Source organism: Buteo buteo, chromosome 1, assembly GCF_964188355.1.
Source record: "Buteo buteo chromosome 1, bButBut1.hap1.1, whole genome shotgun sequence".
Lineage (NCBI taxonomy): Eukaryota > Metazoa > Chordata > Aves > Accipitriformes > Accipitridae > Buteo > Buteo buteo.
In genome coordinates this window covers 25,407,011-25,695,368 of record NC_134171.1, presented here as the reverse complement: position 1 = coordinate 25,695,368, position 288,358 = coordinate 25,407,011, and the positions used below count along the sequence as shown (strand labels likewise).

The following is a 288,358-nucleotide window of genomic DNA, read 5'->3' as shown; positions in this document are numbered from 1 at the left end:
ATAATTTATAGGAAATATGAGGTATAATGAATACTATTAAATATGTAACGAAATGAAGACTATCACAAGTTGGTTTTTTCTGAGAGATGTTAGTTAGGAGTTCAGTGTTTACAAAAGTATTTTCTTTCTTCTGAGGTTGTCACAGTTGTGCTGACCAAGGATTGCTGAGAAGTTTTACTGTTGGTGTACATGTATGAAAGACATTTTTTATATTGACGTGTATTTATGTGCCAAGACATTCATTATGCAGTTTCATTATGAAATTCAAATAATAATTATACAATTCATTACGCAATTACACAATGACATTTATTCAATATACATCTATATACACACACACATATATATGTGAAAAAGATATTTTCTATATTCCCCAAATGAACATTTCAGACAAAAAGGAGTAACTTATTTTGTGAGGACTTAAGTCAGACCTAGCCACAATCGGTGATATTAAAGAATGCTCTGCCTGTTTAAAGCTGTTTTTTTGAGGTCAGAAAAGACATAAAAAACATAACTGAGATTCTCTTGCAGCTGAAATATAATTAAATCCACAACTGCTACTGGCGTCACATCTTCTAAACAAAGTGAAAGACAGATCTGTGTTCTGTCACAGCACACCAAAGTGGAACTGTGAAGAGAACCAAATTTCTTCTGTTTCAAAGGAAAAGCTCAGTCATGTTTGCGTTCACTCAGGCAGGGCACTGGCTAGGAAAGAGCTGAGACAAATGCAGGCCAGAGAGGTTCCCTACAGCTGAAATACTTCTCAAAGGCGGAGGGGAGACGTGGGTGTCGGGAAGCGAACTTGAGCTGGCGTGAATATAGATGAGCTTTTAGATATTTGCTTTGCTGGCCTGACTGATGGCACCATCAGCATGTCACCTCCTAGCAGGGACCGTCCCTCAGGTGAGGATGCTGCAAGAAACTCGCACTTCAGGTGCCTAACAGGTTCAGATGTTGAAGTCCCTCGTGGGTAAAACAGCTGTGAAGGAGGAGCAGGGGCTCTAGGTGCATTGGCGGATCACCGTTGAGGTAAGTGGCTGTTGGTATCAGCCGTCTGCAGGCAGGCGTGTGCGAGCTCTGCCTTGTCCCAAGCTGAGCAGAGCCGAGGGAGCTGCTCGCAGGGCGACACAGTCATGAAGGTGGTAGTGGTCCCTGACGTGACGAGGATGGGGGTCACCAGCGTCTCAGGCTCACTGTCCTGCTGCACGGCTCCTCGCCAGCTCCGCAGGAGGGCATCTGCATTTCCCTGAAAATGCACATGAGCACACTAAGCCATGCTGCCAGCAGCATGCCCTCAGTGCATAAAGTGCATAGAGGTTTTATGGGCTTTATCCATAAACCCCTCTTTGTTAGTGTGCTCGCTCTCTCCAGTCTCGGTGGGGGAACACCCCCCAGCAGCCATGCTGGAGAAGACTTGTAGCGATATGTTAAAGTAAAAATTCTGCCTCTCTGAGAGGCTGACTATTTCAATATGTTTAAGGGAACCAAAACATTCCCCTGCACGGTCCTTTAACTTAAGAAGTCACGAAGATTTCACCTGTAGATACAACAGAGACTTTTATGTTTCCTGGGGACTATTGTAGTATGTCTGTATTGGATACCATACAAAAAGAAAGAAAGGTTTGGGTATGAATGAAGAATTTTGGTTGAAATGACAGGGACTTGAGCTGAGGGTTCAGTAATTAATTATTAAATATCTATGCTTTTAACATTAGGATTTTTTAACTGGATAAAAGTACTGATGTGTTTGTATTGCTGTGAAACTTGATTGGCAAATGGATAAAGCAAGTCATTGAGAAATACGAAGTTTCATAATGGGAACAAAGACTCCATGTCAAAGAAGAATGAGTTAGAAAAAAGGCTGTTCACAGCACAATAAGACTTTGATTTTTTTGGGAGGGTGATTTATTACCTGGATATATTTAACGCCTGATATTAAACTCACCTGTTTGCTACACGGTAAACACAGACACAAAACCCTCTTTATTTTGCTTCCTGTAAGCTGTCAATTACATCTGGATTGCCCACATTCATAAAAATTCTTGCATCTGTACTTCAGCTACATGATCTGTGGGGCCTTATCCAACCAGACAGGAGTGGAGAGCTTTAACGTGCAGGGACAGGAAAACAGCACAGATATGGCAGATGTTGCTGAGAAGACAAGACAAATGTCCAATTGCATTTTCCCACAACATCCTCATAGTGAATTCATTCAAATACCTTTCTCTTAATAGTACCCTGATAGACAAAAAAAAGAAATGCAATGTTTGCAAATACTCAAATGTTTCTTTTTCCATTCCTTTTAGACTTGCAGTCTACACAAATATGAAACGTCTTATGTTTCACAGTAGGAGAACAGATTGTGGAAGACACCAACTAGCCATGTCACTAATTATCCATGTTATACAGCTTTACAGAGTTTTAAGTTTCTTAGCTATAATCCAGCATTTCAGTTTCTTAGCTAAATTAAATACTTGCTGCAGTCTTTTTGGGATAGAAGGCAAACTAAAGAAAATTTCATTTTCTCCCAAGACGTATGACAGTTACCACCCTCCCTAATCTATCATCTACTGTCTTCCAGTCTCTTACTGCCTTAAGGCTTAAAGGAAAGGCTTAAAGAGGTACATGTAGCCTTTTTCTCTTACACATTCAGCTTTCTGTTGCTTTTTTCTTCAAATCTTCCTTCTCTCTCCAGCTTTCTGATTAATAGGAGGCTAATAGCCGTTTGGTGTGCTTTGGTTGCAACCACATTTTCTGAGGATAAGTGATTAGGGCCAAATCTCATCTTTATTTTTCTAATGGAGAAAAAGTTTGCATATGAACCCTAGGGACTCAAAAAATCAGATGGTGAATAGAAAGAACAAAAATGTCATTTTGCTTTGAAATCTTGTGATTCTTTGGGGTCTGACTCATGACTGTGGTGTGCTGGGATCTGGCAATGACATGATCATTCATTTCTTCCTCTCTATTTTCTATTCTGTGCTCCTCTGGAGTGTTTCTAGGAAAGAGCTTCTACCTTTCCAATTTTTCTTTGTCAGATCAGCTTTCCTGCCTCTTCTGAAATACCCTGACTTTGGTGGTCACAGTGGCCCCCGCTGTGTGAGACCGCAGGCATTACTGCGTTCATCCTCACAGTGCTGCTGGTAGGGGGATGATCACAGCTACCGCAAGTGGAGCGGAGGCAGAGGGGCTGTGAGTACTCTACCCCTGCAGCGTGGGCTCCCACGTGGTCTGGAGCAGTGGTCCTCTGGCAGCAAAGCATCTCACGTTCACACTCATGCTCCCACTTGTAGTTGGCTTGAGCTCAGGTAGCCCACAAATCCCATCTGCACCTGTGGCAAGAGACATTTCTGTCTCACTCCAGGTGTTTTTGTCCACCTGATAAAGGTCATAGGATATGTCTGCAAGGGCAAACGGGCTAGGCAGAGGCTTCACAGAGTCACAGGGCCTGTTTGCACTGCATGGAAATAAGCATGTCCTTGAATGCACTTCAATGCGTTGGGTGCACATAGAGTTCACCCCTGTAGGTACCAGCTGGGCTGCCCTAGAACCTGCCCTGGAGGTGCTTCAGCAAGCAAGATGGGTAGGAGGTGAGTCTGGCCAGGAGCCTTTCTCTGTGACACTGCTGCACCACAGTGGAGATGCGCTCCGGAGATTAAGGGCTAGATTAACATTTAGGCTGGTATCTGGCTAACCTGATGCTTGCATGTTCCTGAGATCATCAGAACCCCCTGCGCAAGGTCTGCTTAGACTGAGAGGCACTTGATGTCCCTTAGTGTTGATGATGACAAAAGTTAAGGCCATAATGCACCTGTGTTTTTGCTGTGGGCACAGACACAATCCTCCCTCCCCTCCTCAATGCCTCTGAGCTACTAATACCCGCTTACTGTGGGCATTCACAGCTCCAAGTGTCTCTACCTCACCCGAAACGTGCAATCTGAGAGAGCACGCCTTTTGCATTGCACCTGTCCCGAAGCATGAGAAGCAGGAATCCCTGCTTCTGCATGCCCCAAAACCTAAAAAAACCCCAACCCCAAAACCCTGCACCGAGAGGGTAGAAATTCAAGTCCTGATCCCTCTGGGTCTAAACCCAGTTCTTCTGTAAAAAGTGCCTAATGCAATAGACTAGAGGATATTCCGCAGCGGGTCTCAGCTCTTTCAGTTTGTATAAAGTACTTAAATGTTCACTAGATGAGGGCTGGAGCGTTCATCCTGATCACTGCTCTAACACTAGGGCATGAGAGCATGTTTTTGTCTCTCTGGGCAAAGGACTATTTAAAACTGCTGTGCAAAGCAGTGCAGTTGACACTGAGAAGCGCGGGTGGCAGATGGCTTGCATTCAGAGCACTTGTTTAGGAGATGGAAGACCTGAGATTAAATCCCTGCTCCAAATCAGGCAGAAGAGAAGGCATCCAAACCTGAACCTTCCACCTCCAGTGTGAGTTCTCTTGCCCCTGGGCTACTGGGCGTCATCTCTGCCACCACGTCCTCCTCCTCTTTCCGCGTACAATCGCTGACCTGGTTTAGCTTGCCCCTGATTGGAAGAAGGCATCTCCCTGCAGCCTGGACTCAGGCATCAGCGCTTTAGGAGAAGCTTAGCTTAGTACTCCTCCCTCTCCTGGCGTTTCCTAGGACATGTTCAGCATCTTTGCACCCATGCTCCATGAGCATCTCATTCTCCTCATGGGGTGAATGAAGAGCTTGTGAAAGGCAGTGGGTGCCTGCATGTCAAAGGATGAGAATGAAACCTACATATTACATATTTATCCCTTAGTGATTTGCCTAAGCCACACAGGATGTCTCTGAAGTGTAGGGAACTGCCAGAAGTTCTCACAGGTCCCATGCTCATGTCTGAATCAGGACCATCTGTCTCTCTCCTCTCTCTGGAGATCCATTTCTGTCTTTGATGCTTTCCTGTGCTGATATAAGCAGATCCCCATGCCTGGATTGTGACTCTGTTTCAATTTGTCTTTGTAAGCCTTTGGGCACGGTTTGTGTCTTCCTTTTCGTTCCACATTTAAGGTACTACCAACATAACCTGATTTCAACAGGACCTGATGGACTCTTTTGGGATATGTTGAAGTTCTTGCAGGATAGGGCCTTGGATAATAAGTGTATGTGGCTACTTACACCCTTGAAGCTGGCTGATTACCAGGCCTGTCCGCTAATCTCTTGATCATCCCACATACATTTATCTGGTAGAAGCAGAGCTATTGTTAACCTGTCAATATTGCTCCGCACAATGTCATAAATACGAGATTTTTCATGAAACTTTGGCATTTCTGCTCCTGAAGTCAATCGTTTACAAATGAAAGGGCTACATTTCAGTCCAAAGATTTCTACTAATGAGATGGGAGATAAGGTGTATAGGGTAGGGTGTCTCACTGTCTCTCTGGGAGGGGAGGATTAACATCCCAGTGCCAAAAGCAATGATTTATTAAGTGAGCCATGGCTGCAGGGTCTGGTAATGGTGCGCATCCTCCTCATATTCATCATACGTTTTTAAGTACTGTTTGTGAAAGACATCTCAGGCGAAAGGAACTTAGTATTAAAGACACCTAACTTCTGGCGGTATGTAGAGCAGGGGAGAGAGAAAACTCCCCGTGACTTCCTCCTTAACATCTGTTGTGAACTCCACCAGTTCAGGAGAGCCTAAGAGCAGTGTTTTGGAGGGTGGCCTTGTACTCCAAATGCTAACTAAAATCAGAGTGGAAAGATCGGTTTGCATAGATTTTCTTTCTCAGGAAGTGACAGATGATGAGTGCTGATATGCAAAATCCCTTCATTTTTTTGTGTGTGATAACTGGGATTCAAAACACTGGTTGGCTGGAGACCAAAAGGCAGAAGAGTTTGCCACAGGAGACCCCATAGGGTTGATGGTGAAAAATTAAAGTGGATTTTGCAACTAATAGTGAGACATAATTACAAGTTTTCTCAGGAGCTTGAAATGGGTATGATGAATGCAATTTTTAAGGTCAGTTACGAAAACGCAATGCTGGCTACTAAACTTTCTTTCAAAACTAACCAGCATGCTGGCAGGAAAAAAAAAAAGGACAAAAAGCATTTGTCTTCTTTTATTGCAATGCTAAATACAGAACTATCAGTTGTCCTTTTTCAGTAGTCAGTGTGTCAGTTTGCGGTATTTTGGGAATGTCAGTCCACTGCCTATACTGGCAGATGATGTAAGTGGAAAGAGGGGTGTTGGCATTTGGCTCTGGATGTGCCACAGGTACTGACAAATATAAAGTGTGGGGAAGTGTATGGAGACAGTGAACAAACGCCAGTGTCTTGTTGACTCAAAAACTGAGTAGGCAGGCAAAAAAAACCAGGGACTCCCCTGGAGTTATTGGTACTGGATCGGCCAGCAAATTAGATAGATTTGGGCTATGCGTGACAAGCGGCAGTGACTGATAGGCACCTCACCCCCAAGTCGTGGCCGTTCTGAAGTGCACGCAATTAATTAGCACGGCTCTCCTAGTGACACAAAGAGCCAGAAGTATGCCAGTTGTACCGCGTCCCCCGCAGCTCTCGAGAGGAGGAAGCCGGGCCGCGTCCGCCGCCCTCGGTGGCGGGGCCCGTGCGGAGCGGGGCCGGCGCCGGCCCGCGGCAGCCCCGCGGGGAGGCAGCGGCAGGAGGCGGGGAGGAGCAGGGCCGCAGGGCCCCGGGGCAGGTCTGGCGAGCGGGGCCGCGGCCCTTCCCCGCGGAGGAGGGCGGGAAGGGCGCCGGCCCTGACTGCCGCGGCGGGGCGGGGTGGGGTCCGCGGCAGGCCGAGCCGGCCGCCTCAGCGCCGGGCTGCACCCTGGGCCCGCCCGCGGCAGGCAGCGCCCGCGCCGGCTTGGGGGGGCTCCGCCGCGGGCAGAGCGGGCCGGAGGGGCGCAGCCGCTCCGCCTGCTGCCCTGGTGGCTGCCAGCTGGGGATCGGCCGGGGGTCGGCCCCCAGAGCTGCCGGCGGCACGCAGGAGGCAGCGGGGTTCAGCGAGCGGTGCGCTTGAAGGGAGGTCAGGAGCGGCGTTCCTCTCTGCGGACGGGGAGAAGACAACTGCCGTTCTGTCAGGAACTGGAGAAGTAGTTAAACGCTGAAAACAAACCCATCCGGATAACTCGCAGCCAGGCGTTGTAGCAGAGCCGTTCTGAACTCAGGGCCGATGGTCAGTGACTCCTGAAACTCTGGAGGAGCTGGGAATCCAGAATAACTTGCGGTAGATACAGTAAGGCCTGTTACGAATCATGAACAGCTGATTAGGACTAAAGAAAAATTAAAGGGGAAAAATATAATTAATGCCAGTCAACATTACTGCGTGTGAAATCGATGCTGTAAGTCTCATTTGCCACCTTCTTTGATGAGGCGGCGTGTTAGATTGATAAGGACGGTGGAAATGACTAAATTTGACCCAACATCACAGGAGACAGCAATTAGGAAAGCCAAACGATACCAAATTAACATGGCACGTGTTACATTGATTGAAAGCTGGACAGCTGACAGGTCTTGGAAGACAAATGGAGAATCATCACAGAATCAGTTAGGTTGGAAGGCACCTCTACAGGTCATTGTAGTCCAGCCCCTTGCTCAAAGCAGTACCAGCTTCAAAGGCAGATCAAGTTGCTCAGGGTCTTGTCCAGCTGAGTTTGGGATGTCTCCATAGGTGGAGATTGCACAATCTCTTATTTAGTGTGAAAGTTCCTCTTCCTTAAACGTATTTGTTTTAGCAAAGTTCTTCGAGAAATGGTTCTTCATCTATGATGTTCAGTACTTTTTCCAAATATATGGGAGAAAACACAGAACTAGTGCAAATGAAGTTTGCTGAGGACATTAATGCTGAAGAAACTAGCAAATGTCAAAGGAGCGGTGTTAGCGTTATAATTCAAGTGACCTTGGATTGCTTGTTTTAGCATGGTTGATTATAAAGTCATCAGAGAGAGAACAAAAATCTTAGGTCATACAGTTGGAATGGACAAATCTGCGCTGGGGCAGAGTGATATTCAGAGGGACATGGTAAACAGGGTGAATAACTGTCTGAGCATGATTTGCTGGTGCGGGTCAGCGAAAAACAAACTTCTGTGACCCTTGAAGTTAAAAATATGAGGAAATCGGTTAGAGAAGCTTATAGAGTCTATGTCTATAGTAATCAGTAAAGTGGGACAGGTTCAGTTCTCTGTCTGTGAGGGCAAGTGCTTCCATACACCTAGACCCCCCCAAACACAGTGGCCTCATCCATACTCCTTGCTTGAGCAACTTGTCCCATGCCGTCTCTCAGACCATGCTCAGGTATTGTCTGGCAGAGGGCTGCTTCACATATTCCCAAAATGTGCTACGGAACTAACCATGACATAGTGTCAGCAAATGTATGCCTGTACTTGCACCCGTGTTTACTTTTCTCATGCAGATACTGCTGTTAGTTTTGTGTTTAGCACCAGTTTAACAATTACTGGTGTTCGGTGTCCAGTCCGGGTATTCACAGGACAAGAATGCTATCACGTTAGCAAGGGTGCAGACGAAGTCCTGAGGAATAGCAAAATGTGCCTCATAATGTTCATATTTTACTAGGGAGAAGGTAAAGGAGGGACCTGGTTGTAGTCTGTGAAAGTGTTTTGAGAGTATTGTAATGAATTTCTCAGTGTAGCAGGCATGTAGGAGGCTCCAATGGCCAGAAGTTGAATCAAAACAAGCTTTGACAAGAAGGAAGCTCTCAGTTTCATAGTTCTAGTCTTACAAGTAGGCGTTTTCCTAGTAGACTTTCTGTAGTGTAAGATGGGATTCATGCAAGTTCTATGGCCTGTGCTATGTAGGAGGGCAGGTTAGATGATCGCAACAGATTCATAATCTTTGAATCTTGGAATTAATTAATGACATTTTGAGATATGAATGCAAGTTTGGCACTTGGATTCTGTTGTTCTGCCAAACAGGGGGACTGATACAGCTTCAAGGCTTCACCTTTCATCACTACCTTATATGACTATATACTGACTGGGATGATTCCCAGCACAGAATAGAAAGATTTAGTTAACACTTCTGCCTTTTGTATACTGCAGCTGATAATTTTACCATTCTCATCTCATTATATGTTATAGAAGCACTGTAGAATCTAGTCATTATAAAAGATTTTTCTTCTTCATAACATACTATTTTTTTGGTCATTGTGCTTTTTTTTCTCTATCAGTCCCTAGCTTCTGGTTGGTAATAATTATTATCAACTTCTTTTTTCCTTCATAGGAGTTAATGTAATATCCGCCCTCACATTCCCTTTCTAAGGGAAGGGATGGTTGCCCTTGGCATTTTGGAACTGTGGCTTATTGAACATCTACTACAGTTTCTCAAGAATTTCCAGTTATCATTCACACATTTTTGTTTAATTTCTTTATCTCATTTGATTTAGCTCATAACTATTTTCTACTTAGTGACATTTGTCCTTTTAAATCACAAGCTGAATAGATTACTAGTTTGGACTTCACTGTCTTGATATGTAACTCACGACGTATAATCCCCTGTGCCAAAAATACAGTTCTGTGATCAAACCATCTTCAATCAAGTTCTAGTATAGGTTTACCTTATATCAGATACAATTAATTTTCAAATTAGGAAATGATTACCTGTACTTTTGCATTTGTTTAGTAGCAACAGAAGACATCCAGCATGCTTCATTCAGATTGAAGATCTGGGTGATAATGCGGTTTTCTACTCTGGCATCACAGATAGCTGATTATGGATCTAGTCATCTAGCTAATTGGTTTGATTTGATAGTCTGCAAAATAGACCACCTGCTTACTCATCTTGAACTTCATAAGTGACGATATTAATTCATAAGCTTTCAAGATAATTTTCTTCCTTAGTGCCAGCAACTCGGAGATTGGTTGTAGGGGGTACACCTTTAACAGGTCTGCAAAGAGAGCAGCTTGGTTGCAAAGAGCCTGCAGTGGCTGGCCTGAGCACAGAAACCTAATGGGCAGATCTTTGCCAAGGTTTTTGGCTGTGAGTGGTTTCTGAGCTGCACACGTGTAATGATGTACCTTACATGACATGTAAGGCCATCTCCTCTGTTCCCCGTGCCTACACAGATCCTAGCAATTCGCTCTAATACGCATCATGCTGGGCTCTGTAACACTGTCACGTTGCTCATAGTTGTGTAACTGCAGTCCCTCTCATCTATTATCCAGCTCTTGGTGCTGATGATTAGGCAATTACATTTTTCTTCTTTTTGTGTCCTTTGGCTTCGTGACTAATATTGTTCTCAACATCTTGATTTTGATGAGTGTTCTTAGTCTCCCTTTTCACTCACTTCTTTTTTATTAGTTTGCTGCCTTCCTAACTCATACAGTGAACTTGTCTCCTAAAAAGTAAGCTTTTCTGCGGGTGTGGAGGCCAGCTGAATGCCCAGCCCCTTCTCCCTCTGTTCCATAGTTTCAAGCCCATGTATTATTAACATCTTCAAAAACTGGTGAACTGTTTGCCATCTATTCTCCTTTGGGCATGAGACATCAAGGATTTCTGAAAATGCAGCCTCTTCTGGTTTATCCATCTTTTGTATAACCTCCTGAATTGACAGCAGGTTAGTCCCTTTAGGATGGGATAATGAGAATTGCTGGTAATTACTGCTTGCAAGTATAAACACTCATGCCCGTGTGCTGAAGGGACCTAACTAATGCCAGCCAATTAAAGCGATGAGAGGAAGATCATAGTTCCTGGGCTGGTGCAAACACTGGTAGCCAGTAAACACAACTCTTTGCCTGGAAGAACTAAGCTGACTAACTCTGCTTTTGCTAATGTTACATGACCTCTTTTGAATGCTTTCAGGTCTTCAAAGGAGTCACAGTCCACACTTTGAGAAACATTACTGGAGAATAATGAACTTCATAGGACACTTGTCATTAGTAGGAGAAAACAAATCAAAGAGGTGGCTCAGACCTTGTTAAGGAAATGATATTTCTGAAATCCATCTGGATCATAAATCATCAAAGGACTCTCTGCAACAGACCCACTTGCCCCTTCACACACAGAAATGACAGTAATGTCCCATATATGCTGATAGAGCTCTCTACTTTCCTGGAAAGGTATTAAAAATCATCTGCGCTGCATTAATGAAGTGCCAGTCTGATTCCTATTAAAGTCAATGGCAGCTCTTCTGTTGGGTTGAGGTATGTGGCAGCTTATAGTTTTTGAAACATTAGGGTCCCACAGAGGAAGGTACTTTTTATAGGCTAAGCTTTCTGCATGGAAAGCACATGAAACAGTGCAGAAGGCTTTCCTTAGTCTTGCTGGAGAAAAAGAAACTTGGAGCAAACCCTGGGCTAGTGTACACTGCTGCTGGCACTAACAATTTTTGAGGATGGCATGCTTAAAAGAGGAATCCTAGAGTGGAACTGCACATGACCATTTTCAGCAAAGCTTTTCAGATGGGTCCCGCACCACTGAAATCAATGAGACATTCACAGGACACGATGGAGCTTTAGTGGTTTGTTGGCTGCAATTCTCCGTTGACGTTTTCTGGGGCTGCCTGAGGTCAGTGCCATAACTAAGTATAAAAAGCAGCAAGCTTCAACTACCTAAATAGTAAACTTAACTACATTTTACTTCAAGACTTTTTCATCTTGAAAATTTAGAGAAATTGTGCACTTACTGTGAGTGAAGTTTTTGCTCAACAAATTCATTCCTTGAACTGTTGCTAGGTGTGGTTTCAAAACAGTTCCAATTCTACCAATATATCCTCTTAAGTAACAATAAAACATGATTCTTCAAGGAATTAGAAATGTGTTTCAACAATGTCCCTTCTGCTGGCATAGCTTTGTTGGTTTCTTATGTTTTGTATTAGTACTGTACATAGATACAAGGCAAGTACTCTACTTACATAAAAATACTGTCTCCTATCAGAAAAGCCATTTAATACAAATCATATCAAAACCCTCCATTACATACTGTCAATCCTTAGTGCTTTAGTAAAATGTCCATCATCTACTATGTGCAACTTTACAAGCCACAGCCTGTACGCATGTGCTTAAGTGTAAGTTATTGCACTGAATCAGTGAGGCTAATTACAATTTAGAATTGCAAATCATCTGTTGACCATCACAGTCCTAAATTTAGCTTTGTAAATCTAGAAATTTTACACTACTAAAACAGAGAAAAAACTGTAATATATGGCCCATATAGTGAGTCCATAAAGGGACTTCTAGAAATTAATAGTTTGCTTTTTTTAAACTGACCGAAACAAGGTGAATAAAATAGCCTAGCATATTTTATAGAAAAATTGTTAGGCAAATCATTCTGTATTTAGTACTAATGTAGGCTTTTAAAACATTAGCAAAATGCAAAAGTTTCAACTATATTTTCAGTAGTTTATTCAATTAACAACAAATATTTGCTACCAGAAAGTTTCCATTTGGTTTAATTAATTCATTAATTAATCTTAGCGATGTGCATGGATGTACGTCTGAGAGCATTTTGGCACGTATTATTCTATACAGCGATACCAACCACTGTGCTCTTTGTGGATCATAGCTTCATAATTTGAGGTCGTTAAGGAAAACAGTGCAAGGCAAGATCACATCGAGGCCTTTCCTAAAACTGGAATATCAAAAATCAAGACAGTAGTATTTAAAAATAAACTTAGATTTGGCTCACAGCGTGGTAGGCAGCTCCCACATTTCCATGGAGCAGGAAGGGATTAATATTCTCTCCCTACAGGTGGGAAGGCAAGTTGCCACCCTCCCCTCTATACCTGCCAATGCAACCCAGGGAGGAAGGAGGGGAGGATATTTGGATGGATGAAATAAAGAGAGGAGTCAGGGCTGGAACTGCACTGCTCAGTGGAGGGATAATGGATGATGTCTAGGACAGAAATGACCTCAGCGGGTGGCCCCAGGTTACGATTGGAGTTGTTAGAAAGAAACATGAAGAGTGGGCTGAGTCTGTTTATTTTTCTGGCAGCAACTGGAGGAGTTTTAACATGATATTCATTTATCTTGGGGGTTGCTGATTTTGACAATATCTGAATAATGTAGCAGGTGTGCCCACCAATTCTGTGAAGCATTTTAAATCTTTTTTTTCTTATACAATCAATTTATTCCAAAAATGGTTTTAAAAATCTGGCTCTTGTTACTTGTGATTTCCCCAGGGGTGGTGGGGCGTGTGTGTTGTGTATCCTGATTTGGATTCTTTGCATACATTTTATGAATGTAAATGGAAATAAATTTTGTTTTTATTATTCCTTGCACAGCTTAGCTGTGAAAAATGATGGCATGCTTAGGGCATCTCAGGGAAATTTTTGGTCATTTTGGATGTCATGCTGATTTCTTGAACAGTGAAAGGTACATCACTGAAGGGACAGGCCTCACAGGCGTCATCTGTGGCAATCTCCACAGAGAAGCTCTTCCCCTGTTATCTTGTTTTTCCTGTCTTGAGAGGGTTTCACAATGAACACTTAGTGTGAACAAAAGCGATGTAATCAGGTAAATTGGGCTGCACCAGGTATAGGATTACAAGACCTCGATGGGGTGGTTACATGGGCAGCATGTGAGCGGTTCAGTTACTCCTGTTTCTTGTGGCGACCAGGGCTGTAGAGCACACAGAGGTTGTGGAGAAGTGTATGTGTGCAAAGGGATGCAGCAAAACAGCCAGAGATCTGAAGTGATGTTTCCAGCCAGCACCCCAAAAGCCTTCTGAAAGTTTCTTTATTCTGGACTTTTTTCTGGATTCCACAACATTTCCCCTTCTGCCCTTGAGAGCTGTAGCCCCAATACCTTATTCCTCCCCAGTGCTACGGGAGGAGGAAAGCACAGCGCCTCTCTTGACAACTGATCTGGAGCCAGCTGGTCAGGAGGACAGATTTTGGGCACCATTTCAGCTCAGCTGTTTTACTCCTGCACTTCCGATAGCATAGTATTGATATGACTCAAAATGGCTTTCCACCAGCCCCATGCTCCTGGTTTCCCCAACAACATTTGACTGTGGCCATTAATTTTGCCTTGGTAATGAAAACTGTGAGTAGAATCCTTTAAAATAGATTCCTTTTTTTTCTGTGAAAATGTTTAAAACAGGTTTACAGTATGTTTTTTTACCTTGTCAGCTTCTTGTAATCTGTTACATTCCTCTGAGGTTGGCTTCATATTTTACCATCTTTTTCTGGAGTTCCTTGTGGTTTTTACTACTCTCTGGGGACAGCAGCATCCTAGCACCGCAGAGAGAGGTGCTTCGAACAAAGCCAGAGTGACAGCCTGCAAGCCCCAAGTTAGGTAGCCAAATAACTATTCTGTATGGTCATAGCCTATGAAGTCCCTTTGATTTAATGGCTATTGCAGGTGCTCACAGTATCTCTTCTGGAGATGTGCCCCTTGTGGGGGACACTTCAACTTAATTTTTTATTTTTTAGAGACAAATACTGAGCATGTACTGCATGCAGCAGAGCAACGTGAATACAACTGAAAGAAGCATTCGCAGTAAATCTGATGAGAAATTATATTGGCCAACTTGCTGTGAGTACATTTGACCTACTTGTAGGTGTGCTTCAACTCGGACACTGTTTTTTCTACTTATTGAGCTTCTTTTTCAGATTTGCGTTCTGTGTGCATTCATAGCCATGCCCTGGGGTGTTTGCACAAATGATGTATTAGACATGTAAATCTGACTAATAACACACCCGCCCATGGCTGGCAACCCAGCGCCACAGCCTGACACCCAGGGATGATCTAAACCCGGGAGGTATCTCTGGCCTGGAGGAAAGCGGGGAGGGAAGAGTGGCTTCTCCAGTGGGTCAGCCACGCTCTGTGGCCCTTAACTTAGGACTTGCTCATCCAGCGAAGCACTGGGAGAAGTGTGGGCCTTTTGATAGCCCTGACTGGTTTGTGAAACACCTCCTGTACCATGCCTGCCTGCAGTTGTAACACGCAGTGAATACGACTCCTCAGTCTGACACTGCTCTTTCTGGATTTCCAGAGCTCTCTTCCTTTTACATAAATTCATTCAGGTTTATGGACGGGCCAGCTTAGAAGCTGAAATTTTTTCTTTCCCAAGGATGCCTTTTTCCTGATGCTCTGCTAATTTGTTCACTGCTGATCAGGAATGACCACCTGAAGGGGGAACCAGTAATTTGCTCCAGTAGGCACTTATGCCACTGTAGGAATTGTCCTCAGCATCAACAGCTACTGTGAGCTGTGGCAAGGTGGTGTCTGTGGAAGGAAAACTGCCAAGAGGTGACCAAGCACATTGTATGTGCAAATTAGGAATACCTCCATGAAAGTCAGCAGAGTTAAAAATCTCAGGCCTCTGTTGAGTCGCATCACACACACCCCACCGCCCCAGCTCAGCTTCCTAACTAATAGAGAAGAAACTTAATTTCTGGTTCAGTCTCTTGTTTTCAGATATGACTAATATGACTGTAGAAAGGTGGGAGAATTTGGAAGAGAGGACTCAGGAGAAAACCAGCCTCTTGGAAAAAGTCCTTCCTTGTGTCCATCAGCAATGGGTTGTCTTGTGACATGAGCTGAATGTACAACCCTCCAGTCTCTTAAGAAGGCTCTTATCTAATGCAATTCTAGATCCCTCACTCTTCAAGACAGGTTTGAGTCCTTTTAAAAGTCCTGCCAGACTTTTGCCTTCATTGAACATCAGAACTGAAGTTGCACTGCAGTAGGTAAATGAATACCACTGCCTGTTTATTTGTTTATGGATTGATGCTGTGGTGGCACATGTGATACCTCCTAGGAAATTGCATAGCTCTGGGAACTTGGCCATATGTGCAGTGAGCTTTACTTCCCTAGCCATTTCCCTCCTTTTCTGTGTTTTCCTTTCACGTGCATTTGTTTTCTGGTTTATCCTCTGAGTGGCAGGCGCTGGTGCTGGTGCTGGCGCTGGCGCTGGGCAGGAAGCTGGCCCCTGGGGATTTGGGAGAGGAGAGCTTGGGTGCAGCCTTTCCCTCCCTCCAGGGCTGCTGTGGGCACTCCCTCTGGTGCCGATCCGAACCTGCCAGCTGGGGTTTGGTGGGGAGAGGCCTCTGCTACACTCCGATCCTGGAGGGTATGCTCTCCCTTAGGGTGCGTGGTGCCTCTGGCTGTGCTAACAAACCACCGCTTCCCTGTCAGCAGGCAATAATACCAGCCTCGGCCCTTTGCCTGCCTCCTTTGCAGTAATGCAGAGAAGAAAAGGGCTTCCCTGGTTTATTTGCCTCTCTTGTGTCCCTTATAGATCCTGTGACACTAAGCCAGACTTCATTTACATGTAACTCACTGCACTTGTCCCTTTAAATTATAAAGGCACACAACTGTCTATAAAATGGCTTAACAGGTACCTATAGTATATAATTAGCATTGCATGGGCTCCTCATCTGTTTGTTGATGGGCTAGTACAAACAAGCGTAACCTTCTGAATAATGACACCAGTCACGGGCTATGTCTGAAAAAGAAAGCATTTGTCTGTTGGAGGCGAAGTGGACAGAAGCAAGCCCTTGTTGTCACCATTGCGGTTAACACAGAGCCCCCACACATCTGAGTGCTCCTGGGGATGCCCTGTTTTCCTTGCAGATGTGCTGCGTAGGCAGAGCCTTGGGGTTTTTTACACTGGCCCAGGGTTTCTAGCCAGTGGGCAGACCTGCTGAGTGACCGTGTGACAGATCCTTACCTGAGCCGCCATAGATCTGGAAATCTGCAATGTTTCTACAGTGCATGCACAGATTAGCTACAGGGCATGTGCACAGCCAGCCTGTAAGTCCTGGGGATTTCAGGCAGTGCTGTTCTGCTCATATGAATTGATAGTATGGTAAGTCTGAAGCGTCCAGGATTGTGGATTTGCCATGCTCACTTGCATTATTCAACTGAGTCAAGCATGCGTGCTAAGTCAAACATGTTCCTGAGCTCTCAGATCTACTGAACATCCATAGATCTTTTGTGCAGAGTATATGCCGTCAGTCTGGATGCTTCCTGAAATGTTGGGTTTGTAACACATGGTCTATAGAGCTCATTCACACATATTTCCATCTGGGAAATCCCAGAAAAAGCATTATGGCAGCCTGACTGTTAAATTAATTTAATTTTCTATCCTTAAGGGCATCTCAACTTGCCAACGGTCACAGTTTTATCCTCTGAAAAGAAATTCTGAAGTTATGCTTGGCTAACCCTAATTATCTGGCAATTTAATGTTTGCATCCTCTTGTGACCCATCTTCAGAGCAACTGATACGAGCCTGCTCTCAGGACTCAGGAGTACCACCAAGCAACCAGAGGTAAATGCTTTTCTCATTCTATTCCTCATTCACTTCATATCTACCACTACAATTTCTTTTTTTCTTGAATGTACTGGACTCATTTACAGGCTGTCTGCCAGTCTAGCCATGGCCAGAGTTAGGTGGGATGCTGCTAGAAGTGAACACATGGTCCTGCTCTGAATGGGGAGTCATTTCTGAGGCCAAGTTTGGGTGGTGACCTCAAGTGGTGTGGTGGCACCATGAACAACAACATAGGGAAGCTCACCGCCTCATCACACACGTGGGCCTGAGTAAACTGGACTGTTTCCAGTGTTAAATATAACATGGGTGAGTGCAAGGGTGTGCGTCTCGTCACGCAACACAGAGCGTGAATCAGATCGTGTAGCAGTGGGAGGAAAAGCCCCTGTGGGTGCCCTTGAGAAGTGGCTCCCGAGGCACCTGGGTGCGGGTGCAGTTCCAGGCTGGGGTGCAGTGTGGGAGGAAATCAGGCTGCCCAAGGGCAAAGTGGGCAGTCCTGGGTCTTCCTAGGTGTGTTGGGCCAGGCAGAGTGCCGTGCCTGTGTGTCTGTGCGTGTTTAAGTGGGTATGTAGGTGTACATGGGCTGCAATGATTTGGCAGGGGCCGTGAGTGTGTGATGTGGGCAGGGCTCAGCCCTTGGTCAGTATGGGAGCTGTGCAGTGAGAAATTCCTGGGTGTATCGTGGGAGATCCCTGAGGAAAGTGGGATTTCTGCTTGCCAGAGGAGATGGGGGTTTCTGCTGCAGAGCCCTATGGAGCAGCACCTCACCATCAGTGTGGGAAGGAAGCGGAGGTGGTGGTCAGAGAGGAGGTGGCACCTCCTCCCACCTGTCAAATTGAAATGGGAGCTCGGCCTTCATTTGTGCTGTGTGTTTAGATTTCAGGCTTCGCAGGCAGGCACTGTTCCTTACGGTTTGTACAGTCCTTGGCCCGGTAAGTCCTGATCTTTGCCAAGGCACCCAGGCACCTCTGCAGTACTAATGAGCAATAACAGACGCTGCGATATTAACTCTTTCCATGCTCTCTACAGCAACCCCTGGCTGCACGGTCAAGCAGGCTCACAGAAGAAGAACCATGTGAGCAGGAGGGTAATTCTGTTTGGATACGAAGGAAGGGATACGAGTGCCCACCCCACCCCTCAGCCACTGCGCACGGGAACGGTGGCAGAAATGAGTTTCCTGGAGGCAGCTGAATGAGATTCGACCAGTGACTAAAGTACAGTATGGAGATGTTTGCATCCATGAATTGGTTTCTAAGGGTCCATGTAATAGGAGAAGTTTTTAAAACACTTGAGAGTTTATATCTGGAAGCATGAGAGGGAGTGGAAATTTGGCTGAGGAGTGAAAGTGGAAGTAAGGAGGTTTAGGAGCCCAGTTGCCCTGACACAGTCAGTGTAGCATCTCCTCCTCTGAGCCATGGTTCTATAAGAACTGGCTGGTTTTGTACCTCTGAGATACCAGGTCAATTAGATTCATGACATACTTGAAGGGAACGTGAACTCTTGGCAGGAGGAACTCCAAGCCTTTACTTAAAATGGCCTTCAAGGGCAAGTAATTACACTTTGCTCAGTTTATGTGTCAATATTTCACAGAATTAATGAGATACCTCTCTACTGAGTGTATAGGTACTCTGCCCTTTAAGATTAGCTAAGGGGAGGACTGATTGCCTCTCCTCCCAAAAGTTCAAATTCCCCAATACTATCAGAGGGTCTTTATTTCTCTTCCAGCTAAACTGAAGTGGTATGAATTCAGTGAATTACAATAGAGTGAGACACTCCCTAGTGCTATTTTCAGTCGCTTTTCAGATTAGATCAAGCTGCCCTTTCCTTTGAAATGAAAGTAATCCATTTTTATGTGTTTGTTGCACTCTCTGTATTACTAACATGAGAAAATCAATACCAGGGCAGTCAGTCATTTCAGTGTTGTGCTTATTATGGCTAATGCACTATAGTCTCTCATTGAGGGAGTTTGAAGATGTGGATTCTTGAGATGCTGATGATAGAGGGCTCTTGAGATAAAAGGTGAAAAGCAAAGGAACAGAAAGGAGGGAAAATACACTGGTTAAAGTCAGGTGCTGGCATTATTTCACATATTTTCTAAAAGTAATTTTTTGATCAAGCAGAGGATTTGGGCACTGCTGATTGCATTCATTCTATTCTGTTCTTCTTGTATACACATATCCATCCATCTATCTTAAATTTTATTTTGAATCTATGTGTATGTCATTTTTGATCTGTTGTCGGGCTGAAGATGTGCTCATTAAAAAAACCCTAAAAATCCACTTAGCACTCCATGAAAGACAACCAATAGCTTCGATCCACTGGAGCCATCTGGAATGCCATTCCCCATCCTGGCATCTCAGAGGAAGCTTTTGGGATGCTTTGTTGTCCTAGTCTTTAGAAATTTATTAGGCAACAAGTCATTGGCTTACTGGCTTTTCATCTAGATACCAAATGTTCCCTATCTGGGCCCTTTTCCTTTTTACCTCACACCCTGGGTGGGGGACCTTGTTACTCTCTTGTTACTTTTGATTTCCCCAGGGGTGGTGGGGCACGCGCACGCGCGCGTGTGTGTGTGTGTGTATGTGTGTTTTGTGTCCTGCTTTGGATTCTTTGTGTACATTTTAGGAATGCAAACTGAAGTAAAATAATTTTTTTTATAGGAGACAGAAAGTGCCTGGAATGTCACCCTAGATGTGGGGTGAGTCCCAGCTTGACCCAGGAGGCTGCCCTCTTGTCTCCTTTTTAAAAAAAAACCTGTTCACATTTCCCTACATTATCTGCTCCTCAACAGTGATAACATTTTGGGGTGCTACAGAATCATGTACAACATTGACCATTCCAGTTAGCTTTGCTGTGTAATAGTAAGAGAAAAAAACCCAACCAAACAAAAAATCTACACCTGAATTCAGAGTTCCTTGGGCAGAGAACCAGCCTGGAATTCAAGATTCTTGTAAAAGCAATAAAGATGCCATCATGCATTGCAGTGGTCCTTCTTTATATCCCTCCTATTAATCAGCTCTGTCTTTTCCTCATTCCTTTTCATACACTCATTGGGCAATCTGATCGTTTGCTCTTGTTATCTGGTGCTCTTTGAATGGAAGGTGCCATTCAGCTTTCATCTGAAGATGCCAGGTACTACTTCTGTCTCTTTTTTCTCTTCACATCCTTTAATACTCCCTGGTGGTTGCCATTCCTTAATCTTTTTTCTTCCTTTTTTGCTTGTCTCCTGGGATATTTAGTTCCTTTTGATGCAGCTAAGAATATGCACTGAAGTGCTTGGATTTAGTTACTTAAGGTAAATCACTTAATACAGACAAATGAAGAAGTAATGTTTATCAGAGGAACATTTGTTTTCCATCGAGAGAAGAAAGTTCTGAAAATCATCTTTTTTAATTTTAATAGATCATTCCTACTTTCTGGAAAACAGGGTTGGGTCTCTTTCTCATGTTCTTGCAACAGGGTAGGAGATGTGTATGAGACAGAAAGAGAGAAGAGGGAGATAAAGCCTTTCCCTTCCCTTCCCTTCCCTTCCCTTCCCTTCCCTTCCCTTCCCTTCCCTTCCCTTCCCTTCCTCTTCCTCTTCCTCTTCCTCTTCCTCTTTTCTTTCTTTTTTCTTTTTTTTTCTTCTTTCCCCAAAAACAAACAGTCAAAGAATATCCAAATGTGAAAAGTTCAATTAAGATTTGAAAAGCATATATAGCCATATACAGGCTGCAGCTCCTGGCTTTTAGCTGAACTCAAATGAAGAGCCTTCTAGTGCCTGGCATTTGAATCGTATATCCTTGACGGGAGGCAGATGAGGACACTTTGCCAGTAGTACAGCTGGATACTTGGATGGTCTTTCTTATCGCTGGTCAGGAGTATGTCAGGTCTTATTGTAAGAACCAGCACCTGGGTGCAGAAATCATCACTGACTTCTGGTGCTCAGACCAGGGGATGAACTGCAGTCTGGTCCCTCGCTGTCTCAGCTCTACTCTTCAGTGTTACCATCTCTGGGACAACGGTGTCTTGGACCACCATGTCCATGCTATAAAATGGCATGCCAACCTAAATGCCTCCAGCCTCTCACCTTCGTGGTGGGGGGTGTTGGGAGGCCACCAGGGAGCACCACAGACCAGAGTGGGCTGCATGAGGTCCCTGGAAGTACATGTGGGAGACATGGAGGTGGCCGTGCCAAGGCAGTGGTGTGCCATGCTCTTCTGTAAGTGGGTGCATGCTTGCTTGGCCTTGTGCTGCTGGCTAAAGCAAGGTGAGATGCACTGCTTGCCCATCCCCAGCAGGCCTCTCAGTACCTTGACCTTGTGCCTGAATGTCTGCTTGTGTCCACACCGTGAAGATATTTACAAGCTTTTACTTGAGCATAGGCCTGGGTTTGTGCTGCACGTGTCGAATAAAGGTAGTGCTGGAGCACAGAGTCACAGTGGGCACCGAGCTCTCCCCTGCAGCAATCATGCTAAGGAGGTCAGCAGGGTCCTTTACTGGACAACATGCTTGTTCCCTACAGCTGTAGGAGCCGTGAGATGAGACAGGGTCAAGAGGAAGTTAGGTCAGGAGAAGGCTAACATTACTGATGGTACAGGAATTAGTTGTCACCTACCATTAGGTTTGAAGTGATGGGATGTGATGAGTGTGATTAGTGGCCCACCATGACAAAGTGGAGGAAGTAAGGAAAGGGATTACAATAAGACTAGGAAGTCTTATAGTTTGGGTGAGTATACTTGTTCTTTGCTTGGTTAAAAGTCGTTTTTGAAGCTGTAGTTACTGGTGATGTACTTCTCTGGTGGAAGAGCAGAACCTCCTGAAGGATTCTGGAGGAAAAAACACAGTAATTGCCATGACCTACCCGTAGCAGGGCATTCTTCCAGGGGTAACAGGTGAAATGGAAAGGCAAAGGGTGGCTCTCTTCAACCTGTGACATATTCAAGGCACTCTGTACAAGGCATTCTGCAAAAATCAAATTAATACAGTGGTAACTTTCTTCTGTTTTGTGCAGAAAAAACCTGGAGTTATGCTGTCTTGGATTAAAGCAGATGGCCCAGGTTTGAACTGATGTATTACTTTAAAAAAAAAAAATCACACAGACACTTCTGTAAGTTTGTTTCTTCTTTCAGGAGGCTGGAAACTGGGTGTGAATTCCAGGGAAAGGGTTAAGTGCATCAGGAGATTGTCAGCCATTGGTCTGACTTTAAAACAAGGTGCTGGAGGGCATATCTTAACTTGACATGTTGCATTGTTAATTTACAGTTTGGGTGTGGAGGGACCAGCCTTCCCTTCTTTGTAATCTATGCAGGTGTGCACAGGACTTCAAAGCCAGTTGCAGTGGAACTTATGTCTGTGAGAAAGCCTCAGCTGAACAAAAATGTGCTGGGAGATGTGAACCCCAGCTCCCTTGTGCAACTGCCTGCAAGTCAGTTTGTAAACATGGATTTCTGCTGGATGTTGTTTATGCAGAGGGGTTTTATCCCTTCTCTGTAGGCCACAAGTCCCCTGCTGCAGATTTTAGGCCTTATGCTACAGTAAGATTTTTAAATGATTTTTTAAAATGTGTTTGAAATTACATAAGCACAATAATCACTTGCTCTAATTTTTTTTCTCTGCTTCCAGATCGTTCGTGAAATACTCTGGATTTCTACCAATGTTTTAAGTAGCAGTATTTTGAGGCGCCTCAGAGGAGAGAATTTTAACCCCAAAACCGATCACAGGCTTTTCACACCGAGAATTCACTACTGATTATTTGTCACGCCAAACTGGGCAGCTAAAAGCTATTCATTCTACTGCTCTGGACTGGTCGGCTAAAGCTCTTTAAACCTAGAATAACTCAAATGCACAGAAACAGCCCGTAGTGGGTGGTGAAGCACAAGTGCTTGTGCTCTTCCAGACCCTGTGTGCAGTTGTTACTTGTAGGAAGTGGAGCTCTCGGTAGGTTCAGCAGGGCAGGGGCCGCTGTTTTGCCCGCACAGGCATTTACACATAGGCATCTAACCATTAACGTTTGCAGTTGAGCAGAGCAGAGATCAGTCTATCCCATTTTTTTCTCCTGCAAGCTGGAGGGAAGGGACCTCAGCTCTGTATTCAGAATTACTAAGGTTTTTTTTCCCCATCTTTGATATTAATATAGAAAAGTTACGAGGAAATTAAGCGTGTCAGTAAAATTGGACCTCATAAATTCTGCTGATTTATTTAATGGCTCCAGTACTTCATTGTTGCTTATTATTGTGATCACAATTATGAAAAGGATAATAGTGATTGAATCCTTATGGCTCTGCTTTGTTTGGTGGTTTCTTTTATAGCTTTCTCTGTCCATTTTATGTTTTCACTTATCAATTTTTTTGGACCTCCCCAAATTAAATTCAGCATTGCTATATAGGAGAGGGTATTATAGCTGCAGTCGTGCAGCAGAGAACATTAGTCTTTGTCAGCATTTTTCAGGTTTTTGATGTTTGGCTTTGGTCTGATGCAGAATGAGGCTTGCACCTTTCAAACACTTTTGGGGAAATGCACAAGGGTAGTGGTCTCTGCTACCGATGGCCAGGTAGGCTGCTACACTCTCATGCTCCCTGGACAACTGGTGAGGCACAGAGCATCTGAAAATGGCCTGTGAAATGCTTACTGGCTCCAGCTGTTGCTAATGCCTGAGTGCAGACATAGCTGGGAGCTGGCAGGAACTGTCAGTATTTTAAATTAAAATGTTTGTAGCTATAACAGTAAAATTATGAGTTTGTAAAACAATTGTTTTATATAACTTTATATTTATATCCTCTTTCTGCAATTCCCCTCATCTCCTAACCACCAAAGACTAATGGAATACAGAATGGCCTGGGGATTTTTGCTTTGCTTGTTTTGCAGAGGTCATGAAATCCTTGTAAAAAAGCTATGCTAGTGTTCGCAGTCCTCTTTTGGGACAGAAGAGGTCCAGACTGAACTTCTGGCTTTACCACATTCAAATACATAGGCTTTTCCTTGTTCAGGGAAGGAACTAAAGCCTGTGATATATGCATCTCAGGTGAATATTCAACGTACCAAGCTATTAAGTCTCTCCCATAGGAGCAGTTCCATTTTGAGTTAAATGTTCATTAGGCCAGAAAGAGAGAGGAGCTACTCTTTCACCAGCATTCAACCATGAAACGTCCCTGAAGCCTCTGCTGTTAATATTCACCCCATTACTTGTGAATGGGACTGATGAACAGATTCCTTGATCTACCCAGTATGCCTTATTCTTGTAAAAATGGTGTTCTTACTGTCTTTGAATCTTCGGAGAGTTTACAAGCATTGCATCATGCTAAATAGGTTTAAGAATGTGATTTCTGTGAGTGGGAGCTTAAATCACTGACCAGCTTCTTGTGGAATTTTATGGAAGCCTTGAAGGTGGTCAGGAGCAGAGTTTTAAGTGGAAACTTGGCATGGAAAACAGAGCCCATGCAGCCGAAATGACAACCTTAGAGGATGCAGATGATATCACTGAACTGGTCTGGGACAAGAAAAGACTGCCTAGAAAGATGGGCAAAATAAAAATAAACTGTGCATTAGGCTCCATAGTTTGGTCTTTTGGGAGACTTCAGTTTATCACAAACCCCTACATTAAACGGTGCAGATGTCCTAGGCGGGAGAGATCGCAGCTCCTCCTGGCCAAGGACGGGTGTGTGCAGCCCGCCTGGGAGGGTGCCCAGGATCCAGTTGTGCATGTTCTTATCTGTTACTTTCTGCTGGGGTGTCAGATGAACACAAGTTGTCTTTTCTTAAAGGAGCAGTCCAATGCAAATGACTGTGTGACCTTTACAGAGGAAAACATTTGCAAGTCCCTGGGTTTTTTTTTTAAGCTTCAGAAAAATTAATCTAGAACAAAAAATAATAAGATGAGAAGGGGAGTTAAGAGGAAGATATAGAAGGAAATAAATGTGGAGAGAGAAACCAAGAGAGAAAAGAACAAAAAGGAAATTAATTTTAGTAACTACAGCAGGTCATTTACTCCCCAAATGTTACCCATTTACGCCAGAGCTGTAAAGCTAATAGCTTTTTTGTTGAAACAAGTTGCATATTCTCCTGTCCAGTAGTTGCTAACTGGCTTCTAAATATGAGCATTAGGCAGAATATGAAGCTACAATTCAAGATAAGAATAAATTTAAGCTTGCCAATTAGAACACTGAATATCCCCGTGGCAAGCAGAGACATTAACATTTTTTTTTTGTGTCTGCAGTTGAGATGAAGAAAAAGTATGTGTCTTTTTCTCTTATCCTGCACTCAGAGATGGCCAGGAGAGAAAGGGTCCTAGCTGAGGCAGCAGAGAGCAGGCAGAGAGCAGGCAGAGAACTAGTAAAGCCTGCAAGGAAAAGTAACAAGGAAACTTGCAGAGTGAGACGAACAAGAAGCCCTTTTTGAATGGGATCCTGGACTGAAGAGAGAGCAGTATGCTGCGATGTGAACATGGCAGCAGAACTTTTCCGTGCCTGTGAAGAGGGTCATTCATATGCGTACCAGGGAACACAGTTTTTTTTGATTTAGGAAGGGAATTTCAGTAGGAAAGTTCAGTGGAGATAAAGATGCAGATGGAGAGCATTGGCAGAGGTAGAGTCAATGTGACAGGGTACAGGGGATGCACTACAGGGGTGGGTGGATCAGTTAGGGGGGATCTGCCCTTTAGCTCATTTCTACCCTATTTCAAGGCATGCCCAGCAGCGTGATGGGCCCCGCTGGCCTCAGCAACTCCAAGGACACTTCTCCCTGTGGAGAAGCCCCCATCTTTCTTTGCAATTCCCCAGAGTGAACTGCACTTTGGGATTACCTGCCCTCTCCCAGCAGCCCCTCCTGGCTCTGCCTGTCTAGGCCACTGCTGAGAAACCCCTCAGCTAGGTTCAACCCAGGCACATCTTGTGTTTAAAAATAATTTACAGAGGTTATTCATACCCACGAGATTTTCTGAAAGGTTTTGCAGACAAAAATCAGCAGGGGTGATGCCAATACATGGAATAATATTGATGTTATAGACACAGTTTCCCACTGGGAAGCTTGGAAGATGATATGCTTTTGAAACATTTAACAAGACAGTTGTCCTCTCTGCTGTGACTAGCCTATCTGTAGAATGTGTTTGCACAAGGTGCAGAGCTATGTTAGATGGGAAACTTATTTAAGTACTCAGTTCCCTTTGTGTGACCCCTTTGACCATTTGGGAATTGGCCACGTGTGAAGATAGGAAATGCAAAATGAAGTGCATTAGGGGAGCAGCTGAACTGGAGACCTCCTCTTCTCCAGGCTTCCCTTGTGGCTGTGGGTAATGCAGGACCCTGGGCTAGGGAGCTGCAGTGCTCAGCTTTGCTTTTGTTCATGGTGGCAGAATGTGGGATATTTTTGTTCTGAGTGAGCATGTCTTGATGGAGGAACAAAATCTTCCATCAGAGGCAACTAGGTTTTAGAAAAACAAAACGACAAAAACCCCCAAATGAATAATAGGATTGTTATCCAAAGCTAATTTTCCATTGGGGAAAATAAAATACAACAGAAATTTTTTGAGCAATTTTCAGCACCATGAGTCAAAATGAACAGAACATTTAGACCTGTAATTTTCAGGAAATAGGCAAAAATTAGGAGCCTAAAATCAGAATTAGGGACCTTAGTGTTTTGTCTGATGTGGGTCTATAAACATAAAACCATAAATGGACAATTGCAGAGACTGTCCTGATTCTGAGCTGGGGATACTTGTTTTTCTCTTTATCTCTACTGGCTTTGCTGGTCTTACAGGACTTCAAGCATCCTGTGAAAATGACATGGTCAAACTGAAGCACTTTCAGAGGGCACCCAGCTGCCTCAACCACCGTCGTCTCACCACAGCCCTGGTCCCCACTGTCCGATTGAGCTCAATCTAATTCTAAGTCTTTTTTAGTAATAGCCCCTGATTTATCGCATTTGGTTCCCATGGGCCTGATATCTCCACTGGCTTGCACACTGCAAGGTCCTCCCGGCGTGCTGGCAGTTTTCACCCAGCTGTAGCTGGCAGCATGCTTACAGAGCTGGGAGAATTAATCTGGTGCTTAGTTATTGGCTCTGCCTTCTAATTCTCTTCTGTGAACTGGTCTCTGACTTGGATTCAGGCCACAGGCCAGTACAAATGGGAATGAAAAATAATAGATTTCTCTTAAGAAAATGCTTCCTTCCAACATAACAGACAGGCTTCTTAACTCCCTCTGCATCCAACACTTTATAATTTAAGTGGAAATTGGGACTTGCCATCTAGTCACAGCTCTTGGGATATTTTTTAAAAAGTTTTTTTTTATTATTATTATTCTCTAGCTTTCCTTCCATGCCTTCTCTGGTTATCTTAGAGCTCTGTGTTGCTAGTAACCGTGAAGTCATGGTTACTCCAAAATGTGACTGCTTTTGGCTTTCATTTGTACCTTGTTGGAAAACTAGGTGCAGACTGCCTTTTCTCACAGCAAGGGACTGAACAGGCTCCCTCAGATCTTTGCAAGGTGCCCCCTTCACCGAGGCATAAGCAGGCATACGCTCACCTCCTGAGGATGCTGGGCTACAGCTTCCTCCAGCCAGGACTGCATAGCCAAGGAGAAGGTGGACTGATCATGGGTGTGTGGACCTTAGAGAAAGCCCAAGGGAAACACTGGACTATGGCAATCTAAGTACCTGTCTACCAGCTCTAAGTATCAGTTAGAACTAGCCAGCCAAAACCCACTTTCAAAAGAGTTTTTTCTTATGGAATTCTGCACCCTGAAGACAATAACATATGCAATATCAGCAATAAAAAATTCACATCACAACAGCAATTCATAAAACTTACTCGAAAGAAAAAATAAAAGCAATGCTGAATGGTTATTTAAAAATGCAGCAAATAGAAAGGCATGCCTATTTTTTAACTATCCCAATGCTTCATTAAGTGAAGAAAAAATCTGCATGATACGACTGCCTGGTTTTATTCCCCTGCTAACAGGTCAGGACCTGATGTTCTCTGCAAGACTTTGATTAATAATATTTTATGCTTTCCAGACAAAGATGTTGCATACCATGCAGTGGTCCAGCCTCCAGGGAGGTAGAAGTCCCAGACATACACATATGCCATAGAGCAGTGCTGAGTGTTTGCTTGTCTGGGGAATCTCCTGAACGGTAAACTCTGAGTCTCAGGGATTGTTTTTGTTTGTTTGTTTAAATGCCACTAAATAAAAAAATAAGAAAAAAAATCCACTTTTTTTTTTTTTTTTAATGTGGAAACAAAACTTCAGTCAAAAAAAAGCATTAAGGAAAAGCAAGAGGAGGAAAAAATGCAGCTAGGGTACGTGTAACAGTTTGTAATGTATCATTACCCTAGAAATACATCACCCTGACAGCAGAGCCACAGCTCCTCTACCTGCAAGTGACAAACCTCATCAGCTGTTTTACAGAAAAAACAGGCAAGGAGAAAGGAAACAGGCTCAAGATATTTTACTACGATGTCTGGTTCCAGCACTACTACAGTTACCACTGAGAGAGAATGATTAATTGAACCTAGCGCTAGCAGCTCGTACGGGTGGCAGCCAAGCTTTGGCAGTCTCAAGGGCAGCCTCCCAGAGTCCCAAAAAGCTATTCAAGGGAAAAAAATGACTTTGCCCTTTTGCGCCTGGAATCCGGATGTCTGGCAGAGGGGGCAGGGGCGGAAGGGAGTTGCAGCCCTGCATTGTCCTGCGCTGCTCACATTGCTGACACACCCCGATATCCTTCTGCTGTCCAGATCCCTTTCAGCTGCCTGGTCTTAGCACCTTTGGCTATAGGAAGGGCTGAATGCTTTCCCACATAGTGCCCTGGCAGTCCCCTCCTTGCTGTCGCAACCAAAGAGTTCTCATGTTTACGGCACTTTCTAGAAACATAGAGGCTTGATATTAATCTTGATTTTTGAGGGACTCCCTGGTTTAGACTTTTTCCTAACTTGCTTTACTTGGGCACTCTCACCTTTGAACATCCAAGTTGTGTACCGCCACAGCCTCCTGAGTGGTTTTGCTCTTGCAGGTGCTGGAGAGCTGCTCACCCACCACACACTCGTGTTTTCTCCCTCCCTCCACCCCCAGGAGCCGTGTCCTGCACAATCCTGACTGACCGCAGCATCGGCTCTCCTTCGCAGTCCTCCCTGCTGCGCCAGGTCCCTCACCAGCATCACTCCAGCCCCTCTCCAGTTCCTGATGGTCACCAAGATGTTCACTTCTACATAATTATTTTGTTGCATTCAGGGTCTTCTGGGCAGGGGTTGCAAGCTGGGGAGGCCCTGAAGGACATTTTAATTTTGTGTACACCTCAAGTCAAGGGTGAGTTGTGCATGAGAAGACAGCCAGGGTCAGGGCTCTGCAGCTCCAGTGGCAGCATCTCACTGCTAATCAACTTGAAAAAAGTTTTTGTACACAAGTCAGGGGAGCATATAGCAAGACTGATGGAAATGAGTTGATGTAGGTTTAGTGTTAAGCCGTATTTTGTTTGGGTTTTCTAAGGAGTGGCTGCAAATATAATTCTTTTCCCTTGGCTGTGGAGGGGCTTATGAATTGCAGTAACTACTGCTTACAATCACATTTTTCCCTTGGTGAGGAAGGATGTAGGGGCAGTTAAATAAAGAGGCGCCATCAAAGTGAAAACAGCATCACTCGTTTTCAGTCAAAAGAGTGCCCATGGCCCTTCAAAGGCGGGCTGTGGTTCTGCAGCTGGCTGCTGCTGCTCCAGGTGGGTATCCCACTGCTGGCCGATGCAGGCTCCCCACCGCTACACACTCCAGGCAGACACACCAAATCCCCTGTGCTGAGCATGAGATGAGCATTTTTTTATTCCATCTCATGCCCTCTCTCCCTGTTTGCTTGCGTCTCATACATTTGGGTTACAGTGACAGTGCCGTCTTCCTGCCCAGCCATCTGCTGGGACCTGCTGGGGTCATTTGGGATCTTGGGTCTGTTTAAGACGGAGGCAGTTCTGCACAGAGCAGTGATGGGGACACAGGCAAACATACTATAACACTTGCTTCGAATGCATCCAGTCATTTAAATGAGTCTCTTTGCTTCCCTGTTTTCTAGGTTGCCATTTTTTCCCTTTGGTTCTCTCTCTGTTATAGCATTACTCTGCAAAATTCACATCTTTCTTCACATCCTTACAGTTTTTTTGGCCATTCATAACAGCAGTGAGCAGTGTTGGCCTGTGGTTTTAAAGTCTCTGTGTGGAAGCAGTAGTCAGTAAATGCCATTTTTTTCAGTCTGTGATCTGTAGTGCCATGAGGATATTTCTGTATGGAGCAGTTTCAATGGCCAACTCCCTTTAATAGTCATTATTTATAGAAGTCCTGCCATGAGACACACTCTTTTACCCCTGCTTTTTACATTTCCTTTCATATTTTTTTTAATGTATTTTCAGGACACTCTTTTTCAGCAAACCAAACAGATATGGTACATAAATGAAAGGTGACCTTTATGCACAAGGAAAGAGTTCTCATGAATTGCAGGAAGTAATAGACTATATGGGAAAAGCACCTCCTGGTCTTTTTTTTTTATGTACAGCATTTCCCCCAAAGTCCATGACTGTAAAACAGAGCCTTAAGTACCAGCCAGAAGCAGACTCCCGAGTATTTCATATTATTCAGCTTTACACTGTTCCCTGCCTTTGTCCTTAGACAAAAGGCTGCAGTCTATTAAATTTGTCTGCTCAATTTGAAATGAAGGCCATATTAAATAGACTTCATTGTGTATTTCTATAGATAGAAAATGCTTTGGGGGTTATTGGAATGCCTGCTGCAGCCATCTACCACTACTTGGTGTAAGTAAAAGCCTATTTAACCAGGCTTTGAAATGGAATATGATTGACAGAGTAGTGTTACTCTTTCCATATCCTAATTTCCATTATTTCACCTATTCAGCCTGTTTTTCTAAAAGCTTTAAAATCCAGACTCCAGCTTCCAAGATATACCTCCCAGGCCTGCTCTTCTCCCTCACCACCACCAATACCTTCCTGATTTCCTTTGCTCACACACTCCCACCTCCCAGTAATCTGGCTCTTCCCTTACGACTGCTCTGCATTACAGACATTCATTTACTTCCCGTCGTGCTATTTTTCTTCATCCTGTGATTGTTGCCTCGGTGTCTGGCTAAACCAGCCCAGCTCAACCTGCCAAAACTTTATGCCAAGCATATCCTCTCCTTTCAGATAAAATGGCAGAAGTGCTCCCCCCGCCGCCCAGGCCAGCAGAAGGAGCTCTCATCTATTCCTCCCTGCAAGCGCTGGATACCAGGAATTGGCTGCTTAGTGCCTCTCCCTCCCTGCTGCTGGTAAAATGTGTTTCATCTCCTTGTCTACTCTCCTAAGAGTCAAATGATGTTTGAGGAAACCCTTATCATGCCCTTTTCCCCATGTCTGTGTTGTCATGGTGTTGTCCCACAAGCGGGGTTCGATACTGGGTGTGCAATAAGCCAATCTTACACACAGAGTCGAGATATTTAGTTAATTCCTGTTGCACAAAGATGGGTGCTAGGTGGTAATTCCACAAAGCTAGCATGCTACACCAAAGAACTACAGCGTATTTATTCTGTTACATGATTAGTAAAAACCCACCTAAATTTATGTTCATTGGTTGGTAGTCACCACTTCATCTACTATTGGCTAGCTATATTTAAATTAGCCTCGCGTGCTATGTAATTTAGCAAGCATGCTCCTTGCAGTCTTAAATTGAGTGGGTGGTAGTGTTCCCCCCTGCTGCCCTTACGTTTCCCCCTAGTTCATGCTTCTTCAGCAATCATCCTTCTGGTGCAGGATGTTTCCTTTTTATCAGTCTTTAGTTCCTTCTTCAAGGGTAGGGTTGTTAGCAGAACATGCATCGTTTATACAAAGTAACCTGGCCTACATAGTGAAGTTATGGAGTAATGGTTAGGCCTTAACTCAAACATATGACTACAATGAGTAGAGCTTGTTGAAGTACTACCTCTGGAAAACTAGTGTTTTGGGTTAGGTTAACCTTCTTTTCTGACCTAGTCCTCCCCATTGTTATTCATGATGTGAGCAGACATAAGAACAGGCTTCACAGTAGGGGATATTCACCATATAGCTGCTTGTTTACTGGAAGCATGTATTGTTTATCTAAGGGCTAGGATGTTTGATCCCTGATAAGATACTGTGTTTTCTACTGAGAATGAAATTTTCAGATGAGAATCACATTCACAAAAAACCTTCAAGCCCAAAAATGGAATAGAGAAAAATGAGGAATAAATAATGTGCTTCTAGTAGGAAATTTGAAGGCGTGCTTTTACTACCCAGCCAAAACACACTTACATGTGAGCAACAGCAAGGACAAAAGCAGTGAGACATATCTGTGAAAAAATCACAAGCAGCATCTCTGACACCTTCCAGAGGCACTATGCCATTATAATGTTCTATAACGTTTCCAAAATTTTTCCTCTTTGACTTTTACCAAGTGGCATCCTGATCCATGTACACCTGTACCCAGGTCAGGTCCATGAGAACCACACATACCACTGGTCACTGTTTTAATAAGTTTTCTTCATTCTTAGTGTCTACTTTCCCAATGCACTAACTTAAGGCAACTGGGACAAAGTGGTAGTTGGTCTTGGTATATCAGATTTTCTAAAACATTTTCAAATCATCTTCTCTATGTATATGTATAATAGCCATGCTTTCCTGGGCCCATTTTTCATGGTTGCATGCTCAAAACATACCACTTCTAAATGTGAACTGCTCAGTGGCATAAATCTCCAGTAACATAGTAGGGAATCAAGCCCAGTGGGACAACAGAAAATCAGGAAGATCAGATTTATTCCTTTCATCACAAAATGCTCACTTTCAAAACATAACAAAAAATCCCACAAAAACTGAACTAAACCAAACCAAACAAGCCAAACCAAGGGCATATTAAACAATTTCTGAAAAAAGTCATATGATATAAAACTGTTAAAAAAATGACTTTATTATTATGTGCTAATAACATTGATTTGGGGAAACATTGCTGGAAAAGATAGAAAGTTGCAACTGTGTCGCTAGCACTCCCATTAACTCAAATGACACTTACCTTCCTCAAGTGTGGTGATTCCTATTCGATTTACCTGATGAAGGTGTACAAAACTCACAGTCATCCTGATTCAGTGGAGGGACTGGTTCCTAGAAGACAAGAAGTATTGGCATGAGGCCCAGCAGATAGAACATTTTTGCATACTTTGTGCAAAAGCATGCACGGTGCATTTAGGATGGTACATTTTAAGTTGTAATTTCTTTATTCAGGTTTTTTTTCCTCCAGATGAAGACTAAAGTCTCCAGAGATTCTTTATGGAGGCAACATCATAGCTCAGAATGGCTCTTTCTGTCTTGATATTGTGCGGACACATTAATATGCTTTTTTTCCTCCTGTTCAGCTTTAGCAAATTTGAACATTATTTTTATTCAACTCCTGACTCATTACTATGTATTTAATAACTTCTATCTGTTGCTTTTATCTTTCTTCTGCATTTATGGTCAATGCAATTAGATACCAAACAGCATCTTCTAGAAAGAAAGGTTGCAGGTGGTACAAGAATAATTGTGAAATTGCAGATCCTGTCCTTATTCTGTAATAAATCTTACTATGTTTAAAGATGACTCCTTCCAGTATACTACTCCTAGCTAAATGTAATTCTTAATGTGTATATTTGTTTATCTGAAAATGTAGGACTTAGTCCTGCTCTTACTTAGAGTAGTTTAACATCTCCAATGTTTTTCCTTCCTGATTTACATTATTATCTGTGAAATCAGAATCAGGTCCATAGGGATTGTTTCATCCTTTCAAGATACTGCCTATTTCCATTATGACTGTGAAAGACAGCTTCAGTTTAAGAAAATGTTGACATTATTACAAGTCATGTAATTTCAGCCCCAAATTCAGTGTTATGAGAATCACTTTGAGTTGTTCAATTCATTTCAGGCTAGACTAATAAGACAGGAGTTGTAATGCTCAGCAAACTGAAAACAAAAATGATGACTGAACTCCTCCAAACCAGAACATCTAAGAGTTGCTTCTCACAAAAGTCTTTTCATGTGGAGCAAAATGGAAGGAGAGAGAAAAAACACAAGGTCATCCAAAACGTTTTTTTCAATCTTTCAATGATTATGTTCTCAAACTTTCCTGTTTCACTCTGTGTAGTTTCAACTCTATGTGGCTGAATGAGATAAAGCTCATGACAAGGGCTTCATGAAACTGAAGAAACAAACTCTGTTTAAATGGAGAGAGTTGCTGTAGCAACACTGAGATAGTTCACAAATCCATGGAAATTTTGCAGAATTGTTTGTGTAATATAGAATTGTTTAATAAATTAGTTAAATACTAAATTGTCATGTTGATTTTTTCAGTACCTTTAGTTCATCATTATTTTATTTCACAATTTCCTTTAATGGTATTTAAAACATTCAAAATATTTGAGGTAGTCAGACTCAAGCTAAAATATTTTCATTAGCCAAAAGCATTTTGTTGTAACAAAGCATCCTGACTGACTTTTGGTGGTTGATTGCATTCTTAATTTGCCAGAACTTAAAATAGCTTTTTCAAACTTACATGATCTTTTAGAAGTCACAAATGAGAGAAAACAAAAGTTCTTTGCTTGATTCAGTTCTACAGAGGGATGTTTATATTAAAAGTTATGTGAACTGATGGGTTCCTGGGAATGGCTTTGGCAGTGAGATGCCCATGATTTTGGGGCTTGGGAAATTTAATGTTCAAGCTGATGCTTGGTCTCGCTGAAGTTCCTGAAGTTTGGGGAGGTGCATCTTTGGACCCAGCTAGTGGAAGGGTACCAATGTCGGTGGAAGGGCAGGGATGCACTCTTGCACGGAGACCAGGTAAAGGCATCCCAGATGGCAGGGACCAGAAACACAACTCTGGCAATGCTCCTGCCCGTTGCCCAACCTGCCCCCCCCCCCCCCCCCCCCTTCCCCTGTAGATCATTTCTGCAGCCATCAGGACACATACATGGTATATTAGTTTTGTAGCTGCAGATACAGAGTGAGACAAAATCAATAGGAAAGGTACAGTGGCTCACCATGTCATCAATGCCCTCAGGTTATAGTAAAGCTGATCTTTCATATGGTAAATGATCCAGATCAGGCCACAGAGACATTTCAAAACACATAGAGTTTATGGCACTCTGGGGTACTTATCCTTAGAAGAAGCAACTGTGGATCTGAATGCATTTTGCACTGCATCTGAGAGCAATCTGCAGATGTAAGGGAGAACTGCAGGCACACATAGGGCTCAATTCCAGTCTGCACTTTGCAAGGCAGAGCAGCTTTTTTTGGGGGGTGACTGCCCAAACACGCAGTGTTTAATTTCTGCACCAGTGAAGAGGCACCACCCAACTAAACAGCAGGGCTGTGTACCTTTGTGGTTCAAGGCCTTTAAGAGTTTGCTGTGGATTTGTTGCAAAATAGTATAATCCAAAATTAGTGTAATGTGCAGCTCTTGTCCTGTTCATATCTATCTTCAGTGTGTCTCTTGCTCTTCTACCTAAAACCTCCACTGGCCAAACAATCTGACAGCCTTTGATTTAATGGGACTAGGACTGGGGCTGGAAGGATTTCTATTCATCTAGATTTCCTGTAGTGCCTGTAAAGTTACAGAAAGGACAAAGTCTCCAAAAGGGCAGGGTTACTCTTCATACTGCCTCCTTTCCCTGGAGAAGAATGGGATACAGCTCTCACTGGTTTTTTTTGACTACTTGGGACTACCTTGCAGAGACCTCTGTCTCTTGTTTCCTTCTCTTTGTCTGGGCTTTCTCCTTTTCTGTCACAACTGTGGTGCAGAACAGTGGATATAATAAAGAGAAATATCCACTGTTTTGAAAAGCACAACCGTGTAACCCCCAGACTGTCATAAGCACTCTCATGCTGGCATCCTGCACTCCTTTCTCCTGTCTAAACATCCCATGAAAGGCTTGTAAGCTCAGGGAGCAAAAGGTGCATGAGGACGTATCTGTCCAGAACCGTTCATTAGACCAAGTGCAGAGCTATGTGCATGCGGTGATTAATGAGGAACGTATCTTAGCATGACAAAATGGTGTGGAACCTCCTTTGCTAGCTAAAATGCCTCAGAGGAAACTGTTTTAATTTATTGCAGGTTGTACACTGATAAATTGTCGTTCCTTTGCACAGGGTCCTCCCTCTTTAATTCTTGTTTATCTTTTCTGCTGAAAAATGTGACTGGAGTTTGACTTGATAAAGACAGGAAATTCTTCAATAGAGTAAAATGTCCAGTGTCACTTGGTACCAGATGATAGGAAAGATGACTATTCTACTGAAGATAATGAAATATGTCTTTTAACCAGCTGTTAGTGTGTATTCTGTGCAGAATATTTTTAATACATTGACTTGGAACAAAAAAGAGTTGAAACAAATCCCTATGGTTACCAAAAGCTAAAAAAAATGGACTAAATAGATAAACTTTTTTTTTGGGAAAAAAAAAAGGTGTATCCTTACACTTCTGGCAGACTATTAAATCCACAGAATATAAAGAAATATAGCCTTAAATTTTGCTAAGAAAGCTGGAACCATACTGCTCTGTAGTACAATTTTTTTTCCCAGAGAGCACAGTAAACTCCTCAGATGGCTGGATTCTGAGCTTTACAAATAATACTCACAATACAAAAATCACAAGAAGGTTCACAAGTCTAGTCTTCCTTTTCTTTTTCTCCATGACTTTTTGGGTGGTCTCAGAAATTATGTTCTTCAGTTTTTCCGCCCATAGCAGATGGAACAGGGTGTTGAATATTTAAGAAACCATTGTTTCCCTTAAAAATGCTTGTGAAGTATTTGAGTTGAACAAGCAGTCTAAGAAACAAACAATTGATTAAAAGGCAAAACATATTCAGTTGCATTGATTAAAAATTGCCAGTAATTTCATTGTCACATCTTTGAGAAATAATCTGAAATCACTCATCGATGGTTGTGGGTTCAATTTGTAAAGTGGAAAGCAAATTAAGACACAGAGGTCTACAAAAAGGGAATAAAAGTAAATCTTTCAGTCCTTTGATGTAAGAACAATAAAGGAGTATAAAACCTGAGGATATTCACAGAAGTAAAACACTTCTGCTTTTTGATCCCAATACAAAAATGGATTTTTTTTTTTCAGATTAATGTTTTTTTTCAGGTTTATGTAGTAAGACTAAAATGCAGTTCTGATTTGACTGAAAATATTGGGAAAGTTGGACTGAATTCAGTGAACAGCCTTAAGAAATATTTTTACAATTGTTAAAATAACTCTTATTTTTAAAAATTATATATTTTGGGCCTTTTTAAAGGAAGCCATTGAAGGTTGCATTTAGTTACATTTATTTTTCAAACTATTAATGGAATGAAATAAAATATCATACTTGACTTCCCCCTCCCCAGTGATTTTTTACTTTTTAGCCCCTCCCCAGATTTTCATCTCATGGTATTGCACATCAGTGACTGATTAATCACATAGCTCCAGTCACATCTGGGATTCTCTGCTCCCTATTTAAAGAAGAGAAAATAATTTTCTTCTGGGAATGGGAAGATGCAGGAACGTAAGCTCCCCTCCTGAAACCAACAGTGTCATCTCAGATTTATTTGAGTGTAAAGGAAATCTGGATTTATCCTGTGCTATTGTTTTATTTGTATGAGAGTGGTATAAAAAAGAGACTTTCTTGCATATGCCAGCTGGAAAGGGAGTTTCAGTGTGACCCACAAGCATGTCACTGCTGTATTTAGTAGCACTGTGTAGGTGGTGGGACAAGAGAGCTCCCTAGTGTCCCCAAGGGACCTGCTGAGCCCCCCGTGGAATCCCTCTGGCCCTTGCATCCACGCCAGCCAGCGCTCACCCCACTCGCATCCTTCCTGTGGTACCCACCTGTCCTCTGCTGCTTGCTGGGGGACAAGCAAGGATGGAGGGTCATTAAAGACTCTGCACAACTCCAGAAGCTAATCCTTTTGACATTTATAGGGTTAAACCCAGAGACAGGGCTAAATGGCTAACACCCCCTCAAAGATTTGAAGTTAAGGTGACTTTAGCCAGCTGAAGAAAAGATGGTTAAACTTTTAGCCGTTGCTTTATAGGTTGAGCTCTGTCTGAGATTTAGGACCTCAGCCAAATCAGTCCTCCTTCTGCGAAGTAAAGGCAGGAGTTTTCCTGCATGTCTGCTCACAGAAGGTGGTGAAGAGGCATGCGTTATGGATTATAAAGCACTGGCACACCTGAGTGGTGGTAGTTGTATGTGCATCACAGGAATATGCATGCATGAAATAGAGGGTTCAGCTGCACATTGCGGGCGGGTGGGGAGTGGAAAAGTAATTTTCATTCTTTACTAAAAACACTTCCACAAATTACATGGGAAAAAATGTGAAACTTTCATTTCAGGGTATAAGCCAGTCTCTAGGCATTGCCTTTTCTTGATGTCCTGCCTGTTCTATACCTGCCTGCAGATGGGACAGGTGTGAGTTACTGAACATTTTTCACCTTTTCTGATGCTGGTGACTGGACCTGATGCAGCGAGTGGACCTGATTGGGCATGGCTAGTTCAATGCTCAGAGCTCATTTTGTTTTCTTTTTGTTTGTGCAGAGCAGTTGGATGAGAACAATTTTGACTGCATTCAAAAGTCTGTGTTGACTAGTCTGTAAAACAAACTTAACATATCACCACTAGATAGACCGATAGATAGACTCCCATATGCATATTTTTGTTACAGGAAGTACCTGTGACTATGCAAAGAGACAGCTTAAGTAAGACACCATCTAGAGCAATGCCATGCACTTTCTCTGGCACTCACAAGTTTTTACTGAGAAGAGGAATTTAAAAAAATGGTTGTTCTACAGCGTTTGGGAGATTGGCTCAAGCTTGCACAATGCTAATGCAACCTCTGTCCTGTGTTAAGGCCAGGAAGTTCCTGACACGATATAGGTGCTCAAGTAGGGAAGAGAGCACAGAAGCATGTCTCCAGGCCTTGCAGGTCGAATGCAAGGCGAGTCCTATGGCTGATGGAGCACAAAGACTGGAGACTGCGGAAGGAGTGCCAAGGGGGTGGTTGGAAAAGGATGGATCACTGTGCCTCCAAAGGCAATCCAGCTTTGGTACTCTCTAGGAGTTTATCATGACATCTCCTTGTGCCTACATGAGATCTGTACGCAGCTGCACAACCCCAAGAAAGAGTCTGCATGTCATGATATACCGTCAACCTGCAGAACTCGGCAGAGTTTGGGTAGGAAAGCTCTCACATGCTTTCCAATCCTTCCTGCCTATTGTTGGTTTTCCATTACTCTGCTTCTGGATGGCCCTGAAAAACCACAAGAACTTCCTTTCTTGTAGTATTTCATCACTTTGGCCTCAAAATGAAACTAACCAAAATAAAAAACAGTCGGATCAAAAAGAAATCTAGTAAACAAATAAACCCAAACCTTCAGAAACTCAGTTGATTTTAATTTGGTATCTGGTTTTGGCCAAACTGTGCATTCATTTTTACTTCTTTTCTTCTCTGTCAGTTCATACGTTCTTCACAAGGAGAATCACATTTGCTTTCAGTCCTCTACCAGTCTCTGATGTGTACTTCTGTTTTGCTGCCGTTTGGCAATTGCTTTGCTGCTATGCTACTGCTTATGTCATGAGACCATATTGCTGGTAAATTTATGACTTAAACTCCAGGTTTTTGGTCAGCACGTAGTAAAAAATTATGACTTGCTTCTTTTCATTTAGGATCTGGAATACTTCTGTCACTTAGGTTGATGCTAGCACTGAGAGGTTTTTTTCTAACTTCACTGAAAAGCTCTGTGGCTCTACTGCCCCATTAACCACAGTTTATATTTTAAGGCAGGTAAAAGGTCAGTCCTAAAAACTTCAGTTGAACTGAGGCGAACACGATCAATCAATAATTAACACTGTTCACCTCCGATAAGGCCAAATTCCTGCATACAGAACCCTTCTCTTGGCATGTCAGGCTTGTCAGCTTCATTTTCAATTTGACCTGCCAGCAAGTGATAGCAACAAAATTATAGCAGACATTCTGCAGTTTTTTTGTGTCCTGGGTATCGTTTGTTCGTGGTACTAATTTTATAACGTAAGGACAGAACAGGAAGTAACTCGGAGAAAGCAGGAGTTTCAGAGCAGGACTGCTGGGAGGGGCATCTGGATAATGACTTTTAATACAGATTTGTCACGAAGTGGAGTGGTTTGGACGACTTAAAGAATCACTTCCAACGGTATTAGCAAAAGAAAAATGATTTAATAGGAATTTATATCAAAGCGTGGCTTCACAGAAGATTATAAAAAAATAAGCTGTTCTGTGCCAAAGGAAAGGTATTTGGGGGCATGAAAGAGGAGGTAAATGACTGGGTGCGTGAAACGGACAAGTGCCAGGAGGCTGGGGAGTCAAAGTGGATTTATTCACAGGAAGGGTGCAGCCTGACAAGTGTCTCCCACCCGGCTCCCCCTGTTAACACCAGTCTGACATGAGAGAACCACCATCTCAGGCCTCCTCGGTGCTGGGCCTCTCCTGACGGGAGAAGCCAGCCGCGGCCGAGCCGAGCCTGCGCGCGGGGTGGCTCTGCGGGGGGAGGCCTGCCAGGACAGGCCCAGGCTGGGCAGGCAGGACCTCAGGAGGGACTTTAACCCCGGCCCCACCGTGAAGGCAGGGTGTGCTATACTCCTGGCCACGCTGTTCCTAATCTCTCACTGCTTTATGTTTCTAGCTGCTTTGTTTTCCTTGTCCTGCTGCCAGCAGGGCAGACAGTGCGGGCAGTCAAGGAGCAGCTGCCGGCTGGAGCCCTGAGGTTCACGTCACGCAGGCAAGGACTGCTGGGGGAGAGCAAGCGAGGGGGTGAGATTAGGTGAAACATTAGCCACGTCCCCTTGGCTTCCCTCCAGACCCTTTCAATTATTTCTTTATGTGCTGTTGGTGCTGTGCTTGTTTGGCATTTAGAAGGTATGCTCTGAGAGGATTTCACAACGAGCTGCCATTTTACAGTTCAAAACAGATGCAAGCTTATCACCCATGGAAATTTATGTCTCTGTGAACCCCTTCCTCTCCCCTCCCTCAGGGCTTAAGGCAAAGCCACTCCGGGCAGATCGATCATGAGGACCGTGTAATAGGCTAAAAATAACGCGAGTTATAAAAGTCTGGAAGCTGTTGCTCATTTGGGGATTTGAAGATTCAAATGTCAGTCAATACCAAGGAATCTAGTAGTGGACAATAGTAGGTAAGGGCCAAATACTCTCCTAAGATGAGTAACGTGACTTGCAATCCACTTACCTCAATGCCAGTTGCCAAACTGTGTCTCCTCAGTTTCCCAGGATGCAGGGAACAGGCAAATATTCATGACAGTTCGTCGGAAGCAGAATTTCACCCTAGATCCAGAAAAATAGGGTTGGAAGGCAGAATGAACTGTGCCTATATCACTCCTGACAGATGCCTGTCTAACCAGTTCTTAAAGACTCGATGGAGACTCCACCAGTGCCCCAGGCAACCTGTTCCAGTGCTTCCTTATCCTTCCCATTGGAAAGCTTCTCATTATCCAGATGGGAGCATGGGCTAGGTTCCTCATCTACCTGTCCAGGCACGTAAAGTTGGAGTGGCATGTTGGAACACTGCTGGTGACTTGCAGAGTGTCCTAAAAACAGTACTTCCCTCAGGTCAGGGTGGGAATGGTAAGAGGAATACTTCGATAAAGCCTGGAGGGCAAATTCAGATCGCTGAAATACATCTTCTGCCCAGGATAAACAACAGAGAGGTCAGAGGAGTAAGTAAATGCAGGCATGAGTTTTCACAGCTTCTGTAAGCATCGTAGGATTGTATCTTAATTTTGTGCTGGGATTTATAAGATTGTTGTCAAGGGAGGCTAATGCACTGAAGATGACTCTAACGAAGTGCTGTTCTTTAAAGGAACAGGATATTTGAATGCTCAGGGATCAAATATTTTATGTTTAATCTGGACTGGCTCTTTGAAAAATTCTGTTGGCTGAACTGTTCTGCTAGTGCTGTGTTAACACTATAAAAATGGGCAGAGGGTTTTTTTGGATTTGTAAGGAATAGGTACCATTCTGACTAACTTCCAGGCAATTAGCACTGCTTTTGAGCTGACTTTGCTTTTGCATCTCCTGGCAGACATCATGCAAAGAGTAGCTTGAGAAGAAAGACATGCCTGCAATTTGACACACGCATTGCTTGCCAAGAGAGGTCACTGCGGCATCCTCAGTGGATGCATTCACAAAGGCATGAGACAACACACTCAGGAGGGTAGTCCAAAGGGGCCACTGCCTCCTAGGGTTTGAATCTCACACAGGACTCTAAATCCCAGAAGTGAAGAAAACTCAGCACTCTCCTAATCATGGGAATCACCTTAATATCATGAGGTATTTCAAAAAAGGCTATGCTGCTTCTTTTTTTTTCTCTTGTGTATGTAAGAGAGAAAGGCAGACAGTGAGTGTTGCCATTTCTTTTAGATGGACAGAGAGTGATAACCTCTTCTGTAAGAGCTCTCTTTGACCTCCCGAGAGTAGGAAGTTTCCAGCTGGCCATCAGACTCTTAATTTCTAATGAATTTATTCTAGATCCTACCAGCCCACATCTGTTCTCTTCTCTTGCTCAACAATTAGTTATGCAACCCGAGGAAAAAATGCTATTAATTCCTGAATTTCCAAGCTCAGTTCTTGCACTTAAGACCTCTTGCCCATCTCTCTCTGTCTCTCTCCCTCTCCTGCTGTTCCTGGGTTTTCCATCCCAAGGTAGAGGAAGGTGATGCTGGAGATGCTTTACTTTGCTGCCACTGCTCACGTACCTGGTGCTGAGGTATGGAGGGTGAAGGGAAAACAGAGCACAGGATGACCCACTTTTCAATGACCAATATCCAGAAGGAATCATCTTGCAAGGCCTTTTGTGTAACATGGACCAAACGGCTTCCCTGCATTCGTTCCTGTTTGAACTATTGCTTTTCTTTGTATAAGCCAGTCAAGTTTAATTAAACTGGGCCCGGTGACGAAGAAGCTACCCTCTGCTCCATGCGTGTAAATTGTTCCAGCAGTTAATTTCTCCTCTCTGCTGAAACCACATGCCTTCTTTCTAAGGCAGATTGTCTAGACAGATGTGTGTGAGAGCCTACTTCCAAAGTTTTGCTCTAAATACATGTACTCCTAAATTACACCTGTATGAGTCCTTCCCTTTAGTGAAGAGCTTCAGCTTTTGGAAACTCTTGCTGTAAGACACATTTTCCAGTCCTTAGTCATTCAGTGAACTCCTTTCTGAAACCCCTTAATCTATTAACATTCTTCTTGAATTGTACACATGAGGCCAGGACACTTTTAAATCAAGACCAGTTACAGACTTTGGCCATAGCATCCAGAGTTCCCAGGTTCATACACATGAGGATTCCTCTAGCCCTTTTGTTGAAGCAAGCATTTCCTCCTGTTGGGTTATCTGCCTTGGCCTTCCTGCAGACTTGCTGCTTCTAAGGGCTCCATTAACCTGTGAGAATGCCCTGCAAGGTTTGTCTTCTGATGAATGACTTTACTTTTGGCTGTGCTGAAGTTCATATCAGAAATTGGTTGCTTGTGTGCAGCTTGCCAAGCATGTCACATTGCTTCTTCTCAGGGACCTGATTTTCTTCATTACGGACCACTCCATCATTTCATGTGACTTTGGGTCTGTCCCTGCTCACAGGACTATCCATGAATTTCACATCAGATAAAATACATAAGAGGAATAGGAACAAAGACCCTCCTGCCTCACCTGCGCTCCTGAACCACAAGGCTGAATAATTTTTCTTAGAATTACTTTAATTTTGGCTGCCTAGTAGAGATAACAGAGCTGTGGAGGAGGACCTCTAGCTCATCACTCCTAGTTAATGAGCAAGTGCCAAATTTGCCAGGCCTGCCTAGCCATGCCAGTGGCCTGTAGGCTAACATCAGCCTGGGTGACATTGTCATCTGTCTCATTGTTCCTGGAGGAGATGGGGAGTATCATTAGAGCTCTTCCTGTAGGGAATCTTTCTAAACTACCACATGAAACATCCTCATCCCACCATAACCCAGACTACAGAACAGCCTCCACCCTCATCTCTCCAGCCCCTCACTGCAGCAGTGTAGAAACCTTGTTTGGTGGCTGATGATGGATGAGGGTGGAGACAGCTATTTGCTTCAGGGGATGCTGCCTGTTCCTGGGGGTTGTGCCACCAGTATTAGGTCCCAAAGCTGATAAAAGCGAACTGCTGGTTATTTTAGAAAATATTGGTCTTCCCACAAGGCACAGGACCCTGTCAGTGGCGTTCTGCATGAAACTCAATGCTGAGGTGTATTCAGAATGCACCCACTAGCCTGAGCCCTTCAGGAGACCTTGGTGCCGGGATGCCTAGCCTGGGCTGCTGCACGGCTGTGGGTATGAAGTAGGTACTGAGAGCTCAGTATATGTGAGATGGTGGTGAGTCTGGGCTGCACAGAAGCTCAGCAATGCTGAGGTCCAATAGTGAGGTAGATGTGAGTTTGGGAAATGTTAGGCTTGGTTGCAAGTGTCTCAAACAGCCCGAGCACCCTTCTCCTTTTTTTCCCCACTAGACACCTGTATCCTTTACTGGATCTAGCCGTGGTGATTTTGACTGCAGACCCCATGTTTTGTTTCCGTCCACGCTGGGGTTCTACTTTCTCAGTTCTGCCACTGTCCATTCCTCTTCAGCCACTTTCCATCACTACAACCTTTTCCCTCAGAGGCGTCCTGCTATTTGAGATCTTTGTCAAAGTTTAACTGGCCATAAACAGAATGAGCCAGATTCTGATCTCATTTACTTCCGCGACCTTAATAGAGCTCCTCTGGACTTGTACTGATGCACATGAGAACAGACCCTCTCGCATTTAATTTGCCCTACTGCATATTTGCTAAGTGCTAACTGCATAGTTGGCTCAGTACAGAATGCAGAGGACAAAAAGACTGATGCCCAAGAGAGAGCTGTTACCTCCCAGATGCTGCTGCCTGGGCCGTTTGCATAGAGCACTGTAGTCAGGGCAGTGGCTCCTCCCACAGTACTCCTACACCAGCTCCGAAATTACTGAGATCATTTTTGCTTTAAACACCCTGCTAACCTCTAGGTGTCTTGCTGACTTGCATGCAATCAGATTTAAATGTCAACACGGTGTTAATATTTAACAATTATCACCAGGAGCTTCTCACACCTCTTCCTTAGAAGATACAAAGAAGCCCAGCACCTACCTGTTCCTAAAGCCCTATCACCAATTTGAAGCAGATTCCGGTGATATGTTGGACCTTTATCAGTTATTATCACCTGCAGTAGCCCCTGGCACAGGATTGCCCTAGAATATGCTTTCTCTGGGCACCTTCCAGATTTCTTCAATTGCAATCTCCCTGTGAGCCAGGGAGAGCTTGCATTGTGCAAAACAAGAAATAGAAAAGCAAAAACCGAGGGGGAAAAAAATAGCCCAAATGATTTAATTTCTGTTTTAATTCCAAAAATACATGAGGCCTCTGACATTTCCCACACACAACTCCTTTCTCTGCAGCACAGAGAGGATATATTTTAAACGGTACTGTTAATGGAATTATATGTTGCTACTGGATAATGGTCTGCTGTGGAGAAATAACTGTTGAGGCAAAGCTGAGGTATTTATTGAAGATAAACATTGAGGCAAAGCCAAGATGTTTATTTTCTAAGCACCAGACCATAATGCAGGCAAAACATACAATATCATTAGTGTTATTACTAATGCATTGGAAGCCTGAACATGCCCCATCACAAACTGTTGTTAACTTGGCAGTGGCAGAACTGGGTCCCAAATGAGAAATGCACCTAGGCTGATCCAAATGCCAATGCCAGAGGGCAACTCTGTTGACCGTAGCATGGGCAATACCCAAGTGTTGCCCCTTTTGGCTGGTGTCTGCCCTTCTGTAGCCCAGGGAGGTGGCAGAAGTGCTGCCTGGACACCTGTCTGCTCACAGGTGAAGCATCAGGAAGAACAAATTTCTTCTTCATTGGTTCAATGAGAAACTAAAACAAAACATTTGCTGATTCTTCAGCTTCATTTGAGGTAATGAAACCATGGGAGATATGACCAGCCTGTCATCAGACCATTATTTTACAGTTTTCAAAACTAATTTTACAGATAGCTGTGAATAATTCATGCACATGTTTGTATTTGAGCATTGGTGAAGTACAGGTCCATACAAGCACATGGGCAGCTTCAAGCAGAAGCAGGGCCTGGTACCGTGTGGTAATGGAGAAGGATGGGCTCTGTGCTACACCTGGGCGGTGTGTGCAGCCACTCCTGCATGTTTGGGTGCGGCGGGGCTCCTCTGGGCACATGCTGGTGCAGGTTTTCTTTTGTGCATGTCCTGTGGAGGCTGAGAGCTGTGGATGCATTAGCTTGTAGGAAGGAATCCCAGCAGGTGTTGGGTGCCCTTTCGTCCTAGCCATATCCACCCTGCATCTCACAGCAGTGCTGAGCAGGGTCCCAGCATTGCTGGTCACAGCAGTCACTGGTTTTGGCATTGCCCTTGATAGATGAAGAAAGCTGAACTGGCTCTTTTCCACCATTCTGCCTAGGGATGGGTGCAGGTCCCAGGCATGTGAAGATATTTAAACACCTAGATCCTATTGATTGCATTGGTCATCAGGCACCTAAATACACCCATGGGCCTGGGCATAACTCCCTGAACCCTTTCAAAGACAGCAGCAACATCCTTGAGTATTGTATGATCTGAACACATTGGTTCCAGATTGGCTGTAAAGTGAGTATGTGCACCTGCAGAAAATACCACATGCCACTCTACTCTACAGAGCGGAAGGACAATACAAACTTCTTATAATTATTCTACTTCTCAAAACTGTAACCCAGATCCTTTTTTAAAAGGGTAGCTGAAAATTAGGCCCTAACATACCTATCTTATGTGTGTGACCTGATTTTCAAAGGTACTAAGCATCCAAGGCTGTGTATCAGCATCAGCTGAAGGAATAAAAACTTTCAGGGCCTCCATCCCTTTAGAGAAATTTGACCATTTTCAGACAATCCAGCTTTTCCATATACATACTGATGTATTAAAAAAAAAAAAGGGGGGGGGGAAGAAACAAAAGCATGCAGTTCTCCTTTATTTGGACTATGATGGATGCCTCCATTATATCTCTGTCATCAGCACTTCCCTTGCTAAACCCAAATCATAGCATTGTCCTGAGAACTGCTGATTTAGTTCGTCCTGCTCCTGTGGGATTAACTGCTGTGTAGCCATGTGTAGTTCACTACGGACTGGCTGTGCTTCGCAGCGACCTTCTGCATCTCACTTTCTGACTGTTTTGTGGGTTTCCACCAGTAAACCGAACACTGAGGGAGGTGGTGACCCCCAGGGCTTGCCCTAACGTACCGTACCGTCAGGACGCAGCCAGATGTCCCTGCAGGACTGACATGGAGGGGTTTGCCACGGGCTCGGAGGTGCCCTGTGGTGTATAGCCAATTTACTGGGAGCTATGAATTCATCCTAATTGTTTGCAAGGCTCTTTACAACGTTTGCATATAAAAAGTTGGCAACCACAGAAATGCCAAGGAAAGATCATGTGATTCATGCTTTTACAACAAGTGCTATGAGGTAAGTTGACCTGATTACAGAATAGTGTATTTCTAGCTTTTCCTTCAGTTTTGGCAAACGCCCACAAGAGTTGTAATTTTGATTTTAGTTCCTCACTGAATAGGCCATATCTGACAGGTAGATATTACTTATTATTACTTGTATTTTGATAACGTTAAAAGTCTCCAAGAAGATCAACAACAGTCACCGTACACTCATATACATACAACCATGTTTGTCCCAGACTAGCTACAATTGTCAAAGAAAACTGGGTGGAAGGACATGATGTACAAGCAGAAAAAACATTGAGAGTTTACAAGTGTCAGGTTATTCTTGTGATTTTGTCATTAAACTACTTCTGTAACTATTCATATATTGAAAGAACAAATTCACAAGAAAAATAGCATAAAAATAAAAGTTGTACAGGTATTTCTGGTAGGTACCTGAGTTTCAGACCTTATGACTGCTTGTACTGTTATCTCCCGAGTCATCTGTGCCTGTCATGTATTTGACAATATATGTTTTGTCAAGTCGAACAGGCTTCCTTAGAAAGAAAGAGATGATATTATTATTGCCCAAGTAGGATTCTGTGTGTTTAATGCCAAGGTATTCAAAGCTCTTTCAGACTCTTACAAAATACAATTCACATGATGTTTTTCAGAAATTAGCTTTAACTTGTTTATATGAGTAAATGCATTTACAAATAAAGACATAAAGGCAAGTTGGTTTGCTTTTGAGAAATCTCAGGATTGTTTTAATGCCAACTGCGTCAATGAACTCCAGTAGATTTGAAAAGGAAAACTGTAATTACTGGATTACTTGGTGCTATAATATTCAATATTATGGTAATGAGGGATGATTTAAACATGCTATTGGATTGAGGAACCCCTGCCTTCTAGACTCAACTTCACAGAGGCTTTAATTGGGTATTTAGCAGAAGGCAGTTGGATGCGTATTAGGGCACTTACGTAAGTACTCTGACAACATTTTGTCTAATCCTTTCTGCTTCCATACCCCAAAAAGTAGGTGTGAACCTGGCCTCTGCTCCCAAACTGCACAGATGGAAAAAATTAAGAGTAAAAGCAGGTGTCATTTTGGTGTGACCAAAGCACTATAATATAAATTGTTTTGATCTGTCAGTGTTATAAAAACTGTACTTCAAGCAGGACAAATGTGGAGACAACTTTTTCAGTCCTTCCTCAGACAACACTGATTTCTCTCATGGATAGCTGAAGATGGCAAACAGCAGAAATAGCATGCTAGCTGGAAGTCTCTAGCAGAGGCAGCACTGTACTTTTCTCTTTCAAAGCTTTAATGATTTAAAGGATATTTGCATACTCATTGATCCGTTCAGAGTATTTGCTGTATGTGTATGCACCCTGATCTTCCTGTAGTTGATATGGACAGTGTATTCTGTTCTACACAGCCTCCACAGTCACAGGTATGATAACTTTGCAGCAGTGGTGGGCATCTGTGCTGTGATGTGCCCTGCCAGCCACTCCTCAGGGGTGAGCCTTCTGCGGCAGTCTCTTTTGGTGGGATACAAGCCAGCACATTTGTTTTTATTATTGTTAGAAAGACAAGGTCAAATACAGTTGGAGCAGGAAATTCTGTGTTTTGTGGTGGTCTTTAGCTCCTTGGAAAGTTCATTCTGCAGATTCAGAGCTCTAAAAAAAAGTTCTAACTTCTTCCCAAAAGAATTTTTTCTTACCCATAGTGATTTCTGTCCCTCAGAGGGTTGTGGCTGAGACTGCCGAAGCTGATCATAGTCTTCACTCTGCCACTCTCTGTGGCCTTTTGTAGTGGCCACGAAGGGTCTCAAAGTTAAAGAGCCTCAACTATGCTTGAAATCCCATGGATGGCCAGGGCAGAGAGTAGGGGACAGATCAGATTCATATATAGCAACCCGTATTCTGCTACAGTCTTCAGTGATACCTGGAGCTTGCTATATCACGACACGCAGGGTGAAGATCACCTCCCCAAACCCTGTTCATAGAGGGTGTTAGGTGGAGTTTTCTCACCAGGGAGGGAGTCTGCCAAACAATTCCTGCAGAAGCTGTTCTGTGCAATTATTGTCAGCTGGGAGTTCAGAGCTACTACCACATTACAGACTGACTTAGCCAATAGTGGGCTCATACCGTTAGCTGCACAGTGGTTACAAACTCTTCAAAAAAATGTTTTCATTTATCAGAAACTTTTCTTTTACTGCAAGTCAACTGCAGACATCTGTTCTCATACACACAAAGGCTGCTGATCACAGCTAAGGTCAACAGGCATTTTGATGCTGGTTTTAATAAGCGTATGCTTGAGTACCCTTTGCATATGCTATTGTGCTTTTTCTTCATCAAGGCATGAATACAATGCTTGCTGGTTTTGAAAAAAGTGTATTAATTATGTGAAACACTGAGCCCAGCCCAAACATCAAAAGAACTTGTAGGTGCTTACCTTCCCACTGGAGGTTTGCTTGATGAACCCAGTGATCTGTGCTATACAATGCATGACCATATTCTTTGTCCTTAACTTCTGCTGGTTTGCATATGTGTAATAGATCTGAAATCATTATGATTCCTGTAATTCTTCCACATGTTCCTAATTGCAAAATTCATGCTTCAGTTGAAAAAACTCAATTTATACTAGAGACGTTTTCATTATTTTTATGTTTTGCTCTGGTGATCATAGAATGAGGAAGATGTTGAACCTTCGAGGGGAGGGAATGGAAAGGATGGATTAGAGTTGGCAAGAGGTAAAGGAAAAGAAAGGACTTTTATGTCTTCAAGCAGAAGGTAATTCATTGATATTTACTAGAAGAATTCATAACAGATTTTAAAAGAACTTTCACAATCTTGACAATAGCAGTATTTACCAAGTGGAGAGGCAGTCCCCATTTCTACCAAATTTAAGTCTACTGACTGTAGTGACTGCATTTCTCACTTACTTGTTGTGAAAATTTGGGGCAAAAAATTTTGCTGTGTTTCCTAGGGGTTTGAAAAATTGCTGAATTAAACAATTAACAAAAGTGACTAGCAAAGTGACTCTGAGGTGTGGAAAAATCTCAAGGCTCCCCTCCAATTCATGTTTGAGCCCATTCTCCTGAGTTGCTGCTCCAGCTTGGAAGGGAAAAGGAGACTGAAATGAAGGGAATATCTCTCTTTAGAAAATGCAACTTGTTGAAAATACTGCTCTGCATTGTTGACACTCGTTTAAGCACTAGCAGGGGGCAATGATTTGAACTCATTTGTCTCTCTTCAAATGAAATTATTGGTAGGATTGTGCCAGCATTAGCTGGTGAATTCTAAGCAACATCAACTGGTGGCAATGACAACATTCCAGAAGGCTTTTTTAAAATATAGAGTGTATTGTGCAATTCTTTTTATTTGTCTATTGCACAATCTATTTGCTGATACTTGTTTCTTTCCCTCCCTCTCTCTCCCCTAGGCTATCAAACAAAGCTGCCCAACCTTACACTCATCCATCAACCTTGAGTTATTAAGAGAATAACTGCAGAACATTTACAAGTGGATGGGATGGAGTGCTGGCTTCTTTTCAAGAACACAGAGTCAGTGCTACAAAAACTTTGCAAGATGGCAAATTTTCTCATGCTGCCTATTCCTTGCTCTGCTAGGACCTGCTAGAAGGAATGGTTTCTTGAATTTAGGGTAACTAATCTAGGTTGATGCCAAAACTGTTAATCATATCATATCTAGTACCAGATCATAATTTTATCTAAGTATCTTTTTTTTTTGTGTGTGTGTAACTATTTCCCACAAAGGCTTTGGGTTATATTGGAGGGAAGGAAGGGATCAGGATAAGTGCAGACATCTGAGGACTTGTGTTATATGACTTTCTCAAGGATAGGCTTAAAAAAAAAATCAATGCATGAAGGCAGAGGTTAAGAGATTGCAAGTGTCTCACACCAGAATTGTAATAAAATGAAGGTCAAATGGATTATACTAAAGGACTTTTTCTCACTGATTAAAAGACAGAGGTTGTGATGGAGTGGAGTTGCCATGTAATAATCTAAGAATCTGATCAGCAACTTAGGGTGTGCACAAAGACATCTAAGCTGGTGAGATACAATTTACTCCCACAGCTTGAAGAGCTGGGAAACACAGTGCAGAGGCTCCATGCAAGCCAGCACTGAACCAGACGCAATATAGCCCTGAGTGCTGTGCCAGCTGAACATGATTATTCTGCCTCTCAGTCCCACTTGGCATATCTGCATGGTACTTTGCTGTGCTGTGTGGACTTGCCAAATCAGCTCAGTGCTAGCTTGGGGAATCTCTGCATCATGTTCTCTGCAATGCAAATGTACCCTTGGAAATTAAGCTAATCTGTTTGACTTCTAGAGGGATAGGAGAATGCTTCCTGGCTAGCCAGCGTTGCTCTAATTAAGTGGGACTGTGGGAAGAACAAAACGTGTCAATCCATACAGTGACTTCCCGGACAACAGTATCCCGGCAGGCACTGAAAAGCTGATCCCTTTGAGCATCCTATATTCTGTTCAGTGAAAAGCTTCAGGCTCTACTTTGCTGGTTTAGATGCTTGCAAATCCAGAGATCAGCAAACAGTTAAGAAGTTGTTGCCAAGAGGGAGCAGTCAGCTGTCAGGAGCTGCCAATGGGCACAGGACAATGCGGGGAGAGGCTCTCGAGTCCAGAGAAGCAGCCATCACAGCCAGCCTTAGTGGGAGGCACACAAATTTGGACAGATAGCTCTTTTGTTGCGGGTCCATCTTCTCTGCCTTGCCTTTGTTCTAAGTAGTTCAGGCTCTGCTTTAGCAAGGCTGTTTAGTGATGGACACTGCTTTGCTCCTGGAGGCAGAAGAACTGAAGATGAGTCAGGACCATGAGGTCATCCTCGCTGACCACAGGCAACTTGAGCCTGGGAAAGTCATGAGGCTCGGTGGCAAGAGACATGGAAGCTGGGGGCCTGGCACTGGAAGAGCGGGTTCAGATCACAATTTACACAATCATAATGACAAAAATTATGAACTTGCATTTTTAAATTCTTCTTTTCTGTGCCAGTTCAGGAATTGGCTACAAACTTTTGTTTATAGTCCCTGGTAAATTTGGCATGTCAGATGGCATTAAATATCAGGAAAAGTAGCATAGTTACTCTACTAAAATATGACTAATTTTCAGCAGCTCCTGCACTGCTTTGTCCACTCAATAACAACACCACTTGGTGACTCCACTCTGCATGCACAGCAATTAGATGGCTTTTACCACTCTACTTCATGTTGTGAAGGTCCTCAGCAATGACAGTACAGAGTAATGTTAGGGAGCATTTACCAAAGTTATTGTTTGTGAACAAATATCACAAATTGAGCCACAAATACAGGAAACATGGAGGGTAAATTCCTGTGATAGCCTCTACACAGGAGGGAACCTGAATGAAAACCAGTGGTTCCTCCTCCTCTACCTGCCCTCTTCTCCTCCCTTTTGTTAGTTCATGTCATGTCCTCCCGCTGACTTTTCTTCCTACTGCATGTTGCTGTGATGTACATCACACCTGATACCACCCAGTCTTAGCACCTTCCTGCCTTGCCTCCTGGCTCTCCTCTTCTCCCCCTCTCACTCTCAGTAATTTGTATTTTCATCCGGAGACCCTATCTCACTAGTTAGGCTTCCCTCTGCTTCCCCTTCCTCCTGATGTGGCCTTCAACTTATTCTGGCTCAACACTTTTAACAAAATCCCTGGTTATCAACCTGATATTCATCAAGCACATTTCTCTTCCTCTTGTTTGAGTCTCCTTCAGCACTGTCCTTATCCTTTGTTTTATTATTTGGTTCTTCATTACTCCCAGGCCATTAACTCTGTCAAAGCCGCCTTTGCTCTTGATCCACCTCTTCAACGCTTCATTTTGAGCTTCTGTGTTGCACTGGCACCCTGAGTGCTTGCTATAACCCCAATCATGGTCTGAGGAACAATGTTGCCACAAGAAGCAGCACTGAACATTCATAGAAGTTCACCCTGATTTTAGGGACAATTTCCAGTCTCCTGCTGGCACATCTGGTTCAGAGAAAAATCAAGTACCAGTTGTCTACTTTCAAGTCTTTCCTCGACATGTTATTTCAGGTCTATCCCTAAGCTAAACATTCCTGCCTTTTTCCTTACAATACTTGGCAAGTACACCTATTATATTGATTCTTCTGCTCACTCTTAGATTCCTAGGGCAAATGATCTGCCCAAGCAGCCCAAGAGAAATTCCCCCCCTCCACCCCCATTTAACCCTCCTAGGTTAGCACAAGCCCAGGGACCAGCTTCTTAGACCTCACTTCTTTGCACTCTTCCCTTGTCTGCTTCTTTGTCAACCAGCTTCATGCTATCATCTTCCACACTGCAACCAGTGGCGAGCTGCCTCTTAAAGTTTATAAAACTGCTTTTTTACAAATGACTCCTTCTGCTTCTCCCTTTGTTGCCTTTGCCTCAGATGCAGTCCCAGGTACCAGTGCCTAGAAAGGCAGAGAGGTTTATTATTTTCAGGACAAGCCATGCCAGGCCAGAAGAGAGCAGCACATTTTGTTTCATCCCTTGAAATTTTTAGTATATCAAAAGGATCTTATACTGATACTATTTTCTGTTTATTTGTATTTCCACTCTCCCCATAGTTTTTCCCATCTTGCCCATCCCTATGAGGTCCAGAGACATTAGCATTGCATCCCATATGGGCCAAATCATGCCGATAGCTGGGAGGTGTGGTGGAGGCTAATCCGGGTCATACAACTTTCACTCCTGTATCTAGGCCATCCAGTCCTTCAGGTAATGAGTTCAAGATAACTCTCCAAGCCATTAAGAAGACGATATCAGTTGCTGCTGTGTTGTTTTCTCTGTGAACAGAATTCCTAGGAGCATTGATTTCCAAACTGATACAAGTGTTTTGGTTTTTATTTTCATTGTCTCATAGACTAGAGCTGTCACTTCCTATGCCAAACCAGGAACGGTTGCAAGAATTTCCTACAGAAGGACCATTCACATAAAATAAATGCATCAGGCATCTGTAAGAAACAGAGCAGACCATTCTTGAAAGCAAAAACTCTCAGCTGACTTCTTGGCTGGAGTTAAAAATCCGGTTGTGTGATGCTGAAAAACTTAAACAACCTTCTGCTGAAAGTTGTTTAGGAGAAAACAAAGTTCTAATTCTCTTTCTCCTTCCTTTGTTTTTCAGGTGAATTTAACCATGTTAGAGGGAGCAAAACTGAGAACATGATGAGAGAATGACCCAGTGCTTTTTCTGAGAGTGCAAACCCCATCTTGCTGTCTGATGTTCGTGGGCACAATCCATCCTCAAACAGCTGGTTTCTACAGGTCACCATCGGAGCTGTAAGCTCACAATAATTTACCATCACTATCAAACTAAGTGCATTAGAATCATGAAACAATTGAACATAAAAACATAAATCTTGATTTGCCATCATCAGTCCCCTGAGGTGTCTGGCGCTGGCAGAACAGCTCTTTCGAAACTGTAGGCCAGCTGCTCAGCTAGTGTAAATCAGCATAGGACGTTGTGAAGTGGAAAAACATTGGTACTGCTTAAAGGTTGTTTTAAAGAGATCAGTGAGTAACTAAATGTTTAATGTGCCCACTGGGAAATGTATAAAACAAGGGTCTAATTTGCAGAAAAGAAGATTTAATTTATATATGAAAAAAAAAATGTAGCAGCTAAGCACCAGGCAGGCTATGTTACAAATCTCCTTTACTGGAGGTTTGTAAGAGCTGATTAGACCAACATCTGTCACACATGCATGGATTCTGCTCTGGTGGAGGCGCTGAACTGGATGTGCTCTGGAGATCTCTTCAGTGCTTGCACAGCATGAAGAAATGGACTTCAGCGTTGAAACAGTTATGGGATTAGCAAAACACCTTTGGTTCCTTGCTTCCTGCTCAAGACAGGCCAGAAGATTTGCAAATCAGTTCAGTCCCATGTGTTAACATTCAGCCAGAGTTTCTCAGCCTGCACTTGATTTCTGAGCACAGCTAGGAGAAGAGACAGGCGGTGCACTTAAATCATTCTAGGAAATTCACTAGCAAATGTTAAATCATTCCAGTAAAATTTTAATATTCTTTTTCCTGCTAAAATGAGCTATAACAGCTATTTAACTTTGTAGTTAACTATACTATATAAGTATCTAGTTATTACTGCATAACTATATAAAATATAGTTATAAAACCGTAGACTGTAGTTACCTATTAAGTAGCTATAACAGCTATGTGTGGGGTTTTTTTCAGAAAGCATTTACAAAGTTAAAGCAATGGAAAAACTTCCATTTGCTTCAGTGGAAAATGCATCAGAATTAAAGGGAGACTATTAGTGTATTTTGACATAAATTAGTTTCAATGGTAGACACAGCAGAGACTTAAAGGTGTCATATAACTGGAATTCAGAGTGTACACTCTTCCACTGGATTTTGCTAAGCATATTACAGTAAAAAAGATATTATTCCATCTTAGTCTATCCTTTGACATTTGTTCTAAGAAGTTTTGAGTATTTTAGTAGTGCATGAGGCAGATTTTAGTGGCTCCTTTATCAGATAGCCTCTCTTCTGTGGGATTCTTTGTGCTGGCTTGCCCAGTCTCCTGCTTTGTGTGCAGTTTAAGGGTGTTTCTCAAATTATGCCTGCGGGGTGGGTTGTGCAGGCACCTGCAGTCTCAGGGGCACTTTTCAAGGCTAAGTCCCATGGCCTGACACTGCAGGGATGGGGAGACCACACTGTTTGTGCACAAGGAAAAGAGCAGGCCCGTTCCCTTGTGAAGCCTAGAGGAAAGCCTCCAGCTAAGCCACTAGTGATCAAGGCCAGGTATGGGTACCAACACACGTTACACCAATGTGTCTGTGTGCTGTATGACAGCCAGAGGAATGAGTAAGCCCATCATAAGCACCCAGAAAACATAATGTAGATTCCTGGGTTTATAGGAAGGCACTTGAGAGTGTGTTTTCTGAAGTTTTTAAAAGGATCCCATTGATAGTTGACTCTGACATTTTTCTGCTAGACAGTTATTCCACCAAATGTGCAACATAAATTGCCAGGCCAGTTAACATTCAATTACCTGCTGGTGTTTTGGGGGACTATTCTACTGGACGGCAGAGCCAGCTGGGGAGCAGCTGCACTTACTGCTTTAGGAGGAATGTTACCCAAGCGCAGCTCCACTGCTTGCAGAGCCAGCTTCAGTCTGGCAGCGGGTTCACTGCAGTTGTGTTGCAGAGTCTGAGGACGAAATTAAGCAGCACAGATAAACTGAGCTCACCAGCTTTAAATGGGGCAGTCCTGTTCCTCTCTCCTTCCTCCTCCCTTCCTCTCCCAGTTCCCCCCCCCGCCCTCTTCTTTTTCACCTTGGTAATAATAAAGCTTTTACCTTAAGGAGCCATGCTGGACTCTAGCTGACTACATGCAGAGCCACCTTGGGTCCCTCTGTTACTTCCCTAGTACCAGGACTGCAGAGCAGGCACACTCACATCTGGCATCACTGGCGTTAAGTTCAAGATGGTAAATCCAGCCAGATCACTGAGCGCTGAAGAGAAGACCGTGCTTCAGAAAAACTTGACTTGCTCTGTAGTGGGATAAGTAGGTTTGTTATCTCTGGCCACATGCCAGTGGTGTTAGTGCTGTGTTGTGTCTGGGTAACACTATCTGGATGTCCCTGTGTCACCCTCTCTGATACTGGTATTATATGGTTCCTGCCATTGTCTGGGTGTTCCAGCCCTTTTGTTTCATCCTGCAATGCCTTTGAATTTTGCCACTTCTCCTTAATGTATATGGTGCCATTTCAAAGGAGGAAAAAACAGTTTTTACTCTGTCTTTGTAACTTCTAGTTGGAGTCTCACAGGGTAGAATACAGTAGATTGTCATCTCCTGGCCTTCAATAGTAAAAGAGAACTATTCATGGTACATTTTGTACCATGAAGAGTTCATCACTGAGAAAGAACAGGAGAAGCACCTGGAGATTCAGCATATTTTTAAAAATGGGACGCTGAAAGAGGAAACTGGGAAGTAGGAGTCTTGGTGTGAGAAAAGACTACAGCTGATTTTCATTTAAATGAAGTTTTTCTGAAATTTGATTTTTTTAAAGGAAAAGTATTTCCAAAGCCATTATCAGTTTTGTCAAGAAGAGTGACAGACAAAGTAACTGAAGAAGTAGGCACACATCATGCTCTGTGACGAGGTGATCAGGTAATTTCCTACACTAAGATCCTGACTCATTCCCTACTTTGCTGTAATCCAAGTGTTCAAGGACGGAAGGATTTGTAGTGAGCAGCAGAAAAGAAACTTGGATGGGGGATACTGGAAGACCAATGCTCTACTCCCAACCTACATGTGCCTTCCAAAGTGGAAAAGCAAGAGGCTTAGTCTGCAAATAGATGTCTTAGTAGACTTTTGACAGAAGAGTTATTTTAAAGGCATTATTTTCGTCTCTGACAAAGAAAAGCAAAAATCAGATTTCAATACTTAAACATGGTCACAAACAACTTAGGTGGCACTTTTGGTCTGTGCTAGTCTTGTTGTGGGCTTGCAGTAATGCTCTATTGGAACAAGTCTGGAGACAGTAAAAAAAGAAGTGATAGCATATGGTGTGTATGGCAGGAGGCAAAGGCTAAGCTGGTAGAGAAAGTCTGAGGTCAGAAGCTGGTGGAGTTAGAGGAGGTTGGGTTTTTGCACAGTCTAGACCTGAAGTTATTTCTATTAGTTTGAGGGATCTATCAGTTCCTTGGGGTCCCTCTGAAGCAGTCTGTGGATCTTGTGGGCTACTTCAGCAATTGGGGTGCCAGGACCGCCTCTGGCCACACAACCAGTGTGTGTCTGGGAAGTACCAGTCCGGCCATGCACATGAAGATCAGCTCTGCTGAGGAGCTGTATAGAGAGAAAATGCCCATGGAAAAAAAAGCGTGAACAGCATGGGCAGAAGGGCGCCACGGCAGGATAGAAAGGATGGTAGGAGAGAGGGTTTAGCAGGAGAGAGAGGAAATGAGGTACAGAGAGTTTGAGACGGTGGCACGATGCCCAAAACGTGTTTCCAGCAGAGCACTGGATGTGAGCATGAAAGCCCAAAGAAGCTGTAGGTGTGTAAACTGGGCTTGAGGTTCAGAAAGGCACGTCAGGCAGGCACCTGTCTCCGAAGCAGCGATCCAAGAAGACTGGTGCAGCTGCTCCTGAAGCTGGGGGCTGCCTGTGCTCACAAGGGAGGTTCTGGCATGCCCTGGGCACCTCCAGCTCTGCTTCTCTGCTCAGCCAGAAGCGCTGCAGCCCGTGTGGCTCCGTGTCCGGGTGCCGGGAAGGGCGGGATGCAGGAAGCTGGCAGCTCCTGGCCCTGCTCCCTCGGGGCCCGTCCTACCGCCTGTTCCCAGAGCACACCTAACGCCCACGGACGGCGTTCAGCTGCCTGCGGAGCTCAGCAGGGCTAAGCTCTTTGAAAACATGCCTTGGTTATGATGGAGGAGGTAATGGGGATGGCACTACCGTGTGGAGTTTTTTTCTAGTTAATGGTGCGGTGGTTAGGGTGCCTGCCCAGGGAAACCTCAATATTAGGTCTTCCTCAGCCTGGAGAAGCTCAAGCGTATGTTTCCCAAGGGAGCAGCCTAATAAGCAGACCAGCTGTGGGAGGGGAAGAAACTCGAAGCTTGTTGTTGAAGCTGGGTCTTGGCAGAATAAATCATACATGATTCAAAGGGCCAGAAAGGGAGCAACCAGGGGAAGTGTGACTGCAGCCCGGGAGCTACAGCAGAGATGGGAGGGGAATAAAGCTTGGCATATCCCCAGCTCCATGGCTGTTTCTCCATCTGAGCCCATGCAAAAGGCAGTCCAGCACCAGATGTGAAGATTGCCTTTCTTAGAAGAAGACATTAACCTTTCACCACAGGGCTGGGCTCCTTCATGTCCCTCAGCCTTTCTTCAGAATCGTTATTTCTTGGTGGGCACCGTATACATGTTCAAACCTGCTCAGGTTAAGGATAGCTATTTCTTGGGCAAGTGCTTTAGCCAGCAGGATATCATATAGGACTTGGGTACTGGCATCACCACTGTCCTGAGTTTTAAAAGAAAATGCAATCCTTGCTTTTTCCTTTTTAAGGAAATGGTTACAGGACCTTTCTTTGGGAGAGACTTGTTGGAGATGGGTTCTGAATAAATGAATATTCCTAACTGCAGTTCTCTGTGAGCATCCCAGACTCTGGAGAGGGGTTCACAGAGACACAGCATAATGTAGGTCAGAAGAGGCTGCTGGGTGTCATCCAGTCTAACCTCTTGCTCAGAGTATGGTCAAGTACAGCAGGTTGCTCAGGGCCATGTCAAGCTGAGCTTTGAATATCTGCAAGAATTGAGACTCCACAACCTCTCTGGGCAGCCTCTTCCAGTGGTTGATTAGCCTCACCGTGAACATTTTTGTCCTTGTATCTGGCCAGAATTTCCTTTGCTGCAACTTGTGACAATTGCCATTGTCCTTTCACCATGCACCTCTGAGGAAAGCCTGGCACTGCCCTATCTTAGTTAGCTGTTGGCAGGAATTAAGTACCCCCTTGCCAGGGTTTTGTGCTGGTGCAGCTCCCTGCTCAGCACTGCCATTCAGAGGTGCAGAACCCTCCCCACACACTGGGGTTCAGCAGCTAGCACAGCTCCTGCTGTTGGTCTGGGGGGGACGACCCTGTAAGCCTGTATCGGGTTCGGCACTGCGATGGGCTAATTATATCATATCCCACTGAATTTTCATCTATGGTCTCTGTTTCCTTGCGGTTTCTGCAATTCTTGCTTAAATCTGCAACATTGCCTGAGTAAAGAATGATACGGACCGTGGCCGGATACTATTTTTTATTTAAAGAAGCAAATGCTTTAAAGCAGGTAGTGTTGAACAATTATAAATCATCCTCAACACCATAAATGTTTCCAAATATAAGCAGATACTCATGAATGAATGTACAGGAAAAGAGAATCTGTTTATTATGTTGTCACTTTATACAGCTAAACCATTTACTGCTTTGTTTGCACTGAGATATGGGTCCTTTGTAGGTAGCAGCTGTACACCAGCTGTGTGTGTAGTTCCCTCTATAAAGATTATAGAGGGAACACACAGGCTGCAATGTGGAAAAGGGGTTTCTCCTGTTGAGTAAAGATGCAAAAGGTGTGCTGGACGTTGTCCCTCTATGATTCATGCCAAGATTCCTCATCAAATGTGATGTAAACGGGACCAGTCAGCTCCATTGCCTCTGACTGGGTTACCTGTTTATTTGGTAAATGGATCGTGGTTTCAGGAGTGCCTGAGCTGGCTCTGTGTAGGGCCGAAGGAGGTCCAGAAAGGTCTTGACTGAGCCTGAGCTAACGAGCCCCGGTAAACTCATGTCTGCTCTTCGTGGACACAAAAGTGGTGGTATGCAGGGGCAGCTTAGGTCCGTCGAGGGCTGATGGTACCACCCGGGGCCAGCCATGTTAGGGTGCTTCAGCCTCCTGCTCCTGGGCTAGAGAGACCTGCAGCTGTTTGGCTGCCTTTGAACCTGTCAGCTCATGTGTTTACACACGCTTACGTTTGAGCTATAAATCCCTTTCCATTAAACTAATTTAGTCCTTTTCCACTAAACTTCCCATGTAAAGTAAGTCATGTTTATCCATACCCATGACCAGAATAGTGGGAAGTTGACTGCATGGACTTTTTCTTGTTGTGTCCTAAGCTTTATCCCTTAAAAGAATCTGGAAACCAGAAGAAAATCTCAGGGAATGTACCTCTGTTAAATGGGGGGCTGGGGCTTGGCGAAAGTAGCAGTAAATCTTTCCCTTAAGGATAGTGGAGCTGCTTGTGAGAGGAAGAATGTGAGAGTGGGAGCCTAACAAGATGGTGGACTTCATCACTCCTACCAAACACACACCGTGGACACCCAAACAGAAGCTGGCATACCTCACATCTCTGCTACCATGGAGTTTTCCAGCTGTCCCATGTCTCGGCAGTGCCTCGCCTGCTGCAGAGTGCTCAAACAGATCCTCTCCTTCCCTTCACTGCAAGGTTAAAAGCCAGTTTCTCTGCCAGGTGAGTTTGCCAATGCTCACTCCCAAATTATTTTTATCGCCAGTTTCTGATACTTTAAAGAATAAGATGCATTTGGTATGATATAAAAAACAAAGTGAAAATCACAAAGGACCAGAGATTACCAGGAATGTAAAAATGACTCGGCCAGTTGTATAGTCATGGCTGAGAGTTACAAACTAGTGGTGAAAGCAAGATGATACAGTCTTCATGACAGCAAATGTGTCAATATCATAAAGTGCTTCTGCCTGTTTGTTGCTTCCTCTCTTTTACATGGATTAACTTGCTAATGTTTGCTTTAATAGTTTTCTGCAGGATTTATCAACAGTGGATTAAAGACAAGATTATAGGGCATGCAGCATTGGTTTGCTTCTTGTGGTATCCAGTGGCTGCTCTATACTTCTTAAGGCATTTATTTGCAAGACCAGGTCTAACTAACAATATATACAAGCACTTGACAGCAATCTTTTCGTCAGGCTCTCTGTCTGAGATGATTCAGCACTGAAAGATGCAGTCTCTAATACTGCATTTTTCTTCTTGAGCCAGAACTTTATAACTCCTCAAAGAAAACCAGCCTCATATTAATATAACAAACAATTACAAATGCTCATACCTGACGTACCGTGCTGAATGCATTTGTAATGTTAAATTAGCCTTTATGGTGCTCTGAGCTGTTGCTTAGACTTGTGTGGTTCCCTAGAGACATCAGCCCTGCTGTTAGAGATGGCAATGTCCGGGTACAAGATCTGACAACAGAACCTGCTATCCTTTTTTACTGTCATCCCCCGACTCCCTGACCGCTTAAACGCATGCTGACGAACCAGAAGACCGTTGCCAAACATTCTTAGGAGCCCCACAAGACTGGCTAAGCACACTCGCTGACCTGGAGAACCTCCTAGGAAAACCGTCTCAGGAAAATGAGAATAAAATATTGGATAGGCAAATACCTTTTTGGCAATAAAAGCAAAGCTCTTTGTTTCAGAGAATCAATTTTTAATGTGGTATTTGCACAGGTTCTTTTGCTGTTCTTTTCTAAATTAAACTGTCACCTGTGCAGCTTCCTGTACCAACACACAGTTGTTTTCTCAGGAAATATGTTGGGTGCTGAACACAATTCAAATACCAGTTTGAGAAAACAAAGACTCTTAAAAAAGGAACTGGATCTACAAAGATACGTGTTGTAAGGCCACATTCTTTCTAAGGGTAGCATCTAGGCTGCTGATGACACATCGGGTTAGGAAAATAATCAGCCACATCTCCAAAGAATGTTCCCTTCTTCTGCATTTGTTTAATTCTTTTGTGCCTACATGTAAATACAGGATTTAATTCTTTAAATCTAGAAGATCAGCTGAGCAATCTTATTTCTTTCACTTCATTTTTTAAGTCACAAAGCCAGGGGACCATGGCTTTGTTTTATACTTTGCTACAGGACGAGGAGAACTTTTGTGGGCACGATCTTTAAGTCAGGGGATTGATTTCAAGTGATTTGTGTTGAAAGTTGTGGTGAAACATCCTCAAATGCTTTCTCTGCATACTGACCCCTGCCATTTCAAAAATAGCATACCTTGAGCCAAAGGGCTGGGGTACCTGTTAAAGCAGTAACGTGCTCTTTTACCTAGACTTTATTAAAAACAGTGGTAAATTCTGAATATACTGTCAAGGGTTAATTTTTTATCGCCCTGGGGCCTCCTAAGCTGTTTTTTTCCAGATCTGAAGGATGGTCTGACTACTCTTAATAGCTCTGTAGCACCTTCTCTTCCCCCCTCCCTCACTCCCCAAATATTTAGATTGCTGCCAAGCTCTATTTTGTTTTTACTGAGTGCATTACTCCTCAAATTTCCTTAATGCGACACATGGCATGTGCTAATGTACCTAGCCTGTACCTTTGATTTCAGCCAGGAAATCTGCCCTCCTCTTCTCTCAGAGGCCCTTGCCTCCACTGCAGAGGTGCTGTGGCTGCTCAGGAGTAGTTGCTGAGATGCCATAAATTAGAGGCAGGTGTATTAAGGGAAATTGAAATGGGTCCTTGTTTCCTCCAAACTTGAGCAGTGAAGAAGCTTCATGTGCTGCTGAGCTACCCCTAGAGCAAGAGGAAGAACTGCCAAGAGAAAGCCAGGACAGAAAGCTAGGAGTGGAAACCACCAACGTTGTCCCAAGCTAAGCCATCATCACTAATGAGTCACATGTATTTAATGATGCTCAATTAAGGTGGAAAAAAAAAAAAAAAAAGCCAGGCATTCAGAGTCAATAAGGATGAAAAGTTTTTAAAAATTGTGCAGAAGTTCAGGAAAGAGTTACATGACTGCTTATGTGAAAGCTAGACCTAGTCCTCAAGCTAGAAATGGATGAAAAGTGTTTTATTTTTAATTTTAAAAAGGAACCATTTGGGGCATTTAATTTCTTTTTTCAACTTGTGAAAAATTTTGCAAACTCAAAGTTCTAGTTTTAAATTTTCTTCTTTTCCTCTTTTAATTTTTTCTTTTTCCATTAAGTACAAGAAGGTAATTGCAGGCAGGTTAAGCTTTTTCTTCCTTCTTGCAACAAGCAAATACATATTTTTCTTTCATTCTTCTGTAACTTTTCTAAACCTTCTGAAATTTGTAAAAATTTAGGTGGCAGAAAGGAAAATGAAATTAACAGACGTTACTCTGTCATTACTCAAAACTCCTCCTGTTCCCACAGTAGCACTTCCAAATATGTGGAAGCTTTGAGAGGTTGCAGAATAACAAAGCAGGGTGAGAAGAGGGAGAAAGAAAAGTGAAAAATAAAAAAACCACACCCACCCACAGAAAAAGCTTCTTTTAACACTAAGTTTCCTTCTATCATAGTCTAACGGACACTGAGGAAAGAATGGCCTCATAAAATTTGGAAAATCTGAAATAGAAAAATGTCTCATCTGATTATTAAATGTTTTTACAAAACTATGTGTTTTTAAAGGGCACTTTTATTAAAATTTCTATGAGCCCAACTAACAATTTATGGTCCTAATGAGAAACATGGATCAGAATCATTCTTGTTCTGCTCATGCTTATCCAAGTGTTTTAGAGTTTGTTAGAAACTTATATAATTGTGCTAGAAGGCACAGGCATATCTCTAAGATATTTTCTGGATGCCGTTGACAATGATGGGTAGTGCATTGGGCCCCAAAAGTACTGTTTATATTTTATTTGATTCCAACTTTTATGTACTGATACATATATACACAAACACACATCTACACACACACACACACTTGTATATTTATACGTATGTTTGTGTATGCATACATATAAAAGAATTATGAACTCCTTTCTAAATTAGAAATTGATGTCAGAATGAACTACCTGTTTCAGTCAGGTGAAGGGAAAACAGGCGTCAATCTCTTTCTGTGTTCTTCTTCTGCACTTTCAGCTTCTTGCTTTGTGGTTCTAGGATGCAAATCTGGGAGAAGTTCAGAACTTCAGATATTTGAGAAGGTGTTTGTTTTTAGTTTGGTTTTTTTTTCCAGAATTTTGAAACAAAGTTCTGTGTGTACTTACTGAGATTTTTAGGGGGGAAACTGAACTCTAAACAACATCCAAGATGCCCTTATGCTGCGATAACAAGGTATGTTGTGAAGTAACTGAAATATATGAAGTTATATTTGGAACATCTCATGCACTTACATTTCCAAAAAGGTCATATTAACCCATGGATTAACCCAGTGCGTATTTGCAGTTAGTGTAGTCCCTTTCCATTGCCTTCAGAAAGCTTTGGATAGCTTAAAATACTCACTTTACTATGTAACCTGCATGCAACTGAAAACGAGGAAGGGAGGGGAAAAAACCCCCAAAACTTCAGCGTATAGAGAAAAAATCAGAAACAAATCCCAGTTGCAATCAAATGCCTATTTTCGCCCTCACCTTTCCTCTTTGTTCTCACCTTGGCTGGCACAGAAACAGCCTTGGCAATGATGCAAAGTTTTGTTTCTGACTTTTGAAGCCAGTCTAATGTCCTCAGTCTTACAAGATAACATCCTCAGTCTCTTATATATCTGTACTTCCTGAGAAGTTTGTGGCTTTGAATATGAGCCTGAGAGAGCCTGGTATGTTAGCAAGTCAAGAGCCTCTTTCACAATATTTCCAGTCTAACCTGAAATGGATGGTACCAGAAATTGCAGAGGAAAGCCTGCTCCTAAGAAATTTCTAGGGAGAATTTGCAAATGATGGATTTCAATTCATAGAAGACTGGAAAAGGCACTTTTTTTGTGCATGCTCTATGCTAGAACCCATTTAGATGTGCTTGTTATCATTTCAAGACATGATGCTGCTGTTCCTTTTGACCTCCTCCTATCTCTGCAGTTCAAAACAATCACATACTTCTTGTAGTTGGTATTAGAGATTTTTCTGTCCTATTTTTGTTCTTCTTGTCCCTTCTGGCAGTGAGCAGAGCTTTGCACTGGCCTGAGAAGGAGGTGCAACTGCTCCTGACTGAGCAGCCCTGGCCTCACATGACCTGGAATGCCACAGGTCTTTGACAGGATTAGGACCAACACTCCTGCAACTGATTTAATATCAGCTGAGCAGCTTTTTCTTAAACAGTCCTGGTATTCCGGAAATCTTCACACTCAGCCTTTATCTCACCAAAAATTGCCAAACAAAGAATGGTCTCTGTACTGCCTGAAGTCAAGCCCGAAGGAATTAGGTACCTGCACCTGTGTGAGCCACTTCTGACCTTGTTACGATGGGGTAATGCTGATATCTGGTACCATTTATTTGCCCCTCTTGTGAAGCTGAATTTTATAAATACCTGGGCTAATTCCCACTTGTCTATTGGGAGGAGCTTCTGTGAGAAGAAAGAAGAGTAGTTAGAAAAAATAAGAATTAATTACAATTATCTATGGAAAGAGAGCTCACATTTAGCCCTGTGTGTAGTAGGATATATACCTGTTTTTCAAGCAATGACGAACAATGTCTCTAGAGATGAGCACCAGCCTCAGGAAAACTCCATTTTCCTCTGTCTTACAAACACCATTGATTAAAACATCGTACCTGAGGTGAAGTTTTTAAGGAAGGCACTAATGGCAAATTAGTTAAAATAGCCCATAGTAAGCCTGGGGATGATGACTGGACCTAAAATTCAATGGGGAGTCTGCATAAGAAACAGCATTGGCATTCTTGTCAACCCTTATTTATCAACGGCTGGGCTGCTGTATTGCATCAGCTGGGATTTCTTCATTGTATCAGGTGCAATATACTGGGAATCATGACAGGACTAGATGCTATAGTTAAGTCTGGGTGGTTTTTTTTTTAACTCACTAATGGAAAAGGCATATTTTCTTGCAGGTGTTCAAATTCCCAGCAGCAAAGGGAAGCTGGGAAGATGCACGCTGTTTTGATGCCTGAAATGCTGCAGCACTATGAAAGTTACCTCTTTGTCAAAGTCAGGGAATTGCAGTGCTTCTGTGATGACTTATCTAACAGTGAAAGGACTGAGAATATATAAGGAGTGGGTTGAGAGAGGAAAAGCAAGATTGTCCCATTAAAATACTGTCCTCAATAAAGACATCCTCATTGCTCTACATAGTCAGCTTTCTACATGCATTAGGTTTGAATCTTTCCTACTGAAATGTGTCAAATGCCAAATTGTTTTACTGGGAGAAAATTTTTTCCTATTCTATGGATGTTTATTGGTCTACATACAGAAAAACCTGAGGGCAGACTTGGTATAAACTGGTGAAAGTCAGTGATGACAAATCTATTTTCCTGTTCAGTGTTTTTAAGAAGTATTTATAAGAACAGATGGTGGGCAGCAGCAGAACATGTTCAGTTTTATCAAGACATTTGGCTAACAAGCACAGACTGAAATTCATTTCTTTCCTTCTCGACTTAATAATTTTAATTAGAGGCAAAAGGTGTGGTAGTCTCATTGTCTGGAGGCGTATGTGCAATATTGTCTTGGTTGGGCAGGACTGGGTGGGAGAGAATATCGCTGCCTCTAATGAAGGGTGGTGCATATCTGTGCAATCTCTATTTTTTTTTATTGTCTGGTAATCTAAAAAATGCAAATTCCAAATCTGCTATTGCACAACATACATATACACTGAGGCTATGCTTTCAGTTAGTCAGAGAACAGAAACATGACTACAAAATATGTATAAGTAATACCGCGCCACTGGAGAAAAAGACTTGAACAAATAGTGGGACATACATTTATTATCTTGAGGGGGAATTTTCAAAGCTACCTATGTAACTTAGCGGTCTCTGGAACTCCTTCGCTATTTAAATGCTTTTGAAAATCTCACTTATTAACTAGTCATTTTGAACTTCATATACTCTCTCCCTAAGGACATCAAAGAGTTCTAGAAATAGTAATTAAGGATCATATGCTCTAACCAGGTCTAATGGTGTTCTCCTCGTTTACCCTACTTATCTCTGGTTATATTCTAGCTTTTTCACAAAGCTGCTTGTGCAGGTGATCATATGCCTTTTGTCCTTTACCAGCTTGCCAAGCCCCAGCCCAGAACTTCTCCTGCTCTTCTTGCACACTGCAGTGGGAGGCAGGGAGCGTACCAGTATTGGGCTGGTCCCAAAATGAAGCGTTGAAATGAGATTCATACCCTGAGCAGCCCTGGCACGACATTCTTACTGTGTGTTCCCTCTCTTGTGTACAGGTTATGAAAATATTCAAAATGCCTTCATCTCACAAACATGCATTTGTTAAGAGCTGCCTCCTTCTAAGGTTTTCCGCGAGAAGCTAAGCTGTCTTCATGCTTTGTCATCATAGTCCTTGTGAAGGTGGCTGTCTGATATATCCACCACAAAGAAAGGTCATAGTATTTATGTACTTTCTAACTATAAATTTGCCACTGACTTCAGGTTTTTGTTTCACATGATCGTGAAGCTTTAAACCAATGAAAGAATTGCTTTTATAAGATCTTATTGAAGGTTTTCCCTTACTGACTGAAGTTCACTTCTTGAGAACTGTTTTAAGGACTGTTATCAGCCTCCTGGCTGTAAAAAGGCAACACAGCTCTATCAGTCATTACTTTACTGCCTTTTGGTCACTACTGTTTGGAAGAAAGTTCGGTTCACCGTGTGAAGCTATTGGTGTTATGTCTCTTTATGACTAGAAACTTGCTTTTGCATCCCTTGTGAGTATAAGTTTCTGAGGCTTACAAGAGGTGGCAGGCAGCACTGCACTGCCTTTCAACGCTGCCCTGTTTGGGCAAGGCCTCAGCGGGGAGGTGCAGGCGGGAGGGTCCGTGCTGCCCGGACCCTGCGTCTCAGGGCAGGAGGTTTCCTGGGCACCGCTCGAGTGGAAGAACTGAGGTTTTGTGCCTGTGCACAGCCATCAGCCTCACAGAAGTTGCATCAATCGCTTAGCAGGATTAATGATCTCGTCCTTATGGTCTGCCAGGTAAATGATAAGATGGCCTGTTTGGTGTATCACAATGCATATGCGCCCAATAAACCATGGTGGTTTGTTACATAATGTATACTTTTCGAACTTTAAGTACATAGTTAAGTTTTGGCAAGGAGGACTGATAAAAAGCCTGATTACCAGATATGTCAGACTAGTGAAAACAAAATAATCCATTTCCTTCACTTCGTCCTTCCATCATCGACCTTTCCAAATATCAGATACATGACTGAACCTGGAGGAAGAGGCAGCCATTTTTTCTTGTGATGACAGCGCTTTGGGAAGTGCCAGTCCTTGATGGTCTGCAGTAAACCAGGGGCAGCAAAGAAATCAAGGCCAGCCTCTGAAAAAGATATATGCACAATATTCTTAATATCAAGCTGTCTGCATTTACCAAACCATCACAATACTGTGTTGCTTACCTGTGCTGGTTACCTGAGTTGTTAAAAGACCGATGATAACAGAAAACAAACTAAAGACAGATCAGAAAGTATAATAGCTAAACCTAAGAATTTCAGCCTTATTTTACTTTGCTTGTTTTGAGGGGGATGCTATTTAAACAATGTCTGTGTATTAAGATGTATGTAGGCACATATGCTTGTCTCTCTTCAAAGTTTTTAGATGTTAAGCACAATGCCATCAAGATCCTTAGTCAATGCATGTTGCTTTGTGATGCTAGATCAGCAAACCCTGGTGGTTTATAGTAGATGAACATCTCATCCTCTGAGGAACTGTTATGGGTTGGTGGATGCAACTCCAGCATAAAACTAGGTGCGGAGGTGGGACTGAACTCTTCCCTAATGTGCTCTCCCATGGGCCATGTCCCTTCTGGGAGACACAGTACCACTCTCCTTGGAGAAAAGGGATTTTACTCATGGGGAAGGCTTACTTCTCCCTTCCTCCGGATCTGTACTCAAGGAGTGCAGAGCTAGGGAGTCTCCGATAAACTGTGCACTCTTCTGGGAAACCCTTGCTTACTAACAAATGAGAAGGACAGCTCTTTTGAAGTATGTGTCTGTTGGTTATATTTGATTGGAAGGGCAAGTTAATGTGCTATAACAATGTAAATTTCAAGAAAATAATATCATTTCATGATTTAAAAGTTTTAGAGTGCCTACAAGGCAATTTTTTGGATGGGATGCTGTTTTACAGACAGCATAGTCTACACTTCATAGTTCTTCTATTTGTGCCTGCTTGTAAGACATTGTAATACATAAAATAGTAATTGTAGATATTAGTGTAGATACCTGAAATCTAGATAAGCAAACCCAGATTCAAGTACAATGCATTGCACTTAATTGAGGAAGTGTTGATGACATCTTCTGGCCTGTGTTAAGCAAGAGGACTGAGTAAAAGTTGCTCTTGGTGTAAAGACCCCTGGATTCATGATTCCTGACAAGGGCAAATTTTTTGCACAATATGTTTTCTACACGTTTTGAAGGCTTACTTCTGCAAGCAGATAACTTCAGGTTGCTCCTATAGGCAGACCTACACAGGTATGGAGGTTTGTAGATCTGATCTGAAACGGCACAGCTGGCGCTACTCCACTGCCTTGAGAGAAGCTACTTTGGTTTACATGTGGTGAGATGCTGGCTCTGAGCATCCAGCGTGGTTCACGCTATTGGTCTGAGATGAAAATGTAGATTTTGCTGGTTTACAAGGGTAGGAAGGGTGTATCTCCTATAGGGTGTGTCTGATCAGTTATGTTTCATAGATGTTGTGTACTGTTTTTGAAAAGAGAGATAAATGGTTTACTAGTAACAAACCTGTCTCACCCCATCTAATCACCTGGAATAAAAGCTGTTGAAAACAAATTTGATCGTTCCTGTGTGGCAAAGTATCAACATCAAACCTTAATCTTTCCTGAGACTACAGCAGTCTTGTAATCACTTGTTCTTGTTGCTTCTCTTACTGATTGTGGCCAAATATCAGTAAATAAATATCTTCCCGACTATAAGCTGATTTATAGGCAAATAAGTCAGATTTTGCATGGCCTCATTCCCTGCCCTTCTGCCCTTAAATTGAGTAATATACCACTCTGCAAATAGATCGACTGACTTCATGCCACCGTTACGGATGTGTCAGGTCAGCATTGGATGCCTAGCTAATTCACATGCTGCTATACAAAAGGCAGGGCATTACCTCTAAGTTTATTTTATCTAAGCTGGAATTCACACAAATCAGCTGACAGAAAAATAATGCAAGAATGAGAATAAAAAAGCAAAGCACCAAGTTTTTCCCCATTTGTTTGCACAGATGTAGGGATGACCTAGAATGTTTAGCACAATGGATATTCACATTTTGGGGGGATGTAAATTCTGGACTTTGGCCTTTCTGCTGTTGCCTGAGGCTGACTGGTGACACGGGTGATGGACTTGTCACAGCGCTGTCAGAGTGGCTGCCTAACACAGGCTGTGGAGCATGTCCTGCAAGCTGCTAGCTGTACCCTGGCTACTGCTTGGGGGTTTCACAGGGGACTTTACTCCTTCCACTGCCGCTAAGGAAATACAAAGACTTTCAAGTACCTTTTCTCCTGCCACCTGCCTTCCTCGGTGCTGGGGTCTCAGAGCTGCTCTGCGGGAGTCCAGAGCTCCAGCTGTGCAAGATATCTTTCTGGAGAGCTTCCCAGCTCACCTCTGAGAGCAATGGCTTGAAACTGAGCTTGTTGTCTCCTTTCCACCCCATTCATTCCTTCCAGACAGGCTGAAAGGAGAGCAAAGTCAGCAGAGGATGGTGCCGAGTAGGCAGTTTTGGAGGTAAAGAATTCCTGTCTGACTGCATGTTGACAAGTATCAGATAAAGTAATTGTCTGTGACATGACAATGAACCCTACATAATTCAGGGAAGGAGGACTTTTGGCATGGGGAATGCTGTGTGCTCACCTGACGTCATCTTGGAAAGTGTTCAGGAGCGGGATAACAATAGGGCATTATTCCTTTAGGGAAAAGAAAAAGGAGAATGGTGAAGCCTGCAAGAAACCATCAGGGTAAAAGCCTAACTAGAGCTATCTGAACACAGTGGCTGGGGATAGCAAAATGTTTCATTTCTCCTTTTATTACAGCTGACAGAATTACAGGGAAGAGTAGGGTTGATGCATGGGTGCAGGCAATGAGCTATGCCTCCTTGAAAAACTGGGCTAGTACATTCAGAATTTGAGAGGCTCTGTCTTGCTCATGCTCTCTTTCCCTCTTACACACCCAGTACTGACTGTCAGAAAATCCTATTCACCATTCAGCCTCTCTGGCTTCTCTTTTTTAACTTGTGCAGTTACTGGTTTTACTTCCAGTGAGCTGTAACTATTAGGTCAGAGCACAGGCTGTTGGTTGTGTATGTGGTAGAGATGCTGAACAAGATCAGGAGAACATTTCAGTTCCAGTAAGTTCCACATACCTAATCCGCATATGTCCATGCAATGCATACTGCATGTGCAACTTCTACAGCACTGCAAAAATATTTTGCTCTCCTCATATTATGTTTGACATGCTGCTTTGTTTCTGGCATCATCTCATGATATAGTGACTTGGAAAGAGCGTGCATAGGGCAGGACAGCTCACTGAGAGGAGAACACTACAAAATTAGATTAAACTGGCTCTGAAGGATGAACAGTGGAAAGCTGGCTGTTAATTTTTGGTAACTGGCATAGCACACACCTCCACAGAACCTATGCATGCATGTTACCAAGTGATTCAATAGGCAAAAGCTGAGGTCACATATGAAGAACAGAGCAGACTTTTCACACACAATTCATTTAATTCCATTAACTGATTTCATGGTTGATTTGTCAGAGGGAAGTCTATTTACTAAAACAACCTAGGTAAATATGATTGATTGCCCTTGCCAGCTTCTGCAATTTCATTTTTTAATGTTGTCATTTCAGATACAGATTTCAGATATCAGAAGGGATAGAAGGAATATAGGAAGGAAGCGACGGTTTGACTAAGGTTTACATCAGATGTACAGGAAGAAGAAAATTTAAGAACCACATCTGGGACTTAAATAACTAAGGAAACACTTGTTATATAAAAAAATCCTTCTGTAATGTAAATTCCTATATGCCAGCTATTATTTAGCATCCTTATTATTATGTGATATAAGAATGGCAAGGTGAAGTCATATAAGGAGTGTTTCCTGGTTTTTTACACTCAACTATATAATGTATGTATGCATTCTGCATGTCCAAAACATTAATTAAATTATATTAAGTAAACTCTATGTTTTGGGAAGGAGAATTTAACTTGAGTAAAGCATAATAACCATTAAGTTCATTTGCTGTAATTTAGAAAATGCTTCTATCATAAAACTCTGTTGCTAGTACCCCAAAAAGAAGTGTAAATTACATTATGGCAAGTTGGTTGCAAAAGCACTAAACAGTCTATATTCCCCCCCAAAAGAAGAAAAAGTGCAGGGCTCCTGTAGCAAAATAACAGGAACAAATAGCCAAGTTTTGAAACATATCTTAAAGGCTGAAAATTTCAAGCTTTATTCAGTGAAAAGATAGGCAGTGCGTATGATCAGCCTATGTTAATTTTCTGTCTGCATAACTATCCCCTCTTTCAATGGCTTTCCACTCATGTTCCAACTAGGCAGCCAATTCTATGCTTTACAAGGGAAAACTGGTATCTTGAATAGCATCAGGAATGATTTTAAAGTGATGGGAGTCTGTAGAGCATGTATAAAACACAGTCCATGTGGGCGGCTTTTAGAAAAGTTACTAAACAACTGCTGAGCTGAAAACCATGGTGAAACTGGGGGAGTGGGATCTTGGATTCTTACTAGAAAAAGGCCAATGTTACATCCATCTTTAAGCAAGGCAAGAAGGAGGACCTGGGAGGAGGAAATGTAGACAAGTGAGGCTCATCTCAGTCCCTGGAAAGATCACGGAGCATATCCTCCTGGAAATAATTTCCAATCATATATGGACAGAAAGGTAAACTGAGAGCAAATCCTCCTTGACAAATCTGACTGCAGTCTGTGATGAAATGACTGCCTATACTGATGGGAGGAGAGTGCTGGACGGAGTACATATTGACTTGAGTGAGGATTTTGACGTGTCAGGAGCAGGCAAGAAAACCAAACTTCTCTCAGAGCTGGCAGATGATGTAATATATGGGTATAGCCACAAATGGGAGGTTCAGGTTGGACATTACAAAAAAAGTTTTCACTAGGAGGTTAGTGCAGCACTGGAAGAGGTTGCCTGGGGAGGCTGTGGAGTCTCAGCCCTTGGATATTTCCAGGACTCGACCAAAGTCACAGCTGACTTGATCAACTAGGGTTGGTGGCAGTCCCAATTCCAGAGAGAGACTGGAGTTGATGATCTTCACAGGCCTCTTTTGACAAACGTTTCTGTGACTATGCATTTGCCACTGACCTTCAAGCAGCACTTCAGCAAAGCGAGCAGTGAGCATGATACCTTTATTCCTTCATGTGACATAGTGCAGCCATGCATGTCATGACTCTTGCTCAGACTTAGGCCGTGCTAATGCAATTGTGTCATTCCTGGCTCGACTTCAGTAGCGTTTTGTGTGGGTGTAAGAACTGCCAAAGATCCCTGCATTGGACTGCAACAGGAATCCACATGCCAGGTGTCGTGGTTTAACCCCAGCCAGCAACTAAGCACCACTCAGCCGCTCACTCACTCCCCTCCCACCCAGTGGGATGGGGGAGGGAATTGGAGGGAAAAAGGTAAAAACTCATGGGTTGAAATAAGAACAGTTTAACAGAACAGAAAAGAAAAAACTAATAATGATAATAATAACAATAATAAAATTACAATACTAATAAAAGGATTGGAATATACAAAACAAGTGATGCACAGTGCAATTGCTCACCACTGGGCCGACCGATGCCCAGTTAGTTCCCTGAGCAGCGATCCCCCCAGGCCAGGTCTCCCCAGTTTCTATACTGGGCATGACATCCCATGGTATGGAATATTCCGTTGGTCAGTTTGGGTCAGCTGCCCTGGCTATGCCCCCTCCCAACTTCTTGTGCCCCTCCAGCCTTCTCGCTGGCTGGGCATGAGAAGCTGAAAAATCCTTGACTTTAGACTAAACACTACTGAGCAACAACTGAAAACATCAGTGTGTTATCAACATTCTTCTCTTACTGAATCCAAGATATAACACTATAACGGCTACTAGAAAGAAAATTAACTCTATCCCAGCTGAAACCAGGACACCAGGTAAGCCAGGAAAGGAGCTTAAGGCTCCGTCTACCCCCTAACAATTTATTATCTGCAGCATCGAAGAGAAAGTGGGCTTCACCAAGTCATTTGCATCATCAAGTCAGTGCCGTCTCTCATTGTGCATGTTTGTAGGAAAGGGCAAGGCTGGGTGGAATGTCGATCCCCACCTGGCTCCTTCCACTCCCCTCCCTGGCCGCTGTGCCTGCACCAGCACACTGCTGTGCACAGTCCTCCACAGCCAAGAGGGATCCGGGAGATTAAATGAAACTTGGTGCCCAGATGTGCTTTGTAGGTTGTTTTGGGCAGCATTATTCCCCTTGCTGGGGGAAAGCTGTGAAGCGACAATGCAGCAAACAGGAAATGATTCACCAGTTTTCTGCACGCACCTCAGGCAATATTTGTGCTACAACAAATACACCATTTAATTTTTGCCCTAGAAAGTGCTTATAAAATTAACAACAAAGAAACACCATTTTGTGTTTTTACCTTCGAAGAGATACAAATGTCTATTTTAGATCGCCCAGATATTGCCTGCATTGAGTTGTTTACTGCAACACAGTGTCTTATTCTTCACTGACTAACTTTCCTTACAGAGCCTGCCAAGCACAAATTAGGTCAACCTAAGCGGCAGTATGAAATGTAATTAGCCCAAAACTTTCTTAATTAGTGCTGTTATTCAGGGTGGGGAGAGCTTAGCTCACAGTGAATTGGAGTAGGGCACGTTGGTAGAGAGACTCTTCCTAAAGAAAGGTGGATCTAACGCTGGATACCCGCCCAATATCTTTTGAAATTTTGATTGCAATGTTTTATGACCACAGCAAGGACTGTAATTTGTGCCTGTAGGGTGCTCTGCATTGCACTAATAGATTGCAATAAAACAACAAACTAATCATTCTTATAGACAACACCTTCTTGCAACTAGAATCAGTGATTCTAGCTCTTCGGGCACTCTGTGTCAGAGTCACAAAAATGTTGGTAAGAAACTGTTTCACGCTACCAGAGGCACCAATGGTGCGTTGCTGCCTCGGCACAGCAGCTCCCGTTGGGCTGGCTGACCAGGGACTGGCACCTTTCACACTGTGACGGTATCTCTGGGGTCCAGTTCAGGAACCCACTTTGCAGGCGATACAAAAGGTAGATCAATATGGTTTCCAGCGAGCAAGTACTCATAACACCGTATTTGATATTATTGGCATCTTACCTGCCAGACAAGCCTGGGAGTCAAGGGGCGAGATTAAGTTAACTTGATACCTCTGAAGATAGTCAATTCCCGATAAACTTGAGCTAGCCCTTACCCAAGCAGTATTTGGATGAAGAGAGACTTCCACTTTTTGTCATCAAACAACTTTCACATTCTCTCACCTTTTCCCTCCAGTCAGTATAAAACACTGACCAATTTTGCTTAAAGAAAAGAAGAAACACTAGCCCAGCCATTCATTTCTGCTACTCTGCTCAGTTTTTACCACCCTTATAATCCACTTCCCGTCTGCAGTGAATAAAATAATTCGCATTTTTCCATTTACAAATGCTGGCGTGTACTGATGCAGGACAAGTTACTGATTAATATATAACACATTGATGAGAATCTCCTTGAGTGAAGGGCAAAATATAGTATTAGTGGGCATAGACTGTAATGAAAACATACAAGTGCCTATATAGAAAAATATGCATGGGAACAACCCACAAAGCTCCAAAATGCAATGCATTTCACAATGGCTGTGCATGAACCAACTCATGTCTGAAGGCAGTCTAGCTAAATTCACGCAGTATTGCACTTAAGCTAATAAAGCCTGGAGAGAGGCATGATAATAGGATAATGTGTGCAAATTAACATTCCCACTGGGTGAAATCATTATAGTGCAAAGCAGAATCCCAGATCTGCCCATAAGTAAAGTCCTTCACTAAGTTTTAAAATATGGTCTAAGTGTGGTATAAACTTTGTGCTGATCAGCCACTCAGAGGTTTTTGCGTACTGTTATCATCATGAGAATTGCATTTTAGCAGGAAAATTCACATCACTTTCATGACAAAGAACACGCATTTAAGTGCCCTATACTGAAATCTCATCATCTGGGCAGCACAGCAAGTCTCAGGGTTTGCCATCGGTCTTATCTAGGTCTGATTTACTGAGAAAAAGTGTTATAATGTCCTAGGAGTTGGACTGCATTCATGATCGCATTCTTTCAAAAGCTGAGAAGGTGACTATTTTTGTATATGATGTGCAAGAGCAAAGCAAATCTGATTATAAAATGGTTACATCAGTGAAGCAGTAAAAAAAGTTATTCAAGCTCGTTACCTAGGTAATAACTTATTTAGACTTATTTTAGTTTTGTATAAGACCTGCAGCCATGGCCACTAGAAGCTTGTCACAAAATGTAAAGGTATGTGCACATTTTTAAACTAGCATCATTTGAATTTATCAGTGACTTCTGTGCATCCAGTTAGCAAGAACGAATGTGTGCGACTTGCTTAGAATTAAATATCTAAGTGCATATTTAAATAGGCAGATTAAAAAGGCCTGATCTTCAGATACAGAAACATACTTCAGAAACAGCTGATGTAGAATAGGTACCTCAAGATCTCTCCCAGATCCCTGTGCAGATGGGAAACAGTTACCTCCTGGACTTTCAGCATTCATTCATAGGTGAAAAAGGAACATCAGAAACAGAATGGGATCCTACCGTGTGGTCTGGGCTGAAGCATCATTGTGCCCTGGTAATGAGTTCAGTTCTGTTAATGGAAATTGAAAGTCTTTCAGTGACTTGAACAGTGATTAAAACACAGTTATTAGAAAAAATTAGTGAAACTGCATTCTGAGAACTTAAAAAGAAAAATATACTTGAAGACCTAGTTAAGAGATGCTCACCAAAAAGCCAGTGTTAATAACTAACTTTCAGTGACCTCATTATAACCTACTTTCTACTAGTCCGGAAACCTGTAAAAAAATGTTGATTAATTCTGCAAGATCTAGTGGGCATTGTTTTTTCAAGTTAGTGAAAAATATTTTAAGGAAAATGCTACATAGCTAGGAAAAAGTACGCTGTTCTGTGAATACTTAGATTAAAAATGCATCCTTACATCTAATTTTAAGATTTTAAAATTTTGTTGTTTAGGCATAAATGCATCAAAATAGACCTAAATTAATACTTCTTCTGTAGTTTTATTCCTATTAAGTTATGTAGACGTGGTGCTTAGGGACATGGTTTAGTGGTGAACTTGGCACTGCTAGGTTAATGATTGGGCTTAGGGTCTTTTCCAACCTAAGTCATTCTATGATTCTATGTTTGCCTTCACAGAAATGCTTAAATGTCTACTAGAACAGACCTGTCATCTAACTCCAAGCACACAAGTGAATGTTTCACAGAGAACCAAACCCATTTCTACTTCGATCATTGGCTGTGATGCAGTTTTGTGCTTGCAGTATATACATTTTCCCCTCTATGTAAATCTACCTATCATTTATATCAAGTCTCTGATAATGCTGTTAAAACAAAGTGTATCGTGCACTTAGAAACAAAGAGCTTTAGCGCTTATGTTGACAGCCTTTCTATATGAGTGCAAAAATCAATCCTTCCTCAAACTGAGGATCAGCCAGCTACACAATAATGATCAGTTATGTAATATGTGAAATATGTGTCAAATCTAATAACCAAAGTCTGCCTAAATAAAAGAATGTTTTCGAAAAGATTAATGGATTATTGCAGGCTCACACAGTTTGATGCCACTTTTCATGCTTCTTGGATGGCTTTTAGCACGTCTCAGCTGCTGCCAGTCAACACGTGCTCTTTAAGCATGGAAAATAATGCAGGAATTTAGGAGAGCAGTGCTGATGGTTTGAATGAGATGGCTATTTGGTGAGCTGGCAACATAAAAGGCTTTTCTTTTTCATCAGAAGGATTTTCTACAAAGGCTGGAAGGGATCCTGCGCTTCAGTTAATACATACCCAGTTAATACATATCGTCCTCGTATAGCTATTGACTGTAGCAGGCTTAACCAGCAGACGATGATTTACTCTCGCAGTTTCTTGCCAGTCGCTGTACACGCTGCTCTTCAGACTTGCATTAACAGCCGTTGCCAGAGGGATACATACAGCTGCTTACCAGGGCTGGCAGCTCACAGCAGCACAGATAGTACTGGTCAGGGTGCACACCCTCAGCCTGGAAAAAAAAGGGTTTGATGTGTTAGGCTAACAAACACATGGGCCAAATGGTCTCTCATGACTAAAAAATTGATTAAATTTGCTATTTTGAACTGGAGACCAGCGGAACTACAGTGCTCCTGCCTTACAAAGTGTGGACTGTGCTATTTGCACTGCATCTTCAATAGCCTGTGTTTATATACTCTCAAAAGTGGATCAATAAGCTTCTAAATGATGGCGAGTATCTACTTGGTGTGATAGCATCACACACAGCACACACAGATGCTGAGATAATGATGGTTTTGACAACAGCCTTTAAAGGTTTGAGTTAAAACTGTACAGTCTGTCCTTGGTGATTCATCTGCCTAATTTTGGGAATTCTGTGTGGGAATGTTGTGACTATTCAAAAGTTACTGTCATTAAACTTGAATTCTTCTTTGAAGCAGGTTTCTGAGGACTAGTGGTACACACTTTGCAGGAGCTAATACTTCCTTATCAGTGAAGCAATTCTCAGCTTTCTCATTGCCAATGCACATCTTTACCTACAACTTCAATTTAATGGGAAGTCTGCCTTCCTTAAACTTTTCGTGAAGCATCCAAAATAGTTCCTCAGCTATAATGTTCCCTCTTACTCTGGAATTGCAAGTCAAACACCCTAAAATGCTAATGCTTTCGAAGCCTCTTGGGCTGCTTCAAGAAAAATTTATCATAAACTACAATACTCAATACTTCTGTTAATGCTGCAAGCCACTTTCGCAGTTCAAGGCACAACTCTGTCAGATTATATCTGGTATCACATACTAATGTTATATTGGCCATAAACAACATATTGGCTGATTAAGTGCTAAGGCAATTGCTCCTTAGCAGAAGTGACTGCACAGCTGTTGCCAAGAAGGTTCAAACTTGTCCATAACATTGCAGTAAGTTACTGCTATTCACAACATTTTTGTGAAACTGCCCAGGGCAGATATCTAACTCTCAAAAATTTCAATGCATGAGACAAACCCCTGTCATTTTGTGTCTGGTATCACTCATGGACAAAATGAGACAGGTGCAATCCCATGGAGCCAGATTTGGATCTGTTTTCCTAATCACCTTTTGTACTCTTTCCATATTCTATGTACTATTGTAGGTAGCTGACATGCAGGTATGTTGTTACTAATTTCTGTTAAAACTTCAGGGTTCAATGTGTTGCAGAGAACCTGCAGAATGCTTGCAGAAGGCCTTTGCAAGTAATCTAAATCTAAAAACACTACTGTTGCAACTTCCGTTTCAGCTACTGTCTTGCAGACCACTATTGCATCAGGTGATGGTGGCACTATTTTGCTTTCTTTCTACTCACAAACAATTTGTCAAACACTAAATTTATTTAAATATTGCTTACAATTTATTTTAAATATTGCTTTCCACATTATAATTTATTAAGAACAGAAGAGAAATATGGCCACTTCTGCCAATGCAAGAACGGACAGGCTGTAAGATAGTCAATTCCTGCAAATCCGGTTCTTGCAAATCATTAGGTGATTGTCAGCTTTCGTGCTTTCTATAAGCTGCTTTGAAAATTCAACATCTGAAAACATGTTTTTGTTAGGTTGCCACAATATTTTGGAATCTTGACTTCAATGTCAAGTTTTTAAATTTTTCCATCTGTCTCTTGTACATGACTGAGGTTGTGGGCACATTTCTTTCCTTGTGACTACTGCTGTGGAACACTTGCGTCTCCAACAGGTACTGTTGCACAGTCTTTCAGTTGTGCAGTGAATGTACAGAATATATTTCTGATACACCTATGCAGCAAAACCTCCACGAACACACAGCCAAGTTTACACAGTTTAAAATAACGAGGCATTGACAGCCATTCTGCTTTTCATCTCACTGCTCCAAGATCCAGTAAGAGGAAACAGTACCATTAGTTTCTATCGCCAGACTCCCTAATCATATTGGCTAGCTAATCTCTGATTAGATCGGAGACAGGACCCTGTTAGATCCATCAAGGTGATCACCTGTTGTCACTTCCCAGGCAAATGCTGCTCAGTGTAAGTGCGTGCTCTGTTATCACCATCTTTAGTCCTCAGCTTCTTTGTAAACCGGGTACTTTGAGCACTGAGGAGGACAAGAAATCATCAACTATGATGATATGTTGGCCCTTCCTGTTTTGAAATGGCTGAGGCAAACACACGAGGACAGTCAGTACCTTGCTCCTGGGGATGGGGAGACTCCTTTCTTCCAGTGAGCATCTTCAGGCACTGTTGAAGGGGCCACCACTTCGCCCAGACGGCAACTGTGGTCTCACAGTCCCTGGTGAAGGGGCAGCCCTGGGTTTTGGTGAGCCACGTGTGCGCCAGGCAGCACGCGCCCTTCTCACCGTCACAGAGGAAACTTCACTGCAGCTGGAAGGACAAATAGGGCAAAAGATAGTCAGTCACCTGCTCCTGGCATGACGTCCCGTGAGCTCAGCGCTCAGCTCCTGCTGCATTTCCATGGGTGACAGGACGCAGGCTCCCTGCGACGGCCAAGCTGGCCGCTCGGTGGGGCGGCTGCTTCAGGGCAATCCCTGCGAGTGCAACGAGGTGTGTTTATGCTTAGGGAGCCAGGATCACAGGAGAGGTGGGATCCAGGGGCAAATGCATTATCATTCCCAGATGCCAGCTGATCTGTAATTCCAAATGGAAACATTCACTCTCCACCTGAAAGCTATGAACTTTGCACTTTTTTTTTTACACCATTTTTTGTGTGAAATACCTACAATTTTCTGTAGACATTTTTTAGTAAAAGTTCAATTTGTTGAAATATAGTTTTCCATCAGAAGTAGTAAATGATGAATACTTCCTTACCAGTCTTTGTTAAAACTGCATAAACCCAAATAAAACATTACTCATGGCATTAGTAGGCTAAAGAAATATATTATAAAGGTCATATTTATAAAAGGATGTTCTATACTGCGTAGGCTCAGTGTTGGAAGATAGCCCAAGCCAACCCCTGCTACAGTAATCTTCCCTTACCCTTTGTGCTCCCTGACTTCAGCAGTATACTGACTGTCAATAAATAGTCATGTTCCCTCAAGTACTGTCCCCAGTGGCACTGTACATGTTAGAAAAGTATCTGCTGTACGAGTCATGCTCTTTGAATTCTGTTGATACCATAGGAAAACCACTATTTAAGTCCTTTAGCAGGCAAAACTCTAGCTGAAGTGACCGATTGTTTTGTTTCCTGGACATGATCCACATAATCAAGCCATTAATTGGTAGACTCCCAATGAAGGGAGAGTCAGAACCTAGTTTACTCAGAAGGCACCTACAAAGCATGAGTTGAGATTAAAGCAGTATAACGTGAGAAGTCTTTGACTCTTTCCCCCTTGAACTACAAATCATACTAATTGCAGGAGGGGCAGAGCAAATAAGTAAAATAATAGCTGTTACCCTAATTATGTGGAGTGTCTATTTTGTGTTAGGACGAAGCTTTAGGTGTGCTTACTACCTGTTTGATTTCATTAATAAGAGTTCATAAATCATAAGCCAATAAAGAATGCAGATGGGAATGATTTCAGGCTAAGTATGAGAATTTTATTGCTGGCTATCAAAGACCTTCTCCTAAAATGCTAATTTTTTCAGCATAGTGCTTTGATCATTATAGATAGTGAATGTTAATCAAATAAAACTCTGACATAGTTCTTGTTATTCTAAACAGGAAGTGAAAAGTAGTCTGCCAAATTTTAATTGTTCATTTGGGCTATACTGCTATCACTTTGCAAATCTCAAAGCCCGATATTAGAGAATATCCTTCTTAAGAAGAATATTATATTTCTGGAGATGTGCCTGAATATCACTGGCTTGAGAGCACAACTATTCCTCACTTCTGAGAGCTAAATTAATACTCCTACTGGGTACTGCAGCAAGTTGCAGTGCTGGGTGGATTGTGGGCTCGCATAAAGCAAGACTGGACGCAGTATTTCTAAGTTACCTGGAAGGTGGGATGACGTGGCCTGGCAGAGTCCTCTGACAAGACCACGGCAAGGCTATGTCATGGTTCCCCCAGCTTTCACAGCTTTCCATTTAGGTTGCTGAATTGAGACCACCGCAAAACCCCATCCCACTAAGCTGTGGCCACTATGGACCTTGCAAACGCCTCCTTTTGACACTCAAATCATGTAGCCAGCCAAATTATGGTATACCTGGGGAAAAAAAAAAAGGTTAGGAGGGAAAGGAAACACCTTTGTTGTCTTCTGCCTAACAATCCTCTGACAGGGGAGCCATAACTTAACACCAAAGTATTAAGAAGCCTTTTTGATTAAGTACTAGGAGAAAAAAATATACCCTGGAGGAAAAACATTGCAAGAGAGAAAAACACCACTCTTTTTCCTTTTCTTAGAGCCAGGTAATGCATGTTTACTTTGCTCAGGTATTTATTCTACTACAACATAAACTCTACACTAGAGCTGAAACCATTATGAGGTAGTGTTTGTAGAATATTTTTTAACAGAGACTTTCAGGTATGAATCAAGATACTCTGAGGGGGAAAATGCTCATTCATTTCATACATCTTAGGATTTTTTTTAAGCAACCTTCTATATAAAGTTCTGATAAAAGACTTCTGTGAGCATTTTTATGTGGATTTCTCCTGTCCCTTTTAAACCTCTGTTATAAGCTTCTAACCTCATTTAGATGGTTTGAGAAGCAGTGAAAAACTTTGCAAATACTTAAACATGTACAGTTCTGACTCTACATTCATAAGTCAGCACTTTCCCATGTAACAAAGGGAAATTTCTCAACAGTGCCCTAGAGAGGGGCTGATTGTGGAAGAGGTACCACCACCATCTTCAGGGGTCAGCGTGAAGTTCCTTTAGAAAGGGGCCGAGAGCCACTGCGATGGCTCTGGAGGAGAGGTCCTCTTTGTAAGCAGGTCTGGGTGAGGGTGAAGGGCAGACACATGGTGCTTCACCCCTTCAGGTGCCGAGAGCGGTTTTCCCACCCTCCTGGCGCCCAAGCATACGTGTGCCTCACAAGTCAGGAATCGCCATCCCTGGGCAAGTTCCCACCGCAGGCAGGGGCAGAGAGCAGTGGGGTGGGAGCAGCACCTTGCCAAGGCACCTGCACCATGGCCTGGGGCTGCCTGGGAAGGAGGCTGCAGCCAGCGCCGCTAGGAGGGGCCCCGAAATGAGAGAGGCAGGGAAATCCCAGAGGGTAAAAGTTATGCCGAGAAGATGTGGGGACACCTCGGGCCATCTGTGGAAAAGACTTGGGCATGGCCGTCCCCGAGGCTGTGATTACTACTTACTCATTCAAGGGCAAAGAGCAAGGGGTCTCCTGTGCCTCTGCTCTCGCCCCAATGGAAAAGAGCCGCCATAAGCCAAGTTAATCTTTAACAAAGAGTACTTCTTCTTGTTTTTCCTGGCAACTCCATATCACAATGATGGTGGTGGCTGGGTCTCCCTCGAGCACATACAGAGGGAGGCATTTTTTCATCAACCCTAGAGATATTGCCAAAATAGCCTTCTGACATAGCTCCTGGCACGCAATGTGCAAAGAGGAAACACTCCACTGTCCTGGAGTCCTCCCCGGTGTTTGCAAGAGTTCAGATCTTGCCAGATAAGCACAGGAGGAACTCATATTTAAATATTTTATTTCAAAATGGAAGTGTATAGCCCTTGTAAAGCCTTTAGTTACAAGGCAAAAATTGCAGGGGTATCATCAGAAGTGGGCTCCAAATAATTTTTTCACAAAGCTGACAGCAGGAAGCTCACCTCCTCAGAGCTCTGCTGAGGTGCTGCTTCTATGGACACACCATGGCAGGACTCACCTCAGCCAGAGACTTTGTGGGGGTCAACCTGGAGAGGAGATTTTAATTTCTTCAAATAAACTGGCAATTTTTATAGCCAGAGTAGGGGGGCTGCTTAAAGTAAGGTTGGGAAAAACCTACTTTTGTGTGCAAAATGTTATTATTCCATACACACATATGCATATACACATCTGCAACCGTGTAGCAGTTCATTACTCCACTGAGCCAGGACAGCATGTGGGCCATGGTCTATCACCATCATTCTACCATCATATTAAGCATTAATTTCTCTATTTAACTGCACTGGCAGCAATGGAAGTGAATGTATTTTCTTGAAAGGCTGACCGCTTGGCATCTATACTGTCCTTGAAATGTCTTTCATCAGCAGACACAGGGTAGCAGGGCTGATGCATACAGCAGAGAGGATACCTTTACTGCATTTGGACGTGTGCCGTAGAAAGCACCCAGGTACCAGTGCTGGCCCCTGGGGCACACTAGAAAGAAAGTGGTCTGGGGAGAGGAGAATCTGGGTTTAAGTCAATGCAAATGTGTGCAATGGTGACCTGGTGAGAATACAGCTGAAAATGGGATTACATTGTTTTCCCCTTGGCCAGGTAGATGTCTATGTGGTCAAATGATGATATTATGGTTCTATGAAAGCCATGCATAAATATCTATGTTAATAAAGATATAATCTGCATTAGAATGGCAGAACATGTAATAGGAAATCAGATTATAGTTTTCAAATAAATCTTATTCTCATTTCATGCACTGCATCTTTCACTTGCTGCACTATATTTTAATTAGGTAGTGTTTAAGAGCTCCCATGATAGACCAGGCATCTCTTTTGCACAAACGCAGACTCATGAGATTCCATGCCTGGGCTCTGGGCCATTTTTTCTCCTGCACATTTTCTCCTGCAGTCCCCAGGAAGTATACACATGCAGAAGACACTCTTTGGTCTGTAACAGTGATAGCATTGCTGAGAGGTAGGATGAAAATTCATGAAGATTTAAGTCTGAGATAATGCTGGAATGTATATGGTCATTATCCACAATGAACTCACAGGTTCGAAGGCAAGAATTGTCAGGGCTTATTGCAATTGCACTGTTGGCATGTTAATCAGATCGCATAAAAGATGGTAAAAATAGTGCATAGTAGCAGCAAGCATGTAACCTGTGGTAAATGATGGCATCAAAAGAACCAGAAACCAGCAGGTAGCTCCTCAGTTCACCATGGACATTATCCTTCCCACACAGTAACAGTCCCTCAAACTTGGCTGAAATGTGCTGTAGCTCAAGCCTATTATGAAGACATAAAATCTTCATTGGAAGCAAATTTCTGCTTCCTCTTTCATTCTGTGAGAAAAATAGCATTGCAAAAGCCCATTTCTCCTTTAAGCATAGTCCATAAATGCTTTTAATTACATCACCTTTCATGGTATGACATTAACTACAGTTACTTAAAAGGCTATACATGGCTCAGGTATCACAGAGAACATTTTCTCCTGGCAAGTGTCACCAATAAAAGAATACAGGATAGAGCTACAAATTTACGGTCAATAAATACTAATTTTACTTTTGCTAGACATTATAAACCTCTTGAGATGGTTAAAGAAAGAATTTTAAAAAGTAACTCTTTGGCAAAGGAAATTTCCAATACAGAGAAAAATCTTTTTTCCACTAGGTCTCTCTAAAAAATTACAGACAGTGGTGAATGTGTGATAAAAGCAATTTTTCCCTGTTACTGTTTATGGATAATGTCCCACACACATGACCAGTGCTGAGCAGAAAAAAACCATAAATATACCTGAACTCTCTTGATTAATGTACATGCCTTTCCTTTCCCTGTAGATCAAGTTTAAACTGGGTACAGTCAGGTTATCTGTGAGAAATTAATTGAAAGTACCATGTGTATATGGCCATTTGGAGGAAGTAAAATACTAAACTTGCTTTTCTTGCATATTTGTGACATGTAAGTTTAATTACTGATAAAGAACAGTATCATAGGATTGATTTCTTCTAGTCACAACCATCTCAAAATTAAAATAACAAACTATGAAAAATATCTCTGTGAAGTAATTTCCAGTAAGAATATTTTTGAGAATATTTCCTTTTTGCAATAGCCAAATTTTTGTGAACAGGAAACAGTTTTTTTGTGTTACAGTTCTTATAAAATGGGCAAAATTTTGATTTAATTGTTCATTTAGAACAGGTCTTGGAAGCAATTTTCAACCAGCTGTATTTCTGTGGATTATTCTCTCAGTGCTGTCCATGACATACGGTATTACTAAATGCCACAAATCATCCCGAGACATCACGTATTGTACAGTGCAGATTAGTTATTTCGCCAAGTCCAGGTTTTTCTTTCTTAGCTTTAGAGTTTGGAAACAATCCCAAAGGTAATAGGGAAGTCTGTGAACCTTCTTTTAAATATGCCTCTTGGCTGGCTCCCTTTTCTGTTTCCTTGGCCTCTCCAGGGACACATAATCAGTGCAACTCATGTACTCCTTGTGCGGCTATGTATGGGCCTTCTCAACTTCTTACATTTCAGCCAAAAAAAAAATTTGAAAAGGCTGTTTTGAAAACTAGGCTTTTTCTTTAATTTACAAAGTCTAGCTGCTTTAGGCTGCTGGATAATGAAGCTACAGGTGACTGCCTCCAGCTCTCCCACATCTGCAAAGTGAGGTGCTATAAATCAAATGTTGTAGGTTGCCTTGTTTTGCTGCTAACCGGGTCAACCCTCCCCCAAACCAAAATTCCAGAAAGCAAATAACCATAACAAGTGGTTGCTGCACATAACGTTTCTCTATCATTACACAAAGAACTTCATAATACCCAATTATAAAAAATCTGGACTGGTTATGCAGGGATTTCATAACTGCAGGTAAGATAACTTGAGGTATCTCAGTTTGTCTGCACTTAGGTGCTCCTTTTAGCTAGTTGCATTTTCTTATGACTTTAGTGCAAAAAGTTTGTTTTTTGTCAGTCCCTTCATTTATGAAACCAAAATCAGGCCAAAAGACATCGATGAAGGCCAGAAAAAGATTTGGATTAATTCATTTGTTTATAGTCAAGAGGGAGAATGAATGCTGAGTTCCAGCAATATCTAATTACATGAATTTGAATCTAGCAAAATGAATGCTTGTCTGCCAATTTAAAAATTCACCTCTCTTGAACCTTATAGGCCTAAAACTCATTTGGCATTAATCTTATTTTATATATTAACAAGTATTATAGAAGAAGAACCTTCATTCTTTCTGTTTCTGGAGATGTTTAGATTTCAAGGCCTCACCTCTGTTGCTTTTACACCTGAAATAAGCACTCTGCCTGTATGTCAGACGATGTCCTCCCACACATCCTGCCTTTCGCACCCCTCTCCCCCACTAATATCATGCAATACCAGTGTTGGAAAGCATCCGCTGTGCTTTGAATGAAGCAGAAAGCCTCTTGAAAAAGTAGTATATGGTCAGGTAGCAAAAGTGTTATCACAGGAGGTATGCCAAAGGGGCTGAATTAAAGACATTTAGGCCTTTTGCTAACTTATTAGGCATCTCCTAAGCAAAGTTTTGGAGCTTTGATCTTCCAGCCTTAATGGTCTTTTACCATTGTTTAATCTCATTATATTAATGTGATAGCAAATCTCACTGAAGCCAACCAAAGCCCAGACACAGTGTCTGTTGTAAAGCGAAAGCAATGTTATAATTATGCATTTAATTGTAAAGTGAAAGCAATGTTATAATTATGCATTTATTCCTATCTGTGGCCAGATGTCACAAGTGCGGTTGTCACATCTTCCTAATATCCCAGACTCCTCAGTGCAGGAGTCCTGTCAGCACTGTCACTGTGAATGCCGTGTTCACAATTCTGCATATGTAGAAGTACTACAGAATAACATAAATAATATAAAATGAAGGCCTCGGTACAGTACTGCCAGAAGAGCATCCATCTGCTGGCACCCTGAGCCGAGAGATGCTGGGATACATGTGACAGCTACTGAGAGGTAACTACGAACAGGGATTTTGTGTAGTCCCGGCAGAAGGGCTCTGTATTCATTTGGAGCTTATTTTGTGCTGTCAAGCGACTCCATAAGGGAAGAAATAATCTCCCTGCTGCTATGTTGCCAAGGCACATTCAGGTCTGACAACAGAGAAAGCCATGGGGAGGGAAAGTCTCAGGTGCTGGGGTGCAAAGGGACGCGGAGAGGGGGACTAGGAAGGATGTCCTACACCACCCAGAGAGATGGAGCAGGCCCAGATAAAGCGTTAGCTTTGGCTTGGGAGGGACGTGTTGTCATCCGGTGAAAAGGGCATTAGGCGTGGAGTCAGGAGGCCTGCATTACATACACATCCTCTGCCTTGCTGTCAAGCACTGCTGCTGTCTTACTGTGCGTTTCTTTGGGTCATCTCTCTGTGCTTCTGTTTCCCAGCCCAAAGTCCGACAAGCTGATCTGGCTCTTAGGGGCCACTTGACGCACTGACAGCACTTGCGTGGAGCAGTCCTGACCCCCACCCCTGCTTCAACAGTAAATAAGGGTAATTAAGGCTCTTCTGGAGGTTTGAATTAAATGTGGACAGAGGATTTTGCAATGCCTTGCTTTTGCTGTGTTTAATAAATTTCTATTCAGGAATAGAAGTATTTACCAAATAAATAAAGACTGAAAGCAAAACAACAAAAAAATTCGTTTCCTGGATTTCTCTCTCATGGTGGAATTCACTGTAATCAGAAGCAGCAAGAATAAGATCTAACAGGTATATTTTTTTTTTTTTCTTTAAGATTTTGAAGCTTTTATGTGATTCATAAGCCTTTTGCTGACACTATGCAGTAAGGAAATCTTCAGAGATTCAGGAATTCCTTTGAAGGCCTTAAGCAATAAGTAGGTGAAGTGGTGAATCTGTATACACTTAAAATATTGTTCCTGGGCAAAGAGGAAGCACACCTTATATATAAGTAAATCCCAAAATTTGTTACTATAATGGAAAATTTAGCAGTCTAATTCTAGAATAATTACTAGTCTAGATCTAATTATTACAGAAATAGAAAGAATAATGATGCTTTTAGAAAAAGTCTCAATGATAGTAATAATACAATTCAAATTGTAATGCGTGCAGTTCTTAGTATCTATCCTTCTTCTCGGGGTGATGATGACACTGCCACTGCTCCTTTGGGTCCTGAAGTCAGCCACTTTGGGCTGCTGCAGAGGGTAACACCTGAAGTCATCAGCTTCTGAAGTCCCTCTTCGGGAGGAAGATTGTATTGATGCCACTGGTTTTGTCTTCCTCCTTCTAGGATCCACCTGCGGTAATTTTCTGTTTGCTAACATACTTGTACACCTTTCTTTTTCTTCCTTGATCTCCACCACCACATTACACATCAGAATTTAGTATATACGATGCCCTCTACATAGATGAGATACTGTTTCTTTGTTCTCCTTGTTATCCCTAGATCCAGTTTAGTGCAGCTCCAGATCTGCATTTATTTAACTGACCTTAACAGGTAAGTTGCTTATAGCCGTGGGGTCTCCAGTGCCAAGCCTGTTGCCTGTCCCTTATCATCCCATACCTGCCCTCCTCTATGCCATACCCTCTGTCTCTGCTTCTCAGGGCCTCTGCTATTGTACCAGATCTGTATTTCTCTCCATCATTGTATTAGAGTTGTAAATATCTCATTCTACACAGAATAACTGCTTATTACTGCTACCTATACAAAACTGAGATTGTACCGTGCAATGATTAACAGAAATAAAACAAATTAGCTGTAGACACCTGGTCAGTTGGAAAAATTGCTGTTACAGCCAAACTAAGTAAAACAAAGCTGCAGGCAGGTGAAGAAGAGAGCAAGCCTGACAAGGCGCAGTCCCAAGGCCATGCAAACTCAACACAAAAGCTGACAGCCTGTCTCTAGCAACGGCACGGCCACATTACAGAGCTACGTGGTTACCAAAGCCCTAAAGTCTTCTGCTCGCAGGTAGTAAGGCTATCCATCTCACTGCAGTGAGCAGTCCTTTTTATTTAATAGTTTAGGTCAGAAGAAACCTCTGGACAGCATCTGGTCCAACCTTCCGCTCAGAGCAGGCCCAACTTCAGTGGCCTTCAAAAGACAACAAGGGCTCTGCTTTTTAGGGCTGTTTTTAACAGTGCATTTTCTCACTGTGAAAAATCCAAGGTGTGGTGCTGTCATGGTTTAACCTGACCCAGACGGCAACTAAGCACCACCCAGCTGCTCGCTCACTCCCACCTGGTGGGATGGGGGAGAGAATCCAAAGGGTAAAAGTGAGAAAACTCATGGGTTGAGATAAAAACAGTTTAATAATTAAAAAAAAAATAATTAAGGGGAGGGCAGGGAATAATAAAGAGAGAAAAATAAAACCCAAGAAAGACAAGTGATGCAAATTAAAACAATTGCTCACCATCAACCAACCGATGCCCAGCCCTTCCCCAAGCAGTGGCCCCCCCCGGCCAACCTGCCCCGTGGTTTTATTGCTGAGCAAGACCTCACATGGTCTGGAATATCCCTCTGGTCAGTTGGGGTCAGCTGTCCCGGCTGTGTCCCCTTACAACTTCTTGTGTCCCCCCAGCCTGCTCGCTGGTGGGGTGGGGTGAGAAGCAGAAAAGGCCTTGGCTCCATGTAAGCACTGCTCAGCAGTAATGAAAACATCCCTGAATTATCAACACTGTTTTCAGCACAGATCCAAAACATAGCCCTATACTAGCTACTATGGAGAAAATGAACTCTAGCCCAGCCAAAACCAGCACAGGTGCCATACAGTATAGGAAGCCAAAGTTTATGGCTTTTATTTTCTAAATGAAATAAAATAAACCCCTCAAACATCCCAAAGCTAGCTGCATGAATAGCACTCACAAAAATGGGTTCTACTGAATAGTCATGATTTTAACATAATTGATTTCAATCTTTTTAACCAACTTTCTCTAAGCAACTTCATTGTGTACTACTCTCCTGTAGTCTGAATGCTGCCTGAATCAGATATTACTGGTATAATATTTTAATTGGGCAAGATGGAGAAATAAGAGCCTGGGCAAGATATTGCTGGCATATATTTCTAATTCAACCTCATCCAGCAAGATTGCCGATCAATTAAGAAGCCATTTCTCCGATGTGCGCTACATCTTATCCTGCTGCAGAGCAGTTCCTTGCTGACACCGGGGGGCACTGGGGTCCCCAGAGGCTGGAGCATGCCTGGCTGGGCGAAGCGTGAAGCCCAGCAGCTTGGGGGAGACCAAGGAAGAGGATGGGATACCAACCCTTTGCTCCCTGGGGCCCTTGGTGAGTTGGGAAAAAACCTGCCAGTGCAAGGGCCTGTACATCCAGGACCACTCTATTTATGTGCTTATCTTAGAAGTACGCGTTTTAAAGGAATTCACTCAATGTATTGATCTACTTAGATGAAAAAAATTAGCAGGGGTAGTGGTGTTTTATTTAAACACTCCTTGGTTGCATTTCACTGAGATTTATATCCTTAAATAAGTCATAGAGGCGTTATTCGAGAGAACCGGCCAGTGGCCTGTGGCAGAGCTGAAAAAGAGCAGAGGCCTCCTGCAACCCTGCAAATCGAGCTGCCACTAGGCCACTGTGACCTTCTAGCTGTCCCAAGGAGAGTACTCTGTATTTCAAAAACGAATGCAAGTTCAATATGGCAAAATTAAGATAACATTCAAAGGCTGTGAGTTGCAGTGGAGCAAATACAGGCTAGAAATTAACTTCCAAGCAGTAAAGGCAATTAATCACGGAAGGGCTTTAGATGCTGTGAGCTCTCCATCTCTCATTTCTAAATAGAATTATCTCCTAAAAAATATGTAGACATTTGGAAAAGAAGTCATTCAGGCAAGTGCTGTGACCCATCTTGTTTACAATGTAAAATGAAAACTTCCCTGACATACAGTCTATAAATTGATCTATACATTTCCAAACTCTCTAGTGGTATAGTGATATAGACACTATTTGATCTCAAGTTAGTAATTAATTTGATCTTTTATTGACTTGTGGCAGATTTTCTTATAATATATCCCCATAATTGAAATTACCATGTTCTGGATTACAATTTGCAATATTCCAGGAAGTGAAATGACTCCATTTCTCATTCCCCCTTTTTTTTAAAGCAAAGCATCATCCCTATCCACTTCTTGTCTCTAATGACTTCCTTAAATTTACCTATTTGAGACTTCCTGTAAGAAAACCGGTAATGAATAAATATGTCAGTTATCAGTGCTATGAATCTTAGCCTAAATCAAGTAAGTGTGTAGACAAAGTCCTGACTGATTTATGGTAATGCAGAAATTTTTCATAACCCCAAATTAAACCTAGTCTTTCTTCTTAATGCAATTCTTTGCTGTCGTATCCTTAAATGACCTACAGGTAAATAATGGTAAGTTTGCCTGTATAAACAAGTTCATGGTAGGTAAGATATTAGCAGTAGACATTTATTTCTCAGCTTTGGTCCTTAGCCAGTTTATTTTCAGTTGTCCAGTAGCCTACACTAGGGATGACTGACCAAAGTGTTGATAATAGACCAGGCAGCTGATCCTAATGTTGCATTGTGCAGGCATGTACTGCCTTTAAGAATGTGATATTTTTGTGGAAAATAATGTTGGTATCCTGATATTTCCCCCCAAAACCCTATTATCCTGGCACATTTTTTCTGAAGCGAATAGTGACACTGAGGCATCTTGTAAATATTTTTTTCTCACTTTTGACTGGATCAGAATACAAGTAAGGGAGTAATGTTACTTGTGATTGTACTACTGGATCGTATGGATGTGGGCTGAACAAGTGTGGACTGAACTGAAGGGAAGCAAGAGTATGTGATGAGGTTCAAACTAGCAATACCATGAGTTAGCTTGACTAGGTTGAGACCAAGAGAGAAAGGGGTCAATTGGTGGATGTTGGTGGAGGGGAACTGTCAGGGTATAGAAAGATTCAACTAGGCACTGTTAGCTCAGTGGGTAAGAGCTATGGGCCTCCTCCCTTCCAGGCTTAGCTCCAGATTTGTAAAGACTGTTTTGTTTCATCCCCACCATTTATTCTACACATATTTCTGAAAGCCTTTCCTTTATCATTTGAAGTGGTGATATAGCGCACATTTGACTTGCAAAGGAATCAGCCCCTTCTTTATGCCTGCCTTGCAGGGCTCCTCCAAGAACAAGCTCAGCCATATCTGCTGATGATCTATCTGAGGAAAACCTTTCCCAGTCCCACCCTTCTGGGTATTGATAGGGCAGCAAATTAAAAACTCAAAGCCTTTGGCATAGGGGTGGCTGTTTCAGATAGAGCAGAAACTGAAGATACCTCCTCCCATCTTACTTTGAAGTTAATCAGATATCAAGACATTGGCAGGTTCTTCAGCACTCTGGCTAAACCAGTGATGTAATTTCTACAGGTAGGCTTGAAGCCCTTGGCAAGCTGGCCCTGTTTGTTTCTGCAGTCCTTATGAGCTCTGTTATTGCTATTTCTGATTGAAATTCAAAGTCTTCAGAAATTCAGTTGATGTTAGAGCCAAGCTCAGAACTCTGGAGCTCTCCATTCCTGGGCACCTCATGGGGCTCAGGAATATGCATACCTCCCTATGCTTGAACTGGCATGCCTAAACACCACAGGCAGCAGCCGAGCAATCAGGTACATTTTCTGAAGGGTTAGTTTGTCCTCAGCTACAGCCATAACAATCTCTGTAAGAGATTATATGACAAAATGTAAATGTAGTTGAAATGCCAAGAATGGACAAGCAATTAGTGGGTCAAGAGTCTCTCATTTTTTCTCCCTTTTCTTCTCTCACAAAATGCTCATGGATTACACAGTAGTCCCAAAGCCCTTTGAATCCACTCTCCATGCCAGCTCATGTATGGACAGGAAGAGCTTCTCATTTCATGCCCTGTCCAATGCCACATAACTTTTATCAGGCATATGATTTTATAAATTAACACTCAACAATCAATCATCTCTATTACACAATACCTTACCATGACTGGAGACACTAAGAGGAAGAAAATCACATCTGATTCATATATGCTCAGAGACCCAGCCTGCTCTGCAGTGACTCCTTCTATGCAGCTTTTTTTCATATGTGCTGTCACTTAATTTCATACTATGCTCCCTCATAGCTAAACTGGAAATGGATTTTCCATTTTCTTTACAGTCTTTTCTTCAGAAGAAATGGTAATTTACTTAAAGGCAGGTCTGCTGTAACTAGTTACAAAATTCAACTCACTGATGATATAATAGTTTGCAAAAAATCACACACTGTACACCATACATACTCCAGAAAATGATGATAGTGGCTCTGTAGGGAAGTGGCAAGCAATTCAGACTTGTTGGATGAAAAAACCCCATACAAGATAGTAATTTGTAACCTGTACATGATTTAAATTCAATAGTAAACAAAAGCATGGCTTGCATCCTTGTCCACATGTGAGCATGTAGCGCCATTTAAGAGGTCCCAGGTTACATGAGACACCCACATGCAGCTGACAGATATGACACATGGGAAATCTGTCATGAGATATGAATATATGAGAAATCTATAGCTGGGGACAAAGTGGGTACCCTGTAGTATTCTCAGGTAGTATTAGACAACTCTACAGAACCAGGTGAACTGAGACCCCTGTCTATAACAAAGCACGTTATTGAGGGTTTTTTTTCTAGTTGTCGTGTCAGCTCATAGCTTGCATCCCAATAGTCATTATTATATAAATCAATTTGCATAAAGGTTTGCTAAAAGTTAAGTCAGGATCAGAATTTCAAAATAAATGTTGCTGTTTAGTTGAAGAATTGTTTGTTGGGTTTTTTGTTTGTTTGTTTGTTTTTAATTTGTCTTTTCTCCTCTTCTTTGTTCCTAGTGGTATCAACTCTTTTTCTGTCCTATACAAAACCTGGAAGGTAGTGGGACAGGTGCTAGTGTTCCTGTCTCAGCGCAGTCACATGAATTCCCAGTGTGCTCATTGCTCAGAAATGGCAGGCATGGCAGAGGCTTACACAGAAGACCAAGATGGAAATAAATGGAAAACTTAACATAGCTATAAATAGGCAGAGCTATTATTTAAGCTTCCACATATAGGAATTAGCTGCCTTAAGGAGGATCTTTGGTATAAAAATTCTCTAAAGAGGATAACTGCAGAGGCCCCCAAATAATCTTACTTATGTTTGACAAGGAACAAAAGCCAGTAGTTTTCTGTTTAAAGGTTATTGGAAAGGACCCCAAAAAAGAACCAAAACATCCTTTTGAAGTCTGATAAACATGAGGAGTTAAGTCAGTTGAGATTATCAAAGATAATATGGGCAACCCCATCTCTGTGGGGAAAGAACGTTTTTCACAGTAGTAGCTACTGAATCTAACAGTAAGATCCAGTGATGCAAGACTGAAGCTAGAAAAATTGCTATTGGAAATAGTACAAAAAAGTAAAAAAATTTAATTATGAAGTTGATTAACAACTGGAGAACCTCAGTGAAGGTCGTGATGGATTGTCCACCACCTGAAGTCTTTATATCAAGACTGAATGTCTCTCTGAAACCATTTTATTATTTCCTCTTGAGATTACTGGACTTCACACTCAAATCATGGGGAGAAATTCTGTGGTCTGTATTTTGCACAAGGTGTCAACATGGTCCCTTTTGACCTTAAAACCTATGAAAAAAATCAGCCATTTTTCTGCTCTGTAGTAAGAAGGCATTCCACGCAGATCAGAGGGTATGAATGAAGAAACATTATTAACTTAACCCAAGAAGAAACATATCACTTTACTTACTTACAAAAGAAAATATTAGACAGTCTTGCCGTTGCTGTCTGTCTGTCACTGGATGGTAGAAGATCAAGAGTTGTGTTTATACAGCATCTAGCACAAAAGGAGGCTAATCTCTAAAAAGGTAGATACTTTGATAGAAAACGAATAGTCTGAATAAAGGAAAACATGCTCCTTGGGATTGCTGCTGAAGTACAGCCACAGAGGATGTTCCTGAGACCTTCAGTCTTCAGGTTGGCACAAAAGGGCAGGCTGCCTTGAGTTTCTCAAAGCTATGGGGACACTTCAAAAGAACGCCGACTGACTGCTAACTTTTAACATCAAATTCTATATATTTGATATATATTTGACTGATACTTTCAGTCTTGGCCATTTTGAAGACCATGGGCAAGCTTAGCCATTGGTTTCTGTGGAAATAGGATTTGACTCTTCAAATATGTGTAGAAATGGAAGCCTGAGCTTGATCCTGTTTTCTTTGCCACTCACTTAAGACCAGGACTGTGACTTTAGGTTCAGTAGAAAGGTTTCCTGGATAAAACAAGTGAGAATCTGGTCCTGTGCTTTACGTTAAATTTTGAAACTATCATAACAGAAACAAAAGCTGTACTGTTTTCTGGGTGATGACAAAGATTAAGAAAACAACCCCTTCCAAAACAAACAATATGATTACAACGGCAGAAAAAGGCATGTGAATAAAGCAAACCAGATCCACTAAACGATAGCGTGATGACACTGTAACACTACCTTCCTTCACCAAGCTCACCCAGTCCAACGTTCAAATAAATCAGGCAGGGGTGTGCTTGAGAGGGATTAGTTCACTGAAGGTGTCTGTGCCCAGGTCAGAAGCTGAATGATAAACTGCATAGCTCCAGGCACTAGCTGTGGGATTGAGCAGCAACCTGCATGGATATGCCCTGCTAAAACGCATCCAGATGATCTGGTTCATCAGGTCAAAACGATCCCGGCTTCCCACCCCACCCTGCGTCCCACCTGGCTCATCCGTAAGCGAGGCTTACTATTCCTCCAGGCTCCCTCTGGAACGGGGTCCAGGTAAGCTGGAGGAAGGCTGCTGGTCAGCCCCCTGGCAGACATATGCTCCCTTTCACGCGAGGCAGCAAAGTAAACACAAACGTGGCACTTTCAGAAAATCTGCTCTCTAAGTCAACATGAAAATCCCTGCTGACGTCAGCAGACGCAAGCTTAGGTTGGCGCTTAGCGCTTTTAAGACTCATTCACCTGTCATTGCAGGTGGCGAAGCAGGACACCCCGACACGTACGCATCCATCAGGTGCTGACACCAGTGTGGAGACAGCAACACAGGGATCAGTGTCAGCCCTTGCATTTAGCAGGTCTCGGTTCAGCCTCCAAACCAAACACGAAGCTGAGGGACAAACCAGTCGGGGATCTGCAGAGCTTGGTACTGGGGGAAGGTGACCTCCTGCAAGGTTCTAACAGCCTGGCCGCACTGCCTCCGATGGAACGAGACTCTTCCTGGGAGATTCCTGAGGGAGGAACGCCTCAGGAGAAGTTCAGGACCTGACCACTTAGAAAAATAAGGTGAAGATTCACCTGGTTTACTTCATATCAGGGAAATCCATTTTTACCAATAATTGAAATCCATTTTGATATATTTTGTAACAAAACATAAACAGTGAGCAGAGCCTTTTTCCTGCGTAGCATCCCCTTACATTTTCTCTGCAGCGGGCCAATCCACCTCCTTTAAATAAAAATATTGAGAGGATAGTTGGATCCAGCAGTGAGTTTCCATGTGTCTTCTCACAGTGCACAGATAAAAACCCAAGCATTATCTCTTCACTAGAGCTACCTTGGGCTGTTCAGGATGGAAGTAGTTGTTGGGACAAAGATATACTCCAGCTCCACCCTGCATTCGTCACTGGGCAGGCCAGGCTCTCCTGTCCCTCCTCCCCTCCCCTTTCTTATGCCCTGGAGAAGCCTCTCCGGCTGCCTCCTCTTCTCCCACACCTGACCCGAATCCTCACCCTCCTCCCTTGACGTTATGCCAGATTGCACACCCTGCGCGAATGTCCTCCCTTCCCCTTACACAGCCGTGAGGGAGGAGCTGTGGTCTGGCTGCAGACATCCCAGGCTGGAAGTCTCTCTGCAAAGCAAGCTTAGCTTGAGCTGAACGCTGTAGCAATATCTCATGTGAAATCTGATCTTCACATGCGGTGGTCCCATGTGGTCACCTCTGCAAAGGGAGGCCCGTGTTTCTGAGAAATGCCTGCCCAGGTGTTTGTGCAAAGAAGACCTGGCTGCTCTTACCCGTGCTGAGACATGGCTCAGAGAGGAGCATGTGGTGGCTCCTCCAGCAAGACTTTCTCATGCGGGTTCAGACCGTGACCAGGTGCGAAACTGGGTTCTGAGAGGAGCACTTAATGGAGAAAAACGATACACTTAAACTGTTCAGGCTTCACACAAATAAAAGCAGTCAAATAAATTGCTGGCATAGATTAACTCTGCCGATGGTCCCTGGAAATGCCTACATGTCCAGTTTGTCAGTGGAAAATACTCAAAGCAATTTTGCCTGAAATTGCCCCAAGAGTAAAGACCAAAAATAAGGACAGTGAGGAGGTATATTAGCAAATGGATGGGATAGAAGGAAGCTAGCATAATTGTATGACACTGGAACATGAGAAGGCATCCTTTTACACAATATTACAAAGAAATTTCAACAAGGTATACAATCTGCGCCAACAAGCATTGCCCCAGAAGCTGTCATTACAGCAGCTGGTACTGGCTGCCTGGCAAGGAGCACTGCGAGACATTCAGTTTCTCTAATAATTAAGAGCTCTCTCCTGCCAGCTGCTGAGCATTCCCATCTTCTGTCCCTTTCAGCTGAAGACAAGGAAAGTCATATCTGCATGACAAGAAGCTTTGGCAAGATGAGAGGCTTTGAGGGCCAAAATGTTCCTCATAGATCATGTTAAACGTTTACACTTTAAAAAAAATCCAGAATGAAAAGACTTTGAAAAATCAACAGCTCTGTCTACCAATATGCAAATCTCTTCATTTTCTTGCCTTTCTCCTGATCTGGGTTTTAAAAACATGCTGGATTGTGGAAAGCCTTTCCAGCTCTGCATAGTGAAAATGCAGTCTGTGGAATGGTTGAATTGTGGCTGAGCTGTTAAATACAGGATGTCCAACCTCTACTGCTGCCACAAATGAATTTTTTGGCATAAATTGGACAAAACAAAAAATGTTGCCCATGAGTAGAAGGACATATCTTGATTAAACGCCTGAAAGATAAAGCTTGTTGCTATATCATGCATGTTCTTGTCAAGAACATTCTGGAGAATCTGAGACAATGGATTCCTAATTTTGAAATTATCAGGTCAAACTCAGAATACAGAAATAGTAACACGATGGTAAGATTGTGTTAGGGCCATCTATTGTACAGAGCATCCTATGGCAGTCAAATCAACACATACATTTTACAAACCCTGAGAACCCTGTGGAAAGTTGGGCCATCTAAAGATTTGTTAATAGCCCAGGATTTTTTTATGCTGCAATTGAGAAAGCAGCTTTTTCTTAGTCATTCAAAGCAGAGACTACTGTGAGATAAGCAGGTTTTTGAACACTCTTGCTACTTCTTCCATTTATTGGCTGAGAAATACCATTGACGGGGATATGGTGAACATCAGTCAAAATCCTGGAAGACCTAGATTTCACAGATGATATCTGAATCGTTGACCAGACATGATGGCGTGTGGCTGCAAGGACTGACAAGGGGAAGAAACTGAAACAAGTAAACTTACAAAGCAGGAAGCTGATAAAGGCAGTGAAGACTGAATAACGTAGCAAAACACACAGACTGCAAAAGTAGAGTCATTCAGGCTGGAAACTTTATGAGTTGGTCCTATGACATAAAAGTACATAACAGCACTGGGACTGGAGGAGAACCAGTAGCTATTACTGTTTCAAAGTGGAAATTAAGATTAACGGAGAAATAAACTTCAATTCTGAACACAAATGTAAAGGGAATTTTACTGAATAGGTCAGAGACACTGGGGACCACAAAGGAACTGATGAGAATACTTCTAAACATTGCTATCCCTCCACATTTTAGACATTAATGGATAATTGGATGGGTAACAAATGAGAGCACAGTATAGTACAAGAGAGATTCATCAAAGCTACTATTAAAGAAAGTGGAAATGGATTAGCCACTGTCTGAGAAAATCAGATATCAGAGCTAGCAGGGAAGCCCTGGAGTGGAGTCCACAGAGAACAGAGAAAAAAAGGAAGACCATAAAGGTTTGTGCTGAAGAAGATACATCTGGCTTGGAAAGACATCAAACAGCACTCTAAGACAAAGATGAGTTAAGGATCTTCTCAGAGGCCCTAAGTGTCTCCTAGATAAGTAATATTAGCAGGAGACTTGCTCTAGTATGTCTTTACATAGATAAGTCTCTGTGAATTACACTGGAAAATGGAGCTTTGTTAAATAGAATGTTTACATGCATTCTTGCAAGGCTGATGCTTAACTGTGCATTAATGATACAATGGCTACTTAACAGTTATCTGGCTGTAATATACAGCAACTGTAATATATGCCATTAAAAAAAGAGCACTTTTATTTTTTGCTCTGTGCTACTACTCTGCTGATGGCTGCTGATGTCCAAAGCAATCACTGGGACAAAGATACATTTCAGCTTTTTCTTACCCTGCCACGGCAGTGACCTCCCTCTGCTCTCCTCCCTTCTCTCCTCTCACTAACTGCAGATCACTCCTGTTTTTCACTTTGTTCCACACCACCCAAAACATTTCTTTCTCTCAGCCACTCGTTTTCCCTTCACCTTGGCCACCGGCTTCCCCCACCGCCTTTACATAAATTTTATTGTGACAAAGAAGCAGGGACCACAAGGTTGACTTGAAGTTATATGGAGGAAAGCAACAGACCCAAGAGGGGAACAGACACAAGGAGCTGTATCTTCACACATGCTTTATGAAAAGGATGTGGAAAATAAAAGTCACTGTCCTTTATGGAGGGACCAAGCTTCCCTCCCAGCAACCTGCAGAAATTGCTCTCAGAGGAGAAACCAGAGAAATATTTTCTATTCCATATTGGCGCAAAGTTAGCTAGTAATGTTGGGGTGAGCTAACTAAACCATCAAAAGAAACTATATAGAGCACACATACAGTTTTCATGTCAAGAACATTGCAGAGTGATTGCACCGTTCCTAGTGCTTATCAGTCCAGGAATAAACTATCCATCTAACCAAAACACAATCTTTTATCATGCAGGCTACTGGAACTAGACAGATTTAGAATTATTGACATTTAGAAACTCATTTTCAGAGACAGGCATCAGACAAATGGGGAATATCTAAGCCAAAGAGAAGATTGCAATATACAAAATAAATAATGCACACACTGAATTATTAACTCATTAATGGTGTGATAAAGAAACTTTTACTGCCTACCCTTTCAAAAAGTGTAAACTCATCTGAGTAAAAGTAACAGTCAACTCAAGCCAAACTGAAGTGAAAATTATTCTGTATATTGAAAGCAGAGAAGTAAAAAATCTTAAAGAATGTTTTTGCTAAACTTCCCACCTCTGGGTTCACCTGAGACTGGAACTACCAAAACACCAATGAAAAAGATAGTATCTCCAGAGTAATGATGTATCAAAGTACTTCACAAAGTTCTTAATATACATGGATAAGAACACAAATTCCTCAGTGTCGTCTCCCAATAAAGCTCCTACTTATCCTAATATTCACTCATCTTTAATTGCCAGTGACTTCATTCATGACATACTGACAGTTCCTGCCTCAAGAAGTTTTGCCAGTAAATTAGTTGCAACAGAGTAGCAGTGACACAAACATTTGTTCCTGCAAACTTTCTTTAAACACGCCATCATTAAAACATGTTTCCATAAGATGTACAGTTATCTTACCTCAGAGTTGCATACAGACAGTTAGGCTGTTTGTCTGTCTCCTTCTGTTCAAAACTCAAGGTCCCAATGATTCCCAACTCAGTCTCAAAGAGAAACATCCTTCAGCTCAGTTATTGGAATCACAGTTTTTGGCTGAAAATGCTTCAGGGAACTCCTGCTCTGTTATAAACTCACACAGTAAGGCAGGTATAACGTTAAAAGCCCTGAAGAGAAGTAAACCCAACCATTCCTTGACTGCTAAAGTAAGCTCGACACATGAAGGCTTAGCTATTCTCCCAGTTTCCTTGGCTGCTTCCTAACACATTTTCTGAGGAATAGTGTCTGGTGAAAAATAGTTTCCTTATCCCACAAAACTACAAAATTTCAGTGTCTTTCCTATCCTGAGTTGGAAGGAGCCCAAGGCATTTTGAAGGACTTTGCAAAAACCAAGAGATGCCCCACCAGCCAAGAGCCTGGTCTGAGGTGTTCAGCACTGATTGCCCTTCTCCCTGTGCTAGCAAGCCAGCCATTTGTTCCACCTGCCCCAAGGTGAGGGGAAACATTAATAAAAAAAGAAACAATTATTTCTGTAAAATGAACAATTTTCTACAGAAACCAATGAAAAAAACATTCCTTATCACTCCCCAACAGAGAAAACACTCGGGAGGGAAACAGTGAGTGTTGTTCTTTTGGCCTGGAGCTGGCCGGGGGTGTATCCAGACTTGGGCTCTTTCCTCATCCCAGAGGAGGGCTCTGATCACCCTGCTGCTGGCTGCTTGTGGGAAAGGGACTAACGGGTTGTTATGACCAAATACCTTGTTTTGTCCTTATAAGCACCCCTCATTCTCTCTCTTTCATAAAAGAAGAATGAAGAAAAAGAAAGGGAAAAGAAAAAAAGGAGAAGGGAAAAGATTTGTTCAATTCCTACACATCCTTGTGAAAGATTCTTGAGCCTGATCAGAGTAGGCAGTATTTGATGAAAAGCAATTGGTTGCAAAACTCAGGACCAACTCTAGTTAAAAACTGTTATTCAGAGGTAGCTCTAACAACCACAGCTCTTGCTGGGCTCCTCCGTGTTTGCTTTTCCACATCCCCTGGTAAATTTGCACAAGGGTTCAAGGTTTTCTGCTGCTGCTGTGTATGTGCCCTTTGCCAGCCTTGTTTCTATGACATATTCAGGAAGCTACACGGTGACCTTTACAGTCCGATTTCAGTACCTGCTGCAGCCCGGGGCGAGCTGCAACCTCCCTCCCCTCAAAGGCTGCCTCTCTCCCCGCCGACCCTCACCCTGGCCGTTGGAGAGAACACGGGAACGTGCCCGCCGTTGTGAGTGGGATGAGGGCTGTTGCCAAGTGACTGCCTATCTCATGAAGCAATGCAAAGCTGCTGGGGCTGCCTGACCCTCCGGGACAATTTCTGACGCTTGGCCCACGGCACGCAGCTCCAGGGCGGATGTGATTTCTTGGCTTTGCCCCCAGCACACCCTTCCTGCCAATTTTTCCACATTTGCATTCTGCTGGTGCTCCCAACAGTAAAGGCCCTGCTCCCATAAACACCAGCCACACCTGCCGCTGGGTCACAGCGGCCTGATTCAGAGCACAAACCTCCCAAAACTTCAGCCTGTGCTACTGCACCTTTTACAGCTGGCTTGGGGTGTCCTGCGTGGTGCTCTCTCCCAGGAGGATAAGAACTGAGCTTTTTCTGCTTCAGCCCCCTGTTCCCTTTGCCCCTCTCCCTGTGGCACCTTGCACAAGCCAGCATTTCTAGAAAAAAAATCTCCAGAAGAGTAATTTTAAAGGCTGTGTTGGTCACTGCTCTAAATGTGAAGGGCACAGTAGAGGGGGGGAAAAAAAAGACATTCTACTTAATTTGCAGATGCTTGATAACAAAAAACTTTATAGAGCCTACAACTAAAATATTAGTGAAAGAACATCGGCAAATAAGATTTATCTGGATGAACAGGAAGTTCTGCAGAAAAAAAAAAGAGAGAAAATCAGAGTGCAGTGAAATCAGACAATGAGAGTGAGGTAAAATCCACAGTGGGACCAGGTGGTTGGCAATGGCTAAATTAAGAAGATACAGCTGAAGAAACACAGTATTTTAGGCTTGATTTTCATTAATAGGTACAAACAAGTATGCATGGAAAGTAATCCAAACTCATTGTGCACCAGCTGCTATGAAGGAGTGCAGAAAGGACAGCTCAGGCACTGGTACAAGTTGTACACAGCCCTAATACACGGACTATCCACGAGCCACTTCAGGCTGCACTTTTTCACATGCCAAAGGCAATACAATTGCATATGCTCTTGATTTTCTTTCTCTCTTTTTTGTTTTTCTGTTTGTTCTTTCTTTTATTTAACTTCTCAGCCTGTAACTTAAAAAAAGGACAACATCACTTAATACAATGTAATTAGACTGAAAGAGTGAAACTGAACTTAATAGTAGGAAATCCTGCTTTTGCTCTAATGCTTCCTGCCTGTTCTGGGTATTAGTTTCAAAATGATCAGAGAGAGAGTACCTGTTCCATCATCAGCATATTTTTCCTTAAAGCTCTGGACATCAAATTTACACATTTATTTTCCTAATCAGCATTGGTATTTACTCATAACCTTACTACTGACTAGTATCTAATGACATCAAAAAGTCAACTTGCAGCACATCACATACATGGTTTAGCCACTTCCATATCTTCTGCAGGAGGTTTGCCCCAACTGCCTATACCAATTTCAGTAGTGCTGTCCTGCTTCATTAGCCCACCTTTTACCTGTACAGGCTTTCTTCCCTCAGTCCTGCTCACGTTTCACAGCACACAGATGCTACAGGTGAAGCATTCAGCTCACCTTCATCTCTTTTACCTAATGCATAGGGGTCACCTTGCTGAAGAGGCTCAAATCAGGTGAAGCAAGGATGCACTGGGGATAGGAACTGAGGGAGCAGCTTTTCAGCATCTTTCGTAGAAATGGGTTGCACTGGGGTGCGGCTTGCAGCTGGCCAGCTGTGCTGCTCCAGTGACCCTTGGAGGCCTGGGATCGATCTATCTATCTATCTATCTCTCTATCTCACACACCAATGATGGGAGCTTGAGCAGACACCCCCATGCTGGTGCTGTGCTCCAAGGCGGTGTCCCTCCAGGATGCACAGGCAGTGACACAGGAGAATAATCTGGGAGACCAGACAGTTTAAATCAATTTAAGTCATGTCTCAGTGGTGCCCAGCAGCTCTCACATGCTGATGCTTTTCCCAAGGCCTCCCTCTGGCATTAACAGCATTAACTCTCCTGTGGGTCTGCCACCCCTGCTCACACAAAAGGTGAAGCTAGAGAATTTTGTTGGGCACTGCTCGGCAAAGGTGGGCTCCCACTGCCCCTCGCCCTGGCCCTGGCCTTCTCATGCATCCCCGGCAGGACACAGCCGCCCCTGCGCCAGGCAAGGGGTGTTTGCTGTCCAGCGGTGCCCTGCCTGGCCTTTCTCTAGTTGCTGGTGCTGCGTGTATTTCTCTTGTTGCATGGGAAAAAGCATTAGCCTCAGGGTAGAAATACATTAATTTGGACAAAGGAATTTAATCACCTTTTGCTAAAAATAAGCTATGACTGCAGTGCAGATCTAGCAGTGATATAGATCTGGGGTCATTTAATTTTAGGGCTCACTCTTGGAAGAACAGCTAAATATTCCAGCTTTCTAAAGGTTAAGATACATGTTTAATTGTGCTCCGTTTAAAGCACATAGTTTAGACATCTAATATACAGCCAAAAGTGAAAAGCACTTTTTAAAGACTTCGGCTGCATGCAGACTGCTGTTTATTCATATGTCCTACTACCACCCGCACCCCCCCAACCCAGTAATAACTTTGAATGCTTTCTACTATGGTTCAGCTTCTCTCTCGTGCCTCAGTGCCACTGTGCTTTGTGTTTTGACTAGGAGTTTATACCCATGAAAGGCAGGGCTGTTTAGGGGTTAGAGTGGCTGAGCGGGGATAAGGGCTCTCCAACGTCAGTCTCCCTTGAGCCTCTGCTTTTGCAGAGCAGGATGAGCCCAAATAGGAACATTCAAACTCATTATGTTTCCACCACTGTGCTTATAAAGAGAAAGAAAATGTGATGTCCTCTCTAAAGCACTTGAAAATCTGCAGATGAAAACTCTACAGAAGCGCAGAGAAATGGAATAATGCTTTCTAACTAGCTCTTTTCTAACAGACAGCTGTAAAAATGCCAGGATTTATTTTGGGATGATAAGTGGAAATTGTGAAATTTTTTCTAGATAAGATTTTTGTAGATTGCCAAATTACAACACTCAGTATTAAATTAGATTTCATAATATTGAAAGATTATGAGAATAATAAGAGTGCAATATGACACAAACATCTGATACATTTCAACCTAAACAAAAACAATTGGCAGCAGGCAAGTGCCCTTAGAAGGGCCTGCAAAGCCTTCCCTGAGTGTGAGATTCATCTCATGTCTCTTGAGAGTGGGATAATCCTCTGTTTCTCTGATTTAAAGCAAAAATGACAGTTACCCACATTTGCATCAGGCTGAAGTGTGCGAGGATTACAGAATAGGGAATACTAACCCAAACTTGAAGTAGAAGCATTAGATTATCCTCTACTCATTCCAAATTGTGCATTTCCATAGCTGTATCTACAGCCATAACCATCTCTGTAGTCAAGGCCTGAATAATCCTTTAACAGCAATTAATGGAGTCACGTTGCAGAACTATCAAAATTAGGAACTGCTACTTTAAATCAAGCCTCTACTGAATTATTCCTGGTGGTATCTTTCTTACTCTCTTGTTCCAAGTGAAAGGTGAAAAGACTTTTTTTAAACTTTGCTTTATTACTAAAAATAAAACTAGCACAGATGAACTTTAAAGTATATGTAATGGAGTCTCATGTGATCAGAGGATCCAGTGTTGACATGGACTCTCTTACTTGATGTAAGTTAAGTGATGTTCTCAGCCAGTGCTAGTGGAGAGCATGTTATTATTTGCAAATAGCACAATTCTGCTTTTAATCTGTAACATCGGTGGATCGCCTCTAAGAAACAAACTGAGCTAATTTTAGATTACTATTTGTAATACTGCAGTTTAGATCTGTCAGCACACTAAGGTAAAATTTAATGTAAAAGAGTCCACTGAATTTCATGATAAATCCTAGTACAGAAGCTGGAAACCTTAGGTCAAGATCTAAAGCGGAAACCATATTTAGCTTTGATGCTATGTGCTATTTAAAGACTTATTAAAACATTTTCCAGAGCTGCACTGGCCTGAGATATTGCCTAAGAGCAAGCCTGCAGCTGTTTGCTTGTAGCACATACAGGAACAGTATTTCTCCTTGTGGGGCACGTTGGCGCTTTTTCATTTCATAGTGGTTGTGTTCTGCTGAATGCAAATGAAGTAAATTATGTTTCTGTGACAAAGGTCACCCTTTGGTCCCAACTACAGCCCACATTCACTATGAATAGTAAGGTACTTGTTCCCTGATCTGATTTTTCCAGCAGTGGACCAATATTACCAGAAGCTACATAGCAGTGCTACACGGCATGCTGTCCTGCATCATCGCCCAGCACCACCATCACTGCACACCATCAGTGCAGAGAACCAGCAGAGACCTGTGAGTATGGGTGTGACTGGCTGCAGGGTCTAGCCAGAGCCTACACTGCATGTGCACCATGCGTGGCTCATACTTTATCTGAATACGCCAGCCTGGCCGTACCAAGCCCCAGGAGGCAGGTGAAGAGGAGCACAGCTGCTATTTTACCCCAAGGATTGCACCGATGGAGCTAGCGAGGTTTTCTAGTACCATTGCAGAAACAGTCTTTTGCTTCTGTCTCCATTTCCATAAAAGGAGGAGAAGAGTATTCTTCTACTTCCCAGCAAAAGTGCAGCTAGAAACAACTGAAGGATTTTGAGTCACTCAGCAACAATGATGGGTATCAGATAAAAGCATAAAGCAGAGATCGTTTTGCTTGTCTTCTGCATTCTGTCAATTAATTCATTGTTTCGAGACATTTTCAAGGTTGCTCATGAACTAAGACTTCTGTGATCCTAGTAATTACAGTACATAAAAAGTTTTCATCAAAACCTTTTCAAGCCAAAAATTATTTTCTAATAAATGGAAACTTTTTTCTTCCCCAAATCATCCAAAGATCATTTCTTGGACAAATCTCACAGCTTTCACTTCCTTTTGGAGTTGTTGGCAGAGAAGCTCCTTTCAACACAAATCATCTGAAACAACATTACCATCTAGTGGAGAATTTGATTCACCACTAACATGAATTCCTTAATGCAGAAATACACACTTTGTGACTCTGTTGCACAAATGCAGAATTAGGAAGTCAAATTAAATATTTGTTTTGAAAAACAACGCCTGAAGTTAGCTGACTGTTTTAACTGAAGAGTGAAAGAGTCTTTGAGACATACTGTAGCTCAGTAATATTAAAACTGCACTAAATGCAGTAAATCAATACAAGAATCTCTACGTAAGATTTGCAGAAGGAAACATTGTTTGATATTCACTCTGGCAAAGCAACTAAATCTATATCTGGAAAAGAGATAACAAAATGCAATTACTTTCTCTATACAAATTATGTAAAAATTAGAGCCTGAATTTAATCAATACAAATCAAACCCAAACTTTCATCTTTCAGGTGGCTGTAAATGGAAATCTTGAAGCAGACTCAGCCACACGGCTTCTTCTGGAAACTTCATTAGGCCCCACCAGCTGTCCTTCACATGTTCATCCCCTTGCGTGTGGGAGGTTTGATGGTTCTGGCACCAACCACAGTGCAGCACTCTCATGTGTGCAGGACAGATGCCGACGATTAGTTGGCTAGCGGTGGCAGGACAGGACTGCTGGTTACAGGGCTTTCGCTTCCTGTGCCTCCACCCTGCCGTTTCTATGGTTTCTCTATGACGCTTGGTTTGTTTATTGGGTTTCCCTAACGTGTCCCACCAGTTGCTTCCCCAGCACAGCCTTTGGCACAACAGCCAGCATTTCAGTGGGGCCTCCACAGAGACGTACAGCACTAGGAGCATGCAGGATGCATAGCAACCCCCTTAAAGCTGTCTGGTCCACTCCACGATGCACTGAGGACACTGGAGCGCAGCTGAAACGTCTGTACACTAAAGCAGGCGGCGCGAGGAAGAGACAGGAGGAGCTAGAGGCCTTGGCTCAGTCCCAGAGCAACGACATCACTGGCCTAAGGGACACTTGTTGGGAAGAGCCCTGTGACTGGAGTGCAGTGATGGACCCTTCCAGGCTCTTCAGGAGAGAGAGGCAGGGCAGGCGAGGCGCAGGGGTAGTGCTGTATGGAAAGGAGGGGTTGGACTGTACAGCGCTTGCAGCTGGGGATGACGTGGTTGAGAGCCTCTGCGTAAAGATGAAGGGACAAGCTAACAAAGCGGATGTCCCTGCAGGAGTCTGCTACGGACCACCCGGCCAGGATGATGACACCACTGTATGAACCCATAAGGAATCACGGGAAATCTCTAGATCGGTTGCCCTATGTCGTCCTTATGGGCGACTTCAGCTTCCCAGCTGCTAAGTGGGACTGGCATAGAGCAGACACGAACAGGCCCGGGAAATTCCTGAAGCCCGCGCTGAAGATAACTTTTTGATACAGGCACTACGGGAGCTGAGTAGGAAAGGTGCCCTCCTAGACCTGTTGTTCGAACATAGAGACGGTCTTGTGGGTGAAGCGATGACTGGTGGCTGTCTCGGCCACAGTGATCAGAAAAGGGTTGAGTTGAAAATCTTTGGGGATATGGGAAAAACTGGCCGCAGAGCTACTCCCCTGGATTCTGGGAGAGCAGACTTGAGGCTGCTCAAGGAGCTAGTTAGCAAGGTCCCCTGTCGCGGTAGAGACGGACACGACAAGTAATAGATCATGCAAAATGGCTACTTTATTGTTCTAACACACCTTTTTATACCCTTCTTTTGAGTATGTGTTAGTATATGATTGGTTTGGTTAGTAACTAACAATTCATGATTGGTGAGTTCGTTAGGACGGTTCTTCTTATCACTATCTTGTTTTTGTACTGGTCTTCTCGGATCTTTCCAGACTCTCAAGGATACACTACAAGCTGCTCAAGGTCGCGCTGTTCTCAAACTGTCAGGAATTCCGTAGGCTCGTTGCATCCCCCGACAATTCCCCCTTTTTGTATTTGTGCTAAAGATATTGTCCCGGCTGCCCTCTGCAGGGCCCTTTGCAGAAGGCTGAAAAGACAGGGTAACATCAGGAGCATAGTTATCACAACCAAGATCACTACCCCCACAGTCTTGAGCAGAGATATCAACCATCCAGACAATCCCCAACCCTCGAACATCTTCGTCAGCCAATCTAATTCATCGCTTTCTGTCAGCTTCCTGACTCCCTTCTTTAATTGTTGAATACTACTGCAAATGGATTGTGAGTGATCGGATAAATTCATACAACACATCCCTTCAAACTCATCACAACCATGTCCTTGTGCTAAAAGCAAGAAATCAATTGCAGCTCTATTTTGTAGCGTAGCATGTCTGACACTATCAAAGGCTAGCAGTAAATCAGATAATACTACACCAGTCTGTATTCAGGGACCCCAGAATTTGTGATTCCTGGGGTGGCAATGAGGGTGAATGCCCGATTCATGGAAACCAGGCATTCCCATCCATTGAGTACATGACCTGCTGCACAGGGGTCTCCATCAATAAGTTCTTAAACTCTGTTATGTCAGTGTAACCCCCTATTAAACCTGCAAAAAAAGGATTGCTTGGTGTTACTGTACTAAGGTATAAGCAATCTTGTCCGGTCACATCAGCCAGGGTCATCCAGATGTTTTCTTTGGTTTGCGGCGGTATCCATGACTACGTCCATCTGAGGACTGTGAGGTAGATGAACCATCTGTACATTCTTGTGCTGTCTTGCTCCGCGAACTCAGCCCAGCAATCGGTAGGTGCCAGCTTTGCGTGGGCGTCCCCACGGAGGCAACGATGGCCTTGCTGTACACCAGCCCGATGCTCTTCGGAAAATCCCGGTATTTATACATTTGCAGAGGAACGGATTTCAACACACGTGGCCAGCGGGTGCCAAAATCCACCTCAGTTGCAACCTATGACGCATGCACTCGCTGGCCAGGCGCGCTGCACGAGTCATAGCCATCCTGTCTATTGGTTCATGGGCTTTGTGATGCGGTTGCAATGCACAGAGAATCTTGACCTGTTATATTGGCCAAGGTGACCTACACTTAGTTTTTTGGTTGAGATGGTATTTATATTGCCGCACCCTCTGGGATGTTCCAGATGATGACGGTCGCACAAATCGAGTGGGAGTCCATTGTGGGCCTGCATCTGTGGAAACACAAGCATAACCTCGCCCCCAGGTTAATAGCTCACATGGTCCATTCCACTGACCAGTAACTAAATCTTTAACATGTACTTTGATAACCTTTTGTAAATTCTGTGTTGAAAAGAGAGAAGTGTTGAGAAAGAGGAGGTAGGGAAGAATTGTCCCCGTAACGGAGAAAGTTAAGAACATAAACTGCTTTATCTAAGCATGCCTATGGTGGTTCCCCAACCATTCCCCCTTTTTGTTTTATTTTTTGTTTTTTTTTTTGTTTTTTTTTTTTATTCTAACATTACCTTCCGTATAAAAAGCTGGTGAAGTGGTATGACTCCGGATATGCATGATTAAATAAGGTTCTATTCGTAGGTGAATACTTTTCCAGAGTTCTAAAAGCACATCAAATAATAATTGATTGTCTGATGTGGTCAAAGCCACTTTGTCTAGTTGAGAAACCAAATTAGCTACATACGCTGAGTCAGTTACAATATTTACAGGAGTAGAAAAAATAGAAAAAGCAACAGCCATTGCACGCAGCTCTACCACTTGTGGAGAACCATTTTGATGTACTACTTTGCCGTTCCAGTTGTTGTTTTCATACCATACTACTGCTACTTTACCCGGTATTCCAGAACCATCTGTGAAGACAGTAGGGCCTTTCACAGGTTCCGGCTGGCTTAAGTTTTTCTGACCAAATGGTATTTCTCGAGCAAATTTCAGGAGCGGGTGTGACGGTAGATGATACGAAATCTGTCCTTGAAAACCCACCATAGCTGCTTGCAGCTCATAATTGTTTGCCAGACACCATTCAAAGTAGCAATTTTGAACAGGTAAAACAATCGTAGCTGGATCACGTCCTATTAGTTCTACACAGCGTTTTCTGGCTTTTATGATTACATCAGCAATAAGTCCAAACAAGCCAGGAGCAGTTTTTTTCATGGCCGGAATGACAAAAACATCCATTCTAAAATATGTAATGGGTCATCCCACTCAGTATCCCACTGCACCAAAGCACCAAATGGCACAGTTTTGTCAATTAGTACAAAGAATCATACCAATCGAGACAGATCAATTCGAGAAACAAATTTCTTGTATATACATTGTTCCACCATGTGAAGTACATTTAACGCTTCCTTATTCAATATTCTGGGTTCTGTTGGATCATTGGAATGTTTTAATAAGTCCAATAGAGGTCGTAACTGCGAATTGGTCAGTCCAAGATATGGCCTGATCCAGTCCAAGGATCCCATTAATATCTGTACATCATTGAGTGTCTTAACCGCAAGATTAAGTTTCACAGGTTGGGGCACAACCTGCATGTTTGTAATTGCCATTCCCAAATATTTCCAGGGTGCTATTTCTTGCACTTTTCCAGGGGCAATAACCAACCCATATTGTCATAGCGAATTCGTGGCCAAATTTTTCACGTCATTCAACTGCTCCTTGTTGTCTGATGCTAACAGAATGTCATCCATATAGTGATAACAATAACTAGTGGGCAATTTTTCCCTTACAGGTGACAGAGCTTGTGCAACAAACCATTAACAAATGGTTGGTGAATTTTTCATGCCCTGCGGCAGAACTCTCCATTGATATCTTATTGCCTGTTCTGCATGATTGATAGAAGGCACAGAAAATGCAAATATTTCTTTGTCTCGGGAAGCTAATGGAATTGTAAAAAAACAATCCTTAAGGTTCATGACAATGATTTCCCAATCTTGAGGGATCATGGCAGGTGAAGGCGTGCCTGGTTGCAGAGCCCCCATCGTGGCCATGACAGCATTGACTTGCCGCAGGTCATGCAAAAATCGCCATTGTCCTGATTTTTTTTATCACAAACACTGGAGTATCCCATGGACTGTGATATGGTGCAACATGTCCTGCAGCTAGTTGTTCTGCTACCAATTCTTGCAGGGCCTTTAATTTTTCAATTAGTAGGGGCCACTGATCCACCCACACAGGGTTATTTGTTAACCAGGTTAAAACAAGCGTGGGTTGTCTAACACCCTGCAGCACAGTGGCCCCCGTTAAAAAGCCGTGGTAATCCTCACCCCCCACTGCGACAAGCAATCCCTCCCCCATAAATTGAGGGGAGCTGCCGTCACATATGGTTTAATAACTGCTTGTTGCCCCCAGGATTGGTAATCAGAACTGGTGTGTCTGCCGTCTTTGCTCGCGCAGAGCCTCCCAGCCCCACTACTCCCAAACCAGCCTCCTCTGTGGGCCAGGTGGACAGCCACAGATAGTCAGCTATAATAGTCACATTGGCTCCGGTGTCCAGGAGCCCTGCAAGCCTTACTGTAGTGGGCGATCTTCCGTGATTCAACAGCGTGCACGTCACATGTGGTCGGGATGACAAGACAGTCTGAGACCAGCAGAACTGAGGGGGTCCCGTAGAGCCGAAGCCTCCATCGCATCGCAGGTGCTGTCCTGCTCTTGAAATAGAACTCGAAAAAGGAACAAGTTGAGCAATACGAGTACCTTTAGGGATTATTACTGGTGGGTAGGGGGTCGAAACCATCACACAAATTTGACCTGGTGATGTTTTGTGTGGAGAAGTTACATTGATGTGCCCTTCACTGCCACACCCACAGCACTTTCCAGAATTTCTCATAGCATTGGCTATGGTGGTCACCGTGTGTTCCAGTGTCCCAGCTTTAGAACATGCAGCTACCATGTCAGGGACAGAAGGATCTCCTGGTAAAGCCTGTATGATCTTTTGACAGTCCTTATCAGCATTATCTCTTGCCAACCGTTTGCATAGAATTTGCCTTAAGACCTCATCTTCTACCTGTTTTTCCAGGGCGGCAGATATTTTTTCTACAAATTGTAAAAAAGGTTCTGTGGGGCCTTGGCGGATAGCGGCATATTTTCGCTTCGGAGCTGCCACGTCCATGGGTCGCTTTATTGCCATAAGGCCTATATTTTGTGCTTGTTCGAGAGCCATCGGAGGCCATGTAGCCTGCAGCTGAGGGCTACCATACTGCCCTTCACCAAGCAAAGCATCCTCTCCAAGGCCTAATCTCAGGTCACCCTGTAGCAGTCGTAAATTATGCTGTGCTGCTGTGCGTGCCATCTGCCTCCAAGCAGATTGAAATACGTGCAATTGTACGGGCTGAAACAGCACCTGTGCTAGATGCGTAATGTCATATGGACACAGCCGATCTGTGCTGATTACACGAATAAGTTGCATCACCTCAGGAGAATTGATTCCGTAGTTTTGTACTCTATTCTGCAAATCCTGCACTACTCTCCAGCCGGTTGGATTGTGGTCATCGTGCCGGTTTGTGCCTGGAGCAGCTTTGAAAACAGGAAATGTAACAGGAGCCTCTGCTGCTTTACCTAGAGGCTTGAGAAACGCCGGTGTTAGAGAGCACGGGCTGAGGCGTTCTACTAGATCCCAGTTGCCAGAGTCGGCAGCATATTTTCGAACTCCCTCCCAGAACTGATCAGGGGATCTCGAGACCACAGTTATTGTGGATGGAGGGAGAGCCCCCAGCAGGGGTTCTTTTGGTATGGTTTTATCTGTGAGCTGCAGAGATCGCATAGTGTCAATTAGAGATTTTTCTGCCTCAGTTTCACTTTGGCTCTCACTTTCCGTTCGGCCCTCACATTCAGTGTGACTTTCACTGTCCTTTCGGCCCTCAATTTCAGTACGGCCCACACTGTCCAGCTCGGTGTTAATCGCCACATCATTCTCGTCGGGGGGGGCTGATGGAGTCACCCCTTCTGCCGCAGCACCAGTAGGTGAGGAGGGCCCCTCATCGCCCGGTAAAGTAATTAATGGCGTAGGAGGAGGAGGAGGTGAATAAGGGTATGATCTGATTTTGCCTGTGAGGGGTTTTCTGCCCGCAACTGCTGAGATTGCAGCAGTGGCTGCAGCTGTTACTTGAGCAGAAACTTTTTCATTGCTAACATTGTCAGATATCTCAGCTTTCTTTTGCCGATCATTCGCATCACATTCTGCTTTCCATTCTTTCAGAATCTCAGTTAGTAAACGCCATCCGACCGCCAACTCGCACAGCTCTTTCTGTCCTTTAGAGATCTCATCAAACATTTTCAAGGCCACAGATTGCCATGCACCCACACTAAACGCAGTAACTGTTGTGGCTTGAAAGCCTTGCATCCTACAACATAGTAAAATCCTTTTCAAGCCTTGTTCTGGGGTTTTAACCCCTTTTCTTTTTAATAGGGCTTTCCAGGTAGACAAAATCGTCTCCTTTTCCTTTGTTAATTCCTGCCCCATTCTAACAGTTTTGTCCCCGGTGGCTCACCTTATTAGGTGTCTAGGCTCAGGTCCGGACCAGGCAGATTCCACTGCTCTCAGCTTCACCGGGCTCCGTCTCTGCAGCTTGTCTCGCTGCCCGTATACTCTTTCGCAGCGCTCGTCACTGCCGGTATACTTCTTGCTAGTGCTGGATTTATTGCCTTTAAATGATCTGTTCGCTCAGACGCATCGGGGTCACCATTTGTCGCGGTAGAGACGGACACGACAAGTAATAGATCATGCAAAATGGCTACTTTATTGTTCTAACACACCTTTTTATACCCTTCTTTTGAGTATGTGTTAGTATATGATTGGTTTGGTTAGTAACTAACAATTCATGATTGGTGAGTTCGTTAGGACGGTTCTTCTTATCACTATCTTGTTTTTGTACTGGTCTTCTCGGATCTTTCCAGACTCTCAAGGATACACTACAAGCTGCTCAAGGTCGCGCTGTTCTCAAACTGTCAGGAATTCCGTAGGCTCGTTGCATCCCCCGACAGTCCCCTGGGAATCTGCTTTCGAGGGAACTGTTGTCCCTAAATGCTGGTCACTTCTTAAGAGCCATTTCTTACGGGTACAGGAGCGGGCAACTCCAGTGCGTCGCACGTCAGGCAAGAGGGACAGAAGGCTGGCTTGGCTGACCAGGAATCTCCTTTGGGAACTCAGGTGGCAAACGGAAGTGTATGGGCTCTGGAAAGGGATCTGGGGGTCTTGGTTGATGGTAAGCTCAACAGGAGTCAACGACGTGCCCCAGCGGCCCAAAGGGCCAGCCGTCTCCTGGGGTGCACTAGGCGCAGTATAGCTAGCCGGTGGAAAGAAGGGATTGACCTGCTGTACTCAGCAGTGGCGCGGCCTCACCTCGAGTACTGTGTGCAGCTTTGCGCTCCTCTTTTTTATGTCAGCAGGACATAAAAATATTAGAATGTGTCCAAAGGAGGGCAACAGAGATGGTGAAAGGACTAGCGGCCGTGTCCTTACGAGGCGCAGCTGAGGACACTGGGTTTGTTCAGCTGAGAGGAGAGGAGACCGAGGGGTGACCTCATGGCTGTCTACAACTTCCTTGGGACGGGGAGCAGAGAGGGAGGTGTGGATCTCTTCTCCTTGCGGTCGGGTGATAGGACACGAAGGAATGGCTTAAAGCTGCGTCAAGGGAAGTTCAGATTGGATATTAGGAAAAAGTTCTTCACCGAGAGGGTGGTCAAGCAGTGGAACAAGCCCCTCCCAGGAACGGGTCATGGCCCCAAGCCTGTGGGTATTCAAGAAGCAAGCGGACAATGCCCTTAGGTACACGAGAGAGAGTCGCGGTGAATGGAGTTCAATCTAGCTGGCGGCCGGTCACAAGTGGTGTTCGCCACGGCTCAGTATCGGGGTCAGTTCTGTTCAATAGCTTTACCAATGGTCTGGATGAGGGGATCGAGTGCACGCTCACTCAGCTTGCAGATGACACTAAGCTGGGCGGGAGTGCTGATCTGCTTGAGGGCAGAAAGGCTCGACAGAGGGATCTGGACAGGCTGGATCGATGGGCTGAGGCCAACTGCATGAGATTCAACAAGGCTAAATGCCGGGTCCTGCGGTCCTGCGGTCCTGTGCTTGGGTTATAACAGTCCCATGCAATGCTACAGGCGTGGGGAAGAGTGGCCGGAAAGCTGCCCGGTGGAAAAGGACCTGGGGGCATTGGTCGCCGGCCGGCAGCGTGCCCAGGTGGCCAAGAAGGCCCATAGCATCCCGGCTTGTATCAGAAACAGTGTGGCCAGCAGGAGCAGGGAAGCGATGGTCCCCCTGTGCTCGGCACTGGTGAGGCCGCCCCTCGAGTGCTGTGTTCAGTTTTGGGCCCCTCACTCCAGGAAAGACACTGAGGTGCCGGAGCGCGTCCAGAGAAGGGCGGCGAAGCTGCTGATGGGTTCCGCGCACAAGTCTTCTGAGGAGCGGCTGAGGGAGCTCAGGTGGTTTAGTCGGGAGAAAAGGAGGCTGAGTGGGGGAGCCCTTCTCGCTCTCTACAACTCCCTGAAAGGAGGTTGTGGCGAGGGGGGTGTCGGTCTCTTTTCCCAAGCAACAAGCCATAGGAGGAGAGGAAACGGCCTCAAGTTGCACCAGGGGAGGTTCAGATTGACTATTAGGAGAAATTTCTTTGTTGCAAGGGTTATCAAGCATTGGAACAGGCTGCCCAGGGAAGCGGTTGAGGCAGCATGCCTGCAGGTATTTAAAAAACTTGCGGACGAGATGCTTAGGGACATGGTTTACTGGTTGGTTGTGAGGTTGGCAGTGTGAGGTTTGCGGTTGGACTCGATAGTCTTGAGGGCCTTTTCCAACCTAAGTGATTCTCTGATTTCTCTTTAAGGTTGCCCGGCGTGGAGTCAGGGGTTCGACTCGATGACCCTCAGGGGTCCCTTCCAACTCGGGATGCTCTGTGATTATGAGATTGCCACTGGCAGGCAGACGGTAAGAAAACCAAAACAAAGCACCGCACAAGCTCCCGTGAAGAGAACGAACTCTAGGCCAGCCTTCCCCAGTCCGCCAGGGCAGGCGCGAGTCGCTGAGCCGGGCTGGGGCCGAAGGCCGGGGCTGGCCGGCGGGCGTGCCTGTGATGCGCTCCGGCACCTGTGACATCAGAGGGGACGAGTCACAATGGGGGGGGGGTATAAAAGGCACCCGCCAGCAGCGCTGCGCCAGTACAGCCTGGGCGAGCGGTGAGTGCGCAGGCGGGGGGAGGCTGGGCCGGACGAGGGCCGGGGCAGAAACGCGGGCCCCCGGGGGGTGGGTTCTCGGCCTGCCCCACTGAACCCCTTCTCTCCCTCCTCCTGCAGGCCATGGCTGTCGTACAATTCTTCACGATTCTTCTGGTTGCGCAAAGCATCCTCTGGAATGCTCTTGTGGTCCATGAGGAGCTGGATGAGGCCACACGCGAGCGCATGCAGCTGCGTGAGTGGTACCTCAGCCGGAAGACGATTCAGATGCTGCAGGAGCTGGAGCAGGGGACGCAGCAGCTGATGCAGAGGACCCCGGAGCAGAGCGCCTTTGCCTGGGGAGCCCTGGCCTTTGCTGCCTTGCAGCAGTGGCAGCTGTGGGCCGTTGCTGGAGGCCTGCTCCTGCTCTTCGGGCTCTGCTGGTGGCTCAGGAAAAGGAGCCGTCAGCCAGCCAGCAGCAGCAAGGAGGCCGGCTCCGGAAAGAAGGCGGCTAAGGAGGAGCAAGAATTAAAACCCTTAACTGCAGTGGATCTGGGCAGGGTTTTGGACAAGCGCTTCTGGGAACTGCAGTACGCGTTCACAATGATGCACGAGATGGAGGAACGCTATCGCATCTTCCAAAGATGGGAGGAAAAATATCACGCCGTGATTGCAGCTGGAGATCGCTGCAAGCAGATCCTTGGGAGGTTGAAGTCCGCGTTACAATGACGCTGCCTACCGCCTGCTTGTGCCTCTGAAGCCCCCCCGTGCGCACGCCTTCCACCTCTGGGAGACCTACCGTGCAAAAAGATTTCAATAAATCTCTTGTTTGGACAAAAGCTGCGTCCGTGAGTGTCCGTGGGCCTCTTTGTTGGGGAATGTGGGCACAGGGTGCCGACAGCTCAGCTGCCACAGAGTCAGGGAGCATTTTGCAGAAGAGCTGGTGCAGTGGGCTCTGGTCTCAATGATTCACTGGGCTTCGGCTTCCCAGGTGCTGTGGGCTAATCCCAGCAGGCTGCTTGGCATCACACAGCTACTCAATCCCTTGCCCCCAGTGGCACGGTGGAGACAATCTGAAGGGTAAAAGTGGGAAAGCTTGGGGGTTGAGAGGTTTACAGTTTAGTAGGTAAAGCATGAGCTACATGCCCAGGCAAAGCAAGGTAAAGAATTCATTCACTCCTCCTCTGGCCTGCCTTTCTGGGAAGCGTTCTGCCTCCCTGGGGCTCGGGTTGAAGGCATTACCAGGAAACTTCCTAGCCTTATACGGCCCTCACATTATTAGCCGCTCTTGCTTCTTCGTGTGGGTACCAACGAAGTCGTGATGAGAAGCCCAAGGGCGATCAAAAGAGACTTCAGGGCCTCGGGCAGATTGGTAAAGGGAACAGGAGCACAGGTAGCATGCTCCTCTGTCCTCCCAGCTGTAGGGAATAACATTGAAACAAACAAGCGGACGCTGCCTATCAATACTGGGCTCCGAGGCAAGCATCACTGGCAGAATTGGGGGTTTCTCGATCATGGGATGGTCTGCGCGACACCAGGCCTGCTGGGGCCTGACGAGATTCACCTTTCTCAATGAGGGAAAAGTGGTTTTGCTCACGACTTAGCGGGGCTGACTGAAAGAGCTTTAAACTAGGTTGGAAGTGGGGGAGGGGTAAAATCAGTTCTACTAGTGATAAGCTAAGGGATGGCAGGACAATGTTGGAGGAACGGTGCGCAGAGCTTTCGCTCCGCTCCACGATGCACTGAGGACACTGGAGCGCAGCTGAAACGTCTGTACACTAAAGCAGGCGGCGCGAGGAAGAGACAGGAGGAGCTAGAGGCCTTGGCTCAGTCCCAGAGCAACGACATCACTGGCCTAAGGGACACTTGTTGGGAAGAGCCCTGTGACTGGAGTGCAGTGATGGACCCTTCCAGGCTCTTCAGGAGAGAGAGGCAGGGCAGGCGAGGCGCAGGGGTAGTGCTGTATGGAAAGGAGGGGTTGGACTGTACAGCGCTTGCAGCTGGGGACGACGTGGTTGAGAGCCTCTGCGTAAAGATGAAGGGACAAGCTAACAAAGCGGATGTCCCTGCAGGAGTCTGCTACGGACCACCCGGCCAGGATGATGACACCACTGTATGAACCCATAAGGAATCACGGGAAATCTCTAGATCGGTTGCCCTATGTCGTCCTTATGGGCGACTTCAGCTTCCCAGCTGCTAAGTGGGACTGGCATAGAGCAGACACGAACAGGCCCGGGAAATTCCTGAAGCCCGCGCTGAAGATAACTTTTTGATACAGGCACTACGGGAGCTGAGTAGGAAAGGTGCCCTCCTAGACCTGTTGTTCGAACATAGAGACGGTCTTGTGGGTGAAGCGATGACTGGTGGCTGTCTCGGCCACAGTGATCAGAAAAGGGTTGAGTTGAAAATCTTTGGGGATATGGGAAAAACTGGCCGCAGAGCTACTCCCCTGGATTCTGGGAGAGCAGACTTGAGGCCGCCTCCAGCGGCAGTTTGTTATCTGAGGTAGGAATAATAAGGGTGCCATCCTGCCTCTGTAGGAATCAATGATTAAATTCCCCCTGGGGATAAATTTGGGTACTTTAGCATCAGGCACTAAAAGAAAAGTAAAATGAAACAACAACAACAACAAAGTAGTTTAAATCTCTGCCAAAAGTTTTGTGGGTTTTCTTTTTAAAATCAAATCTTCCCTTCCTGATAAGCAGCAGGGTAATACTTCACGATGTTGGTGTTTCTTCCCGTACGTAGACAGAACATGCTAGATCTGAGAGACAGAAAGTCCTTAAAACTTGTAATTAAGTAGATAGTTACCATCTGCCCAGTGTAAGCCTATATTATAATCAGCCCGATTGTTGTGACGAGTCTGGGTATGACAGCTGTTTAATTTTTAAGCCTCCTCCAGTAACAGCAATGGCTACATAGTCAGGCTAATTGCCTGAAGCTTTACAATCTTTTTGCAAAAGACGGTTGGAGAGAGCAGGAAAAAGCTCTCTCTTTCATTACAGTCAGAAAATAGCTAGGACAAATGGCCAAATGAATTAAGGTAAGGGAATGACCTTGACCTTTTTTTGTGGAATATACAGCACATCTTTTCACAATTCCATCTGACCTCCAGTGCAACTCCTAACTGCTTTTTTGCCTCCAAATTAGGCCAGTTTGGTAGCCAGTGAGAACCTTAGTATATGCTGAACGTCCAGGGTTTTCTTAAATTAACATAGTTGGCAACTCTTGAGTTGCTTATATTTAAAAGTTGCTCCTACCTTTAAAAAGTTCAATTAAATGCCCTGAGCCCAAACTAATAAACTTGGCTAGGAAGCAGAGCAATAGGGTGCGGGTTCTGGGTGAAATGAACTACTCCATTTGGTAGGTTCAGCATATCTCAGATCACAGACAGCTTTTTTTAAATCCACCTCTAGAGAAGTGTGGAGATGTGCCTTGAGAAAGTAGCCAAGGATCAGGAACTGAAGGGAGGAACGAGATTTGAAACCATGCATCAGAATGGGACATGGCCTAACATGCATAAAAGCTTTCAGACTGACCATGCCCTTGGTTTCCTTATTACAGGTGACACAGTTGAGAGGGCTGGCAGTACCAACAACTGCTGGGCAGAAACCATACTTGGTAACAAAGGCAATGTGGGAGAAAACATAAAATCTTTTAAGAACTCTTTGTCCAATGACTGATCTGCCCGATCAAAAAAATATGTCTGTTTGCTCTGTAGAGTTTTCAGCCTTTCATTCTTGTTCGACCTTCTCCCCTAGATCAAACTGTCATGGAAAGTGGAAGAGTTATCATCTCTTGACACCTGCTGGATCATATCCTGCTGGTTTTCCAGAAGACATGTTTCACCAAAACACCCAGGATTGGAGTCAGTACAGAGCAGGTGACTCGTGGACCCCACAAGCTGAACCAAGTACTCTAGTTCCCAGTGATATAAGTTTTTCCTCTTGACTGGTTGGCTTATCATGACATAGTGGTTAAGTGACAGACAACAGAGCTTGCAGATGTTTTGCCTTGTGTCTGTGTTACATGCATGTCCCAACTTTTTGTTGCAAGATAGAGTAGCTGGTGGGAGGGGAATACAGAAGGGACTTTCAAGGGAAAGTATACTATAACCTTTTCCAAGATCACACTGCAGTGACTAAAAATTCCCAAAATTTGTAGGCCACAGCAGCGAGATGTTGCATGTTGTTTGTTGGGATCTCTCTGGAGGTCACACAAAGGGTTTGGGTAAATCCCTGGCGTCAGCTCTTTGCTTCTGAAACTCTCGTTTCCTCCTTCTCTCACATACATTCATGTTCCTTTAATCATAGAACTTCCTACTTCTTTTTTAAGCAAAAGCTGACAATGGAAGTTTTTATCCTTTGTTGAAGCATGAAGTTTTAAAAAAGGGGAAACAAGAATTTACTGTACTTGGGACACACTCAGCAAATAATAATTAGCATAGATCCATTCAAATGTCCAAATATATATTTCTTAATTTGTCCACAATTTTAAGCAACTGTTGCCTTAATCTGAACTTATTTAGTCATGTCTTGTGAACATCTGCCCCAGTTAAAACAGTACTCCTTTCTGGAACTGAGATGCTTGGAACAAATAAGGACAGAATCTGAAATGTTACTTTTTTCTTTTTTAAATAAATGCTAATAATTTTGGAAGCCTAAAGATGTTCTGAGGATAGAACATGCTGTTTATGCATGCTTGATTTAGGCTACCCCGTACAGAGCTTGGCAGCTACCAGAGTATGGATAATGGCTTGCCATGGCACCTTTCACACTAGCCAGCATATCTAAACTAGCATACAGTAACACTGAAGTCAGTAGTTATATATGACTCCATCACACGATCCCATTAAATCCCGCAGGAGCCAAGCCACCTGCAGATATAATTTCTGTACAGGTAGGGTAAAACACCTACATACGTTGTGTCTGACCATCCTTTTTATTGTCTTCTTGCAAAGTCAGTGCATTAAAGCAACTTTTCTACCCTGTTGATGTAGTTTAGCAGCTTACTGGCAAACAATGAAGTTAAGGTCACAGATTTAACAGTCAAACAATAAAATCTGAATTTTGTTAATAAATACCTTTTTCTTGTTCTTAAAGGTAAGGTAGGTGGCAGGTATCACCAAGAAAAGTTTCAAGCAGGGGCCTTACAATAATAGACCAGCATCATGGACTGTCTTCATTTCAGCTCCAGCAAGCTTAAAAGTTGTAAAAGTGTCCATGACTAGAAGTTGCTACTTAAATTGTTGTTTGATTGTTGTTTCTAGGTACTACTGAAACTGAAGCTTGTTCTCAGCACCATGAAGATGACAGCGTATCCCAGATATATGCCAGAGGCTGTTGGAGGATATTTTTGTATTAAAAAGCCTTCCTTTATTTTCCTTTCTAGCAGGAAGCAACCTTTCCTGATCAGATGACTAGGTTATGGGATCAGGTCTTAGTTTACTCTTTCTCCACTGTTTGAAAAGAACAGCACATTTTCTTCATCAGAGAAACCTTGTTGCACTGAGGCCTGCCTCTATGAACTCCATCAGGAACTGCAAAAAACCCTGAAAGTTTTCTGAGGCTTATCCAGATTATTTCACTATGCTCAGATTTGTACTGCCTCTCAGTTCAATGGATATTTGCACTCATACTTCTTTATGGTATGCTAGACATCATACTGCAGGTCTTGAAAACGTCATGGCTTTATCATGGCTGGCCCTACACATTCTCTTCTTGACAGTTCATCTCCTTCAATTTTTAAAAAGCATTTTAGTTTTTCCTTCTCTCAAAATGAGCAAAACGTTTATTCACAACTTTCTTGACAAGTTTACTACATAGAACGCACTCCAAAGACTCTACCATTAGTCCCTACTCACATACTGTTAATTATATTGCTACTTTGCCAATTGCAAGGTTCACTGCTCCTCTGTATCTGCCTGTTACCTCAGTCTCTAACCACTGAAACCACCATTTGAGATTCCTTAACAAAAAATACTAGACACAATTGGTCTAAAATTAAATACTAAACAGCAACCGCATTTCAGGTTTTGTTTCGTTTGTTTTGGGATCAGATTTTTTGTGATATGCCCTAAGAGAAAACTGCAAATAATGAGCTGGGGAGACATACAGGTACCGCTAATCCCATCAAGAATCTATGGTTTCATGAGCTCAGAGTCCCAATCAGTGGCCAACTCTTCAAGCTACTCAGCTCATCTTAACTAATACATGGAATAAACATGCTCTTTGAGTCAGCTGTTGCCTTGGCAATTCCAAATCTTTGACATTGCAAGTCATTTCACTATCTACAGAGCCAACAACATCCTGAGCATCAGATGTTGGAAGCATAGAAAAAGACTCTATGTGAGTGTTATAAGTATTTGTTCATCCTATAACAGCTTATGAAAAAAAATCTGCGAAAACAGAACTTGGAAACTTCTTAAATGCTAGTTAAACAGTCAAAAAACCCCCACTTTCAAGAGAAGTAGGGCAAATGAAGTTGTAGCAAGAAGACTTTTTTTTCCTAAGGACCATCTTGATTAGACTGACTTGCAAATAACTAGTGAGAAATGGAAACTCACTGTCTCATTAGTAACAGAAGAACAGACAGATACAAAAGGTAATTATCATATTCTGCTTTTAGCTGGAAAATGGAAAATGTATTTATATCTCTTTTGTAGACAAGCAGTCTAGTGTGAAATGTTAACAAAAGGAAAGGTATTACAGGAAGAGTGCTAGACAGCGACAGAAAGAAGCAGGCATCCAGTTGAGACTAGGACCAATATGACCATTGTCAGAACATCTTTGTTGGTCATTTTACTCCTAACCAAAAGCAGAATCCTGATTTCATCTCTTTCTGTAGCAGCGATTTCTACTTGTGAAATATAACACTTTAGAAATGTCAGGAAAATTCCCCAAAACCTTTGGGGTTCTGAAATCTTGCATGAGAAAAGCTGGGGACAGGGAGCTAGTACCAGCTCCTCCAGAACCCCTGTTTTAATCATCTCTGTTCTCTCTGTAAGAGGAGTTTCATCATCTTTTAGCATCTATAGCACCAAAGCTTTTCTAACACCATGGAAATATATGATATAGTTAGACAGAAGAAAAAAAATCTATTTATACTAAGTAGAGTCTTCTATATATTGAAGTACTTACTGATTTGCTTTAGGTTATGCTGAAAAGACCTAGTTTGAGGCACTGAATTCTTGCAGCCTCAGGTTTGTTTAGATGAAAGGAACACTGTCTGGAAGCTGCAAGAGCAAATGAGTACCCAGTGATTCACCCTAATTTAGGTTATGTAAAACTTGTTGGGTGTAAGCCACACGTGTGCCTTCCAAAGGCAATGCCTGGGTTGCAATCCTGATGGTTAGCTTGGCTGCCAGTGTTCTCCCTCCCACGTACCTGTTCTAGTAAAGCTCTGTTAAAGAAAAATTACTTCACATCACAGGGTGTGGCACAGTATAAATACTGTGCAATGATCTAAGGTGCCTCAAGCAATCATGGCATTCATCCAGCTGTAGTCAAAATGTATTCTTTTCATTTTAGGCACTTTTTTGGTGTCCTCAACATAGTATGCAAATATGGTGCACTGTTTGAAGTGGAAAAGAACTTGATCACAGTACTTTGAAATAGATGAAAGACTAGTAAGGGCCCTTTTACACAGTGCGACCATTGTGTTGGAGGTCCCTAAGCAAGTTCTAAAAGAACTAGCTTGCGTGCTAAATGAAGAGCAGTGGCATGCAGAGACACCTAAACAAGCTCTGGCCAGCGCAGCAGTGGAATCAGAAGCAATATAGACATGTAACTGGAGCTGTGCTATGGGGCTGTGTGTTTGGGAGCAGCAAGGGCAGGTGCTGCTCTGGAGGGGAAAGTGAGCCAGGAGCTGAGGGTGACATGCAGGCAGGAAAGGGGGGCAACTTAATGACAAAGGGGCTGTTCCACAATACCCCAAAAGGACAAGCAAGGCAAGTCAACAGTCCAGGTCACCAGACAAGGGTGTGGTGGTGAGACAGGTCTGATGTCAAGCCAGGAAGCAAAGTCCTAGATCAGGATCAACAAGGGTACAAGGCCAGACACAAGTGTGGCTGCAACTTACCTCATGCAGGGACAAAGCACAAGAGCCTCAGCTTAAACACAGCTCCCAAGAGATGGCGGCAGGGTGGGAAGCACCTGGCTTCTTCCAGCTTTTTGTTGGATAGCTGCAAGGCCAGCAGGCATTGTGGCCAGAAGCCGCTGGAGGCCAGAAGTGCCTCAAGGCTAGATGTCTGCATTATCTAAGTTGCACTGTCTAATTAAGCAGCCAAACCCCCAGAGAAAGGGGAATGCACAGAGGGTACTGACACTATCACAGCTGACTTGGCTAGCAAGTGTGCTCTGCCATGTTGACATACCAGGCTGTTTTATTATGGTGGAATTGCAGCAGCTATTGCGGTGGACTTGAAGTCAAGAAGACGATTCAGCTTCTTGCTCCACTGAATGGTGGAGGAAGATCACAAAGGAGAAAAAGTGCTAGCTACATTGTCCTCTTTGCTGTGTAGATTACTGTCCTTCATTCAGAGTCCTACTAGTTGCAGTTTCATGACTTTGCTCTCAGTAATGGCAACTCTTATCAAAGATTACTATGTTTGAAAAAAATCCTGAGAATATTGGTTGACTGGTGATGCCATACTACAATCCTTGCTACTCAGGATTGCTGGCAGTGCACCTACTCCAACCTATCAAGCAAGAGGTGGAAGGTACTAGGTACCTGCAGAGGAGGTACCTGGTAAGAAGACAAAGTGTTTCAGTAGGACTGAGAAGGTTACTGTTGGGAGGGAGGTATAGCTGTCAGGAAAGGACAAGGTTTCAGCGACTGCGCTTCCCATTTTACATTGTTTCAGCAGATCATTGCATGACTACCGAGTACCTGTTACAGACCTTCTGGAACAATCTTTTAGACAACCAGCAAGACAATTTGACCACAACTTAGAAGATCTGGATTTCAGCGCAGCAACCAGTGAGAAACTGAAATATTTGGTGCAAGTCATTGAACTTCTTTGTGACTCAATTCTCACTCTAAACAAGGGAAGACCTGTTACATGTGCCTTTGTGAAAGTGCTTTGACTTTCCCACATGATAGGCACTGCATCATCATTCTCAGGTTCTGTATTAAGTAATGATCTCTGGAAACAGACAACTGGGCAAAATATAAAAGTACATCAAATAGCCAGAAGCACAGGGAGTCACAAGTACCTACCACAAACTACCACTTGCGCTAGTTGGAAAAAACAAATCAGAACTGGGTGACCGCAGCACACCACAGCAGATCCTCCAGTGCTGTTCACTGCTATGGTTTTAGAGGAGCTGCTGCCGTCTTTGTTGTGTATGCCAACATTAGTTCTTTCCACATTTCAGGCTAACCTGTCTCTGGACTACTGCCTTGATGTCGTTCACTAGCACACTCACACTGCACGTTTTGCTGCTTTTGTCATGCACATTTGGAAGCCTAGGTTGCGCATACAAGTGAACTCCTTCCTTCCTTTTTCACTGTTTTTTCTTTTCTTCAGAAATTAAGCATCACTCCTGGGGATATTAATCTGCAGAAATGAGATGGGGAAAATGTTGATTACTTCAACTTGGATTTGCCAGGACTAGCTCGTTCGGGATTCCTGCTGAGGGCCAGTGTATGGATTTGCAGGGTTTTTTTAGAACGTTCTCTGAATCAGAAATTACTGTTCATATAGAAGACAGTATCTGATGACAATTGCTGGTACTCAGACAACAGGAGATCTGATTTTACACATCCTTAAGGATGCTCAGCTACAGAGTGTAGTTGGAGAAGGATGCAAGTATCTGGGCCTAGCTCTGGGCTCTATTACTTCATTCTCATACTTTTAAAGGGAAAAGCCCCAAGCTTTGCCAAAGTTGGGAACTGGGTAAGTGATACTACCTTCCTCCACACTCTTCCACTTCGGCCTCTTGAACCAGAGAGGCCTGGTGACAAAAATCAGCACAGGATGGGGAAAGACATACAGAAGCAACATACCATAGATCTGCTTCAGTGTAACCAGCAGAAAGACTTAAATCAACTATTTCTTTCATGTTCAGACCCTGGACCAGTGGGTGGCATGATCTCTCACTTTGCCAGGGATTTACATATTTAAGAAAATTGTATTAATTTGCATATGTACAAATAGAAATTTCATTTGTATCCACAGAAAATTTGACTCCCTGGTACAATGAAACAGTTACATTTATATAGTCACAAAAGCAAAAAGTCGCTTGTTATCTATTTACCACATTTATGCATTCTGAAAACACTGACTTTAGTTCTCATCTAAGTGCACTTACTTCTGGAATTACACAAATTCTCAATAAAAGGCTTTGGACTAGAAGTAGTCCTCCGCTTACACTGGCAGAGAAGCAAAACATCACAAAAAGGAATGCATCCCTGGAGTCACGTGGAAGTACTTCACCTTAGTCAATGGATGCAGATGCAGGTCCCAAGATCACAACTGGATCCTTAGCATGTTTAGAAGAGTCTGAGGACTAAGAGTTTTCATTAATAACCACTGTAGATGGTACTGTACTTTCAGGGAGTCTCATTTTACACAGCTCTGAACTGTCACCCCACCAACTATGTTTTTGTTTTTAAATGTCAAAAAATGTACAAACATAGATGTAGGCATAGATTATTATTATCTTTATTGCTCTTGTTAAAATGTCAGTGTATGAATTATGGCATTATGCTGTAAAAATGCAACATTACTGAGTGCTCTAACAGTATGAGGTCCATTATGACAAGATTTTAAACATGAAGCATGAGCTTCAATATGGATTTCCAAATAAAAAGAACAAGCCTGAGGGTAAATGGATTAATAATAACTGATTTATCTGAAATTTCAATACTAAGTGAATATAGAGTGGATTTGCAAGAACCAGACACATTTAAGACACGACAGAGTCGAACAAAGCTTCTAGAAATTGAAGAGTAAATTCTCTTTTTCTTTTTGACCTACATTAGAGGTATTTGTTCTGCACAGTAGATGAATGTTACAGCTCTCCTATTAAATTACAACCACAATGTGTCAGGTGGATTTGCATGAGAAAAGGAAAAAGCAAAACAAAACCTTTTCTACATTGCCAGTCAGAGAAAAAACTGTGTGCATTGAAATTTTAAAAATAAACCCATCAATTTAAGAAAAAAACCAAAATAAAAATCACATCTCCTGGGTGAATCTCCACCATAACAAAACACTGATGCCTATTAACTCTATGCTTGGGGACTGAACAAAACTATGGCACTGTTCCTAATTCTGAAGCAAACCCAAACAACTGAATATCCATGGCTATTACTGCACTTGTAGCAGTGGTGCTTTAACCAGCCTGAAAACTACTTTCATTGTATTAAGAAAAGTGAGATTTATTTTTTTTTTAACATGTGTAACCTTACTTGAAAGATGCATTGTAAAAAGAATGGTGTTCTAATTCAAACTGCCGTACCCTTTATAAAACAGTTTAAGCATATCTGACACAACGTGAAGCTATTGAAATGCCTCCACTACTTCAGAAAAAGTCTTAAAGAATAACATTTCCCAGAGGATGTGTGGGCACAGAGTACCAAATAAAGGGAAAAAAAAAATAACAGCGGGCATTAGGTTCCCAGCAAAAGGATGTCTTACATCACACAGCAGATCAGAAATAAATAAGATGAAACTTGAAAAGTCTGAAAATAAATCCTTGGATGATGTTGGAAGAGTCACAGGCTTCACCAAATCAATGTCAGTGTATTTTGTTAAGCATAATACAGTTACTATGTACAGTATGTTTATCAGATAATGCCAACTAACAATACACTACATTAATGGTTGTTAAACAAAAAATGTACTAAAACAATGTACTTATAAAAACAGATGGCAACCACCCAATTATGCATAGTTACAGATGATGAAGTCCATCTCTCTGGAGTCCAATGGATTGACACCTTCAAGCATCAGGAAGCAGTTTTCCGAAGTGTAAACAACATAATTAACAGAAACCAGTCAAGCTGTAGGGGAATTAGACTGTCAAGAATATCTCCAGTCCAATCACAAAACTCTCTGTAAATGTTACCACTGCATAGCTGCAATGGGGCAGTCATCCATTCAAAGGTTTTACACTGCCATATTTCTTCAAAGGACCTTCTAAAGGATGTGCTATTTAACATGGTGCTGATCTACACACAAACAAAATACGTGATGAACACAAAGCACTTAGGTTTAGAAGCACTTATGGAAGAATCTGTGACATCTTTACAGTGTATTGTGTATGACTGCACACACTATTAAGTTTCTCCTGCTTATTATTATGTGGTATCTTACTGTTCAAAGTATTTCTACATACTAAGAAGAGCGAGCCTTCTCCCCAAGAAACCAGCTTCTCTGATACGGAAAGCCACCATGCCCATATCTTGCTTTGCTACAGTAAGGCATGTACAATGAAGGTGACGATGTCAAATCCCCATGGATCATGACAAAAAGACCCAGTTCTTCCCTTTGTTTCTTGCTCAGCTTGTCTGTTCCATTACAACCGTGAACATCAGAAAGCATCCATGTGTTCCTGTCTAGTAAGTAGAGGCTTCCCATCTGTACCACCAATCTTTTTCCGCATCTCTTCTACTGCTTTCAGCAAAGAAGCTCGCTCCTGCTCAAGAGTGAGAATGGACTGCTTCAGTTTGCCTTCATTGGTCAATAAAAGCTCTACTGTTGCTTCAAGGTTTTGGATCTTTCCATTAGCCACCTTCCAAAGTAAGAAGAAAGAAGGAGGGGGAGGAAGGAAGGGAAGAAAAAACAAAAAGGAAATTCATTAATAACTGAAACCAACTTTAAACTATTTTTTGAGATACATTAATACACATAAAATACTTTCCAATGATGACAAATTGCAAAGGTAAATGCAAATATGAATGTTATTAGATCTGTGTACTTTAGACTACAACTATGGTTTTGCTTATAACAAGAAACTTCCTTCTCTCAACTTGATTGTTTTGATTAGTTCACAATTAAGCTCAGAATATAATGCCAAGTAATGAAATTAGAAAGTTACTAAGTCTGCAAATTATATGTTGGCCAGTGGGGTGAGGTTGTGTGGGAGGGATGGAGAGAAAGGAAAAAGTAAAACTGGTGGGTTGAGATATAGACAGTTTAATAGAACAGAAAGGAAGAAAATAATAATGATGATGATGATAATAATAATAATAATGATAAGTAACAACAACAACAATAATAATAATAAAAATTTGGAATATACAAAACAAGTGATGCACAATGCAATTGCTCACCACTTGCTGACTGATGCCCAGTTAGTTCCTGAACAGAGATCCCCCCAGGCCAGCTCCCCCCAGTTTATATACTAGATGTGACGTCACACAGTATGGAATACCCCTTTGGCCAGTTTGGGTCAGCTGCCCTGGCTGTGTCCCCTCCCAATTTCTTGTGCCCTTCCAGCCTTCTTGCTGGCTGGGCATGAGAAGCTGAAAAATCCTTGACTTAGACTAAACACTACTGAGCAACAACTGAAAACATCAGTGTGTTATCAACATTCTTCTCATACTGAACCCAAAACATAGCACTATACCAGCTACTAGAAAGAAAATCAACTCTGTCCCAGCTGAAACCAGGACAGGTACTTTGACAAAAGCTGAGATCTGTTCTGAAGTTGTGAGCTGTGAATAAAATTTGGAGACAAGAGCACTGGATGGTCTTGGCTTTCAGGGAAGTATCTGCCTTTCTGATGAGCTCACTGCCCTTCATGCAATTATGGTGGGTTAAAAAGTTCAGCCTGTGGGGGCAAAATATTGACAAACCATGACCCACATTGTTCGGTGATGCGTTCTCCTCCCATCAGCAATGGGTCACCTTTCACCATAGGAAACGAAGGCTGATGAAGGCCACCTCTAAGACAAAGGGATTGCTCCAACACTACAGACAGTTAAGTTCCCCACTATGATGTTAGGTGCTGACTTGCCAGCACTCAGGTGGAGATGAGCTTTGTAGAAACACTGCTTAGGGCTGCAAAGTCTTTAGGGACAGGAGCAGGAGAAGATCCCCTGATGCAGGTATCTGTAGGACATCACATCTTGAATGTCATGCCAGAAATCCCTCTCCCCCATGCTATATTCAACAATTTCCTTGCCCATGTGCCTGGAGCTTTATGAAAATATCTTGCAGAGGAGTATCTCTTCTGTCTTCTCTAAGGCTCATTTTAGAACCTGAAACAGGTTCAGGTCTCACAGGATCAGGATTTACAGCTCAAGCAAATTTTTATTAGGAGAGGCAATCTAAGTCTGCACAGTTGGCTAGCTTTAGTCATGATACGGGACCAATATCTGAGAAACCTGAACTCCTCACCTATTATCTTACAAAGTCTACGTCTTTAACAATAATCAAGAGGCTTGAAATGTCTTCTTCTTACCCTTGAAGTCCCTTTCTCCATCAAACTAAATGCACAGTCAAAAGTTATAGAAGTCATGTTGTGTTATAAAGCAGCCAGAAAGCTGAATTCTTGAACAGTTAAGCAAAGAACACCCCCTGCAGAGACCAGGTGTACTGCCTCTGAAAAAGCTGCAGACTGAACAGGCACCAAGTATATATTAGAAATTATTATTTCACATATTGTCTAAACAATCTGGACAACAGTTTAAAAAAATTTTTTTTTGTATGAAAGAGTATGTCTTTATAGGCAATGTATCCCATATCTGATGTAACTCTATATTGTGACACTGGCATTAGCTTTCCCATTTGTGATAGACTAGTATCCCTGCTGTAATAAAGCAGTGACTGAAAACGTAAAAATGAAGTTGAGAAAGCACTTTGTATGTTTTTAGTCATCTTCTACAGCTATGATTTTAATTACAAGAGAAGAGACAGTGTGATGAATCAACTTTTCACTAATTGCAAGCATATGCTCTATCTACTCACTCTCAGAATTTCTTCTGCATTTAAAGTTTAAAGGCTAAACTAAAAATTCCAAATGGCTACACTTCAAAATCACTAGACCACATGCCAATCTTTCCTGTGCCTTGGTGTAAGATAGTCTTTTCTGAAAAGGTAGATAAATTAGAATGTTAATTAAACATGAAATACAAATTGTACCTGCAGTTCTTCCAGGAGATCAAAGTTTTGTTTGCGCAAGCTGCTGTTTGCCTTTTCTAATTTATCCAGTCTCTGATTGTCATTTAAAGATGAATCTATAAGCTCATCCTGAAGCACATGGTATTCAACTTCATAAGCTTGCAACTGCTTGGCAATATCCATTTCAAACACCTGTTGTATATAAAAATATTATTAAGTGCTGTGCAGATCTAAAACATAGCTCATTCAATGCTTTAAAATCGATGGATCTAGACTTAGATATCTAATCACTGCATACCAAAAAAGGACTTAAGTTTTGGCATTCACATCTCCTACTCTGGAAATGGCAAGATTGAGGCAGTAGAGTGCAACACATTGGCATTGGATCTACTTAAAAACTTTGCTACTGATTTGCTGTATGACTTCAGCAAAATCACTTACACTGAAGTTTTCAAGAAGTGTAGACTTCGTAGGGTATTACCCTTTTTAGATTTCAAATGTAATGCATCTCATTTTGGCATAAACCCTCCTAGACATACTTGGAATTAGATGTCACTTCAGAAAAGTGTGGTCCATGCCCATGAGCCACATGTGCAAGTGTAAGGCTAAGTAGAATGAAAGCTTTAAATGAAAAACAATAAACGTTGCTAGGTTTATTTATGATTCTATGGTACTCCTAATGACTGAAAGAAGATGAAATAATCTATCCTTACACTAATACACTTAATGGAAACATTATGTAATGTCAAAGCAGATTTCTATTATTAACTATGAATCACCAAAATGAGTGCTCGGTCTTACACATGAATATTAAGAAAACCCTTTATTTTAAAAGCAGATAAATAAATGGAGGTGCACAGAGTGACCGCAAGGAAAAAACTGGGATTGTATTTTCCTTTTCCTAGGTTTTGGCAAACATCTGCCTTCAAATTTTTCAGGAAATAAGACTCTAATGTCCCTGAGCTACTTATCTCCTCTGAAAGCAGTGAAAAAGGTGGTAAATTAAAAGGACAAGCGTGTCAATCACAGAACATAGTAGAAACAAAAGTTGATTTAAAAATGCATCTGGAAAATAGCCCAAGAATATAACTTCAAGGGTTATTCTTTATTTTTAAACCTCTTGTACTTTATTCCTTTTGAAAATGAGTCAAATACCAAATACTATCTTAAATACCTGTTGAAATAACAAGAGTTATTTCCTATTTTATTTATCTGCTTTGTCTACAAGACCTTAACTGTTGGTTATAGTTAAAGAAAACATCAGTTTATGAAATGGTTCTGACAGCTATTACTTATGCTATAAAAAATTCTCTCATAGTTGTATAGATGTAGAAACACACACACTGAGCATCTAAGTACAGAAGGCTGAAATACAATTTTAATTTCAGTGTGGTTACACATATGGAACTTTCATTTTCTGTAGATCTAAGCATCTCTAGAGAACACAGGCTGTTGAAATTTCAATAAAACAAATGGTGCAATTCAGCAGGGCGGAATTCTAGTTCCTCTCATGACCTCTACCACTTCTAGCCTCTGTGCTCTTGGGAAGGGAGGGAAATCCCTGCTGTCATACCCAGAGTATCAAATCTGAAAGGGGGAAACATGAAGCAAATCAAAAGCGTGACTTGAAAACCAGCTAACTGAAGGCACGTTAAGGCATGTAAACCAAAGGCCACTCTGCAGAAGGTGTGAGGATGGAGATTAGCCCAGGAGCTGTGTATGCACTCCAGGGCTGGTCAAACAGCTGCCTCTCTTCAAAGGCAGCCCTGATCAAAGCAGGGGAAGGGATCTCCCTTCAACTCACTTCTACCTGCCCACTTTAAATTTAGAGCAGTCAGAGCTGCCTAAACAGAGTTTCTCTCCCTCCTTCTGCTCAAAGCCAGTGGTTTTCTGTAGGTTGCCCAAGCACTGCAAGTCTGCAGAGCTGTGCACTCCAGCCTTTCGGCCTGACAGATAACATATGAACCCCTTTGCCCCCTAGAAATCACTTGCTTTCCTTCCCCTCACACAGGCTTTCTAGTTCTCCCCTCCTTTCTTTGATAGTAAGCACAAGAAGCAATTTTTCCGATCCTAATTTGAGTGCACATCCCTGGAAGCTTTGCTGCCAGGGATCAGAAGGGAGCCCCTTGCAAGCATTCTGCAGTGTACTGTGCTGCTGCCCGCTTTCTTTATCAAGCCACAGGCTTTGCAGATCTCCTGCAGCCCTTGGTGAGTGGCAGGCATTTGCAGTTCTGCACAGTGCACCCCCCATGTTTTGGACCACAAAAGACCTTCAGAAAAACAGGCTAAAACACGTCTTCTACTTGCCTGATGCAAATTAGATGTCAAGTGTAACAGTTAGGGTTTCTAAACAGGCAAGCCTTAACTGCAATACTCTGTGATTTTTTTCAAATTCCACAGTTATCATCTGGAGCCTTCTGCTAGCTTAACAATATTGCATCATTTTCCTTGTCTGCCATTTAAAAAAAAATATATTGAGGATTCCCAGTGTTTGCTGTCTAGAGTCACTGCTCACTGCAAGAGACTGCACTGCCCCATGTACTCCTGGCAGAAATACAAAGGCACTATTGTAACATACTGAACCAGCACCATAAAAGCCAGTATAGACAAAGTCAACGTAGGGAGGCTTCTAATTTCATTAAGTAAGGTCATTATTTATGAGGCTCTTGTAAGTCAATTTTTGCTTCTGAAATGAGACTTGGAGAGCAAGATTCTTTGGAGACAGGAAAACTCAAAAGGGTTTTAGCCCACCTTGCTGCTTTTTTTGTGGAATGCACTGCATATGGGCTGCAACATTGCTGCCAGTAACATTGTTGCACACTTAAAAGCAAAAAAGTAAACTCATTTTCATTAAAGGCTTCATAAAGGGACCATAACCAACATGTAGATGTATGAATACAGAAGTATTATGCAAGTCATATGCTTCCAAAAGTTTCCAACATCTTCAGAACTACAGTAATAGAATTCTCAGCTTGAAGTAACACAATACACTGTTGTGGTTTTTCTGTCAAGAACTTGGTAAAAAGAGCATTCCTTTGCATACTACTCATATGTTCAGATTATTTCATACCTGACTAATGGTCTTTTCCATCTGTACCAAACCCAAGTTGGGAAGAGTACTTTTAATAAAATCAACAATAGTTTCTAGGTTCTCATGCTGCAGAATCAAGGGCTTGTGGCTTCCCAAAAGGCTTAAAGCCACTTTAAATATAGCCTCTGATCCTTGAAGAAAGAGCATATCTGTGAAAACAAAGAAAAAACAGAGTACATCAAGCAAGCACATCTTATGACAAGAATATTAAAACAGTAAAATGTCCAAGAACAACAACTTCTCATAGGAGTGATCTGGAGGCTAGATATACTGTGCCAGACACGTGCTTTTGTTACTGTGGCTGTGGCTTTAGAAGTTTTACAGGATCAGGATTATTACTGTGAATAGCACACTTGACTAACACAATCAATTATTAATTTGTTTAGTGACTTTTCATCCAAGAAATCCAGTTCAAATTTAAGCTAAGTACACAATAAACCAGGTAGTCAAGTTTGTCAGTGTTGCCACTTTTTGTGCATGTAATAGTTTTGTGCGCTTTTTTCTTTTGAGATGTTAACAGGAATCTGAATTTGAATAGAATTCTAATCCCAATGCCATTTAAAAATCCTAATACAACAGGCAAAAACTACACCTGAAGACACAGCCAAAGATCTGAAGTTCCGTTCTTTTCCCATCTGGTGGAGAAAGCAATAAAATCTCAGTTAATACAACACTGAGCACATGAAGATAAATGTGCACTTTCCAGCAGCCTCGAGTTTCACGTGCATGTGCTTATTTTTAGTTTGTGTCTCAACCACTTATGTTAATATTCTAATAACTACATTAATAAGTACCCTGAAATCTTAGTAATACAGCTTAAGCGTTGATATTGCAGGTGGCCCTGCAATGACAGCACCTGGCATACATTCAAGCACACTGAAACCACAGTATATAGTGACCTTTCAATGCAACTTCCTTTCTTTTCTTTTCCTTTACAAAATGCCTATGTCTTTATAGAACAAAAAAAAAGAAGACTGCAATGAAAGCATCAGACAAGAAACCCATCTTCACAAACCCATCTGTCCACAGTATAAACAGCATTGCCCTGCATTTGACTTTCCTGCTACTATAACTCAGAATCTGCTCCTGGTTTTATTGAGGGACTTGCTACAGGCAAAAGCATCTAACATATGAAACAATACTGATGGAGGGAAAGGAAGATAAGATACTGTGGTTTTATTCCACATTTCCTAAATATATATTTATTTTTAAAGGGCTTCTCTCTTGTTCTTTCCCTTCTTTGTATTTGAAGCTGTGAATGAAGTCACAATCACTTAAGTAGCACAGTGACACCAAATAAATAGTATGTCTTAATGATAAAAAAAAAAGAAGAATAAAGAGAGAGAGAGAAAAAACCCACCACACGGTAAGGGAAACAACTACTAGCAAAACCACAGGTATCTCTGATGTAGTAAAGAACATATGAAAACACTGGGCAACTGCTTTTCTTAGTAAAAGCAACCTCTCTTTCCGAATTTGTATCATAATGAAATTCCCCCTTTGCGCTCTTTTGCCTCTAATGTTGAAGCCATAACTCATTTCACTTCTCTCTCTCTCTGAGAGAAAGAAAAGCACAAGTAATAACTAACCATAAATCTTGCACTTTGCCACCATTTGTCCTAAAAGTGGTGTAAATTTTTTCAAGTGAGATTCAATGTGAAGTCCAAAGGTAGGAATGATTGAAAAGCAGTAACAGTGCAGGCATCTGCCTCAATTTGCTATTGAAACTGAAAACTATGGGAATGCTGAAGAACAGCTAGGAAAAAGTGAAAAAAACAGAGCTGAAAATAATGCATATTTATGATTCAGCACCTGCCCCATAAAGACACGTAGATTAACTCAAGGTGACCTATAAGTTGTTAATGAATGTCTGTATGAGCTGAGCTGGTAATATATGGCCGAAATCCCCCTCTCATTTAAAATAGCAAATACTTAACAAAGACCTGTTTGTTATCCACTCCTCACGCTTCCCATTAAGTGGGCTGCCAGCCAACAACAGTACAGTGAAGGTACCCAAATTAATGTCAGCATGACTGGCAGCCTACAGGATTAAAAAAAAATCAAGTTTTATCTATAATCTTGAAACAAAATAAACACTATTCTACCAAGTCTCCTCCATTAATAAGTAAATAGGAGTATTAAAAAGAACTTCTTTGTTGATGCTGTATTTTCATTAGATCCTGCACAGGAGGCACGTTGAAAGTTTGGACAGATAATTAAAAAGTTAAAAGGAGTTTTGCTATTTGACTCATAAAACAGTTTTTGGGTTAACCTCTTTCTAGCCCACTTCTTTTACATATTGCTTGTAAGATGCTTGCAAAAAGTACACTCTATGGAAATCTAAAGGAAGTGGTCTGTTACAATTATATTATTAAATAGCAGTGGGGCTTCAAACATCAATGGTTCAGAGATACCATGTTAGAAAATGGCAGTGCAATCTTACAGTTGTAGTAACCTATACATGAGTTACTTCAACATTAAAAGGCAACATACTTTCATCCCAAGCGTTCTAATAAGTGGGCAATGAAAATGTATGTATGTTCTGCAAAAGTGCGTGAAGACATGGGTCAGAACTGATCGGATCCTAACTTGCCATGCTGCCAATGACAGCTGCTAGCAAAGTGACAGCTCTAACCTTTTTTACATTTATAGTTGTGTTTCAGAGTCTTTAGCATGGGTGAAGATGAGATTTTACTTTCTAATGTAAAAGAATGACCAATGTTCTCGACTTACGTAGCTTCCACTAAAGGAAATTACTAAATACTTTGAAACATTAAAAACTGCAAGTGTTGGTCATGCTGGACTTTCTCTCTAAAAAACATCAGAGATTTTAAAGAGGTGACAGTTTCAGTCACACATGCTTTCTGTTCTTGACCTAAAGTCAGTCCTGTGAAGATCATGCACCTATGCCTTCGATTGTAATGTAAAATCTTTGCTTTCTAAAGCCCTACAATCCTCCAATGACAGAAAAATACTAATTTGTGTATTAAGGCAGAAATCCAAATATACTGGATACACAAGGCACTTTTATACCCTTACTGCAGTCAATTGTCTAATTCAAAGACTATTCTTATCATTTACAATACTATGAACGATTAAGAATAATTGAAAGATGAACTGATTATAAACTCAGTATGTGACACTCACATACAGCACTTCATTTAATTCCTACAGATTACTACTCTCAGCTAGATGCTTGTTGATGTACATTGGCCTACTTTGGACTGTTCCAGGAAAAAAATTTTTTCCCTGGAGTTAAGATGCTAATCACAGGACATGTAGTTCCACTTAGCTACACACCATCCTTTTCACTGCAATTTCTTCTAGCGCTACTTTTGGCATGTCCTTAAACAGAAACAGGACAGGATTCCTGTTGGTTCTTCTTGGAATCCATATTCATTATTTGTTACTGTGGTAGATGTGACTATAATTTTTTTAAGTCAGGAAAGTGTGAATATTAACATCCTAATAAAGAATTGCTTCATTACATCTCTTAAGTGAGACTGACTGAGGAAAATGAAAATAGCTTCTCATTAGAAGAGAGGAATCGGGGGGAAAAGCTCCAATCCAGCCTGCTCATCATGGATGAACAAGTACCACATAATGAAATTGAAAAACAAACAACTGAAAAGGAAATAAAGCAAATACCAAACAATCTATGAAATATATATCCATAAGATAGCATTAAGGTAAATTCTTAATTGGAGTTTAATTAAAAAAAAATGAGAACTTTACTTCTGTAGATTCTAAAAATAGGTAACAGAAGTGACTTTGGAGCCTAAACCCCATATGCTTCCAAACATTTTCAGAAAGTGAGATTATCAATCAGGCTAAAATTGTAAGGATAAGAACCACTAGTTTAAAGGCCCTATGTTTCTGCAGAGTAAATCCATAATTAAACTGCAAGGGCCATCTCTCTGTGTGTTTTAAAAATACAACCCTCAAAATAATTTTCCACTGACACTGTTGAAGACAGTGATAACAGAGTAAATGGATGTATTTCTTAGATGATGCCTTTGTGACATCTCTTTTCAGCTTGAAACTAACTGTAAATGTTGAATTGCCATTGTCATAACACCATGCCTTCATGGCATCAAATTTTACATCTTCTCTACAAGTGGTTACAGAGTGGGAAAACGTAACAATGAGGATGAAAAGACAGGACAGTTTGGGACTGTCATATGCTTTCCTCCGCTCTCTTTTTTTACATTTTACTGTAAATACTAGATGCTCCATAAGATGACCTCTGTTGTTCTTCTTCTGTTCATCAATAGTAAGTAAAATATTTCTCTTGGGTGTCTGAAACAGGTTGGATAATAATGCTGTTCCTAACAAGAGGATTCCAAATATAAGACTTCAAAAGGAACAGATAGAAGTTTTATGAAGAATTACCAAACACTCTGGCTACAAATCCAAGTGGAAACTGGGATGCAAACATAGTGAGAAACCAGGGAGCAGCATAGAGGCTGGGGCCAATCTCATGTTCCTCTAGGTGGTTATAGAGATCTCGATGGTAGTCGTGAAGAAGTCGAGACAGTTGATACATCTGGATCTGCATGGAATAAGAACAAAGAGACTAAAGATAAACATGTTTTAACACTCATAGTAACAAAGTCCATGCTTCATGCTCTTACTAGAAGAAGATACTTGTCAACTGACGTTTGGACGGAATGTTGTGAAGAAAAGCAATACTCAGAAGCCACCTAAAAGACCCAGGATGGGTCACCTGTGAACCTATGACAGGGTCATTTGCAGGGTCATTTGAACCTCATACAACATTTAACAGAATTCTTCCTATTTATGGTTTTCATAGTTTCCCCAGTAGTCTTTTTATTTGAAAATAGTGCATTTAAGATGATGTATTCTTTTCCCAGATTATCCTTCCCCATTTTTGAGAACTGATTTTAAGTTCAAGTCCAGATTTTGACAACGCTATCTATATTGCATTATGATTTAACATTAGCATCCTTTTATTAGAAAAAATGAAATCATACCTGTAAAATTGTCATGTCAGGACGATATTGTTTTCTCAGGCCCATGTCAAACATGAGAAACTTCAGCATTTTAAAAGCATCTTCTTCACTCATATGAAGTAGTAAAACTCCTGCTACAAAACTAAGGCCCTGGCAATATCCTACTTCCTGGTCCAGAAGCGAATAGGCCTTCAAAATATTGTAGAGTGACAGCTGCCCAGCTCCCAGCTGTGCTGAGAAGTACGGATGTGTTGGAAATGTGCGCCCTGTGAAAACAGCTGAAGTTAGTGACTTAAACTAAAAAATAAACAAAAAAACCCCCAACCTTGCCATGTTATCAAATTAAACAGTCTTTCAAAAAGGTAGATTCTGAGTCAACCCACAGGAAGACCATATGAAAGTTAACAATACAAAACAATCGACTCCTATACTCTACTACTGTTTTGTTACAGTAGTTGCAAAATTAATTTAGAAATTGTCAGGGGAATGGGGACAGTCTGTTGTTTGGAACAGCTGAGTAACTGGTTCTTAAGACTGGCCCTTGATCAGTTTGTGGGAGACTTGATTCAGTGGCTCGACGAGTCACCCAGTCCTCTTTTCTTGATTAAAAAGTGTTAGCTTTTAGACAACTATTAGGATCCAGGCACAGACTTAGAACATCTGAGCTCTGTGGGTTGGGACCCCTTTCCTTTCTTTTTTCTTCTTGTCTTTTTTTCCAGTAAATGTGTCTTTTGTCACCTCCCTCCTTGCCTTGGTCCTTCCCAGTCTTATGGGTCCTTCCTGCTTTCCTGCAGCATGAAGCTCAGACTCTCCCATGAGCTGATCCAGTTCACTACCCTGGCAGAAAAATCCCTTTTTACATGGGGTTAGTTATTCTCCCCTGTCGCTCAGCTGTGTCAGCTCCAGGAGGCATCCCATGAGCACCAGCACAAGTCACAAGTGCTTGGAGAGTGGGAGTAGGTTGTTGGAGCAAACCTTTCTCTTAGTAGCAATGGGTTTTGGATCTATTCCCACATCTCTTTAAACCCCACCCTAAGGTAAACTATACTAATTGTAGAGCTGTAGGAGCACAATTGAGCCATTTCCAGTCCTTCAGTTCTAGAACAAGATGGTGACTTCCACCCCAGACTGGCTTATCTGTAAACTTTCATACAGAGCTGGAACCCACGTCCTTAAACCAAACCAATCCAACTAGGTAACTTACACAATCAGTTTGACCCACAATATTTACTCAGTGAGTAAAAACTCAATTTGTCTTTTTTTCTGCAGCCCTTACGATATCAAGAATTCTGTAGCTATGTATGTGCTATGATACATGCTATATACATATTATATGAGAGTGCAGCTAATGGAGGCAGCCAACAGACACAGCACTTTGTGCAGCAGTTTCTGGGATTTGCTTCTTCAAGCTCTTGAGCATCTGGATACTTTGTCCGGGATCGCCAGGGGACTCCTGGGAACCTGGAAGTACTGCTGCTGGCAGGTAAGGCTGAGGCTGTGGTAAGGGTAGCTCTGGCAGCTTCTAACCAACCCTCAGCAGCTGCCCTTGATGACAGGGTGCCATAGCCTTTGTTCTAGCTGATCCCTGATTAGGGAGGGTCATTAATGAGTGCACCCTCAGCAAGCCTGCAGATGATACAAAACTGGGAGGAGTGGCAGATACACCAGAGGATCGTTCTGCCATTCACAGGGACCTTGACAGGCTGAAGAAATGGGCTGACAGGAACTTCATGAACTTCAACAAAGGGTAGCGCAAAAATCTTGCAGCTAGGGAGGAACAACCCCACGCACCAGTATATGCTGGGGGCCACCCAGCTGGAAAGCAGCTTTGCCGAAAAGGACCTGGTCCTTGCCAAGTTGAACATGAGCCAGCAATGTGCCCTTGCAGCAAAGAAGGCTAATAGTACTCTGGGCTCCATTAGGAGGGCCATTGCCAGCTGTTCGAAGGATGTGATCCTTCCCCTCTACTCGGCACTGGTGAGGCCACACCTGGAGCGCTGTGTCCAGTTCTGGGCTCCCCAGTACAGGAGAGATATGGACATACTGGAGAGAGTCCAGCAAAGGGCCACTAAGATCATGAAGGGACTGGAGCATCTCTCCTATGAAGAAAGACTGAGAGATCTGGGACTCTTCAGCCTGGAGAAGAAAATGCTCAGGGGGATCTCATCAATGTGCACAAATACCCAGTGGGAGGGAATGAAGAAGAGGGAGCCAGGCTCTTCTCAGTGGTGCCACTGGCAGGACAAGGGGTAATGGGCACAAACTGAAATACTGGGAATTTCACCTAACATAAGAAAATAAATCTTTTCTTATTGTAAGGGTGGTCAGACACCAGCACAGGCTGCCCAGAGAGGTTGCGGAGTCTCCATCTATGGACATATTCAAAACCTGAGCGAACATGGTCCCGGGCAACCTGCTTTAGATTACCCTGCTTTGAGCAGAGGGGTTGGACTAGATGGTCTCAAGAGCTCCCTTCCAACCTCAACCACTCTGTGATTCCATGAACAGACACATTAAAGGTTTCACTTCTACAGATTTTTTTTTGAAAACTTTTCCAAAAGTAAATATTTTCATTTCTAGGAAAAAAACTCTCCCCCTATCAGATTTCCCCTGTGAAATACCTCAATGGAGAAGAAATTGGAATGCTTCTTTTGTTCTAGCATTAAGTGGAGCTTGTTTTTTGGCCACCCACTTGTTAAATACCACCCCACCCTTTAGCTCCTGGAACACTGCTGTGCTGCCAGATAATATCAGAGCTCCTGTTTCAAGAAGACAAAGCCCGGGCAGAGTCCTCCTGCCATCTGGTAGCTGCTCTACCTTGTCACATGGGATGCTGGCATTCAGTTCCTGAGCACGTTCCCCCTTGGCCAGGCTGTCACAGAGTTGAACGTTACAGACAAAATATTTCTAACTTCCAAATGAGAAGGAGCTCGTGTTCCTTTGCAAAGGAATCCTCTGTCTGAATGACAGATTATTACAGCATGGTCTAAAGACAGACCTGTACTGCCTCGCTCACACAGCAAGGCTCCTTTCATGTAAGTCACGAAGAAAAGTTACAAGCTGATAAGAATAAAAATGCAAGGAAGTTCTAGAAAACAGTAAATGGAGGAGGAGCAGAACTGCTAAACTCACAAGCTGATTTGTTTCCGAGTGCCCTGGTGATGACTTAACTAAGAATTTCATCTTTTACTTAGGAGCAAACAACTCCTGGCCCTGCTGAAAAGAGACTCTAAATGAACTGTGATACCTCAAGAGTGCCAGAAAGAGAAAGTAAGTACTTATTACTTTATTTTTGAAATGTAATAAAACAAAACATAATTTTCTACTGTGCTCAGCAAACAGTCAGTGATGAGTACAGTGGTTTCCTATACTAAGAGCATCTGGAAGTCAATTTACCCTACCTTAGTAAGAGAAGATATCATTTACTGAACATGATTTTGGTGTTCAGGACCTGAAAACCCCAGTGACTGCAGTGGTTGTGCAGGTGGTGCCACAAAAGGAGACACATAAAAAAGCCTTCAGGGAATTGTGGCTTTGTTCTTGTCCATGTAATGAAATGGTACTGTGACATGTAAACTGGGCCAGGAAAGTGGCTGCTGTACCTTACCTCTGCATCCAGATGCACGCTGCTGTCCTCATTCTCCAGAAGCGCTATTTACAGCTGAAGATGCATCTATTCAACTAAGTGTGAGCAATACTATTACGGCATTGGCTCACACTGTGTTAGCAAGAACTCTCTAGCTTAATTTGGTAAGCTTTTTTAAATATTATAACCGCATGTTGCAAGAACATAGGTTTTTTGCAAGGGAGAAGTGCATGCTTTCAGAAGGATTCTTAAAGATTTAAGAGAAAACTCTTCTGATAGCCTGAAGGTACGCAAGTCAGAACATGCAAATTCCTTCTAGCTGCCTATCCGGTTACGCTCTCTGTTACTGTGCAGCACTACTCTATTTCAATGTGAATCACTAGGAAACTAGGAAGTCTTCAGCTTCCTAGTGTCATGTTACTGAAATAATAGGGCCCAATCCTTCCCTCAGCTAATGAGCTAGCAAATAGCTCCCCAGCAAAAACAACACATTGCATGAAAACCACCATGAAGTTACCAATTTGCCAACACATGCAGTCATTTGTTTATACAAGCAGAGCACACAGCTAAGATGAGAAAGTATTCATGTGCAGAACCAGGCAGAAAATATGAACAGCTTGCTGAGCCAGCAAGCCCCAGTCTGCTGTGTGAGCCAACCAAACTCAGACTGACTGTGCTCCCTACTGTCCAGGAGTTGTCCCACCCCTCTCACCTCCACTGAAGGTGTTCAATTCACTAACTCAGCACAAAAGTATTCACCCCTTACTGAGGCACTTCAGTGCGACAGAATCCCGACGTTCATTGCCAGGGGTATCAACACCAGGTATGCTGACTTGATCGATAGGCACTTGCTAGCAAATGATCTCTGGCTGCATATAAATGTCTTTCTCAAAAACAAAAGATGGGTTCTGGCGCTGTGCGATCCAGGTGAATTCCTAGAATTGGTGTGACAAAGTCTGGAGGGAAACAATTTACCTACATTGCAACTGCCTATTCCCAGCTAGCATTAAGGCTGCTTGGAGTGTTACTTTCCCAGTGCCAAGTTGAAACCTAACAGGCCTGTCAAGTAGGGGAAAGTGAAGGTGGCATCGACCATCACCCTCCTCACCTCAGCTGACACCAGTTTCTGCAGAAACATGCCTGTTCCACCAGATTCTTGTTTTCTATGCACTGCCTTGATATTTTGACTCACTCTACCAAGTATTGCAAAAAAAGGAGAAAATATTCTCATTTACCATATAAAGCTTAGGTCACCATCTAAACTTGACAAATCTTCTCACAGTTCAGTACCTGTTGAAGATAGTCTGCACATTGAGTTATTAAGCAATAGGTGCCCCTGGACAGCTCTGGGTATAGGTGATCAGGCAATTCTTCCATGTGGAAGAAAAGGGGTATAGCCTTTCATTTGTAATGAAAAATACTCAAATACTGTTTGAGTTGTTATAAAGAGCAGAAGTATGATGGGACAACTCTGTACTACTTCTTTGCAGAAAAGACATAAGTGAAAATAATACAATAGGTATTAATCATACAGATCAAACCAAGTACAGATTTTCCCATAAATTTTTATCATTCTATCACATGACATTTGGTTACTTGCAGTGCATAACTTCCCCTGATGGGAGTTTTTCATGGCAAATTCATTTAATCAAACTTAGTGATTATGGACCTCTCAAATTGCCCCACACAAATCCTCAGACCCAAATCCCACACCCCACAACACAAGGCTGTTTTAAGTTCTGTTATGCTTTGGAAGACATTACTAATTTTTTTCTTTTATTAGGAAAGAGCATAATCAACACTGCATTAATTGTGGGATTATCTTACACACAAGAGCTGGGATCCTCTTGGTAAAACATCAGCTCCTGGTTTCTCAGAAAATAAACTGAATTAAAATATCCAAGGGAGGAGAAGACAATATCTTAAAATATTATCCACAACTGTATATTCATGAGGATCATCTGTAGATTATCTGTAGAAACTTCCAATTCTGCCACATACCAGTGATGTGTTATAAACTTGCATCAGATGGCTTACATTCAAACACATATACTTTTGCCAGGGTAAAGGTTAGACATGTGAACATCTAACTCAACAATCGCATATATTTGAATAATTAGTGTCACATTAGAATGCTTTAATGACTGCAACAGATTCCACAGAATACTTAACCCAGATAAGGAGCAGCCATGTGCTGCCTGGGGGCAGGACTGGAGAGAAAACAGAACAGCCTTCATGAGGGAAGATGGAGAAGATGCCAAAAAGTACCTCTGTGAGGTCTACGAAACAAATGGCTGACTTGTGAGAGCTTCTGAGATGGAGAGGTTGCTCATATTGATACAGACCTTAACAAAACCATCTGGGAGCAGCAGCAACCAGAGACAGTAACAATGCTTAATACTGATCCACATCTTACAGAGCATACTGACTTTTCGTCTTTCTAAATGTTCCTGGGTTTCATTATGGTCTTAGTCTAGCAGTGGCAAGAGTCAATCAACAAAAGACAATCTCACACAAGGGAACTAAAAGTGATAAAGAGGCCCAGGAAAAGTAAAAGGAAGGGTTAAGAATGGCATAATTTTTTTGAGGTATACAAAGACAGCTATTTTACAATTATCTGAAGCAATCTCTTCTGCTCCTACCCTCAAACAATCATTTCATTCCATTTAGATTTCCCTTTCTCATGTTTCCTTCTAATATTAGAAAAAACTTTTTCAGCTTTGAACAATAAAAGTGAGGGAAAATGGAAAACTCGACTCAATAAGAGCAAAAGCCTGCCTGAAGCCCACCTACCAGTCACTTCAAATCTAAGAGCCTTGGTTCCTAACCTCTCTCTACTAAACTCAATGGACTATAGTATATGCACCTCCACAGACCAATTCATGGTCCCTAAATCAGGAGGCAGCTACTGCTTAAAATTAGGCAGTGTGAATAACCTGCCTTAAAAAAGAGCCTTTTAAAAAAGTATTATTAAAAAAACCTTTTTTCATAATTGTTTTAATACAAGTAAAAATACCAACTGCTAGCAGCTATCCATTAAAAAAAGAAAAAAAAGCAAAGAGCAAAACTTATGCATTATTTCAAGTAGAAGTGTTTAACAGAGACAGCAAACACTGGACATCAGGAATGAATAGCACATGATTCAACAGTCTGCACTTAAGTATTGACTTCCTTTCTTGACAATTTGTATTCCATGTGCCTGTGGAGTTCACTGTCAGTATCTGAAATACAGATGCGTTACAGTTACATCTAGCAACCTCTTATTACCACAAGTTTCAAAGGATCTCTGTGCTTTAAATGCAGATTTTGCATTTTCCTAATGGTGTCAAGTAATAGTTCTCACTTATACCAGATTAACAGCAGTTCTTACCAACAACCTATTATTAAATGGTGAGAGGCTTTTTGTGTGTTACCCTCTTTTATTTAATTCTATTCCAGAGATCATAAACCCCTTATTTTAATTTCAGACCACTACTGTACTTACCTAGGTCAATAAGTATTGCATGTTGTTGAGAAGTTAGTTGTTTTAGGAGTTCTTTATAAGGTGTGTCCTTTGGTGGTTGTTTACTCGGAAACTGGTGTTTAAGGTGGTATTGCTCTGCTAGAAACTTCCAGATCTCCCCACGGTGGTGACGTGGTACTCCTGAGAGAAGAAAGTCATTAAAACAGTAATTTGTACTCATACTGAGGGTTCAGCTATAGTTGAGTTAACAGGATTGAGGAACTGAAGATCTGTATCTGCTAGATATGCAAGCAGATCCCTATCTGCTAGATCTGTGTATGCTATCTCCAGTAGACCATAGAAGCAGATCAAACTACAGTGCTTATACTTCCTCAACCAATGAAAGACATCAGCATCTTAACAGGAGAGATTTAAGTTAGAAACAGGGTGAGCTGTCTAAGTCTAAGGTTACTGCTTACATCCAGTCTCAGAAGTACCAGAAGAGGCAGCAAAAATTGCAATACTTGCCTCTGAAAAGTTATATGCTGTCCTGGTTTCAGCTGGGAAAGAGTTAATTTTCTTAAACCATGGCATATGCTTATATCCCATTTTTCCATGTAAAGTACACAATAAAGCACTGCAATAGAACTAATTAACATTTTTCATTAACATAGCACTGACACTGTTGTTAGGAGTAAGTTTTAGGAAGGTAGGATACACACATACCAAAAGTATAAACAAGTGCAAATGAGATGTGATCTAGAGACTACAACAGAAGGCAGATAATCAGAAAGCAAGTTTTGTATTTCTAGTTTTGCTATTGGTTTGCTGAATGACTGATACACGTAAAAATGTTCTAAAGCTTGAATTTCTTTCTCTATAAAAAAGGACGATACTACTTAACTATTTCACATAGGTAGCCTTCATTAGTATCTATACACAAAGCTCTCAAAGTAACAGAAAGGTTATTGTTACACGCATACTTTATTCAGCACAAGACTGGCACTATTAAATCATCTACACAAGAAATCAATACACTATTCTTTGCGAAAGTATTCCGTCTAATCCATGATGTATTGGAATCAGATATTACAGTCTGAAGTAACTTACGGCTTAAAGTTTTTTGGACTGCTTTTTTTCTTTTGGTACGTATGTAACATGGATGACAACAACAATTGGAGAAATCAAAATTGACTCAAGCATACAACTTACATGGAAAGATAACAAAACATATTAAAGCAATTTCACTCCCTTCTCTCATCTAAGCACAAAAGGATATGAATTTATCTCTGCAATACTAATTTTTATTACACTATCATAATCCAGAGACAATTGCTTGAAAATCAAATGCTAGTAGAAATGTATAATATTTGAATCCACATCCCAAGGGTATTTAGAGAACATTTCTGTAAATTACTTTAGGGAACTTAAACCCAATTATCAAAAAGTCTCCAACACGAAATAGTGAGGGAAAGTGCTGTTTCAGACACTGAATGAGCCCTATTCTCTTTTTCAGATACACATCTAAAATCCCATTAGCTTCATTAAGGTTGAATGTGTCACATAGGGTAGCACTGGCTTAATAGTGCACATTTACAGCTGCAAAATTACAAATTAATTAAAATTCCCTTTAAGGAAGTAGTCAGATATTAAATTTATCTCTGTATGCTGCATCATACATGTAAAATAAAGTATTCAGTTTACTACTTCCTAAATGAAAGATGCACTATATTTAAACATGTACTACAGTGTACATTATAGGTCAACACTATATGTTTGTTATCCTAATTTAAGCCCCATGCTTACTGAAACCTGCATTTCTTACCTGTTTGCCTTGCTAACTCAAGTTATTTTTAATGGTTTTGGTCTAAACTAGAACTTGCTAAACTCAATTTAAATGCATATGTATGAAATTTGACATCACTCTTAAGAACTCTGATACAACTTAGGTCTAGAGAGCAGAGCATAATAATAGCATCAAGAGCTAGGGTTAATTTCCCCTTCTACTGGCTATTTGCACATTCTTTTTATTAGCAATCCACTAAGCAGGGCTTTATTTACTTATTTTGCATCAGTCCAAGTTTTTTAAGTTTTATTTTGAACTCCAACAGAGGCCAGCATCACTGGACTATCAAGCAAACCAAGTTTTTCTCATGCTCAAATACTGACTGGACAGAGCCCTTTACCTACATGAATGGAAGGAAACCCGTGATAATGAGCTTTCTTTACTCTGCAGAGATTTGTGCTTGGGGCATTTGATATTGTTAGGAATCTAGACTTACCTAGTCATCTTAAATGGACAATTTGGTTTAACTTGCTTGAATAATTGCATATAGGCAGGTGCAATAGAACTATAAAAACCTCCTTGGAGTAGCCATATGCACCATCGGCTACATAGAGCACTCAGCGTAAGGCCTTTGGGTCCAACCATGGCACAAATAACACTGAGTAATAACTCAATTTCTTAGAATATTTATAAACCAACCTTAGGTTATATTACTTCTGATGCAGTGGAGAGAGGGGCTGGTTGCTCAGCCTGCAGTTGTGAGGAAGACTGTAAGTGGTGTTTGCAGGTACAATGTGTTGTTGAACTCAAAAAAAAAAAGGCAGTTCTACAGAGATATCCATGGATACTGTTTGTATATACACATACTACCCAGGCTGGAACAGAGAATTTCCAGATAATAGTGCAGACAGTTTCTTCAGTTATTTACACAGTCATTTCTTTGGCATTATCCAGGCTTTTTTCTTTAATTATAACTTTGTATTTATAAAATCAGATTGCAACAATTGTAATGCACTGAAGTGCTGAACAGCTCTCCTGTAGGGGCAAATGTTATTAAAAAATGAATACCAAGTACCGCTGAAAGGGACTGTTAATTTCATACACAACCACGAAGATACTGAACATTGCTACTTGTTTAGTCAGCAACCTGAGGAACAGCTCTAGTGAGAATCTGGTTATAAGGGGTGCTTAAGAACTCACCCTATTCCTTTTCTAATACAATTTACATGCATTTCAACAACTCAAAATAACAAACTGTGCTTACCTTGCCCAACAGCAGAGTGTATTTTTTCCGCATCAAATTTAATCTTTGCCCTTCCAGGTGTACTCAACATTTTTTCCCAAATCAAAGTTACATCTTTCAAGCATGGTGTGATTTCTTCATAGTCAAGTTTCAGGCGTCTGTTCTGCAAATTGTTTTCTGAAGCTAGAAAGTGGTATCATGAATGCGCCAGTTAATATTGTTTATTCTTTGTAAAACGGATTAATAGAACTTGGAACTTCACCATGCAATCCACCTAAAATTAAACCCTATTAATTCTGAAATATTACATATCTAAATTTTTGTGATTGTGGGGTGTTTTGGTTTTGTTTGGTTGTTGTTTTTGTGGTTTTTTTTAAGATATTATATGTAATACTAACTGTGTTTGGCCTGTTAAATTAAGTTCCTTACAGCTGATGACTAATGAAAAAACCACAACATTTTCCTAACAGCTCTGAAAAACAATTAGTGCAGCAGACCTACACCAAATAAAACCACAAACCCAATACAGTAATCTATTTCTTATGCATACAGCTCCATAATAACAATAATAATAATAATAATGACAAAGTAAAAAAATTAAAGGTGAACATTCACATGTCCATTTTTATATACTACATAAAAAGGGAAGTTCAAGTATAGAAAACTTCAGAACCTTGAACACAAATAGGACTATAAACACTATATATACATGAGGCTCTCAAAGACTCCACTGAAGAAATCAGAACAAGGGTCAATGCAATGCATAACTCAGTCTTAACTAAGACATTTTAGATCATCAGAGCTCCTGGAGCAGAGGTGCATTCTAGTACTGGTGATTTTCTCAGATTACAATTTATAAGAATATTGCACCGTATCTTCATGTGTTATCTATAATGGATTAAAAAAAAATTAATCACTAGCTGGGAAAGCATCAAAGAACCATGGCAAAAATTAAAATGAATTCTGTAGCCGAGTGTTAATTCTGAAGTTTAGAAGTGGAGTGAGTATTTCAAGGGACTCCTGGCAAAGCTTTTAAGTTTTGTTTCTGCGGGGGCATTTTAATACTAGAATGTACCTGGAAAAAAGGGTTTATTAATGGCATTCATGTAAACTAAATAATAAAGCACCTTTTGGGACAGGGGATGAATTTGTGCAGTTCGCAAGGCTGAAAAAACAGAAGAGGTCTTTCAGCTCAGATGGAGAAAAAAGGTGTAGTACAGATGAGATAGAAAAATGTCAGACATCTATTCCTAAAAGCCATGAAATGCTAAAAGAAAATGCTATAAGGAAACTGAGATGAAGCTACAAATTGGGCACTAAGGAGTGACAAACTGTGGTAAGTCTATGGAGAATTTAACAACATGGATATTTGGGCTGTAATGTGGCTGAGTACTCAACACACCTAGTTCCATGACAAGAGCCCTGGGATATGGTCAGCAGCTCTCTACTTGCAAAAATGAGCAGAGCACAGGTTCAAAAGACATAAAGGACTGAAAAGGTTCTATAGCATTAAACAAAAATTAAAAAATACTTCTCAATAACACCCATTGAGCAAATTACAAATAACATGATTTGGCACCATGTTTATGAAATAGTGTATCATGAAGTAACCACGGTTTTTAATTAAGTTGCCATGATGTACTCACAGTACTTGATTGTTGTGATGATGCGTTACTGTAATGCTAACAAGATACTCTCATTTTGAGGACATTCTGCCATACATCATAAGCCTACTGCTAGTTTTAATGATTTCACAGTATGAACTCACAAAATCACACTCCTATGCATTACAGTCTTGAGACAATCTATGTTAAAACGATGTTATCTTTTGTAAGTTTAACTCTCCATTGTTTGTATGTTCAACTTGTTTATATAAATTTACTAAATCATTAAAGATCACTTGAAATTTACATGGCCCACAATGGCACTAAAATAGCCAACACACTAAGCTCATCTTGTTCTGAGATCTGTATCTGCAATTAAGGTTTATTAGATTATCAAATTCTAAAAGTCGCAAAGGGTTAGCTTGTCCTGTACTCCCACTGGCTAAAACAAGATTCTAGATTTAAAAAATGGAAAAAGAAAAGAACTGTTTATATTTGGGAAGGGTCCACCTTACCTCCTTATCCTGTAGTTGCTTTCACATGTTAATAATTTCATTCAGTGAGGTTATTCATGTGAGTTATGATGTTACCTAAGTGTTTGCAAGATCTGGACATCATAGTTTTTATTTTTGACATTTACTAATTTAGTTTTTGACTTTTCACTTCAAAGTAGTGTATTTCATTTTAAAACATTATTTTGGCTGACATGTACTGACACATGCTTTACCCATCCTGATACAGACACCTGTAGCTTAATTTTACTCCTTAGGGTTTTTTTTATTCCTGGTCTCTTGTTGCTTTTGATTTTTCCCTGTAGATTATATTCAGTGTTTAACCATAGACCCATGTAAATACAAGCACTGACTTGTGTGTCCACACTGAAAATGATTGTGTATCTAAATTCTTTGTCAACTTCTTCACATTTTCTTCAGGTCAAATACAACATATTTATATATTAGAATAATAAAAAAACCCTTAAAACACAGGTAGCATTGTATGGAGATAACTTATAAATGGCACTTAAGTTTCAGCTTATATGAAAACAAACTCAGAGAAATCTTTCAATGTTCCGCCTTTTGCAAACAAGTGTTTTCTGGTGCTTGGCAACTTTCCAGTCTTTTCAGACTTTTCTGCTTTATTCAATTTTCTTATGCCATGTGCAAAAATGTGACAGTGGGAATGACATGTAAGGACTGAGGAGAGAAAATGTCTTTATCAACAAGCTTAGATACTGACACTACCCAATTCCCAATATCACACTTAAGCATTATCAGTAAAGATGCAACATACTGTACATTTAATATTTTGTTCAGTATTACACAGTAGTACTCTGAGAATTATTACTGCATGTAAAATATTTGGTTTTACTTCCCAGAGACAAAAGCATCAGAACATGTGGCATTACATTACAAAGCTGTGCTCACTGCAGCATAGTCATCTGTTTTTTCAAGTATTGTCTCACCATCTGAGCTCTTAATGCAGCAGCTACCTAGGACAACTTCCTTACTCCACGGTGCATACTGCACAGCCTGGGTCTTCAATCATGCAACACCCGTCTCATTCATTCAATAACTAGCTTTAGACATGCTCATCTTAGTGAATTTGTGACGGTTTTGCAATTGTTTCTTTTGGGCAGACAAAATTGGAGCATCTGATTAAACTTGTTAAAATTTTTATGGATATTAATGTCCTGCAGTTGCCAAAAACTTGACTGCAGGCTGTAGATTCCGATAACTTGAATACAAGAGGATTTAAAAAAAAAATATCAGGAATATAAATATACAAAACAGAGAAAATTAATTTCTAAATGCTAGGTTCCATAAAAATTCCAAGTTACAGAATTACTTGATAAAAGCTTATTTATGACAGCACTGCTCTAAGCTGAAGGGATTGTATAAATCATTGCTCTCAGTACCTCTTTCTCCAGGTCTTGGCCCCTTAGCCAAGGGAATTGTATACCTGGTATCCACTGCTGTATTTTATTTTACTGGATTAGCAAGTACATTCACTGGGAACACGCCTGTCACCTGTAGGGTTCTTATGAAATTCAGGTATCAGGTGTTCTTCAGATATCAGGGTTGAAATAGGAGAGCTGTACTACTAGGAGCAAATAGCCTACAGGTGGACTAAGTGTTCTGGGAGGCCATATACAACATCTCAGAGAGATGTCTTCTCCTTCTAGTCAGGAGTCTTAGCCCAAGTTTAAAGAAGGATTTCATGTTTGGTATACTGACCTTTCCACATGGCTGGGCCCTTTCTCTACACAGTTCTTCTTCCTGGAAGACAATCCTTCCTCAAGTTTACACAAAGGCAAAGAAGAATTGCTACTTTCATGCCAGGTACCTCACCTCTTGAGGATCCAGGTGCCTGCTCCCTTCCTGAACATCTAAAATCATCCAGATAAACATTTCTGTCCTCATCATTCATCTCTTCAAAGGAACAGCTCTCAAGGGCAATCACTTGTGATTCTGTATGCAGCTGCCACAATATAATGTGTATTCTTAATCAGCTGCATTTTATATGTAAAAACTGCCACCACAACGGATTTGTTGCAGCTATGCATTCATCCACAAAAAAATTTTGGTTAAGAACAACTGCAAATTCCAGTTTCTCAAGCTCCTTCTCATCACCCTTCTGACTGATCTAAATCATTATTACTCTATACAAACCTTGCTTGCACTGTGTGTGCTACTGCAGACACCCATAGTTTTAAGTCCACAACCAGCACCTTAAGAACTTCAATTCAACTTCAAGACTGGCTAAACAGGACATTGCTATGACCAATACATAGACAATGACCTATGGATGCGAATGTAGAAAAGAATTCAGTTCATGATAGCGATTGTGCTTAATTCCTTGTCAGAGCTTCTAGACAGCAGACTAAAAAACCCCAGACATGGTAAAACTAAAAGAGTACCAATTAAGATCAAGCCAACAAATAATAAGGTGAAGTGATAAAAAAATAAGTCTAAATTGTCACCTACACTAATGAGAGCTGAGGGAGATGCTGCTAAACTGATTTACCTATATGTTCCTAAAATGTTTCATTAAGGCTTGGTCCAAACCACTGCCAAGGCCACAGAGCAAGCCAAAGAGTGAACTTGTATTGCAGTAGGGTGTAATCAAGAACTTCACCAACCTTGTAACTTCTGGTTTTCCTTCTCCATTCTGAGGAGCAGTATCTGCTGAATAATGGCTTTTTTCCACAACTCGCGAAGCTCACGGGGTGTTCGTTTCCTTTCTTCTTTCAGTGGCCCAAAAGGGCCATCTTCACACACTGGTTCCAGTGGGGATCTGGGTGGAAGTTCTCCCAATTCGGGGTAATCTTTAAACGAGAGAAGCTGTTGTGAACTACTTAACATTTCATGAATAGGTGAGTGAAGGGACACATTTTGAAAGCTTGCAAATATATACATACATATCTACACACGCACACATATACATACATACATAGGAGGTAATACCAAGCAAGGTTTCCCAAATGACAGTTTCAAGCAGATTTACAAGCTGCTTCTGAGTAAGAATCATGTGGGCCAAAGCCTGGAACTTTTTTTTCCTATAACCTGATAAAAACATTGTACTGTACACCAAGACCATGGCTTGCTAATTACAGCTTTATAACGACAGAACTAAAAGGCAAAGGCAAGTTTGAGAAATTGCAAAAAATACAACCTACAGCTGAAACCTGGCATTATTCAAATAGCAGATGAAATCAAATATAGCACCCACATAATTTAAAGAATAATCTCTAAACTGTGTTTAACAAAGAAAACACACACCCTTAGCTGCACAAACACAACACCCCCTAAGGCCATACAATGGGATTATTACCAGGTCTTAAAGTAAACATGCAGAAAGGAGACAGGCACCTAAGACGTGTTTGCTCTCACTTCTAATTTTTAACCATACCATAACCTTCTGCACTTTTTATTTTAGCTTTAGCTAGTCTAACACAAAATGTATCTTTTTGTCAAGCATGCAAGGTAATTCTAAGAAGACTGAAAACACTAAAAAAAATAAGGGAAAAGTACAAAAAGTCTCAGGCAAATTGAAAAATCTTTTCTTTTTGGAGAAAGGGTAAACAGCATTGTTTTTAATCAAGTTCTCAACATAAGAAGCATAAGTTTCTACACTTTGTTTTCTTAACCCCCGCTATAGTATCACTTAATTTTGTTGTTTTATACAGCTGCTTTGAAGACTCAGTAGTCTTTGATATAACCTGTACCTAGAAGACAAGTTACTCAATTCACCACCTTTAAAATGAATGGTCAAAACCACCCATCTCTTCCTACCAAATCCCAAACGGAAAGCCATCGCAACAGCACTTCTCCTTCTGCCAAACAGAATGGCTGTGAAATGTCTCCCCGAGGACAAGCTGACCAGTTATACATGCAAGAAAATGCTTTAAAATCAGTGCAACAAAAACCATTCCCAGGACTCTCCAGCCAAGGAGAAGTACATCTGTGCATGCTATTTCAAATAGCTCCTGGAGAAGAGGCATTCCTGAAACAATTATTCTGAAGGTAGCTCAGTGGTCCATTTCTTTATTATTGCCTAGCATGGTGATAAGGATTTTGAATTAAACACACACATTTCATCTCTAAAAACTAACAAAATATGCAGGTTTTCACCCCTTCAAATTCTGCTCAGAATGCTACCATATATTGACTCACACGGTTCATATGCAGCTATTCTTTTCTTGTTTGTTCAAAGGCACTCACACAACTGAGCTCAGATGACTAAGTAAGAATGGAAATGTTCACAGCTGTTGGCTTCTGCTTTTCTAAGTTTTGCCACTGTCAATCTTTTCCTCTCAAGGAGTCAGAGACAAATAGGGTGCGTCCAAATACCACCTGTTTCTTTATACAACATTTATTTGCTTGTTATCACAGTTAAATTCAAGGGTTAAAATATACATATAAAAATAAATGCAACATTTTCAGCTAGCAGAACAAATTAAACCTTTACAAATCTGCACTCTGGATATAAGTGTGGACAGCCACACTTCAGGTATCTACAGCATTTCAGGGAACAACAAACTTCATGGGAATGAGAATTAGGCAAAGGACAAAAATTCAACACTTTAATGGCAATTACAATTTGTTACAAAGAGAAGTTGGAAACCCTGACAGATGCATTCAGAAATACAGCTGGTTATGAAAAACATCAATACAATGAAGAACTATTATATCCCTTAAAAGAAACTGGGAAACATTAATTTAATCTTTTTCTTCACAGGTACATAGAAAGACTTCTGTGGGCTAAGATCTGCCATTATAAAAGAGGTTAGGTAAATGTCACCAGGTGGAGAAGAAACACACACTTGATAATTCTCAACTTTGTTGACAATGAAAGGAAGATTATTTTGATTTGATTGTTGTTTCTGATGCACATACTATACTGTCAACAGTGTTCTGTACATTTTTTATGTAGAGTGACTACATATAGTAGCTTTCATCCCAATTTTTCTTAGTGCATATTAAGAGAACTTTATAAGGGAAATGCTCTTAAGGATAATGCTGGTAGAACTAACTTAATTTGCTTGAATAAAATAATAAACTTAAAAAAAATAAAAATACCATCTTCAAGGAATGTTGTTCATTTCCTCTAAGGCTGCATTACATGCACAAAACAACACCACTGTAAGAAAGAGGAATTAATGAAAACAGTCACCAAACATCAATGCAAACAGTAAAAGTGATACAGATAGGAACACCCACATCTACTGTATGCTATCTGTAGTCTATTCACTTCTTGTTACATTCTCATAGCAACCAATATAGAATGCACACACATCTTGGGGGAAACAAATCTCTTCTCAGCCTACACATCCTCTCAGTGGTTTATGAATCTCTTTTAGAGTAAGGTATATATTCTGGTTTTAGATATTTATATATGCACGTATGTGTTAGAAAATACCAGACTATCTACAGGGATGGTTTATGGTTACCTACTTGCCCCAAAAAACAGGCTGGCAAAACATATGCAAGGAAATGGATTAAACACATTGCATTCCTAAAGCAAGAATGAACATATCCAATGCCTAGAATCTTCCTGTCTTTACCATACACATTCTACTTTCTCAGTGCAAATTTTGTGGATTGGTCTTCAAGTACCAACTTAACAAAAGATCACCTTCTAATTTATTGGAAATGTTACTCCCTTATCATTCTCCAGTGATCAAACTGTGGCAACACCTGAATGACTGCAAAGCATTAATTACTCAAGACCATGGTCCTGCTTCCATTTAGGCTGAAAATCTCTTGTCTATTACTAACCTGGTAAGATCAGTATTCACTAAAAGAAATTTAACTCACAATGCTTAAGGCTATAAAAGAAAACAGAAAGGTTACAAAATTTTATAGGCTGAACAATTATGATTATCAACCCCACCTCTTAATTCCTCTGTGGAAGAGTCCTAGGCTTGATTTTGCCTTCCAAATTGGTGCTCCTTTTCTATCTTTTCTTTCTTTCTTTCTTCCTTTCTTCTTATCACTTGTGGACATTTAACAGAAAGTCTAAAGTCTACTCTGATAAAGCGCAACACATTCACAACCGGCCTTCCCTCCCACCTCCATGCTGGCATGTGGCAGGATGTATAAAAACCAAAATGAACCTGTTTAACTGCTCAGGTGGCCTGTCTAAAGTTTGCAGAGTTGCATCAGCTGTTTGGCTGGTAAAGGAGGGCGGGGAGGTGGGATGTGGAGGTAATCCCTCAAAGCAAAGTAAAAAACCAGACATTCATGGACATTTGTCCATGAATATACAACAAGGTGATCAACAGACATGCCATCCGGCTTCCAAATCCAGAACAGACAACAGTAGAAATACTGTAACAACAAATTGAGTATTTCATTATTATGCACAAATGACCCAGAGGATAGCAGAGAAAGCAAAGATAAATAGTAGAGCAATTCAACTGAACATAACTGCGAGCTCACATTCCACTGAATCAAACTGCCATGTGTTAAAATCCAAGTAATGTGCAGCCTTCAAAACTTTTATGAGATTAGTAAGTGCACTTAAGAGGACCTGAACACTTCAGCACACACTGAAAGACTGCTTCCCTGTTCATCTGCCAACCTTGTCAGCTCTTGTTGACTCCTATTCCACATTTGACCCGTACTTCTTTCAAATATGTTGCTCCATTTCCTGCAGCTTCTATATAAAATTCTACCTCCATACGTGGTACTTCTACAAGCCTACCACACTTCTACTCTTTAAGGTTCAGGATTGGACAAGTTGACCCAATAACTATTATTATATTTTATCAATACACAGGTTATTTTCCATTTAAAGTTCATACTTGGACTACCCTTCAGAATTACTCTTCTGCGCAATGCACTCCTACAAGTCTGTGGGTCCAAACTAAGTATTCCTCCAGAAACAGTGTACTTCACTGAGAAAGCCACCAGCTTTCCTGTGCTTGTAAGAGCTTCTGCAAGGTAATGAACTGCAGATGAAACTGCTCATGAAGCAGATGGAAATGTTGCACAAATGTACTAATGCATCCATACGTACCTCAAAAGCACTGCTCGGATGCTCCCGCCACTTTGTATTGGGTTTGTGTGGCAAGGCTTTGGTAGCAGGGGCGGTTACAGGGGTGGCTTCTGTGAGAAGCTGCTGGAAGCTTCCCACATGTCCCATGGGGCCAATGTCAGCCAGCTCCAAGGCGGACCCACCGCTGGCCAAGGCTGAGCCCATCAGTGATAGTGGTAGTGCCTCTGGGATAACAGATTTAAGAAGGGAAAAAAGTTGCAGTGGGCACAGTAATGGCAGCCGGAGAGAGGAGTGAGAACATGTGAGAGAAACAACCCTGCAGATGCCAAGGTCAGTGAAAAAGGAGGGGGAGGAGGTGCTCCAGGCGGCGGAGCAGAGATTCCCCTGCAGCCCGTGGTGAAGACCATGGTGAGGCAGGCTGCCCCCCTGCAGACCATGGAGGTCCACGGTGGAGCAGATATCCACCTGCAGCCCGGGGAGGACCCCATGCCGGAGCAGGTGGTTGCCCGAAGAAGGCTGTGACCCCGTGGGAAGCCCGCGCTGGAGCAGGTTCCTGGCAGGACCTGCGGATCTGTGGACAGAGGAGCCCATGGAGCAGGTTTTCTGGCAGTACTTGTGACCCCGCGAGGGACCCACGCTGGAGCAGTCTGTGCCTGAAGGACTGCAGCCCATGGAAGGGACCCACGCTCAAGCAGTTCGTGGAGGACTGTCTCCTGTGGGAGGGACCCCATGCTGGAGCAGGGGAAGAGTGTGAGGAGTCCTGCCCCTGAAGAGGATAAAGCAGCAGAGACAACGTGTGATGGACTGATCACAACCCCCATTCCCCATCCCCCTGCGTTGCTGGAGGGGTAGGTAAAGTATCTGGGAGTGAAGCTGTGTCCGGGAAAAAGGGAGGGGTGGAGAGAAGATGTTTTGAGATTTGGTTTTATTTCTCATTACCCTACTCTGGTTGATTTGGCAATAATTAAGTTAATTTTCCCCAAGTCGAGTCTGTTTTGCCCGTGATGGGAGTTGGTTGAGTGATCTCTCCCTGTTCTTATCTCAACCCACAAGCCCTTTGTTATATTTTCTCTCCCCTGTCCAGCTGAGGAGGGGCAGTGATAGAGCGGCTTTGGTGGGCACCTGGCGTCCAGCCAGGGTCAACCCACCACACACTTACACTGCCCAAGAAAGGATGAGGCCAATAGGAACAACGGACTGAGATGGAATTTGTACAGCAGATTCATTCATTTATATTCAGCTCTTTGGCTTCACGTGGCAGCACTTCAATCCTAGAGAGCAGAGCATCCCTACACTCCAAAAGGATCAAAAAATGCATTATACAAAACTCTCATGTGCAAAGATGAAACACAAAACAAAGTACAAAAGATTACAAAGAAAGTATCATGGTATATTACTACCACCGACCACACTAAAGGAAGTTTGTAAATGAAAAGCTGGTGAATTACTGCAGTAGTAATTAAAACAGACAATATTTGACTGGTAGTGTCGAACAGGAAATTTCATTAGCTTCAGAAGAAGCTACAATGAAATAGTGCATTTACTGGGACCTATGGGAGGACATTAAAGTATTCCAACAGTGAGTTATTAAAATGTTGCCTTAAACTGTATTTTTTTTAGGAAATTTCATTTGTAATTGACTAGAAAAAATCTTAATTGATCAATAGTTTCTTCTTCAATCAACCTCAGTATTAAACAAGGCTTTCCAAAAACAAGAAGAAAAAAAGGAAACCCACTAAGAGAAACCACACACACAAAGTAAAAAACAACAGAAGTGACAAACCCACCTAAAAGCCCAAATTTTAAAAACATTCTTTCAGAAGCACTTAGTCTAACCGACCTCAAATACCAAAAACAAGATAACAAGATTCATCTTTGACTAGAAGCTGCAACACTTCACGTAGAAAAGAAGGGCTTGTTTTATTTTTATAGGAGGCTAATAGGGAGGAGGCTCAAATATAATGCATTACTGTCATCCTCACTATGGAGTTGGTTACACATGGCTCTCTGCAGTGTTTACCAGTCACATCTGCTCTCCAGGGTTAAGAAGTCAGGCAAGACATGGGGAGAATATGGAAGGAAGAATTCCATTAAGCATTTTATTTTCTGAATTACACGGTTTTTCTTTGTTGCATTTTAAACACTCCAAAATTCAGCTTAGCAAACAAACAAGACAATCTTTACAGTCATGTAAGATTAAATTGCCCAAAAAAAAGGACTTTCACAACATCCTTAGTTAGTCCTCTTCAGATTTTCCATTCAGGTAGTACAACATGATACAAAATTAAAGAGGAACTGCAAACTTCTATAACCAAGGATATAATATTCCTTTTTTTTTTTTTTTTTTTTTGTTTACATAGATGTCTGGAGTATTTGATTTCATAACCAAGTATGGTACCATTACCAGGAGGCTCCTGTTACCAGAAAGCTTCAGATATGGAACCACAAGAAGCAACAAGTTCTTCTAGTCTGACATACAGTGACTGAATAAGGAATTCTTGAAAAATTTATTTCAATATGGTTGATTAAAATCAGCTCTGAGAGATGCTTTAGAGTTTGTTTTTTCTTTTAAGGCCAAGAGCTTCTTAAAAAGTAATCACTACCTCCAAATTCAGCCCATTTACTAATATTATCAAGCCCCTAGAAATGAATGCCCTGGTATTTCAATGGGCACAGAAGCCTTCATACATTATATGTGATACTTAACTGCTTATAGCCAAGCTCCTATGCTGCAAATCAAGATTATGAGTATATATTCACTCTGAGTAATCAATTCTAACCAACTGGCTTTATTACAGCATTTACAAAGCTAGTCATTAGTTAATTAATAATAATTTTGCTGCTAAAAAAGAACCATTAAAACAGTATTGGAGGATGCATTACAAATAATTTACACTGCAAACATTCTAAGTACAGAATGCTAAAGCAACAGTTAACAGTATTTGCAATACTACCACAAAATGATTTAAAAAGTATTTTAGCTTAAATAATGAAAGGGATATAACCCTCACCACAAAGTACATAAACAGATAGTTAGGTGCTAACTACAACTGGTTTTAAGAATAAAAGTTCTTCAAATCCAAACTTTTCTTCAGCACTTTGGATTTAACAGTTTGCTACCTCTGTCTGCCAGAGACTAAAACCCAATTCATTTTAATGAATGAGTCAATTTTTTTTTTCCTGAACAGAGATACTTGTACTTTCTAAAAGATTTTTTTTCTGCAAGTCAGGTTGTAAAATACTATGTAGTTGTTCTGGCTAAAGTTCCTTTTTTCATCTGAATCTATTTTCTGAGTACTGCTAAGCAATACCAAGCACCTCATTCCCCCAAATTGCCATTTCTTTCACTGTTCAACATGTAACTCCACACCACTGCCCACCTAAAGCAAATCACCCATTCTCCAACCTAAAACTGACACAGCTGTTACAAAAATCTTGCTGTCTACTGCCAACACACTTCCCACAGCAAGAAAGCTCATCACAAGCACTATCACTTTCCCACCATTTACTTCAGAAAACTATTCACGCTCCCTCTAAATCTAGCACTTGAGTTTAGTCTGTTGGGAGTTTCTGACAATCTGCAAAACAGTTCTCCCACTATGACCAATTCTGAACAGTCAATATGTGAAAATTGTAGTGAAAATAGTCCACTCCACAGAGATTTGTAGATGCTGAATAAAAGTATGCAAATATCCTGCTGCAGTGCAGTGCAAGCTGAAGTTTCATGATCACTCTGCACTGATCTAAGTGTGTCCTGCTCCCCAACAGGGTAAGAGCACCCACCCGCCCTCAGCTTCCAGACACGTGTCCCTGTCTGCCTCCCTGTGCCTGCTCTAGTGCTTGTCTAATACTGTGAGTGCGACTAGAAAACTGATCCAACTGAAAACTAATCACCTTTTTTGAGTGAGCCCATACTTCAGCTAGTTTAAAATGATCACCAAGTTGTTCCCTTCACCTTTTTTACCAGCCAAGACAGAGAACTAGAAGTCCTAAATGATTTGCATAGCCACAGAATATGGCTCTTGTTAGAGAGACTCTACTATAAGTATGAAGATCTGGCTGCAAGTAGGGCGGGCAAAATCAAAGAACTGAAGAAACACTGTTACTACTTAGAGTGTTTAAGACAGTGAGTGGGAGAGCCAGAGTGAATTTTGTGTACTCATATAAAGAAAACAGGCCAAAAAAGCTTTAGAAAAAGAGATCAATGAAAACCTTCGTTCAAAAGAAATATAGTATTGTAACAGATCAAAGTGTGATCCATTTTGCGGCCTGTGCTTCTCTTTTTCCATCTCTCCACTTTGTAGGATACAACACTTATTCCACCCCCACAAATAAATAAAAAAGAAAAATATCAGAGGACAAGTCACTGAGTGTATCTCAAGGTGGTGGTGAGAGAAACGCTGCCCCCCAGTGCTCCACACCACCTGCAGCAGCACAACCATTCCCCGGGAAGCAGCGAACAGCAGGAGATGAGGTTGGACATTTGAACTGTAGCTTGCTACTGTAGAACTAACATACTTCAACCCTGCAAACCTCCAGCTACCAGCTGGAAAGCAATAAAAATACCTACAGATCATTTCACATATGCAGAAAATCCTTTCTAGATCTCCAAACTGGAGATCAACCTCATTTTCAGGCTCACCAGAGATCACCTGGCTGTCCTGTCAGGCAGCAAACTGTGTAATGCTTCTCCAATGTGCTTCATGGTAAAGTTAAGTACAGAAGCAGGGGAAAACAGTGGGGAAGGGGAAAGCGGCAGCACCCACAAGCAGGAGGTGGCTGGAGGAGGGCCTGCACATGAGACATTGCTCCTGTAACAACCACAAGTAATGGTTTCCTGTACCCGAGGCTTTCTGTTGTTTCAGAGCGCTCTCCTTGCCTGAGTGTGGCTGAATTGAGTCCAGTCATCAGGCAAGGCAGGAATCTCAAATGGCAAGAAAAAATGGCTTTCTAGTGTATCTATTTGCAATATATTTTTTTTAACTCCACTGATTTGGGACTGGTTTTCATTTTACTCCTGAACTAGTAAGACATGAACACCCTCTTTCACTTATAATAAAACCCTCCTTCTAAATAATAGTGTCTGCAAAACAGTGTGCTCTCTGCCTGGTAATACACGATGCAACCAACAAAGCACAGCCAGCAATCATGTCTCTCCAGCCGAACTACAGGAAATGAAGTTTTAGCTCAAACTACTTATAGGCACCTCCTAAAGAAGTAAAGGATCCAGAACTACAAGACAGGGGGACTCAAAGCGCTGTCAGCTTCACGTGGTAACTCAGGACACTAGACATCTCTCAAGTTCAGAGCCTCATAAGATTAAGCTCAAAATTTCTGCAAAAGCTATGTACCAGTTATCTGGGTTTTCTTTTTTTCTTTTTTCTTTTTTTTTTTTTAACTTTTAGTACATACACCTTCATATCCTGCTGTCTTAATCACACAGAGAGTGGCAATGAACATGATGCATCTTGAGATTCAGCTCACCACTTGCCTATACAAATGGAATCACAAATGTCAGAATCCGGATCTTTCTGTGTGTATAACGCTTAAAGTTGTCCCCATTTCTTGTGACATCTTACACATGCATATTTACTGATTACAACCCAAAGAAGTTACAGCCACAAAGCAGTTTCATTTTGTTGACAGTGCCTACCCACACATGGTCAAAGCAACACATAGTTCAGGCATACTGATGGATTTCACGTTTAATACAAAGTTTAGTAAAGCAGCCTATGCTAAGCTTGAAAAACTTCTTCATCTCTGACTCACAGAGATCTGGGTCTCTTGGTTTGTTGACTTACTAACTTGTAAAAAAATCCCTAGCCTTTTTCCTTACTGCTTTCCTGCAGAGTACCTTGGAATGGTGTGAGGGATATTGCACTTGAATGGAGAAATTGCTCAGTGGAGTCGCAGTCTATAAAAGGAAACTCATGAATGTTCCCTTGTTTCCCTCTCTTCATGCTTACTTTTGCAGAACATGACAAAACATGTTATCTTTAAAACCTTCTTTGACCTCTGTCCAATTTGGCTGAAACTGACCTTTTGGTGATAGATCAGCTACTCACATAAATTCTTTTTTCAAAGGAAATCAGTCTAAAAAGAGTGAGGAAGGCTTTTTTTGTTTTTTTTTTTTTTAAAAAAAAGGAAGTACAGGTAACTTTTAAAATCAATAAACTCCACTGCATGTGCTGCTTCTCCTTGAGAGAATATGAAAGAAAGAGGAACAAGATGATGAATGATAGCTAGTTACATTTACTTTGGCACTACAGAGGTTACCAAGTTAACTGTTGTGGTGAGTCCAATGTAATATCATCTGTACAGCAGCCCTCTTAAAGGCTACAGAGAATGGATCATGAGTGACTATCCTTTGCTGCCAGAAATGTTCCAGGAGATGCATGAAAATCCAAATAGAAAAACCCAATACTTGTTATGAATAAAACCCCCCCCCTTAACTCTGAGTTTTCTCCCTCTGTTCATAAATTGAATATGTACATTGGAACAAAAACAGAAAAAGAAAACAACAGTGAAGAAAAAGGCCAGATATTTTAAATTGGTCCTCCTATTAATAGCACTTCCTGTTTTCCATTTTGGCCACACTTGTTTCTCCAACTATTCTGCTTATCCAGTTGTAGGTTGTTGAGATTTTATCTTGCAGCTATTACACCTCAGAGGAAATGCTTGGATAGGCAATTTAGGTATTTTTTCCCTATTTAATATGGGAAGGTTTTGTGGCTTTCAAAAACAAGTAAGACTATTTCCAGTCACAAAAAGATGCATCAAACCTGCAAAAAGAGTAGCTTCACAAAACAGCTGAGGTCGAACAGCTCCTTCATATGCATTTAAGTATAGGAGAGCATTTCACATGTATGTTTATACAACATGCTCTTGAGATTACTTTGTTTTGAAGTACACTGAATTTGAGAGGCATCTCTGCCCATATACAGCTTACCCCATTGTCAGTCAAAATACCTTGCAAGCAATGCATTAACAACAGAAACACTTTTGTTATGTGCTGTGTCCAGTTAATCAAGGTCTCTCTTTAAGATGCAAGAAAAATGTCTCAGTGACATTAAGATGGTTACTTTTTACTACATTTACTATAACGTACTGTTCCCTCCTGTTCCCTTATACTTTTTCTTATTTCTTATACAATGGCCTTAGAGATCAGTTAGAAGGTAGAGCTTGCAGAGCTCAAGCTGTGAAATTCAAACTTTAGAGAGCAAGAGACCACTATCTACAGTCACAAGCTTCTCTGAGGCATTGTTGGCCTCAGCATGTACTGTACTATCTGACTCAGATAAAGTGAGATGCATAAAATGATGCAACCACATGCTCATGTGCAGTGATTTTTTTTCTAGTCTGTGGTTCTTTAGCTCTGCAGAATTTCAGGAAATAAATACAAGAACAGTGGATAACTATGGCTCAAGTGGCAAATGTCACAGACTGGAGCAGCATACATGAGGTCAAATTCAGTCTGGTATGAAGTACACACTACAGAACTCACCTGAGGTCATAAAAGAATTTAATTTCTTCTGCTAGGCCTGGATTTTTCTAGCCCATAGTTCTATACTCCAGTATGGAAAGATGAAACAGAAGCATCACCTTTTCTTCAGAGCAATACTTGGTGATACATTTTTTTCCCCAGAACTCATTAAAATAGTACACATAAAAATAATTTCTTCTCTGGTTAGTTAATTTGACACAATTGGAACTATGTTAGGTAAGAAGCTGAAAAACAAAAACTCAACAGCTGATGAGCTTGGCATGACCAAAAAGTAGGTGGGAAACTGCAAAGACAGGACAAACAGAGCACTGGGCAAGTATGTCCACTTGGTAGACAAAATGATCCACGCTTCACAGACTACATCCACTAACAATGTTCATGGGAACAAATAAACATAGACTTTACCATCATATCGGCTGGGAGAATCACATGCTTTCTGAGGGGTTGCCACTCGCAGGAAAATCTGTTGCCTCCATGAATGCCGTCGAGTCCTTACAGGGCTATCCGCACCAATGGCCTGCTGGCTGTGTTTGGATTCGTAGTCACTAAAATTGCAGAACACAGAGTGGCTTGTGAGTAGGTTACCTGAATCTGCTAGTAACAGTGACACAGTCTTCAGTGAATACAACACAAACCATCAGCTAAGGGGTGCAGTGTGCTGTGCATATGCTGGGTCAAGCTCGTAAGTGTTAGGTGGGTGAAGCTTGCTTTGTGGCAGCAGGCTTATACAAAGCTGCAAACATCACTCAGGGTCATCAAAACAGGCTGGCAGCTCTGTGCATTCTGCTTTCTTCAGTTTTAATTAATTTTCAGCTTGCTTTACAGCAGTGTATTAAACAACACATTAAAGACACATACACCATAACGTATCTTTACCACTCTGCTATTTAAATGCCATCCACAAAATCTAGCGATTATTCATAGGAGACACAAAGAACTGCTGATGCTTTTTATCAGCACACATCAAGGAGCTTTATAAACACCAACTAAACTTCCAGCCTTCTGTGAACTGGGTATGCAATCTATTCCCTCACAACACAGACCTGGAGCAAAATTTTTAACCTTCATGTCCGCAAGTCACCATCTGAAATAAGCAACAAACTCGGGAACAGTGTCCAGGAACCTTGTTACTACTCCTTTGATGCAATCCACAAACTACAGAGAGAGGTTTTATTCAGAATATTAAATGAAATAGTGAATAGCAGTGCTACTTTCCTGTTAAAAATCCCACTAATAACTCTCACCCATTACATCTTTAAACTATTCACTGCTTTATTCCAGCCATTGGCTAAATGGTTGCATGAGTCTTTGTTGAAGCTGAAAGGGATAAATGAAATTCAAATAGCTCTGGCAGCAACTGGGAGGAGCATTTTATAGGCCATCCTCTCCTTCCAATGTGAGGACACTGACATTGCTTAGGGTGAACCATGCATGTTCTCTTAACTGAAAACGGCTAACACAGTCCCTTAGCAGGAACAATCACAGAAGTACATAGGTCGAAGTTGCATGACCATTACAACATCAAAATGGTTAAGTTCTGTAGTCTTAATGGGAGAAGAGTCTGGGATAGCTCCATCCTTTTGACAGCAATCACATGCAGAATACATGCAAGTGAACTGTTGAACAAATCAGGTTTTGCAAGTGTGAGAAGCATTTAAAATATTTCAGACAAAGCAACCTTTGAAAATACAGTTTTACCTCCAGGCTTTGAGAGAGAACCCTACCTTGTTGTGCTCCTAAAGTCAGAGGTGTTATTTTCATCTACAGGAGCCAGAAATTTTAAGAAATTTGGCACAGAAGAGGAAGAATGAAGCCTTCTCCTTAAGGCAGTACGGTAGGAGATGCTAAGAGTGCAGTTGGGAAAAGTATAGTTTAGAACAAAGAAGTATAAATCCACAGAATTAAAAATAACACATACTGCTAAGTTTCAAACAAAAAGCAGCTAAATCCTGAAGGCCTGAATATCAAGGAAACCAAAGTCAAAACTAAAACTGCTAACAAAGTGCTACTTTGAAATACACATTCGTTTGGGCAAACTAAAATGTTCCAATATAAATAAATGTACTTCCAAGTAAAGTTATTATTCTTTATATCTATATCCCAAGATTTTTAGTGCACGTTTCAAGTAAATTCCTTTAATCTAGTAGGAACTGACGCCAACTTTATCATTGCACATTTACTTAAATATCAGTTTCAAAGTTTCAATGATTGACTAAGTTTGGGGGAAAAGGTTAGGAGAAGCTGACACTGATAATCATTGTGCTAGCAAATGAAAAATAAGACTTTGGCAAAAAACATTTTGTAAAGCATTAACAGGATTTTATTCAGACAAGCTTGGAACTTTTAAGTTAAAAGCTGAGCCTTCTGACTGATCATTTAGGATTGTGGCTCTATTTATGCAACAGACAGGAGTACTAATCAAATTTCATCAACAGTCTTGTGGCCAACATAATTCTGCTCTTTCTTTTAAAATAACAGGCCCCCAACATACTCAGAAGAAGGTTAATAGAAGGAAGTAAGAACAACTCAGATAATGAAAGTTTCTGCATGAAATGAAAACACAGAAAATTACTTGGCTGATGATACTGGAAGACCTTTTTCTCAGAAGAGTACACAAAAACATGTGAGTAGGAGAATTTAATCATGAGAAGCTAAGTTTAAGAAATAATTGCTTCCAATAAACCATAATGATATATCTGGATGGCATTTAGCACTGTCTCCTGAAGACATGAATGGGATGGGGGGGATACTCTGGGATAATCACTAATATGAAGTGAAGCTATTTAGTAGCTGGTACTGAGTACAAAGAAGATAAGGCTGCAGCATGGCGTGCCCTGCGAACAGGTTTTGCTTACAATTGCATTGTGAATCCATCACAATTACACTGTAATTTCACTTACAGAATACAATCAACTTGGGCAGTTTGACTTTATTGATTTAAACTCATTAACCCATTTGATGTTCCTATCAATTTCAGTTTTCAGTCTTATTGCTTAAAGGTTCAATAAGGTATACCCTTAAATGACCACTGAAGGAGAAGTTGCTACTGTACGTGCAGAATCTACTTGGAAAAATCTACTTTTGAGAATTTAGCCTTCAGGATTAAAGTAAATCTTATTAAAATGAAGAGTAAAGAGGACATTGTAGCCTCACATTTCCTCCTCTGAGCTATACCATACTTCTGAGGTGAAGCTAAATTAAGAGAGATGCTAGTTAGTACTCAGCAAATACAGCTGAAGGAACTGGTGAAACAAGGTTCTCGGTTGAGTATTTTCTCAGGATCAGAAGAATCAGCACCTTGGTGAAACAGGAAACCTTCACCCAAGAGAACAAAACGAAACAATAAACAGCAACAGCAGTAAAAATTGCTTGCCAATGGCCAGTGACTGTTGACAGCGCTTCCAAGGACATTTGGTCTCATTAGCCTTTTGAGCTAAAACAAGCAGTTTCAGCTCAAGGGGTTAAGAAGGGGTTTCACAGTTAAGATTTTTAGGGAGCTACTTGTTTCAGGTTCTCAGAGAAATAATGGGTTAATGTCCTTTTCTCAATGTTCTCTATATGTATTTTTGTTCTAAGAAAGGAGGCACAGAAAAGTATAACTCGATATTGCTCAAAGTAACCAAGACAAATACACAAGCTTGTAGGTTGGGGTTTTTTGTTTGTTCTTGGTTTTTGGGGGAGTGGGGGGTGTTGGTTTTTTTGTTTGTTTGTGGTTTTTCGTTGTTTGTGGGGTTTTTGTGTCAGCTCTCCACAGTCCTGCTATTTCTTGCCCCATTTAGTTAACTTAGTCAATTTGCCTTTAATGTCAGGCACAAAAGAATATTAACATGTTTCTGTGTTACCATGAACAAAGCAGAACAGAACTGATGAGGAGGGACAGAGTGAGCTGGATCACAGGTTCTTGGCAACTTATCCCTCGCACAATTTAAGCAGTGTTTCTGTCTGCTGCATAACAACAAGTTGCTTTGGAGCAACTGGCTCTAAAGAAAGTCATGTGTCCGTGTGTCTGAAAGAATTTCATTTATTAAAAAAAAAATTATGTAAGTAGCAGCTCTACACTCAGTAACAGAGCAGTTAAAGAGTTCCTCTCCCATAAAAATCTACCACCATTGGTTTATATTAAATTATTTTAATTATTTACACTATAGAGCTTCATATTTATAACACACTAAAAAAACCCTACCCCAAACTACGTACAGGCGCTAGCTCACCTCTTTTGTGCAAAATGCCCACTTTGTTCTCCACTTGAATTATGCCTTAGATATTTAAAAAAGTTGGGCGAAGAGGCCGAGGGATTAAGACGAGCTAGAGTAGGAGAACGCGTAAGTTGACCAGAAGAACTTTTAGATTCGCCGACAGATGCATTCAAATCATATAGTGGGATTCCAACCAGAGCGATGGATTTGAGGTAGCACAAAGAACAAAACACAGTAAGAGACGAAAGGGTGGGGGGAAGTGAAATCCCTTCTCTAATCTTTGAAAGGAACCTGGCATATACAAATCAACCCTTTCCTATGTTTTTCACAGTTAATGCAGTAACTGTAAGAGGCTGAACATTTTAACCCAATCAGCAAAGTCCCAAATACAGACTTACAGGCTTCAGCAAGGCATTTCAGCATATGACTAAATTTAAACTCCCAAAAACCTTTCACTGACACACCCCTTTCTTCTCCCTCATATGTGCTTCCCCATGGTTTCTATGATAAAGTCAGGCATGTGATCAAGAGTTCTAATGGATGAGAAGTGAAATGCTACATGAAGAACCAAATTTATTTATACTTTGGAAACAATTGAGGTAAGCTGTTCAAAAACACTCATAAAATGTACAAGACTTGTTACAAGTCTACCATTCCAGTGATTTTTAAGAACTTTTAAGTATACTTTTCTTCTAAATTTTCCATTACCCCTGGTTCTGTACATTTGCTATGAAAGTGAAGCAACAGTGATTACTTTTTGCTTTGAGTTATGTGAGGGAGCAGTCATTCAGGTCTTACTAAAAATTATATGATCAAACCCAAATAGAAATAACAAAAGAAGTGAAAAATATACTTAATTTCTAGCTGCATTCCTATAGTAAAATAAGAACTGATTAAACAAGCAGCTACAAGGATCAGGGCAACTCTTATGAAGACAACAGACCAACAACACAAGTCCTAAACTGCACTACAAAAGCATTCTAGTATTTTAGAATTAAAAAGGTTCAAAGAAGGGACAAAAAGGCAACCCAGGTTATGTTTCCTTTCAAATACTATAATTCTCTTTTTTTCACTGTCATCACCTATTTCAGGCATTTTTTTTTACTGCCCTGCCTCCTGCAGGGAAAAATGAGCTGGAACACATACAGATTTCCTAGTAACTTGCGTAAACAAGCAGTTTTGGCAGTAATACAGAAGCCTAAAGACAGAAAAGTTTCCATAGTAATTGGAAAAAGCCAGATAGAGGGAAGGAAGACAACTGCCATAAAGTTAAGAGGAGACTTTAGAGATGTAGAAGCAGGCATTTGAAGGAGGATAGCTTGAAGAATATTAGCATAAAGGCAAGCAGTAGCCTGTTTTTGAGAGTAAAATCTACACAGGCTCATTGAAAAGCTAGACAGGAGCCTCACCTCTATCAACAATTAGGCAATTTATGTCAGTTTTGTGTGTTAAAGTCACACATGAATTCACCAACTCGTAAGGTTTTCAGCATCACAAATGCTACTGGATTTTTCTCTATAAACAGACAACAAGAAGTAGCATTTATTTATACTGCTTGCAGATCAAAACAATGAAAATTAATGAATATTGCTTGCAAAAATATAATCAAAACCCTTGGGAGCAATCCTATGTTGTGCTTACACTTAGTTTTGTGACATACTGTGGAACTACACATCTCATGATTTTCCTCTCCCCTGTGGAGCACACAGGGATAACAGTGTTTTTAAACAGAATACCTACAAACCTCCAAAGAGTGACACACTGCTGCGATACATTTCTTATCCATTAAGAGGACATACCTGGTATGCAATTATCATCCCCAAATATGCCCTCAACAAACGAAATCACAGCCTGCTTTTAATAAGTCTTACTTTCTTTTGTGAGGAGTCTCTGTGCTCACTGAGTGGTACCTCATAAGTTTCCTCTGAGGAACGGATGGCGATGTTTCAACAGGTACCAGTGATTCCTGGCTTTCTGTTGGCAAATGACTCAGTGTGTTTGCTCGCCTCCGAAAGCTTTGCTGAGGTAATGTAACAGACTGCTCAACAGGAGAATTATCTGCATTGCTGGAGAGATCACACACTGATCCACTGGTCTTGACAGTGTTTTCTGTAGGAAGAGTAGGAAGTCTGTCTTTCTCCTTTTCACACAATGGCGGTTCCTAGCAGTGCAAAAAATAAGGTTATCAATACGTAGGTTTAGAATCAATCTTTGAGGTTGCAGTCCCATGTCATTTTTCACATCCCAGAGAGACCTGCTTCAAATTTGCACATTTTTATCATGATAGCTCAAAGAAAGACTCTTTGATATTTTAAGTCTTTGTTATTCATCATTTAGGTCAACAAATTACAGTCTCCATTTTACAGAGAAAAAGTACTTTTGAGAGTAATTGTATATTTTACAGTATGTTGAATACTCAGAAGAATGGGGGTCAGAACAGAACAGATGGGTCAGGTTTGGTTAACAGTGAGAGCAATGAAAAGGGTGGCATTTCAGAGCACTGTATATTTAGCACCCCATCTAACAATATAATATTCCTCTTGTCTATCCTTGGATTCACTCAAAGGACTTTAATCCTATGACTAGATGCCCATTTCAGTCCAAAACCATGCATTTTTCTTCATTCCCCACTTCGTGTGTTTCCTGCAGAGTTGGCCATTCTTTCAAAAACAGAAGCAGAAAGAGCAGACGCTTGATTACCTGAAGTCAGGAGTCCATAGGCAAACAGGCACTAGAGCAGAATCAGTAGCTGTATCCAAGTCTGCAGAATGCTAGGTTGCCTCCAGAGAAGACGACTGGCTGCTTCTATGCTGTTTCTTTATATTGTTTTATTCAAACTAAAAGCTTTCTAACCATACAAAGGGGGAAATTACTTCACTTCTTGTTTTAGTTTTATGTTTCTTACAAATGCAATCCTGCATTCACAGTATGTACTTTCAGGGCTAAAACCAACCAGATTAGTATCAGCAGCATGGTAATTACTGCATTTGTTTTGCTGCACATTGTTGCAAGATTCAGATGATGTCATATATTTTATTTCACATATATAGACTCACACAATAAGATATGTACATACAAAATATGTGCTTATATAGAGTACAAGGCATTCCAAATTCAAATAGACACCCAATCACACTGCTCTTTTTTATAGCACGGGGAACAGAATGAAAGGCCTGAAAACAACTTTAAACTTCTTGAGAACAGAACCACAGATTTACTATAAGTCCCATCTTGTCAAAAAGTATGGAAATCTCAAGTGAAACTCTACAGATAATAGCATCTTATGCATCACCATTGTATTGACATGTGACTGCTATTTCTTAGCCTGAATCTCTGTTATCAGGGTAAACTGGGAAATGACTTTGTTCAAGTTGTCCCTCAGAGGACTCACACACATTCTAACATGTTACATATATGAAAATTGTTTGGGTAACCAACTTGAAAATTCTGAAAAACTTAAATACTGCTTTAAGCTGGGAAGGGGGTGGGGGAATGAAAGGCAGTTGCTGATCCAAGACACTGCCTGCAATGAATGCAGCTCCATCACCCTCAGAGGGACTGGGCACAGGAATAAAGACACACCCTATGGATCAGCAAGCAGCAACAGGACTCTTACAGGTCAGAAGAAAAGGACATACCTACTCTCCCTACTCTGTGATACTGTTTTTATCGTACTGTTTGGCTGTTCTGGGCTTTATTTATTTTCACACACAATCAGTTAGCTTGTCTACTCCCCCAAAATAATCAAAACAAAATGCCAAGACGTTAGAACAGAACAGTTATATGAGCAGTTGGTAACCGCATTTCACATCTGACTAGTTGTTTCAGGGAATATTATCTGAAGTTTCTAAATAGGTACGTTCACCCCAGGCTTTACTTACTTTACTTGGGCTGCTTAAGGTACTGGACATGGAGCTGTCCAAATCCACAGCACCAGAACTGTCCAGTGGACCTCTGGCTTTACTGCCCTGTAGAGAAAAAGCACACCAGCAGTTAAGATTATGATATATGGGGCATAGCAAAAAGAGATCTGTCTAGCATAGTCAGAATCTGTAATTTTCAAAGACAGCATGAAAGTTAATTTCCTGAAATGCCTAAGAATAGCCTTTGCCCCCATGAGAAACAGAGGCTTCATTCAGGACAGTCACTGACATTTTAAAGGATCCTGTGGAGTTAAGGAATTCTCATGGGCAATGATGTGCTTTCCATGATATGTACATAATCACATATTACACGCATGTACTACAACTACTATTAAAGTACCTTCTGTATTCCAAACAGGAAATTTTCACACTAGGTACTTCTTACCAGGATACAAAGAAACTAAAAGGCTGTCTATTAAAAAGGACTCAAAACCATATAAATTTAATAAACAGCAAACCATAATTTCTGATATTATCATTTCAATGCCCACAAATCAGAAAGCATAAATATTTTTGTATAATCTGTTCAACAATATTTTTGTATAATTTATTTGACTAATGTTTTTATGTAACCAAGAGAAATATCAAGAAACTTACTGATGGTTCTTACGTGCTAACACAACTATGGAACTTTTATCTTCCTAACCTCAAATGGTATCTTTTTTTATGTTCTGAAGTTAAGGCTTATGTTCTCTTTGAACTGTTACTCCAGGTACAAAATGTTATCATCATTCACAGCAGTGACTATTCTCTCCTTGAAGCTCAGACAAAATGTTTTGCCTCAGATCTGATCAAAATCAAGAATTTCCATCAAAACAGCCATGACAGTGAAAATGCAACCAATATACAGCTCTGCTCATGTGAAGACAGCTCATGCCAGTCAGGACAAACTAGCAAAAATTAGAACAGTAACTACTATAGTTAGTGTAACAACACTAACATTATGTTTCACATCCGGGACACACCCACAGCAGGATTTTATTGGGGGCTAACTCTAGAAATGCTGACGGGGAAGTAATGAGGGGAGACATTCAACTAAAAATCTTCTCTATATGCGTAATTATAAAAGGGAGAACATGCTTTTGCCATAATTTGTTTCATGGGAACAGGTTAGATACAATGTCTGAAAGAAGCTTTAAAAGCCTTGTTTTGTCACTACAAGTTGCATGTGTATGAGCCAATAAACTGTACTAGATCTTGCTTCAATTTAACTGTTTGCTGATGAGAAATGAGAATGCTGAATTTTTGTTTCTTAATATTTGTTGTTTGGCATTCTGTCACAACTCTCTTTTTTAAAAAGGGAGAAGGTCTGTTTTTTTTAATCCTTTGTCAAGCACAAGCCTTCCCAAGTCTCCTATTATTTTCCTCAGACTTTTTCTATGAGGTGCAAACAAGAATATTTGAATGAGAAGACACTCCGTAAGTTTAAGTAGTGTTTAAACTTGACCACTTTCTTAACCACTGCTGTATACTTTCAGCAGATTCTTTCAGCCATCTGTTCATGATAAACATTTTCCCAACACATTTTCTTGGGGATCACTATCACACAGGAGTTCAAGTTTTTTCCACTAACAGGTATTGCCAGACACTGTTTACAAAGCATTTTACCTGATGTGATATTGCATAAATGACTTCATATTGTTAGTGCCTTCTGAAGTTCTTTACACTCCTTGCCTTCAAATAATCTCTAGCATTTAAAAGTTCAGATGCCCCATTCATCAGTTCTGTGTCACTTATAAATACTATCCCATTAGGAATGCTCAGTCAGTTCCCTAATCACTTCCTTCTACATAAAGAGAAGTGAACAATTACAATTACTTTTTAATTTTCTAAATCTGAAAGAGAAATAAAACAATTGTCACTTTTCATAAGTTCTCATGCTCAACTTCATATTAATTTTTTGAAATGCCTATATACACTATTTCTTATGTAGCAATTAGTTCACTTCTTCCAGGACTTGGTATTCTCTCTACCAAAGTCCTGTTTTGTTTTGTCTTCTTCTAACATGTACACTCAAATATTTTTGTCACTGTGCCTTAAATAACTACTTGGCTACAACCTGGAAGGATAACAAATATGACTTTTCTATCATTCAAATAAATAAAACAATTAAATTATGTTCAGAGGCAATAAACATGAAGATACTTACACGTGATAAAATACTTTCAAATGATTCTGTCAGAGATCTTTTTGCTTTGTTCTTTAACATATCTAATCTGAATCTCGGAGCGCTGCTGGGCACCTCATTTACAGCATTCTCAGCTGGGGATTGTGAAGTCTGCAAGTGTTTAAAAACATCAATGTGAAATACTCAGCAGCATGGAGCAGAATCTCAGTGAACAGTCTGAAGACTTCTGTAACTTGAATCAATACTTTCTCCTGGTGTTCTTGGTTTTTCATACCTTTTTCTCTACCGATACTTATACTGAAGTTTAACAAACTATGCTAACATAAGACCAGGAAATCTCTTAAATGAAATGTGTTGACTGTAGTAGCATGCTTCAGAAGAATTGCCATTTTGATAGGGATTTATGGCTGTGTTGACAAATTTTCTTTAATGCCAAAGTACAACTGTACAAATTCTAAATGTTTAACAGATTAGAGATTTCTGATGGATTCACTTTTCTTCAGCCAAGAAATTAATCAAAATTGATGAAGCTCATAATTAACAAGAACTCTCAAGTGTCTCCATTATATTAAAATGGGGCTTTCTAAGGGCCAGGAAGATGTATAACAATATAACTCTTCTAAGTATTTTACCAGTAGAAACACTTCCATCTTAAAGCTAACAGTCTACTGAGAGTTTTGGTTTTTAAATAAGTATTTCAGTCCATTTCTAGTGCTTGCAAAGACTAGTGTAGCAAATACAAAAATGACACTATGATGCCAATATTACCATCCAAACCTAACACCTGCAGTAGAAACCAGAGCACAGTTTTCAGTGTTATTTTTAGGGGTTCATCTTGAGACTGCCAGGCACCGTAGCCCTCTCTACCTGGCCCTAATTTCAGAGATCTGAATGCTTTATCTATATAGTTATATATGTTATATATATATATATATTTATCTATGTAACTATTAGTACGTGGGCAGCTGAACAGCATGTCATCATCACCACCAAATAGTCCTGTCTAGATAAAATTTTAAAGCATCCTATTTCCAGTACAACAAAGTTACAGGCTTCTGTATTTTCTTTTTACCTACGCTCATCTTATCCTCAAAGGGCAAATCAGATGCTGCCTGCTATTATGTTCTTATGAAAAGACACTTATTTTGAAGGTCATTTTTGTTAAATAAGATCCATGTACTAGTATCACATTTCATTGTTTTCCTCCCCTGATTTATATATTAAAAAAAAAGTGATGAAAAGCGTGACAGTGAATACCTATGTAGAAAAGAAGGGAAGAGGGACATCAGGGTGTCATGGGTTAATGATTGCTGAGACAAATAACCCTGCCAGAGTACATGTTCAAAGGTATCTGCTATTACACAGCTCTGGAGATAAATTATCAGAGTAAATATAAAATGTTATGCTAAGACAAATGATGGACTGAAGGCAAGTCAACTCTGTTCTTAGAGCATTGGCATCTTTACAAGGATCAGATTAACCAATTTTTGTTCCAGGAACTGAGCAAACAGACTGCAGCAGGCCCTATGAATTTTCAAATCACACTGAAGGCATACTAAGATACTATCTTGCTTTGTATATCCCTATTTCCAAGCCATTTGTGACTGATAACTATTTGATAATCAGCTGGCATTAAACCAAATAAAAATATTTCAGGTATGATGATAGAGGACCTCAGGCAATGTTTCTTCCTGTCATGCCATAACTACAGTGCTTTTTTCTTAAAACCATATTTCTGGTGAGATGCCCAAGACAAGAAATCAGAGCATGAAATATGCAAAGTTCTCTTCCTGCTTTCTCAGGGAGGTCAATAATTAGCCAGTAAGCCATAAAAGAAGAAAAGATTAACAAAGTGAACAAATAGTAAATGAAGACTTGCTGCTACTTCCCCAATTTCTTCAGGGGTCTAATTACTCTCCATATATTAATTTGCTAGTTTATATCACAAACAGCCAACAGTAGTCATCATGATGGGTGGGACAGCCACGATTTTTAAAAGGGTCAAATAATTGGAACTAAAGGTTTCCAGAGAATGGGTGCTGATCCTTCCTCTTCTGAATACAGACCTCCTCAAGGTGTCTCAAGTTAGTTAGTCACAAACCAAGGCAACCAAAGTCATTAATCCCTTTTGAAAAACCTTAACTGTGCTGTATAAACAGCCAGTTAAACAGCACTGATGCAACCTGATAAAGAATGAAAGGTAGCTCAGCTCTTTGGAAATGGACGACAGTCTCTGCTGCTGTTTCTGCAGCAATCCTCCTCAGCTACTCCTTGAGGCCACTTCAAATGGTGGTTTGCACACAAGAAATAAGTTCCAGCTGTTGAGTAAATGTAATAGTCTTTATCAAGGATCAAATCCAATGTGTTGTCAGGACACTGACTCACAGAGACAGCGGGATAGCAAATGCCACAGATGGGCTAAGAGCAATTACAAATTCATTATATATTCTCTCACATACATTGCATTTTCATTGCAGTGAGAAGAAAGAAACAACCAAATTAGTGGTCTACCTTATTTGCATCTCTTTCTCAAAAGCCTGAAATCAGACTGTACCGGGTACCTCGAAATCTGAGATATGCCTGTTTTGGCACATGACAATAGCCTATGAATCACAAGCAAAACCAGTGTTCACCACTGCCTACAGTTTGAAGTTCCAAAGTGCCAGTGATGGAAATTTGCCTTCGGAAAGTTATAGAAATTGAATGGAAGACTTTTTTCCTGGCTCCTCCTTACATGAACTAAAACTGAATGATTACTTACCTGTTTTGCTTCCCCAACATGAACATGGTCCTTCTGTTTTTCTTCATACATGTTTCTCAAAACAGAGATAACCAACTCATTCTCTTTTTGATCATTTCTTGGTCTTAATTTCTTTAATTGAAAACACCACAAGCACAGTAATTATACATTTGTATTACAGTTAGCAAACATTTACTCTTTTCACTTTGTCATTGTCAATACATCCTTAGTGTAAGAACAAGTTCAACTTGGTTAATGCTACCACTCCGGTCCACCAGAGGACACCAGTGTCCCAGGTAAAGCAGCAACAGAGCCAGAGAAACACTTGACCTCACTTCATACACGACAGAATTTACATCAAAGATAAAGGACAACTGTAGAGGTATCAAACTGCCACAAGCAAATAAAGACTTAAAAAAATATTTTTGCCAATTTGCTTTTGATGTAAAGAAAACCAAAACACTGTCGTTTTGAGTTTGTAGCACACGTGAAGTATTGTCTTGCAGTTATGATGCACAACCTTTTGCCTAGAAATCCTTCTCATTGGGCATTCCATTTTTCAGAAATGACATAGGTATCTGAAAAATTAGTGCACAAGGTGAACATATTTCTCTCTGCCACATTCTACTTAGATCTGAATTATTGTACGAGAAAATGTTTTTAAAACTATTATAGAATTTAATCCCAGAAACCTAACTTTTGAAAAGCATATGCTGTTTTAAGCTTATTGATGTAATGCAGAGGATACAGTACGAATTAGCTAATGCCAGGGTAGCACATCAGATTAATAAAAATATCCTTAGAAAGACAGTTATCTAAAAATGCAATTCACAGTTACAACATATGGAGCTGTAAGAATGCAACAACTAAAATTTTAGACAGTTCAACTCAAACAAATCAGCTGAAAAAGATAGGCAGGAGAGATGTACTTTACCCTTGGTTTTATGAAGTTAATTGTTTGCAGACTCTTACCAGAAGCAATTATCAGTTTCCTGTGACTACTAGAAGCTTTAGACCATTAAAATGAGTGCAGAATACTAAAAGGCAACAGTGCCAGCTAGCTGCTGTATACTAAGCAATTACTTAGCTCATGGAATTGCTCCCACAGGGTAACTTCCAAATTTGGTACTAGATGATAAACTGCCACATGGAAACACATCAAGAGACTGAAATGACTCAAGAGAGGAAGTAAGTATTATTTTTATAAAAGTCTGAAATTTCCTAATCTTCAACAGTGTGCCAAGCCCAATGACGTTTCCTTCAATGTTCATCATCTGTCTTAAATCTAGCTATGCTTTCCTCTGTGCTCAAATGGATTTCATTCAGAAGATAAAAAGTTAAACATTTTTAGTTAGTTTAACAAGTATTAAGATCTAGTATAAATTTTAGGCAGGAACTTTTCTGATCTGGGAATGTTACAGTAATTTGTTTTGGTCAAAGTAACAGTTGAATATTCTCACAGTACAAGTTACTGCCTTGACCCACAGAAAAATGTGTGCAGTTTTAGTCAGTGACAAGTCAACATTTTCATGGAAAACAACTAGTATTAAGGGAAGAAAAATTAGTCAAATAAGCCATTTTCATCATAAGACAAGTTTTTAACAGCTCTAGAAAAATGATGATATTGAAATTAAAGCACAAGTTGATAAACAATCTATTAAATAAAGATAGTAATTCACAAAAAAATGAAAATAACTTTGGTGCTTCACACTGATGTTAGCAAAAAACATGAATTGCTTTAAAATCTTGAAGGAAACAAAGAGCTTACCTTAACCTCTTCAAAAACAGAGGCCTGCTCCTGGTTATTTAGTGTTGTTAGATGCTTTTGTAGTTCTAGTTTAGTCTTAGAAGGGTGTAACCCTACCAAGAGGAACAAAAAAAGAACAAATCACAGGGTCAAATTTGTCAGAATTAATCGATCACAAAAATATGCACACAATTTAAGCCAAGGCTCATCAGTTATTTGAGCTGACCCATTGCATTGATTTCATAACAGGTTATTGGAAAGAACTCTAGGTTAATTTAAAGCTACTGCTGAACTCATGTCTTTAAAATGAGGGACACGAACTCTGCAACAAGGAGATTTACTGAGCACAGGCCAGGATTATATATACTCTTAGCTGAAGATTCCATTATCACACAAGATAAAATAAACCCACGATCTACTGCATTTTAGCAAACTGCTTTGTTCGTGTTTTATGCAGTACTGCTTGGATTTTGCCTGTGGTATAAATATAATTTCCACTGATTTTTCTCTTCTGAAAAAGAGTAAATTTATTGCATGTTAGTGAAGTTCTTGCTTTGCCTCTTGCTGAAAACATTTACTGACAGTCTATAGCAGACTACCATCTCAGATTATTTTTTTCTGCTCTCATCCTGGATTAAATTCCTTTCCTCTGTTTTCTGTGGAAAAACAACAAACCCTCAACAGAAACAGTAGTTTCTGATCATGGCATTTCTCCTTCAGAAGCAGATGATACGATTAACCAGATGGCATGATTAAAGGCATTAGGAATCATTTGCCTTTAAGAAATTTCTCAAAAATCATAGCTAGCTGAAGACCAAAATAGAGTGAAAAGTAGTTTTGGAAGTTCTCCAGTTTCATCAAATTAATACTAGATAGGTTTTAGTCCCACAAGCTACTGTCATGTGATCTGACAAGCTGCTGTTGCCCTTTATTCACCCCAGACATCGCTTAAATGAACAAATCCTAACTGTGAAATTTGCTGAAATGCAAAGAGGGGGTTTTTTTTTGTCTTGAACTTGTTTTCTGGGCAACAACTACAATTCTAACTGCTACATTTTCATGAAGGAGCATAGATCAACACCACAAACATGCATATGAAAAGCATACTGTTCAGTTCATGTTTAGTAGTAGTGTAATGCCAGTATCTAAGTGGATTCAACATGGCAGCAGGTCATAGCTATTGCAGCATATAGTCTTGAGAAGTTCCTTATCTACAATCCCCTGTGTTTATAATAAAGCCAAGCTAGCTGCAATTCAGTTATGTTTAGACTCTTAATTAGTTTTCAAAAATTCAACTAAAATACAAGAAAGCAGCTTAACTTGACATTGCAGTCCTCTAAATAAAAAGACTGGCCTTCAACCCTTCATCCCACGTCCCAAGCTCTTCTTAAGTATTCATTCCCTTAGAGTTTCACACGTAAGATTGTCCCCCAATAAAATTGTTAACAAAAATATTCAACCAGAAGGTTCTTCAAACCTCACCTTCTATCTTTTCACATAGTTTATGCAAGCTTTGCATAGGACATCCTTCACAGAGCTGGGGCTGTGCCTTGGAAGTTTGTTGCACAGCAGCTACGGTGAAAGCCTGTTTCAATGTCATCATGATTTCATCAACCTGAAAAGAATAGAGTGAAAAAGAACAGAATTTCACTCCTCCACTGAGTTTCTGTTTTCCTTAAACACACACACAACAGTCTTTTACAATGATACTGCTTGTTTGGGAATACGTTTATGATTAAAGAGAAAAGCTGTTCTCATGCCATTTGTGCACACAAACACACAAGCAAGACAAAACTCATCGTGAAGACATAGCTCTTCCAGGCCACCCAATTTTATTACTGTGGTCTAATAAAAGATACTGCCTCTATCTAGAAACCTTCTCTTTTCTGTGATAAAAAAGCTTACTGAAGTTGTGACGTACTGGCCTGACCTAGAGCACAGAAGTGTAGTCCTGATTTTCTGAACAGGTACACTATGAAAAAACCCTCTTCCAAAAAAGAGGCATATGGTCTAACTTAGTCTGTGCAATGAAAGGAAGTTTTATTGGATTTTAAAGGGGATTTTAACTTCTGCCTTCAAAAGAAATTAAAACTTCCCTTGCAGGCTGCTATGTTAGTTACATTTTTAAATCATATTTCTGAGTGGAGCAGGATTTGAAGACATTCAGAAAACTATAGGAGCAACAGAAGACTTTCAGGGCCTAATATTCTATTAGGCTTTTCTTTTCTTTTCTTTTCTTTTCTTTTCTTTTCTTTTCTTTTCTTTCACTTACCAGTGCTTCATCTGTACACTGAAACACGTAGCAAACAAAGTGGAAGCCTCCATTTTCTGAAGACTCTCTGCAGATGAACCCAAAGTGATCCACATGTCTAATTCCCTAGCACAAAAACAACAGTAATGAACCAGTCATATTTACTTTCAATGTTTTGTACCTCTATTTTTTCCAGTGACAAAAGCATGAGAGGCCCAACAGATAGGTTGCATATCTCTGTTACAGCTACATTAAAGTCACCTGGCCATTAAAAATCTACTCTGTTACAGAACCTATTACTTCATGAATCTTTCAAATTTCACTTAAGTCAGAGGTTGTTTGTTGTTTTTTGTTGGGTTTTTTTTTAATGACTGAAATATAATAGATCCATTGGAGTACACTTACAGGGATGAATAAATACTATTCAAGATGTATTTTACCCAAATTGGAAATAGCAGGGGAAAAAAGCTCATTCTGTTTTTCTTTTCTTTTGCTTAAGTGGTTGACAATTGCTTTACATTTGTAAGAGTAAATCAAAGCAATAGTGAAAACTGGATAAACTATTTTTTTTTCATCTAAAGAAACGCTTGGCTAGTTAAAAAATGAAAATGGTTAAATATATTACTTAAAGATCACTCATGGAAGCATTTATTTCTCCTAAAAGGCATGCAAATTCAGGCACAATCTACTTGCAACAATAGATAAACAGTACATCCTGGTAAAATGCTAAGAAGGTTTTTTAGTTGCTGGGAATTTTTTTCATTTATTAGAAAACTTTTGGATGAGTAGAGTTAGGTGATCCCAGTGCACATCTCCTCAGTGCACCATTCTTGGTTAAAAAAAACCCAAAACAAACAAACAAAACAAAACCAAACAAAACTTATGATGATGAATTACACGCATGGTGGTAGAGCCTGTTTATAGCAATTCAATTACACTCAGCATCATTTTACTACCTTCTAGCTGTCATAGCACAACAATATTAAAGTCAGGTAAAGAGAAGCAACAAACTGTTGTATCAAAAATCATAATCATGAATCACAGTAAATCAGAAATTTCAGTGAAATTTAAACAGTCTGAAGATGCCAAGCAGGACTTTTTTGTTGGGTTTTTTTGCTCTTTCTTGTTAACACAGCAAGAATCACTGAATATTCTCTTTTCCTTTTTATCATGAAGAAAACATTAGGAAAAAAAGCATTTCAAAAGCATAAAAAGTGAATACTTCTATAAAACAGAATGGCCAGGTGTCAAAAAAAATAGAACATATTATAGCAACAGATATCCTGGGCTATCTCGGTTAGCAATCCAAACAATTCAGTCAGCAGCGAGGCCAGCAGAGGCAAGGGTAAGCGTGCGGCCAAGCGCTGGACTGAGGCGGACCAGGAGGTTCCCGAGGCCCCGGAGCGCCGGGGAGGAGCGGAGGGACCGGCCAGAGCCGGCGGCTCTCGCGAGAGAGGCTGGCGCGGCGTGGGCCTTGCCAGGGGCGACCGGGGGAGATTTGAACGGCCCTGAGGAGCGTGGGCCACCAGGGCGTGGTGCGTCAGAAAGGGCGTGACACAGCAGTTAGAGCAGGCAGGGGGTGCAGGCAGGGCACAGCCCCCCTCTTCCTCTTCCAAGCTGGAGAAGGCCATTGTCCGGAAAAATGTGGCAACGCAGACAGAGCTCCCATGTAAACATGCAGCTGTCCAGGTCTCTGGCTGCAGGGAGTGCCTGAGTCTATCACTGATGACGGAGGGCAGCGGGGACACCTCTTGTGTGAGGTGCGACCAGGTGGATGATCTGCTCAGCCTGGTGGTAGAGCTGAAGGAGGAAGTGGAAAGGTTGAGGAGTATCAGGAGTGTGAGAGGGAGATAGATTGGTGGACCTACACCCTGCCATCCCTAAGGCAGAGGCAGCAGATGGAGGCTCCACAAGAAGCGGAGGTTCCCCTGCCCTCCTGCCACCAGGCAGGAGGGGACCTAAGAGATGGAGGGGAATGGATACAGGTCCCTGCTCAGGGAGACAGGCGAATCCCCTCCCGGTCTCCCTCTCCTTCCCAGTTGCCCCTACACAACAGGTATGGGGCTCTGGAACTTGAGGACCAGGCCAGTGAAGATCAGGGTGTAGATGAAGCCCTATCTAGGGAGGTGCCTAGGCCTGGTCGGGCAGCCCCACGCATTCTCACATCCTCTGAAAAAAGAAAAAGGAGGGTAATTGTCGTAGGCGACTCCCTTCTGAGGGGCACAGAGGGCCTGATATGCAGACCTGACCCATCCCACAGGGAAGTCTGCTGCCTCCCTGGGGCCTGGGTAAAAGACACTACCAGGAAACTCCCGGGTCTGGTTTGGACCTCTGATTATTACCCATTGCTGGTTGTGCAGGTTGTCAGTGATGAGTTTTCAGAGAGAAACCCAAAGGCAATCAAAAGGGACTTCAGGACACTGGGACGATTAGGGGAAGGATCGGGAGCACAGGTAGTGTTTTCCTCAATCCCTTCAGTGGCAGGGAAATACACTGAAAGGAACAGGAAAACACACCTGGATAATACATGGCTCAGAGACTGGTGCCATCGCTGGAATTTGGGTTTTTTTGATCATGGGGAGGTTTACATGGCACCTGGCTTGCTAGCGACAGATGGTTTCCAGCTATCTCAAAGGGGTAAAAGAATCCTCGCTCGTGAGATGGCAGGGCTCATAGAGAGGGCTTTAAAATAGGTTTGAAGGGGATAAGGGATAAAACTAGGTGCACCAGAGATGAGCCTGGGGGCAGCGTGCCGCTGTTAGGGGTGGATTCGATAACCCAGCTCAAATGCATCTATGCCAATGCACGCAGCATGGGCAATAAACAGGAGGAGCTGGAAGCCATCGTGCAGCAGGATAGATATGACTTAGTCACCATCACAGAAACATGGTGGGACGACTCCCATGACTGGGGAGCTGCAATGGATGGCTACAAGCTCTTCAGAAGGGATAGGCAAGGTAGAAGAGGTGGTGGGGTGGCTCTCTATGTTAGGGAATGTTTGGACTGTACAGAGCTACACGATTCTGATGACAAGGTGGAGTGCCTATGGGTGAGGATGAGAGGGAAAGCCAATAAGGCAGATATTGTGCTGGGAGTCTGTTATAGACCACCCAACCAGGTTGAAGAGATGGATGAATCATTCTACAAGCAGCTGGCAGTAGTCTCAGAATTGTGTGCCCTTGTCCTCGTGGGGGACTTTAACTTTCCAGACATCTGCTGGAAATACAACACAGCAGTGAGTAAACAATCTAGGAGGTTCCCGGAGTGTGTGGAAGATAACTTCCTGACACAGCTGGTGGGTGAGACAACCAGGGGAGGAGCCTTGCTAGATCTACTGTTTATGAACAGGGGAGGACTGGTGGGACATGTGATGGTCGGGGACTGTCTTGGGCTTAGCAACCATGAAATGATAGAATTCTCAGTTCTTGGTGAGGCAAGGAAAAGGGTTAGCAAAACCACCACTATGGACTTCTGGAGGGCAAACTTTGGCCTCCTCAAGGCACTGGTTGAGAGAGTCCCTTGGGAGACGGTCCTGAAGGGCAAAGGGGTCCAGGAGGGATGGACATTCTTTAAGAAGGAAATCTTAATGGCTCAGGACCAGGCTATTCCTCTGTGCCGAAAGTCAAACCGCCGAGGAAAACGACCGGCCTGGCTGAACGGGGAGCTTTTGCTAGGAGTCAAGAAAAAAAGGAGAGTTTATCATCTCTGGAGGAAAGGGCGGGCAACTTGGGAGGAGTACAGGGATCTTGTTAGATCACACAGAGAGAAAATTAGAAAGGCAAAAGCTCAGCTAGAACTAAATCTGGCCACTATTGTAAGGGACAACAAAAAATGTTTTTACAAATATGTTAACAGTAAAAAGAATCCCAAGGAGAATATCTATCTTTAATGGATGCAGAAGGGAACATTGCCACCAGAGATGAGGAAAAGGCCAAGGTACTTAATGCCTTCTTTGCCTCAGTCTTTATTAGTGAGTCCAGTTATCCTCAGGGTACTCCACCCCTTGAGCTGGAAGGTAAGGATGAAGAGCAGAACATACCCCCCTTAATCCAGGAGGAAATGGTTAGTGACCTACTATGCCATCTGGACACTCACAAATCTATGGGACCCGATGGGATCCATCCAAGAGTACTGAGGGAACTGGCAGAGCTCCTTGCCAAGCCACTCTCTATCATCTATCAGCAATCCTGGTCAACAGAGGAGGTCCCAGAGGACTGGAGGCTTGCCAACGTGACTCCCATTTACAAGAAGGGTCAGAGGGAGGATCCGGGGGAACTACAGGCCTGTCAGCCTGACCTCGGTACCAGGGAAGATTATGGAACAGTTTGTTTTGAGACCACTCACATGGCAAGTCTGGGACAAGCAGGGGATCGGGCCCAGTCAGCATGGGTTTACGAAAGGCAGGTCCTGCTTGACCAACCTGATCTCCTTCTATGACCAGGTGACCTGCCTAGTGGATGAGGGAAAGGCTGTGGATGTTATCTTCCTTGACTTCAGCAAGGCCTTTGACACTGTCTCTCATGGCATACTCCTTGAGAAGCTGGCGTCTCATAGCTTGGACAAGTGTACTCTTCGCTGGGTGAAAAACTGGCTGGATGGACGAGCCCAGAGAGTTGTGGTGAATGGGGTGAAATCCAGTTGGCGGCGGGTCACAAGTGGTGTTCCTCAGGGCTCGGTGTTGGGGTCGGTTCTGTTTAATATCTTTATCAATGATTTGGATGAGGGGATTGAGTGCATCCTCAGCAAGTTTGCAGATGACACCAAGTTGGGAGGCAGGGTTGATCTGCTTGAGGGCAGGGAGGCTCTGCAGAGAGATCTGGACAGGCTGGATCGATGGGCTGAGGCCAATCATGTGAGGTTCAACAAGGCCAAGTGCCGGGTCCTGCACTTGGGTCACAACGACCCCATGCAGTGCTACAGGCTTAGGGAAGAGTGGCTGGAAAGCTGCCCGGCAGAGAAAGACCTGGGGGTGCTGGCTGACAGCCGGCTGAATATGAGCCAGCAGTGTGCCCAGGTGGGCAAGAAGGCCAACGGCATCCTGGCCTGTATCAGAAATAGTGTGGCCAGCAGGAGCAGGGAGGTGGTTGTTCCCCTGTACTGGGCACTGGTGAGGCCGCACCTCGAGTGCTGTGTTCAGTTTTGGGCCCCTCACTACAGGAAAGACATGGAGGTGCTGGAGTGTGTCTAGAGAAGGGCAACGGAGCTGGTGAGTGGTCTGGAGCACAAGTCTTACGAGGAGCGGCTGAGGGAACTGGGGCTGTTTAGTCTAGAAAATAGGAGGCTGAGGGGAGACCTTATCGCTCTCTACAACTACCTGAATCTGAAGGGGGTTGTAGTGAGGTGGGTGCTGGTCTCTTCTGTCAGGTGGCTGGAGACAGGACAAGAGGAAATGGCCTCAAGCTGAGGAAGGGAGATTTAGGTTAGATATTAGGAAAATTTTTTTTTACTGAGAGGGTTGTCAGACACTGGAATGGGCTGCCCAGGGAAGTGGTTGAGTCACCATCCCTGGAGGTATTCAAAAAGTGAGTAGACGGGGTACTTCAGGACATGGTTTAGTGGGCATGGCTGATGTTTGGACTCGATGATCATGAAGGTCTTTTCCAACCTAAATGATTCTATGATCCTATGTTGTGTTATCATTTGAAATACTAACAATAAACCTTCAGAGGATGCCAGCTGAATGAAGAAAAATAATTTTACGTGTATCAAGATACTTGGTTTGTTGGAGTGTGACAATTACACATAGATAACAAAGGCTTTATTACACAAACATCAGGCACTAATACGCCATGAGAACAAAAAGATCAGAAGGACATTCAACTGATGTAAAGCCTGCAGCTTCTCCAACTCTAGCTTCATTGGATGTCCAGGCTAAGCATTTCAGGAGGCAGCTATGTGATTAAAGCAAGAACAGGCTGATGCAACCTGCTGACTCTCTCCCTCCACCATCCACATCAGAGATGTGTACAGAACGCGCTGAGCCCCCTCTCTAACTTTTCTCCTGAAAACCAAACTGCTACGGTGGAAGGAGCCCATCTGAGATCATGGCCCTGCCCATAAAACGGCAAGGCACCAGGAGCTAGTAAATGCTCTTAGCTATTTCAGATTAGCTAATTCAGATACCATCCAGAACCACATACTTCTTTCTGCCATTAAGATATCTCACTGACGGATTGGACATTCTGGAAATTAAGTACTGATTCTGATCTCCCTTATAATTTAAATCCAGTGCCTTCAAAAAAAGATTATTAAAGTTCTTGTATGATCAAGATGAGTCCATGAGATTGTTCCATCTTCTGAAATGTGCATACTTGGGGGAAAAGCTCTCTGTACCCCAATACCAATATTTGCCCAACTGACACAACATCTGCCCTGTAGCACATTTTTCAGGCAGGAGGGGAGAATTCAATCAGAATCTCACTCCTACTGCTCCAAGGAGCACAACCATCTGCTGACCTTCAGGGCAAGTCAAAAAGTCTACCCAACTAGTTCCTACCTAAGGAGACGTCCTAAGGGAACATAGGGATAAAGATTTTTCTGTGATCAAGGAGTTCTCTTCAAAGCTCTTGATCTGACAGCATGCAAACCACTTACGTTTACTCTGAAATTTTCATAATAGGTACCTGTATGTCTAGTGATGAAAGCTATCGTCATCAAATTAAAAAACAAAGTCACTTATGAAAAAAAAAACCCACCAAACCAATCCAAAAAAGCTAGAAGCAAATAACAGCAAATCATATTCCCTATATTTAAAAATGGGTAAATAAACCTACTGCAAAAAAAACCAGTTTTGCCCCAATATCATTAAGGCCAGAACCTGTGATGCACTGAGTAGACCTGCACTACGCAAGTAAGCCAAGTGCAAAATAGTTCCTTAGTGCAAGAAAGAGTGGCAAAATTCACATCCCGGTATACCAGGTCTTATTCCCACCCAAGCCGCACAGTACAAACAAGCATTGCATTGGTTTAATTCAAGGTGAACTTTCAGTTCAACTAGTGGGAACATCCATTCCTCAATAAATTTAAGTTTATTTATACAATTATAGTTCAGATTATTTTCTCAGAGGTTTAAACCAAAATGATTTGTAACAGGTTTTAAAGGAATTATGTGATCTGAGGACTCTATCCTAATTTAATGAATTAAATTCAATTTCCCCATTAACTTAAACTGAATCAAATCTGGTACACAGACAAACTAAATACAAATAAAGCCCTGCAGGACAGAAAATGGCTAGTGAAAGACAAATCCCTGCATCCTGACACTGGTTAGTTAACAAAAGCAACTGGTCTATGAAATGTCTTTATGAACAGTCATTTCAGTCTGCAGGTTGATGTTTGAGCAACTCTCAGAGAAGAGTCCTCCATTCCTGTACACAGGACCCGCCAACAGTTAGTGCAGCTGACCATACCGGAGTGCTGTAATCGCCCGAGCTGCCCCATGTCCTTGATGTGACGGTGACTATTCTGCCCTCACACCACTGAGCCGCTGCAGTAGCTGAGCGTGAATCACATGCCTGTGTAACCTACGCAACGCCACTACTGCATCTTCGCACATGGAAGTTGCATCTCTTTCAAAACATCACCACTTGAAATAAGTCATTAGATAAATTGCACCCTCACCTAATCCATGCAAAATCAAAGTCAGAGCCATGAAAATGAGAGGCAGAAGGACAGGGAAGCAAACTCTGTGACATAAGGAACAGGGATTACTGTGAATGAGGAGGCTGTAAAACATGCTTACCCTCAGTGCATCACACACACTGCCTCTGTGTGGCAGAGAGTTGTTTCCTTTTACACACATGCAACTTATACTCTAGAAAAAAATGTATTTTTGAAGTATTTTTCAGATAACTCTTACATATCATTTTTCTCCTTTCATTATCACTTCTTGAAAAATATGGCTCAGAGAACCCCAGATTTGCACAACTGTGAATCATGCACACTGAAATCTCAGACCAGAGCTGACTAGGGTGTTCCTTCTAGCTTGTATTATTCATCCACCACACACAGAAGTGAGTCTTTATCTTAGAAATTACAATGCAAAGCATGAGAAAAGAATGATGGTTTTACAAAATTACTGATTAACTAGCAACTTGTCAATAGCAATTACTGAAACTGCTGGGGTGAAAATCTATTCGAAATGCTAGGAGAGAGGAGAACAGGAGCATTCACAAGTGGAGAATATATAAACAAAAAAAGAGAGAAAGAATACACTGCAATCTTACCTGAGAACAAAAGGATATTTCTTTAAAGCTTTTTTCAATTGCTACTTTTTTTGTGTCAGGACTGATAAGGTAAACTTCAGACTGGCCAATCTAAAAAGAGCAAAATAAATAGCAAGATGATAACAAGTAACATTACACTTCCTTTTGTCTTGCTATAAAAATGTTGCCTGGACATAAATCTCAAGGTTTTTTCCTACCTATATATTTAGGCCAATTAGTGCACTGTTATCAGAGAAACAGAGAATACTGAAACAACATTGATTTGGCACTCAGAGCTCTGCACATTACCAAATTGAGATTTAGTTTCACATTTGAGACAAGAGACTGAGAATGGTGTTTAATTAGATGAGAGTAATATTATACCACAAGTAACTTACTTTGCATTGAGAAAATACACTCACATTCCCTTTTCTTATTTTCTGGAGTCTTGGCAGAACACATTCCCAAAAGCCACTTAATGAAATTGTCCTACAATTCAAACCCAAGTGTGTACCTCTACCTGTATTCCACCTAATTTTTTTTTAGGGGTTTATTTAAGACACACATAGCATTTAATTTAAAGGCTCTAACTCAAACTATACAAATGAGCTTACTGGAGAATATTTTCTAACTTAATTTAATCTTTAGACCATTTGTACAGCAGTGACCCAAAAGCTGAAGCTAACTTTTGACGGGCTAAGGGCATTTTTAAGGTGAAACTATTGTTTTCAATTTTTCAGCTTCTGGCAACGTCTTTGTAACATTTTAACAGATAAAATTTAAATTTCTCATAGCTTCTAGCACATCAGGAAGTCTACTAAGGACAAGTCTCATATCAGATTTTAGGGAAGATGGGTGGAATCTGGATCCATTCATGAGCATGACTTAGACAAACCTGCTGAAGCTTCAACCACTACCAAATCCCAAAAGACACACGTAAAAACATCAGCAGCACCAATATACCTATAATTTCTTAAGGAAGGGGCAAGGGGAGAATCCTGAATGTGAATGGATCAAGTGAGATGTGCCACTTCTGTGTGTCTAAGAATGGTGCTGTGCATTCACCTTCTACCTCTTCTTTCCCTCCCTGCAGCGAGAGGCTCCTTAGCTCAGTCCCACATACTCCTTTCACACTTGGTCCCAGGGCAGCAGGGATCATTTGAAGCCAGCTGAACAAGGGGAGAAAAAAAACCCCAATACATGCATTTCTCCCCATCCACCCAAAATACAGCCAGGAGAAAAGCCTAAAAATAAAAAAAAAAACCAAATCCCAAGAAATTGGCTAGGAAAGCAATTCTTCAGGAAGAGATACCAAAATCAGGACTGTCTGAACCAGGTGAGGAGAGTCAGCAGATAACCCATTTGAATATTTTTCACACCTCATACACGAACCAACCTCTGCTGCAGTCCTGGTGAAAATCCAAGTAAGAACTTTAACTGAGAAAATACAAACAAATTTTTTCCTCTGGATATAAAGTTACTTTTAAGCATTTCATGTGTAGCCACACAGAAATTGATGAGCAAAGGTGAAGACCTGCGCACGTTGCATACACACCCATCTTCAGAACCTGCTAAACACAGGGGACGGCTAACCAACAAACTCAGCTCTGCCACGAGCTGCTAGTTTGTGGATACCAGAGGCACAAACCACAGTTACACCACTTCCTTATATTCAGCTGAATTTAGACTGGCTGAATGGCAAAAGAATACAACTGTGCACACTAAACAATATTTTCCCAGGCAAAAAGCAACCCAAGAGAGAAAGCCAGATCAGCAGAGCCCCACAATTTGGAAATGAGCCTGTCAGCAGGCGACTGACATTATATTCAGGCTGAAGCTGCATTTGTCTTTGAGAACTACTGCATCTATTTAATATAAATTAAAAATGCACTCACTGGAGTAAGAGGATCTGGACCTAAGCAGTCCATCTATAATCTCCCTATCTCTAAAATATGTGCCATGAATTAATAATGGACTCAGGATTTGTTTAAAAATCAGGCATTATTACAAAGGGCATCTATATTTTCTGTGTGTAATACGTGCTCAGGGGAAGAAGATAAACGTGGAATTGTTTTTACTGGGGCACAGAATTTCTCTCCACCTTCTTCCACTTCTCTCTCTGATGCCAGCCTGCCACAGCTAAACAGAAGTTTTAAATCAGTTTTAAAACTACACCTCTTTCTGTGTGTTACTTTTTACAGACAGAACAGTTTGACAATCCTTCTTAAAGCAGCACTTCTCTTCCCCCCCCCTCTAAAAAAACTGCTGTAACTGCACCTACTCCACTCTGTAACTGCCCTTCAAAACTCCCAGCCCCAACAGCAGCTGACAGATCCAAGATGACCTTATGATAGCCAGCCATTGCAGTATCAGCTCCAGGTTTGCCTTATGTTCATAAGATACAAGATATATAAAATATGTTATATAACTTACCTATCATGAGGATTATAAGAGGAACAAATAACACATTCCTTACTTGTTTCTCAGGTCTTGAAAAACACTTTTGCTGCTCACCTATCAAGGCAAAGGCATTGCTAGCCACACAAAAGCAGGACAGGAGTGGAGGCCAGTATGGAGTAGCCTAGGAATTTACTATACTACTCCATCATTACACAGACGTGTTGGCAGCAGCAACACCTTCATGAATTACACTGCTTACCATAAGAAATAAAGTCTACTAGCCCCCAGTCATGGTTTGGTCCTCCTGCTCTCGTTACAGGTAACTCATTCACCTGGAAATTTATTTCTGCTGTTACTAGTTAGTGTAATTGTACATACCATTCTGCAATTGCGTAACTGCCTACTAACTTGCTGTAGCTTTCTAAAAGCTGTCTTTAGAAGCCCAATGTTTCAGGTTGTGGTGTTTTAAACTATTTAATATAAACTTATTTTGACTCCGTAAGACAATTTAGACTGACTGGAAATGCTTTCCAGAGAAATAGGCAAGTTTAAGTTAAGCTCTGGTAATTGCAATTAAGTTATTAAAGAAGTAACTGCCATCTGTCAGAACATCTGCCTTGGTGTTTGCCATTCCAAACTCTAAGATGTGAAAACGCCACCAAGAGCTACAAATCTTGCTTTACCGTAAACAACATTGTCCGGTTTTCTGCAATGTCTGTTGGCTGCACAACACTGTGTCCATAGATAAGTTGACTTTTTAGGTTCAGTGAAATTGCATCTTCTTCAAAAGACCTGACAAAGCTGTTACTTCTATGGCTTCCCTCTTGCAAATCCTTCTTAAAAGCAAAGGAACGAAGCCCAGGCTGAGAAAAGGATTTCCTAATCGGCCTTTTCTCCTCCTCTTCACTGACCAAGGGCTGGAACACAGACCGCAATTTGTTGCTGAAAGAGAAGCCTCCAAAATTATTGGCAGTTTCATGTTGTTGGGATGAGGAGTTGAAATCTGATTTTTTCGTACAACTTGCACGATTAAATTTCTCAATGCATTCATCTATGAGTGCTGGAGGTGCATTTTTATGTGCTACTGTCACCCGTCCACAGAACAACACCTCAAACTTTTTGGCAAAAGGGTCTTCAACATCTGAAAGATTATTCTGAAACTCTTCTTGACGAGCAATTTTTCCAGCTTGTCGAATAGAGCTTATAATCTCAGGCACCTACAGGAGGGGGAAAAAAAAATACACATTAGTATCTGGTAATTTACGACAAACAAGCTGCAACACTAAGAGGTGCTCCCTGCTGTTATTTTTCTGGAATGGCTAATTTGGTTTTGTTTTCTGCAAGACCAGTTGAAGTGATCTTGTATTTGTCCAACAGACACCTTATAAAAGTTAAACACTGACTAGATGAATTGCTCATTTGTCTCCCTGCAAGGAGTTCACCATCAACAACACTTTGTCAAAAGAGCTTTGTCTTTTGTAATGTTCTGTGTTTTCAGTAAAAATTTTGCATCTGAAGGAAATATAACGTGACAAATTCAAACTCAAAATGAAAGATAAAAATACTTCAGAAAGCATAAGAGAAGCCACAGACTAATTAATGGGGAAAGTTATTTATTTAATCTCTGTTATTTTTCACTCCCTTCTCTTACTCAAGCATTCATGTCATGTAGATTGAGTCTCTTGCAAATTCGCTTTCAGCATCATAGTAGCATATTACATTGTTATGGCAGTTTGGGGCTTTTTTAAACTGTAAATAGCTGTGTTTTTTAAAGAAACATATTCATTATTTTAGATGTTCATTTTTGTTCTACCATCCTAGATGACACTCTCAAACAATATCACTTCCACATACAGTATCATTTGCAGGGCATCTGTATGAGAGAGCAGTCTGCTACAGCCCACAGATGTAATTATAAACAAAACTCAAACTGCCATCTGATATGTTTTAAGTAACAGTAAACGGTAACAGCTTCTGATATGGTTATAAGGTAAATACATAACATGCATATGCTATCTGCTAAGCTGCTGCAAGGCTCATGCTTGGTTACATCCCACTGCTTTGACTGGCCTAGGAGATTAAGGTTGTTCTGCAGCCTGTGCTGCTGCCATAATGACAAATGCACGGCCACCATCTATGATTGCAACAGATAATTCTGCCGACTTTTTAATTTCCCCAAATTACTTTTGAGAAAAATCCATGCTAAGTGTGCCAGATCCCTGACAAAACAAATTTCCTCTGTCAAGCACCAGTTGGAGCTTGCTTAGTTACAAGTATTTGGTTGCGGATAGTACAGAAAGAAGTCTGGGAGCAGCAGACTAAAACAGCAGCCCAGAACCATCTGCTGTATGAGAAAAGGCATCCCTAAAACTAAAGAATGCTTCGGAGACATGACCTCTGTCTTTTTCAGACATTTCTATGGTTATCTAACGCTTAAGCATAATGCAATAATGTACATAAACCAATGCAGGAAACAGCAAAGGACTTAAAAAAAAAAAAAAAGGGTTGAACAGTGAAAACTGAATGGTTATATTCTGGGTGCTCATAAAGACCTCAGTAGGATTCTTTTTACAGACAATGAAACACAGATATATAGATATGGATGGACGGACGGATAGATATATAGATATACATACACACACATACAGCCAGTGGATTTAAGACAGTAAGTAACAGATTACAAAATAAACAAGACTACTCAGGAAGCATTACTTCACCCTCAAGCGCAAGGCATGAGTCATCAGCTAATCACTCAGCAAAGACAACTGGGGAGAGGTAAGAAAAGCAGGGTCATGACTTCCAAAGTCTGTTCTCAGCTATGTCATGAACCAGTCAGAAAGCCTTGGGGTTGGGCAGCTTTGTGCCTAACTTCTCAATCATATACAAGAAGTACATAACAGTATAATGAATCTTTATTACTTCAAACGATATGCATTTGCTCCACAGTGAGCTCAAGGTTCACCTCAGTTTTATTTACCTAATACTCCTTCAAAGAACCAATTTTTAGTCACATAACATATCAGGATGACAGTGAAACATAAAACTTTATTCTACCCATACTTTAAGCTGCAACTGCTCTAGCATTTTCTAATAAACACATTTTACTTTTGTGAGAGCGTCTGGACTCACCAGCCATAGGCAATTTTACTTCTGAGTTGCCCAGAATACAGGCAGAGACCTGCGATCCCACCTCTGCTTTTGCTGAGGCTGCAGAGGTGACAGCAAAGGTATTTTCTGGAAAACACTCCCTTTGTTAAAGCCAGGAACATCAGCTCTCACCCAGGCAAAGAGTGCCACTGTCTTAGCTGGGGTTAAGCTCCCCCAGCACCACACGTTTCCAGCAGTGCAGGTGCCGCAAGGGTTATAGATGAGCTAAAGCGCAGACAAGGCATTAGGGATCCATCACAGAAATGCGGTTATTGAATTTGATTTCTTAAATGTTTTTTGTTATCAAACACCTTGGACATTGACAAAATTGCTATTTAGCAGTAGCTGGACTTTACATACAGACAGTAGTTAGAGAAAGACATTACATCACACAGAATGAGTTTGCAGTAGTTAATAAACTTCATGTTTGAGGAGACCTAGCGGGCCTGTTGATGAAAACCAAGGGGAGTATTTATTATTTATTTTCACACACGTTAAGGCTTGAATTATGTCATTTATAAGTAACAGCTGGCTTCCATGCTACACTTACTGAAAAACACTGACAACTCTGTTTCTGCTTATAAACCTAAAAAAATTCACAGCCTGTTAATATCATTTTATTACTTCTGATTAGGCAATTGACGCAGTATTACTCTAGCAGAAGAACCAAATCACCACCTCGCTTTCCTGTGACCCTTATGTATGTTAAATATTAATCTCTTTTCATTAGTAAAGACAAGATGCTATGATGAATGAGAAAAAAACCCCACAATACATATTTCTGTGGAATTGTTCTTGGCCTGATCAAGATTTGGGCTCTTTTCATCTACCTGTACCCTTCCAGGCCTTTTATGCAAGTATCTAGAAATGAAGAATTCACACACTTCTGTGTGTCCTCTGACCCTGGCTCCCTCAGCAAACAGACTTGGATGCTGAGTACATGAAGATCAAGTAAACATTAGTTCAAAAAAAAAACCAACAACCCAAACAAACAAAACCCTGTGTAATGTAAATAACTATATAGATATATTATTATTTTACTAATTTGAAATAATTAACAATGCAGGCTTTATGTTGGCAAATGTTTATTAACCACAGCTGGAATTTTTCCAGATTAGGCAGCATGCCACTGGGTGAACAGTAACCACATCTCTTGCAAACCTCCAGCAATTAAGATGTAAACTGAATCAGGATTTATGGCTCTACAATTTGTATCAAAAAGCAGCAAGGATCAAGTTGCTCCTGAATTAAGTTAATGTTGCTTGGAGTTTCTTAAAGGTTGTGGGGTTCTTTCTGAACATAAGAAAAAACCTTTTTTATTGTAAGGGTGGCCACATGCTGGCACAGGTTGCCCAGAGAGGTTGCAGAGACTCCATCCTTGTAGATACATGAACTCTGACTGGACACAGCCCTGAGCAATCTGCTCTAGGTGACCCTGCTTTCAGCAGGGGGCTGAACTAGATGATCTCCAGAAGTCCCATCCTACCTCAGCTTGGTGACTTAGATACCAACATCTCCTATACAGACCTTTAGGTAATTGTGTCTACTAATCTGAACTTACTAAGACAGTGGGGAGGACTGTTGCACGCATGTACGATTTCTTCCTGCCGCACAAATTCTCTTTTCTAGCATACTTCTATTCTTAAGTGTTTTCTGACTTCTCAGTATAAACATGTAATTAGTGGATAAAGATTATTTCTATAATCAGAAAAAAACTGCTGATGACCTAAAATTATTTCCCTAAACCCACAAAACTAAGTATAGAACAACAGTGTAAGCAATGATGAAACTTTACTAAACGCAGAACATTACCTTCTCATCACTCACTCTGGGCCAAACAGGACTGGTGAACAGAAGACACAACTGAAATGTATTAGGAAACATTTTTGCATTTAGAGTGTCTGAATTAGATACAGAAAAAGATGTATCTACAAGCACTAAAACTAACACTGGTCTGTTATGATTTTTTTTTTTCCAAGTATACCATGTTATTTCTGCTATGATGAGAATGTTTATTTTGCAGAGACAAAGCAGGGAATTGAAATACTGAGTATTCTTGTGACTTGACTTTTGGGTAATCAAGCAAAACACAAAACAACACCTAGAACTTCCTAATGCATGTTATTCTGTTACCAGACAAACTGCTACAACTTCTATGCCATGCACCAAATCATGAAAGAAGGCAGTAATTTAAGCATGCACAGGTTTGCTGCATCTGAAGAACAAGGAACAGCTCTTTCCCTTCACCAAAAGAGAAACTGCAGTTGCATTTTTTCCCCATGCTACCAGAAGTCACCCCGTAAGTTTACATACAAGCATGCAGTAAGATGTCAATGTTTTTAGCCTGTCAGTGGATTTGACAGTAAGAAACTATTTTAATGAAAAAAGCCCAGTAACAGCTGAATGCAACAGCTGCCTTTTGGTAAACAAGACCAGACTAAAAAAAGATTCCCTGTTTCTTTAATACACAGTAGGTAGGAAAGCAAAGCATGCCACAGAAAAAGAACTGTTAACACATCAACTAGCCAGGACTAGGAAAACAAAAGCAAAAAAAGAAGTGGCATGATTATGATTTTAGGTGCTATTCAGTGTTTATACATACAGTATAAACCTACCAGTTTATACCTACCAGTCCCTTCATAAGGGTTCAGGTCAGTGAAGGGCTCAAGCACAGGCTTAACTATTTCAAGGGAGTAGGTGGTTTTGTTTAATACAAGACTGACCTGTGTTGTCAGGAACTGGTCTTATACAACAGACTCCATAAATTCTTTGACACTGAAAACCATCAGGGTCAGATCTTGAGTTAAACCTCGGAAGGTCTCACACCACCCTGGCTGGAATAGAGCCTTACAAATCTTTCACAGAGCTCTTGAAAAAAGTAGATGTTATGATTGAGTTTTGCCTACCTACTCAAGTATGAGAAGACATCTGAATTATTTTTAAGTGCTTTTACTTGCCTTTTTTTCTGACCATAGCAGGCTCAATAAAATATGTCAAGAAGTCTAACATACTGTTTGCTGTTAATACCTTTCCTTCTCTATTTTACAAGAGTGCTGCTACAGGAAAAACAGGGTCTGCAGCTATGTGTCTTGGGAGAAGCCATCTAGTTGTATCAGAGCAGATAGCAATATTTTTGTCACCCATAAAGTATAATCATGGAATACTTTTTTGAGACATATACAACTTATATAAAAAGATGATACAGCAAAGTAATTATCTGCATTTTAAAGACTGCATAAAATCTTTGATTTCGGTAGTTTGATGTGTACTAAAAAGCAGTTGGTCTGTTTTCAGCACACTTCCAGCAAAACAGCTGTGCAGTAATAAAACAGATCAATGCTTCCTGACCTTATCATTCCTTAAACCCACGCTAGCAGTCAGCTGACTTTTTTGAACAGTTTTCTCCACTCAATGGATTTAAAGTTCAGCATTTTTAGATCTAAAGCATTTTAATTTATAGATTTCACGGGTTTTTTGGGTTTGGTTTTTTTGGTTTTTTTAAATCAAGATACTGCACAATTTCTCCTTTCCGAATCATAGAATAATTTAATTTGGATGTTACCTCTGACAGTGCAGACCACCACATAAAGCAAGGCAAACCTTCCAGTTAGATCCAACTTCAAACTTAGATGAGATGCTGGGGGCCTCATCCAGCTGAGTTCCAAGTAACCCCAATGACGGGGACCCCACAACCTCCTCTTACCCACAGGAAGCCTACAGCTGCCAGAAAAATAAGGGTAAGACACCATCAGCTGAGATTTCTTTTGTGAGAGGTCCCGCCCCCTAGTTTAACTAAAGAATGAACTAAAAACTTCTAGCACAAAACCACAGGCTTTAGTCTCTCACTGAAGTAAAAAAAGAAGTTTTAAAAGTGACAGAATTTCCTTATTCCTCAGCGTTAGTAGAAATTCAAGGTAGAAAAGAGTAACAAACTTTTCAAGTTAATTTCCATTTCAGTGAAAGACCTTTTATATTCAGATCTTATCTCAACTATCTTCACAGGTTTTTTTCTTCTATTATCTTGCTTGGAGACTGCTCTACAGCCTCCTACACCTCACTTTTCCCAGTCCTTAACTTCAATTCTCATTTTCCATATTTTCACCTCCTGATTCCTAATCAACAGTTCTATGGAGTACTTCAATTATTAGCTTTCTTCCTTTGCTACTTTTTGACTTTTATGCCTCTCATAAAGCCACTTTCAAACGAAGATTTAATTCAGAAAGAGAAGCAGAAATTTTATAGTTCCTCCAGTCCCTGTATGACGACCATCTTTTGCAATGTCCCATCAGTTTTTCTGTGCATAATGAATGCACCACAGATAAAGCCAAAGTGAGATTCTTACCAACAGCTCCCTAAGTACTTAAGATCAGCGGGTGCACAGAGAGACAGTTCACCTTTGCTCCATGACTTCATGCCTCAATCCATGATCCAAAACTTTTCTGCTGTATCCTCACTGCTCATAAAACAACTGAACTGTGCCATTCTCAGCAGCTTCACCATCCACGCATGTCGGTCTAGCTCATTTCTCTCTATAGGACCTAAAAGGCACTATGTGTCTCATTTGACTGGGGAACTTGTGGATATCTTTTCAGGAAGAAGAAGAAGTCAGAGCACAACCAGACAGCTGTGAAACCAGGCCTGCAAAGGCAAGACAGAGATGTAGTTTCAACCTTGATAAGGGAAAGCTCAATGGCTGAACAGTATCATCACAGACCTATGAAAGGAAGAACAATCATATGCATGTCTACTTGTGGGCACAGTTTGCTTAGTTAGGTTTGAATGGGCATTATACAGAGAATGGGATAAGTGAGGGTGATGGGGCTAAGACTAATTTTGCAGGGACATATGTAAGAAGCTGATGAACAAGAGTGCACTAAAATTCAAAGGATATTCTGTCTGGGGCAGAAGAGAGTCATCTGTTTAAATCCAGTTCTTTTTGACTCGGAGCATGGTGGACAAGTGACACTAGCATCCTCCGAGACGACTCTGACACAGTGAGCACAGAGAGTGGAGCTCCACATAGCCAACACATACTCTTACAGTTTACACATTATCATAAAAAGCCATAAAGGTGACTAGACTTCTCACATAGGTCAAGTGCTGCCTCCAGAAGATTGCTAAGTAATGCAGATTGATGCCACAAGTATGTATGCCACTTTCACAGCATCACATTCCTTTTAATATTACAGACAAACCTCAGCTTGAGAACCTTCCTCATTACTCCTCAGCCAGATGGAAGAAGTTACACTTTTTGCAAAGTCATGTGAGTTGGAGAGCACTCCATGCAATTTTAAGAGGCACAAAAAGGTTTTCTTTCCTTCCTGAAAAAACAGTATTTGCAAAATCTGTTTATAGATTATTGTAAACAAGTTCAGAAATAGAATATAATTGTACTTGGTGTTCTAGTGAAGCTGGACTGCTGTATTTTGTGGTGGTGCTTCCTCTCTGAGAGAGATGCATCGTGTTGCTGATACACTTCAAGGTTTTCTTTCACATGCTCTCAAGACATACCTTACTTGAAGCCCAAAATACAACAAAACCTGGCTACTCTCCATAAACCAACCACCATGTCTCAGATTGCTGCTTACTTTTGTACCCCTCCCCATGCAAATGCATGATCCAAAAACAAACCACAGCTGACGGAAGGCCCCTGCGGGCTTTTAGTGGACCTCCTAACGCAACAGCACCTGACTGGCTCTGAAAGGGGTATTCCTACTGTCACGGTTTAACCCCAGCCAGCAACTGAGCACCACGCAGCCGCTCATTCACTTCCCCCCCACACCCAGTGGGATGGGGAAGAAAATCGGGAAAAGAAGTAAAACTCGTGGGTTGAGATAAGAATGGTTTAATAGAACAGAAAAGAAGAAACTAATAATGATAACACTAATAAAATGACAGCAGTAATAATAAAAGGATTGGAATGTACAAATGATGCGCAGGGCAATTGCTCACCACCCGCCAGTCGACACCCAGTTAGTCCCAGAGCGGCGATTCCCCCCACCCCCACTCCCCCCAGTTTATATACTGGGCATGACATCACACGGTATGGAATACCTCTTTGGCCAGTTTGGGTCAGCTGCCCTGGCTGTGTCCTGTGCCAACTTCTTGTGCCCCTCCAGCCTTCTTGCTGGTTGGGCTTGAGAAGCTGAAAAATCCTTGACTTTAGACTAAACACTACTTAGCAACAACTGAAAACATCAGTGTTATCAACATTCTTCTCATACTGAACCCAAAACATAACACTATACCAGGTACTAGGAAGACAATTAACTCTATCCCAGCTGAAACCAGGACAGTTCACTAATTCATTTTTTGCCAGCCCCCTTCTGTCCTTATGACACAAACAATTTCTTTTCATCTTGTACTGCTTCATGAGCTCCTCCATTCAGTACCATAAACTTTCAAGCAACAAATGTGAAATAAAGCAAGTCGACAGATATTTCAAATAGAGCATTAACATCTTCATAGTGTTATCTTCATCTTTTGTTTCAAAGTTTTCTTTTCACAAAATTTCACAAATGAAAACAGCACTTGAAGACATAACAGTAGCTGTTGGTCATACCTGCAGGATTCCTGGCTCACATTTTACAAGATGACTATTGAATAAGGAGGGAATACCCATTGTAAAGTAATAGCTAGAAACACCTGTGCTCATTCATTATCAACAGAGATTAAATCCTCTTTTTTTTGGGGGGGGTTGTAGTAGAACTGCAAGCAGCTCCCTTCACAGGGTTGAAATGGGCCTGGGGCTGAGTTGGAGGCTATGGGGTAGGAAACAGAAGGAAGCCTATTCTTAGATAGTTATAAATGGAAAAAGACAGCAATGGCATTTGAAAGCTTTCAGGACAAGGGTTTTTTTTCCTTGTTTGGTTTTTTTTTGGCTTTTTTTTGGGGGGGGGGTCGTTTGTGGTTTTGTTTGTTTTTTTTTTTTTAACTGAAAGGCAGTAACAGGATTTAAAACAGAAAATAAATTACCGAGAACATTTTGGGGAAAAAAGGTATTTATCAGATTAACTTCCATTTGTACAATGGGAGACAAGCTCTCTCCCAGTCTCCTTTGCTCTCAGGCTTCTGTGACAGTTATCAAACTTGGTACAACTGCAAAATAGGGTCTAGCAAAACAGACAGAAGTGAATATAACTTCTTTTAAAATGATATAAAGCCTGAAATTGGATATCGCTAAAAAGGACAGAACAACTCCAAACAAGAAGGGAAGAAAACTCCATTTGCGATGTGTGTCCTTGTTACAACTGAAGTTATTTCTGATATAACCTTCCCAGACAGCTGATCCCCTTCCCCACAAAAAAAAAAATAATTTTGAGGTTTTCACAGGGTGGGGGGAATAATCCTATCAATGTTTTTGATTGACATGATGTACGAAGTTAGCTCTACCTGCAGTAGAATAAAACACTATCTCTCTTACTCTCACAACACAGTAAAACTTCCTGGGGAAAGGGACAGCCCCATGGTCCTTCTCCCTAGAACTGCTGGTGGGGGCAGGGGGACAGATGACGTTTTTCACCGGAAGGATCTTACTCAAACATTAAACTTATAAAGGCCCCAAGCAAACTGGACTGCAGAAGCTGATCACCTTTTTCCAGCATTCTGCCTGACTGCTATAAAATGCTGATAAACTCATTTGCTTGTGGATGAGCCCATATTTGCTGCTTTGTCATGTAGTAGTAGATTTCAGCTGCCTCAGGTCAACTCACAGAAGAACAGGATGGGAAAGTAATGGTTAAACATCCCATGAAAACTACCCTGACTTCTGCTTAAGAAAAGCAGTTATTTAGTTCACCAGTTTTAGTCCTTTTTGGGTGTAAAACAAATGGTTTCTCATGTCTAGGGGCTTTTTGAGTTATGGTAGTTTTTTTCCTAAGGTACGCCTTCTAGCAATGGCTTCTCATCAGAAGGTCTAATGGGATTATTCCAACTTGTCAATTAACTACATACTTCTATGAAATCCACACCTGTAGTTGATATTAGTTTGTATTCATACTTTTTTTCTAAAATACGTTGTAAACCACCCAAAATAACAATGTATTTATTTCTGAAAATTAACTTCCTTTGAACATAAGGTGTTTGCCAGCTTTTGATTCCTACATGAACAGTCATCCTAGGAATACTGACACATTTTATGGTACTGACATAGGTTAATTTAAAGTTTTATAAAGTTAAAGTTTAATGCTACTGATTGTTACCAGGCATTCCTAATGTACAGTGCATTCAATATAATGGAAGGGGAGGAAGAACAATACACCTGAAGAGCCTTCAACTTCTAGCAAAACCCTTATTACATAAGAAGCCTATAAGGAAATTGTTAACAGCCTACAGAATTAGACTGTACTTTGAAACGAATGACTCGCAGAAAGCTTACTGACCTCCTGTGATTCACTATGGATTATTTACACTAAAACATTTATCATGTGATTTGAATTAAAACTATTCAGCTTTTTGTGAAGAAATTTAGCTACAATAGAATAGGTTGTGTTTTAACTCTCTTGGAAACAGTTGCTAAACTGTTATCAAGGACAGCGCAAAACTCATTGCTTTCCTTAGGATATTTTGCATTTGCTGGAAGCTATCACTGCAATGTTGTTGGGCAGAAAAGGGAAGAGCAAGCTGTTTACTCAAGATCCCCTCCATTAAGATATAGCCAGATCACACTGGGGAATTGCCAATTTTTCCTCCAAAGAGTCAAGGATCATTGTCCTAAAGTCAATCCTTCCAATTCTTGCTGATGATAGACGAATTAGACCCTGCTTCCCTGCTGTTAAGAGATAAAGCTCTCAAAATTTTACAGTAGGTGAAAAGTTCGACTTCTCTGTATTCTGTATTCTATTCTTCCTCTCAAATCTTGCAAGAAAAAAGAAAGAGCTTGGAAAAAGATGTTTTTGTAGAGTGGTTGTTCCATAAATCTTTACATCAGCTGCCTCTGAAAGTCACTGTAAGAGACCCAGTATGTCTGCACTAAGTACATAAGCGTGCTAGAAAAGTGAAGAAAGGAAAAACAGATGGGATACTAGATATCTGAAAAAGTTATTTAACAATGTATTCAGAGGACGATGATCAGTGTGGAAAACATGCTGTTCATTTACGGACTGCCTGCAAGACAGCGTTTCACTGCAAATGCCATCATGGACGGTAGGAAAGCATCAGCTGCAGAGCAGGGTTATAGACTAACTATCCTATGTCTGGCAGACCTGCAATACCATCCTACACAGCACTACTTCACTTGTCTGTGCTTTTGGTCATCTTAACCAGTTCTCATTTCTTCAATAAATGTTGGCATCTTCATTGGCTGTTCTCTCATTACTTTAACTCTTACAGGGCAACCAAGCATGCTCCTTGTGTTGACAGTCAATAGTGAATTTGCATGTCCCAACACAAAACCCAAGATGTCACTATCCTTTTCAGATAAAGCTGCACATTCAGTCCTAAATAGAGAAGAGTTGTCATAACATAGGGAACAGGCACCATCAATACAAATGGAGCTATGGGATCACTCCTGAAAGCCACCTCAGAGCCAAGCCAAGGTGCCACGCTAGAAATACCTAAGAACAAGAAGCCAGAAGAGAAGTCTTAGCTGTGCCTCCAGATTATGAAAATGCCATGATGGTTCTCCCTTCTGACAAAAATTCTCATGTTTATGTCGTGTACCAAATTCACTACAGACCTTCAATGGCAGATCTCTAGATCTGCAGCCTGTGGCAACAACTTTATTTTGGTCATCTCAGTTCAGCACTATTACCTGGCCTATGCGGGTGCTGCTTAATCGATCTCAGAAGCAGTGCTTATCTAGGAAAACCCTAGTAACTAAAGACTAACAGCTGAAATTCATCCTTCTGTTCCTTCCCCATTAGCCATACTACAGTCTTATCAACAATTCTATAAAGCTGCAGTCAGATCATTCACATGCATCATCTGGTTTATTTAACATAATAATAACATAATAACAGCAACCAGTATCCAAGTCCTACATGATGCCTGACAGGAGTTTGGAAATACTAATGATGCAATTGATGAACAACAAGACAAGAAATTCAAGGAACTTCATTAATTTAAGTCTCAGTCTCAAATTTCTTCTTATTCCTGTGTAAGAAAGCAATCCAGGAAAGAAAAGCAAAAAAAAAAAAAAAATCAAAAAAAAAAAAAAAATCACAGCATGGAAAAGACAGTGCCAGACTGCTTGAAAATGGAAGCTATTCTCAAGAATCTTGAGATATTTGCTAAAATAGTACTGACGCTCTTCCATCACTACAGTCAGAGCAAGCTAGCTGTACCAATGGGAAACAAAAAATTAGAAATCACCAAACAGACCTAGCCTCAGAGCCTTTCCAAATGAAGCGTCTGCATGATAGTACAAAATATGGAGAACTGTAATCAGTTAAAAAAACATACCAGTAAGAGTGTATATGAAGACTTTCAATAACACATTGGCCCATGATCATGAGCATTTCTGGAGCTCCTACCATTTATTTGTATTACCACTTAATAAATATCAAATTTGATCCACATCGTACTTTATTCAGCTGCAAATTATAACAATACACACACGAAAATTCAGAATCTGTTCTCTTTTCAGTGTTATGAAATTGCTATTTTAAGCCTACCCAGTCTCTTCCAACAGTAAATTTTCTGTTATTCCTTTTTGTTCTTCCACTCTCCCCCACAAGTTAAGGCTGGGTTTCTTTAGATAATGGTAAATCAGACTGACAACTACCAAACACTAAATTGCAGCTAAGCTGGACAATTCACACTGTCACACCCCTTTCCGAGTGACTGAATTCTGACCTTCGCAATATTTCTGAAGTATTCCATATTTAAACCCTTACTTGCCGAGGAAACCCAAAAGGGAGTGGCGAGTATTCAACATTTCTAAAACACAGATGTCACAGAATTACAGAATCTTCACAAGAAGCTGGAGGGGGATACAAGGATGATGCTCTATGGGAGACACTAACAGACTAGCTGAAGGAAAAAAAGATTACAAGGAAAGACTCCTTTTAAAGCCAACTTCTTCGCGTCCCACCCCCCCCGTCCCCCCCCCCAAATTATGTCAGCACTAGGGACTGCTGGTATTTCAGCCACACCTACCATACAAGTAGACTGGGCCTTTTTGTGTTGTTTTTTTAAACATATGTGAAAGCATTACTGAATCTTTAGAAATGACAGAGAAAAAATGCTGTCTGAATTATAACAACGTACAACAAATAAATCTGTATATAATTCTGCACTTCATAAGCAAAACATAGCATCAGCTCCACGAACTGTGTTCGCATATAAAAGAACATTTTTCTTAAGTCTACAAAAGTCAGCCTCTGATGACTGTATGTCAAATGGAAGTGTCAATCACTTCCACAGAACACTAAATCCTACAGGTTATATTCCAGCTGGACTTACCCAAAATCTGAAATTCCACACGTATTTTTGGTTCAGATTCTGGGTAACTACCATGAGAGTTTTAAAGACAGGCCTCTTGTACATAATCATCTAAAACTCCAAAGCACTTCTACAAATCTCCTTTTCCATGGTTTGCATTTGAGGAGACTGGAAGCTATAAAAGGTCCAAAGAAACAAAAACAGCACGAAACATTTAGTGTTAACCATCCAAATTTCCATGACAACAGCTTCAGTGAGCTCACCTCACTGGTACTATAGCAGTAGACCAACGGTCCAGTACATGTAGAGAGGCAACTGTTAAAATCTAATAAAAGTAAGGTATTGGGTTACAGAGCTCTTTGAAATAAACACACAAAACCCCCAAAATGTTTGACTGAAAAAGAAAGGGGCTGTTTAGTTTAGCTCAGCTTTGCCATTTTCAGTAGCTGGGAGCGTGCCTTTGTAACTATGCACAAGTAGTCTCTTCTCCCCAAACCTGCAATTTCACAGATTATCTGTACCTGAAAATCCTGTCTGGTTACTGCATATCAAAGGTTCCCCCTGGAAAAAACATATGTTTTTGATTACAGTGACAATGCTGTAAAGGTACAAAGAGAAGCGTCCATATGTCCAAAGACAGCAACTTGTGAGGTGGGAAGAAGCTTCCAGCTGTTTCACCCAAAATGAATTTTTGTTTTTTTAAATGTGACCATCAACATGTGTGCTTACACGCACACTGCCCTGAGAATGGAAGGCAATACATGTTTCTACTATCTCTTCACAGTGCTTCAGTTAGTGACAGACAGTACTCTAGCTCACAGAAACTCTGGACAACCTCTTCAGGCCTGAAATTCTCACAAAGCAGTAGCCAAAAAGTTAACATCCCCCCCCCCAAAAAAAAGAAATCCTCTGAGGGGCCCCCATTCCTTGCATCAGGGACAGCTACTGGAAAACTGTGCGTATGCTGTTTTTCCAGCTTCTCTATCTGGATTCTCAAGTATTATGTAGGTACAACTACTTCACTATTTTAATTTGGACCAGGAACATGTTTGAGAGTGGATTATCCCAATCCACTTCTTGTGTGATGGACTGCGTTGTGGAGCTGTCTCGAAGTGCCTGAACTGACATCCATTTAAATAGAACTAAACCTTCATTTTGTGATGCATTTCACTGCAAACAGGCATTCAGTTCACAGCACCAAACTGGGACTAGTCCAAAGTAAAACCCACTTCCCTGAACCAGGTACACAAGCTGTCCTCAGCACCAGCTGTTTCCCTTAAACAATCTGTTACTGTATGCTACTTGCTAACATAGATGCAACCTACAGGTGATTTCATCCAGGCTAATAACTGCAGCTTTCACACACCTGGCCAGCTGATCCAGGAATACTGGCCTGGCCTTTCAGGAACTTGCAGACAGGAAAGAAAAGAGGTAGCAGAAATCCAGTTGCTATGCTCTAGTCCACCTCCACACAGTAAAAGTGCCTGAACCTCTCTCTTGCTTCTCAGTCAGCAAACCCTGTTTTTCAGAAAGACTTTACTTTCAATCTCTTCTATTAAAATTTTATATTTATGCATTCATTCATCTCAGGATTTGTTATTGTAACTTGGTTAAAAAGTAAGAATAATTGAAAACAATTCAGATACAAGTCAGTACAAATAACTCAGTAATAAAACCAATACACAGTGGTTAATGACATTCCTTGCCTCAGCTTCTGCTCTCTGAGTTCCAGCTGCTCTTCCCAGCTCTACTACCTCACTTCCCCATGCAAATTACTAAGCAAGCTCCTATTTGGGCATGTCTCTTGACATATTTTGTATATCTTTACTGATACATAAAATACTAACAAAACCAACGCTGAGATTTTTTTTTTTCCTCAGTCACTGCCATCCATGAGTATTTCAGCTTGAACAGTTGAGCTGTAAAGGCTTCTAATTAAAAAAAAAAAATAAAAAATTATAGCCAAGCTGTAATTCAATTAACAGTGTTTCTGTTGAAGATTTACTTGCTAAGTCACTAGCCAGCCATACAAAACCTCAGCTCCTTCAACCTTAAGAAGTCTTTTAAACCATTTTACTTTAAAATCTTAAGTATTTACTAGCTGGCACAGTAAAAATGTTCCAACATCCTCTTAAAGCAGAGGTTTCTCAGAAATGCTGCAGCTTCTATATTCAGGATGATGGGAAATTACAAACTGGAATTATCTTACAGCTCTGAGCTGATCTCTGGAGAAAGAGGTGCTTTGCCCAACTTTTCGCTTAAAGGTTTTTCCACTTGGGGAACCCAGAGCCAAACTGCTGCTTTTGTGTTCTCAGAAACACCTCTAGTGCACAGAAAAGACTGTTTCATTATAGTGGCCTTCCAAAAAAGCAGGCTATGATGTGAAATAGTATTTTAGATCATCAAATGTAAAGCAAATAAAGTTAAACATTGGTGCCCCATAGATATAGATATGGCAAAACCCCAAACAAACCCTTAGTTGTACTGCCCATCTCTGAAGGGACCTGGAGTTTCCCTGATCCTGCAGGATTTACTAATATTTTTGCTCTTGGTTTGGCCCAAAACATGTTAACCACATGAAGACAGCTAATAGCACCAATTTCCAGAGAGCTTTTCAGCAAAGGAAAGCAAACAGTTTTTGACTGAAGCCTAAAAGTTCTGTTTTGAATTGCAGAAGGCAGGACTTGTACAAACCAGCAAGCTCAGCTACCTTGTTGGGCTTGGCTTGTTGTGAAATCTGAAGGTCGACATGAACCCAAAAGTAGATACTCATAAGAAATTCATTCAGAAAGGCATAAATGATTAAAGAGAAAAACCTTGGTAAGCTGCAATCTACATGGCCAGGAATTTCACTATGGAAAGCCCTACTTCTTACTAAGCACCCGTAATGTACCTTACAAATGCAGAGGACATTGCCCTACTACATCTGCCCACCCACATAAAAGCCGTGCGAGCCAGACTCTATTCCGGCCCTCTCCCATCAAATCAGGGACATCTAAGCAGAGTGGGTGCAATTCAGGCCTGGTGTGCAGAAAAAGAAATGGAAGGATGAAGAATAAAAGCGAAGAGCTCCAAAGTGAACGTAACTGCTGAGTAACAGAGGGGTTTAACCACAGGACTGACTTCATTTCAAATGCGGAGCGCATATTCCTCGGTCATCGCCCAGACCCCCACGGGGGAAGGTGGGAAGTGACTGGCATACAGAAAACAGCGCATTTCAACTGCTTGGCATTTTGTGATAATCTACATTTATCTGAAAGCTGTCAATTGGTAACAACATTTTTCCCCCAGTATAAACTGACCTGGAGAAACACACTGAGCAGCAACATAGTGTTCTCTGACAGGGGCATTGTGTGAACTCAGACACGAAAACCCAGCTCCGGCAGAAATCTGAACTTTCTCTTTGCTGCATTGCTGGCATCCGGCCTGGGAGACAAATGAGGGTCTGTCCCTCCAGCCCTACCCGCAGCATCAATGGCTTCAAGGAGATTCTTCCACAAGTGAAACTGTGGCATTTGAGCCTTCCCTCCCCAGTGATTCCCAATTCTTCCCCAACACTAGTTCTCTATTAACTCTCTGATTCTTGATAGTATCCAAGTATTCAAATTCATTTACAAAAAAGAGTTTTCAGGGGTAAACGCACTAGCACAAGGGTTGCACCATAACCGTTTATTCACCTCCCCAAATAATTTACCATCTTAGAAGTAAAATGGGCTTAAAAGAAAGACAGGCTTAATAAACTTCTAAGTTTATTGGGTCTTAGACAGTGTTAAAATGCCTGGTTATGAGGGCTCCTTAAGAGACCAAACCTCAGTTTGTTTGGCTAAAATGCAAGTCATTCACTGAGGGATTAAAGACACCCCAAGGTGCTCAACTTTGCTGGAAGCTGTGGGGAACAAAGGAAAGAGGCACAGTCAGTGCAGCTGGGACAAAACTTCCTCATAAGTGAGTGTGATATACCCTAAAACAGACCAGCAAAAAAGCTAGGATCACCCTTTCAAAACACTCTTAAAAAGGAAAAAAAAGGAGGGGGGGATTTCTTGGGCTTCCTGATTTTCAGTCTCTTATTCCCTCTCATTCTCTTCCAGAAGGCAAATTAATTTCATTTGTAACTTCTGACCTAAACTAAGAAGTAGATTGTTACTCCCATACATTGTCCCCCAGAGGTCTCCTAGGCACACTATTATTTAGAAAATAGTAGAAATAACAGCAAAACATCAGCAAGATCCAATTCTAACACAGCATATTAAGCTATATTGGGATTCCAAGAAAAATAAGTGGTGTTTCCAGTATTATTATAATTACTACTTCAGTAATGTCTCATGGCACAAGCCAAGTAACCAAGCCTTGCTGTGCTGAATAGCATAGAAACTTTCTTTCTTGACGCCTTGAGAGCTTCCCAAACTGAAGAAAGCTTGCAGACAATTCTGACTCAGTAGTCCTTGGAAAAAAAACCCAACCACCTACTTCTTGCTTTGCTATTGGGAATTTCAGAGCATCTATTGTGAATATGCCCTAAAATCTGATCTTCAGAGCAGAAGAAATCCAGACGATCGGCTTCTCAGTCCAAGGTCCAAGATTAGCCAAGCAAGCTGGAGAGAGCTACATTATAAACCCACCCTTTTCTGCCACTGCTGGTGGCCCATTCTTGGCGGGTCCTCGGTCTGCAGCAAGAAACCCTGCTGCTCTCAGTTCCCCTCAGAAGGGAAGTGGGAACATCCCCTTCCCACCTGCTGTCTTGCAGGTTGGAGACAGCTGACCAGGGTTGATTGATCGATCCATACCAGCAAAATCATTATAGAAGAAACCTTGATTTAAATTAGGTAAAATGCAAAGCAAGGCTCCATTAGTTATTTTCTTCAATGGCTCCTTGTTGGTTTATAATCCTTTAGACAAAATAAGCTGAAGCTAAACATGGCTTTTATATTATATACAGCACTCTTTTTCTGTAACTAGAAAGACTCACTACGTACAAATTGCTTAACTAGCTGAGAATCTGAGGACAAATTTACTCAAACTATCTATACAATTTATTACACTAAGAATGGTTTCTTACTTTCTATTTCTTCAGCAATCAATTCTTTAATTCTGGTTTCTGTCAAGCTGCTTCTGAATAGAAACTTGCATTATAAAATGAAGTCAATTGTAGACAACTAACACTAAACTTGTGGGTTTTTCTTTTACTTAAACTAAAGCTGTATTAAATATGATGGAAAACAAAAATAATATTAATCTTAACATTTATCACTATACTATTATGTCCTACTAATGAATTAACGGTGTGCAAGTACACCATAAATCAGTAAAAATCTGCATTTCTATCTTTTTTTTATTTACAGACTGAAAGCTTTGATGTTTTTTGACTCCAAAATTATTTCTTTACTTTTAGTAACAGTTATTGCAGTGAACTGAACTGAATATAGACTAAAATATCTCTGTGTATCTACAAAAGTGACTGTATTGTCTACCCACAACAGTGCAAAGTTAGTTTACACTTTCAAACTATGTTTTAAGGTGCTTAGTCACGGGTTTCCCTGAAGTCAGTTGTCTGACTTTGTAAAACCATGCAGGAAAAACAGGTATAACTATTCTTTTTTATTTAAATAATTTTAGGAGACTAAAACAAGTCAGTACTTAAGAATCCATTATCCACCAAGTTGTCATTCAAGTGGTTTAGCCAGCATCCATATGGTCAATGTGGGCAACACCAACCCACATAAGACTCAAGCAGGGCTTTATCGTCCAGCCCAGAAGGGGCCCCATGACCTGGCCTGGCAGCACTGCAAAACTCATCCCCAAGGAGCCTGTGTATAGGTAGGAGATAAGCTGGGTAAAACAGCACACAAAAATCTGTAATGAAGACATATTAAAAGGTAATGTTTGCACAAACACTAGGGACCAATTTTATAGCATATGGGAGTAAATTACTTCACTTGTAAGTACCTGCAGGTCTGGGGACTTGTACAGTGACACTAAGCACTCATGTTACTGGATAGGGGGTTTACCCAATCTTAAGTAATAGATGCAGGGGGAAAGCTTTGTTTTGAGGGGGGCAGTTTCCTCTGCTCCACATCCTGCAGTCATTCCCCGCTCTGGAACAGGCTGGAAAGGCTTGCACTTGTGTTGAAAGCCTACAGCAGTAGTTCCTACATTTTTACTGATCAGATTTTGGCAGGCAGGAAAGCTTTCTCTGTTAACAAGCCTCATTTTATATTTCTAAATACACTGCTTTGCTTTCCCTCCCAAATTAGCGCTGATGATTAACGGTCATTAAAAGAATAAAACTAAACACTTGCGATGAACCAGCGTCACAATAATTAGTTCTGAAAGCCAAGAAAGCACTCCTGAAAGCAGAGTTAGAAGTGTGTTTCTGCAAAAGCTTCTGTTACTCTCTCTAAAAACATGGCCAACTCTGTGCACTACAGGTTCTGCCTTGCACCTCTTCCAAGACTAACTTCTCTCTGACTAGCTGCTTTGTCCAGCTGACAAGTGAACAATGAGGGGGGGAAACAGGCCACCCCTTGGTGGCATCCCTAAAGTATTTACTCAACAGCATCACTCAATTTTGACAGCAGCCACCTGTATGAGACTGACTGGCATGTTTCTAAGAGTTGGCATGGAAATCAGCCAGTATCATTCCTTCGGATAATATGGCACACCAGGCCTTACATCACCCTCAAGACAGAGGCACAGTGATGATAGGAAAGGGAACTACTTCAACAAGCACTCCACCTGGTAGCTCTTTAAACAGAGAAAAAAACCCAAGTGAAAACAGGAAAGGATATTTTTCAGGGCATGGCTAAAATTAAACCAGCCCCTTTTAAGACAGAATAGGGCAAATCCCTCCGAGAATCCGAACGAAGGCAACACAGTCACACACCAAGCACTTCCCTCTTATTATCTTCCCAGGGTGGGTATTTCACCTGTTACATACTCAGGGAGAGGGATGTATAATAGTGATTAAGCAACTCACCATTTACACCTGGCAAAACAGAAAGAAGAACCAGGTTTTATGTGGTCTGCTTAGTGGATTAGGCTGCCTGCTAAACTTCAAGACAAAAATTTTTTCCCCCAGCTAACTCCTCCAAGTAACCCCCAATTCTTGCCTGTCAAACAGCTGTTTCACCCACTTGTCCTCTTCTACGCTTTCTACCATTCGTAATAACAGAATGCCCTTTAAAGCTCATTTTAAAATCAGAATGACTGTTACTTTGGAAAAAAAACAACAAACTTTTTTGAAACACCAGCTCAAAAATACATTCTAGATTTCTTTAACCATCTCCACTGCTCTGCATCCATACGTAGTTTCACAGTTACAGTGGAAAATCCTACTGAAGCCCTAGACACACAGATGTAGAAGCTAGCACGACACATGCATTGTCACACTTAAACAAGTAAGTGTCCCGTTAAAAGCTAACTTATTGTTCTTCATAAATTCAGAGTATGAGAAAAAAAAAAAAAGGAAAAAAGTCCAAAACAAACAGTGGGAGTGCTGTTACACATTCTCCAGAGCACACAAGAAGCGTTAGACTTGAGCAGGCAGTAAGACCACACCTTCCGTGCAGTTTTAATTACAGCTCTCCCCTTCTACGGCTCCGCAGCAAGGTAGAACAGCCGTCCAGAACCGCAGCTTCGTTTTTAACCCCTCAACCCCAGCCACGAGCTTGCCCTTGCTGTTCACTTTGAGCGCTTCTCCTCTTCCCTGGCTGAACAATACAGCAGGGCTCTGCTCCCTCCCCGGAGGCGGCTGCCTTGCCTCGGAATTAGACGCGAGCATCGGCCAACTCCGACGCTAGGCTTTATCTCCCGAGAACGGAGGGCGCGGCGCGGCGCCTACCTTAGCCACCCAGCTGAACAATGGTGACATCCTACGAGCTCCGGCGCGGCGGCCGGCGGCGATCCCCGGCTCCGGCCGCTCCTCTCCGCCTCTCCCCGCTGCCTCCCGGCTGCCGCCCGCCGCTCCCGCCGCCTCATGCGCCGGGAGGGGAGCCAGCCCGCCCGGCCTCCGAGAGCTTCCCCGCCGCCGACCTCCGGGCGCCGGGCACCAGCCGGCGGGACCGTGAGCTCTCCGCGCCGGGGAGGCTCCCCGCGGCGGCGCCGGCTGCTGCTGCGGGGCGGGCAGGGAAAGGAAGGGCCGGGGCCGGCGCCGGGGCCGGGACCGCGTCCCGCCTCCGCCGCGCTCCGCCTCCGCCGGGGCGCCCCGCGCCGGGCTGCGGCCCCCCGGCCCCGGGAAGGCGGGAAGGGAGCGGGCTCGCCCTCCGGCAGCACGCCCGAAAACGCAGACAACCGCCCGCTACCTCATCGCGTTGCCCTTTTGCGTAATTCAGCGCAAAAGGCAGGATTCGCAACTGTTAAAAAGAAAAAGAAAAAAAAAAAAATCCCACGCGGTCCGGGTAACTTTCTGGGAATATGCCGGCACCGACGTCATGCTTAACTCTAAATGATCGAGCAGAAAATCATCTGCTTGAAACCGCTGGCAGATGTTACGCTTCCAGTCGGGCTCGCCATTCATGTGTAGCTAATGGCCTTTGACATCACGCACTCGTTGCTCTACTTTCAGAAATAAGCTGTTGAAGAAGAGAAAAAACAGTACGGCACAAGACAGTAGTATGCACGTTTTTGGCAGGTCAAGGGATGTTACCTGCCACCCGGACAGGAAAGGCATTCATTCCTGTTGTTGCTCCAGCTGGACTGCCTGTGAATGCACACCCCTGCTCAGCGTGGCTGTAGGGCTGCCTGAAAACAACTCATTTTCCCCAGTTTGGAGGAAGGGCACAGAACTAGGGGGAAAAAAAAAAAAAAGGCTTGGATTTCACAGGAAATAATCCATTGGGCCCAAAACAAAAAGCCTTTTATTTTCCATCACCTCACAGAAACAAAGTGAAGAACTAGATTTGCAAAATTATAACAGGAAAGCATAGGGGTCCGTTCTGCACTTCTTCCCAATAAAATCCAACTGCTCAAAGTTAGATGTTGAAGTGCCAAATTCAGCTCTTGCACTGCCCAAAGACACTGTCACCGAGACAGTCACCCCACTAGGAGAGTGTCCTGCATGTACTTGCACTTGCACGCTCAGGGCCAATGGAATAATCTCCAGGTTGAGATGACACTGTCCCACTCGTCTAAGCTATTAAACAACCACATGAGCAAGAGTGACACACACGCACACGAGCTGGGGAGAAGCAGAGCCAATCTCACAGCTCACTGAGGCAAAAGACAGACAGTTTTGGCCCCTGCCCCAGACTGTATGATCCTGCAGCCCTGGGTTTCGTTCATACAAAGCAAACGAGGCAGCCGCCGAGAGCGCTGTATCACCTCCTAATGCTGCACTGGTGAGTGCCGTAGCGCTAGCTGTGTGTCTGCAATGGGCCATGGTGGGCTCAGGGAGCAACACAAAAGCAGTTCTTCTCTGGTTGTACCTGTGGCATCCGCAGTACCTAAGCATGACACTTCCATCCACTTCCTCCTGAGGAACAGAGAATCACAAAACAACAAACCAGAATGCTGATGCAGAACAGTAACACCTACCCAGAAAAGGTAGCATGCAAGGGATTGCGCCAGTGAAGTGGGATGTCTCTGTCATGGCCAACGCATCACCTGATAGTCCGAGAATGGAGGTTATCTGACTGCAGTGGATAAGTGAGCTGGTGCATGGCAGTGCACACCCAGCCCTGGCCTAGTCCGGCCGCACTGTGGCCCAGCTGAGCCGGTGGTGCTGGGACTGAGGAAATCTGCTGCCACTCAATGTTAGCACTGTCTAGCTAAATGCTAGTTTACCCATTTGTAAAATTAAGTCTTGATGAGTTTCGTTAGCTTGCTCAAAGCCACACACCTACTCAGGGGAAGAAATTTGATGTGGGAATTTGAAATCCTTTTCCTGAGCAACATTTGCCAGGGAGCCACATAATGCTAACCAATATAATTTAATAAACCTGCATGCAACTTAGTTACGGCAACCTTCTCATGGTTGGAGAGCCCAAAGCCTGCCTGGACCTGGTTTTTCATCAACTTACAACCTATGCTACAGTTTCTGGAATTACAATCATAACAAATACATTTCATAATTTCATAAAAGGAGAACAGTGATCCATTTTTTAATAGTTCAACAGGTTAAAGTAGAGGTGATTCATAAGGATGGCCAACACCTCATTCTGTCATTACAATAGTAGCCATGGACAGTTTGATTGCACGGATGTTCTTAGCTGTAAGCCCAATAAATGACTAAATATGACTAACACTCAACTCTGGTAGTGGTCTCTGAAGGTTTACTGGCATGAGAGCGGGAGAAATTTTCACTGCTGCTACTGTTCATGATGTATAGAGCACATACATGAATAAATGACATCTGTTCTCAAGGCTTTAAACTAGGCACCTTACAAGAACACTAGAAGTATTACCATTTGATGTATAGAACTGGGTTTGCTTTTATCTCATAGAGCAACTGAGGGCAAGAGCAAGGCAGAATGTTCCTCATTATGTGCTGCTTATAGCTGTACAGTATATCCACTATTTGGTGGTAGCATTAGAGTTGCATTTCTCTAACACTGAGTGTGAACAATATTATTTCTAAATAATTATTCTTCTCCTTTCTCTGAGGAGATCCTGCCTGCTTGGAAGTTTTTCTAGCTCCCCCTTCCTGACTGGCACCCTTCCGCAGTTTTAAACTAACAATACATACATCTCCTCTGAGTCCACATTAAACACTGATGTCAGTCAGGAGATCTGGCTTCTCGCCCTGACTGCAACTGGCTCAAAAAGCCATCCCCAGTGTGTCACTTCACACTACTTAGCTTCTAAACCTATTGCATGCAATTGTTATAGTGATGTTTCTATGATTTTAAATGCACTCTGAAACCTTCTACATGCTCCTATAGGACTGGGAGGAAGAGTGGTCTTGTGGTGAAGACACTGAATTAGGAGCTAGAGTAACAGTGAATGAATTCCAGCTTCTGCTGTTAACATGACTTTCAGGCATGCTACATCACCGCTCTCTCTGCTTTGGTTCATCTGTTAAATGGAGATGATATCTGCCAGCCTTGAAGGAAGGAGGAGCGTGCACTCTTTGGCATTTGGGAAACAGCTGGCAGCTAGGCTTAAGTGTTCAGATAGAAAAACATTTGGTAATGCATTAAATTCTTCAGTGTAAATGAAAAGGTCACTGTGTTACTCACCTTCCAAAAGAGATAGATTTAGTAATGTAGTAGGAACAATAACTGCATTCATTTTTCAGGATGTTCAACTTTCTAAAAACAGAACCTCTGTATTTTTCTATTTTAAGTTTGGCTTGTGGAAATAACTGTCTCTCCAAAAGTACTATATATCCGTTTTGGGTAAATGGAAAAATTCAGGGCCAGGGAATAACATCTGTATTGCATAAACAGTAAGTAGCACTTGACACTGTCTTATCTAAATGTATGATCTTTTAAAACAGAAAAGAAAATCCTCATTCCTATGAACCGTTCCATGTTATCATGGAAAATATTAGCAAGATATTTGTGGCTGTTTTTAAAATAGTAGCAATTAAAATACTTCAAAGCCACAACTTAAAGCCTACATCATCAGAAAGATGATCTTTCAGTTTTACAGATGTCCTTCATAAATTTACACATACGTAAGTACCCCCATTATTTCTCCTCCAACAAAGCTCTCTCCATTAAAAGAAACCATTTGGAGATAAGGAAAGAGATGTGAGATATAAAGAAATATTAAGAAGAAAGGAGGCTGCAGTCAACCTTTTAACTCAAAAGAGGAATATTTTCTGACTTATCCTCTGATTTTAGCTTTCTTTAGGTTTAATGGCTGTAAATATTTTTGAGAGTCTTCACAGTACATCACCGCTGAATGACGTCTCACAAGAAGTTGCATTAAGGGTGCAGTCACAACTGTATTACCTGAGAACTGGCCCCTCCTGTTGTTTTAGTGTTAACTGTCATGGTGGTTTTACAGCAGACCCCATTCCCTTTTGAAGCTTTTTCCTCTGAAGTGTACTTAAACATGTTTTGGCAGCTATTCTTCTCATGAATTATCTATCCCCCCTGCCCACACTCACTGTTAAAAGTTTCATTTCTCTCTTCTTTCCCCATACACAAGAAGGTCTTTGTAAATTCAGTTGAAAAAAATGCAATAAAAGAATATGCCTGCCAGTAATTACCAGTACCCATTATTTAGTCTTTGTTGAAAAATACCCACAATTTTTATCCTTTATTGCTTACTTTTCACCGTTCATTAGGATTTCCTTGAGCCTTGTCTCATCCCTTCCCATTCCAAACAGTAGGCTAAATGGTTTCTACTTTGTCAGAGGAAAAGGACAGAAAGAAAGTAACTACTGTGAGAGTACTGTTTGTCATGTGAATTCAAAATGTAATAGTGTTTTGGATCTTAGATACAGCTGTATTAAAAGATACCAAAATAAAGGTGTCTATTTAAGGAAACCCCAGACTTTTATGGCACCTCTATTATGATGCAAGATGCAAAATGATTCATCTGGATGCACTGAAGGAAAAGAGTAATGAATCCTCTGGATTTCATCCTATCCAAAGACTCAGTCAAGCCTGACTAGCTGGCTTCTGAAAAGATACTGTGGTTAAGAAAAGAGTGAGCTTTGTTACTTCTTTTACCTAAACTAGAAGCAAACTCATTTTTTCTTATGTCCTGGTTTCAGCTATCAGGGATAGAGTTAATTGTCTTCCTAGTAGCTGGTACAGTGCTATGTTTTGAGTTCAGTATCAGAAGAATGTTGATAACACTGATGTTTTCAGTTGTTGCTAAGTAGTGTTTAGTCTAAAGTCAAGGATTTTTCAGCTTCTCAGGCCCAACCAGCAAGAAGGCTGGAGGGGCACAAGAAGTTGGCACAGGACACAGCCAGGACAGCTGACCCAAACTGGCCAAAGAGGTATTCCATACCGTGTGATGTCATGCCCAGTATATAAACTGGGGGGAGTGGGGGTGGGGGGAATCGCTGCTCTGGGACTAACTGGGTGTCAGCTGGCGAGTGGTGAGCAATTGCACTGTGCATCATTTGTACATTCCAATCCTTTTATTATTACTGCTGTCATTTTATTAGTGTTATCATTATTAGTTTCTTCTTTTCTGTTCTATTAAACTGTTCTTATCTCAACTCACGAGTTTTACTTCTTTTCCCGATTTTCTCCCCCATCCCACTGGGTGTGGGGGGGAAGTGAGTGAGCAGCTGCGTGGTGCTTAGTTGCTAGCTGGGGTTAAACCACGACATCTTAATACAAAATAAAATAAAAGATTAATCTACCTTACTAAACAAGATCTGCATCAGCCCCCTGATGAGAGACAACAGCAAGACCTGACAGCTAACCACTGACTGGCAGTGGCTGTCCCCTTAATGCAAAGCACATAGGAGCCCACTGCTCTGAGCTGCACATCCACACTAAAGATGAAATCCAGTTCTCACCAAAGAAAATGGGATGACTTTCTTGGTGGTTTCCAGGTACACGAAAAATGCAAGACATTGGGCCAGTGCTCAGAGATAACATGCAATTCACTCACCATGTGGCAGACAGAAAAGAACAATTTCTCAGCAGAGCACTGGGCATGGACTCAGCAGTGGAGGCCTTTCCAACCTCTCCTGTAGGTTTTAGCTTATACACGATTGTCTTTTCAGCCACAAAATTCATAACTGCTAAAATGCTTTGACTGAAGTGTCATTAGCATTTCCTGCTCAGGAACAAAAGTGTTGGTGATTGTTTATCTGTCCTTTTCCCTACCAGCAGTAGCCATCCTTTCTCCAACAGAGTATCAAAGCATAAGAGGGTTACCATGCGCTGAGGCTCATTTGGGATCCTGCATCTCAGCAAAAGGACTGAGGGAGGGAGGGATCGCTGAAAGGAAAGGTGATCCTACACCATGTACCAGAGAACCAGAGAAAAGTAGCTTTACCTTCAACACCTTAAGTGGGCTATGGGAGGAGAAGCTGATAAGAGGACACTTTTAGATGTACAGTATCTGACCAACAAACATGATGCATGCCAAAGGTACCCACAAAATCCAGGTACAGGGAGAAAGCAACATACATAGAAGGAAAGAGAGGTAACCAAATCTATATTGTTACACTGATTATGTAAGCACAATACAGCTTTAGGGTCCTAGTGTCCATTCATAAACATTGAGGCCATCTGATACAAAACACTCATCTGGACTGAAATCATCCTACCACTTCAAACACTTCCAAAAACACTGATGAGTAAACTTTGGATTGGCAAGCTTTATGCTGGATTGAGTATTTTTTTGTCTTCCCACAGAGAGCAAATAAAAGCTTAAAGCTGTCAGGAACTTTGCCATGGGTTCTGACTAATTCCGCTCAAGCATGATCATATGTCTGCATTTGACCAAGATCAAATGTGCACTACTGAGTGATCCAATTGTGATCAACCAACCAGATCTCTACAAATGAGCAAAAAACCACAGCCTGAATCTGCAGATAAGTCCAGGCAGAATTGTGAAGAGATCACTTTGATCTGAATAGTTGGATGCAAAAAACCCACAAGGACAATGTGGCAAATGAGCAACGGGGAAAACGCAGCACATAGCGGGGAATTGCCACATAGAGACATCAGAGTTTCCACATGTTTGTTCTGTTTTGCGACAGAGGGTTTTCTGGCGGCTGTGAAACTGGAGCAGGAAGAGTGGAGCACAGGCAGAGCAAACTGGCAAACTGCAGAAGCAGATTACAGAGCTCAAAACAAATGAGGATGTTCTGAGCATGCAGTGACAAAGACACAGGTCAAGCCCTTGAGAGCATCAGCTAGGTCTTGACTGTGGCTGAAACAGTTGGAAACCCTGTTTTTCTCCCTGCGGGGCAATACTTTTTGTTTTTCTCAGTGTCACCAAGCTGAGGGACAACTAGCTGAGCTCTCCAGGCTGCTGAGGTGGCTCTGGGGGAGAGAGCAGCAGCCGCCACAGGGATGACACGCACCTGCACACACACCCTGACGCAACTGAGTAAATCACAAAATATTAATGATGCAAGACTGCTTATTTTAAAAATCCCCCTGACAATAGGATGTGAAGGATGTAAGAATTAAATGGGGATTAATGGCACTAGATATATGGCCATGGAACTACTTTGCACCCTTTTCCTCCAGCCTCCCTCTGCTTCCTCGTGGCAAGCACTGAAAGGTCTCAGGAGAAAAACAACCTGTCAAAGTTTGGGAAGTATTTTCTGAAATGAAATTAATTAAAGGTTATGCAAAGCGCTCCTTGATCTTGAAACATATATGGTTAACCCAAGTTACTCAGATGGGAAGAAAGACACTTCATTTGAAAATATGTCTCATTTCCTTTGTGGAGAAGCACTACCTCACAACAGAAAAAAAATTAAATACTAAGCACTTTACTTCCAATAATGCATAAGTTACATAGTAAAAAAAGTCTAGAAAGTGTTGAGGAAAACCAGACTATGAACAGAAAATGACAACTCTCACTTGACCGGTTAAAATCAAAACATAATTATAAAATTTATCGATTCCCCATGTGCTATGGCAGATACATATACTATGAATGCCTATTTCCATTACATGGGACTTCATGTTAGTTAAGACATCCATATTCACTTTATCCTATTAGAACACTCTAGTAATGAATAATATAAAACAAGCAATTTCGCTGCATAATTTTAGAGAGTTATAGCCTAGCTCTTTGTTCACATAATTAACTATAAACACAAAAACAGTCCCACCGCCCTAAACATATTTTGTGGACTTCAGTTGCAACAGTAGGAGACTAGGAAAGTATATTGAGTTCCACAGTATGGAGAGCCATGAAAAGAAGCCAGTCTTCTCAGTTCTCCACAATTTACTGAATAACTGAATAAATCTACTTCTAACAGCACTGATTTCTCATAACTGAATTTAGTTGCAATCCCCGTACACAGTACACAGATTCTACTGGACTTTTACTGTAGTTCAGGTACTCTAAAGCAACATCTATTTCAGTAAACTGAAAAAAATCAACAGTTAGAATAAAACTTTAAGTGTTAACCATTCCACCCCCAACCCATAACATTCTTGGTTTTGCTGGAAAGAACTTAACAATAAAAAATACCAGTTCAGGTTTACCTCTCAGCAGGTGTAGGGTCCAGAACTTAACTACAGTCAATGGAGCTATATTGCAACTTACATACGGTGAGCATCTGGGTGTAAAAGCTATTAATCTGAGAAGGATCCAATCCTACCCCCACTAAAATCACAGACCAAGTTGCTACTATGTCCTTATGCATCTTAAATGTAGATAACAAAAAGAGGAAACAAGTACCATATTGTCCTGTTCTTTTCCAGAATCAGGCTGAAGAAATTTTAATTTCTGTAACGTTGCCCTCATATCATAAGCCTCCCTGCTCCAGTGATCTTGGACAAAACCCCGGTGGGAGAACTGCAGCAGCCTCCTGAGAACTATAGCAGTCCCTCGCAGCTGATTAAGAAGTGCACTCAGCAACCCGCCCAGCCCTCACTCCACGCTGCTTCTCATCACCAGCCTTTCATTTGATTACAAGCTGCAGCACAGTCCTTCCCTAGATATTTCCTGTGTGATGTGGAATTGAGAATACCGCTAGAACCTACTAATATAATAATTTGCATGTATGGTAATTTTGTATGGTGCATATAAATTTGCCTTTTTTATTAAATTATGTGATTTTTCTTTTGCTGTCTTATTCTGTTGATTATATTCCTTCTCAGCTGTCTTGAAAGTGGAAAATTTTATCAGCAATGTTCCCTTGCACACACTTTTAACTTACTGTTTCTTATCTCTCCCCTTCTTACCCTCTTCTCAGGGCTTATTAACCCATCAAGTGTATCTTTTGCAATGATGTGGACTCTTTTGCTCTTGTGATTTTATATATTTTTGGTGAAGTCATACTGTCTTTCAATTACAGCAAAAGCCACAAAGTGGCAATAAAACATCTTTAAAACCAAGATTCAAACGCTGTCTCTACCAATCTGAAAAAAACAACAACCAGTTTCTCCACAAATACAGTTAGTTTTCCATTCAGAAGTTTGTAGCTCCTGGTTTCATTACAAACAATATACCACATTCAGTTATTTAAGCCAATTCTGTTTTGATTCCTAAAAACACGTCGGAAAACATTTGTGAAATATAACACACAATACAGAGACTTTTAAAATATAGCAACAGGATTTGTCCTTATGGCTCTTTTGTGGTTTTGATAAAGCTGCATTGCTTCAAAGGGCTCAGGATATATTACTGTAAGACACCGCTGCACATTTCAGCCACATGTGCTGACTGCACTTCCGCTCCTCTGCCAGAACAATGGAAGCCTTCGCAAGCTGAGTCAGCTATCCCACAACCACGGATCCAAGCAGACCGAACGCATTCCCTCACTACAGGTTTCTTTAACTATGTCTTATCACTGAGAATGCTAGACAGCTGCGTCATTTCACGTAAGACTCCTGGAGTAAGTAAAATTTGGGAAATGTGTACATATTTTCAGGAATAAAGCCCAAAATATTATTTGACATGTGGTACATTACTGAAATAAATAAACAAATAAAGTTACCATAAAATAATCATGGGCCGATTCTGCCATTTCCTCCCTCCTGGGTATTCCCAGTACTAATAAGGAATTGTGGCATTCCAGGAGAAACCTTCACACAGCTGGATGGATGGGCTGGACAGCTGAACTCTTCACTCAAACAATCTGGCAAATTCAGATACCACTGCAACTCGTGAGTCTGAGCTCATATATTTGAATCTGTTCACAGGCACAAAGACCCAAATGAATAAGTGAACCTCAGAAGTTAGCTGAGCAGGGTCTTTTACCCCAGGATGTAATATTCTCAAGTCTCCTGTTGGTTTCAATCATAACTTATGAGTAGAATGTAGGCCAGCTTTAATTCATTTTCCCAGTTTGTTTCTAATATGCAAAAAGCTGTAATATACAGCCAAACAGCAAGAGCTTAAAAAAATAAGAATCAAGTATTACATGCTCTCATTGTAGATCCATCATGTCACCCCATACATGTGCTTTGATTCCACTCACAATCCAGCTGGGACTGAACTCCAGTTAAGATGACTGCCTGGAAGTCTAACTCAGCTGATGTCTCAAGCTGGCATCAAGACTTCCAGAACAGACTGACATGCCTGTGCATACATGTGTGCGTAAGACTTGGGTCACTGAGGGTTATCCGCGTAAGGAAAATTTGTCACATACATTAGTTTTTATATGGCTTGTTAGAAGTCCACAGTCTCAACTTGTGTGAAGGGATTTATCCCAAGACCTTGACAGTCTGTATACTGTAAGAAGAAACATACCTATAAATCAGAAAGCTGTTTTGTTTGCTTGAGGTTCCTGGGAACTTTTCTGACTCTTCCAATCCTAGCTTGCATATGGATAGTCTATTAAAACACAAAAACTGAAATAGAGGAGAAAAACCAAAGGACTTCATTTTAAAGAAAAACTTGAAGCATGCCTTCTGCAGTACACAACCTACCTGCAGAATGCCCACTGAAAACCTCCTCCCAGTAAAAAGGAAGCCTTCACATAACCAATGCATGCACTCTGAGGTTTGTTTGTCCCCTAGACAAGTTCATTATGGAGTCCATAGCTCATTATGGAGTTAATAACATACATGTAAAGAATGTTCTGAAGTCCTGCAAGTTTCAAGAAGAAAAACTTTGGCCCTTATCCAGATACAAGCATATTATATCAAGCTCAGAACATGACTGAGAGCTAATGTTTTCACATCTATCAGATGTCCTGCTGAGGGGAACTGAGACATCCCAGAACATCAGCTGATGCGAAACAGTAACGTCAGTTAAGCACGTGTCTTGTTTTGTGAATTTTAATACCCAAGAATAAACTCCAGGAACACTAGTATTTCAGTTCTGGAGACAGCACCTTTACTTATTGTTGGTTCTTGTGCTAGCTCACCGCATCGTAAAATATCAACTTGTTACAACACTTTTACAGGCATTCATTGCCACCACCCCCACACCAAACCACAAGGAGAACCCAAACAGAACTTCAGAAGGACAATTTGGAAAAAAAAAGTAAAATGGGGAATGATGGTACTGAAATTCTTATCGAAAGCACACCAGGGTCTTTTGATTTCAACCAGTCTTAGATTAAGCCTTCAGTATCTCTAAGATAAGGTGAGGAATTCCCCTGCTGGTGGATAGCAACAGCAGGAGAGGTGAGAACTATCACAGCTATTGCAGTGTCTTACATTTGCTCTGGACAGCCACTAAGTGGCACTTGAAGACCTCATCTTAAACCATGGTGAATCTGCAAACTGTTGGGAAGGGAGTGGGGGAAAAAAAAGGAGTTATGCACCCTGGCGACTAATCCCTTTTAAGAACAATGAAGTTCACTTCCTGCAATTAGAGAAATCTTCTAAGGGTGTGACTATGTATGAAAATGTTACTGGCAGAAATGCTGTACAGTGCTCTGTGGAAGGAGAAATACTGCACAGAGCTCCACAGAAGCAACTGCTTCTTCTCCTAAATCCCAGTCCTGCTTTGGGAATCAGAGTGCCTTGTTCTAGTAGATCATTACCCACTATTGTGCCATTTTGAAATATGCACTTAACCAGGAAAATGAAATTGTCTCATCACTGCTGGACTGCAGGTCAAACTAAAGCAGCCCTAACATCTTAAAACAACTTCTAGAAAAGCCTCTGAGTTTAGTTTCAATTAAGAGATCTCTGCAGGGACCAATGCTATTTGTACTTGCAGATGTACATTAGAACAGGGTTTTATTAGTCAGAGAGAATCCAAAGTGATGAATGGGGCTTTGATCTTCTTAAGACTTTAGTACATTATTGCTTCTTAGACATGTCATACTTTCATTTGCTTTTTTCATCAAAGAAAGAAACTCGATTTTCCTAATAGTGGTGTTGAATCAACTATGTTAATCATCCTGAATATGTTAATGCATTATAGTTCTCATTTTTCTTTTTATCTGGTTTTAAAACTGCTTCTGTTTCATTAAAAAATCTTTCTAAATGAATTAATTACAGAAACTGGAAAACATTTTTTCCTATATAAACAACATAACTGTCATTAGAAAAAATCTGAAGATAAAAACAAGTAGAATAATATATTAGGTATTTTAGGTGCTAACCACGCAACTGATTTACAAGCACGTTCAATGCCATTATTGCAAGTATTTCTGTTGTCTTCAATGGAACTAGCCTGAATTTAAAGTGCATACAGGTTTTCAGCATCAAAGACTCGGAAGTAAGATTTATGTAGAATTTGCTTTTTGGACTCTCAAAGAAACACCTCCACTTCAGTCAGCCACAAGTTTAGATGTAAAATACACCACCAGGTATTAGCTGCAAGCTCTATTTTTCACCTTTGTGCTGAATGTGGCCTCCAGAAATCTCAAATTAAGAGAGTTATGAATTTTATCTTTTATTCTCTCTTCCTGTGAAAGTTCTCTAAGTTCTGATTAGAAGCACAGCATAAAAGCAACAAAGCAACTCAACAAACCACAGCACATCATGATTACCAAGAATACAATTTTAAAACACATTCTGCATGTGTGAAACCAGTTTTGTGGGTTTTTTAAAAGGCTGAAACAAAAAGCTTGCAAATGAAAAGCATTCAATCAGTTATGTAGAAGGATCAAACTTAACCCAATGCAAGAGGAATCACCAGCAGAGAAGCTGTTTTTATGGCCAGCAATAGATCTCAATTACTGTCACTCTGGGAAAAGTGGGGGGAGGGTGGGAAAGAAAGGAGAAGTCCACATCAACCAGCAGTTTCATACAAAGGACAAACCAAGTACAAACTGGCATTATCCACTCAATCCTTGTATCAGATCCTCTATGATCAACCTTTAGGGCAGACACACATATCCATTTAAGCCTGTATTTGTCCAGTCACACAAATCATTCTTTAGGAAAATATTTCCCACAGCCCTTCCCATAACTTGATGTCCACAGAGAGGGTAAAAAAACAGAAATATAGAACAACTGTGTCTACACCAGGCAAGGGAAAGCACTGATTTTACGACAGTGATTTGTTACCATTATTCACTTTGACATATAACAGGATGGGAGATTGTGCTGCTAAAGTAAATACAGTGGTTATATATGCCTCCTCCGCTTTGGTTTTCTGCTCCACTACAGCCAAAGAGCCCACATCTGATGACCTTGAGGGCACAGCATAAATGTCAGCCCAATGCAGGCAAAACTCTAAGTGAAAAGCCAATTGCATGGAAAAATAAGGAGCTATTTCAGGAAGACGATTTACTCAGTATCATAATTTATGAATTGGCATCTTCATATTTTAATGTGGATGGCTTGAATTTGTCTATTAGGGCCATTTCAGAATCTGAAAAAAAGAAAATACAATTGCCTGAACATGAATGTCCATGTTTAAGTAGCTCCAAGTGAACTAAAGCCCAAGCTTTTCAGAGAAACTTGTGAAGCAGAGAAAATAGAAAGGTTTTGTTTTTACTAGTCTTGAGGAAAGATCACTGATTGCAGTGATCCTGTAGACTGACCCAGTCCTACAATCTGATTCATGCCAGAACCACTCTTGAGTCTGTCTGGAGAGACTCTACCTACTAACCTACATGACAGATATGGCCTTTGTTTATTCATATATTTGACAAAAGCTATCTGCCCACATGTTTAAAAACAGATTCTACATGTTCTTTTTCACTAACTAAATTACATTGTCTTCAATAAGTTATTGTACAGTGTGCCACGAAAACTAACACAGTATTAGGTAAGACTAATTTTTTTTATAAAAATAGTTCTTTTTCAAAGCAGGTTTTTTTCCCTCTACAATATATTTTTTGGCTTTAAATTGCATACAACTATCACTACACCATGTACAAAATTAATTAAAACACATTGCAACTGTGCATACTTTATATTCCTTAAGATCATTAATTAATTAAATGAAAAATAAAAACCATCTACTGAATCTACATTAGACTTTCTGACTTGTATCTGGAGATCAATAAGGCAGCATTCTTCCAAACACCCTCTAGTCTTAAATTAACTTCAGCAAGACACACTGGTGGGTAACTTCAGAGAAAACATTGGAGATCCTTTATCATTAACTATTCCTCTTTGTAGTATCGTACATTCAGCTTAATATTCAGTGTTGCTATAAATCAAACAGTATTATGTGAACTCTTAATTCTGTATATGCAACCTAGATTTCTAGATTCATTCTCTTTTTCACTCAGAACTTTTCCACAGGTGCAACTCATACTTTTTATTTGCCCAGAATTTTCTGCTGGCTGTGAGTTGGTTTGAAGCTGTAGGTCTAACTAGGCCGCAAAGCGACAAGGAGACCCATTCACTTACTTTGTGGGTATTGCATCCAATGCCTCTGCAGAAGGCAGACTTTACTACACTACAGTAAGGTGAGCTGAATACCTTTGCTGTTACCTATTTCATTATTGCTACTGCTTGTGAAGTTGGGGAATTTAACATGTTTAGTGCTGGGGTAACATGGATAAACATAGCCTCTCAACTGAAAGCCTATATTGTACTTTGAGAACTGTGTGGATTCAACAAATTCTCAAATTTTCACATTCATAACACTAAGCTCTCTTCAGGCTTTTCAATCAAATTTGAAGACTACAGCATCACCAAACTCTGGCAAAGTTTAGGGAGTTGGTCACAGACAGTTAACTTATTTCTCGGTGAGGGTATTGCTCAGCAATCAGGAAGAAATTATTCCATCTGAGAAAATGAAGTAAATAAAGCAAGGATGAGTACCAGAAAGTTAGTACCAGAGTGAGTTTGAAGCCACAAAGATGAAGAAATTGTCACATGACAGTATTTCACAACACATTCAACCCAGCAGGCAGGTTCACTAGTAATTTTAAGACAATTAGGTGTAAATCATGCAAATGTACTAAAAGCCTTCCATTCCCATCACTATAACAGCAGCAGACACAAGACTGTAAGAAGACATTTACCAGCACACAGATTGTTCCCATGCTGTTTAGGTCTTCTTAGTGTAACGCTACTCCATTTTTGGACTCACTGGGCAGGTACACAGTGATTTCTTCTCACACAATGTTAGCAGGACAAACTTAAAGGCTGTGACACTCTGCCTAGGTGGCTCTGTGTACAGAGGCCAAGAAAGCCTGCAAGTCTCCGTGTGCACCTCCATCCTCGTAGCCCTACTTTTAGGATCTATGTCACCATACAAAGAAACAACATCAGGTTTCCTGCTGCACATCCCAATCCCTTTGGAGTATCTCTGGTGCCGCACTCTACTTCCACCAACTGCTTGTGACAGTACTAGGAAAAATTTGTCCCAAATTAATTTATGTTCTCACTTTAGTTTCCAAATTTATGTCAGCTTGGAATTTGACAAAACACCTAAGGTGATCTAGCAAGGTGCACTGAGTGGTTTGGAGCAGAATGCCATTCTATTTTTTTTTTACCTTATCCCTTAAAGTAGCTCAACACGGAGCTGGACAAACATCAATGCCAGCACATGGGAAAACACTTAGAATGTACGTCAAGGGATGGATCCAAAGAGAAAAGAATAACCGAACTACCTATTTTGACAGAGAACAGCTATTAGATCTCCTCACTGTATCATCAGATATTACACTTGAACTAAAACCGCATGGCAGTTTAAGACTGATTGAATCAGGGATCTGAGGTCCAGCCTTCTTTCTGCTCTAGATAGGCTTTCTACCTTGCTTCTCCCTGACTCTCACAAAGGTGCTCAAGAAACTGTTCTGTGATCAGGTTAGGATGCTAATTTAATTGAAACTGTATCACTTTTCCTTCTGGAATATTTAAATTGCTCTGAACTGCCTCACTGAGTGATACCACAGTGTAATACAAGAGTAGGAGAAAAGGCGGAAATGTGCGAGTCAGCAACCAAGGGAGTGCAAGGCCACCAAAGGCTGGACTCAGATTAGGTTAAGATGTTAAGAGCAAGCTTCTCTTTGGAGATATGCAAGGAAGCTCTTCTCTATGTGAAGAGGAAGTTTCTGAAGGAAACTCTACTGTAACTCAGGAGGACGCTTGGATATTATGGCTCCAATTACTTGCACTGGACTTCATAGGCCACAAGCATCAGATATTGTAAGACAAAAGGAATGGCTAGTAGTCAGATGACAAACCATCACAAATGTGTTAATTATGTTTTAGCCTCAGTTCCACTGTTTTATATTTCTGCTACAATCCCCAACAGAAAAAGTAAAGGAACAATAAATAATCTTGGCATGAACTCTGGCTCTAAAATGAAGTGCACATGACAGCACAAGTAATACCCAGCTACTTTTAATATTATTTAAGTCGAAAAATACTCTCACAATGTCATCTGATACAGAATACTATACTGTTGAAGTCACAGTAAGAGTTATTAGTCATTCTGTAGCAGAAATTTCTGTATGATTTAGGACACTGAAGAAATCACAAGAAAATATAATTTTTTACGTTGCTGCTGCTGTAAGAATGGGAATAGGCATCTCTTTTTACAAACCATGTGATTAATTTCATCTTCCTTGGTAAGACATTATCTCTGACTTTAAGTCAGGAAACAGCACTGGTACTGCACAAATTACTTCCTCCGTGTGGCAATCACACATCAGGTTGTGGAAAATCACACAATATTTCTTATAAAATGAGGGTGAACACAGGAGCACTTAGCTGAGCCAGGATGTCACAAAGTCACTCTACGGTCTGACAAGAGCCCCATAAAGGCTTGGTATAATACTCCTAGGGACAGGGTCATTGGCCACTAAATGTCCCTGAAAGAAGAGTTCACATACATGAATCCTTTGAACAGACCCCAGGATAGAGCTGGTGTAGTCACAGTTATGCTCTAGGCTCAGAATGAGCATAAAGCCTGATTAACTATGAGAGTGTCCAAAGCACAGCTAGCTGCTTGCGTTACACAGGATACTCTATTAAGATTTACACAGGTAAACTTTGACCTGCTTTACATATCGGACTATGTATGTGCACAAATATGCATTTGATTTTTCACTTGTTCTGTTGGATTTTTTTCCTTCTGTTTTTTACATTAATTTCTTCAGTTAGCATGTGGGGAATAGGAGAGACTTCCTAAACCAAAAAGCAGTGCTAGCAGTTTGCAATTACACAGATTCCATCAAAAAAACCCAAAGGGGCATACGACAGGAGGCAGAAAATAGCCAAATTAAGCTCAGTTGCACTGAAAGAAGTCCACTTACCTCATTTTGTTTCAGTGTTTTATGCTTTTTACAAAAGAAGAACCATGTTTTAACCTCCCTAGACTCATCAAGCAGTAAAATACAGTAGAAAAAGATCACCCCTATCTTTAAAATTATCTTGCCTGAATTCTTTTAAGAAAGGGAAATGGTGCTATTAAAAATGAGGTACTTAGTGAGGCCATATCTTAGAGTCTAATGTAAAAACAAGTTGTGTAAGAATCCTCAGTCACGAAGCTAAGCCTCACAACAACTGCTCTGGAGTTCACTGGGCCTCTGCCATTCCTTTTATAGATGAATAATGTGAAGTTCACTCACAACATCAGCTCTGTGCAGCCTCACAGGGCACTAAGTGTTGTTTATTTGAAACCAGCTTCTCCAGTGCATAATCAGATCACAAACAACACGTAACAGAGTACACTGCATTCCAGGTAATACAGCATGATCTACTTAAGTGCATAAGCTATTGTAACTCATAAAAGTAGGTGAAGGTTGTTTAAAAACATAGTAACTGTTAAAGCAATTGGTGGCTGAAAAAAAAATGAAGACCTCCGACAAAAGTAGAGACCACTGTTGTAACCAAACAGCTCAACAACAGGGCAAGTGCTACATTTTAAAAAGTGCCTCAGTGTTAAGGAGATGGGCTTATCTGTGGCTGCTATGGGGCAGATTTGGCACAAGCAAAGTCAATGAGCAGGCTCAGGTCTCAAGCACGTGTCCCAGTCCCCTGCAACCATATGGGCACTGCAACCCTCCCTGCAACATTCCTGCAGCTGCCAAAAGCCCAGTTCCTGGGCCAAAAGCTGTCCCTGATTTATGACACTACAGAATGAAGATTCAGAAGAAGCAGATTCGTGCATGTCTTGTGCAGCTGTGATCCTACTTAAATCATGAGCAATATTCTCTATAAAATAGAAAAGAACAGTTCTATCCAGTGTTCTGCCATTATAGGATTAACAGTTCTGGTAAACACAAGCATATATTACAGGCTATTATGACAACTTGTGTCCAAACTCTTGGGAGAGGGGGGGAAGAACTAAACTTAACCCTTTCAAAATCTGAACTGAACTGTTTACATTTCTTCATACTCTAGTTTTGCATCGGTCATTGATAATGTCACAGAAATATTTCTCCTTACAAGACATCAGGCTCAAGTTTCTAGGCTCTCCCTCAAATCCTCTAGGTTTTGGCCTCTTCAGGGATCTGCTTGAAAAAGTACCATGGAATAAAGGCCCTGGAGGAAAGAGGGTCCAAGAAACCTGGTTGTTATTCAAAGACCAACTCCTTCAAGCCCAAGAGCAGTCCATCCAAATGACCAAGAAAAAATGCCTGCATGGATGAACAAGAAGCTCCTGGAAAAACTCAAACATAAAAAGGGAGAATACAGAGGGTGGAAGCAGGGACAGGTAACCTGAGAGGAATACATTGACACTGTCCAAGCATGCAGAGACATGGTTAGGAAAGCCAAAGCCCACCTGGAGTTGAATCTGGCAAGGGGTGTCAAGGGCAACAAGAAGGGCAAAAGAAAGACTAGGGAAAATTGGGCCTGCTGCTGAATGGAGCACAGGACATGGAAAAGGCTGAGGTACTGAATGCCCTCTTTGACTCAAGACTTCTGTGAAGCTGTTTAGAACTGTTATTCTTTTTTTACAATAAAAATAAAAGTATAATAAAGGACAGTACAACCTTAACTTGCCTTAAATCTAAAAAAGCCCAGGGCATTATCAGATAAACTAGTAACCAGTATTTTATTTGCCAGCCAAAACATCCATCAGATAAGATTAAACATACCTAAGTAAAACAAATCATTTGATACACCAAAGAAAGATCAACATAATGGCATGTGGAATTACTTTTCCAAACTGAAAATAAGAACAGAAATTAGTCTTCCTCTGTAATGTTTTGGCTATTTTGTATCTGCTGGAGTGACAGTATGCCATTAGCTTCTCATTATCTATCTCTTTCATTTCTCCAAGTAAACGACATGCTAAAGCAAGGTGTCCTACAGAAGGAGTGCAGTGCTGTGTTTGTGGAGAATGAGCTCATGAAGGCAACAGCACACCTCATGTACAGTTCCAAACACTTTTGAACTAGCACATCTCAAGTGTAGGACAAAAATGCCAATAATTTTTAATGTATTTCAACAACAATGTCAATAGCATCACATTTCTGTAGAACATAAGCAAATGTGAGACCACAGGCCGCTGGGAAGATAGGTAGGCTGGTAGCATCTATGTTTTCATTTAAGCCATCACACTCCTACAGTACACAAGCACTCTGGCCAAGCTGTTCAACAAGGTTGCATTCTAATGACGAAGGTGCTATCCTGCAAGCACAGATTTACTGGAGAGTTAATTTTTCTTCAGCTTCCATCACCATTACTCAACACAATATGCATAATCCCCATCTATGACCTATCAGTAGTCTTCATAAGCTCCCTGCAGGCAATATAATTGAATCCAGCTCCATTCCTGAACACCTACAAAGAATATGCATTAATGCTTCAGCCCCACCCTCAGACAGAAATTACTCAATCAGGAGGCCCCATCAGAATGTCCACAGGATGAGGGTGAAGGGATAAGAAGCTCCACTATTTGTAACTAGTGGAAACTTACTGAGGTTATACAAGAAGGAAGGAAGGCTCCAGATCCCATATCTGACACATCTGCTTAGAAAGGGAACTCTAATCCGTAACAGAAGCTCTCCCTAGGCAGTGTAAACTTGTCCTCTTAGTACTAAGTGGAGTGGAATGATCTCTATACACATGTGTTTGCTTTCAAATAATGTGCCAAGGAGCAGTTTGCCAGGAAGGCTTCTCTCATCCTTCCCTACTTACTGCTATACCAGCAGGGAAAGTGAGCTGTATACTGCCATGATGATACAATGGAAATAATTATACCCAGCAAAAAATCACCTCCCATTAACAAAATGCTTTCGTATTAAACAATAAGGTAATCTCTCACTAATCAAGTATATGTTCTCATTCAATTTGTATATATAAAGGAGTACAACTACAGTTAATGGACTGCAGTCTATCTGCAATGCTGATGCTAAAAGCCTGACCATTCCTGGTTTTCTGTACTTTTACCATCTCCAGTGCTATTCCTCTGTTTGCATGCAGTTCAAGTTTCTTGTCCTCCTCTTCAAAGGCCTTCACTGTTTAGTCTTTTACTCATCTGCTTTCATCTTAACATACTAATTTTCCTAGTCTACTTCTCCCACAGACATGCTTCTGCCTTCTTTTATTCTACTTATCCTAAGGTGGGGATATACTCAGAACTTATTTGCAAAGCCACAAAGTACTTTCTACTTCAAATCCTCAGTCAGACCTGACCTAATCCAAGAACTCTCTGTCAATATAGCCCTACTACTGATTTATCTATGCAGATACAATGAACTGTGGCTCTTGCAGTTTACAATATTATTGTAATTAGTAACCAGTTGGGTTTTTTTCAAATAAAAATAGATGAAGTACAATTATCACAAAAATTTGGATGTCCAAGATTGCTGGGTAAAGACTTATTATGAACACATAAACTCTGTGACTCAACCTATTTGGACTAGTGTGTCTCTTTTACATAGCTGAAGCTAATAGAAAAAAAAGAGTCCTCAGGAGCAAGAGTGCCAGCACAAGAGTCTGCTGAGTCACACGGGCTGCAAAGGTTCAATTTCTAAAATTTGTTTCTTCTGAAGTTGAACATAAGCTGTAGCAACACAGTGCTAAATTCTTTATCACAACTCACATACTTAGCTCCCTCAATTTGTAACAAAATAAATAAACAAAAAAAATAGCACCCTATAAAGCATAAGGGACTTACTTAAAAGGTTGATTAATCAGAAATTATACTGAATTTAAGTAAAACAGGCAGGGCCTCACTTTAGAAGATAAGAACACTTGGCATTTCTGTTATCCTTTTGTTAAAACATAGGTCCACAAATGCTGATTAGATGTCTACCTCCTAATTAGGAACCTAGCCTGCAAAAAAAGTCAAGAGAAACCACCCTTGCAATCAAAGCAAGTTAAGAGACCAGGTGAAGAGTAGTTTTTGAAAGGACAGATAGCTGTGTGTATCTGGGGCTAAGTAGTTAAAATAGGCATCCAAAAATTCTGGGTCTTATTTCAAAAAACATGTAGACACAGCTGCAAATTTAACTAGAGACTTATTTTGCTCTCTTTCATTTCAAACACATCTAGGAATTTGATCAAACATGTGGAAAAAGTACTTAAATCTTTTGTTGCAAAAGAAAATGTACTGGAGCTGATCAGTGCTGTGTACTCACCATAATCCTGTAAAATCACAAGCAAAAATAAGTGCATAAGCAAACTGCAAAATGCATTTGCCAACTTCTATTCAGTACCAGGTTCTGAAACATCTATTCTTTATTTCTGCTCCCTTACATACATAAATTTTAACTTGACAGGATTTCTCACTTGAATGCTTATGATTTACAACATATTTGCCTTCTAATTTACCGGAACTGCCTTTTTATCTTGGGGGATTTAACTAAAGCTGTTTCCATATGTTTTGAGCTCTAAGCTTGAGACCACGGATTTAGAACTGTACAATGTTTTGCTATTGGGCAGGTTGGCATAAATCCCATGTGCAGTGTATATTCACATAATACCTCCAAGGTGCTTCAGCAGGACATCTCCTATGACTCAAGTGAGCAGCATGTAGCAAGATGCTGTTTTCCAACATTATAACTAGAGTCTACACTGAAGAGGTGAAGGATATGTCACTGTTTTGTCCCCAGTAGATCACAACAGCTTTGTGCCAAATCCTACTCATCTTACTCCTTCACAAGAGCTATTGTCTCACATTACTCTCAAACAAAAAGAAGAGATCGACTATTTTTAATGCTTCCGTGTTTTCACCAAGGACAGAATTTGCTCCTAGGAAATGCAGACTGAGCCAAATCTCACCTACAGCATGAGACATGCACACCCAACTCCTGTCTCACACCATGCAGCAGCAAGCCTGCATGTCAGAGTCACATCACTGTGCTGTGGCCTCTCTCTCATTCTCCAGTATCACCTGCCAGGCTCCATGGATTACAGAGCTAGGAAGAAGTTTCCACAGTATCCTGTGGGGAAGTATGCTACATAAGGAGGCTTCACCCTACCCCGTCCTCCTTCTGAGAAAGGAGGTATCTCTATTTCCCAGTCACATAGGTCTCGACTCAGGAAAACAGAAATTTGAGAGGTCCAACTGTAGGATTAGATAAAGTTCATAGTGACTCAAGGGTGAAATCCTAGCCCTAGTGACATCAACGGAAAAACTCTCACTGACTTGAGGGCCAAGATTTCAGCCCATATCCCAAACTAAAGTGTTTTTTAAGCTGATGAAATTCAGGCTCTGATCCTGTAGGAGATTTACACACCCTTCACTTCACATACTGAGCAGTTCAAATTTAACTGAACCATTTATATCAAGTAAAGTGATGCTTGTTGGTAAGTTTTAGCAAGATCCAGTCTCTAATTGTAAATACAACCTTAAGGTCTTACACTGTAGTGAAAGGTTTCAAACAGCACAAAAGCAACTCTGGAGTTGCTTACTTTGCTTTTTTTTTCTTTTTACTTACTTTTGTCTGATCATCAGCTTTAAATACATAGCAGATACTTCGCTGATTTGCTGCTCCATCCTTTATCAGACAAGCAAAATAGCTTGGATCGTGGCTGTTGTGAATCAGTTTGTGGACATGCTGTGGCTTGTATTCAAACAAACTTGAACAAATCAAAGGATCCCACTGCTGGATTTTCCCTGTGTCTGGTTCACATCGCAAACTTGCTGGTGAAACATAAAGTCGGATCTGGCTGACGCTAGGTTCTTCTTTGGAAGACTTTGTACTGAGCATCCGGATCTCTGCCACAATCCATGGCAGCATTGACATGGTGGTTAGGGAATGCACTGGCAGAGAACCAACAAGCTGGAGACTGAAACTTGCTGAGAAATCACTAGGTGTTTGACACTTTTTAACTTTGAATGTTATTGGCTCCATTTTACAGTCCTTTAGGGAACCTGGACTAATTCACCAATATTTCAGTTCCATGGAATGACGGTATCTGGACAGTTCCTTTGATTAAGGAACATAAGAGTTCTGAAAGGAAAAGAAATAGTTATGTAGGTGCTGGAACCCTATTAAAAATGCACTGTCAGTAACACAAATATTTAATAGCTTAACATCAGAAGAGACATACTGATCATCTACCATGACCTATCTAGCAAGTTTCTCCTACATTGGGCCTTACTGTTTCAGGTCCAATAAACATAACAGTACTAAATACATTGCTTGGAAAAAAGTCAGTCCTGATTTAAAAGTTGCTTTACAACCCTTGGTAAACCATCTAATGAGTAAACTCAAAAACGCACATTCTTTCTAGCCTGTTCTGTTTCATGGGCAGGCACATGTGGATCACACTGGCCCATTTCAATCCTATTATCACAGAAAGAACTCATCTGAGCTATTCTGACCTTCAAGACGGCTGAAGTCAGTTCTTGCTGAGACACCTTCACATTTGGGGGGGGGGGGGGGGGGGAATGTCACCTTTCTTGTTCATAGGTGGATGATTTTGAATTTGGCTACTAACATGGAATTATTTCCTTGGGTATAGTTTGCCAAGTGATCATGGGCTGTTACCAACCAGACTTTTGCATTAAGTAACACCCCAGAAATCATTGTCATCTGAGAAAACTAGCAGCAGTCAACTGCCTGATCGCTGATAAACCTGTCAGATCACAGAGATGAGCAACAAACCTCACAGCATCCCACTAAAAAACAGATGATGATTCACAATTCATGATTGCTTTTCAAGGCCTGTCAGCCAGCCAGGAATGCTTGATGTTTGCCACACTGATACTGTATCTTTATCATTTCTTAAAATATCAAATGGAACCAAGTTACATACAACCCTGTTATACCCAGCATCTACTACCACTACTGTTGCTACTTATTAGTAGTTTTAGTAACAAAATCCAGTAACTGCATTTAGCTATCAATTTGGTTTCGCAAAATAGCCTATGAAAACACATAGATGGGCACTTGTTATACTACCATGTTTTAACTCCTCATTAATTGAACCTGGTTTCAGCTGTTACATTATTCTGTGTGAGACTGATGAGAAGCTGACAGGCCTATAATTGCCTATGTTTAAATACCATGACACTAGTATACCCTCAGCCTTTGGAGAGTTTCCCATGAAAAGACCTATTAAAAACAACATGAGCAGTCCCAAGAACTCCTTACAAAACATTTTTAATTATATTTGAACAAGTATTTAATAAATGGCATCTGTTTACTGTGGCAACAGTATTTCTTGCCTTTGTTCATCTACAAACATGATTAAAAATAGCAGTATTTTTCTCATGAGTTTTCATTAAACTTTCTCCTTTATTTGTCCTTGTAAAAATATTTTCAAACTGAGTTCCTAACAGAGCTTCACCTTGTTGAAAATGAAAGGAAATTTTAGGATTTAAAAAAAAAAAAAACTTAAAAAGAAATTTCAAGATGGAAATTCATTTTAAACTAAACACGTGGGGAAAAATGTTTCTGCAACAACTGGCAAACTGTAAAAACAAGAGAACTGCAGAAACCACATATTTGGGTACATTTACTTTTTGGAACTTCTGCATCTTTTGACAAATGAACTCTGTGGCAACATTACCAGTTCCAAGGATGCCAAACTTAACAAGAGAATCGAACAGTGCAGGTTTTAAAGACACTGTTTGAAGAAATAATCATTAGAGGCAATTTTTTTAAAAGCCTTTTTATAAACCTCTGTGTGCGTGTGTGTGTGTGTCTGTGCGTGGGAGGTGTGGGAAAAAGGGCCATGAAAACACAGAATTTTTATGCCTCATTTCAATTATACTACAACTCTTTTTCAATTTTTTGTTTGTTTGTTTCACAAGCAAGCACGAAAACAACCATCTTTAAGATGAATATAAATGCATTGCATTGTATGGGGTAGCAGCTTCAGGAAGCATTTTTACACCTTATCAACACTGACTGCTAAACACAATTATCATAATTTTGCATCTGTCAGGAGTAAAAACAGTCTCTTTGACAAACTATTACAAGGGGTTTTTTCCTCCTTAACTGTAACAATGAAAAATAGTTCAGCAACTGCAGGGAAGATTGGATTCATTCGTAACTACAATGGTGTGTAGTCTGAAACACATAAAAATTGAGTTTTTAGCTTTTAGTGTTCTTGTCATTTAGTGGCATACATAATCATCTCAGGGTAAGAAAGCCTAAGAAAACTCCATTCTTAGTTGAAAACAGAACTGAGCTACTGCACCAATGATGGCCTATTAGCCACACACTTTTTGTAACCATATTTCTCAATTGTGTTTTCTCAGAACTCTTTTTTAAAAAAAATGCAATTAAATAAAATGCATGTAAAAATATAACAAAGTCACCCTCATTTAAATCGAATTTTCAAGGACAAGAAGTTTCATTTGGATTACCACTATCTACCGTGCTCTTTTACCCCAAACCTACAAGGCACTGCAGCTTCAAACAGGAATAAGTATCACAATATAATACATTATTTTGCATGCTAACTCTAAGGACTGAACAGTATATAAAAAAAACAGGTCGATACTCTGTCACACTTCAGCAAACACTGTACTGCTGGAAAGTATTTAATATAAATGCAAAGCTTCTTGGCATTCATCTGTTTTTAACAAAATAAACACCTTGCAAAGTCAACAGCATAAATACGCCAATGTCTGCATCTGTTACTTCTAAAGAATAACAGTTAATACTAAATCAAAACAGTTAACTAGAAGTCAGAATGCTAGGGGTTTTTCCTAACATTGAGAGAGGCTAAAAGTGCAGTTTCTCAGAGCACAAATTTAGCAGCATCAAAAGGTCTCCTTATCTAACCCGCATCGTTCTGCATGTTACCGTTCTGCATGTTTCGTCTCCCTTGTCCAGCCATTCTTTCTTTGTTTCCTCGTCCTGTCATTGTTATCTTAATTTGCATGCAAATCCCACCAGAAGTTATACCAATTTCATGCTGCCGGCATTAATGTCCTTTAAGTTTACACCAAGGACTAGGTTTTACTTCAAGACCATAAAGTATTTATGTACATGCTTAAATTAGACATAAAACAGTTCTGTTCATCTCCCTATTCCCAATGATAAAATTAAGCACATGTTATGGCCAAAGAGTGTTTGCGCTCTGAGCCTGTCCATGTCTGCCCTGACTCTGCCACTCAGAATTTTGGCACCTGCACACATCTCTGGTTGCCACCAATCAGTTCATCCCCTCTACAACTTGGCTCTGCAGGCACTGTATCCGTTTACCATCCATATTAGTACAGTAGGCTCAAACAAGCTTCCCCTTCCTCCCAAGTGTCTGACTAATTAACAGTTTCTTCAAAGCAAATGCTTATTTCACCTTTAACCCAAGAGAGAATAGAAAAGGCATAAAAATAAAGCTGCCCACTTGTTTCCTTCCACCTAAACTTTGATCTTCCCATGACAGCTCTAAGTCCCATTCAGCTCTGTTACTCTGGGCTGAGAGAAGACTGCCAGGCTTTGCTTCACACACAGGCTGAGTGTCTTCAATTCTTCTCCCAGTGCTCACGGACATAATTGGGACAGCTCCTCTTTCTCCCCTCCATCAGCATCTTCTGAAGGATCTACATTGCCCTTGCACTCAAAGCTGAGAAGAGCTTGAGTGGCACTCCTCAGCTAACAGCTTTGCTGCTGTCTGAGAAATGTTAATCTTCTCCAAACTGTATCTTCATGTTGCCACTGTTTAACCTGCTTTGATTTAGCTGTATTTGCTCCATCAGCATAAAAACAGCCAGGCAAACTGTAGCACATACAGTATTTACACAAACCACACTAATAAATCTAACCTCACCTTCTATACTAGTAAACACCAGACTGACTCACTAATGTGAAAGATACACATGGGAACATATGTGTGCTCTTTGTCCTCAACTTCTTTCACTGTGATCAACCCAGCCACTTCTCACAGGCGGGAAGCAACACTACACTCATAGTCCTGTTCTAGCAAAATCTGATACTGTGTTTAAAAAAATACATATACTGGGCTTTTGTTTACCCAAATTGAATTTAGTTGAATTCTCACTTTTTTATGTCACCAGAAACTACAAGGGATGCCTTCAGAGAGAAGTCAGGGTGATGGCAGGACAGCATGAAGGGGACACCTACAAAAATTAGTACTTCTGCCATTCTGGACCCCAGGTTCTCCCTGCATGAAGGTACATGCCTAAGCAGCTGTGCACCATGCAGGACAGCATTCCTCAAAACTCACCTTCTCTCAAGAGAGCAAAGACTTTATCATGAGGATGAGGTACAGGCTCTGGGTGCCATTCAGCTAGATGGGGCCAGGTCAGCTCTGAGATTAGGAAGGAGAATCTTGTCAGGTACAGAGAACAGACTGTGTTATTAACCTGGGAGGGTGGGGCACTGGAAATCAGGTTTTGACAGCTGGAGGAAAATCAGGCAGATTTGGGATGGACTCAAACTAATATAGAAAAAAAGACAAAGAAGGGAGAAGATTGTTCTAAACCAAATGAACACACACAAATAAAAAAAAAGCAGAAAGAGTGGTGAAGAGTTATCCTTCTTCTGTTGTTTCTTCTGGACTGGACTAAATTCAATACAGACATGTGGCCAAAAGTTTCAGACTCTTGTTCAGAACATAGGTAATTATTGACCTAAGCAATCCTTCACTCTCCTCCAGCTCTTCCCCTCGTTTGGTAGCAGTTGGAGTGCTGGGACCCACAGCAGAACTCACAAGTTTAGAAGACACGTCAAGCAAGGAAGCAGTCAGAGCTTCCACACATCAATGATTAAATGAGGAGTTTGACCTGTGAGTTGTTGAACAGAAAGACCCCACATCAGGCTGCTGACATGTCAGCAGGTTTTTTTCTGTAAATTGGTTTTCTTTCTCCCCTCCAAGAAGCTAAGCAAAACTTCTAACCATATAGCAAGGTCTTGTGAAAAACAGCTGGTCTTAAAGAGCACAAATTTGTTCAGCTCTTCCCTGCACAGCATTAGTGCTGAACCATGCCGACAAATGGAACCAGAGGCACTGGTACCGACTGCACTTCACTGCTGATTATTTTAGCAGAAGTATCATACTACTTAAGGATTATGAGGAGCCCTGGCCTGCAGCCAGAGCTCTGGAACGCAAGCCAGTACTAAATACCACTCCTCTCCCTCTCTGTCTGATCCCTGAATGAGATTTACATTGTCTTCACTCATACTGACAGATTTCTCTATCCACCTAGCAGGATATATAGAAAAACACAAATGAGAATATGTATTAGGTATGTCATGATATGGTCACTGCTGAGAAGTGGTCCTTTTATGTTTCCATCAATATGCATGAAACGACCCTCTTCTCTAGCATCACAACGCAGCATCCATTAGATCATTCTATGGGGCTGCTAGCTGCAAACTTTATCTTTCTTTTTTTTTTTTTGAGGCTTCAAACAACATTTTTGGGCTGTCTTCTACAGTTAAATAAGATTGTTTAGCTATCATACCACAGGTTGCTCTCAGTTTTCAAATAGTTTTAATTTAACTCAAACTGGCACTTGGAATCACAACACGCCCTTCTGTTGCAAGGATGTTCTTTTTATCTCATAGTTACTTATTATCTGCTGTTTCCTTCTGGAGCTACGGCTTGCTGTGGGCAACAGCACGTGGAAGTCCAAAAGTCAATTTGCCTCAGAAATTATTTTTAATTTCCGTTCTTTTTTCATATACATGCATTCAATGCTGACTTTTAAAAGATTCTTTTCAATGCCGTCAGCAGCTTCAGATATGGCCCTGAATAATGTTCCACCATGTACTTGGAGCAAAAAATTGGTTTTGTGGTAATAACCACACCTAAAATATTTACCGATAGAGCCAGCATTTACATCACTCCTCAAACAGGTTAAAAAATTTAAATAGACTATTAATAAAAAAAAATATTTCAGTGAAATGGTAATATGTTCTTGATTATAAACATACAAGTTTATAATCAACTATCAGATGAAGAAAGTAGCTCACTGTTCCTGCCCTTGACACCTGTTGCTATTTCCTTAGTAGAGTCCACAGAAATGAATATGCTGATGATTGAGGTCTTCTGAGTCAGCCTCATTCGTACCTGAACAAAATATTGGGCTGTTCTACCACCACAATGCACTAAAAAAAAAAAAAAAATCTTTGTAAAAGAAAGCTTGCTAGGTAAATTACATTCTGAATGCCATTCCTTTTTATTCAATTGCATATCCACAGCCAAAACACTTGCACCCAACTTTTCAGTTAACCAAATTATAAAGTGAAAAAAGTGCTAAGTCATCTATGTATCATTGAATGTGTTTCACATTCCTTCCAGCCTGTCATTTTTCTCACCTGCAAGCATTTCTACTTTTGCATATTACCTATGACTTTCAGCATTTCTATAAAATGAGCTGTGATGAATTTCTATTTCGGCAGTTACAAGTGTTAAAAGTATAATCATATTCCTCAGCTCAGAGGTAACTGCAATTCAGGAGATGTATATTTTTACTAATTTTGACCCACGATGTTCCATTCAATCTCTGGGCTTAACGGCAGGCACAAATCCCTCCATCTGCACTACTAAAGGTTCCTACCGCAGATCTGCCATATTAGCCTCTCTCCCAAATACAACACAGCATACAAAGGTCTCAATCTTTTCAAACTGCACTATAAATAACCACATTTGTTTCATACCTCTCATGAACGTGGTTTCAAGAGCTCGTTCCCTTGTTAATTTAGTACACGAATTTAAAGGGCCATAAAACCACTGCACCAGTGTGGGGGAATTTTAAGGCTAAACTCAACTGTGCTGCTGTAGGAAAGATTAGTTTTACCCCCATGGGATGAGTCGCTGTGTTGCTCTAAGAAGCAGCAGGTTCTGGGAGGAGTTACACCGAGAGATTTTGCATTGATGGGTGAGGAAGGTGCAGGCGAGAGTGAGAAAAAGAACTAAAAGCAGGCCGTGGCACATCAGGTCAGTCGCAGATTAAATTCAAGCAGGTCTTCTGGTTATTCGGACGAGAGGCCAGCTCTCCCAGGACCCTGCGAGCTGAGAAGCGCGGCACCGGCGCCCCGCCGCCCCCGCCGCGCTCCCGACCGGCCGCCCCGTCCCGTCCCGTCCCCTCCCGCCGCCCCGCAGAAATGCTGTCGCCTGAGCAAGTGCCGCCACTTCACCGGGGGCTCCGTTACGACCGACGGCGCGACCGCGCCGCGAGAGGCGGCAGGGCGGCAGCCCGCCCTACCCACGCCGCGGGCAGGGAGCGGGGCCCCGGGCCGGAGCCGCCAGCCGCCTCCTCTCGGCCGGTCGGAGCTTCTGCCACCTCCGAGTCCGGGTACGGCGCACGGACCAGCCCCGCCAGCCCGCAGCCGCCCCCCGTGGCGGGGCGCCTAATTTCTCGCCTCAACTCTTTCACTTCCTCCGGGCTAAGAGCCGCTCTTCCTCCTTCCCCCCTCCCTCCAAAAACGCCGCTCGACCCCGCCAGCGCCGCTGCCCCGGGGCCGGCCCGCAGCGGGGGCACGGCGGCCCCCACAGCGGCCCGCGGCCGCCCCCCGCCAGGCCTGGAGCTGGAGCTGACCGGCCGCCGCCGCCACCGCTTACCGCCGCCTCTCCGCCGCAGGATGTGCTCGCTGCAAGGAAGTGCCTTCGGCGGGCAGCGGCCACGGGCTGTCAGGCGCCGCCGGCCCTCCTCCCGCTGAGGGGAGAGGGGCAGAGAGCCGCTAACGGACGCCGGGCCGGGGGAGGGGAGGCCACACCAGCGCCTTAGGGCACCGGCGGGCGCCCCGGCTGGGCCGGGCCGGGCTGGGCCAGGCGAGCGGGCTGCTCGCCGCCTCTTGTTGCTGTCCGCCCCGATCAGGACGGGCCGCCCCGTCCCGTCCCGTCCCGTCCCGCCCCGCCCCGCCCCGCCCCTACCTGCCGGCGGTCCGGGCGGGAGGCCGGGCCGTACACGCGGCGGCTGCCGCCGGCCGCCTCCCTCCTCCCGCCTCAGCCAGCGCGGGCAAAAATAGCAGCAGGCGGCGGGTCCCCGGCCCGGCGGGGGGCGGAGAGGGACAGGCGCCCGCCAGAGGTGGCCGGCGGCGGGCAGCCGGCGACAGGCGGGCGCTCGTGTCGCGACAGCGGGCAGCTGAGGCCGCTTCCGCCGGCCCGGGTCGTCCCACTCGAGGAGCGTTTCGGCGGCGCTGTCCCGTGTGTCTGCCACGAGCTCTCCTTTGCCGCAGAAGGCAGGCACGTCGTTGGCGCCTCGCCGTAGTGAGCCCGGGTGGACCGCGAGGTTCGCTGTACTTGGGGGTGCAGGAGGTAAGGCGGGAACCACTTCCAAAGGGAAGTTTGCTCACAGAACTGGAACGAGCCCAGCAGCTGGAAGCTGAAGCGGTCAAGTCCCCCCTCGGGTCTGGGCCCAGCTCTGGCCGTGGGGCGGCCTTCTGCGGGCTCGCCTTCTGCAAATTGCCTTCAGCCTTCCTCCCACTTCTGCCATGCACGAGAAGCCACACATCCATATACATATATAAAGTCACTGTAAGGGTTGGCACTAGTCGGTATTTCAGTTGCCAGAGAGGTTAAGGAATGAATGGATCCGGAGACTTAATTACACTCCTCTGCAAGTGCTCTTTCCAGATGGTGAAGGCAGCCTACATTCCCATTCTGCGAACCACTTTTGCACTCAATTAATTTCAAGTTGTCCTGGCAGTAAGACCACTGATTTACTTGCTTTTAAGCCTGTGCAGATTTGTAGAATCAGAGCTTTCTCAAGGAAATTTGCTCTGCTGCTGCACGTGTGCTATGCCGTGAGGGAAAGAGTCAAGTAAGCTGTCAGATGCAAGCACAATGTTGCCCCAGATTATGAAAAACAAGTCATATTTTGGTAGGTAAGCACATCCCCTACTTGCAAAGTGTATGGTGGTTATATCTACGTGGCTTTTGCTTGCTAGGTGTACTTTCATAGGATCATTGATAGGTGAATCAAAGTATGAAAGCAGCAATTCCCTCCAAGCACTTCTTCCCAATCTGTACTCAGTTCATGGTTTGCTGCTTCTCCTTCAGACATGGGAATAGGTAGGAGTGCCTCTTGTTTTTTGGTGATGTATTTTACATTCCTTGGGAATAGGACTGCCACCTCTTTGCAAAAAGTGCCCTTCTTACATTTTAAACCGACACAGCTAAAGACAATGCTCTTACTCCAGGTATCACCTGCCAACCTCAGTATCTGAGACAAGTGTGTCCTTTTGCTCGTTTTAAGCCTGCTGCCTGAGCATCGCATGCCTCTGGTAACCATGTTCTAGAAGATGGTGAACTGCAATCCCCACCCAGACAGCTCCAGCACTTCAGCCGATGCTCATGGATTCCCAAATTACCAACCAATGATCTTAGGAAGACATTTTTTACTGCTTCACTGTTGCCTTTCAGAAGGTGATAATGAAACAGATAAGAATCCTACAAGACTATTTCTTGCTGCTTGGAAAATCCTTGAACAACAACAGAAGTCAATACTAGAGCATCAAAAATACAAATCCTTTCTTCCTTCTCCTCACTGATGGCTGGGAAAGAAATCAGACTCTGCTTGAACTCATTCATGGGGCCTTCTATTATTTTTCCTGTTATCTCTGGCTCATGTTTTAACTCTTTGCCTAGAAGAGTTTTTTGTCAAATTACTCATGTTCTGGTACAATATTTTCTAAGAAAAGTGAAATGTGCTGGATAAGAACTACACTTATATTGGTTTAATAGTTCCATTTGCTCTAATTTTGAAAAAAGTCCCCTTTTTTCATTCAAGTAGACATAAAATATTTCCTTACAGTTAATAGGAAACAAAAAGAAACCTGAAGTGTTTATATTTGGCAAACACCTTGAAAAACTATTCAGGAACAGTCACTCATCTGTTTAATCCAGCCAGATTCTATAATGCTTATTGGTAAGGTGTGGTAAAAATACAGTATCTGAGTGCCTCAAAAAGGAAATTTTAGTATCACATTTGCAAAATTTTGTGATAATTTTATTTTAGAATATTTTGCTTTTTTATTAAAACTATCAAAAAAATCCAAGTAATAAAAATACAAGATCTGTCAATGGTTTTAGACGGTATTAGTCTGATGTCTGTCACCAGCTCAACAACAGGTGAAAATGTCATTAAGAACAACATATTACTAATGAGATAGAGTGGAGTGTAGGGGTCGGCGTTCGGAAGATCTCGCGTTGTCACGGAAAGTTAGAGGGTTAGTCGCAGCCTTGTGATGTACCTGTAACCCCACCTCCCCTTGTTAGTATAAAAAGAATTAACTGCGCAATAAAAGCCGGAAGTTGGCGCTCACACTGTGTGTGTTATCTGTCTCTTTCCCTGGTCCGGGCCGACCAGTGATCTAATCGTGGCACCTTGATATGTAGCGAATGCTACAGTGGAGAAACGCACAGGTCACTATAAGCATGTGGAGCAAACTCCACCATGTTCAGCAGTGTACATATAAGTGACCATTCATTTCAGTGCTGGTAATACAGACTTAAAACACTGCTATGGCAGAAATCAAATTGTTTGCAGAGAAGGTTTAGGAACAATGCACAAGAAAGCATTTAAAGCTGTATCAGATGAAACAGAGCATTTAGGTATGAACACCCTTTGGTGTGACTGGTGATAACAAGAGAAAAAACTCTCACGGGACAAAAGAGTGCTTCTGAATAGCCATGCGGTAAAGCTGCAACTGTTCTTTATGGTCTGTCCTTGCAGTAGAAAGGTATTTTAATGTTACGTAGCTCATGAACTGCATAACGTGATGCAGAAATGTAGAAGATGGGACTGTGTGTAACGTCACCTTCTCTTCTGGTTTTAGCACCTATCAGGTCTGCAAGATGTGTTCCCCCATCTTTATGATTCAACATCCACACTTTCCAGAAGATAGGTATTTAGGTGCTTTATTTGAAGAACAAAAAGGTCACTTTGTCTTTTATGTCAGTTATTCAGGATGCAGGAAGACCAGTTTGTTTTCTACTGGGCCTGAGAGCTTTTGGCCTGCCTCCCATCAAATTTACCTAATCATCAGCCTCCAGGCTACATTGGACAGCATTCCTTCTCTCTGCTTCCTGATGAAACTGTTACTTACATAGGAGGGAAGAAGAAAGGTTCATTTGTGAGAACAAGAAGAGAACCAGAACAGGGGTCATATGTTCCAGTCCCCAAAAAGTAAACACTTCCATGTGTTCCAGGGGCTGGAATCCCTGTATTCAGGTGAAAGTCCCGAGCACCAGACTTCCTAATAATTTTTGATTTTCTGAACAGTAAATCTCTGTTCTTTTTTCCTTCACAGGCTAGTTTATCTTTACAGTAGCCTACTAACTGAAACATACTACCATCACATTAACTTCTTCAGACTGAGGAGGAAAAACAGCCTGGGCTTTCCACATCCTGCAAACATGATGTATAAAAGAACACCAGTTTAACCATTATCTCTTTGTCCAGTCACACTTTAAAAAAACGCGAAGCCAACCCCACCACTGCCTTTTGTACAGAACCTGAATATACAGGTTTGTATGAGGCATGCTATAAGAACATGCAGGCAGTGAAGCCTCTCTTGTAGGCTAAGGAGGAGGAGCATCCACTCACTTGATCCCAGTTGTGGCAGGATCATAGGTCAGTACAAATTCACGCTGAATGTGCCTGGCCATGGGTGAGGGCTGAAACTGGGGCTGCTGTGACTGTGGATTCACCCCTTGAAGTACCACAAGGCAAACAGGAAGGTTTAAGTTTCCACTCATGATGCTTTCAGAGTTCAAGTTGCTCCATAGTCGGGCGGCAGTTGAGCAGTAACATTTTGGATTATGAATTTGAATATGGGCACCTACATTGTGCTTCAGTTGCATTATAAGTCTCTGTGCTCTTCCCTCCAGATTACCCATAATGATAAATTTATATTGCTATTATATAAAACAGTCTTAAGTCTTTATTTGTGATTTGTTTCATGTAAATCTGTTTAGTACCTTATTAAGGGCATGATGCTAACTGTTTCACAGTCCTTTGACTTAACTGAGCTCTGGATGAAGTACTACATTCTTATCCAATGACACTGTATCTCCAGATGCTATTTATATACAGTTCCAGACATTTCATAAACAAAATTTGAATGATAACTGTTATTATAGCACATTTGCCTACTTCATATATATAGGAATGCATGCCAGTGACATTAGTTAGTGATTATCTTCGTAGACAAGAGGCTTTCTGTTATCACTGATCATGAGTAAAGAATCAAGAAAGAGTTGAGCTACTGTTACAGATCCTGCCTGCTGCTGTCTCTGCGTTTTTGCGCATTTCAGATGTCATGATTAATCCTCCCTCCCCTTCATTCCCATAAATACATTTAAAAATGATTTGCCAGTGATTGTGTGAGTACTTTAAGCTCTTTCTTTTGTTTGGAAGCTGCTGTTGCTATGCCATCATTTATATTACATTTTATTTAGGTGGATGTTAGGATATGATTGGACAGTTTAATAGGCTCATCCCATTACGCACAGTGTTCTGATGGTACATGACCTCATTTCTGTTACCTGGCAATTGCTATACAAAAGAGAAATGTTGGCTTCCACTTGGAAGCTGAGCAGAAATACCACCCTTGATGAAATTTGTGTGCTTATATAGTGCAAAGAAATACTGTGAAGGAAAGCAATTCAGCTTAGTTTAATTACCTTTGATTACTTTTGTACTTATTGGCAGAGAACAGTTTTGTTGGTGATTATTTTTATTTACAATTAATTTTTAGATTTTTAGATTTATGTATGGCATCCCGGTGCCTTCAGCCACAGAATCCTGTAAGTCCCCAATCTTGTAAAGACTTATGCTGGTGCTTAACAAATGTTAATTTAATATCATTTTAATGTTGCTATTCACAGTGACTGTTAACAAGGATATAAGGTTTGCTTATTGTTGGTGTGTCAAAATAAAACCCACAACCACTGGAACTCTGAAAATCAATAGCGAGCAGGAAACTTCATATACAGAAACTTTGCAGGTGAATTAGTTACAGATTTAAGTACATACTTGTACAATATTAAAATAATTGCTTATATATTAAATATTCTTTTACAGTGAATTCCAGTTATCCTTGTATGATTTGTTGTTGTATAGCAAAAGTTTCAAATAAATCCTTCTGCAACTCAAGTACAATACTTGTTTTTCCATAATATGCTGTGGACTAAGGTCACAGCCTATAAGGAAGATGAAATGTATTTACTTCCTTCTAGCCAAACTGTTTCACAAAGTTTACTGAAAAAAATAAAATTCAGGGGTGGATTTAAGTTGTGACTAGTAAACAAACTAATAACCTTCAAGCGAAGTCTACATTTTGGTTTTTTTTGGCAGAGTTTTTAGTACTATCTTAATTCCTTCTCGCTATAGAGGCATTTCATCTCTAGTCTCATAGGCATGATTGCCTATAGGATCAAATGTTTACAACTTTCATTAGAATTATTTGTATTCATCTGTTATATAAGACAGGCTCATTTTACATGGTTTTGGTAACTTAGGGATGTGTCTTTCTCTAGGACTAGCCAGGGATTCCCTTACACTTGAGTTCAGTCTGGGCTGCAAACATTCTTTATTCTAGTCATGGCAATTCCCATTTCTGGATAAAATATTAGTGCCTCTGCTCCCAGGTCAAGGCTGGTTATTCACAAATTACATTTGTCTGTTTCTTTAATGTCTGTCATGGGACTAATCATCTCTAAATTGGCTTCATTATCTTACACAACACTTTGATGGAGGAATTAGACCAGCTGTGAAGCAGCTGTAGTTTAACACCCATTCCAACTCGCAATACTAACTTCTCTCTTTGGTATACTCTTACTGCCTTTGTTTCAGTTCTTTATTTCAGTTCTAGATCCTCTTTCTCTGATGCAAGACAAGGTTAGTAAAGACTCTAGCAGCAACAAGTTTCATCTTGTAATTCTGTAGTTTGTCGTAATAGTTCAATCAGCTTGATAAACCACTGTGGGGTGTTTTTTTTTGTTCCCCCCACCCTAAGTTGTGAACTTCTTTTTGGAACAGAGCAGGGAATCGAGCAAGTAAATTCCTTGTCCCTGGGAAGACAGAATTATACAGATTGGGTCATTATCTTGACCGTATCTGTACTGTTTCTGAGGATGCTCTAAAACCATCTTAAGGATGTCTCAGTATATGTCAGCTCGTTGCTGGCCCCACTGCCAGACTTCTAAGCCACCTGCAGAGTTCTCCAAGTGCATCCACTTGGTGTACAGCATGCAATCTCTCATAGGCCTTTGTGGGATGGCTATAAAGGCCCTTCTGTCTTGCCTTACACCATATTCATCTGCTCCCTAAGACCTTCTGTATAGCCCAAAAAAGGGGGTTCTCAGCCTGATGACAATAAATCACAGTCTTGCTGTACCAGTACCTGGTAGAGGTAACCAGTTTAGGGTATCAGGTGGAAGATGAGAGAGGGATGAGGAGGTTCCCTCTAAAGGTCTGAACAAGGAGAATGGTGAAGACAGTGACAATAGGGGCAGCAACATCATCATGACCGTGCTATCAGCATGTTAGCAGAACCAGCCAGGTGGCCACCCATCCACCCCAGCACTACCAGGGACTGCCTGCTCCTAGGAGAGATGACATCCCTAGGAGATCTCCAGGCAGGACAGAAGTAGTAATTAATGCATGTAGATGATCCACAAAAAATGGCAACAGCTCAGCAGAAACCCAGCCTGTCACAGGAACCTGGGGGAGAGACCAGGCCATCCGGTTGTCCTTAGCATCCCTCAGGAGTGAAGCACCTTGACAGACTCTGGCCAAGGCTGAACACAGATGGCTTTCCTAGAGAGAGGAAATACTAGCAAAATCCAGATCCAGGCTTGGCATGTAGAGGCAGATGTAAAATAAACATGCCTCTAGCATGTGGAGATGTTCAAATAAATACAGAAAACAAAAAAAAAAATCCAGGACCTGTAATCCTACTGTCTTAAGACCTTCCCCATGAATTCAGTAAAGCAATCTTTACCTTATTCTGTAACAAAAGAAGTGCGAGACCTCCCATGCTACAAATGAAAAGAATCATGGGATGGTTTGGGTTGGAAGGGACCTTTTAAAGATCATCTAGTCCAACACCCCTGCAATGAGCAGGGACATCTTTCACTAGACCAGGTTGCTCAAAGCCCCGTCCAACCTGAACTTGAACACTTCCAGGGATGGGGCATCTACAACTTCGCTGGGCAAATTGTTCCAGTATCTCACCACCCTCATGACAAAAAATTTCTTTCTTATATCCAATCTAAATCTACCTTCTTTCAGTTTAAAACTGTTACCCCTTGTCCTATCGCTACAGGCCCTGGTAAAAAGTGTCTTTCTGTCTTTCTTATAAGCTCCCTTTACACATTGAAAGGCTGCAATGAAGCGTCCCCAGAGCCCTCTCTTCTCCAGGCTAAACAACCCCAACTATCTCAGCCTTTCCTCACAGAAGAGGTGTTCCAGCCCTCTGATCATTTTCATGGCCCTCCTCTGGACCTGCTCTAACAGGTCCATCTCTGTCTTGTGTTGGGGACCTTAGAGTTGGATGCAGTACTCCAAGTGGGGTCTCAGAAGAGCAGAGTGGAGGGGGAGAATCACCTCCCCTGATGAAGCCCAGGGCTGCAGGCTTGTATAGATCCACAAAGCTCCCCCTGCCCTGGGTATAGCTCATCAGCACCCAAACTGAAGGCACTAGCCCAGCCTGCCTCCTGCCAAACCGTTCCTCTGTCTGTGCTCTCCATCTTGGGGCCCCACACACCTGGGGATCTCACCAGCTGAGTCACACAGGTGGCCCAGCCAGCTGCACTGCATCCATCCACACGGCAGTTTAAGGTCAAATAAACCAGGGCCACAGGTGGAGGCTGCACAGTCCACCCCATGTGCCACAGGTTTGTAGCACCACTTGTTTTCTGCCTGCTTAGGCTCCTGAGGGAGTGTTCTACATTTATCATGTGTACTACAGCTCTCGCTTCAGCATTTTTCTTTCAAGAAGCTTTTGCCTTTGGCATGCTGGAAGATGATGCACACCCCAGCATGGTATGCACCCTACTGCTATATCTTCTAGCAAAGGTGCTGCTGTTGGGTGGCCTGTCTTAATCTTGACCCGCAGTCCACAGTGATCACGCAGAGGCTGGACACCGCAAACAAGTCAGTCTTGGAAGCACTGACCAACATCATCTAACAGGGCAGCGAGCAGTCTGGGTTGGGAGCTTGTGAAAAGCCACTTGCTTTGAAGCACAGGCTGCAATGCTGGGCAGGAAACCATTGTTTTGCAAGGATGGCCTGTGGTTAAGTCACAAGCCACATGTTCAACTCTACCAAGAGGGAAATTCAGGTATAGACCCAACATTCACCCTTCCACTTCTCACAGAGCCAGTACCTTAAAATAAGGCCCCTTACTCTGTTCTGGGGACCATGCACCTGTGTCTCCCCCTCCTCGCCCCAGTCTGACATTGGGCTAGAGACAGGCATGGATATTCAGTAGTGTATGTGCCAGGCCGGTAGTGACGGACTGGTACCAGGTTGCAGTAGATGATTACCCAGAAGCGAAAAGGCCCAATGCCACCAGATAAAAAGTGCTACTCCTTGGAAGAGCCAATTGCACCTGCATGCTGGCTGAAACAAATCATAGCTGAACACGAATGCATGCATCCCTCCTATCATGATGCAGAGAAATTTCTTGAGCTTTCCAGGAGGTTCTTTCCCAGTACCCAGCTGCACAACTGGTGCAATCCTCAAGTTGTATAGAGAACCTGACTCCTGGGAGGATAATAAAGCTTTAAAGTTTTGCAGTTATAAGAAGTATGTAGCTATGACTGTGAATGTAAGTCATAATTTACAGTTACCAAACCAGATTCCATTTCCCCTGCAAACTTCATCCTTCTACTTATTCTGCCACAACTGATGGTGCAGCTGAACATGACACCCTACATCAACTGTTATCCTGCAGACCCAAAAAGACAGCGCTCCTTTGAGGGAGGATGTTCCACATAGAAAGGCTCTTACCCGGAATGGCAGAGGGAACAAATTAAGGTCAAATTACGAGAATCAGGTGCCCCAATCTTCCATTCTGCTTCTCATCCTCCTGCTCTTTTCTTTTAATCAATGTATAAAAGACAGAGCAATAGCACATGGGAGCTATTTCCTTTCAGCTTTGTTCTTCTACTTGAGTACAGGAGTACACAATCTCCAGAAGCTATCTCAATTTAATCTTCCCCCTTACGTTCTTCTTTTCACATCTCCCTGCTGCCTCTTCATAAATGAAGGAAAGCACGACCTCATGTGCTGAGGGGCAGGGAAAGAAGAAAAGAGGAACCTTTGCAATAGCACAGTTAGGGAGCAGTGGGTAAGGTTCCTGCTTAATTTCTTTTCTCAGCTGTTGCCACACTGAAACTTATCACAGAAACCTCGGAGACCCAGGTGCATGCTTTTTTCTGTCATGTGTTGGCACCATTTCATACTCCAGTCTCACAGACTTGTACCACACACCTATTATTCCAGGTCTTGGGCAGCTGAGGACTTCCTCAGGTACTGAGGGAGCAGAGGAAATGGAGCAAAGGAACATCTACTATTGAGAAGTACTTCAGATTTGGACTATATCAAAGGCTAAAGTTGTCATTTTAATTCCTTAATAATAGATCCTTGTTTTCATGCCTCCCTCTTATAGGTGGTCTTAAAATCCCTCCCCATCTCAGTTCTAGACGATAAGGCATGAGTTGGACTTCAAACTCTCAAAATACTTCCAGGGACAAAAATAAGATGGCAAACCCCAAAATTTTAAAAGACTGGTAATGTTGCCTTCAGATTTCATGAACAGAAAGTTTCTTTAATCAGAATTAATAGCAGAATTAATGGCAGATTAATAGACTTTTCTGCCACAAGGTCACGTGGAAAGGGACTGGTGATCAATCTGTCCCAGTGTCTTAAGAAGTTCTACCTTCTTTTTGAGAATCAGTTCAGATTTACAACATGCCAAATGCACTGTTTCAGCACACTTAACATGCATGAAAAAAGTCTAAAATACTATATATTTTAAGCCTTTAATTTGTCCTTAGCTTTTATTTTCAGAAGGAAAGGACAGTGGGAGTTGATACGTGTAGAAATTTCATGCAATGTGACAAAGCTGACTGCACTGAAGTCAATATTGAGATTCCCTTTACAGTTATTACTACATTCAGTAGCTCCTAGGGTCCTATTTAGGAGTAGGGACTGCTCCAAATAAAGGCACCAAATAAACATGTATCAATAAAGACCTGTCTTATCTTTGGTTTAGTATAAGAGAAATGGAAATAGAAAAGTGGAAGGTGTGAACAAGCATTTTCTGCACAAACTAATAACCTGTCTTTTTAGCTTTCTACTCTAAAGGACTAGGATTTGATTCACAGCATATTCTGTTTCATCAGTACTCTTCTTTATTTTAACGTTAATTTTCTGTGCCACACAGCTGGACCTCAATATGAATTATTCAGATGCTGCCTTTGATTCTGCACAGCCAAGAAAAACTGACATGACAGCCACAGAATGCAGGGACTACTCCTTTCCTTGTGTCCTCCAATGACAACTCTAAAGTCTGTAAGGTAAAAGCAGGCATCCAGTGTTCTTTGCTTACCATCTTAGCTAACAAGGTAAGCTAGTATTTACTGGGGATGGAATGGCAAGTTTGTTCCTTTATGAATAGTTTGCTAAATTTGATCTATACTTGGTCTGGCAACTAGTCATTCTCCATGGGATACCAGAATTCATTCTGGCAAAGAAGTTCCTTTACCCAAGAAGCACCGGGGTTGTTAGAGCTGCACTGATACCCCAAACAAGTACTGAAAATGCAGAAAAACCTTGTATTAAAGTCATCTGGAAACCTCCAAATAACCCTCTCAGGCTCTGCAAGTGCAGACAACAGCATGCAATAAAATGGAAACTTCTGCTCTAAATCAGACATGCAGAGTTACGCACCAAGTCATGGTAGCATACAGTATGACAGACTCTGAGATTGGGTACGCATTGAACTAATTATTCTTAGTTCAATGAGGCAACAGAAGGGTGCTGTATGTAGATATATTATCTTAGTATGTTCATGGTATTAAATGGCAGTGTAGTACACTTAGTATCTCTAACCTGGAATATGATGTATATCCCACAGCAAATAGCTCTTCAGCAAATTCACTGTGACTTCCTTGTTTATTTGGGCTGAAATCCCCAAGAACGATCACTATTTCTGAAGCATTTGTCCCAAGTTTGTCAAAGTCTCACCACAGGCTTTTACCACTTCTTGTTAACAGAAGAACTTGCTTTGCAAATCTAAACCTAGATGAAGTTGCATAGTATTATCAGATTACGCACATGCAAAAGAAACAAAAGTCCCCACAAAACAGTCCAGGATATTATTTGTAATATTTAATTAAAACAAGTTTTGATTGAAATACATTTGCAGTCAACTTTTAGTTCATAAAGCTTTTAGTTCAACTGATTGGGGTTTTTTTGGTCCTTTAAGGGTAAAGGTACTTCCAAAATAAGATACTAGATCCAAGAGTACCCAGAGTGACTCTTAATAAAAGCAGAAGTCTGTTTAGTCTGAGTTCTCAGATGTTTGGTCCTAAAAATCCTCACTTCTTAAATAATGCACTTCTAATGCTGCAAAAACCAATTAAGGTAGTAATTTTTGCAATTTTACTCAGTCTTTCGTTGAAGATTATTTTTTTCTGGTTGAAAGAAGTGTTTTTCAAGAGCGTTGACCAATTCATCTAGTTCCTTCTTCAGCTGCTCAACATCACTGAGAAAATCCACACAAATACAGAAAACAGTGTCATAGTGGAGAAGCTAAAAAGCACGTTTTCAGTCTGAGGAATCTTTAAGTCTGTTGCATTGTTTTAGACAAGCATTTTCTATTAATGCTAAAGGTATATACACTTGATTTCTTATGGTAATACACTGATGTTGACTTCCAACTGATGTGCATGAAGGTACTTAAGACTACGGAGAAACATAAACCCACAATATAACTAAAATAAAACAGCCAGTTTGAGTTCAGAAGATCTTCTATTACTAAATATATGTGATTAGAAATGTAACTTTTATACTTGTAATAGTATTTTCAGATTAATTTTCATCTGTGAGAAAGCATTATTTTCATTATATAAGTTAATAATTGCATATATCTTTAAGACTATATGATTTCCAAGGCTAATCAGTCAAGGGTATAATTACTAAACATAAAAGTGTTTAAATTATATTAGAACACTACATATAGTTATAGAAGTTTAAATCAACTATGTGTGTAAAAAAGAGTGAATATATCTACTTTCATTTAAGGCAGAATGTTTTTCTTGATACTGTTTTTACTGAATGTGAAACCAAGTTCAAAGGAATTTCAGTGACGACAAGAATGCGTCAATAAATTTTGCAGAATCGAAGCTTTATGCAAATACATTTGCTAAAATAATGACTGCAGTAATATTATTTGATCATGGAGAGCCCCTTCCCTGCCAAAACAATACCAAAAAGCCACACAGCCCCTATTACACAGCACTTACTGCTGTAAGTGACAATACCTGTTTCCAGGAGGTGCACAAAGTTCAGAATAGTATTTGATCTTTGGTTCCGTCCCACTGGTTCTCATTGTGGCCACTCCTCCATTAGCAAAAGTGAACGTTATCATTTGGCTACTTTTACTAGTGGGAAGTATCTAGAAATAGTAAGAATAATTTTTTAGAAGCTTGGAAAGTGACTATATATAATGAATTCAAGGCAAAACCCAAGACTTGATGTCACATAACATAACTAAAGGATCAGCTAAAATTAAGCTTTCCTCTGTTTTCTTCATCATTGTGGTCTTAAGACCACAACAGGCAAATGACAGCCTTACCCTCAACCTAGAATCTGGCAGCACTACATTGCTACTAGGTAGCTCATTTCAAGTCTATTCAACATTTTTACTGCCAACAGAAATTGCTCTGTAATGGCATTTCCCAGGAGGAAAAGAAACATAGACTGTGGAAAACTAAAGAACCCAAAGACACATCTCAGCAGACAGTTTAACTTACACTTACAAGAAAATAATGCAAGATTGCTGTAGCAAGACAGCAAGATCCTCCTACCTCCCTTTACAGACTGTCATCCTGGAGAGAAAAAACAACACAAAACCAAACAAAAAAACCCAACCCTCCCCCAACCTTCATTTCCTCCTACCAAGGCAAAACAATCATCCCCAATTTAACTTATTTTAAGACTCAGGATGTAACATAATGTTTAGAGTGTTTCTCCATAGAATTTTTTATATATGTGTATATACATACTTATATGATTTATACATAGTTTTAAAAATATACTTACAGCCTTTTGATCTGGCTGGCTGCTGTCATACCCAGTGGTTAGATCCCTTATTCCAGAAACTTTAAATCTACCGCAAGATTTTGGGTATGTGTTTTTTCCATCAAAATTTCTAAGGTTGTCAAAAAGTTGTTGAATAACTTTAGGATCATGGCAGATGAAATATGAAGCTTTGGTAATATGGAAGCCATATCTGTGAAGACACAATATTAACGAATTGAAGAAGCAATGATGTTCTTAGAGTTGTGCACCATACACATTATAAAACCTTCTCTAAAGCAAGAGTCTATACTCATGGTCACCTAACTGTAGCACCAGTTCACCCCCTCACAATTTTAAAAAGGCCTCAACAGCTTAATTGTCCTGTTTTACATACTTTAAAGAAACTTCTGTGCAGACACCTTTTCCTTTTAATGATTAAAAATGAGAATGTTTATGGCTAAACCAGAAGAAAAAAAGATGTTATTGCCTTGAAGAGATCTAACCACCACAGGAAGAGAACAGGCTACATCTAAATAGCTTCCTTGACTGGATTCCAGCTGACCTTTTCTGAGTAAAACAAATTCCAGACTGGTTTGTTTTTTTTTTTTCAATCACACTTCAGAAGCTGCTCTCCTTTAAGTGTTTCTACTAAACCAAACTCTTCTGAACATCGTCTCTTTAGCTTATCTCTTTGCTGCCAGGTAATATGATGCAGAATCTGCATCAAAGACAAATCACCTGCTAACACTGACTTTTCAAAACAGCATGTTGTTGAAAAGCATACAAGCCTGGACTGGTTGTTTAAGTGAGCTCTTACTAAAGATCAACACTTGATAAGTATTCCTGACGCCAGGGAAAATCTGAAGGGCAGAATCTTTCGTTAGTACTAGGATGGTCAGGCTAGAAACCTGAAAGGTCCTTAAATAGGGTCATGTGTATACCAAAATGGACATCTTGAAGGTCAATAGTTGTTAAATCAGTCTTGAGAATCCTGCGAGAGAATTTACAAAACCTATCCTATATTTGAAAGAAGTGATGAGCCTGCTAGGACTGTGTCCTTCTCCTGTTCTGCATTTACTTCTTTGAGAACAGATCCCCCTTCTATACCTCGAAAATACAGAGTAGAGTTTCTTCTGCTTCAACAGCAACTCACAAGACAAATCTGATGAAGAATGAAGTAGTAAGGAATAGAAAACTGCAGCTCTGCAAACAAACTCTAAACAAAAGCCACACACGCACAGAACAACCCCCCAGAACAAAACAAGAACACACCACCTCCAGTTCTAGTTATCAAAGACCAATTTAATAGGCAGATTTGTATCCTTCCCTGTATCTGTAGCTTTTCCACAATCAGTGACTATGTGCAGTGACATCTTACTTTGAGCTGCATCTACAGACTGCTTTTATGCTAAATAAGCTCTTTCAGAGTCCTCTTGAGTGGCTATGTACACAGTAGCACTGTAGCACATTTAAGTTCCACTCAGTTAAATGTTCTGTTTCTGAGAGCAACCTAAAGCAGGTGTTTACTGAATGAGTATTAAAAAAAAAAAAAAAAAAAAGCACAAGCCAGAGAAGGATAATTCTTTGAATATACACTTCCAGCTACTAATAATTAAGGGAATTCTCACATCAGATGCTGTATTTGCAGCTCTAGGCATGAATTCTTCTTCCATGCATTTAGATTACTGTTTACTTCTGCCACATACAATAGCTGATAAATTCCACTATTTATTTATGCAGTGTGTTAGCAAGTCTTTGCCACTTGATTCCTTCTTAAACTGTGGATGAAACACCCATGGATAGTGCTGCATGCAAATGAGAGATCTGAGGACTGGAAAACAAGCAGCACCAAGGCTGGAGTTTTCCATGAGTCTCTTTGCACGATCCACCACTCCTTTGTTGTCTATGAGACATGAAGAGGTGGAGAGCATCTGCCAGCCTGTGCTGCTCCCTCCTTTAAAACAAACAACCCAAAACCCCCACAAAAAACACTCCCTGCCCCCTGAAATCCAACAGCCATCTTTGCTATTGATTTCTGTAGGTCTTTGAACACACTAAATAAGAACAAAAGAAAAGTAGTGCCTCACATTAAAAGCTCTCAGAGGGATACCCAGCTGTATATAGCCAATAGTTATGGCCAAACAGTTACAGCACTTCTGCATAATCAGCTCAAATCTCAGTATTCAGGAACTGGAAGGACAACCAACATATACTATCCATCAAAAAAAGATGGAATAATATAATAAAAAGCCTAACTTTAGAGCCAACTAGAATTAATTTAATCACAAGTAGCCCTGCAAGTGGGACAGAAGCAAGCTGGCTTCTATGAGTAGCCTAAATATGCCAGAGCTACTTAGACCCATTCTGCCATCAACATTTTTGTATGTCTAGCACATTTAAGCAGCAAGAGGCACTATGATCTCTACAACACAGCAATACTGCTGGCCAAAACCCAGGCCAATCTTCTATAAAAGGACTGAAGAGCAGAACTTTCCAAAAGGGATAAATCTTTCAGACAAGCAAAAAAAACCCCTTAAAAATCTGATTAACTAATAGGGAATTAGTAAGGTAATATTATTCTTTTTAAAATACCTCAAAACAACACAAAATGAAGTCATAAATATATTCATGCCCATGACGCAGGCATGCTTTCTAGAAGATGACAATAATCCAATTTTTATTTCTTCATATGCTATAGGTTGCTATCGACTCCCTATTAACCCCAGTATGTGGAATGGAGAAAATCTGAAAATCAAACAACTATAATCGAACTCACTCGTCATAGACGGCTTTCAGCTGCTGAGACAAAGACAAATTCCTGGTTGCCAAATAGCTAGCCATCTCCGCAGTTATAACAGCAGCACTGACACCATCTTTGTCCAGAACAGCAGGACAACACATATACCCTAAACAAAGAAAGTTGTATATATTTGATAGACTTTTATGAGGAAATAAGATAAAATGGGAGGGAGGGGGAAGTTAATCAAACCAACATCTTTTAAAGGAGAAATGCACATTACCATAGTATAGACATTTTAGAGTTAAACCAAAAGTGGAAAAACTTTATCTTCTAATCAGTGTTAATTTAGATAAGCAAGGTATTTAATGGAATTTCAAGATAGAGACAAATTTGTATTGTATCAGTGCCAGATGTTCCTGAGAACTTTTGGAGCTCTCATGAAAGAGAAATGCCACACTGCAGGAACAATGGAAGTATAGCACTTTGTCTCAAATGCTATTACCCTTACATGGCAGCATATGGTAACACTGATAATTATTTGTTCAATTAGTCACATTTTCTCTGGTTTTCAGGTATGAGATACTCAAGAAATAGCATTATAGCTTTACAATTTCCTTCTCACAAATTCATAGCTTTTATTCATGGCTTTCCAGTTTACAAGTATAATTTGGGGGAGTTTTTACTTTATTTTATTCACATTTAAACTTAGCATAAAACTGCCAGCTAAACATACTCAACTTGAAGTCTGAAAAATGTGTTTGGTTTTGTTTTCTTTTTTTTTTAAATAGCTCACACAGAATTTGCAGTCCAAGTATACATAAGCCATGCTACTGAAGATATATACACCTAACTCACATCATCATACTCTGTGCTAAGCAGAGATACAAAGGATTAAAACTAGTAATATCAATCATCCACGTGGATGATATCAATTACTCACTGGAAATACATCCATTGTGGCTGAGGGCACCTTTTCATTGCCATTTTTTTCAATAGTCCTACTTTTACTATTTTACAGGATATTAGAACATAATGTTCTGTTTCTTACCTATAGCCTCCTCAAATGCAAAAAGAACAGCTTTTCCCTGGTCCATGAGCTGTTTCGCACGGTTGCCCATCCACTTGAAACCTGTCAGTGTTTCCTACAGCAGGGAGGAGAAAAAAGGTATTAAAAATGAAAGCAATGTGTTACAAAGATATGACACTGTGTAGGTAAGCAAATAAAAGAACATGGAATAACATGTTACAGCTTACCTCAAAGTGAAAACCTTCCTTTAGTGCAATTGCTCTCAGGATTTTGGAAGAAACAGTACTGGATAACATGTAGACATCTTTAATGGCACAAGTATCCCTGTTGTGATTTTTCCAGCAAGTGAAGATCCACCAGCCTAAAAGAGCTCCCAGCTCATTTCCAGAAAACACTTTCCATTCACCACTGGAGGCAGGGGGGGTGGGGTGGGGGTGGGGGGTGGAGAAAAAGAAAAAAAAAAAGTATATGAATTTAAAGGATAATGGGGGGGGGGGGGAATCTACTAGTTCTTCCATACATGAGCGCTAGCAAATAAAACCACTGCATCTGAGTTCCAAGTAACAGTAACAAGATATCAAATGTTCATTAAGAACAAACAAACAAAATTCCTCCCCCAAAGAATTCTGAAGCGGTTACTTTCCTCCTCCGTCATACGTACCAGCTTTTGAGTTTATCCAAAGATGAAACAGGGGTATTTCCAACATATTTTAACAAAAATATTCAGCAGACAAATTACAAACTCAATGATTAAGACAAGCACAGGGACACAAAAATACAATTCTCAAGTGATCAGTATTTTTAGTTGACTCAGTGACAAATACCTTTTATTTAATCACAAATACACCAATTGGTCATTAAGGAAGACTGGAAAAAATCTCAAACAAGTAAAAAAGATTAACATTGATGTGTTGCTAGAACAAGAAAAATTGAAAGAAAAAGGGAAAGACAGATGTCAAAATTGCCCCAAAATTCCCAGTCACAAAAAGGGACAAAGACACTGCCAAACTGACAAAAAATCAAGACCTACAGAAACAGTACCTGTTGTGAAAGAGAAGCAGACTCAGTCTCCTGCATTTATTGATGCCAACAGGCACAAAGCAATGCACAGCGACAACTTAGTGTAAGAGTGCTGAGAGAGTGTGCTCTAGCAGGAGTTTCTGTCAAAGAAGAAGTACAGATACTGTAGAAGCCTATATTAATATCCGATTAGTGTATGAATAGCTACAGCAGAAGTCTGAGAGGAGGACACAGGACTGAAAGTTAGGAGACAACTAAGACTGGCTAAACAATTAGCAAAGAGGTAGGAGAATGAGAGCACCATGCTCTCATTGGTGGTAAATACAGTAAGTTAACACCCCCTCTTCAAGTCTCTGATAGCTGTAAGTTTTTAGACAAAAAACATGAGTGATTTTGCATTCTTATTTTAATGCATCATAACTAGCACAAACTGAAGCTTTTTATGCTTTTTCCTCAATGCTGAATTGCCAACTGAGGCTGGCACAGGCCAAAAACATTAAAATGAGGATATTCCAGCTAACACTGCCCAAGATACCCCAGAGAGTGCCAATTAGCCCATTCTTCTTCTAAATGCAGAGAAGCATCCTTAGTTCCTGTTGTGAGGCTAATGTGTTAAAAAAAGCCCCAAAACCCCACAGAAAACACTGCTGCCTTTGAAGCTGCTACAAGACCCAAAAGAGGTTATCTGGTGAGCAAAATGGATATTTGCACTGTCTCCTTTTACTGGGGTTTTGGAATTTGCGTAACTGATACAGGTTCAAATATTTGCGTCATCCACAATCACTGAGGACATCTGGCAGATGTCACCATCTCATCCCTTGGGTACCAAAGACTGTTGCCATGATTTTATATCCCTCTTCTGGCTCTCAGGCACAGGGAATTCATTTACACCATTTCTGCTCCTCTCTGAGCTGAAAACCTTGAAGTTTACTGTTATTAAAGATTTATGGTTTCTAACTGCTCGGATTAGTTTCTGCTTTATCAGGGTAGATAAAAGAGAAACACCACTCTTTGTAGATATGATACCAAGTGCAGTACTTCAGCTTATTTTCTTTCATCAAATATAGCCACAATACAGAAATGCAAACAATCGTAGAAGTACAGGATACCAGGGGGCATGAAATAAGGGAATGGCAGTATTGGGTCAGAACTATAGGTTACATATTCCATACATATGAAAAATTTATGAGAAGCCCCTCTTTGAGCAAGTTTACCTTTTGTGATCCCGTTCTTTGACAGGATATACATAGATAAATAATGCATGTATAGCTGGTCCTTAAAGGAGAGAGTACAAATTAATATACTGAGAAGTACCAAACACCCACAAAGCTTAAGGTGAAATGCAGGTACATAACATTATGCATAGAAGTGGGGAACTGAGCAAGAGAGGCCCAAATCATCTAATGATTAGTAACATGTCTGGTCTAACAGTATTTGAGAAGATGGAACTCATACTAAAGAACAGGGATGTTCCCTATTCCTGAGATTATCAGTGAACTATAAAGGTTCTCCTGAATATTCAAGTTATTATTTAATAAACATAGTAAGGAAGAATGTTTATCAGTCTTCTGTGAAAATTTTCTAACTGAAAACCTACCTTTAAAAAGGTATAGCACAATCATAACAATTCACATGCTTCTGTGCATGCCTCAAGTACAGCAAGTGTCAAGTATTTATTCATGCTTCTGTACAGTGTCTAATATTAATCATTACTTCATTTACTGCTCCCACTGTGTTCTGCTTCATATAATCCTCTCACATTTCTATATGTTTTCAGTCCAAAAATGACTACTGTGACTACTCTCTCTTCCTCTGCAACACAGGTAGCAAGAATCCCCCAAATGAGCCTAGCCTTTAAGTAAAAAATGTAAATGGTTTGCATTTCTTTATTACCATACCTCTCTTGTTTCTCTGCCACTGCAAGTCGATCAGCATCAGGATCATTTGCTAAAATTATTTTTGCCCCATCTTTTTCAGCCAAAGCAAAAGACAATGTCTGGAAAAGTGGTAAGCAAGACCAGATGAGTGTTAATACTCCTGAATAATATTTTCACTTTCTTTATAGGTTTTAAATAATTTTACCAATTTATTTAAATCTCAAACACCCAAAATCACAATATTTCTCTACAAAAAATAAGCTTCAAGCCTGGCAGCAGTAGAGAGCACAGTCAGGATATTTAACTTCACCTACAACCTTCCACTTCTGCAGCCCCAGTCAAATGCTACTTAGATTCAACAGGATCCTTCAATAACAAAGTGCAGCAGAAATACTTGTAGCAGAAATTCTAACCACCTGTCAGGACTTCCCCAGCCCCCTCCCAGTGTCATATCAGAACAGTTTAGTCCTTGTATTTCAGATGTAAATCGTAGAAACTTTCCAAAACCAACTGTGAAGATTTTTAAATTATTATTTTACTTTTTAGAAGGAACTATATCACTTTGTTCTATGTGCACATGCTGCCCATTCTGTCAGAGCACAGAACAAAGTAGTTTAAAGTTATAGCTAATTATTACCTGAATGATTCAAAAAGAGTTATAAATTTCAGTGAAAGGACACCAGCTAACTCTTCACTAAATGTAAGGCTACGAAAACAGAAACAAAATAGACCTTCAACCAATATTTATAGCCATCACTACTGGCAGAAAGGAAACACTGCTTGAAAGACATTGCAACTTTAAAGGAAAAAAAAAAAATCTCTTTACCAGAACACCTTTGCCTTCTTCAGGATTTGGATACTTCACTGTGGGAAATTCTGGATCAGGATCCTTCTGCTCCGGAACGGCAAAAGGAGGGCTAAGGTCAAATGCCTTGAAGGCCAACTGCACAAATTTATGTCCTACACCATGCACAGAAGTATGAACAAATTTCAGGTTTGTTTCCTTGTTTATATTCCTGAAATAAAACAGATTAACAGTAAACTTGGATATGGAAGAATATTCTGCACAAAATTGACTACATTTGGAAACATATATGACTCAGTATTCTATATCACTCTTCAGATTATAAATTAAAGAAGGTCAGACTTTAAAGGTAATGGCTTGAAAATTGGCTTAGCCTCATTTTTCAGCAATGAGTCACTCTTGACATCTAACATCCTGGTATGTGCAAATCACTGGAATAAGAAAGATAGTACACTCTATGCACCCCAAAGGAGGTGAGTGGAAAGCAAATACAACTGACTAATAAGACTCTTCATCCCCAACTCCGGCATTTAAACCACCTCCAGAGACTGTGAACATAGTGAACTGACAGCAGCATGCTTCATTTGAGCACACTCATTTTTATGAGGTACGTTATTGAAAGTATAGAACATACCTAAAGGCATGCAAACTCCTAGGGAGACATTTAACTCCTATTCTGAAAAAGCAGCATAATTTCTCACATAGCCCCAACTTCCTAGTAATTCTGACTTCGTTTTTAGCAAGAGTAAGAACATGGTTACTAGTGGTTAAATTTTTTATGTAAATAAGCAGATCTAACAGGTCATCTAGTCCACAAACCAATTCTACTTGTTAATCACAAAGAGAAACATCCACTTGATTTTGTTGAGTAAAGCTTTTACTGGGCAAGTGACAGGAATAGGTTCGTGCAAGGCACCCAAGGCAACCAGGAGCACATGCAAGGCTAGAATGGCAGAGCAAGACCTCCTTCTTCCAGAACTGGCTTAACAGCCTGGTTCAACTTCTCTCTTAGAAGCCCATTTTAAGGCTGTCGGACCATCAGTGTCAGCTCACCCCCAGCTGTGGCATTTGGTTGATGCGTGGTCATGCGAATACAGGGAGATGATATACTCAGAAACTAGTTGCTCACTTTGCTGGGTTAGACTTCTGCCAGACCAGCTTTATGAACTGGCTTACTACGTCACCACACAGCTGCCAGTGCTACCACAAAAGATGACAAGGGGGCACAGACAGAACTGGATCATGGCAGGATCACAGCCACTCTGACTTCCATCAGTTTAAACTGCCCTACTGACATACTAGATGGAAATTACTGTATTCTTAACAGGGCTAACACCAGTTACCTGTGAAAGCACTGTTTCTGTATGTCTTTGAAATAATCCTTATTGACCGTGGCATATGGATCATGAAGTAGCAGGCTGCTGTCAATCAGTTTGTCATCCCAAGCCTGAGGCCACGGCTCTTGGTTCTCCTCAATAGCCTGAGAAATTCCTTTGTCATGAGGAGAAATGATCTGAGCACCATTTTCCCAGTAAACCTAAATAATAAATAAGGGTAAGTCAGTATTTGGTCATTAATATTGTAGGATGGCTTTGTTATTTTTTTGTTGGCTAAGCTGCACTACATTCAGTAAAGTATTACAGTAAATTACGCTTAAGTATTCCCGTTCATGTTCTCAAGTGTTTCCTCTCACATCCCATTTTTGTTCGATTAAAAAAAGCTGTTTATTTTTTATCAGAAGATATCAAAATCCATAATGAAACACAATAAAAAGACCCAGCTCATTTATTGAGAAGATTCAAGTATCAGCCTGTCTGCCAGTCTTGGGATAGATAACTTGCCCATGCTATTTCATATACTTTTTGCCAGATTTTTAGGTATAATGAGTATATATAGAAGAATTCTTAAGAAAAAAAAAGCATGCAAAAGTGAAACACGTTTACCACAAAAAAAAAAAAAGGAGAAAGGCACAAAAACTCTGCAGCTGCCTACAGCAGCAGTGTTGCCACAACAGCAAGCACAAATTCAACTAAGTTTCAAGATGTTCTTTATTTGTAGTCTTCTTTTTGTTGACTGTTTACACATCCAGGAAGAGGTGTACTTATTATGTTTTACTTTTTGGCAGTTGTTTGCACACTACCTTCTACTGATGGTTTACAGACCACAAGTTTAAGGAAAAATAACGAACAGCATCTGGGCCATGTACTTATGTAGCCTAAGTAACAAAACATTAAGAAAAAACAAAGTTGATTAAAAAAAGTAATTGATAAAACATCCAAACAAGCTATCAAGATCAATACATGAAATATTAAAACCCACAATTTTAAACGGACATGAAGTTCTGGAGGGAGAAACAGCAAGAAATCATCCCTGCTAATGCCTTGTTTTTCTATTAAGACTACAAAAAAGATCTCCCAACTTTCATTTGTGTATTTTTGGAAACAGTCTGTATATGACTAGTCCAGCTGTGCGATGATTGGCAGACTGGCAGCTCAGCCATTTTTTTTTTCAGTGGAAAGCAGATTTCTGTCATAGAAAAAAGTCACACTGATAACTGTCACTTAGCAAAAGAAAAACAAACAAGAAATTAACAGAATTTATTCAAAACATTTTGTACAAGCAACTCATTAGGTTTCACATATTTTTAATTCTCTGGATTTGTAAAACTGAAGAGATCTTTTTAAATCATGAATTGGAGAAATGATTAATGCTTTTGAAAAGAGGTCAGTGAATATTTTAAAGTGTTCCAAAGTATGCAATGATATGACTTATCTTCCTGCTTTTTAGAGCTAAGATTTTAATTATAACATGCTACTAGCTTTAAATCCATACATCTAGAAGAGATCAAACTATCAATTAATTTGGTCTGTACCACGGTAAGAACTATGCAATAGTATTAGTGTCTCTACGTGGACAAAAATGTCTGAAAAAAGCCAGAAAATAGATTGTATAGGAATACCTTGTAACCATTATCTTGTTTTGGATTATGGGAAGCTGTAACCATAATTCCAGCACAAAGCTTCAGGTGAGTTACTGTGTATGGCTGTAACAAGAGAAAGTTATCTGAAGTGGAATGTGCAAAATATTACATATTATTTATTCTCATGCATATGCAATACTTCCATGCTGCTGAATGAAAAGAAAGCCAGGATGTGGTTCCAACAGACTGACTCTCTAAAGCAGAGGCTAAGTAGTACTTGCTCCACTAGATCCCACATGGCACTTAGCCCTGGCGCTTTCTTGTGCATTTTCCCATTTATATATTCTTACTCTTTCAGATGCTCTGTGGGTCTCTAGAGTAGTGTTTTTATAGAAGAAAACCGAATGTGTGCGTTGCCTACTGTAGAATGACTTGAGATATCTGAGGTCTTTAAGGGTGCAAAGTCTGTTGGGGTAATGACAGAAGTCTGCACAACTGGTGCAGTCTCATCCTTACTACCTTTTGAGAGCAGCCTGTGGAGCAACTATTCCATCGTGGTTCAGAAGAGAATTGTTTTGGAGAGAGCTCTTATAACTTAGTCCAAAACAGATGGAGTGAATTAAAAATAAAGCACTATTTGTGACCACAGGTCCAGTTTGAGTTTACTCCTCGCTCTTTACTTAATAGTGAATGCAATCAACGGCGGTTCTTGCAACACTGCTTTAAGCTGCACTATGAAGAATTTGACCCTAAATCTACCAAAAATTGTATCAGTACAAGAATGCTACAGACAAAGTCTTCATCCCACTATGTTCTGTTTGCAGCACTCACTGGAGCAAGTGGTATGGGGAGAAACTGTTGCTTTTAGTGCAAAGGTAGGGGTTTTCGTTATTGCTCTAGAGGGCTGACACCTAGTGATCCGATGGTGAAAATGCGGAACCATTCAACAACCCTCCCGGTATAACATCGCTGCACTCCAACAGCCTGTTCAAAGATGCTACTTTGGATTCAATACCCCAGAAAGAAAAAAAAATTTTAAAAACCAACCAAACCAACCAATCAACCAAAAATCAGAAAACTAAATGAGTGTGTATGTTTCAGACTTCAGACTCCACAGCAATTTAGAAACAGTAAGATGTCTTCTACAAGAAATCCACCTGAAAGCAAGAATGAATAGAAACACATCCCACTGTCACTGATATTCCACTAAGCTTCTTCCTTCTCTCGCTGTGGATGTTCTAAACTAAATATAGCTAAATAAGCATAAGACTAACTGCAGGTAGAGCTTAAGAAGTTAGAAGTGGTTTGTTTATTTTTTCCTTAATGTAAGTAATACAAGATATCTGACAAAATTTGTGTGTACATAAAAAGATATAATAGAGAAATCTACCACAAAAGGAGTTGGTGTTATATCAGAGAATAGATAAACGGGAACTCCTTGACTGATGAAGGTATTAGCAGCAAGTCTGGCAAACCTAAAAAGGAAGAAAACACGCCTAAGAAACATTCATTTTCTCACCAATTAGTTTCCTAGAATTCACAGCTTTCCCCCCCAACACCCCTCCAGTTAAAAAAAAAAACAAAACCAAACAAAACCCCACATAAATAAACCCCAAATTATTATACAGACCCAATTCAAATGTGTTCCCTCACAATTCCCAACAGACAAAGAACTGCTCTGGCATTAGCAGAATATAAAATTACTATAAATCCCTCATCTTAATTCACCCTACAGAAAGAGAAAATACTGTTCAAGCAGATATAAAACCATAATGGATCGCGCAAGACGTCTACAAAATACTTAAAACCTGAAAAGTACCTTTTGCTACTACCTCCGCTGGAAAGATGGGCACGAGCATCAAAACCAATCACAACTCCTCTCTTTTTCAGGTCACTGAAATTCTTCTCAAGGTATCTGCAAAATCCCTGAAGACAACAACAAATCCACCTCATTCACCCAATCTTGATATTTAGTTTATAATTGCATTAAGGTGATTGCTAAGATGTTGACATCAGAGAAAGGTGAGTGCACGTAACATCTCACTGAACTGGATTGGGGTTCAGTTTGTCTAGGACCAATAAACACCAAGGAATATCAAAAACCTTCAAATCAATATAGTGATGCTGGACAGCATTTAAGTACTTTTCCAAAAATCAGAACCAACTCCAGAAAGAAACAGTTAACACGATTAGTCTGAATTGCAGATTTTGAGAAATTATTTAGCTGTGTCAGGTCTCAGATGAGGAAGAGAACAACTGGCCAATATTTTAGGTTTTTAACTGAAATCTCTGTTTAACTGAATGTCACCCTTGATAATGACACCTGTTTAGGACATGATACACCACCACTCCAGGCTGCAGTAATTTAAGGTTTGGGGTTTTTTTAAGCCCTCCCCAAGGAGATCTACTTTAGGACCTATATACGTATATGTAGCTTCACTGCATTTATGTAAATTTATGTCCAACATACACAAAGCTTAACCAAATGCTGGTTACCTTTCGGGTTTTTTGTAGTTGTTACATCAGGACTAACTGATCCACTTGAGCTTAACTGTAGCTGTCTATAAATTCAATTGCAAATCAAATATGGAAAATAACTTATTTTAATGGCTTAATAGTTCTCTCTGTTTTCAGAGATCAGCACTTAGCTAATAATTATAATTTAAATTACTTCTGAAAACTGGAGGAATAGTAAAAAACTTGTATTTCCATAGAATACCCATTTGCTTGTCATAAATGAGGCCCTTCTGTTCATATATACAACCGGTTAAGTGAGATAAAGTGCTGAACACAGTACCTGGGTTGTCTGGATAATAGTCAAGTCATTCATGTGGGAAATCCCTGCTCCCATGGCAGCTCTGAGCCCTGCTGTGCCAAACTCCATCCGCGAGCCAAAGTATTTCTGCAGTTCTCCAGCATTTCCATCAGCAACCAGTTTCTTCACTATTGCAGAAGTTTTGGGATTCTGTAAATACAAAATTCAGATATTCTAGAAAAGGTTTTGTTTGTTGGTTTGTTTGTTTTTAATACCTTTAAGCTTCTTAACAAAACTGACTTCCTTTCCCACTCGCTGTACTGAGTTATTTCACAGCATCAGAACATCACACACCACAAACACCAGAACTCCTGCTACATCTTCCTAACTGTAAGTCAGTACAATCTGAAGTATTACTTGTTTTAGATTTATCTCCTTAAGTGAACATGCTGCCTTGACAGCAGTGTATGTATCACATTTTGGAAAATGAGAAGATTTCCAAGATGTCTATTTTAATATTTTCTGGTTTTAAAAACAAAAGAAACAAAATAACCACCTTTACAGTTCACAGAATCTTTGTCATCACAACACAAGAACTACTCTAAACATATAAGTAAGTTAAGCTGATGATTAAGAAATATTTGTTACTTCCATAGCATTATAAGTAGAGTTAAAAAAAAAATAAATCATAACCTTGTCCCAAGACTGGCTAACACCAGAGGCAGCAGCAATACTAAGCAGACTGGTCAGAAGATAAAGATGACAATTTGCAATATATATGCAGGTAATGCTTGTAAAAATAAGCACAACCCTCAGGATGAAAGCTTAGCAACTACAGCTGAATTCTTCAAGAAAATGACTGTGCGGAGTGGCGATGGAAAGGCCACATCAGACTGCCTGCGAACAGTGAGGAGTTTCTAAGTCTCACTGCTTTTCTTGGTATATTTCTTGTATCAACTCGTTATTGTTATCAACTCTGTTTCCAAGTAAAGTCCTATATGCCCCAACATCTCAATCTTAATAACATGGGATTTGTTAAGTTTAGTATTTGATTTCTTGAACACTGATGAGCCAACAGGACAGATGGCACACTCCAGCCACTAGGCAACAGGGTTATGTGGAAAGGCAGCATACTCCACAGGTTACTCACCGCACGATTACACACACTTTACACTGGAGTACAAAGATTATAATTTCCAAATGGACACAAGCTTTGATTTCTAGTCAACCAAATGACCTCATAAAAGTCACAGACTTTACTATTTCTTGCATGACCTAGGTATGCTTACAGCATCCTAGGCAAAAAAAAAAAAAAAAAAAAAAAAAAAAATCTATTTTCAGCAGCTCTGGAAAATGCTGCAGAACATGCATGTGAGTGAGCTTGCATACAAAGGTGTAAGCATTCTGCACACCATGCTGAGACTAGGGTCTGGATGCCCTAATCATTGACCTGTGCACCTGCTGCTGCAGAACAAATGCTATAGTTTAAATAAATACTCAAAAAGCGAAAGAGCCTTTGGTGCTAATGAGCAAACTATATAATGCAGAATAAACTAAATAAGAAAGAAGAAAAAAAAACAAGGTTTCCTGGGTGCAATAAGCAATTAGGTACCCTAAAATTACTGACTTACAGTTTAAGAATTACCAATTTACCAGACAAAGAATGTTGTAACTGACACTTCCTTGTAGGAGGCTCAACATAACTCTGTATTGTTACAGAGTAATTATATTCTGTAATAAATATAATTCTATGTGATTACAGAATAATATAGGTCAGCATAACTATTCTGAGTTTAGGCTATTTAAAAGTTGACCTGAACCTTTTGATGAAATATCAGGCCTCTGTCCCGCAGGTAAAGCCTGAATGACAGTTTTGCATCAGGCTTTGTACACTGCCTAGTCACCTTTTTTTCTGCTCCTGCATGAGTGTTGTGCACGGGAGTTGTCTCTTACCACTGAAACGGGCATCTCTTTAGGTAGATGCTGCACACATTTTTATAGATGTTGGACAGACTAGAAGCTGTAATGCCAGTACAAACGGGCAGCTGGACACTAGGAACATCCTGTAGCTCTCGCAACCAAGGAGATTTTTGTTTGTCATTGTTGTTAGAAGAATTTCCTGGGTTTGGCATCTACCGTGAAACTACAGGGATCCTCCAGTTTTTCACGTCTGGTTAAATGATCGTACTTATCCAGGTGGCTGCCTGAGTCTCAGAGTTTCAGTCCACATCATTTGGTAGAGAAAACTTTATTGCATGAATTTAGTTGTTTAGCTTGTTCCTCCCTCTTCCCCCCGCTGCTCCCGCCCAAGTAATGGTAAAAGCCAGGCCCAAGTCTGTTCAATATAGCAGAAGGATTTTTCCAGAATTACTGTTGTAATTGTTTATGGCTATATTCTCCTAAGAATCTGCCCTTCTTTTTTTTTACTGTGCAGACAACTGTTCTCATTTTGTTTCAATTTTAGGAATGTTATGATGCCACTGTATACAGCTAAGGAAAAAAACTAAACTTTTTTTGAAGCAGAAGAAAAGGCCAAAACCAAATCTTCACAGCATCTCTACTGAAGAAGGATCCAATTGTATCTGAAGGATGAAGCGCTGCTTGGTTCTCTCAGGTAACACTTTTTCTACTCTCAAATAAAACTGGATGTGAGTATGAGAATACTGATTTCTGTGAATACAGTGGCAGATGATTTAATACAGAGTATTATATATATCCAGTATATCTACATAATATCCAGTAGTGCAATTTGCTTAAATATCACCTGGTAACACTTGAGTTACTTTAATCTACACAGCAGGAAGGCCCCAAAGAGGTTTCATCAGTGCAGGAGTCCCCACAAGGTTTTAGAGTAGAAGGACAGCTACTGACTAAGCAGGTTTTATTTTTAACAAAAACAGAAGCTACCTTCTACCTATAATTTTATGATCGATAATAGAAAGAATGAAAAATATGATACTACTGTAATGAATACAGTGACAAAAACAGCCTGGTAACAAGCTCAGTAACTCTCATCTAGGTAGAAACTTCCTGTTAAGTCAGCAGGACTGTCTTCAGCCATAAGGGCTTGCTCTTGCAAACTGTTATTTGTAAGAAACGTGCAGCTTATCATCATTAAATATTAACCTATCTCTACACATCAAAAAGGAACTTTTTTTTTTTAATATCAGAGTAAATGGACAAGGGTTATATCGGATTCTTCTGTTACTCAATACAAACACGTAAGAGGTCCCTGAGAAATGAAAATACCTCATCGTTTTTGAGCAATCAGCAGTGGGTATTGCACACCAGTCAATTATTACTGAGTCAAAGATGCAATTGTTAACAAAGAGCTAACCTTTCAAAAGTAAAGATCCTGTAAGGGATGCTGCATTAGATTTGCAGAGGGTTTCACAAAATAATCGGAATAACCAGTTGAAAATTAAATTATTACACAGAAGATAGGAATATAATTAACATTAGTCAAGGAAGTTATGGAAGTAAGAGGCCCTTTAAAACCAGACTGTTTTCTCAAAATCAATTAAACTGGAATAAAAAAGACACGAAAGCCTATTGTCATTTGATGTGATACACTAGCATTTCTGAAAGAAGGGCTGGTTTGGTACTGCATTATCATTAATAAAAACAGAGCTGGCTAACTGATCAGTTAACCAGTCAAATGATCTTTAATGAAGAATCACAACAAACTTGAGGTACTTCTGATGATGCCCTTTAGAACCTGGAAAGAACACTAGAAAAAGAATTATTCTACTAATTTTCACTGATAATCCCTTACCAAAGGGATTTGGTAGAGCAGAAGACCCCTCACCAAACAAATACGCAGCTTGCACAAAACGCAGAGAGCATTGTACGATGCTGAGCCCAGGGCAGTCATTAAAGTGGCCACAATGGCCAGTGTGTTCCAATACAGCCAAACGAACAACTTGCATGTATAGGGACAAAACCACATGCAATCCACACATACGGAACATGGGCCTGCATCTCGGTGGGAACTGCAGCAGCGAGCAGCAACGTAAGCGACACCACTACGGCAAGGCATTTCTTCAGGCATGTGGAACGTAGGAACACACAGAAGATTCTACCAAATCGGGACCGAAACTGAGGACACAGGGACAAGCCTCAAGATGTTTAAGCACCTTAACAGGAAGGGAAGCAGCGCATACCGAGGTGTTCCTAAGCAACAGCACAAAAAGGGGGAAAACCCACGAAACCCGACAATACTGAAGACTGGGGAATTATTTCATTAACCGGCCGGCGCCCCCACCGCCTCCCCCACCAAGTCAGTCCCTGCGTGACGGGGAGGCCCCTTCCGCCCCGGCACCCGCCCTCCCCGCGGGGCAGGGGGGGCCCCGCAGGGTCCCCGCAGGGCCCGCGCTGGCCGCCGCCCCTCACCTTGTCCCAGAGCAACCACTGCTCGGCCGCGCGGCGGACCGCGCCGTCCCCGGCGGAGGTCCGCGCTGCCATGCCGACACCGCTACCGCCGCCGCCGCCGCCCCGCTCCTTCCCTCTTCCGGAGCTCGCCCGCTCCGCCCCGCCCGCCGGGGCCGGGCCGGGCCGGGCCGCCCCACCTCCGCCCCGCCCGCCGGCCCGGGCCTAGGCCCAGGCCAGGGTCAGGGTCAGGGCCGGGGCCGGCCCGGGGGCTTGGGCAGCGCCCGCCGGCGCCCTGAGGGTGCCGGGCGTCCCGGCGGGTGTCGCGTCGCGTCGCGTCGCGTCGTGTCGTGTCCCCCCCCCGGGGGCAAACGGGAGGACACGGGAGGCGGCGGGGTGCCGCGGCTGAGCCCGGCCCTGGCGCGGCCCCTCGGCCCGACAGCGCCGGGCAGCGCGGAGCGGGGAGGAGCGCGCTCCCGGGTCCTGCCGGCAGAAATGGGGTGAACGGCCCAGCTCGTCCGCGCTCGCCCAGCTGCCGCCTCCTGCTCGGCGTGACGGACGGGAGGAAACCGAGGCGGTTTGAAAAACAGTGCGGCTTCTCGCGGGCATTGGACTAAGGCTACTTAGATTTCTTTTTCAAGTCAGTACAAATGAGGGATGATCTCGGGAGAACCCTAATTTGGGATAAAGATTATAAGCAAAATACAGACATGGAGTCACCTACTTAGACTTTAAGCATTAGGTGCCTATGTGGGGCTATCTTTATTAACTCTTTACTGTCCACCGTGTGATAGTAGGGAAAGGACAAAACAAAGGACCCAAGAAAAGATTTTAGCCCTGTCTGGTTTTTGACATCCTAACAACAGTGTAGCCAATCCTCCCCATAAAACAAACAAACAAACAAACAAACAACAAATTACATTCACCTGGAGGCCAAGAGGGAAACAGCCCGGAGAGACTCAGTTTCCAGCTTTCCTCCTCTGTTGCCCTGTCCCGTACACTCCAGAACAAGCTGGAATTCTGCACAAGCCAAGCGGCATGCAAGGGGGGGGGGGGGGAAGTATTCCAATGAATTGACCTATAAGTGTTTTTTTTTAGCATTTAGTCTCAAACTTAAGAACTTAATAGGACTTCTATTCTCTTTTTTGTGCCAACCCATCAACCACAGGAAGTTCTTTATGGAAGTCACAGTCACAGTGCTCTATTTCTGCTAATTCTGAGCGAGCACACAGCAGCCTGGCCTCAGATCACAGCCCCTTCAGAGAAATTACTCAGAAGAATCCTATTCAGTGCTCTAAGAAGTTGGCTAGCTCCATTCCCACTACGGGGGGGCTGAAAATCCCATTCCTAAAAAGAGCTTGTTAAGTATTGTGAATATGTTATTCATGTTGAAGAATGCTTTTTGTTTATTTGTGAATAAATTTTCTATAAATTACACCCTTTCAAGTTGGAGCTGCTCACTGTTATCAGCTGAAACGTATTATTTCTATGTGCTATCATTTATACACTAAACCACATATTAATGGCATGTATGGCATGAATAATGAGTACTAACTGGGTAAATTTTCATAGAAATAATGACTTGTACAGATATTTGGAAACCTCTCAAAGTTCATTAGCATGTTACCAGAATGCATGTGAACAAGAGAAATGCTACACATTACTTACAAAGATGTTAATGAATATCCTTCTGCACTACTGATCAGTAAAAGTAACTGTTAAGATACCCTTCTGGAAAAACTGTGAGGTAAAAGATCAGGGGAAGCAAAGAGTAAGAAAACCAGACAAAAAATATGTTGTTTGGCTGCTTTTGGAATCATCTGCCTTCTCTCCTCTAGTGCTTTGGTAATGATCCTTCAGCAGAATCTCCCCTGGCCTCTGCGTCTCTCTGGCTGGACACAGATCTGCCCTCAGCTGCAAAATTGAATTTGAAAAAAAAAAAAAGAGGTAACTGAATTTCACTCAGGAAAATTGATTGTGTTCCTCCTGCCAGAATTAAAGAACAGTTAATAGTGCATTGATTGAATAATTATAGCTTATAGCATAGTGTCTTTGAGAGAAGCCTGAGTTGCCAAGCTGTTGCTCTGTCTAAACAGTTCCTATAACTTAGCTTGGGTTTTGGCTGGAATCCCCTGAAGATGCCACAGTAAGCCTCTTTGGCCAGTTTGATTTCTTCCAACTTTTTGGGCAGAAGTATAGTCCAAAGAACACTGAACTCTCTTTCTTGCATAACAAGATATCTGGCATCAGCTCGGTCTGATTGCCCTGAAGCTTCGGGGACAAGGTGCTCACTGTTCAGGAGCTTTTCCCTACATTTTGTCAGCCTCTGTCTGAAGCTGAGCTAGACCAGGTGCCACATAACTGCAGAGAGAGCTATAAATAGTGACTGGGATTTCCCGGCTCGACTCTGCAGTACAGGCCAAGGTAGGGGGAAAATCCCTGGGTATGGTATGTATGCAGCATATGTATCGCAGGCGTACTGAGGCTGCTGAGCGATGCGAGGTCACTGTGAAGGTGATGTACGGGAGGAGGAGCAGACACCCTGGAGCCAGCAGAGTAACTTGCCAGCGTTGCCAAGTCCTGAATCTGAACTCCCGTGAGGGATATAGCTATCCAGGCATTTTCCAACAGCGCTTCAATGGGAACAATCTTAGCATCCCTTTTGTCCTTTGTTTGAAGGGTGAGGCAAACAAGGAAGGCGCGGCCCGTGTGGAAATGCCACTGAAATTCTGCCATGCTTCTCAAAGGCAGGAGAGAAATAACCGCAGAAAAAAAACAGCATTTGCGCAAGTGAAGAACGACATAGCCACCAAGACGTTGACTTTGCAAAGCACCCTGAAAAAGTTACCACCACTGACTCGACTGAAGGAGTGGTGGCAGACAGACACAGGTCCATGGACCATCTCCTCTTTCTCCTGGGTGCCTCAGTTTGGCGACAAATCAAGCAGATTTTCTTCAAGATGGCAGAAAGCGGTCATCAGGATCCTTCACAGCGTAGACTCAGCCGTGTCACTGAAAACCTGCTTGAAAGTCCTTGCCTAATACCTTCTGGGACTGCTCTGAACAGAGCGGCTGGAACCATGCAACTTGGAAAGTGCCACAGTCCCTAAAACTTCATGAGCTAATGGGACTAAAAGAGGCCAAAAAAGGAAGAACAGCCAACTGCTGCCTGCTGTTGCTCCTGTGCTTAATGTCATTTTTATGCAAACAATACAGTGTAAATGATTTCAAAATATCAGATAATCTAACAATTAGATCCTTCCTAGTGGCCCTTCAGAAAGTGAATTTCCAAGAAAGAATTAGAAAACCAACAGTATTTCACAAGAAGCCTTAGATACTGGATTGGAGAAAAGTTATATTTGTTTGACCACAGATCAAAACCAGATAAATCTGAGTCATAAAGGATGGAGTACCTTTCCTTTCTTTTTTCCAGTTGTTACCAAAACCAACTGAAGTTACCAAAAGAAAAAATAAAATAAAACCCCCAACCAATAAAACAAGTAAATTTACAAACTTTATACTTTTTTTCTGGGAACTTCAAATACTGTAGCTAATTTTACTTGAATCTTCTTCAAAACATGTGGAACCATTACTAAATTCAAATTAATGCTAAAATTTCAGAGTGGGGTACTTTGTGGGGTATTTAAAACATCCCTCTTCACCTACACTTACTGAACCGAAAAGCTTCAGATGGATAATGAATATCATAACTCATGCTCAGTATGGCTGCAGCCACACAGGCTTTTCACACCACGCATGAACTAAATGGCATTTGCTTGTTAACTGTGTTATTTCTTTAGCCGTAACACCACAGCAGTAAACTGCTTTATTTAACTTGTAGATACGAAGAAAAATTAGTAAAATGACCACAGTAGTGCTCATCAATGTTTTCTGGCAAGTTTTGGATTTTATGTTGGGGGGGGTTTAAGAGCTTGGTCCAACTTTGAGACAACCAATCTCTGTGTGTGGTGGTTAAATAACATATCATTTCTTCTCAAAGCATGGCAGTCCATGAACACGCCTGCTCTCTGAAATAGAAAAAAACAACCAACAACAAAATGACTGTAAAGCTCCAAAATCACTCATGGCTGCAAGTCAGCCACAACACAGGGTATCTTTGGACCATGTCAAGCTCTTCAAATTATATTTCACGGAGTGACTGCTGTGTTGGGTATAGTGTTTTCTTTTTTAGCAAAGTAGACTGTAGAGACAGTCTTATTTGTTAGTTAGAAGACTAGGAATCAGTTTGCAACCTTCTGGAGAACTTCTAAGCCCACAGGTCTTCTGCTGGTGCAGCAGGTGTTACTACTACAGATTGCTCTCTAAGAGCAATATAGCTACAACAGAAGAGAAATCCTGAAAGAAATTTAAAGAAGTTTAAATTTCAACTCAGTCTAAGTTCACAAAGAAGATCATTCCCAAGTCAAAACAGTATGTGATTTCTGTAATTGTCAACAAACATGGCATTTTGATAAATTATATATCTGATGCTACTTTTCTGGCTGATGAAAGAGGTTTATCTAATATATGTTACACATTTTTTTGGTTGTCATTTGGCTGTAAGCTGCAAGGCAGGCTATTTGTTGCACTTTGTAACGTAGTCCTTTGTCCCAGCTTTCACACTGAAGAGTGTCATCACTGGAAGGAAATCCAAGGAAGAAAATGTAGGGAAAAAAATATAAGGAAGAAAAGAGAAACATGTATGGGATACTGGCAGATAGTTACTTTGTCTTCTTCTGGTGGGTTGTCCTGGTTTCAGCTGGGATAGAGTTAATTGTCTTCCTAGTAGCTGGTAGAGTGCTATGTTTTGAGTTCAGTATGAGAAGAATGTTGATAACACACTGATGTTTTCAGTTGTTGCTAAGTAGTGTTCAGTCTAAAGTCAAGGATTTTTCAGCTTCTCAAGCTCAGCCAGCAGAAAGCTGGAGGGGCACAAGAAGTTGGGAGGGGACACAGCCAGGGCAGCTGACCCAAAGTGGCCAAAGGGGTATTCCATACCGTGTGATGTCATGCCCAGTATATAAACTGGGGGGAGTTGGCCTGGGGGCGGATCGCTGCTCGGGAACTAACTGAGCATCAGTTGGTGAGTGGTGAGCAATTGCCCTGCGCATCATTTGTACATCCCAATCCTTTTATTATTACTGCTCTCATTTTATTAGTGTTATCATTATCATTATTAGTTTCTTCTTTTCTGTTCTATTAAACCATTCTTATCTCAACCCACGAGTTTTACTTCTTTTCCTGATTTTCTCCCCCATTCCACTGGGTGGGGAGGAAGTGAGTGAGTGGCTGCCTGGTGCTTAGTTGCTGGCTGGGGTTAAAGCACGCCATGGGTGCTTAACAAGGTGTGAGCAAGGCTTTGCACTTGCTGTCACATACAGCCAGCCCGCCATAGAAATAAGGGCACTGCAAACACAAGAGATGAGACAAGCAGTTAATGGTTCGATATAGATGTATTTTCCTCCTTTTTGTCAGTGCCCACATACCAATTTGTCAGATTCAGTGCTGCAGTTAACACCTGAAATACAGATAGCAACAGCAAGTTAGAAGTGCCGGTGACGTCTTGCATTTTCAATGCATGATAGAAGTTAAGCACCAATTGTTAGCCCAAGTAATTAAATATTACTTGTGTTCTTCAGGTAATAGGTGAGTTTGCTGTGTGACAGAATAAAAGGCGCATTTATTAAGGAAGCTGGTGTAAGGTGATGAGATCTGCCAAAGAGCTAACGAGACTATGAAGCTGTTTAAGTCATAGACTACTTGGCCTTAACTATGTTATCTTAGAAATTTCATAGGCATCCTTAAAAGACATTTCCTAGGGAAACTTTCAGTATAGCATACTATTTCACACATGCTGAAACAACATGAGAGATTGCCAGTTAACTGTTAATACGGATTTTTAAAAAATTTTGGAGCATCACCTGAGGAGGTGGCTCGTGCCCAAGAGGCACCACCATATAATGAGCTATCAGAAGACGAAAGGTGTTACGCTTTGTTTACTGATGGATCCTGTCGTGTGGTAGGGAACCATCGGAAGTGGAAAGCTACTGTGTGGAGTCCCACACGACAAGTCGTTGAGGCCACTGAAGGAGAAGGCGAGTCAAGTCAGTTTGCAGAAGTGAAAGCCATCCACCTAGCCCTAGACATTGCTGAATGAGAAAAGTGGCCAGTACTCTACCTCTATACTGACTCCTGGATGGTGGCTAATGCCCTATGGGGGTGGCTACAGCAGTGGAAGAAGACCAATTGGCAACGCAGGGGTAAACCCATCTGGGCAGCAGCATTGTGGCAGGACATTGCTGCCTGTGTAGAACACGTGACTCTAAAGGTATGTCATGTAGATGCTCACGTGCCCAAAAGCCGTGCCACTGAAGAACATCGAAATAATGAACAGGTAGACAAGGCTGCCAAAATAGAAATAGCTCAGGTGGGCCTGGACTGAGAGCGTAAGGGTGAGCTATTTGTAGCTCGATGGGCCCATGAGACATCAGGACATCTAGGAAGAGATGCAACATATAGGTGGGCTCATGATCGAGGGGTGGACCTGACCATGGAGGCCATCACACAGGTCACTCATGAATGTGAAACATGTGCTGCAATCAAACGAGCGACCAGAGCAAAGTCTCCCTGGAACAGAGGGCGGTGGCTGGGCTTTCGATATGGCAAGGCCTGGCAAATTGACTACATTGGACCACTGCCACGAACACGCCAAGGCAAGCGCTACATACTCACCATGGTGGAAGCAACTACTGGTTGGCTAGAAACATATCCTGTAAACCATGCCACTGCCCGAAACACCATCTTAGGCCTCGAAAGGCAAATTTTATGGCGACACGGTACCCCAGAAAGAATTGAATCAGACAATGGGACTCATTTCCAAAATAACCTCATAAGCTCCTGGGCAAAGAAACATGGCATTGAGTGGATGTACCACATACCCTATGACCCGCAAGCATCTGGAAAAATTGAGAGATATAATGGACTGTTGAAGACTATGTTGAGAGTGCTAGGCAATGGGACATGGAAACATTGGGATACAAATTTAGCAGAAGCCACTTGGCTAGTTAACACCAGAGGATCTGCTAACCATCCTGGTCCTGCCCAAACAAAACCCCTACATACTGTGGGAGGAGATAAGGTCCCTGTAGTGCACATGGGGAAGTGGCTGGGGAAGGCAGTGTGGATTGCACCTCCCATGGGAAAAGGCAAACCCATTCGTGGGATTGTCTTTGCTCAGGGACCTGGGTGTACTTGGTGGGTAATGCGGAAGGATGGGGAGACCCAGTGTGTGCCTCAAGGACATTTAACCTTGGGGGAAAAATAA

The 288,358-nt window shown here is 41.5% G+C and overlaps 3 protein-coding genes across 13 annotated transcripts; all 3 read right to left on the bottom strand.

Annotated features, from left to right (window-relative positions):
* Positions 1–110,720: 110,720 nt before the first annotated feature.
* LOC142029530 (uncharacterized) lies at positions 110,721–116,384 on the bottom strand. The gene is made up of 2 exons (XM_075024394.1): positions 114,469–116,384; positions 110,721–112,177 (listed from the first exon to the last, which is right to left on the bottom strand). The coding sequence occupies exons 1-2, from the start codon at positions 116,293–116,295 to the stop codon at positions 111,995–111,997; spliced, it is 2,010 nt and encodes a 669-aa protein (XP_074880495.1). The 5' UTR covers positions 116,296–116,384; the 3' UTR covers positions 110,721–111,994.
* Positions 116,385–129,743: 13,359 nt separating this feature from the next.
* Positions 129,744–250,236, bottom strand: TBC1D1 (TBC1 domain family member 1). 11 transcript variants are annotated; one of them, XM_075024325.1, is made up of 22 exons: positions 250,136–250,236; positions 241,774–242,289; positions 197,174–197,707; positions 194,112–194,201; positions 185,908–186,012; positions 185,118–185,250; positions 183,657–183,748; positions 181,910–182,020; positions 179,170–179,298; positions 176,979–177,065; positions 174,969–175,258; positions 173,113–173,241; positions 170,626–170,745; positions 169,307–169,446; positions 157,037–157,222; positions 152,315–152,476; positions 149,307–149,465; positions 142,258–142,502; positions 141,656–141,815; positions 137,243–137,412; positions 134,194–134,364; positions 129,744–131,839 (listed from the first exon to the last, which is right to left on the bottom strand). In XM_075024325.1, exons 2-22 carry the CDS (start codon positions 242,188–242,190, stop codon positions 131,639–131,641), a joined length of 3,831 nt encoding a protein of 1,276 aa, XP_074880426.1. In that variant the 5' UTR covers positions 242,191–242,289; positions 250,136–250,236; the 3' UTR covers positions 129,744–131,638. The 11 variants fall into 11 exon arrangements, with proteins under 11 accessions (XP_074880426.1, XP_074880406.1, XP_074880433.1 ...); XM_075024305.1 differs by lacking the exon at positions 250,136–250,236 and adding an exon at positions 249,824–250,063; XM_075024332.1 differs by lacking the exon at positions 250,136–250,236 and adding an exon at positions 249,824–250,063 and having other exon boundaries at positions 175,008–175,258.
* Positions 250,237–261,592: 11,356 nt separating this feature from the next.
* On the bottom strand, positions 261,593–281,716 carry PGM2 (phosphoglucomutase 2). The gene is made up of 14 exons (XM_075024300.1): positions 281,059–281,716; positions 276,709–276,876; positions 275,731–275,837; positions 275,302–275,386; positions 273,951–274,034; positions 272,335–272,528; positions 271,013–271,202; positions 270,208–270,305; positions 267,517–267,697; positions 267,311–267,404; positions 266,299–266,428; positions 263,544–263,733; positions 262,763–262,896; positions 261,593–261,984 (listed from the first exon to the last, which is right to left on the bottom strand). Exons 1-14 carry the CDS (start codon positions 281,128–281,130, stop codon positions 261,882–261,884), a joined length of 1,830 nt encoding a protein of 609 aa, XP_074880401.1. The 5' UTR covers positions 281,131–281,716; the 3' UTR covers positions 261,593–261,881.
* Positions 281,717–288,358: the final 6,642 nt, after the last annotated feature.

Coding starts and splice junctions, on each gene's coding strand:
- LOC142029530 (XM_075024394.1), bottom strand. CDS start 116,295: ATGCAAGGCTTTCAAGCCACAACAGTTACTGCGTTTAGTGTGGGTGCA. Junction 112,178..114,468: donor ACGGAAGATCGCCCACTACA/GTAAGGCTTGCA, acceptor GTGTTTCCACAG/ATGCAGGCCCACAATGGACT.
- TBC1D1 (XM_075024325.1), bottom strand. CDS start 242,190: ATGGAGCCAATAACATTCAAAGTTAAAAAGTGTCAAACACCTAGTGAT. Junction 194,202..197,173: donor ACCGGACAATGTTGTTTACG/GTAAAGCAAGAT, acceptor TGCTCTTTTTAG/ATTGGCCAGTCTGAAGTTTA. Junction 185,251..185,907: donor AGTGTACAGATGAAGCACTG/GTAAGTGAAAGA, acceptor TATTCTTTTCAG/GTTGATGAAATCATGATGAC.
- PGM2 (XM_075024300.1), bottom strand. CDS start 281,130: ATGGCAGCGCGGACCTCCGCCGGGGACGGCGCGGTCCGCCGCGCGGCC. Junction 275,387..275,730: donor AGCGGAGGTAGTAGCAAAAG/GTACTTTTCAGG, acceptor CTTCCTTTTTAG/GTTTGCCAGACTTGCTGCTA. Junction 274,035..275,301: donor TAACACCAACTCCTTTTGTG/GTAGATTTCTCT, acceptor CTCTTGTTACAG/CCATACACAGTAACTCACCT.